This window comes from Manis pentadactyla, chromosome X (assembly GCF_030020395.1).
Source record: "Manis pentadactyla isolate mManPen7 chromosome X, mManPen7.hap1, whole genome shotgun sequence".
Taxonomy (NCBI): domain Eukaryota; kingdom Metazoa; phylum Chordata; class Mammalia; order Pholidota; family Manidae; genus Manis; species Manis pentadactyla.
Window position 1 is genome coordinate 63358222 of NC_080038.1, and position 235005 is coordinate 63593226.

General features: G+C 39.2%; 1 protein-coding gene and 1 pseudogene across 5 annotated transcripts; one reads left to right on the forward strand and one right to left on the reverse strand.

Annotated features, from left to right (window-relative positions):
* Positions 1 to 20966: 20966 nt before the first annotated feature.
* SNX12 (sorting nexin 12) lies at positions 20967 to 201146 on the reverse strand. Of its 5 annotated transcripts, none has more exons than XM_036898223.2 (5): positions 200848 to 201143; positions 196979 to 197074; positions 196302 to 196426; positions 195831 to 195921; positions 20967 to 22234 (listed from the first exon to the last, which is right to left on the reverse strand). In XM_036898223.2, the coding sequence occupies exons 1-5, from the start codon at positions 201010 to 201012 to the stop codon at positions 21980 to 21982; spliced, it is 732 nt and encodes a 243-aa protein (XP_036754118.1). In that variant the 5' UTR covers positions 201013 to 201143; the 3' UTR covers positions 20967 to 21979. The 5 variants fall into 5 exon arrangements, with proteins under 5 accessions (XP_036754118.1, XP_057352029.1, XP_036754120.2 ...); XM_057496046.1 differs by lacking the exon at positions 20967 to 22234 and adding an exon at positions 133450 to 133476 and having other exon boundaries at positions 200848 to 201138; XM_036898225.2 differs by lacking the exon at positions 20967 to 22234 and adding an exon at positions 184869 to 185162 and having other exon boundaries at positions 200848 to 201139.
* LOC118918959 (U6 spliceosomal RNA) lies at positions 184129 to 184224 on the forward strand (annotated as a pseudogene).
* Positions 201147 to 235005: the final 33859 nt, after the last annotated feature.

Below are 235005 nucleotides of genomic sequence, written 5' to 3' on the forward strand. Positions count from 1 at the left end.
GCCAAGCAGAGAAGGACAAGTACCAAATGATTTCACTCATATGTGGAGTATAAGAACAAAGGAAAACTGAAGGAACAAAACAGCAGCAGAATCACAGAACCTATGAATGCACTAATAGTTACCAGAGGGAAAGGGACTGGGGACGATGGTTGGGATGGGAGGGATAAGGGCGGGGAAAAAGAAAGAGGGCATTACGATTAGCATGTATAGTGCGTGGGGGGCACGGGGAGGGCTGCACAACACAGAGAAGACATGTAGTGATTTTACAGCATCTTACTAAGGAGATGGACAGTGACTGTGAAGTGGTATATGGGGGGGACTTGGTGAAGGGGGTAACCTAGTAAACATAATGTTCTTTCTGTAATTGTAGATTAATGATACCAAAATAAAAATAAAAATAAAATATTCATGGACTCTCAAGTCCATCAGAGGTGGAGAATCTGAAAAAAGGACCTCCCTCAGTGTTCCTGGGTTTTAGTTGAATCCTAAAAAGACTACAACTAAGGGCAAGCTAGAAAGTAACCACAGTAAACCCAGGGGACTGAAGGAAAAGTTGTCTTTGTTCTGAACAAAGGGGAAAGGAGAATCATGTCCCTAAGTAATTGAACAATAAGCTAGTCCTTGCTCAAGTTTACAGCTCAAATACATACTATCTGGTGGTCCAAAAAAACTTGATTTAGTTTACACAGTCCCAGGCCATTGCCCGTAAGTACCTAGCAGAAGCAAACACAAAATCTTTCTGAAAGAATGCCCTTTAACCCAAGGTCTCAAAAATTTCCCACTAATAATTTTCTAAGGAAAACAAGCAGCTTACTGTTAAAAATTGGTAAAAAACACATCTCTCTCACCAGAAAGTTTTTTAAAATATTGAAAATAGCAATTTTTGTCAATGTGAAGCAATCTGAACTGACAATGACTAATCGCAGTGTAAATTGGTACAATCACTTTGGAAAACTATTTGGCATTATCTTATTGAGCTATTATAAACACTGTCTGATGATTCTTTATTTCTCTCCCTTCTTATTTCTCCTCCTCCATTCTTTGTATGTTGGGTGTTTTGTTCTGTGTTCTTTTTAGGAGTGCTCCCATCTAGAGCAGTCCCTGTAAGATGTCCTGTAGAGGTGGTTTGTGGGAAGCAAATTCCTTCAGCTTTTGCTTGTCTGGGAATTGTTTAATCCCTCCTTCATATTTAAATGATAATCGTGCTGGGTACAGTATCCTTGGTTCAAGGCCCTTCTGTTTCATTGCATTAAATATATCATGCCATTCTCTTCTGGCCTGTAAGGTTTCTGTTGAGAAGTCTGATGATAGTCTGATGGGTTTTCCTTTGTAGGTGACCTTGTTTTCTCTCTGGCTGCCTTTAATACACTGTCCTTCTCTTTGATCTTTGCCATTTTAATTATAATATGTCTTGGTGTTGCCCTCCTTGGCTCCCTTGTCATGGGAGTTCTGTGTGCTTCCATGGTCTGAGAGGCCATTTCCTCCCCCAGTTTGGGGAAGTTTTCAGCAATTATTTCTTCAAAGACATTTTCTATCCATTTTTCTATCTCTTCTTCTTCTGGTATGCCTATAATCCGAATATTGTTCCATTTAATTTCGTCACACAGTTCTCTTAATATTCTTTCATTCCTGGAGATCCTTTTATCTCTCTGTGTGTCAGCTTCTCTGCATTCCTGTTCTCTGATTTCTAGTCCATTAATGGTCTCTTGCATCTCGTCCATTCTGCTTTGAAGTCTTTCCAGAGATTGTTTTATTTCTGTATTCTCCCTCCTTAGTTCTTTCATATTTCTCTGCAAGTCCATCAGCATGGTTATGACTTTTGTTTTGAATTCTTTTATAGGAAGATTGGTTAAATCTATCTCCCCAGATTCCTGCTCAGGGGAGGATGTGAAGGATGTCTGGGTTAGTCTGGTCTGGATCAAATTTTTCTGCCTTTTCATGTTGATAGATGCAATGGTATGATTTTGACTTGTCTTTCAGCTGGGAGAACCAAGACCCTTTCCACTTGATCCTGGCCTTTCTTTCCTGGGACAATGGTGACCCCTAGTGGCTTGTGTTGGGCAGTTGTGCATAGACTGGGTCTCTGTTTCTTGCCCGGCTGCTATGGAGGAAGCTCCCTTGCTGTGGGCATGGCCAGCCTCAGGCTGCTGCTCTGCTATCGTGGGGCCACACCAGAGGGGAAACAGGCAGGGGGCTGTTTATCGCCATGAGGGGTCTCAGAGCTGCGCTGCCGCCCAGGGGCTTAGGGCACCCGAAGTTCCCAGGGATTCCCAGCTGCTGGGCCAAGTGTGTTGGGATGCTTCCGTCCAGCGGTGGGGTCCCTGTCCCTTTAAGACTTTCAAAAAGCACTCGCTTTTCTTTGTCCCAGGGGTGCCGGCTGCAGGGACCTGCTCGCAGGTTTTACTGTCCCATTTCGCTAGTTTCCCACACTCCTTCCACTGTGTGTCTGCGCTCCGGGTGCAGATGGCTAGGGCTGACTATTTAACAGTCCTGGGCTCCCTCTCCCTCCCTGCTCCAACTCCTCTCCTCCTGCCGAGAGCTGGGGTGAGGGGCACTTGGGTCCCTCCAGGCTGGTGCTTGTATCTTACCCCCTTCGTGAGGCGCTGGGTTCTTGCAGGTGTGGATGTAGTCTGGCTGTTGTCCTATATCTTCTAGTCTCTCTTTTAGGGATAGTTGTATTTGTTGTATTTTCAAAAATATATATGTTTTTGGGAGGAGATTCCCACTGTCCTACTCATGCTGCCATCTTGGCTCCGCCTCCTATTTGGCATTATCTAATAAAGCTAAACATGGATCTACTCTATGACTCAGCAATTCCACTCCTAAGTAAACATTCGATGGAAATTAGTGCATATATATATTCATCAAAAGACATGTATGAGAATATTTGTAACAGTTTTAGTCATGGTAGTCAAACATTAAAAATGACCCAAATGTCCATCAACAGGAGAATAGATGAATAAATTGTGGCATATCAATACAAAGGAATATACTCAGCATTACATAGGAATTACATAGGAATAAACTATCATTAAAGGTAATAACATGAACGAATCTCAAAAATATCATACTGAGCAAAAGAACCCAGACACACAAAGTACACACTGTTTGATTCCATTTATATGACATTCTAGAACAGGCAAATCTATAGTAACAAGAAGCAGATGAATGGTTGCCTGGTGCCATGGGTGGAGAGGATTGATTGGGAAAGGAATTTTCTGGGATGATGAAAATGTCCTCTTTTGATGATGGTGGTGGTTACACAGATGTATTCATTGGTTAAAACTCATCAAACTGTACATGTAAAATAGGTACATTTTATTATATGTAAATAATACTCCAAAAGTTGATTAAAAACTGTTTTAAAAACTTGTAAAAAGGAGAAATATAATAATTACAATTAAAGCATAATGGGCCAAGGGGGCAGGGAGATGAAATAGGTGAAGGGGATAAAGAGGCAGAAAATCCCAATTACAATATAAATTAATAATTACAATTAAAGCATAATGGGCTGAGGGGGCAGGGAGATGAAATAGGTGAAGGGGATAAAGAGGCAGAAAATCCCAATTACAATATAAATTAATAATTACAATTAAAGCATAATGGGCCGAGGGGGCAGGGAGATGAAATAGGTGAAGGGGATAAAGAGGCAGAAAATCCCAATTACAATATAAATTCAACATGGGGATGAAAGTACAGCATAAGGAATATAGTAAATAATTCTTTAACATCATTCTATGTTGACAGATAGTAATAACACTTATTGAGGTGAGCATTTGATAATGTAGATAACTGTTGAATCACTGTGTTATATACATGAAACCAATATAATATTATATAATTGAAGTATAATCTTCAATAAAAGAAAAAAGAACAATGCGTAGAATGATTCTTGGAAGTTGGTGCAGTAGCATAGTTTTTACACACCCCTAAGTCCTTCTATAAAAACACAGAAAATAGGATAGCAAAACCAAAAACCCATGGACAATATCTGCAACAAAAGTATGTAACAAGATATCCTCATGAGCCCCCCAAAATGAGGAGGGGGACAAATTCCTAATAGCTACAAGGCATGTGTAATATCAGCAATTGTACTAAAAGAAGCAGAGGGAAGCAATGGGGTATCTGACAGACCAGGGAATTCCCAAATAGCCAAAGTTATTCACTGGAAATCACAAAGAGCCAGTTTAAGGACAACAGCTGAAACTGAGAGAAGTTCTGCATATTTCAATAGCAGGGCAGTGGTAAGACCTAAAGAGACTAATAGAATCTAGGCCTGGAGCTGTGTGAGCCCCAGGAACTGTCAAAACTAGCCAGTGAAAGCTCTATCCCAGGACAAAGCTCCACACTGAAGAGAAACTGCTGGCAATAGAATCCAAAGGAGGCAGTGTAGCAAGAGAAGGTCCAGATGAAAGTAGGGAAGGGGAACAGTACCAAGGTATCACTTTTTTAAAAATACTACACAAAAACAACAGAAGAGGGAGCTCAAAAGCCATGAAATTAGAAAATCTGCTCTAAATCCAGCCTCCTAAAATAAAAAAAAAACCTTTTTTTCATGTAAAAATGAGCAAACAGAGAAAGATCAAGGTTACATTTATTACAATGTATAAAAGAAGAATAAGGAAAACAACATCCCTTGATAATGAAAGCATGGTAGAAATATAACATGCAAAACATTCAAACTATAACCTACTATTTTAAAACAAGTAAAAATACACTAAGGAAAAGATACAAGATATGAAGAAACAACATAAATCAGAATTAGAAAAACTCAAAAGTTAGGTAAAAGAACAAAGAAAAGGATTTGGAAGTAAAGGAAAAAACCAGGAATGAATACTAAACTAGGAGAACAAGAGCAAATAAACTCAACACAAAATGTCTTATGAGAAACAGAAAATGAAAAAGAACTTTTTTAAACCGAAAAGAAAAATACAGATAAGGATTTAATAAAAAGTGATAAATTTAGAAGATAAAGAAAATCCTACATAGAAGAAACCAAAGCAAGGGAATGGAATGAATAACAAAGAGTGTAAGAAAGTTTTCCTGAAGTAACTTTTAATAAAGACTTGAAACAACATGTAAGAAGGCCATTTGTGTAACAGAAAATTTATTCAAAATGACTATATCCATGTAAAATTATTGGAATTTAAAGAAGAAAATCTTACATATTCAGGTAAAGAAAACAAGGGGAAAAAATGAGCCAGTCATCAGATGTATTGATACAAACAGTTTATGCCAGAAGAAAATAAAGTTACATATTCAAAATATACAAGGAAAGGAAATGTGAACCTAATATTTTATATCCAGCCAAGCTGAATGGTATGGGCTAAGTTGGGTCCCGCACCAGAATTTATATGTGGAAGTTCTAACTCGCAGTACCACAGAACATGGCCATATTTGGAAATAGGGCCTTTAAAAGGTAATGAAGTTAAAATGAAGTCAACGGTGTGGGCCCTTATGGAATCTGACAGGTATTAGAGAAATTTGGACACACAGAGAGAAACCAGGGATGTGCACACACAGAGAAAAGACAATGTGAAGGTAGCCATCTACTAGACAAGGAAAGAAGGCCTCAGAAGGAATCAAATCTGCTAACACCTTGATTTTAGACTTCCAGCCTCCAGAACTATAAGAAAATTAATTTCTGTTGTTTAATTCACCCAGTCTGTGATATTTTGTTACGGCAGCACTCGCAAACTAATACACTGACTTTCTAGAATGGAGGTTACAAATTATTATCAACACGTAAGCATTCAGGAAAAATTGCTCTTGTGAACCTTTCCTGAAGACTCTACTAGAGAATAAACTTCAGAAAAACAAAATAACTAGAAAGACATTGACATTAAAGAGAATTTTTCTTTCAAAGTTGCAACTTTCTAAATTGTTTAAAATTTAATGAGCATATATTACCTTTGTAATTATCACACACAAACACTTGTAGAACTAAAATTGAGTGAAGGTTCTAAGTAAGAGATTATAGTACATCATAGCTACAAAAGGGGGAAAATGGAGAACGGACACCCAGAAAACATTTTAAATTGCCCTTGTAATCATATTGGTGGTGACAGTATTAATATTGCTATTATGAAAGAGTTGTGTATGTTAATAGGATAAAGAAAATGAGTAATTATGTGATACTCTAGCATCCCCTATATTTTGGAGCTAAGATTTTCAAGTATGAAAGACGATTCAGATATAAGATAGGAGTTAAGGAAAACCCTGTAAGCTTGAATTTGAATTAAAGTATCAGTGTGAACTCATGAGGCATTTTTCCTTAAAAAGTCTTAGAAACAGTGACCAGTCCTGTAGCTATGAGCATAGCTAGCATCCAGATTGTGGCCTTGAAATATCATTTCCCAGTGCAAAGAAACCAGGGCTTTTTGGAAAATGGCTGATTCCAGATCTGGGGCAGGAAATGAACAAGATGAGTTTGACATACCAAATATGTTCAAATCTGTGAGTTCATAATGATTCAATTTCTGATAAAAAAATAAATAAAACTGTACATATCAGCACTATGCAAAGGGTCTCTATAAATGTACAGCAAATAGTTAAGAGTTTCTCTCTTAGAACTGGGATTAAAGAGAATTTTTCTTTCAAAATTTCAACTTTCTAAATTCTTAAAAATTTAATGACCATATATTACCTTTATAATTATCAAAAACACTGACTAAAGAAGAGTTTTAAAGAGAAAGAATTGTGATAATTGCATAGTTCTTAATCAGATTACAAAATGAGGTGTGCTCATTGACTTAATCAAAATTGGGCAATGACTAACAGTAAGCTTTGGTAAATGGTAGGAATAAAGTTCCCTAAACTTTTTAGACTACTTTTGTGTATTATTGCTCAAAATTCACAGTTTTGAATAAGTAGCAGGCTATTGTTATCAAGAAAAATTCATATACCCTCACACATGGATTTCTGATCGGGTGGTTCAGTACTTTTTCAAAAAGTGGAACACTACTTTAAGTTTTAGCCATTTTCTTCCCTTCTGCTTTGGTAGGGTGTGAAAAGGATCAAAGGGGAAGACTTCACAGAGGCTACAATCTTACCTTTCACCGTTTAACCTATATACTGTGGATCTCACCCTAGACCAGCATAGGAAAATTCTCAGGCCCCATCCAGACCTGCTGAATCAGAATCTCTGGGGGTGGGGCCCAGCAATCTGCATTCTACTAAGCCCGCAAGGCACAGTTGACAGATGAAACAGGATGGTCCAGTTAAATTTCAATTTCAGATAACAATGAATAATTTTTTAGTACATATATATATATTTGCAATATTTGGAACATTCTTATATTCATATTCAAATTTAACTGAGCATCTTGGTTTCTTGTTTATTGTCTTTCTAAATCTGGCAACCCAACCTCTAAGTGATTCTGATCTAGGCTAAAGTTTGAAAACCACTGAGGTAAAGGTAAGAATGGGCCTTGGATTCAGACAGATCTGATTCCATCACTTTTTTAACAATGGGAGGAATCTCACAAATATGACTGTTATCTTCATATAACAAAGGAGACCAAGGGGGAGAGGGCCAACCAGCCTCAGGGCCAAGGGTAAAGTTTGGTAGCAGAAGGGGCCTGGATTTCACCAGAAAATTCTCACACACTCTGAGTGACAGTTCTTCTAGTGTCCATGGGGTGCTATTCTCATACAAAGCACAACTGTAGCCTACTTGGAAGAAAGGACTGGGGTAGGGATAGGGCATGCAAGGAGGGAAAAACAGAAATCTGTAAAAGAGAGGAAAGAGTGTAAAGGACGCAGAAAAAGTGCTAGGACTTAGAATTGGCTGAGGTCAATTTGTGCTCCCATCAGGTTCTCTACTACTCACTTTATAGGGAAAAAAAGATGGGTAGAGTTGCTCTCTTTGAGGATGAAGAGGCTCCTGGGCAGCACCATTCTTGTTCTGTGAGCCTCTAAAGCAACGGTTCTCAACCAGGGGTGATTTTAACCACCAGCAATGTGGAGACATTTTTGATTGTCACAATGTGGTGATGCATGGAGGGTATGCTACTGACATCTAGTGGGTAAAGGCCAGAGATACCGGTAAACTATTTACAAAGCACCAGAAAGCCCCCCCTCAACAAGAGATTATTCAGCAGCAAATATCAAGTTCCCAGGCTGAGAAACCCTGCTCTAAAGCAGGTCTGCGCAGAGCAGGAGCTACCCTCTTCGTCAGAGGCTCATCCCTTTCCCCAAACCACCAACCCTCCTCTAGCAGGCAGTGTTTGCCCTGTCCTGCAGAGATTTTACGCATGCGCATTCTCACAGGTCTGAATGTGGGCAAGCTACTGAATTCTCTAAGCTTTTTTATCCTAATCGGCACAATGTGGGTAAATTATTTACTTTATAGGGTTATTGCAGAAATTAAATGAGGTAATTAAACAGCTTAAATTCAAACATTTATAGAGCACCTACCCGTGTTGAGGGTACAGACACAGTCCTTGCTCTTAAGGATTTAAGTCTAGTGAGTTTTAAGGCACATAGCAGATTTTCAAACAAAGGCTAATTTCCTTCACACTCAGTGCCCCACCCCCATCCTGTACTTCCCTTTTTAATTATTAGACAGGGGCTTAATCCTCTCTCTTCCTTACTAGAGAACTGGAAGGAAGAGCAGAGTTAATTCCTGTTATGAAGAGGAGCTACATCACCAGTTTGTGCTATTTTGCTGATGCTTCTCATCATTAATTCTAAATACAGCATTGAAGCCAATATATAGTTCTTAATAATGAAAAGTTCAGTTAGCTATTTAAGGCTGGTGTCTGCTCTTCTCAGAACTATTACCCTTAACCATGGTCAAGAAATAAAAAGCAAACTCCCCATCTTTCAGACCCTGACCTGAATGACTCCTACATTCTGCTCTGGGAGGGCTTCAATATGCAAGGTAAGATCATCAGAGTATTAGAAATTGTAGGTGTTCTCCCAACATTCCTATTTGCTCATGAAATGGAATCAGAGGAAGAGAGAAAAGGGAGGACTCGAGGGTCATATACAGATTTTGGGTTGAGCAACTAAGTGACAATAGCACCATTTACTGAGATTCAAAAGTCTTGGGGAGAAGCAAGTTTGGAAGGAAAATCAAGAGTTGCACTCTGGACATTTAAAAAAATCTCTCTTCCTCATGTCTCTAACCTCTCCTTCTTTCACCCCATACACATGATCAAATCTCTTCTTTCTTAAAACAAATGAAGCCCTCCCCGAAATTTATAATCCCTCTGTTGCCTTCTCTCCTTCCGCTTAGGTCTAAACTTCTTTAAAGGATTATCTATTTCTCATTAATGTCCACTTCCTCACTTCCAAGTCTCTTCTTGACCCCTGCAATCTGATTTCTGCCCTCACCACTTCATTGGAACAATACTCACTAAGGTGACAAATAATGCCCTACTTGCCAAATCTAATGGATACTTCCCTTTCATTACTGGACCTCTCTGTAGCCTGTGACAAGTCTAATCACATCCTCCTCTGAAAACCTCTCCTCCCTGGCTTCCTTGATAGCACTCTCTCCTGCTGCTCTTCCTCCTCTGTGACTTTTCCTTCTCACATTCTTCCTGACTCTTCCTCTGCTACTTAAATGTTGGATTTGCAGGGGTTCTCTTCAGCTCTTTTCTCACTTTACATTGTTTTCAAGAATAATCCTATCTTTTAGATTCCATTTAGAGGATTTTGGCTATCATCTATAAACTGTCAATTCCCAATTTGCTATCTTCTTACTCTAATTCTCTTTGGAACTACAGGCTCATGTTTTGAGTTGCCTACTAGACAGGTGCCCTAGATGTCTCAAACTCAACACATTCAGAATTCAGTCTAAACAAGGCAATTCACAGAAGAAATTTAAGTTGACAAAAATATGAAAAGAGGCCAAACCTTACCTAGCAATCAAGAAAATGCAAATTAAAGCAATAAATGCAATATTTATCACAAAGAGTGGCAGAAATTAATAAGAATGGTAACATCCAGTGCTGGTAAATATTAGGGAAAACAGGTGCTCTCATAGACTGCTGGTAAAAGTATGACCTGGAGCTAAGCTAAGGGGAGGTCGGTACGTTTGCTATCATTTCACCTCTGAGGAAGTCGGGACTTATCCCTGTTCACTACCAACCTAAGACCCGGAGGAAGGTCACCCAGGTGGGCCTGGATGCCAGTTCCCTGCCTGCTACTGCCTTTGATTATTAAGCGAAAGTCAGGAAACTGAGGCCAAGGCAGGGGGGCACAGCTTGCTCAGTGAAGCCTTTCCTGACAGTCAGCATGCCCGGTTGAGACAGAAGAGCTGTCTGGAAATGAGGAAACAGGGAAGCCTCAGTGCCACATTTGGTGAAAAATTACCAATCCCTGCAGAATCTCTCCCTGCCGTTTTCATTGCGGAATGTGCATGAATTATAGCAAGAGCTTAGGGAAGACAATATAAAATAAAGACCAGAAGACACAGGACACCATCCAGACCACATCCACACCTGCGAGAACCCAGTGCCTCGTAAAAGGGGTAAGATACAATCCCCGGCCCCGCGGCACCAGAGCGCCCCTCCCCCCAGTTCCTGGCGGGAGAAGAGTAGGTAGAGGGGGAGGGAGAGAGAGCCCAGAACTGCTGAACACCCAGCCTCAGCCATCTGGGCCAGAGCGCAGACACAGTGCATGCGCGGGGGGACCTGGATACTAGGGAAACAGGGCAGCAATAACAGTGAGTGGGTACTGGAGGCCTGGCACCGGAGGACGTAAGAAAAGCGAGCGGCCATTTTTTTTTTTGCTGTTTAGTTTGGCAAGTGCTTTTTGGAAGTCTTAAAGGGATAGGGACCCCAATACTAGGAAAACAGGGCAGCAAGACCGGTGAGCAGATGCCTGAGGCTGGCGCCGGAGAATAAAGAAAAACGAGCAGCCATTTTTTATTTTTTTATTTTTACAAAATTTTTTTTTTGTGGTCATTGTTTTGATTTGGTGGGTGCTTTTTGGAAGTCTTAAAGGGGCAGGGTGGGACACTTAATCCAGAGGTAGAGAATCCAGGGATCTCTGGGCACCCTAATCCCCTGGGCTGCAGGGAGCAGGGAGGCCCCTTACGGCTCCAGGCCGCTCCCCCTCCAATGGGAATCCACCATTTTGGAGCAGCTGCCCGAGCCAGGCCACACCCACAGCAACAGCGGAGATAAACTCCATAGCAGCTGGGCAGGAAGCAGCTCTGTCTGCGCGAAGCTACCCAGCACAAGCCACTAGAGGTCGCTGTTCTCCCAGGAGAGGAGGGCCACAAACCAACAAGAAGGGAAGTTCTTCCAGCCGTCACTCGTCCCAGCTCTGCAAACTATTCTTATCACCATGAAAAGGCAAAACTACAGGCAGACAAAGATCACAGAGACAACACCAGAGAAGGAGACAGACCTAACCAGTCTTCCTGACAAAGAATTCAAAATAAGAATCATAAACATGCTGACAGAGATGCAGAGAAATACGCAAGAGATATGGAATGAAGTCCGGAGGGAGATCACAGATGCCAGAAAGGAGATTACAGAAATGAAACAAACTCTGGAAGGCTTTATAAGCAGAATGGATAGGATGCAAGAGGCCATTGATGGAATTGAAACCAGAGAAGAGGAACTCATAGAAGCTGACATAGAGAGAGATAAAAGGATCTACAGGAATGAAACAATGTTAAGAGAACTGTGTGACCAATCCAAAAGGAACAATATCCGTATTATAGGGGTACCAGAAGAAGAAGAGAGAGGAAAAGGGATGGAAAGTATCTTGGAAGAAATAATTGATGAAAACTTCCCCAAACTGGGGGAGGAAATACACAGAACCCCCAACAGAAAGGATCCAAGGAGGACAACACCAAGACACATAATAATTAAAATGGCAAAGATCAAGGAGAAGAAAAGAGTTTTAAAGGAAACTAGAGAGAAAAACGTCACCTATAAAGGGAAACCCATCAGGCTAACATCAGGCTTCTCGACAGAAACCTTACAGGCCAGAAGAGAATGGCATGATATATTAAATGCAATGAAACAGAAGGGCCTTGAACCAAGGATACTGTATCCAGCACGACTATCATTCAAATATGATGGTGGGATTAAACAATTCCCAGACAAACAAAAGCTGAGGGAATTTGCTTCCCACAAACCACCTCTACAGGACATCTTACAGGGACTGCTCTAGATGGGAGCACTCCTAGAAAGAGCACAGAACAAAACACCCAACATATGAAGAATCGAGGAGGAGGAATAACAAGGGAGAGAAGAAAAGAATCTCCAGACAGTGTATATAACAGCTCAATAAGCGAGCTAAGTTAGGCAGAAAGATACTAAAGAGGCTAACCTTGAACCTTTGGTAACCACGAATTTAAAGCCTGCAATGGCAATAAGTACATATCTTTCAATAGTCACCCTAAATGTTAATGGACTGAATGCACCAATCAAAAGACACAGAGTAATAGAATGGATAAAAAAGCAAGACCCATCTATATGCTGCTTACAAGAAACTCACCTCAAACCCAAAGACATGTACAGACTAAAAGTCAAGGGATGGAAAAACATATTTCAGGCAAACAACAGCGAGAAGAAAGCAGGGGTTGCAGTACTAATATCAGACAAAATAGACTTCAAAACAAAGAAAATAACAAGAGATAAAGAAGGACACTACATAATGATAAAGAGCTCAGTCAAACAAGAGGATATAACCATTCTAAATATATATGCACCCAACACAGGAGCACCAGCATATGTGAAACAAATACAAACAGAACTAAAGGGGGAAATAGACTGCAATGCATTCATTCTAGGACACTTCAACACACCACTCACCCCAAAGGATAGAACCACCGGGCAGAAAATAAGTAAGGACACGGAAGCACTGAACAACACAGTAGAGCAGATGGACCTAATAGACATCTATCGGACTCTGCATCCAAAAGCAACAAAATATACATTCTTCTCACGTGCACATGGTACATTCTCCAGAATAGACCTCATACTAGGCCACAAAAAGAGCCTCAGTAAATTCCAAAAGATTGAAATCCTACCAACCAACTTTTCAGACCACAAAGCCATAAAACTAGAAATAAACTGTACAAAGAAAGCAAACAGGCTCACAAACACATGGAGGCTTAACAACACGCTCCTAATTAATCAATGGATCAATGAGCAAATCAAAATGGAGATCCAGCAATATATGGAAACAAATGACAACAACAACACTAAGCCCCAACTTCTGTGGGACACAGCAAAAGCAGTCTTAAGAGGAAAGTATATAGCAATCCAAGCATCTTTAAAAAAGGAAGAACAATCCCAAATGAAAGGTCTAATGTCACAATTATTGAAATTGGAAAAAGAAGAACAGATGAGGCCTAAGGTCAGCAGAAGGAGGGACATAATAAAGATCAGAGAAGAAATAAATAAAATTGAGAAGAATAAAACAATAGCAAAAATCAATGAAACCAAGAGCTGGTTCTTCGAGAAAATAAACAAAAAAGATAAGGCTCTAGCCAGACTTATTAAGAGGAAAAGAGAGTCAACACAAATCAATAGTATCAGAAACGAGAAAGGAAAAATCACGACGGACCCCACGGAAATGCAAAGAATTATTGGAGAATACTATGAAAACCTATATGCTAACAAGCTGGAAAACCTAGGAGAAATGGACAAATTCCTAGAAAAATACAACCTTCCAAGACTGACCCAAAAAGAAACAGAAAATCTAAACAGACCAATTACCAGCAACGAAAATGAAGTGGTAATCAAAAAACTACCAAAGAACAAAACCCCCGGGCCAGATGGATTTACCTCGGAGTTTTATCAGACATACAGGGAAGACATAATACCCATTCTCCTTAAAGTTTTCCAAAAAATAGAGGAGGAGGGGATACTCCCAAACTCATTCTATGAAGCTAAAATCACCCTAATACCAAAACCAGGCAAAGACCCCACCAAAAAAGAAAACTACAGACCAATATCCCTGATGAACGTAGATGCAAATATACTCAACAAAATATTAGCAAACCGAATTCAAAAATACATGAAAAGGATCATACACCATGACCAAGTGGGATTCATCCCAGGGATGCAAGGATGGTACAACATTCGAAAGTCCATCAACATCATCCACCACATCAACAAAAAGAAAGACAAAAACCACATGATCATCTCCATAGATGCTGAGAAAGCATTTGACAAAGTTCAACATCCATTCATGATAAAAACTCTCAGCAAAATGGGAATAGAGGGCAAGTACCTCAACATAATAAAGGCCATCTATGATAAACCCACAGCCAACATTATACTGAACAGCGAGAAGCTGAAAGCATTTCCTCTGAGATCGGGAACTAGACAGGGATGCCCACTCTCCCCACTGTTATTTAACATAGTACTGGAGGTTCTAGCCACGGCAATTAGACAAAACAAAGAAATAAAAGGAATCCAGATTGGTAAAGAAGAAGTTAAACTGTCACTATTTGCAGATGACATGATACTGTACATAAAAAACCCTAAAGACTCCAACCCAAAACTACTAGAACTGATATCGGAATACAGTAAAGTTGCAGGATACAAAATCAACACACAGAAATCTGTGGCTTTCCTATACACTAGCAATGAACCAACAGAAAGAGAAATCAGGAAAACAACTCCATTCACAACTGCACCAAAAAAAATAAAATACCTAGAAATAAACCTAACCAAAGAAGTGAAAGACTTATACTCTGAAAACTACAAGTAACTCTTAAGAGAAATTAAAGGGGACATTAACAGATGGAAACTCATCCCATGCTCGTGGCTAGGAAGAATCAATATCGTCAAAATGGCCATCCTGCCCAAAGCAATATACAGATTTGATGCAATCCCTATGAAACTACCAGCAACATTCTTCAATGAACTGGAACAAATAATTCAAAAATTCATATGGAAACACCAAAAACAACGAATAGCCAAAGCAATCCTGAGAAAGAAGAATAAAGTAGGGGGGATCTCACTCCCCAACTTCAAGCTCTACTATAAAGCCATAGTAATCAAGACAATTTGGTACTGGCACAAGAACAGAGCCACAGACCAATGGAACAGACTAGAGAATCCAGACATTAACCCAGACATATATGGTCAATTAATATTTGAAAAAGGAGCCATGGACATACAATGGCGAAATGACAGTCTCTTCAACAGGTGGTGCTGGCAAAACTGGACAGCTACATGTAGGAGAATGAAACTGGACCATTGTCTAACCCCATATACAAAAGTAAACTCAAAATGGATCAAAGACCTGAATGTAAGTCATGAAACCATTAAACTCGTGGAAGAAAACATAGGCAAAAACCTCTTAGACATAAACGTGAGTGACCTCTTCTTGAACATATCTCCCCGGGCAAGGAAAACAACAGCAAAAATGAAAAAGTGGGCCTATATTCAGCTGAAAAGTTCCTGTACAGCAAAAGACACCATCAAAAAAACAAAAAGGAACCCTACAGTATGGGAGAATATATTTGAAAATGACAGATCCGATAAAGGCTTGAAGTCCAGAATATATAAAGAGCTCACACGCCTCAACAAACAAAAAAACAAATAATCCAATTAAAAAATGGGCAGAGGAACTGAACAGACAGTTCTCCAAAACAAAAATACAGGTGGCCAACAGACACATGAAAAGATGCTCCACATCGCTAATTATCAGAGAAATGCAAATTAAAACTACAATGAGGTATCACCTCACACCAGTAAGGATGGCTGCCATCCAAAAGACAAACAACAACAAATGGTGGTGAGGCTGTGGAGAAAGGGGAACCCTCCTACACTGCTGGTGGGAATGTAAATTAGTTCAACCACTGTGGAAATCAGTATGGAGGTACATCAAAATGCTCAAAACAGACTTACCATTTGACCCAGGAATTGCACTCCTAGGAATTTACCCTAAGAATGCAGCAATCAAGTATGAGAAAGACCAATGCACCCCTATGTTTATCGCAGCACTATTTACAATAGCCAAGAATTGGAAACAACCTAAATGTCCATCGATAGATGAATGGGTAAAGAAGAGGTGGTACATATACACAATGGAATACTACTCAGCCATAAGAAAAGGGCAAATCCTACCATTTGCAGTAACATGGATGGAGCTGGAGGGTATTATGCTCAGTGAAACAAGCCAAGTGGAGAAAGAGAAATACCAAATGATTTCACTCATCTGTGGAGTATAAGAACAAAGGAAAAACTGAAGGAACAAAACAGCAGCAGAATCACAGAACTCAAGAATGGACTTACAGGTACCAAAGGGAAAGGGACTGGGGAGGATGGGTGGGTAGGGAGGGAAAAGGAGGGGGAGAAGAAGGGGGGTATTAAGATTAGGATGCATGGGGGTGGGAGAAAGGGGAGGGCTGTACAACACAGAGAAGACAAGTAGTGATTCTACAACATTTGCTATGCTGATGGACAGTGACTGTAAAGGGGTTTATAGGGGGGACCTGGTATAGGGGATAGCCTAGTAAACATAATATTCGTCATGTAAGTGTAGATTAATGATACCAAAAAAAAAAAAAAGGCAGTTCCTGTGTGGAGACCTCCAATGAGTCCTACACAAGGTTATAAAGGGCATATAAAAGTGTAGGCAAAGCTTCTGTTTGTGTTTATACAGAGGATCAAAGCCTAATTGGGCTATCCCGAAAATGAACTAAGATATGATATGAAAAAGAACTTCCAACATCAGCACTCTCTGGAAGACTCATGCCAGAAGATGATCATCAAAAAACCCCAACAAAGATCCACGCACTGCTACAGCTGTAGATGCAGTCATCCCACCAGTTCCTGGCCTTGACATGGGAATGAAGAAGGAGATATCTAAACTGGCCTGTGCATACAGTAAAACAACAAATTTGACTGGATCTATACTGTTGGAACTCAAACAATAATTAGGAGAAGTGCAAATTGTAGCACTCCAAAATCTTACAACTACAGACTATTTACTGTTAAAAGAACATATGGGATGTGAACAGTCCCCAGGAATGGGTTGTTTTAATTTGTCTGATTTCTCTCAGACTGTTCAAGCTCAGTTGGACAATATCCACCATATCATAGATAAGTTTTCACAAATGCCTAAGGTGCCTAACTGGTTTTCTTGGTTTCACTGGAGATTGGTAATTACAGGTATGCTTTGGTTATGTAACTATACTCCTATTATGTTAATGTGTGTGCACAATTTAATTAGTAGTTTAAAACCTATACATGCTGAAGTTACTCTACAAGAAGATATGTCAAAGAAATAATCAATCTTCCCATGTTTTCTTCCACCTGCTACTTCTATAGCTTTTCTTCTTCCTTCCTAATTACAACCCTTAAATAGAATTTGTGCCTCATATCAAATTTACTGAGTATCATAATTCTTCAAGTGGAAAAGATACCTCAAGACAAATGCTTGGCATAGAAGCCACAGGGCATAAATCTGCAAAGAACTAAAAAGCTAACCTTTTCAAACAATAAGGCTTCTCTCTCACTTACCAACTTTACATCTCCCTGTATGGCCCCAGAAGATGACTGGTTAGCCAGAGACGGGTAAGATTCCTCAAGGGAGGAACAACCTAAGACAGGCACAGTCGCAGGGGGGCCATCAGGTGAGAATTTGGGGATCAACAGAGGTGAGGCTTAGAACCTCACCCCCCCTGTTCTGAGAGAAATCTTCTGCATCCGTGGATGTTTTATTGCCCTTGTCTATCTTGGATTGACACATAGTCTACAGGCACACACTTGATCATCTACATTTGCTCTCTTACAACACTAAACTATGTTTTCTACCTTTATCTTGTATCTACCTACCACTTCAGCATTTTATTAAAAATAATAATAATAAAGAGAGAAATGTGGTATCCACATATAAATCAAGTATAAAAATCAAATGAGTATTCATATTTGAACTGACTGTTTATAGTTCATAATGCATGAGCAAAACCGAAAGTTTCTGTGATGACTGCCCTTGTACTGTTCACCATGTAACTTATTCACTATGTAAGAATTTGTTCTCCATGTAAGAACTTGTTCGTTATGCTTCAGAAGTTTGGAGACTGACAAAAATTATGCTTGGGGTGGAGTAATGATTGTGCATTGAGCATTGACTCCCCTATACAGAATTTTATTGTTGTTATCAACCATTTGATCAATAAATATGAGAGAGGCCCTCACAAAAAAAAAAGTACTCACTTCCAATTGTAAAATAAATAAGTAACTGGATGTAATGTATAGCATAAGGAATATAGTCAAAATATTGTTACAAGTTGGTATGGTGATAGCTGGTACCTAGAATTATCATGTATATAAATGTTGAATCACTGTGTTGTACACCTGAAACTAATGTAATGTAATACTGTGTGTCAACTACCCTTCAATAAAAAAAAATAATTATCTAAAAAAAAATTAGTGCTCTCTAGGAGATTACAGGTGAAAGGGACTGTACATAAACACCCTATTCTAGTTGATACAGTTATTTCCCACAGGCATAGACACTAGCAATTCTGAAGCCACTATACATGTATATTGGAATTGAACAATTAAGTAACAGATGGTGGATTATGGGAGCCAGGTTTCTCACTCTTGCCGAGGGACAGTACAGATAAGCAAAAGGAAGAGGCTAAAATTATCCCTGTGGTAATGAGTAGGAATTGGATTAGTGCAGATACATTTATAAATATATTTTTATATGTTGTTAAATTAATTAAATGAGGCAGTTAGACTGGTGTGGCTCTAATGTCAATGGTGGCCCATGTAAGCAACCAAAATCTAAGCCTATAAATGCCTCAAGGTTAGGAAATAAAAATACTAAGGACAACCAATCACAAAGAGCCAACTAGGTTTCAAGGTAAAGCAAATCAGTGATTTCTTTACTTGCCTTCTGCCTTTTTTCCACAAAAACTTCTCCCCAAGTTCCTGTTGGTGTAGCAACCCCAAGTCTGCTTTGGTCCTACCCAATTCAAATGGACTTCTGCTCAAACTCCACCAACATTTTCTTTATTTTGGTATCATTAATATACAATTACATGACCAACGTTGCAGTTACTAGATTCCCCCCATTATCAAGTACCCACCACATAACCCATTACAGTCACTGTCCATCAGCGTAGTAAGATGCTATAGAATCACTGCTTCTCTTCTCTGTGCTATACTGCCTTCCCTGTGCCCCCCACTACACTATGCGTTCTAATCGTAATGCCCCTTAATCCCCTTCTCCCTCCCTTCCCACCCACCCTCCCCAGTCCCTTTCCCTTTGGCAACTGTTGGTCCATTCTTGGATATTGTGAGTCTGCTGCTGTTTTGTGCCTTCAGTTTTGCTTTGTTCTTATGCTCCACAGATGAGTGAAATCATTTGATACTTGTCTTTCTCCACCTGGCTTATTTCACGGAGCATAATACCCTCTAGCTACATCCATGTTGTTGCAAATGGTAGGATTGTTGTCTTCTTATGGCTGAATAATATTCCATTGTGTATATATACCACAACTTCTTTATCCATTCATCTACTGATGGACACTTAGGTTGCTTCCATTTCTCAGCTACTGTAAATAATACTGTGATAAACATAGGGGTGCATGTGTCTTTTTGAACCCGGGCTCCTGCATTCTTAGGGTAAATTCCTAGGAGTGGAATTCCTGGGTCACACGGATTTCTGTTTTTAGTTTTTTGAGGAACCTTCATACTGCTTTCCACAATGGTTGAACTAATTTACATTCCCACCAGCAGGGTAGGAGGGTTCACCTTGCTCCAAATCCTCGCCGGCATCTGTTGTTCCTAGTCTTTTCTATGTTGGCCATCCTAACTTGTGTGAGGTGATATCTCATTGTGGTTTTAATTTGCATTTCCCTGATAATGATGTGAGAATCTTTTCATGTGCGTGTTGGCCATCTGAATTTCTTTGGAGAAGTGTCTGTTCAGATACTCCACCCATTTTTTAATTGGGATATTTGCTTTTTGGGTGTTGAGGTGTGTAAGTTCTGTATATATTTTAGATGTTAACCCCCTGTTGGATATGTAATTTATGAATATATTCTCCCATACTGTAGGATGCTTTTTGTTCTGCTGATGTTTTCCTTTCCCGTACAGAAGCTTTTTAATTTGATGTAGTCCCATATGTTCGTTTTTGCTTTTGTTTCCCTTGCCTGAGGATATGTGCTCAGGATAAAGTTGCTCATGTTTATATTCAAGAGATTTTGCCTATGCTTTCTTCTAAGGTTTTAATGGTTCCATGACATACATTCAGGTCTTTGGCCCACTTCAAGTTTACTTTTTGTGTATGGAGTTAGACAATAATCCAGTTTCATTCCCTTACATGTAACTATCCAGTTTTGTCAAACACCAGCTGTTGAAGAGACTGTCATTTCCCTATTGTATATCCATGGCTCTTTATCGTATATTAATTGACCATATATGTGTGGGTTTATATCTGGGCTTTCTGCTCTGTTACATTGATCTATGGTTCTGTTCTTGTGCCAATACCAAATTGTCTTGATTACTGTGGCTCTGTAGTAGAGCTTGAAGTCAGGGTGCATAATTCGCTCCACTTTATTCTTCCTTCTCAGGATTGCTTTGGCTATTCAGGATCTTTTGTGATTCCATATGAAGTTTAGAACTATTTGCTCTAGTTCATTGAAGAATGCTTTTGGTATTTTGATAGGGATTGCATTGAATCTGTACATTGCTTTAGGCAGGATGGCCATTTGGACAATATTAATTCTTCTGACCCATGAGCATGGGATGTGTTTCCATTTATTGGTATCTTTTTAAATTTCTCACATGAGCGTCTTGTAGTTTTCAGAGTACAGGTCTTTTACTTCTTGGTTAGGTTTATTCCTAGATATTTTATTATTTGTGATGCAATTGTGAATGGAATTGTTTTCCTGATTTCTCTTTCTGCTAGTTCATCATTAGTGTAAAGTAATGCAACAGATTTCTGTGTATTAATTTTGTATCCTTGCAACTTTGCTGAATTCAGATATAGGATCTAGTAGTTTTGGAGTGGAGTCTTTAGGGTTTTTGTGTACAATATCATGGCATATGCAAACAGGGTCAGTTTAACTCATTCCTTGCCAATCTAGATGCGTTTTATTTTTTTGTGTTGTGTGATTGCTGTGGCTAGGACCTCCAGCACTATGTTGAATAAAAGTGGGGAGAGTGGACATCCTTGTCGTGTTCCCAACCTTAAAGGAAAAACTTTCAGCTTCTTGTTGTTAAGTATGATGTTGGCTGTGAGTTTGTCATATATGGCCTTTATTATTTTGAGGTACTTGCCCTGTATATCCATTTTGTTGAGAGTTTTTATCATGAATGGATGTTGAATTTTGTCAAATGCTTTTTTGGCATCTATGGAGATGATCACGTGGTTTTTGTCCTACTTTTTGTTGATGTGGTGAATGATTTTGATGGATTTTTGAATGTTGTACCATCCCAGGAATAAATCCTAGTTGATCATGATGGGTGATCTTTTTTATGTATTCTTTAATTTGGTGTGCTAATATTTTGTTGAGTATTTTTTGCATCTTTGTTGATCAGGGATATTGGTCTGTAATTTTCTTTTTTTGTGTTGTCTTTGTCTGGTTTGGGTATTAGAGTGATGCTGGCCTTGTAGATTGAGTTTGGGAGTATTCGTTCCTCTTATACTTTTTGGAAAACTTTAAGGAGGATGGGTATTAAGTCATCACTAAATGTCAAGCTCCCCAGGTTTTTAACACACCTCAGTTTTTATCTTCCAGCAGCTCTGGTGTCAGAAGAGGAAAACAAAGGAGATCCCTAAGGGCCCACAGGAGCAATGAGCAAGCTGGTGAAGGCACTCACTGAGCCCCTGGAGTGCACCAACCCCTCCCTGCCTCTGAGTGTGGTGGGCAAGCCTCTACCTCTCAACTCAGCTCTGCAGACTTTGCATTATTAGCTTTCAGACCCCACCTGAAAGTTTCTTTGGAGTGGTCAGACCTAGAAACTGGACCGATGTGAGGATTTTTTTCTGATGGCACTCCCATAAGGATGTCCATTTTAGTACTTACACTTTATGACATGGTAATTATTTGTTCACAGTTTGTGTTCCCCACCAAATTATCAACTCTTCTTGAATGGGGACTAACTCTTACATAACCTCTTATCAAAGTCTCATGAAATACCTGGCATAAGTAAGTACTCATAAAATGTAAGTTGAATGAAAAGATTGAAGTCTGGAATCTAGAGCCAAGAACATTCCCTAAAGGAAAATCTGCTTTGCGTGTTACTACAGCTTCCTGTCTTCTTTTAGACATCATCCTGGTCACCTGGAAAGGAACAGAAAGGCTAGGGTCATGAAGGTTTCAGGGATAGGAACAGAATAGTTTAGAAGGGTTTAAGGTGAGGCCAAGCTTCCCTTAACTGACACCAAGTTGACTGTTCTGCCCAGCCACTTCAGACTTCTTCCCACCTTTCTTCCTGTCTTCCAAGTCCATCTAGTTTCTGACTGTCTGGAGTGAGTGAACTCAAGAATTATGGCCTCAGCCTGAGTCTGGGATCAGCAAAAAGTGCTCTGGACACGAAATACTGAATGGACATTGCTCTGCTGAAGTTCCATTTCTATATTGGCATTTAGAACTCTCTGGATTGGTATTTCACTTCTAGATAAGGCACAGTAGTTGTAAAAGGTTATTAGTGGTGGTGGTGGTGGGGACAAAGATGCAGGTGAGAGGAGAGAGAAAGAACTACATTGACTATCATCACACAGATCTCACACCAGAAAACATTTAAATTCTGGCTTAAGGTCAGCCCTGATGATAGCTTTACTTCCTACAGGAATATGACTGGGCAAGCAGAGAGAACTGGGAAAAGGCTGCAGGTCTTTGAGGTGACAGACTTGGAGCTATAACTCTGTATGCCCATTCTTCCCTTCATATTAAATACAACCCTTACAGTTTACTATCTCTGTGTGGTCTTAAGTTATAGCACCTTGACAAAGGAGTAAGTGCATAAGGGTTGAATGTTTCCAACTTTTTAGGGGCTCCTTGTCTTGGAAAATCCCCATAATCTGTGAATAGGCAACATGACATTGACCTGCCATGAAACTATTAATGTAAAAGGGTTGGTATTGAAAATTAGCTTTTGCTATTTTAGTTACTGTTTTGGAATGGGAAATGGTGCCAATAAAAAAGTAGTAGAAAAAAGGGGACCCCAAGTTCCTTTACTAAGCTTCTCTTCCTTTAACCACTTGATTCTGAAAGCCAGACAGGATTAGGCAGACTTGGGGGTGGGGTGGGAGGGAATGGCTCACTACAGAAAAGATAAATGTGAAGGTATATTGTGCACATAGGAACTATGAACCTAAAAGCTCACTAAACATCAATATCCATATTTTTAAATATGTTTTCACTTCAAAATGATATATGTTTATTATGGAAAATGAAGTCCTCTAGGTGATTCTGTCTATATTCACTATCTAAAGAGGCTCTCTGAATGTGTATAAAATCATTGGAAGCCTTAATGAACATAACAGAGAAGCTTGTTATAATGCAAAATCCTAAATTCTAATTCAAGAAATGGATTAAATAGATCTGAGAATCTGAATTTTAAATAAGCATGCCAGGTAATGCAGAGGGTCCACACTTTGAGAACGTGGACCTAAGGGTAGGGCCTTCTTCTTAGTATACAGACCAATGACTTTTAATTTCTTCTTATTCCATATTTCCTTTCTTTAGCAATTTTACCCATTGATGTAGTTAGTTTCAGTCTCACTTTTGTGAGAAACTCCTGAATATTTATTTCCATCCTCAACCTCTCTGAGTTTTGGAACTGAGTTTATAACTACTTGCAAGATACTTTGTGCTTTGTCAGAACCCCAAATTCAACATGTTCAAAACTGAATTCCGTGCAAGAAATAATAAATGTTAGCGAGGACGTGGAGAAAAGGGAACCCTCGTGCACTGTTGGTGGAATATAAATGGGTGCAGCCACTGTAAAAAGCAGTATGAAGGTTCCTCAAAAAATGAAACATAGAAATAGCATATGACCCAGTAATTCCATTTCTGGAATTTACCCTAAGAAAACAAAACCACTAATTTGAAAAGATATGTGAACCCCTATGCTTATCACAGTATTATTTACAATAGCCAAGATATGGAAACAACCTAAATGTCCATCAATAGATGAATGGATAAAGAAATTATGAATGGATATGTGGTTATATATATACAATGGACTATTACTCAGCCATGAAAAAGAATGAAATATTGCCATTTGTAACAACATAGATGGACCTAGAGGATACTATGTTAAATAAATAAATAAGAGAATGACAAATATTATTTGATTTCACTTATCTGTGGAATCTAAAAAACAAAGCAAACGAACAAATAAACAAAACAGAAATAGACTTATAAACACAGAGAAACAGACTAGTGTTGCCATAGGGAAATGGGGTAAAGGGAATGGGTGAAATGGGTGAAGAGGGAAAAAATTAGTGAGAACATTTGATGTCTTAAGCTGGGTGGTGGTTACATGAGTGTATACATGCATCAAAATTCACCGAGCTGTACACTAAGATCTGTGCATTTTGTTGTATGTGCCTCAATGTAAAAGAAAAACAAAATGACGTCATTTGTCACTCAGTGAATATTATGTACCTGAAGCCATGCTAAGGTCCTGAGATAGAAAGATGAATTAAAATACAGGCTTTGTCTTTGAGAACCTCACAGGCTATACACTCTAGTAAAGGAGAATATATGCTATATGAGAAGTACATATACAGTATTACAGGGATACAAATGTCAGAGTAATTAGTTCTTCCCAGGAGGTAGAGGGTAGCATGTTGAGGGGTCTACTCTAAGGGAAGATATTGTAGAGAACAATTCACTGAATTCCCTATTAGAGAAATGAATAAACAATACATCTGTAAAATATATCCTTTGGCCATTTAGCTATTAGGAACTTGACATTTTTATATCAATTTACACTAGATTTAGAATGAATTGGTATGAATGTAACTGAATTATGCTATGGCCTGATGAAGTATATTGCAATTTACCTGGGGAAAAATGATGTATTAATAGAAAGGAAATGGTCTGTATGCCATCTAGGCAAAAATGGAGCAGGAAACGACTATGTCAGCGTGTCTCCAGCACTAGTCATGGAGGGGGAAACCTGGTTAGTGTACCTAAAATTTACTGAATGCTGCTTATGCTTCAAAGGTGAAATTATGTATTTGACATGGATGATTTAATTTGATTCACACAACTCAAAGATGTAGGTGCTATTACTAACCACATGCATGGTGGACCATGTGACATACATATCCCTTTAGTGGAGCTGGGCACATCATGTTTTTGTTTGTTTCTAACCACTCCTATTTATTTCAGTGGTATGATATTAGAAGCTAATCATGTTCATATAAGCAAATGCTTTTTATGGTAGTAAAATATATATAGCATAAAATTTACCATTTTAACCATTTTTAAGTGTATACTTGTGTCATTAAGTACATTCATGTTGCTGTGCATCCCTTACTATCATACATTTCCAGAATTTTCTCATTTTCCTTGACTGAAACTCTAGACTCATTAAACAATATCTCCCCGTGTACCCCTCTCGCAGTCCCTGGCAATCACCATTCTTCTTTCTGTCTATGCATTTGACTACTCTAGGTACCTTATATAAGTTGAAGCATATAATATTTGTCCTTATGTGAATCGCTTTTCTTACTTAGTATGTCTTCAATCTGTGTTTTAGTATGTGTCAGAATCTCCTTCATTTTAAGGCTGAGTAACATTCCATTGTATGTATAAACTATATTTTCCTTACCCAAGTCATTCATTGATAGACACTTGCATGGCTTCCACCCTTTGCTTTTATGAATAATACTGCTTATGAACATGAGTGTACAAATATATGCTCGAGTCCCTGCTTTCAATTCTTTTTGGTATATACCTAGAAGTAGAATTGCTGTTTTGAATTTTTTTAGGAGGTTAAATATTTTTATCAAACACGTATTACTTTTTCAATTAAAAGAGTTACAAAAAGGAAAAGCACATGGCTACTATGAAATGTGAAAATATATGAAGTGCTGGCCCACACCGAAAGTCCAGTAACTGTCCATGTCCTGCTGAAACAGTTGTTTTTAGAGAGGGAAACCCCCAAGGCATGCCTCTGCATTGGCTTGTCCAAGCTGCAAATGAATCCAAATGTTTTTCCAGGATGCTGCTTTTCAGAATAACATTTTGCAATAGAACCAAATAAGCATTATCATACGTTAAAACATTAAAAACAATTCCTCACTGTCATCTAAAATTTGAAACATATTTAAATACCCCTAAGTCTCCTTTGTGACTGGTTTGTCCAACCTGGGATCAAGCAAAAATCTTGAACAAAATATTAGCAAACCAAATTCAAGAATACATCAAAAGAATCATCCATCATGACCAAGTGGGAGTTACTCCATGGATGCAAAGATGGTATAATATTCATAAATCAATATCATTCACCACATTAACAAAAATAAGGATGAAAACCACATGATTATCTAAATAGATGCTGAGAAAGCATTTGACAAAATTCAACATTTATTCATGATAAAAACTCTCAACAAAATGGATACAGAGGGCAAATACCTCTACATAATAAAGGTCATGTACAACAAACCCACAGCCAACATCATACTTAACAGTGAGAAGCTGAAAGCTTTTCCTCTAAGATCAGGAACAAGACAAGGATGCCCACTCTCCCCACTTTTATTCAACACAGTACTGGAGGTCATGCCCACGGCATTCAGACAACACAAAGAAATAAAAGGCATCCAGATTGGTGAGGAAGAAGTCAAATTGTCACTGTTTGCAGATGCCATGATATTGTACATAAAAAACCCAAAAGAATCCACTCCAAAACTACTAGATCTAATATCTGAATTCAGCAAAGTTGCAGGATACAAAATTAATACACAGAATTCTGTTGCTTTCCTATACACTAACAATGAACAAGCATAAAGAGAAATCAGGAAAACAATTCCATTCACAATTGTATCAAAAAGAATAAAATACCTAGGAATAAACCTAACCAAGGAAGTGAAAGACCTCTACACTGAAAACTATAAGACACTCTTGGAGAAATTAAAGAAGACACCAATAAATGGAAATAAATCCCATGCTCATGGATAGGAAGAATTAATATTTTTCCAAATGTCCATCCTGCCTAAAGCAATGTACAGATTAAATGAAATCCCTATCAAAATACCAAAAGCATTCTTCAACGAACTAGAGCAAATAGTTCTAAAATTCATATGGAACCACAAAAAACCCTGAATAGCCAAAACAATCCTTAGAAGGAATAATAAAGTGTGGGGGATTATGCTCCCAACTTCAAGCTCTACTGTAAAGCCACAGTTATCAAGACAATTTGGTACTGGCACAAGAACAGAGCCATAGATGAATGGACTATAGGGAGTCCAGAATATGATACCTAATATATAAGGAATGGAGGAAGAAGAATAGAGAGCCAAGATATAAATCCACACATATATGGCCAATTAATATATGATAAAAGAGCCATGGACATACAGTGGAGAAATGACAGCCTCTTTAACAACAGATGTTGGCAGAAGTGGACATCTGCCTGTAAGAAAATGAAACTGAATTACTGTGTAACTCCAAACACAAAAGTAAACTCGAAATGGATCAAAGATCTGAATGTAAGTTATGAAACCATAAAGCTTTTAGAAGAAAACATGGGCAAAACTCTCTTCAATATAAACATGAGCAACTTTTCTTGAACATATCTCCTCAGGCAAGGGAAACAAAAGCAAAAATGAACAAATGGGATTACATCAAACTAAAAAGCTTCTGTACACCATCAGCAGAAAAAAAGGCATCCTACAGTATGGGAGAATAAATTCATAAATGATATATCTGACAAGGGGTTAACATCAAAAATATATAAAGAGCTCACATAGCTCAATGCCCAAAAAGCAAATAACCCGACTAAAAAATGGGCAGAGGATATGAACAGATTTTCTCCAAAGAAGAAATTCAGATGGCCAACAGGCACATGAAAAGTTGCTCCACATTGCTAATCATCAGGGAAATACAAATTAAAATCACAATGAGATATCACCTCACACCAGTTAGGATGGCCACCATACAAAAGACAAGCAACAACAAGTGCTGGTGAGGACGCAGAGAAAGGGGAACCTTCCTAGAGTGTTGGTGGGGATATAAATTAGTTCAACCATGGTGGAAAGTAATATGGAGGTTCCTCAAAAAAACTAAAAATAAAAATACCATTTGACCCAGGAATTCCACTTCTTGGAATTTACCCTAAGAATACAGCAGCCCAGTTTGAAAAAGACAGATGCACCCCTATGTTTATCGCAGCACTATTTACAATACCCAAGAAATGGAAGCAACCTAAGTGTCCATCAGCAGATGAATGGATAAAGAAGACATGGTACATATACACAATGGAATATTACTCAGCCATAAGAAGAAAACAAATCCTACTATTTGCAACAACATGGATGGAGCTAGAGGGTATTATGCTCAGTGAAATAAGCCAGGCGGGAAAGACAAGTACCAAATGATTTCACTCATATGTGGAGTATAAGAACAAAGAAAAACTGAAGGAACAAAACAGCAGCAGATTCACAGAACCCAAGAATGGACTAACAGTTACCAAAGGGAAAGGGACTGGGGAGGATGGGTGGGAAGGGAGGGACAAGGAGGGAAAAGGGGCATTACTATTAGCAGAGATAATGTAGGCGGGGCACCCGGAGGGCTGTACAACACAGAGAAGACAAGTAGTGACTCTATAACATCTTACTACACTGATGGACAGTGACTGTAATGGGGTATGTGGGGGGGACTTGATAATAAGGGGGAATGTAGTAACCACAATGTTTCTCATGTGAAACCTGAGCATAAGATTGTATATCAATGATCCCTTAATAGAAAAAAAAGCAGAGTAGTGGTTTCCAGGGACTAGGGGAGGAACTGGAAGTTAATGTTTAATGGGTACAGAATTTCAATTTGGGATGATGAAAAAGTTCTGGCGATGGACACTAGTGATAGTTGTATAACAATGCAAATGTAATTAATGCTGCTAGACTGTATACTGAGATACTGTTAAAATGGGAACTTTTAGGCTATGTACATTTTACCACAAAAAGAAGAAAAAATGAGATCTGTATATACAGATAAGGAAATATTTCTACACACTTTCTGTTGTAAAGACCTAAAAGAGATGTAGAAATACTGAAGTAATCTTAAAAGCCTAAAAAAATGTTTATAGAAATGCTTTGTTTAGTTAGCTCCCAGTTCTAAAGTTGTACCTTGATTAATTTGATTGTTTCCCATGTTTGTGTTAATAACACACTTGTAAACCACTTCTACAGATGGCTGATCTCCTCTCTTGGATGATAATTCCTATTAAATTTTCAATGAGTAATTCATTTTCCAAGTTCTTAGCTTCCAACATACTCATTATAGCACTAACCATTTTACCTGACAATATCTATTCACTAATCAATTCCCAGTGAATAAGACATTTACGTCCAGCAAAAAAATTAGAACCCCTGAAACAGATAGCTAGTGATATGCTTTCTAATCTAGGTTGCATGGAATATGAAAATGAGAGACTTACTGGTGATTTCCAGAGGAAATAACATTAACATAATCAATGCACTGTGTGGCTTATCAAATAAGTACTGGAGAAACCTTAGTGGGACCATTTGGAATCTGACAGAAGGAAGCCTTGTGGAAGTAGTTAGATGGGGGTTGGCAATATGAAGAGCTGTTATTCATAGAAAAAAGACTGGAAGAACAGTATACCAAAATGTTAATATAAATTATCTCTGGTGAGTAAGGTTACCAGTTTTCTTTTCTTTTTTTGTTTGCTTATCGGTACTTTCTAAAATTTCTAAAACAAACATGGTAACTACTATAATAGAAAATACGCAAACAATAATTTATCCAGGATGTGACCAAAAGGGCACTGTAGGAGATCCCAACCTCCATCCCCCCACAAAGATAAACAATTAGACAGTTATCTATAAACAAACACTGGGAGAGCTCTGGAGTCCTCTTAAGAAATTTTAACAACACAGTGGAACAAAAACCCTGAGAATAATGGCACAAGAAGAGAAAAAAGATAGCCTCCTTTTGCCTGTATCATCCCATTTCCCCAGCCACTATTGCTCAGCAGCAAGAGGGAACTTCCCAGCTAGAAAGAGTTTCCTTACCAGGAAAGGAAGAGCAGGGTGAGCCACCAGCTTCCCCAGTCTTTGAGCACTGCGTGAAGGTCCCACTTCAATTTCACCCCACCCAGACCAGCAAAGCTGAGACATATAGAGATGGCTAGGAAAAAGGAAGAAAAGCAGGGGCCACCAATGTAGTTCACACAGTGGAAATAATTGCAGTTCACAGTGACTTGCGCTGCAGGCAAACACAACAGATTTTGCCCCTGAGAAAACTAACAGTCAACACAGCCACCATGACCCCCTACAAATTTCACCATCTTTTGCCCCATGGGTATTCACATTCACTGATGCTAGCCATGAGTCCTTCTACTCTCCACTCTTCCACCAGAGATGGAGAACCTCACCAGCAGCCAGCTAAGTCCTCTGCAGCTGTGTGGGGGCAAGATGCCAGCCTAGATCCCCACAGCCAACCCCCACTTCTGTGTGAATGCTTAGGGCTAGCCCTTCTAGCTGTACACTTGCTCCCTGCTCCCCTAATGTCTTTCACTAGCCTCAACTATAACATGCATGCCCAGGAGGGGACTGCAGCTATGAAAGAGCACACCAAAGGCCAGGGCCCCAGCAGCTGCCACTGAGCATATAGCAGGCTCCAGCCCTTGCTATATGCCCTGGCCTCTACCAAGACAGGTGTGTCTGAGTCAAGCCCTTGACAATATAAAGGTAAGTGCAGCTGACTCCCATAGCTAAATATGTGCAAACGCTGGCTCTGGCCATCATTAGTACATACTCTGGTCCCTAGCCACAGTAACAAGAGGTGCTGCTGGGGACCCTAATAGCCCTTGTAGCCACCATAGACCCCCTGCAGTGATCAAGAAGAGCCAGAGTTGTTCCTGCTGTGGAACCCAGAGCCAGAGACATCACGCCCCCCTGTACACAATGTGATCACATCCCCCCACACTTGGCACCCTACACTAATAGACCCAGGATTACAACATATTCAAATGCACCTCCACCCTCAGGTGGAAGGCTTCCCTTACCAAAAACAGTCCCTATGATCTGGAAAAGATGACTGCTTCTTCAAATGTGCAGGCACCTACACAAGGCTACAGAGATCATGAAGAACCAGGAAAGCACGATTTCACTAAAAGAATTCAGTAAACCTCCAGTAACTGGCCCCAAAGAAGTGGAGATCCAGGAGTTGTTCAACAAAGAATTCAAAATAGTTGTTCTAAAGATACTCAGAGAGCTACAAGAGAACACAGATAAACAATTTAATGATATCAGAAAAGAATACAAGAAAATGAGAAATTTGACAAAGAGATAGAAAATATAAAAAAAGAACCAAACAGAAAATTTGGAGCTGAAGAATACAATGATTGAATTAAGAATTCAATAGAAAAGTTCAATAGCAGGCTTGACAAGCAGAAGAATAAGTGATAAAGAAGACAGATCAATTCAAATTGTCCAATCAGAGAAGAAAAAAGAAAAAAGTATGAAAAGGAATAAGGAAAGCCTACAGGGCTGAGAGGACAACATCAAAAGAAATAATGGACTCATCACTGGAGTCCCAGAAGCAGAAGAGAGGCAGAAAGGGGTAGGAAGCTTATTTAAAGAAATAATGGCTAAGAACTTCCCAAACCTGGGGAGCGTTTTAGACATCCAGGTTCATGAAGTTAATTGGTCAACACAAAATTTCAATCCAAAATAATCTTCTCTAAGAGACATAATAGAACTATCTAAAAATCAAGAAAAAGAGAGAATTTTAAAAGAAGCAAGAGAAAAAAGGTTTCTCATAAAAGGGAACCCCCATCAGGCTACTAGCAGATTTCTCAGCAGAGACCTTACAGGCCAGGAGAGAATGAAATATTTTCAAAGGGCTAACCAAGAATACCCAGAAAAGTTGTCCTTCAAAAATGAAAGCAAGGTACTTTCCCTAATAAATGAAAGTTGAGGGAATTTATCACAACTAAATGTACTTTACAAGGAATGATGGAAGTTCTTCAAGCTAAAGAACAGAAGGATGCTAATTAGTAACATGAAAACATAAGATACAATGCAGTGTAAGAGTAAGCATATAGACAGATTCATAATACCCTAATACTGTAATATTGTGATGTTACCTACTTAACTGTAGCATAAAGGTTAAAGGGCAAAAAGTATTAAAAAGAGCTATAGCTTCCATCTTACTACATTGTTGGACAGTGACTGCAATGAGGTGTGGGGGGGACTTGATAATATGGCTGAACATAGTAACCACAATGTTGCTCATGTGAAACCTTCATAAGATTGTATACCCATCATAACTTTAAAAAAAGAGCTATAGCTTCAACAATTTAATGGATACTCAACATGAAAAGATGTAAATGGTAACATCATAAACATAGAAGTGGAGAAGTAAAAGGATAGAGTTTTTGTATTCGACCAAAGTTTTTCTTTCTGATACATTGTTATCAGCATAAAATAGAGTTATACAACACACACACACAGTTTTATGTAAGCCCCACGGTAACCACAAAGCAAAACCTACAGTGGATTCACAGAAGACAAAGAAGGGAATCAAGGCAAAGCATACAACTATGGAAAATCATCACTTTACAAAGGAAGGCATAAAGAGAAAAGAAAGGAACAAAGAAACTAAAAAACAGCCAGAAAACAACTAATAAGGTAGCATTAGTAAGTCCTTTTCTATTACTAGTTACTCTAAATGCAAATGGATTGAATTTTCCAATCGAAAGATATAGACTGCCTGGACTGTATGGAAAAAAGAGGGTCATTATATAATGATAAGGGGTCAGTATATCAAGAAGATATAACAGTCATAAATATATATGCACCCAACATCAAAGCATTGAAATACATTGAACAAATACAAACAGATCTGAAGGGAGGAATAGACAAATATAGTAACAGTAGGGGACTTCAAAGCCCCACTATCAATAATGGATAGGTCATCCAGACAGAAAACAGCAAAGAAATGCGAGGCTTGGCCCATACTTTAGATCAAATAGACATAATAGACATACAGAACATTCCATCCAAAAGCAAAAGAAAACACATTCTTCTCAAGGGCACATGGAACATTCTCCAGGGTAGATTGTATGATAGGTCACAAAACAAGTCAGCAAATTTAAGAAGATTGAAATCATACCAGGTATCTTTTCCAACTACAGTGGAATGAAACAAGACATCAATAATAGGAGGAAAGCTGGAAAATTCACAGATATGTGGAAATTAACACACTGCTGAACAACTAAAGGTCAACGAGGAAATAAAAAGCTATCAGGATATATCTAGAAACAAATGAAACCAGAAGCACAATATACCAAAAGCTATGCTGCCTAAGGGCTTCTACAAGAGAAGTTCATAGTAGTAAATGGCCACATTTCATATAAACCACCCATCTTTACATCTCAAGGACCTATAAAAAGAAGAACAAACTAAGCCCAAAGTTAGCCAAAGGAAGGAAATAACAAAGATCAGAGCAGAAATAAATGAAAGAGACCAGAAAGCTAGGGAAAAATTAATGAAATTAAGAGCTGGATTTTTTTAAGATAAAAAGATCACACTCTTAGAAAAACAAAACTGAAGGAACAAAACAGCAGCAGACTCACAGACTCCTAGAAGGGACTAGCGGTTACCAAAGGGAAGGGGTTGGGGAGGAGGGTGGGGAGGGAGGGAGAAGGGGACTAAGCGGCACTATGATTCTCAATGGCAATATAGGTAGGTCTTGGGGAAGGCAGTATAGTACAGGAAAGACAAGTAGTGACTCTATAGCATCTTACTATGCTGATGGACAGTGACTGCAATGGGGCATGGGGGTGTCTCGATAATATAGGTGATGTAGTAACCACGTTGCTTTTAATGTGAAACCTTCATAAGAGTGTATATCAATAATACTTTAATTTTTTAAAAAAAAGATCACACTCAATGGTGAAAGGTTGAAAGCTTTTCCTCTAAGATCAGGAAGACAGTGGTGCCCATTCTCACCACTCCTATTCAAAATAGTACTGGAAGTCCTAGCCACAGCAATCAGGCAAAAAAGAGAGAGAGAGAGAGAGAGAGAGAAAAGAAATAAAACAATATTCTCACACCACATGGGAAAAAGTTCACCCACTTACAGCTTCAACTACCACCTATACAGTGATAGATCCCCAAAATTTTAATACTAGCCCCAAACTCCTGCTTAAGCTTGAGACCTCTATTTCCAAGTTACATTTAAGCATCTCTACCTGTGAGCTACAAGTGTACCTTAAGCTCCACTGGTCTAAAATCAGACTATCCTCTTTACTGCCCCAGTCCAATCTACTGTATTCCTGAATTGCATTCTCATTCTCAAATACAAGCCAGTTTCCCAAACTAGAAACTTCCTTTTGCCCTAACCACTTCTTCTCCCTAACCCTGCACATTTAATTAATCAGCATACAATTCTATTGACTCTACTTCATAAATATCATTCTGTCAAACCTGGCTGTTCCCCTGCACTGCCGCAATCTGAGTTCCGATTCCTATAATATCAACTTGGACTACCTACTACAGCACCTACTAATTAGTCCTGCCACCATTCCTTCCCCACTCCAGACCAGTTCAGCTTCTACACTGCTTTCAAAACGATCTTTACAAAACAAAAGAGAAACCACCCTTTTGACTCCCCAGCCCTACAGGATAAAACCCAGACTCCTTGGTCTGGCATATTAGGATCCAGTCTTGCTTACACTTTTTATGAGAAAGCTTCACTTTCTACCCCACCCTCAACTCCTGCACTCTAAGTTCTTGCCATCGCACAAACACACCAGGTCCTTTTACATCTTCATATATTAACACATTATATTCCCTCCTCTTAGAATGTCCTTCCCTTTCTTACTCACCTGACAATGTCCTAGATGTCTGAGAAGAGGGAATTTGTTTTTTTCCCTACAGCGTCCTCCACGTGTCTGACATATAGGTGGGCCACAACAAATACGTATAGCGTGATTGAATACCAGAGAGATTCCATGCCTCAACCCCACACCTCACCTTCAGCCGTACAGTATTTCAGTCGCTGTACATGTGCTCTTACTTCCATGTCTTTGCACACACTGTACTCTTCTAACTCTCAGGAAAAAAAATTATATGAGCCTTCTCAGGAAACATAAAGCAGTTTTGCTAAGCAATTTATGTTCATTAGCTAATTTTAATCCTCAATCAATCTTGTGAGGTAAGTACTATTATCATTTTGTAGATTTTTAAAAACCTGAGGTTTAGAATAGGCCGGAGGCGGAGCCAACATGGCGGCGTGAGTAGGACAGTGGGAATCTCCTCCCAAAAACATATATACTTTTGAAAATACAACAAACACAACTAGCCCTAAAAGAGAGACCAGAAGACGCAGGACAGTGGCCAGACTGCAGCTACACCAGCGAGAACCCAGCGCCTCGCGAAGGGGGTAAGATACAAGCCCCGGCCCTGCGGGACGCGAGCGCCCCTCCCCCCAGCTCCCGGCGGGAGAACAATAGGCAGAGCGGGAGGGAGACGGAGCCCAGGACTGCCGAACACCCAGCCCCAGCCATCCGGGCCAGAGCGCAGACACAGTATATGCCCAGGGGGCCCTGGATACTGGGAGAACAGGGGGTAGACCTCAGAGCGGGTGCTGAAGCTGATGCCCCTGTGACAAAGAAAAGCGGGGGCTTTTTTTGAAAGTCTTAAAGGGACAGGGACTTAACAGCTTGACGGAAACAACCCAGGTCACAGTACAGCAGCTGGAAATTACAGGGAAAACCGGGTGCACTAACCCCCTGGGCAACAGCTCTGAGACCCCTCACGGAGGCAAACAGTCAAGCAGCCCCCCCATCCATCACCCCACCGGGCGCTGCGAAAGCAGAGAAGCAGCCTGAGACAAATTCCGCCCACAGAAAGGGAAATTTCTCCCTTCCGGCCAGGCAAGACACAAAGACCCACTCTACACGCAATTACCCAACACAAGCCACTAGGGGTCGCAGTTGCCCCAGTAAAGAAAGGCCAGTAGTAAGTGAAAATTTTGGCCCTCCCAGCTGACAGTCAATAGCACCTGTCAACATGAAAAGGCAAAAAAATATGATTCAGACAAGACTAACCCAGACAGCTTCGGCATCTGCTACATCTTCCCCTGAGAAGGAATCTGGGGAGATAGATTTAGCCAGTCTACCTGAAAAAGAATTCAAAACAAAAGTCATAACCATGCTGATGGACTTGCAGAGAAATATGCAAGAACTAAGGAAGGAGAATTCAGAAATAAAACAAGCTCTGGAAGGACTTCAAAACAGAATGGACGAGATGCAAGAGACCATTAATGGACTAGAAAACAGAGAACAGGAACGCAGAGAAGCTGATGCAGAGAGAGATACAAGGATCTCCAGGAATGAAAGAATTCTAAGAGAGCTGAGTGATCAATATAAAAGAAATAATTTAAGAATCATAGGCATTCCAGAAGAAGTAGAGAGAGAAAAGGGGATAGAAAATGTCTTTGAAGAAATAATTGCTGAAAATTTCCCCAAACTAGGGGAAGAAATGGCCTCTCAGACCACAGAGGTACACAGAACTCCCATGACAAGGGATCCAAGGAGGGCAACACCAAGACACATAATAATTAAAATGGCAAAGATCAAAGACAAGGACAAAGTATTACAAGCAGCCAGAGAGAAAAAAAAGGTTACCTACAAAGGAAAACCCATCAGGCTATCATCAGACTTCTCAACAGAAACCCTACAGGCCAGAAGAGAATGGCATGATATACTTAATGCAATGAAACAGAAGGGCCTCGAACCAAGACTACTGTATCCAGCACGAATATCATTTAAATATGAAGGAGGGATTAAACAATTCCCAGACAAGCAAAAGTTGAGGGAATTTGCCTCCCACAAACCACCTCTACAGGGCATCCTACAGGGACTGCTCTAGATGGGAGCACTCCTAAAAAGAGCACAAAACAAAACACCCAACATATGAAGAAGGGAGGAGGAGGAATAAGAAGGGAGAGAAATAAAGAATCATCAGATTGTGTTTATAATAGCTCAACAAGCGAGTTAAGTTAGACAGTAAGACAGTAAAGAAGCTAACCCTAAACCTTTGGTAACCACAAACTTAAAGCCTGCAATGGCAATAAATTCATACCTTTCAATAATCACCCTAAATGTAAATGGACTGAATGCACCAATCAAAAGACACAGAGTAATAGAATGGATAAAAAAGCAAGATCCATCCATATGCTGCTTACAAGAGACTCACCTCAAACCCAAAGACGCGCACAGACTTAAAGTCAAGGGATGGAAAAAGATATTTCAAGCAAACAACAGAGAGAAGAAAGCAGGTGTTGCAATTCTGGTATCAGACAAAACAGACTTCAAAATAAAGAAAGTAACAAAAGACAAAGAAGGACATTACATAATGATAAAGGGCTCAGTCCATCAAGAGGATATAACCATTATAAATATATATGCACCCAATACAGGAGCACCAACATACCTGAAACAAATATTAACAGAACTAAAGGAGGAAATAGAATGCAATGCATTCATTCTAGGAGACTTCAACACACCACTCACTCCAAAGGACAGATCCACCAGACAGAAAATAAGTAAGGACACAGAGGCACTGAACAACACACTAGAACAGATGGACCTAATAGACATCTACAGAACTCTACATCCAAAAGCAACAGGATACACGTTCTTCTCAAGTGCACATGGAACATTCTCCAGAATAGACCACATACTAGGACACAAAAAGAGCCTCAGTAAATTCCAAAAGATTGAAATCCTACCAACCAACTTTTCAGACCACAAAGGCATTAAACTAGAAATAAACTGTTCAAAGAAAGCAAAAAGGCTCACAAACACATGGAGGCTAAACAACACGCTCCTAAATAATCAATGGATCAATGACCAAATCAAAATGGAGATCCAGCAATATATGGAAACAAATGACAACAACAACACTAAGCCCCAACTTCTGTGGGACGCAGCAAAAGCAGTCTTAAGAGGAAAGTATATAGCACTCCAAGCATATTTAAAAAAGGAAGAGCAATCCCAAATGAACGGTCTAATGTCACAACTATCAAAATTGGAAAAAGAAGAACAAATGAGGCCTAAGGTCAGCAGAAGGAGGGACATAATAAAGATCAGAGAAGAAATAAATAAAATTGAGAAGAATAAAACAATAGCAAAAATCAATGAAACCAAGAGCTGGTTCTTCGAGAAAATAAACAAAATAGATAAGCCTCTAGCCAGACTTATTAAGAGGAAAAGAGAGTCAACACAAATCAACAGTATCAGAAATGAGAAAGGAAAAATCACAACAGATCCCGCAGAAATACAAAGAATTATTAGAGACTACTATGAAAACCTATATGCTAACAAGCTGGGAAACCTAGGAGAAATGGACAACTTCCTAGAAAAATACAACCTTCCAAGACTGACCCAAAAAGAAACAGAAAATCTAAACAGACCAATTACCAGCAACGAAATTGAAGCGGTAATCAAAAAACTACCAAAGAACAAAACCCCCGGGCCAGATGGATTTACCTCGGAATTTTATCAGACATACAGGGAAGACATAATACCCATTCTCCTTAAAGTTTTCCAAGAAATAGAAGAGGAGGGGATACTCCCAAACTCATTCTATGAAGCTAACATCACCCTAATACCAAAACCAGGCAAAGACACCACCAAAAAAGAAAACTATAGACCAATATCCCTGATGAACGTAGACGCAAAAATACTCAACAAAATTTTAGCAAACCGAATTCAAAAATACATCAAAACCATCGTACACCATGACCAAGTGGGATTCATCCCAGGGATGCAAGGATGGCACAACATTCGAAAGTCCATCAATATCATCCACCACATCAACAAAAAGAAAGACAAAAACCACATGATCATCTCCATAGATGCTGAAAAAGCATTTGACAAAGTTCAACATCCATTCATGATAAAAACTCTCAGCAAAATGGGAATAGAGGGCAAGTACCTCAACATAATAAAGGCCATCTATGAAAAACCCACAGCCAACATTATATTGAATAGCGAGAAGCTGAAAGCATTTCCGCTGAGATCGGGAACTAGACAGGGATGCCCACTCTCCCCACTGTTATTTAACATTGTACTAGAGGTCCTAGCCACGGCAATCAGACAAAACAAAAAAATACAAGGAATCCAGATTGGCAAAGAAGAAGTCAAACTGTCACTATTTGCAGATGACATGATACTGTACATAAAAAACCCTAAAGACTCCACCCCAGAACTACTAGAACTGATATCGGAATACAGCAAAGTTGCAGGATACAAAATCAACACACAGAAATCTGTGGCTTTCCTATATACCAACAATGAACCAACAGAAAGAGAAATCAGGAAAACAACTCCATTCACAATTGCATCAAAAAAAATAAAATACCTAGGAATAAACCTAACCAAAGAAGTGAAAGACTTATATTCTGAAAACTACAAGTCACTCTTAAAAGAAATTAAAGGGGACACTAACAGATGGAAACGCATCCCATGCTCATGGCTAGGAAGAATTAATATCGTCAAAATGGCCATCCTGCCCAAAGCAATATACAGATTTGATGCGATCCCTATGAAACTACCAGCAACATTCTTCAATGAACTGGATCAAATAATTCAAAAATTCATATGGAACCACCAAAGACCCCGAATAGCCAAAGCAATCCTGAGAAAGAAGAATAAAGTAGGGGGGATCTCACTCCCCAACTTCAAGCTCTATTATAAAGCCATAGTAATCAAGACAATTTGGTACTGGCACAAGAACAGAGCCACAGACCAATGGAACAGACTAGAGAATCCAGACATTAACTCAGACATATATGGTCAATTAATATTTGATAAAGGAGCCATGGACATACAATGGCGAAATGACAGTCTCTTCAACAGATGGTGCTGGCAAAACTGGACAGCTACATGTAGGAGAATGAAACTGGACCATCGTCTAACCCCATATACAAAAGTAAACTCAAAATGGATCAAAGACCTGAATGTAAGTCATGAAACCATTAAACTCTTGGAAGAAAACATAGGCAAAAACCTCTTAGACATAAACATGAGTGACCTCTTCTTGAACATATCTCCCCGGGCAAGGAAAACAACAGCAAAAATGAACAAGTGGGACTATATTAAGCTGAAAAGCTTCTGTACAGCAAAAGACACCATCAATAGAACAAAAAGAAACCCTACAGTATGGGAGAATATCTTTGAAAATGACACATCCGATAAAGGCTTGACGTCCAGAATATATAAAGAGCTCACACGCCTCAACAAACAAAAAACAAATAACCCAATTAAAAAATGGGCAAAGGAACTGAACAGACGGTTCTCCAAAAAAGAAATACAGATGGCCAACAGACACATGAAAAGATGCTCCACATCGCTAATTATCAGAGAAATGCAAATTAAAACTACAATGAGGTATCACCTCACACCAGTAAGGATGGCTGCCATCCAAAAGACAAACAACAACAAATGTTGGCGAGGCTGTGGAGAAAGGGGAACCCTCCTACACTGCTGGTGGGAATGTAAACTTGTTCAACCATTGTGGAAAGCAGTATGGAGGTACATCAAAATGCTCAAAACATACTTACCATTTGACCCAGGAATTGCACTCCTAGGAATTTACCCTAAGAATGCAGCAATCAAGTATGAGAAAGATCAGTGCACCCCTATGTTTATCGCAGCACTATTTACAATAGCCAAGAATTGGAAGCAACCTAAATGTCCATCGATAGATGAATGGATAAAGAAGATGTGGTACATATACACAATGGAATACTACTCAGCCATAAGAAAAGGGCAAATCCAACCATTTGCAGCAACATGGATGGAGCTGGAGGGTATTTTGCTCAGTGAAACAAGCCAAGCAGAGAAAGAGAAATACCAAATGATTTCACTCATCTGTGGAATATAAGAACAAAGGAAAAACTGAAGGAACAAAACAGCAGCAGAATCACAGAACTCAAGAATGGACTAACAGGTACCAAAGGGAAAGGGACTGGGGAGGATGGGTGGGTAGGGAGGGATAAGGGGGGGAGAAGTAGGGGGGTATTAAGATTAGCATCCATAGCGGGGTGGGAGAAAGGGGAGGGCTGTACAACACAGAGAAGACAAGTAGTGATTCTACAACAGGTTGCTACGCTGATGGACAGTGACTGTAAAGGAGTATATAGGGGGGACCTGGTATAGGGGAGAGCCTAGTAAACAAAGTATTCGTAAGTATTCGTCATGTAAGTGTAGATTAATGATTAAAAAAAAAAAAAATGCAGTTCCTATGTGGTGACCTCTAATGAGTTCTACACAATAATATAAAGGACATATAAAAGTGTAGGCAAAGGGTCTGTTTGTGTTTATACAGAGGATCAAAGCCTAATTTGGCTACCCCGAAAATGAACTAAGAAACGATATGAAAGAGAACTTCCAACATCAGCACTCTCGGGAAGACTCATGCCAGAAGATGATCATCAAAAAACCCCAACAAAGATCCACGCACTGCTACAGCTGTAGATGCACTCATCCCACCAGCTCCTGGACTTGCCATGGGAATGAAGGAGATATCTAAGCTGGCCTGTGCATACAGTAAAACAACAAATTTGACTGGATCTATACTGTTGGAACTCAACCAAGAATTAGGAGAAGTGCAAATTGTAGCGCTCCAAAATCTTACAACTACAGACTATTTACTGTTAAAAGAACATATGGGATGTGAACAGTGCCCAGGAATGGGTTGTTTTAATTTGTCTGATTTTTCTCAAACTATTCAAATTCAGTTAGATAATAACCATCATATCATTGATAAGTTTTCACAAATGCCTAGGGTGCCTAACTGGTTTTCTTGGTTTCACTGGAGATGGCTGGTAATTACAGGTATGCTTTGGTTATGTAACTATACTCCTATTATGTTAATGTGTGTGCGCAATTTAAGTAGTAGCTTAAAATCTATACATGCTGAAGTTACTCTACAAGAAGATATGTCAAAGAAATAATCAATCTTCCCATGTTTTCTCCCGCCTGCTACTTCTATAGCTTTTCTTCTTCCTTCCTAATTACAACGAATTCTTAAATAGAATTCGTGCCTCATATCAAATTTACCGAGTATCATAACTCCTCCAAGTGGTAAAGATACCTCAAGACAAATGCTGGGCATAGAAGCCACAGGGCATAAATATGCAAAGAAATAAAAAGCTAACCATTTCAAACAATAAGGCTTCTCTCTCACTTACCAACTTAACATTTCCCTGTGTGGCCCCGGAAGATGACTGGTTAGCCAGAGACGGGTAAGATTCCTCAAGGGAGGAACAACCTAAGACAGGCACAGTCGCAGGGGGGTCATCAGGTGAGAAATTGGGGATCAACAGAGGTGAGGCTTAGAACCTCACCCCCCCTGTTCTGAGAGAAATCTTCTGCATATGTGGATGTTTTATTGCCCTTGTCTAGCTTGGATTAACACATAGTCTACAGGCACACACCTGATCATCTACATTTGCTCTCTTACAACACTAAACTATGTTTTCTACCTTTATGTTGTATCTACCTACCACTTCAGCATCTTATTAAAAATAATAAAGAGAGAAATGTGGTATCCACATATAAATCAAGTATAAAAATCAAATGTGTATTCATATTTGAACTGACTGTTTATAGTTCATAATGCATGAGCAAAACCAAAAGTTTCTGTGATGACTGCCCTTGTACTGTTCACCATGTAACTTATTCACTATGTAAGAATTTGTTCTCCATGTAAGAACTTGTTCGTTATGCTTCAGAAGATTGGAGACTGACGAAAATTAGGCTTGGGGTGGATTAATGATTGTGCATTGAGCATTGACTCCCCTATACAGAATTTTATTGTTGTTAACAACCATTTGATCAATAAAAATGAGAGATGCCCTAACAACAACAACCAAGAAAAAGTACACACTTCCAATTGTAAAATAAATAAGCAACCGGGATGTAATGTATAGCATAAGGAATATAGTCAAAATATTGTAACAACTTGGTATGGTGATAGCTGGTACTTAGAATTATCATGTATATAAATGTTGAATCACTGTGTTGTACACCTGAAACTAATGTAATGTAATACTGTGTGTCAACTACCCTTCAATAAAAAATAATTATCTAAAAAAAAAAAAAAAAAAAAAAAAAAAAAATTAATAATAATAAGGGAGAAATGTGGGATTCACATATAAATCATGTATAAAATCAAACGAATAATCATATCTGACTTGATTGTTTATAGTTCATGATGCATGATCAAAACCAAAAGTTTCTGTGATATGACTGCCCTTGCACTGTTCACCATGTAAGAACTTATTCACTATGTAAGAACTTGTTCACCATGTAAGAACTTGTTTGTTATGCTTCAGAAGATTGGAGACTGTTGAGATATAGGCTTGGGGTTGATTAATGACTGTGCATTGAGTCCCCTATACAGAATTTTATTGTTGTTAACAACCATTTGATCAATAAATATGAGAGATGCCCTCTCAAAAAAAAAAAAAAAAAACCTGAGGTTTATAGGGGTTAAAAACTTTTCCATCTTGTAAACAGTGGGATTTAAATTCAAGTCTCCAAAGCCTGAACTTTTAACCACTGTGCTCCACACAATGTGTACTACACCCAGATGATTTCTCTGTCCTCTATGTTCCCATAGAACTTTGTTCACCTCTTTGTAATGGCTGTTACCACACTAGAATGTACTATTTCTATTTACACAATATCATTCCCACTAGACTGTAAGATCCATAGTGATGGCAGCAAAGTCACTAATTTTTGTATCCCCAATGTGTTTAGCACATTATAAGTGCTCAATAAATGTTCAGTGTATAAATGAATTCCCAAACATCTCTTTGCCAGTAACCTTTTGGTGCTGCCTTGCTTTTCTTCTTGCTGTAACCTTTCATTATTTACTCAGCTATAAGCATTAAATGCTAATAACTTGGTAGTGTTTAATAAAGGTCTCCTTTCATATACTGAGTGAATTTATATGAAGTGATCAACAGAGGAATAGATCAGGCATGTTTATTTTTTGTGTAGTTTTTTTCTGTAGCATTTTTATCACATTAATATTGTATTTTTAATCCATTCTCTTGTATTAGATACAAATAAACATAGTAGTAATGATGCATGTTATTTTATGAGTCAAGATTTTCAGTATAAAAAAAAGGAAGTACAATCACAGCATGAAGAATTTAGGAATACTATTGAGCATCACTGTTGAGTTTGTTAATTGTGTTGACATCATTCTTTTATTGGTAAAATGAAGAATGAAGAAACTATTAAAGAGAGCAGTAGACATTTTCTGACTCAAGGGAGACATTAGTAGAATGAGCCTAAAAGACCTTGAGTCACATGAAGACTTCTGAAATATCCAAAATCCAGTTGGATCTAACTTTAAAGATCCTTAGCAGTTTTACAGTCCTATGAATGGGAAAGAATGCACAGTTCCATCAGGTCTTATGTCTTAAAATTAAATGCAAAAGACATTACTATGAACATCAAGCTTAAGAGTCTTTAGAGATATTTATATATCTTTATATTTTTATGTAAGGATATTTATATAGCTTAACAAATTTACATTTCCATACCTTAAGATTTCAAAACTCTATCTATTGATCAATTTGGATAGGAGCTGCAGGCTTTCAGGGATAAAAAATACATGACATAAAAACTGAAACCAGGACTAGTATCAACAAAACAAGAAATAACATGTATTGACAAGGATGTGGAGAGGTGAGAACCTTCATACACTGTTGATGGGAATATAAGTTGGTGCAGCCACTATGGAAAGCAGTATGGTGGTTTCTCAAAAAACTAGAAATTGAAGTACCATATAAGCCAACAATTCCACTTCTGGGAATTAACATGAAGAAGACAAAATCACTAATTCAAAAAGATATATGCATTCCTATATTTATTCAGAACTATTTACAATAGCCAAGATATGGAAGCAACCAAAGTGTGAATCAGTAGATGAATGGATAAAGAAAATGTGGTACATACATACAATGGAATGTTACTCAGCCATGAAAAAGAATGAAGTCTTGCCATTTGTGACATGGATGGACCTAGAGGGTATTATGCTAAGTGAAATAGGACAAAGACAAATACCATATCATTTCACTTATAACTGGAATCTAAAAAAACAAAACAAGTGAACAAACAAATTAGAAATAGACTCATGAACACAGAGAACAGATGTGGTTGCCATAGAGGAAGGCGGTTGGGGGATGGAAATAGGTGAAAGGGATAAAAAGGTACAAACATCCAATCATACGATAAATTAGCCATGGGAATGGAAGTACAGCATAGGAAATATTGTCAATAATATTGTAATGTCTTTGGATGTTGACAGATGGCAACTGCACTTTTGGTGAACATTTTGTAATGTATATAATTGTCAAATTGTTACATTGTACACCTGAAACCAATATAGTATTGTAGAAGTAATATAAAAAACTAGAAATAGAAGTATTTCTTCTATTAGAAATAATTGTATATCATATATAATAGAAATAATTATATAGTAATTATATTTAAATTTAAGAAGAAAAAAATTAAAACTTAAAAAATTTTAAAAATTTCCATGTAAAAAAAAACTTGAACCCAGGGAGATGGGCTAGGGTGATTACTCCCCTATTTATGTATTTAGGCATGTATTTACATATTAACTTTTTCTTTTATGGTCTGAGGAGTATTTTAAAGAAATCTCCAGATATCATATCATTTTATCTAGTTATTCCACCCCCCCTTGGAGTTATGGTGTTAACATAATCATTTATAGACTTTAGTATTGCCCATTGGGATCTGAAACAAGATTTCTCAGCCTCCCAGCCCATATAAGCGAGCAATTCCACTTCTGGGAACTTACCTAAAGAAGACAAAATCACCAATTCAAAAAGATATATGCACTCCTATATTTATTACAGAACTATTTACAATAGCCAAGATATAGAAGCAAAGTGTCCATAAGTAGATGAATGGATAAAGAAAATGTGGTACATACATACAATAGAATTTTACTTAGCCATGAAAGAGCATGAAGTGTCTGCTGGTAAAGAGCTCCAGTTAACTGGTCTGATGACTATGTTCATAGGTGGGTAAATATCTTTTAATTTGGGAGGCTTTAGAATAAAGCATAGAAATATTAAGAAACCCATTGCATCAATATATTTTTGTGTTAAAATGGTGGCTTTGCATATTTGATGTTTTATATATTTGTCACTGGAAAGTGGATTTGTTCTGGTAGAATGACATCTTTGTAGCGTTTGAGCAATTTAAATTTTGTATTTTAAGGTGAATTCTTACTAAATTATCCTTTTTCATCCAGCTTTATTGAAGCATGATTGACAAATAAAATTGTATACATTTAAAGTACACAATGTGATGATTTGATATATGTATATATACTTCATGAAATGAGTACCATAATTAGGTTAACTAACACTTCTATCACATCACACAATTATATTTTTGGGGGGGTGTTTAATATCTGCTCTCCTGAAAATTTCAAGTATACAATACAGTATTATTAACTATAGTCACCATGCTGTATGTTAGATACCCAAAACTTATTCATCTTATTACAACTGAAGGCTTGTACCCTTTAGCCAACATCTCCCTATCTTCCCCCACCTCCCAGACCATTGTAACCAGCATTCTACACTATGTTTCTTTGAGTTTGACTTTATTTTCTTTTTTAGATTCCAAATAAAAGTGAGAACATACATTGTTTGTCTTTGTCTGGCTTATACTTAGTATAATATTGCAAATGGCAGGATATTCTTCTTTCTCATGGCTGAATAATAATATCTCATTGTATATCTATACCACATCTCCTTTATCCATTCATCTACTGTTGGGCAGTTAGGTTATTTCCATATCTTGGCTACTATGAATAATAGTGAAGTGAACATGGGAATGCATATATCACTTTGAGATCATGATTTAATTTCCTTTGGATATATACCCAGGAGTGGAATTGCTGGATCATACTGTAGTTTTATTTTTAATTTTTAGAGGAAGTTCCATTCTGTTTTCCATAATGGCTTACATTTCTACCAAAAGTGAATAAGGATTCCCTTTTATTCACATCCTCACCAACACTTGCTATCTTTTCTCTTCTATCTTTTTTTGGTGTAATTAATCTACAGTTACATGAGGAACATTATGTTTACTAGACTCCCACCATCACCAAGTTCCCCCCACAAACCCCATTACACTCACTGTCGATCAGCATAGTAAGATGCTGTAGATTCACTACTTCTTTTCAATGTGTTGTACAGCCCTCCCTGTGACCCCCACCCACATTACACATGCTAATCATAATGTCCCCTTTCTTTCCCCCATCCCTTATCGCTCCCTTCCCACCCATTCTCCCCAGTACATTTCCCTTTGGTAACTGTTAGTACATTCTTGGGTTCTCTGTTTCTGCTGTTGTTTTGTTCCTTCAGTTTTTTCTCTGTTCTTATACTCCACAGATGAGTGAAATCATTTGGTACTTGTCTTTCTTTCACCACCTGGCTTATTTCACTGAGCATAATAGCCTCTAGCTCCATCCATGTTCTTGCAAATAGTAGGATTTGTTTTCTTCTTATGGCTGAATAGTATTCCATTGTGTATATGTACCACATCTTCTTTATCCATTCATCTACTGATGGACACTTAGGTTGCTTCCATTTCTTGGCTATTGTAAACAGTGCTGCGATAAACATAGGGGTGCATCTGTCTTTTTCAAACTGGGCTGCTGCATTCTTAGGATTAATTCCTAGAAGTGGAATTCTTGGGTCAAATGGTATCTCTATTTTGAGTTTTTTGAGGAACCACCATACTGCTTTCCACACTGGTTGAACTAGGTTACACTGCCACCAGCAGTGTAGGAGGGTTCCCCTTTCTCCACAACCTCTCCAACATTTGTTGTTTGTCTTTTGGTTGGTGGCGATCCTTACTGGTGTGAGGTGACATCTCACTGTGGTTTTAATTTGCATTTCTCTGATAAATAGCTATGGGGAGGATCTTTTCATGTGCCTGTTGGCCATCTGAATTTCTTCTTTGGAGAAGTGTCTATTCAGCTCCTCTGCCCACTTTTTAATTAGATTTCTTGCTTTTTGTTTGTTGAGGTACGTGAGCTTTTTATATATTTTGGATGTCCACCCTTTATCAGATCTTTCATTTATGAATATATTCTCCCATACTGTAGGATGCCTTTTTATTCTCTTCGTGGTGTGGTTTCCTGTACAGAAACTTTTCAGCTTGATATAGTCCCAACAGTTCATTTTTGCTTTTGTTTCCCTTGCCCGTGGAGATATGTTCATGAAGAAGTCACTCATGCTTATGTCCAAGAGATTTTTTTTTGAGAGGGCATCTCTCATTTTTATTGATCAAATGGTTGTTAACAACAATTAAATTCTGTACAGGGAACTCGAGGCACAATCATTAATCAACCCCAAGCCTAATTCTCAACAGTCTCCATTCTTCTGAAGCAAAATGAACAAGTTCTTACATGGTGAACAAGTTCTTACATAGTGAATAAGTTCTTACATGGTGAACAGTGCAAGGGCAGTCATATCACAGAAACTTTCGGTTTTGATCATGCATCACGAACTATAAACAATCAAGTCAGATATGATTATTCACTTGATTTTTATACTTTATTTATATGTGAATCCCATATTTCTCCCTTATTTTTTTAATAAAATACTGAAGTGGTAGGTAGATGCAAGATAAAGGTAGAAAACATAATTTAGTGCTGTAAGAGGGCAAATGTAGATGATCAGGTCTGTGCCTATAGACTAACTATTAATCCAAGCTAGACAAGGGCAACAAAATATCCACGGATGCAGAAGATTTCTCTCAAAACAGGGGGGGTGAGGTTCTAAGCCTCACCTCTGTTGATCCCCAATTTCTCACCTGATGGCCCCCCTGCAACTGTGCCTGTCTTAGGTTGTTCCTCCCTTGAGGAATCTTACCCGTCTCTGGCTAACCAGCCATCTTCCGGGGCCATACAGGGAAATGTAAAGTTGGTAAGTGAGAGAAAAGCAATATTCTTTGAAAAGGTTAGCTTTTTAGTTCTTTGCAGATTTATGCCCTGTGGCTTCTATGCCCAGCATTTGTCTTGAGGTATCTTTACCACTTGGAAGAATTATGATACTCGGTAATTTTCGATATGAGGCACGAATTCTACTAAAGGGCTGTAATTAGGAAGGAAGAAGAAAAGCTATAGAAGTAGCAGACGGAAGAAAACATGGGAAGATTGATTATTTCTTTGACATAACTTCTTGTAGAGTAACATAAGCATGTATAGGTTTTAACAAACTACTAATTAAATTGCGTACACACATTAACAGAATTTGAATACAGATACATAACAAAAGCAGACCTACAATTACCAGCCATATCCAGTGAAACCAAGAAAACCAGTTAGGTACCCTAGGCATTTGTGAAAACTTATCAATAATATGATGGATATTGTCTAACTGAATTTGAATAGTTTGAGAAAAATCAGACAAACTAAAACAACACAATCCTGGGAACTGTTCATATCCCATATGTTCTTTTCACAGCAGATAGTCTACAGTCGCACAATTTTGGAACACTGCAACTTGCAATTCTCCTAATTCTTGGTTGAGTTCCGACAATATAGATCCAGTCAAATTTGTTGTTTTACTGTATGCACAGGCCAGCTTAGATATCTCCTTCTTCATTCCAATGGCAAGTCCAGGAACCGGTGGGATGAATGCAGCTACAACTGCAAAAGTGCCAGGATCTTTGTTGAAGTTTTTTGATGATCATCTTCTGGAATGACTCTTCCAGAGGATGTTGATGTTGGAAGTTCTTCTTCATATCGTATCTTAATTCGTATTCTGGGTAGCCAAATTAGGCTTTGATCCTCTGTATAAACACAAACAAACCCTTTGCCCACACTTTGATATGACCTTTATACCACTGTGAAAAACCTATTGGACACCAGCACACAGGAACTGCTTTTTTTTTAAGAGAAAGAAATATTATCAGAAAAATGTACTTCCATAGCTGATCATTCTATACCTTTAAAAGATCAAAATTAAGGATATGTCCAGCATGTATGAATCGTTGATTTACAGTTAATTTTATCCTATCAGGGAGTAATCCTGCCCCTTTTTTGTTATCATTAATCTACAATTACATGAAGAATATTATGTTTACTATGCTCTCCCCTACACCAAGTCCCCCCCACAAACCCCATTACAGTCACTGTCCATCAGCATAGCAAAATGTTGTAGAATCACTACTTGTCTTCTCTGTGTTGCACAGCCCTCCCCTTTCCCCCACCCCCACATTATACATGCTAATCATAATACCACCTTTCTTCTTCCCTGCCCTTATCCCTCCCTACTCTCCCATTCTCCCCAGTCTCTTTCCCTTTGGTAACTGTTAGTCCATTCTTGGGTTCTGTGATTCTGCTGCTGTTTTGTTCCTTCAGTTTTTCCTTGGTTCTTATACTCCACAGATGAGTGAAATCATTTGGTATTTGTCTTTCTCTGCTTGGCTTATTTCACTGAGCATAATACCCTCTAGCTTCATCCATGTTGTTGCAAATGGTAGATTTGTTTCCTTCTTATGGCTAAATAATATTCCATTGTGTATATGAACCATATCTTCTTTATCCATTTATCTACTGCTGGACACTTAGGTTGCTTCCATTTCTTGGCTATTGTAAATAGTGCTGCAATAAACATAGGGGTGCATCTGTCTTTTACAAACTGGAGTGCTGCATTCTTAGGGTAAATTCCTAGAAGTGGAATTCCTGGGTCAAATGGTAAGTCTATTTTGAGCATTTTGAGGAACCTCCATACTGCTTTACACAATGGTTGAACTAATTTACGTTCTGAGCAGCAGTGTAGGAGGGTTCCCCTTTCTCCACAACCTCGCCAACATTTGTTGTTGTTTGTCTTTTGGATGGTAGCCATCTTTACTGGTGTGAGGTGGTATCTCATAGTGATTTTAATTTGCATTTCTCTGATAACTAGCGATGTGGAGCATCTTTTCATGTGTCTGTTGGCCATCTGAATTTCTTTATTGGAGAACTGTCTGTTCAGTTCCTCTGCCCATTTTTTAATTGGATTATTTACTTTTTGTTTGTTGAGGTGCATGAGCTCTGTATATATTTTGGGTGTCAAGCCTTTACCAGATCTGTCATTTACAAATATATTCTCCCATACTGTACGGTACCATTTTGTTCTATTGATGGTGTCTTTTGCTGTACAGAAGCTTTTCAGCTTCATTTAGTCCCACTTGTTCATTTTTGCTTTTGTTTTCCTTGCCCGGGGAGATATGTTCATGAAGAAGTCGCTAATGTTTATGTAAGAAATTTTTACCTATGTATTTTTCTAAGAGTTTTATGGTTTCATGACTTACATTCATGTCTTTGATCCATTTTGAATTTACTTTTGTGTATGGGGTTAGACAGTGATCCAGTTTAATTCTCTTACATGTAGCTGTCCAGTTTTACCAACACCAGCTGTTGAAGAAGCTGTCATTTCCCCATTGTATGTCCATGGCTCCTTTATCATATGTTAATTGACCGTATATGTTTGTGTCAATATCTGGAGTCTCTGATCTGTTCCACTTGTCTGTGGCTCTGTTCTTGTGCCAGCACCAAATTGTCTTGATTACTGTGGCTTTGTAGTACAGCTTGATGTTGGGAAGTGAGATGCCCCCTGCTTTATTCTTCTTTCTCAGGATTGCTTTCACTATTCGGGGTCTTTTGTGGTTCCATATGAATTTTAAAAATATTTTTTGCAGTTCATTGAAGAATGTTGTTTGTATTTTGATAGGCATTGCATTGAATCTGTAGATTGCTTTAGTCAGGATGGCCATTTTGACAATATTAATTCTTCCTAGTCAAGAGCACAGGATGAATTTCCATTTGTTAGTGTCCTCTTTAATTTCTCTTAAGAGTGTCTTGTAGTTTTCAGGGTATAGGTCTTTCACTTCTCTGCTTAGGTTTATTCCTAGATATTTTATTCTTTTTGATGCAATTGTGAATGGAGTTGTTTTCCTGATTTCTCTTTCTTTTCATTTATCATTAGTGTATAGGAAAGCAACAGATTTCTGTGTATTAATTTTGTATCCTGCAACTTTGCTGAATTCAGTCATTAGTTCTAGTAGTTTTGGAATGGAGTCTTTAGGGTATTTTATGTACAATATCATGTCATCTGCAAATAGTGACAGTTTGACTTCCTCTTTACCAATCTGGATGCCTTGTATTTCTTTGTTTTGTCTGATTGCCATGGCTAGGACCTCCAGTACAATATTGAATAAAAGTGGGGAGAGTGGGCATCCCTGTCTTGTTCCCAATCTTAGAGAAAAAGCTTTCAGCTTCTCATTGTTAAGTATGATGTTGGCTGTGGGTTTGTCATATATGGCCTTTATTATGTTGAGGTACTTGCCCTCTATACACATTTTGTTGAGAGTTTTTATCATGAATGTATGCTGAATTTTGTGGAGTGCTTTTTCAGCATCTATGGAAATGATTATGTGGTTTTTTTCCTTCTTTTTGTTGATGTGGTGGATGATGTTGATGGATATTCAAATGTTGTACCATACTTGCATCCCTGAGATCAAGTACACACTTGATCATGGTGTATGATCCTCTTGATGTATTTTTGAATTCGGTTTGCTAATATTTTGTTGAGTAATTTTGCATCTGTTTACATCAGGGATATTGGTCTGTAATTTTATTTTTTGGTGTGGTCTTTGCCCTCATTTTGGTGTTAGAGTTATGCTGGCTTCATAGAATGAGTTTGGAAGTATTCCCTTTTGTTTTAATTTTTGGAAAACTTTAAGGAGAAGGGGTATTATGTCTTCTCTATATGTCTGATAAAATTCAGCAGTGAATCCATCTGGCCCAGGGGTTTTGTTCTTGCGTATTTTTTTGATTACTGATTCAATTTCTTTGCTGGTAATTGGTCTGTTTAGATTTTCTGTTTCTTCCTTGGTTGGTCTTGGAAGGTTGTATTTTTCTAGGAAGTTGTCCATTTCTTCTAGGTTTTGCAGCCTGTTAGCATACAGATTTTCATAGTATTCTCTAATAATTCTTTGTATTTCTGTGGGGTCCGTCGTGATTTTTCCTTTCTCATTTCTGATTGTGTAGATGTGTGTTGATTCTCTTTTTCTATTAATAAATCTGGCTAGGGGCTTACCTATTTTGTTTATTTCTTCAAAGAACCAGCTGTCGGTTTCATTGATTTTTTCTATTATTTTATTGTTCACAATTTTATTTACTTCTTCTCTGATCTTTATTATGTCCCTCCTTCTGCTGACTTTGGGTTTCATTTGTTCTTCTTTTTCCAGTTTCAATAATTGACTTTAAACTATTCATTTGGGAATGTTCTTTCTTCTTTAGATAGGCTTGGATTGCTATGTACTTTCCTCTTAGAACTGCCTTTGCTGTGTCCCACAGATGTTGGGCCTTTATGCTGTTGGTGTCATTTGTCTCCATATATTGCTTGTTCTGTTTTAATTTGGTCATTGATCCATTGATTATTTAGAAGCATGTTGTTAAGCCTCCATGTGTTCATGAGCCTTTTTGTTTTCTTTGTACAGTTAATTTCTAGTTTTATGCCTTTGTGGTCTTAGAAGCTGGTTGGTAGCATTTCAATCTTTTTTAATTTACTGAGGCTCTTTTTGTGGCCTAGTATGTGATCTATTCTGGAGAATCTTCCATATGCACTTGAGAAGAATGTGTTTCCTGCTGCTTTTGGGTGTAGGGTTCTGTAGATGTCTATTAAGTCCATCTGTTCTAGTGTGTTGTTCAGTGCCTCTGTGTCCTTACTTATTTTCTGTCTGGTGGATCTGTCCTTTGGAGTGAGTGGTGTGTTGAAGTTTCCTAGAACAAATGCATTGCATTCTATTCCCTCCTTTAATTCTGTTAGTATTTGTTTCACATATGTTGGTGCTCTTGTATTGGGTGCATATATATTTATAATGGTTATATTCTCTTGTTGGGCTGACCCCTTTATCATTATGTAATGTCCTTCTTTATTCTCTTGTTACTTTCTTTGTTTTGAAGTCTATTTTGTCTGATACCAGTACTACAACACCTGCTTTATTCTCCCTATTGTTTGCATGAAATATCTTGTTCCATCCCTTGACTTTTAGTCTGTGTATGTTTTTGGGTTTGAGGTGAGTCTCTTGTAAGCAGCATATAGATGGGTCTTCCTTTTTTATCCATTCTATTACTCTGTGTCTTTTGATTGGTGCATTTAGTACGTTTACATTTAAGGTGATTATTGAGAGATATGTACTTACTGCCATTGCAGGCTATAGATTCTTGTTTACCAAAGGTTCAAAGTTAGCTTCTTTACTATATAGCTGTCTAACTTAACTCACTTATTAAGTTATTGTTAGCTCAGTCTGATGATTCTTTCCCTCCCTTCTTATTTCTCCTCCTCCAATCTTTATATGGTAGGTGTTTAATTCTGTGTTCTTTTGTGTTTCCTTTGACTCCTTCTGTGAGTAGTTGATTTTATTTTTTTTGCCTTTAGTTAGTATTTGGTTGGTCTTCTTTCTTTACTGTGATTTTATTTTCCCTGGTGACATCTATTTAGCCTTAGGAGTGCTTCCATCTAGAGCAGTTCCTCTAAAATACCCTGTAGAGGTGGTTTTTGGGAGCCAAATTCCCTCAACTTTTGCTTGTCTGGGAATTGTTTAATCCCTCCTTCATATTTAAGTGATAATCATATGGGATACAGTATTCTTGGTTCAAGGCCCTTCTGTTTCATTGCATTAAATATATCATGCCATTCTCTTCTGGCCTGTAAGGTTTTGGTTAAAAAGTGTGATGATAGCCTATTGGGTTTTCCTTTGTAGGTGACCATTTTTCTCTCTCTGGCTGCCTTTAATACTCTGTCCTTGTCTTTTTTCATTGCCATTTTATTTATCATATGTCTTGGTTTTGTCCTCCTTGGGCCCCTTGTGCTGGGAGTTCTGTGGGCCTCCATGGTCTGAGAGACTATTTCCTCCCCCAGTTTGGAGAAGTTTTCAGCAATTATTTCTTCAAATACATTTTCTATCCCTTTTTCTCTGTCTTCTTCTTCTTCTGGTACCCCTATAATGCAAATATTGTTCCATTTGGATTGGTCACACAGTTCTCTTAATATTCTTTCATTCCTGGAGATCCTTTTATCTTTCTCTGAATCAGCTTCTCTGCATTCCTGTTCCCTGATTTCTATTCCATTAACAGCCACTTGAAGCTCATCCAGTCTGCTCTTAAGTCCTTCCAGAGAGTTTTATTTCTGTATTCTTCTGTACTTGCTCCTTTAGCTCTTGCATATTTCTCTGCAGATCTATCAGCATGGTTATGACCTTTATTTTGAATTCTTTTTTGGGAAGATTGGTTAAATCTATCTCCCCAGGTCCTCTCTTGTAGGTTGTCTGGGTAATTTTGGACTTGACCAAATTCTTCTGCCTTTTCATGGTGATAGAGGTAGCTGTAGGCAGGTAGCGAGTGTGTCAGCTGGGAGAACAAAGTTCTTTCCTGCTTGCTGGTCACCTTGCCCTTCTCTTCTGCCTGTGTCGGTTACCCGCACTCCTGGAGCAGCCTCCGGGTTAATCCCCTAAGCTGCTGTGGGTAGGGTCTCTGTCAGAGTAGTGCAGAGCCCTTCGGGGAGTGGCAGGCGCACTGGGTGTGCTCTCCTGTGAAAGCAGCTCCCCCACCAGGCAGCTATGTGCTGGCGACAGCCTTTTGGTCTGGCCAGGAGGGCTGTGTGCCAGGCTGAGATTCTGGGCAGCTACTGGGGGCACGGCAGATCCTGGGCCACTCCTCCATCACTGCCACCGGCTCCCACCAGCTGCTCCCAGGTCCCTCTGGCACTGCCGCTGCAGGAGTGCACAAGCCACTCCTAGGCCACTTGGTTGTCACCACTGCGGGATTGCACGGACCATTCCCAGGCCCCTCTGGCGCTACTGCCACTGGTGTGTGCAGGCTGCTCTGCCGCTGCTGCTGCCGGCTCACATGGGCCACTCCCAGGTCACTTGGCTATCACTGCCGCAGGCCTGCAGGGCTGCTCCGGGGCCCCTCTGATATCACTGCCACTGGCTCACACGGGCCACTCCAGGTTCCTCTGGCACCGCTGCCACCAGTACATGTAGCTGCTCTCCCGCTAATGGGCCAGTGTGTTGGGGTCCGTGCCAGTTTGGGGAATGACTAGCAGGCTGCTTATCACCATGAGGGGCTTCAGAGCTGCGCTGCCGCCCAGGTGGTTAGGTCACCTAGAGTTCCCCGGGATTCCTATGTGCTGGGCTGAGTGTGCCAGGACAACTTCGTCCAGCTGTGAGGTCCTTATCTCTTTAAGACTTGCCAAAAACTCTCACTTTTCTTTTGCCCCAGGGGTGCCAGTTGTGGGGACCCAGTCACAGGTTTTGCTTTTCCTTTTCTCTAATATCCAGCACACCGTGCTCCATGTGTCTCCCCTCCCGGTGCAGATTACAAGAGCTGGTTGCTTACCAGTCCTGGGCTTTCACTCCCTCCCCACTCCAACTCCTTTCTTTCCACTGGGGGGCTGGGGTAGGGGGATGCTCAGGTCCCACCAGGCCATGGCTTGTATCTTACCTCCTTTTGTGATGCTGAGTTCTTGCAGATGTAGATGTAGCCTGGCTGTTGTACTGTATCCACCGGCGTCTCTTTTAGGAATAGTTGTATTTGTTGTATTTTCAAAAATATATATGTTCCTGGGAGGAGATTCCACTGAACTACTCATGCCGCCATCTTGGCTCCTCTCCTATCTCTTCTCTTTTCTATAAAAGTCAGGAATACTTCTTGAATTAGCTTTCTCTTTCAGCAAGCTACTGACACCTCTTCAACGTATTAATGTATCAAGCCTTTCCCCATCTTAAAAAGAAAAGAATAGTGTTCCTTCAACCATGCTTTTTTTTCTAGCTACTGCCTGCTTTTGCTGTGGCTCTTTCATTTGCCAAACATTGCATAATATGAGTCTGCATTTCCACATCACCCAGTGACTTTTAAATTGGGAAGTATGTTAAGCACACAAAAACAGTAGAGAATAATATAATAAACACCCCTGTACCCAAAACTCAGTTTGTTGAATATTAACATTTTGTCAAATTTCCTTCCTATTTTTTAAAGAAATCAAACATTATTCTTACAACTTAAGTATCATGTGTACCTATCACTTTCCCATTCCTCTTCCTACCTCCCAAGAGTTAACCATTATTCGGACATTTGGTATTTATTGCCACGCATTTTCATATTTATGCTACATATGTATATAACCCTAAAAAATATGTAGTCATAGGAGATGTGGGATCAATGTATCCCAAATGAATCACACCTCCCTGAATCCACATCCTTGGGTGGTCTCCTCCAAGGCTGACTCTGGACTTGGCCATGTGAATTTCTTTGGCCAATGAGATACTTACAAATGTGATACAAGCAGAAGCTTGAAAAGCATTTGTACATTGGAGCTCACCACCATATGAACAGGTCCAAGCTTTCTGGAGAGGTCACATGGAAGAAAATCTAGGCATCTTCGCTAACCGTCTGCCAACAGCCAGACATGTGAGTGAAGTCATCTTAAACCACCCAGCCCCCACCAAGCTGCCAGCTGAACGCCACAGCACAAGTGAGCCCAGACAAGACCAGCATATGTGCCCAACTAAGTCTACTCCAAGTTATCTATAGAATTTTCAGCAAATAAATGTTGTTTTAAATGATTAAGTTTTGGGGTGGTTTTGCTTTATGTCGGTGGTATCATATCATACATTATGTATCACAAGCACATATTGCAATTTGCTTTTTTGCTTCTGCAGACTGAGATATTTACATGTTTATATGTATATAGTTCACTCATTTTTAACTAACTTTAATAAAAAATTCCTTCATATGAGTACACCACAACTTATTTATCCATCCACTTATTAACAGACATATGTGCTTCTAGTTTTTCACTACTAAGAGCAATACTGCAATGAACATTCTTTTTTTATAATTTTTTAACTGAGGTATTATTCACATACATGCTTAAGAAAGTTTTACATGAAAAACAATGTGGTTAATACACTCACACATATTATCAAGTCCCCACCCATACTCCACTGCAGTCACGGTCCATCAGTGTAGTAAGATGCCACAGACTGACCACTTCTTTTCTCCATGCTACACTGTCTTCCAGATGATCCCCCCACCATGTGTGCCAATCATAATACCTTCCATCCCCTTTCCTTCCTTCCCCACCCACCCAACCCCACCCTTTCCCTTTGGTAACCGCTAGGCCCTTCTTGGAGTCTGTGAGTCTGTTGCTTTTTTATTCCTTCAGTTTTGCTTCGTTGTTATACTCCACAAATAAAGGAGAACATTTGGTACTTGTCTTTCCCTGCCTAGCTTATTTCACTGAGCATAATATCCTCCAGCTCCATCCATGTTGTTGCAAATAGTAGGATTTGTTTCTTTCTTATGGCTGAATAGTATTCCATTGTGTATATGTTCCACATGTTCTTTATCCATTCATCTACTGATGAACACTTAGGTTGCTTCCATATCTTGGCTATTGTAAATAGTGCTGCAATAAACATAGGTGTGCATGTGTCTTTTTTAATCTGAGAACTTGTATTGTTTGCATAAATTCCTAGGAGTGGAATTCCCGGGTCAAATGGTATTTCTATTTTGAATTTTTCGAGGAACCTCCATAATGCTTTCCACAATGGTTAAACTAGTTTACATCCCCACGAGCAGTGTAGGAGGTTCCCCTTTCTCCGCATCCTCACCAGCATTTGTTGTTCTAAGTCTTTTCAATGCTGGCCACCTTAACTGGTGTGAGGTGATACCTCATTGTGGTTTTAATTTGCATTTCTCAGATAATTAGCTATGTGGAACATCTTTTCATGTGCCTGTTGGCCATCTGAATTTCTTCTTTCGATAATTGTCTGTTCATATACTCAGCCCATTTTTATTTGGGTTATTTGATTTTTGGGTGTTGAGGCATGTGAGTTCTTTATATATTTTGGATGTTAACCCCCTTTTAGATATGTCATTTATGAATATATTCTCTGATACTGTAGGATGCCTTTTTGTTCTGCTAATGGTGTCCTTTGCCGTACAGAAGCTTCTCAATTTGATGCAGTCTCATTTGTTCATTTTTGCTTTGTTCCCCTTGCCTAAGGAAATGCGTTCAGGAAAAAGTTGCTCATGTTTGTATTCAGAAGATTTTTGCTTATGTTTTCTTCTAAGAGCTTTGTGGTTTCATGACGTACATTCAGGTCTTTGATCCATTTTGAGTTTACTTTTGTGTATGGGGTTAGACAATGATCCAGTTTCATTCTCTTGCATGTACCTGTCCAGTTTTGCCAACACCAGTTGTTGAAGAGTCTGTCATTTCCCCACTGTATGTCCATGGCTGTTTTATCATACGTTAATTGACCATATATGTGTGGGTTAATATCTGGACTCTCTAGTCTGTTCCGTTGGTCCATGAGTCTGTTCTTGTGCCAGTACCAGATTGTCTTGTTTACTATGGATTTGGAGAAGAGCTTGAAGTTGGGTAGCATGATCCTCCAACTTTATTGCTTTGGCTATTTGGGGTCTTTTGTGGTTTTATATGAATTTTAGAACTATTTTCTCTATTTGTTTTATTTACTATGGATTTGTAGTCGAGCTTGAAGTTGGGTAGCATGATCTTCCTACCTTTATTCTTCCTTCTCAGGATTGCATTGGCTATTCGGGATTTTTGTGGTTTCATATGAATTTTAGAACTATTTGTTGGTATTTTGACAGGGATTGCATTGAATCTGTTGATTGCTTTGGGCAGGATGGCCATTTGGACAATATTAATTCTTCCTAGCCAAGAGAATGGGATGTGTTTCCATTTATTGGTATCTACTTTACTTTCTCTCATTAGTGTCTTGTAGTTTTCAAAGCAGAGATCTTTCACTTCCTTGGTTAGGTTTATTCCTAGGTATTTTATTCTTTCTGATGCAAGTGTAAATGGAATTGTTTTTCTGATTTTTCTTTCTGCTAAGTTCATTGTTAGTGTATAGGAATGCAACAGATGTCTGTGTATTAATTTTGAATCCCGCAACTTTGCTGAATTCCAATATTAGATCTACTAGTTTTGGAGTGGATTCTTTAGGGTTTTTTATGTACAATATAATGTCATCTGCAAACAGTGACAGTTTAACTTCTTCCTTACCAATCTGGATGCCCTTTAATTCTTTCTGTTGTCTAAATGCTGTGGCTAGGACCTCCAGAACTATGTTGAATAAAAACGGAGAGAGTGGGCACCCCTGTCTTGTTCCCAATGTTAAAGGAAAAGTTTTCAGCTTCTTGCTGTTAAGTATGATGTTGGCTGTGGGTTTGTCATATATGGCCTTTATAATGTTGAGGTACTTGCCCTCTATACCCATTTTGTTGAGAGTTTTTATCATGAATGGATGTTGAATTATGTCAAATGTTTATTCAGCATCTATGAAGATGATCATGTTGTTTTTGTACTTCTTTTTGTTGATGTGGTGGATGATGTTGATGGATTTTCGAATGTTGTACCATCCTTGCATCCCTGGTATAAATCTTACTTGAAAATGGTGGATGACCTTTTTGATGTATTTTTTAATTCAGTTTGCTAATATTTTGAGTATTTTTGCATCTATGTTCATCAGAGATACTAGTCTATAATTTTCTTTTCTTGTGGTTTCTTTGCATGGTTTTGGTATTAGAGTGATGCTGGCCTCATAGAATGAGTTTGGAAGTATTCCCTCCTCTTCTAATTTATGGAAAACGTTAAGGATAATGGGTATTAGGTCTTCACTAAATGTTGATAAAATTCAGCAGTGAAAACATCCAGACCAGATGTTTTATTCTTAGGTAGGTTTTTGATTACCAGTTTATTTTCATTGCTGGTAATTGGTCTATTTGGATTTTCTGTTTCTTTCTGGGTCAGCCTTGGAAGGTGGTATTTTTCTAGAAAGTTGTCCATTTCTTCTAGGTTATCCACTTTGTTAGCATGTAATTTTTCATAGTATTCTCTAATAATTCTTTGTGTTTCTGTGATGTCCATAGTGATTTTTCCTTTCTCATTTCTAATTCAGTTTATGTGTGCAGACTCTCTTTTTTTCTTGATAAATCTGGCTATGGGTTAATCTATGTTGTTTATTTTCTCAAAGAAACAGCTCTTGCTTTCATTGATTCCTTCTATTGTTTTATTCTTCTTGATTTTATTTATTTATGCTCTAATCTTTATTATGTCTCTCCTTCTCCTAACGTTGGACCTCATTTGTTCTTCTTTTTCTAGTTTCATTAAATGTGAGTTTAGACTAATCATATGGGATTGTGCCTCTTTCCTGAGGTAGGCCTGTATTGTGATATATTTTCCTCTTAGCACGGTCTTCACTGCATTCCACAGATTTTGCAGTGATGCATCATTGTTGTCATTTGTCTCCATATAGTGCTTGATCTCTTTTTTTTTATTTAGTCATTGATCAATTGGTTATTTAGGAGCATGTTGTGAAGCCTCCATATGTTCGTGGGACTTTAAATTTTCTTTGCCTAATTTTTTGTAGTTTCTTACCTTTGTGGTCTGAAAAACTGGTTGGTACAATTCGATCTTTTTTATTTTACCAAGGCTCTTTTTGTGGCATCTTATATGATCTATTCTTGAAAATGTTCCATGTGCACTTGAGAAGAATGTGTACCCTGCTGTTTTGAGGTGTAGAGTTCTGTAGATGTCTGTTAGGTACATTTGTTCTAGTACATTGTTCAGTGCCTCTGTCTCCTTACTTATTTTCTGTCTGGTTGATCTGTCCTTTGGAGTGAATGGAGTGTTGAAGTCTCCTAGAATGAATGTATTGCATTCTACTTCCATTTTTAATTGTTAGTATTTGTTTCACATATTTAGGTGCTCCTGTGTTGGGCCCATAGATATTTATAATGGTCATATCCTCCTGTTGGATTGACCCCTTTATCATTATGTAATGTTGTTCTTTGTCTCTTGTGACTTTCTTTGTTTTGAAGTCTATTTTGTCTGATACAAGTACTGCAAAACCTGCTTTTTTTCTCCCTACTAGTTGCATGAAATATCTTTTTCCACCCCTTTACTTTTAATCTGTGTATGTCTATGGGTTTGAAATGAGTCTCCTGTAGGCAGCACATGGTAGGGTCGTGTTTTTTATCCATTCAGTGACTCTCTGTCTTTTGATTGGTGCTTTCAGACCTTTAACATTTAGGGTGATTATTGATAGGTATGTACTTATTGCCATTGCAGGCTTAAGATTCATGGTTACTAAAGGTTCAAGGGAAACTTCCTTACTAACTAAGAGTCTAATTTAACTCACTTAGTATGCTATTACAAACAAATCTAAAGGTTCTTTTCTTCCCCTCCTTTTCCTTCCTCCTACAGTCTTCATATATTAGATATCATATTCTGGACTTTTTGTCTATCTCTTAACTGACTTTGGTTGTAGTTGATTTTATTTTCAATATGCTTAGTAAATAATTGTTCCAGTTTCTTTACTGTGGTTTTATTACCCCTTGTGACAGCTATTAAAACTTAGGATGACCTCCATTTACAGCAGTCCCTCCAAAATACACTGTACAGATGATTTGTGGGAGGTAAATTCTCTCAGCTTTTGTTTATCTGGAAATTGTTTAATCCCTCCTTCAAATTTAAATGATAATCTTGCCTGATAGAGTATTCTTGGTTTGAGGCCCTTCTGCTTCATTGCACTAAATATATCATGCCACTTCCTTCTGGCCTGGAAGCTTTCTGCTGAGAAGTCTGATGATAACCTGATGGGCTTTCCTTTGTAGGTGATCTTTTTTCCTTCTCTGACTGCTTTTTTTTGGGGTTTTTTGGTATCATTAATCTACAATTACATGAGGAACATTGTTTACTAGGCTCACCCCTCCACCAAGTGCCCCTCACAAACCCCATTTCAGTCCCTGTCCACCAGTGTAGTAAGATGCTGTAGAATCACTAATTGTCCTCTCTGTGTTGTACAGCCCTCCCAATGCCCCACCCACATTGGACATGCTAATCATAATCCCCCTTTCTTACTCACCCTCCTTATACCTCCCTTCCCACCCATCCTCCCCAGGCCCTTTTCCTTGGGTAACTCTTAGTCCATTCTTGCATTCTGTGATTCTGCTGCTGTTTAGTTCCTTCAGTTTTTTCTTTGTTCTTATACTCCACATATGAGTGAAATCATTTGGCATTTGTCTTTCTCCGCCTGGCTTATTTCACTGAGCATAATACCCTCTGGCTCCATCCATGTTGTTGCAAATGGTAGGATTTGTTTTCTTCTTATGGCTGAATAGTATTCTATTGTGTATATGCACCACCTATTCTTTATCCATTCATCTGCTGATGGACACTTAAGTTGCTTCCATTTCTTGGCTATTGTAAATAGTGCTGCAATAAACATAGGGGTGCATTCATCTTTTTCAAACTGAGCTGGTGTATTCTTAGGGTAAATTCTTAGAAGTGGAAATCCTAGGTCAAATGGCATTTCTATTCTGAGCTTTTTGAGGAAAGTCCATATTGCTTTCCACAGTGGTTGAACTAATTTACATTCCCACCAGCAGTGTAGGAGGGTTCCCTTTTCTCCACAACCTTGCCAACATTTGTTGTTGTTTGTCTTTTGGACTGTGGCAATCCTTACTGGTGTGAGGTGATATCTCATTGTGGTTTTAATTTGTATTTCTCTGATAACTAGCGATGTGAAGCATCGTTTCATGTGTCTGTTGGTCATCTGAATTTTTTCTTTGGAGAACTGTCCGTTCAGCTCTTCTGCCCATTTTTAATTGTATTATTTGTTTTTTGTGTTGAGTTGTGTGAGCTCTTTATATATTTTGGATGTCAACCCTTTATCGGATCTGTCATTTATGAATATATTCTCCCCTACTGTAGGATGCCTTTTTGTTCTATTGATGGTGTCCTTTGCTGTACAGAAGCTTTTCAGCTTGATATAGTCCCACTTGTTCATTTTAGCTTTTGTCTCCCTTGCCCAGGGAGATATGTTCAAGAAGAGGTCACTCATGTTTATGTCCAAGAGATTTTTGCCTATGTTTTTTTCTAACAGTTTTATGGTTTCATGACTTACATTCAGGTCTTTGATCCACTTCGAATTTACTTTTGTGTATGGGGTTACACAGTGATCAAGCTTCATTCTCTTACATGTAGCTGTCCAGTTTTGCCAGAATCATCTGTTGAAGAGACTGCAATTTCCCCATTGTATGTCTATGGCTTCTTTACCATATATTAATTGACCATACATGTTTCGGTTAACGTCTGGAGTGTCTATTCTGTTCCACTGGTCTGTGGCTCTGTTCTTGTGCCAGTACTAAACTGTCTTGATTACTGTGGCTTTGTAGTAGAGCTTGAAGTTGGGGAATGAGTTCCCCCACACATTATTCTTCCTTCTAAGGATTGCTTTGGCTATTCGGGTTCCTTGGTGGTTCCATATGAATTTTTGAACTAATTGTACCCGTTCATCAAAGAATGCTGTTGGTAATTTGAAAGGGATTGCATCAAATCTGTATATTGCTTTGGGCAGGATGGCCATTTTGACGATATTAATTCTTCCTAGCCAAGAGCATGGGATAAGCTTCCATTTGTTAGTGTCCTCTTTAATTTCTCTTAAGAGTGTCTTGTATTTTTCAGGGTATAGGTCTTTAACTTCCTTGGTTAGGATTATTCCTAAGTATTTTATTCTTTTTGATGTTATTGTGAATGGAATTGTTTTCCTGATTTCTCTTTCTATTAGTTCATTGTTAGTGTATAGGAAAGCCATAGATTTCTGTGTGTTAATTTGGTATCCTGAAACTTTGCTGTATTCCGATATCAGTTCTAGCACTTTTGGAGTAGAGTCCTTAGGGTTTTTTATGTGCAATATCATGTCATCTACAAATAATGACAGTTTAACTTCTTCTTTACCAATTTGGATTGCTTGTATTTCTTTGTCTAATTGCTGTGGCTAGGACCTCCAGTACTCTGTTGAATAACAGTGGGGAGAGTCGGCATCCCTGTCTTGTTCCCGATCGCAGAGGAAAAGCTTTCAGCTTCTCACAGTTCAGTATGATGTTGGCTGTGGGTTTATCATATATGGCCTTTATTATGTTGAGGCACTTGCCCTCTATACCCATTCGGTGAGAGTTTTTATCATGAATGGATGTTGAATTTTGTCAAATGCTTTTTCAGCATCTATGGAGATGATCATGTGGTTTTTGTTCTTCTTTTTGTTGATGTGGTGGATGATGTTGATGGATTTTTGAATGTTGTACCATCCTTCCATTCCTGGGATGAATCCCACTTGGTCATGATTTATGATCCTTTTGATGTATGTTTGAATTCGGTTTGCTAATATTTTGTTGAGTATTTTTGCATCTACGTTCATCAGAGATATTGGTCTGTAGTTTTCTTTTTTGGTGGGGTGTTTGATTGGTTTGGGTATTAGGGTGACGTTGGCTTCATAAAATGAGTTTGGGTGTATTCCCTCCTCTTCTATTTTTTGGAAAACTTTAAGGAGAAGGGGTATTATGTCATCTCTGTATGTGTGATAAAATTCTGAGGTAAATCCATCTGGCCCAGGGGTTTTGCTCTTGGGTAGTTTTTTGATTACTGCTTCAATTGCATTGCTGGTAATTGGTCTGTTTAGGTTTTCTGTTTCTTCCTTGGTCAGTCTTGGAAGGTTGTATTTTTCTAGGAAGTTGTCCATTTCTCCAGGTTTTCCAGATTGTTAGCATATAGATTTTCATAGTAGTCTGTAATAATTATTCGTATTCCTGTGGAGTCCATCATGATTTTTCCTTTCTTGTTTCTGATTCTGTTGATGTGTGTTGACTCTCTTTTTCTCTTAATAAGTTTGTCTAGAGGCATATCTATTTTGTTTATTTTCTCGAAGAAACAGCTCTTGGTTTCATTTATTTTTTCTATTGTTTTATTCTTCTCAATTTTATTTATTTCTTCTCTGATCTTTATTATGTCCCTCCTTCTGCTGACTTAAGACCTCGTTTGTTCTTTTTCCAATTTCAATAATTGTGACATTAGACTATTCATTTGGGATTGTTCTTCCTTCTTTAAATATGCCTGGATTGCTATATACTGTCTTCTTAAGACTGCTTTCACTGCATCCCACAGAAGTTGGGCTTTGTGTTGTTTTTGTCATTTGTTTCCATATATTGCTGGATCTCCATTTTAATTTGGTCGTTGATCCATTTACTACTTAGAAGCGTGTTGTTAAGCCTCCATGTGTTTCTGAGCCTTTTCACTTTCTTTGTACAATTTAATTCTAGTTTATACCTTCGTGGTCTGAAAAGTTGATTGGTAGGATTTCAGTCTTTCGGAATTTACTGAGGCTGTTTTTGTGGCCTAGTATGTGGTCTATTCTGGAGAAAGTTCCAGGTGCACTTGAGAAGAATGTGTATCCTGTTGCTTTTGGATGTAGAGTTTTATAGATGTCTATTAGGTCCATGTGTTCTAGTGTGTTCTTCAGTGCCTCTGTGTCCTTACTTATTTTATGCCTGGTGAATCTGTCCTTTGGGATGAGTGGTGTTTTGAATTCTCCAAGAATGAATGCCTTGAATTCTATTCCTTCCTTTAATTCTGTTAGTATTTGTTTCACATATGTTGGTGCTCCTGTTTTGGGTGCATATATATTTATAATGGTTATATCCTCCTGTTGGACTGACCCCTTTATCATTATGTAATGTCCTACTTTATCTCTTGTTACTTTCTTTGTTTTGAAGTCTTTTTTGTCTGATACCAGTACTGCAACACCTGCTTTTTTCTCCATGCTGTTTGCATAAAATATCTTTTTCAATCTCTTGACTTTGAGTCTGTGTATGTATTTGGGTTTAAGGTGCGTGCCTTGTAAGCAGAACATGGATGGGTCTTGCTTTATTATCCATTCTATTACTCTGTGTCTTTTGATTGGTGCATTCAGTCCATTTCCATTTAGGGTGATTATTGGAATATATGTACTTATTGCCATTGCAGGCTTTAGATTCGTGGTTACCAAAGGTTCAAGGGTAGCTTCTTTACTATCTTACTGTCTTACTTAACTCACTTATTCAGCTATTATAAACACAGTCTGCTGATTCTTTCTTTCTCTCCCTTCTTATTCGTCCTCCTCTATTCTTTATATGTTAGGTGTTTTATTCTGTGCTCTTTTGTGTTTCCTTTGACTGCTTTTGTGAGTAGTTGATTTTATTTTTTGCCTTTAGTTAGTATTTGGTTGGTCTGCTTTGTTTGGTGTGATTTTATTTTCTCTGGCGACATCTATTTAGCCTTAGGAGTGCTTCCATCTAGAGCAACCCCTCTAAAATACCCTGTAGAGGTGGTTTGTGGGAGGCAAATTCCCTCAAATTTTGCTTATCTGGGTATTGTTTAATCCCTCCATATTTAAATGATAATTGTGCTGAATACAGTATTCTAGGTTCAAGGTCCCTTTTTTTCATTGCATTAAGTATATCATGCCATTCTCTTCTGGCCTATAAGGCTTCTGTTGAGAAGTCTGATGATAGCCTGATGGGTTTTCCTTTGTAGGTGACCTTTTTTCCTCTCTCTGTTTGCCTTTAATATTCTGTCCTTGTCCTTGATCTTTGCCATTTTAATTATTATGTGTCTTGGTTTTGTTTTCCTTGGATCCCTTCTGTTGGGATTTCTGTGGGCTTCTGTGGTCTGATCGACTATTTCCTCCCCCAGTTTGGGGAAGTTTTCAGCAATTATTTCTTCAAATACACTTTCTATCCCTTTTTCTCTCTCTTCTTTTTCTGGTACCCCTATAATGCGGATATTCTTGTGTTTGCATTGGTCACACAGTTCTCTTAATATTCTTTCATTCCTGGAGATCCTTTTATCTCTCTCTGTGTCAGCTTCTCTGCATTCATGTTCTCTGATTTATATTCTATAAATGGCCTCTAACATCTCGTCCACTCTGCTTTTAAGTCCTTCCAGTGATTGTTTTATTTCTATATTCTCCCTCGCAACATTATCCATTACCTCTTGCATTTTTCTCTGCAGCTCCATCAGCATGGTTATGACCTTTATTTTTAATTATTTTTCGGGAAGATTGGTGATGTCTATCTCCCCAGGCTCCTTCTCAGGGGTTGTCTCTGTGATTTTGGTCTGGATCAAATTCTTCTGCCTTTTCATGGTGATAGAGATAGTCATGGGCATTTGGCGCTTGTGTCAGCTGGGAGAACAAAGTCCCTACTTGCTAGTGTGTGGCCTTCCTCTCCTGCAAGTACGGTGACCCCTAGCAGCTTGTGCTGGGCAGCTGCATGCTGACAGAGCCTCTAAGTCTGGCCCTGGTGTCTGCGGAGGCGGCTCTGCGCGGCTGCTGTGGGTGTGACCAGCCTCAAGCTGCTGCTCTGCTATGGCAGGGCCGTGCCAGAGTGTGAATGGGTGGGATGCTGTTTATCTCCATAGAGGGCCTCCAAGCTGCGCTGCCACTCAGGGGGTTAGGGCGCCCGGATTTCCCCGGGATTCCCAGCTGCTGGGCTGAGTGCGCCGGGACGCTTCCATCCAGCTGTGAGGCTCCTGTCCCTTTAAGACTTTCAAAAACCACTTGATTTTCTTTTGTCCCAGGGGTGCTGGCTGCAGGGACCTGCTCACAGATTTTACTTTTCCATTTCCCTAGTATCCAGCACACCATGCAGTGTGTGTCTGTGCTACCAGTGCGGATGACTAGGGCTGGGTATTCAGCAGTCCTGGGCTCCCTCTCTCTCCCCACTCTGACTCCTCTCCTCCTGCTGGGGTGCTGGGGTGAGGGGTGTACTCGGTTTCCTCTGGGCCATGGCTTGTATCTTACCCCCTTCATGAGGCACTCGGTCCTCACAGGTGTAGATGTAGCCTGACTGTTGTACTGTATCATATGGTCTCTCTTTTAGAAATAGTTGTATTTGTTGTATTTTCAAAAATATATATGGTTTTGGGAGGAGTTTTCCGCTGCCTTACTCATGCTGCCATCTTGCCAAGCATCTTGTCTCTGGCTGCTTTTGATAGTCTGTCCTTATCCTTAATCTTTGCCATTTTAATTACTATATGTCTTGGTGTTGTCTTCCTTGGGTCCCTTATGTTGGAAGATGGCCTGTAAGACTATCTCCTTCCCCAGATTGGGGAAGTTTTCAGCAATTATGTCCTCAAAGACACTTTCTATCCCTTTTTCTCTCTTCTTCTTCTTCTGGTACTCCTATAATATGAATATTGTTCCATTTGGATTGGTCACACAGTTCTCTCAATATTCTTTCAGTCTTAGAGAAGTTTTTTTCTCTTTGTGCCTTGGCTTCTTTGTATTCCTCCTAATTTCTATTTCATTTATTGTCTCCTCCACTGTATCTAATCTGCTTTTAAAAACTTTGCATTGTATGTTTCATTTCTGATACTGTGTTCCATAATGATTGGATCTCCAACTGGAATTCATTGCTGAGTTCTTGAATATTTTTCTGTACCTCCATGAGCATGTTTATGATTTTTATTTTGAAATCTCTTTCAGGAAGATTCATGAGGTCAGTTTCATTTGACTCTCTCTCTCTGGTGTATGTATGATTTTGCTTTGAACCAGGTTCCTTTGATGTTTCATATTTGTATGTGGCATCCTCTAGTGCCCAGAAGCTCTACTCTGTGGAGCTGCTCAGCCACTGGAGCAATGTCAGGGGTGGCAGGGGATCGGTGTTGGTGCCTGGGGGAAGGAAAGAGCTGTTGCCTGCTTCCTGGCTGTGATGCCTGTCTCCACTGCCAGAACCAGTGGGCTGAGTGCACAGGTATAAGTCTTTATGCTTTGCATTTGTAGCTGCTGTAGGCAGGCTTCCCTCTGGCTGGCCTGACACCAGGTCAGGGTTTGCCAGTTTGCAAGCCAGGTGCATGTTGGCTGAGACGAAGGCACAGCAGGCTGCATATCATGGAGGGGGGCTTTGGAGCTGTGTAGCCAGCCAGGGGGCTGGAGCATCTGAAAATCATGAAAGCTCCCAAGCTGCTGGGCAGAGTACACCCGGACAATTTATTCTACCTGTCCTTTCTCCTGAGCACTAAGCTCTGTGCAATCCTTGCCCCTTTAGCAGCCCTCTCACTGTCAGGTAGTCTCTCAGACCGCCCGCCCAGAGCAGCCAGATATGGATCCCTGTTTTCCACAAGCAGCTGGAATTTCAGTCTCTCCAGGTATTCTGCCTGTCTTATCTTTCTAACATCCCAATCACCAGAGCACCATGCAATGTAGGTTTGTGCTCCCAGAGCAGATTGCCAGAGCTAGGTGTTCAGCAGTTCCAGGCCTCCACTCCCTCCCCTCTCCGTTTCTCTTCCTTCCACCAATGAACTCGGGTGGGGGAAAGGCTTGGGTCCAGCCTGGTCACAACTTTGGTATGTTACCCTGTTCCGTGAGGTCTATTCTTTTCTCCAGGTATATGCAATCTGGCACAGCCCTTTTTCCTGTTGCTTTTTCAGGATTAGTTGTATTAATTATATTTTTGTATTATATGCGGTTTTAGGAGGAGGCCTCTTGTCTCACCTCTCATGCTGCCATCTTTAATCCTTCTACCTGTACACTGATTATTACTACTTAATGATATGCCTTCTGACACAGAGGGAAGAAACTTTAAAAAAGCAATAGCTTCATTGACTTTTAATAGAATCAGATAGAACTTTGTTAAAGATTCACTACTGGTTAAAGGAAAAATATAAACAAGGATGCAGGCAGGTACCCATACCAATGCTACCTTTTTAGTTGGCTCTTCCCACTTCACTTCCATTGCAGTGTCTTAGTTCATGTTTTTATCATTTCACCTCCTCTTTCTCCTGCTTTACTGTAAAAGTCTCTTACAAGGGGAAGACCATCCCCCAAAGTTCATGTACTCTTGGAATCTCAGAATGTGACTTTATTAGTAGTAATTTGGGTCTTTGTAGATGTAAGTAGTTAAGATGAACTCAGAGAGGATTATGGTTGGCCCTAAATCCAAGTGTCCCTATAAGGCCATGTAAAGACACAAAGATAAGAAAGCATTATAAAGACATGGGTCTTCACAGGAAAGTGGCAGCGTTCTCCCCTCTGGCACATGAAGAGGGAGGTAGACATTAAAGTGATGTAGCTATAATCCAATGAATGCCAAGAATTTCTAGGAGCACCAGAAATTAGGAAGAGAAAATATAGAATTCTTTCTAAGGCCTTCAGAGGGAGCCTGTCCCTGCAACAGCTTGATTTAGGACTTACAACTTCCAGAATTCTAAGAGAATATATTTCTGTTGTTTTAAGCCACCCAATTTGGTAATTTGTTATGGAAGCCCCAGGAAACGAATACACTTCTTAACTTATCTCCCTACCTTAGTTTGCTTCCTTCCAATTCATTTTCTACACTGCTACCAGGATGGCTCCTTCAAAAAGACAAATGTAATCATATTATTTCTTTGCTTAAAACCCTGACATGATTTCTCATTGGTCTGTGCTGATCTTGCAGCCTCATCTCTTGCTACTTCATTACATAATCCCTGCACATTAACAACATACTACTTGAAGTTCTCCCCAAATACTATGCTCATGCACATTTCTGTGCTTGTCTATAGCCTACTCTCTCCATGTGGTACATACCTCCTGCACCATCCAATTTTTTATTCTCTTTATCTCCATAATGTACTATGCAAGGAGTGGCAATAGCAAATATAGAATGGTTTTTCAATAGATCTGGCTGTGACCCAGCAATTCCACTTCTGGGAATTTACCTGAAGACAACAATATCACTAATTCAAAAAGATACACACACCCCTATGTTTATTGCAGCAATATTTTAAAGTAGCCAAAATACGGAAGCAACAGAAGTGTCCATCAACAGATGAATGGATAAATGAAAATGTGGCACATATATACAATGGAGTATTACTAAGCCATAAAAAAGAATGAAGTACTGCCATTTGCAACAACATGGAATGGATACAAAAACAAATACCATATGATTTCACTTATATGTGGAATCTAAAAAACAAAACAAATGAACAAACAATTGAAATAGACTCACAAATACAGAAAATAGACTGGTGGTTGCCACAGGGTAGTAGAGTAGGGGGGTTGGGGAAATAGGTGAAGGGGGAAAATTATTGAAAGTGTTTGATATATTGGTCTGGGTGATGGTTACATGAGTGTATATACACATGACAAAATTCACCTAGCTGTACACTTTGTGCACTTTATTGTACCTCAATATAAAAACTGTTAACAGAAAGAAACTTAAGAAGGAAGGAAGGAAGGAAGGGAAGAAGGAAATTGGCTGTGAAATCTGAGAATCTTTAGTCAGTTACAAATACTGAATTCAGAAATTTTGGAGTCTGCTTTCTAACATACACTGCTAGAAAGGGACCCCCTACTTATATAAGGCCATTCTCCAAACATTCTGTCATTGATCCTTTTCTGTTTTCCCATTATTATTTTCCCCCTTTGGGACGGTCTCCAGTCTTATGGATTCAAATACCACCTATTGTAATAGAGACTATCAAATCTCTACCTCTACTTTTAATATCTCTCCCAAGTTCAGACTGCTAAGAAGCTGTTCCACAGCACATTGATAGTCTGTTCATTTTTCTTCTAGTCACTTTTTCTGCATTTAGCTTTGGATAGTTTCTATTGCTGTGTCTTCAAGTTCACTAATATTTTCTTTAGTGGTGTCTAATCTATTAATCCAATCAAGTACCTTTTCTCAGACATTGTATGTATCATCTCTAGAAGTTTCGGTTTTATTATATCCTCTGTGTCTCACCTCAACATGATCACATGATCATGTTTTCCTCTATTTTATCAAACAGAGCATATTCACAATAACTGCTTTAATGTCCTTGTCTATTAATCCTTTCACTTGTATTATTTCCTGTTCTATATTTGTTGATTGACTTTGTTCATTTTCCTGCTTTGTATACCTGGTCATTTGTTATTGAATGCAAGACATTATGAATTTTATGTCATTGGGCACTGGATTTTTTTCTTTATTGTACCTTTAAATACTTTTGATATTTGTTTTGGGATAGTCTGAGACAATTTAACCCTTTTAAGGCTTTCTCTTAAGTTTTGTTAGGCAGGACCAGAGCAACCTTCAGTCTAGAGCTAATTTGTCCCAACTATTAAGACAATACTCTTCTCTATCTCTTTCTTTCTCTCTTTCTCTCTCTCTCTCTCTGCATACATACATTGTGTGTGTATACACACACACACACATCTGTCTTTGTCTTTTTCTCTATTCAGGTCTCTTCTCTTTGGTACTCTGCCCTGCAAATTTTAGCCACTTCAGTCTCCCTGAATTCTCAACTCTATTTCCTAAACTCAAAGAGACTGCTAGGGTCTAGACAGTTGAACTGTGGTTTCATACATTTTTCCCAGTTTTGTAGTTATTTAAGAACAAAGGGTAAATCTACTCCTTGTTACTCCATCAAAACTAGAAGTATGAGGCCTTACTCTTTTGAAAAGATCACAGTATCTACTCTGAAAAAAACAGATTGTAGGAGGGATAAAGTGGAAGCAGGGAAAGTAGGCTATTGCAATAATCCAGGTAGAATCAATCAACTTGGACTAGAGTGGGAGAAGTGAAGAAAAAGAGAAACAGATGCTGAGTGCATTTTTGTTTGTTGTTTGACTGTAGCAAGTGGGCCTGTTACTTACCACTAAACATTTTTAACAGTACCTGGCCCACAGCAGATATTTAACTTTTTTTAAAAAGGCAGTGTCACCCCCCAGTAACTAGCTCAAAGATAAATAATACATGGTAACTGTCTACAAAAAACTAACAGTCTAGTGCTGAAAAAAATAATGTGATTATGTTACCCTATTGGCTCAAAAGCCTTTTGATGGCTCCCTGTTACATATTAAATAAAGTCAAAATTACTTATTACGCTATGTCTTGATTAAATATGGGGGCATGAGAGGTAGGACAGAACCCTCCTCCCAAAACCACATATAATATGAAAATATAACAAATACATCAAATCCTGAAAGATCAAAAGGAAAGAAGGCTGCAGCAGACTGTCTACACCTGGGGAAATAAGCAGACCTCAAGGAAAGTGGTAACATACCAAAGCCATGATCCAGAGGGACCCAAACCCTTCCCCCACCCCATCTCACCAGAGGGAGGAAGAGAAATGTAGCAGGGAAGGGGTGAAGGCCTAGAACTGATGAACACCCAGCCCTGGAGATCTGCTCTGGGAGCACGAATCAACATTACATGGTGCTCTGGAGAATAGTGGAGTTGGAAAGCTAAGACAGGCAGAATACTTGGAGAGACTGAGATTCTAGCTGCTTGTGGAAAACAGGGGTCCACATCCAGCTGCTCTGGGACAAAGGAAAGGTGGGCAGTCTGAGAGACTTCCTAACAGTGAGAGGGCTGCTAAAGGGGCAAGGATTGCACAGAGCTTTCTGCTCAGGAGAAAGGACAGGTAGACGAAATTGTGTGGGCGCACTCTGCCTGGCAGGTTGAGAACTATTAGGAGCTTCAGGAGCTCCATCCCCATGGCTGCCTACACAGCTCTGAGGCCCCCAACTGTAATACACCACTTGCTGGACCTTCCAGCTGGCCAAAACTGGCTTGCAAAATGGCTGCCCCCAACATTGGGCCAGGGAAGACAGAGGGCAGCCCCACCTATAGCAGCTACAAGTGAAAATCATAGAGGCTTCTCCCTGCATGTTCAGACCACTGGCCCCAGCAGTGGAGATAGGCACTGTAGCCAGGAAGCAGGAAATAACTCTTTCCTCCCAACAGGCACGAGTGCTGCCTGCCTGAAAAGCCTACCATCACTCCAGGGGCAAAGCAGCTCAAGAGAGTAGAACTTCTGGGCACTAGAAGGTGCCACATACAAATATAAAACATCAAAGGAACCTGGTTCAAACCAAAATCTCATAAACACCAGAAAAAGGTCCAAGTGAAACTGAATCCATCAATCTTCCTCAAAGAGATTTCAAAATAAAAATCATAAACATGCTCATGGAGGTACAGAAAAATATTCAAGAACTCAGGGAAAAATTCCGATTGGCGATTCAATTGTTACAGAATACAATATGAGAAATGAAACACACAATGGAGGCATTTAAAAGCAGATTAGATATAGTGGAGAAAATGGTAAATGGAAAAGAAATTAGAGAAGAGGGATACAAAGAAGCTGAGGCACAGAGAGAAAAAATGATCTCTAAGACTGAAAGAATATTGAGAGAACTGTGTGACCAATCCAAATGGAACAATATTCGCATTATTGAGAAGAAAGAGAAAAAGAGGTAGAAAGTGTCTATGAGGAGGTAATTGCTGAAAACGTCCCCAATCTGGGGAAGGAGAGAGTCTCAGGTCATGGACGTGCACAGATCTCCCAACACAAGGGACCCAAGGAGGACAACACCAAGACATATAATAATTAAAATGGCAAAGATCCAGGATAAGGACAGACTGTAAAAAGCAGCCAGAGAGAGAAAAAAGATCACATACAAAGGAAAACCCTTCAGGCTATCATCAGACTTCTTAGCACAAACCTTACAGGCAAAAAGGCAGTGGCATGATATATTTAATGCAATGAAGCAGAAAGGCCTCAAACCAAGAATACTCTATCTGGCAAGATTACCATTTAAATTTGAAGGAGAGATTAAACAATTTCCAGATAAGCAAAAGCTGAGAAAATTTACCTCACACAAAGAGTCTACAGTGTATTTTGGAGGGACTGCTATAGAAGGAATTCTTCCTAAGGCTAAATAGCTATCAACAGAAGAAATAAAACCATAGTAAAAAACGTAGACCTGTTAGTTACTAAGCAGATACAATATCAAATCAAACACTCCGAAAGTCAGACAAGCAATAGACAAAGAATACAGAATATTATACCCAAAATATAAAGAATAGAGGAGGAAAAAAATAAAAGAACTTTTAGATTGTATTTGTAATTGTATACCAAGAGAGTTAAATTAAACAAATAGAAAGGAAGTTACCCTAGAACCTTTGGTAACCACGAATTTAAAGCCTGCAATGGAAATAAGAACATACCTATCGATAATAACCCTAAATGTAAATGGCCTGGATGCACCAATCAAAAGACACAGAGTAATAGAATGGATAAAAAGGCAAGACCCATCTATATGCTGCTTACAAAAGACTCACTTCAAACCTAAAGACATATGCACACTAAAAGTGAAGGGATTGAAAAAGATATTTCATGCACACAATAGCATAGGAAAAAGCAGGAGTTTCAGTACTTGGATCAGACAAAATAGACTTCAAAACAAAGAAAGTCAGAAGAGACAAAGAAGGACATTACATAATGATAAAGGGGTCAATCCAACAAGAGGATATAACCATTAGAGTATCTATGCACCAAACATTGGTGCACCAACATATGTGAAACAAATACTAACAGAATTGAAGGAGGAAATAGAATGCAATGAATTCATTTTAGATTTCAACACACCACAAACTCCAAAGGACAGATCAACCACTCAGAAAATAAGTAAGGAGACAGAGGCACTGAACCCATTAAAACAGATGGACATGGAGCCAAGATGGCGGCGTGAGTAGGACAGTGGGAATCTCCTCCCAAAAACATATATTTTTGAAAATACAACAAATACAACTATCTGCAAAAGAGAGACCAGAAGATACAGGACAACAGCCAGACTACATCCACACCTGCGAGAACCCAGCACCTCGTGAAGGGGGTAAGATACAAGCCCTTGGCTGGCGGGACCCGAGCGCCTCTCACCCCAGCTCCTGGCAGGAGGAGAGGAGTCAGAGCGGGGAGGGAAAGGAAGCCCAGGACTGCTAAATAGCCATCCCCAGCCATCCTACCCAGAGCGCAGGCACACAGTGCAAGGAGTAAGGGAAACTAGCAAAACGGGACAGTAAAACATGAGAGCAGGTCCCTGCAGCCGGTGCCCCTGGGACAAAGAAAAGCGAGTGCTTTTTGAAAGTCTTAAAGGGACAGGGATGCCACAGCTGGATGGAAGCATCCCAGGACATTTAGCAAAGCAGCTGGAAATACCGGGAAACTCCGGGAGACTTAAACCCCTGGGCAGCAGCTCTGAAACCCTTCACCATGATTAACAGCCCCCTGCCCGTTCCCCCTCTGGCAGGGCCCTGCCATAGCAGAGCTGCAGACTGAGCCTGGCCATGCCCACAGCAAGGGAGCTTCCTCCATAGTGGCCGGGCAAGAAACAGAGACCCAGTCTACATGCAACTGCCCAACACAAGCCGCTAGAGGTCACCGGTCTCCCAGTAAAGAAAGGCCAGGAGCAAGTGGAAAGGGTCTTGGTTCTCCCATCTGACAGACGAATCAACAGCATACAACTGCATCTACCAACATGAAAAGGCAGAAAATTTGATCCAGACCAGACTAACCCAGACACCTTCCACATCCTCCCCTGAGAAGGAATCTGTGGAGATAGATTTAACCAATCTTCCTATAAAAGAATTCAAAACAAAAGTAATAACCATGCTGATGGACTTGCAGAGAAATATGAAAGAACTAAGGAGGGAGAATACAGAAATAAAACAATCTTTGGAAGGACTTCAAAGCAGAATGGACGAGATGCAAGAGACCATTAATGGACTAGAAATCAGAAAACAGGAATGCAGAGAAGCTGATGCAGAGAGAGATAAAAGGATCTCCAGGAATGAACGAATATTAAGACAACTGGGTGACCAATCAAAATGGAACAATATTCGCATTATAGGAGCACCAGAAGAAGAAGAAGAGAGAAAAATGGATAGAAAGTGTCTTTGAAGAAATAATTGCTGAAAACTTCCCCAAACTAGGGGAGGAAATAGTTTCTCAGACCACGGAAGCACACAGAACTCGCAACAGAAGGGACCCAAAGAGGACAACACCAAGACACATAATAATTAAAATGACAAAGATCAAGGAAAAGGACAGAGGATTAAAGGCAGCTACAGAGAATAAAAGGTCACCAACAAAGGAAAATCCATCAGGCTATCATCAGACTTTTCAACAGAAACCTTACAGGAAAAAAGAGAATGGCATGATATATTTAATGCAATGAAACAGAAGGGCCTTGAACCAAGAATACTGTATACAGCACGATTATGATTTAAATATGAAGGAGGGATTAAACAGTTTCCAAACAAGCAAAAGTTGAGGGAAATTTCCTCCCACAAACCACCTCTACAGGGTATCTTAGAGGGACTGCTCTAGATGAGAGCACTCCTAAAAAGAGCACAGAACAAAACACCCAACATATGAAGAATGGAGGAGGAGGAATAAGAAGGGAGAGAAATAAAGAATCATCAGACAGTGTTTATAACAGCTCAATAAGTGAGTGAACTTAGACTGCAAGATAGTAAAGAAGCAAACCTTGAACCTTTGGTAACCACAAACTTAAAGTCTGCAATGGCAATAAGTACATACCTTTCAATAATCACCCTAAATGTAAATGGATTGAATGCACCAATCAAAAGACACAGAGTAATAGAATGGATAAAAAAGCAAGACCCATCTATATGCTGCTTACAAGAGACTCACCTCAAACCCAAAGACATGCACAGATTAAAAGTCAAGGGATGGAAAAAGATATTTCATACAAATAACAGGGAGAAAAAAGCAGGTGTTGCAATACTAGTACCAGACAAAATAGACTTCAAAACAAAGAAAGTAACAAGAGATAAAGAAGGACATTACATAATGATAAAGGGCTCAGTCCAACAAGACGATATAACCATTATAAATATATATATGCATCCAATACGGGAGCACCAACATATGTGAAACAAATACTAACAGAATTAAAGGAGGAAATAGAATGCAATGCATTCATTTTGGGAGACTTCAACACACCACTCACTCCAAAGGACAGATCCAACAGACAGAAAATAAGTAAGGACACACAAGCACGGAAGAACACACTAGAACACATGGACCTAATAAACATCTATAGAACTCTACATTCAAAAGCAACAGGATACACATTCTTCTCAAGTGCACATGGAACATTCTCCAGAATAGACCACATACTAGGCTACAAAAAGAGCCTCAGTAAATTCCAAAAGATTGAAACCCTACCAACCAACTTTTCAGACCACAAAGGTATGCTACAAACTAGAATTAAATAGTACAAAGAAAGCAAAAAGGCTCACAAACACATGGAGGCTTAACAACATGCTCCTAATTAATCAATGGATCAATGACCAAATCAAAATGGAGATCCAGCAATATATGGAAACAAATGACAACAACAACACTAAGCCCCAGCTTCTGTGGGACACAGCAAAAGCAGTCTTAAGAGGAAAGTGTATAGCAATCCAAGCATCTTTAAAAAAGGAAGAACAATCCCAAATGAATGGTCTAATGTCACAATTATCGAAATTGGAAAAAGAAGAACAAATGAGGCCTAAGGTCAGCAGAAGGAGGGACATAATAAAGATCAGAGAAGAAATAAATAAAATTGAGAAGACTAAAACAATAGCAAAAATCAATGAAACCAAGAGCTGGTTCTATGAGAAAATAAACAAAATAGATAAGCCTCTAGACAGACTTATTAAGAGAAAAGGAGAATCAACACACATCAACAGAATCAGAAACGAGAAAGGAAAAATCACAACAGACCCCACAGAAATACAAAGAATTATTAGAGAATACTATGAAAACCTATATGCTGAGAAGCTGGAAAACCTGGAGAAATGGACAACTTCCTAGAAAAATATAACCTTCCAAGACTGACCCAGAAAGAAACAGAAAATCTAAACAGACCAATTACCAGCAACGAAACTGAAGTGGTAATCAAAAACTACCGAAGAACAAAACCCCCGGGCCAGATGGATTTACCTTGGAATTTTATCAGAGAATCAGAAAAGACATAATACCCATTCTCCTTAAAGTTTTCCAAAAAATAGAAGAGGAGGGAATACATTCAAACTCATTCTATGAAGCCAACATCACCCTAATACAAAACCAGGCAAAGACCCCAACAAAAAAGAAAACTACAGACCAATATCCCTGATGAACATAGATGCAAAAATATTCAACAAAATATTAGCAAACAGAATTCAAAAATACATCAAAAGGATCATACACCATGACCAAGTGGGATTCATCCCAGGGATGCAAGGATGGTACAACATTCGAAAATCCATCAACATCATCCACCACATCAACAAAAAGGACAAAAACCACATGATCATCTCCATAGATGCTGAAAAAGCATTCGACAAAATTCAACATCGATTCATGATAAAAACTCTCAACAAAATGGGTATAGAGGGCAAGTACCTCAACATAATAAAGACCATATATGAAAAACCCACAGCCAACATCATACTGAACAGCGAGAAGCTGAAAGATTTTCCTCTGAGATAGGATGCCCACTCTCCCCATTGTTATTCAACATAGTACTGGAGGTCCTAGCCATGGCAATTAGTCAAAATAAAGAAATACAAGGAATCCAGATTGATAAAGAAGAAGTTAAACTGTTACTATTTGCAGATGACATGATATTGTACATAAAAAACCCTAAAGACTCCACTCAAAAACTACTAGAACTAATATCTGAATTCAGCAAAGTTTCAGGATACAAAATTAACACACAGAAATCTGTAGCTTTCCTATACACTAACAATGAACTAATAGAAAGAGAAATCAGGAAAACAATTCCATTCACAATAGCATCAAAAAGAATAAAATACCTAGGAATAAACCTAACAAAAGAAGTGAAAGACCTATACCCTGAAAACTACAAGACACTCTTAAGAGAAATTAAAGGGGACACTAACAAATGGAAACTCTTCCCATGCTCTTGGCTAGGAAGAATTAATATCATCAAAATGGCCATCCTGCCTAAAGCAATCTACAGATTCAATGCAATGCCTATCAAAATACAAACAACATTCTTCAACAAACTGGAACAAACAGTTTTTAAATTCATATGGAACCACAAAGACCCCAAATTGTCAAAGCAATCCTGAGAAAGAAGAAGAAAGCAGGGGGCATTTCGCTACCCAACTTCAAGCTGTACTACAATGCCACAGTAATCAAGACAATTTGGTACTGGCACAAGAACAGAGCCACAGACCAATGGAATAGAATAGAGACTCCAAACATTAACCCAAACATATATGGTCAATTAAGATTCGATAAAGGAGCCATGGATATACAATGGGGAAATGACAGTCTCTTCAACAGATGGAGCTGGCAAAACTGGACAGCTACATGTAAGAGAATGAAACTCTATCACTGTCTAACCCCATACACAAAAGTAAATTCAAAATGGATCAAAGACTTGAACGTAAGCCATGAAAACATAAAACTCTTAGAAAAAAAACATAGGCAAAAATCTCTTAGACATAAACATGAGTGACATCTTCATCAACATATTTCCCCGGGCAAGGGAAACAAAAGTAAAAATGAACAAGTGGGACAATATCAAGCTGAGAAGCTTGTGTACAGCAAAGGACACCACCAATAGAACATAAAGGTATCCTCAGTATGGGAGAATATATTCATAAATGACAGATCCGATAAAGGGTTGACATCCAAAATATGTAAAGAGCTCACATACCTCAACAAACAAAAAGCAAATAATCCAATTAAAAAATGGGCAAAGGAGCTGAATAGACAGTTCTCTAAAGAAGAAATTCAGATGGCCAACAGACACATGAAAAGATGCTCCACATCGCCTGTCATCAGAGAAATGCAAATTAAAACCACAATGAGATATCACCTCACACCAGTTAGGATGGCTACCATCCAAGAGACAGACAACAACAAATGTTGGCGAGGTTGTGGAGAAAGGGGAACCCTTCTACACTGCTGGTGGGAATGTAAATTAGTTCAACCATTGTGGAAAGCAGTATGGAGGTTCCTCAAAATTCCAAAATAGAAATAACATTTGACCCAGGAATTCCACTTCTTGGAATTTACCCTAGGAATGCAGCAGCCCCGTTTGAAAAAGACACACGCACCCCTATGTTTATTGCAGCACTATTTACAATAGCCAAGAAATGGAAGCAACCTAAGTGTCCATCAGTGGATGAGATGAATGGATAAAGAAGATGTGGTACATATACACAATGGAATATTATTCAGCCATAAGAAGAAAACAAATCCTACCATTTGCAAAAACATGGATGGAGCTAGAGGGTATTATGCTCAGTGAAATAAGCCAGGTGGAGAAAGACAAGTACCAAATGATTTTCCTCATACGTGGAGTATAAGAACAAAGAAAAACTGAAGGAACAAAACAGCAGCAGAATCACAGAACCCAAGAATGGGCTAACAGTTACCAAAGGGAATGTGACTGGGGAGGATGTGTGGGAAGGGAGGGATAAGTGCAGGGAAAAAGAAAGGGGGCATTATGATTAGCCTGTACAGTGTTGTGGTGGTGGGGGCACAGGGAGAGCTGTACAACCCAGAGAAGACAGGTGGTGTTTATACAGCATCTTGCTACACTGATGGAGAGTGACTGTATTAGGGTGTGGGAGGAGGGACTTGGTGAGGGGGGAAGCCTGGTAAACATAGTATTCTTCATGTAATTGCAGATTAATGATAGCAAAAATAATAAATAAATAAAACAGATGGACATAAAAGACATCTACAGAACACCCCACACAGAAGCAGCAGGATACACATTCTTCTCAAGTTCCCTTGGAACATTTTCAAGAATTGATCACATTATAGGTCACAAAAAGAGCCTCAGTAAATTCCAGAAGATTGAAATTGTACCAACCATCTTCTCAGACAACAAAGGTATGGAACTATAAATAAATTATGCAAAGAAAACAAAAGATCCCACAAACACATGGAGACTTAACATGCTCCTAAATAATCAATGGATCAGTCACCAAATAGAAACGGAGATCAAGTAATATATGGAGACAAATGACAACAATAATAAAAGGCATCCAGGTTGGCAAGGAAGAAGTTAAACTGTCCATGTTTGCAGATGACATGATCTTGTACTTAAAAAACCCTAAAGAATCTGCTCCAAAACTACTATATCTAATATCGGAATTCGGCAAGGTCACAGGGCACAAAATTAATACACAGAACTCTGTTGCATTCCTATGCACTAACAATGAACTAGCAGAAAGAGAAATCAGGAAAACAATTCCATTCACAATTGCATCAAAGGGAATAAAATACCTAAGAATAAACCTAACAAAGAAGTGAAAGACCTATACTCTGAAAACTATAAGACACTCTTGAGATAAATTTAAAAAGATACCAATAAATGGAAACACATCCCATGCTTATGGATAGGAAGAATTACTATTGTCCAAATGGCCATCCTGCCTAAAGCAATGTACAGATTCATTGCAATTCCTATCAAAATATCAACACCATTCTTCAACGAACTACAGCAAATAGTTCTAAAATTACTATGGAACCACAAAAGACCCCAAATAGCCAAAACAATACTGAGAAGGAAGAATAAAGTGGGGCGTATTATGCTCCCCGACTTCAAGCTCTACTACAAATCCACAGTAATCCAGACAATTTGGTACTAGCACAATAACAGAACCACAGACAAATAGAACAGACTAGAGAGCCCAGATATAAACCCAAGCATATATGGTCAATTAATATATGATAAAGGAGCCATGGATATACAATGGGGAAATGACAGCTTCCTCAATAGCTGATGTTGGCAAAACTGGACAGCTACATGCAAGAGAATGAAACTGGATTATTGTCTAACCTCATACACAAAAGTAAAGTCAAATGGATCAAAGACCTGAATGTAAGTCATGAATCCACAAAACTCTTAGAAGAAAACATAGGCAACAATCTCTTGAATAAAAACATGAGAAAGCTTTCACCAATGCATCTCCTTGGGCAAGGGAAACCAAATAAAAAATGAATGAGTGGTAATACATCAAGCAAAAAAGCTTCTGTACAGCAAAGGACACCATCAGCAGAACGAAAAGGCATCCTACAGTATGGGAGACTATATTTGTAAATGACATATCTCACAAGGGGTTAACATCCAAAATACATAAAGAACTCACACACCTCAACACCCAAAAAGCAAATAACCATATTAAAAATGGGTGGAGGACATGAACAGACAGCTCTCCAAAGAAGAAATTCAGATGGCCAACAGGCACATGAAAATATGCTTCACATCACTAATTATCAGGGAAAGGCAAATTAAAAGAACAATGAGATGTCACCTCACACCAGTTAGGATGTCCAACATAGAAAAGACTAGCAACAACAAATGCTGGCAAGGATGCGGAGAAAGGGGAACCCTCCTACACTGCTGGTGGGAATGTAAACTAGTTCAACCATTGTGGAAAGCAATATGGAGGTTCCTCAAAAAACTGAAAATAGAAATACCATTTGACCCGGGAATTCCACTTCTAGGAATTTACCCAAAGAAAACAACTCAGATTCAAAAAGATATATGCACCCTATGTCTATCGCAGCACTATTTACAATAGCCAAGATATGGAAGCAACCTAAGTGTCTATCAGTAGATGAATGGATAAAGAAGAGGTGGTACATATACATAATGGAATACTATTCAGCCATAAGAAAGAAACAAATCCTACCATTTGCAGCGACATGGATGGAGCTAGAGGGTATTATCCTCAGTGAAATAAGTCTGGCAGAGAGAGACAAATACCAAATGATTTCCCTCATTTGTGGAGTATAACAATGAAGCAAAACTGAAGGAACAAAATAGGAGCAAACTCACAGACTCCAAGAAATGACTAGTGGTTACCAAAGGGGAGGCGTGGGAGAGGCGGGTCAGGCGGGAGGGAGAAGGGGATCATGGGGGATCATGATTGCTGGACATGGTGTGTGCAGGGTCACGGGGAAGACAGTGTAGTTCAGAGAAGACAAATAGGGGCTCTGTGGCATCTTACTACACTGATGGACAGTGAGTGTAATGGGGCATGAGGGGGAACTTGATAATAAGGGTGAATGTAATAACCACATTTTGTTTTCTTGTGAAACCTTTTTAAGAGTGTATATCAATGATACCTTAATAAAATAAAATGGGCAGAGGATATGAACAGACAATTCTCCAAAGAAGAAATTCAGATCACCAACAGGCACATGAGAAGGTTCTTCACATCACTAATCATCAGGGAAATGCAAATTAAAATCACAATGAGATATCACCTCACACCAGTTAGGATGGCCAGCATTGAAAACACTACGAACAACAAATCCTGGCGAGGATGTAGAAAAAGGGGTACCCTCCTACACTGCTGGTGGGAATGTAAGCTAGTTCAACTATCATGGAAAGCAATATGGAGGTTCCTCAAAAAAATAAAAATATAAATACCATTTGACCCAGGAATTCCACTCCTAGGAATTTACCCAAAGAACACAAGTTCTCAGATTCAAGAAGACATATGCACCCCTTTGTTTATTGCAGCACTATTTACAACAGCCCATATATGGAAGCAACTAAGTGCCCATCAGTAGATAAATGGATAAAAAGATGTAGTACATATACACAATGGAATAATATTCAGCCATAAGAAAGAAACAAATCCTACCATTTGCAACAACATGGATGGAGCTGGAGGACATTATGCTCAGTGAAATAAGCCAAGCAGAGGAAGACAAGTAACAAATGATTTCCCTCATTTGTGGAGTATTAACAACAAAGCAAAACTGAAGGAACAAAACAGCAACAGACTCACAGCCTCCAAGAAGGGACTAGCAGTTACCAAAGGGGAGGCATGGGGGAGGGCAGGTGGGGAGGGAGAGAAAAGGGGATTCAGGGGTATTATGATTGGCACACATGGTGTGGGGGGACCATGGGGAAGACAGTCTAGGACAGAGAAGACAAGCAGTAACTCTGTGGCATCGTACTACACTGATGGACAGTGACTGCAATGGGGTATGGTGGGGGAGTCAATAATATGGGTGAATGTAGTAACCACATATTTTTTCATGTGAAGCCTTCATAAGAGTGTATATCAGTAACATCTTAATACAAAAATTGCTTTGGGCAAAAAAAAAAAGAATATGGTTCAAAGATATGGGGGGAAATGACTCAAATTTGAACTTCTTCAGGACAATAAGGAAAGATGGTAGTAGGCTTCCAGGGATTAATGAGGGGGAAAAGTGAAAAGATAACTCACAGAATGGTAGAAGATATTTGCAAATTCCATATATGTTAAGGAATGTGTATCTAAAATATATAAATCTTTACAACTAAGTAATAAGACAAATAATCTAATTTTAAAAATTAACCCAGGAGACTTCCAGTTTCCAGTTTTGCATATAAGGAGCTTAGAAGTCACCATTCTGTCCCAACAAATAAAAGCTGAACAAACTGAAAAATCAACTCTTCCTAGATCTGTCAGAGAAGTGAAATAACAAGGTAAACCACTACCCCCAAACTGGAGAGACAGATAGGCAGATAAAGAGTATCACAACTTATCAGAGCAGAAACCTCCATGGGAAACAGTACCAGGGTAGAAAAATTCTGAATTATAATTGATGAAATGCTAGAGGGTCAGAGTAAACAAGCCTGAGAGATTTAAAAAAAGTCCAGGTAGAAAGACAAATACCATATGATTTCACTTATTTGTGGAATATAAAAACAAAGCAAAACAGAAGGAACAAAAAAGCAGTAGACTCATAGACACTGAGAAGGGACTGGTGGTTACCATTGGGGAGGAGGTGGATTGGGTGGGTGAGGGGGATAGAGGGGCACAAATATTCTCAATCCCTATATATATATAGGTTGGTCACAGGGATAGTAGTACAGCATGGAGAATATAACTAATGATCCTGTAACATCCTTCTATGTTGACAGATAGTAGCTGTACTAGTGGTGGTGAAGATTTAATAATATGGGTAACTGTTGAACCACTGTGTCATATACTTGAAACTAAATTAAGACTGTATATCAATTTTTAAAAATCCAGGGAGACCCAGTCATGGGGGACCTCCACACATTTGTAAGAACAGGTTCTCACAGGGAAGACTGATGAAAAATTTCAGGATTCCAGCAGGAGGAGGGGAAAGTAATCTATTTGAAATATGCCAGGCCACTCTATTCTAATTAATAAGGCCTGCCCTCAAGGGAAACTCTTTTACTGGAGCCTCACCTATTGGGTTTTATCAGAGTCTAACCAATCTGAGGGTAGGGAAATACCTAATTCCAGCCTCCACTAGTCACCCTGTGTGACCTATGAGGGGAGAAAAAACTGAGAGACACTTATGAATTTCACAGCCCAGGCTCACTAAAAGATTGATACCTAATCATAGGACTATAAGATACTTCCCCTCACACCACACCTTACCAATACATTACTATAGGCCTGTTTAGTGAAGATCCTTTTACCTAGTACACCATGTCTGGCTTCCAGCAAAAACTGCAAGGCATACCAAAAGGTACAAAATGCCATTTGAAGAGACAAAGTAAACATCAGAACCAGACCTAGATATGCCAGATGTTGGAATTAACAGACTGAATTTAAAATAACCATGATTCATATTCCAGGAGCTCTAATAAAAAGGTAGATAACATGCAAGTACAGATGAGTAATTTAAGCAGAGAGATGGAAATTCTAAGAAAGAATGAAAAGTAATTGCTTTAGATATACACTGTAACAGAAATTAAGAATTATTTGACAGGCTCATTAGTAGACTGGAAATGCCTAAGGAAAGAATCTCTGAGCTTGAGGATATATCAATAGAAACCTCTAGAAATTAAAAGCAAAGTGAAAAAGACTTTTAAAAATGTAACAGAATATCTAAGAACTGTGGGTCAACAAAAAAAGTGTAATATATGCATACTGGAAATATCTGAACCAGAAGAAAGAGAAAGAGGAACCGAAGAAATTTTTCTTATCCTTAATTAATCTGACAGGTAACAGTTTGCTCAAAATAATAACAGCAACAATGTATTCAGTCATGTTGCTTATGTGTGTGTGTATAAGCATATATAAATACACACATATATGTATATATAGCATATATGTTTATAATATATCATTATTACATATAATTAATAAAATATATATTGTGTGTGTTTATAGTGAGTTAAATTAGTGATATCAATGACACAATGGATGGGTGGGAAAAATTGGGATTATTTTGTTATTATAAAGCACTCACACTACCTGTGAAGCAGTATAGCATTATATGAAAAGTGGATATGGATGAGCTGAAAATATGTATTGAGAATTCTAGGACAACTACAAAAAAAGTTTTTTAAAAAGTGGTATAATCAAAATGCTAGGAAAGGAGACAAATGGAATCATAAAAAGGGCTCTATTAAAATCATAAAAGGGAGAAAATGAGTGGAATACAAAAATAGGAACAAAGAACAAGGGCAACAAACTAAAAACACCAACAAATATGGTAAATATTATCACTTTAGATTTTAATGGTCTAAATGTACCAATCAAAAGACTGCAATCAAAAAGAAATTGTCAGAGTGGATCAAAAAACAAGACCCAGCTATATGTCATAAACAAGAAACCCACTTTAAATATAAAGACATATATAGATTAAAAGTAAATGGATGAAGAAGAAAATATGCCATGATAACACTAATCAAAAGAAAGCAGTAGTAAATATATTAATTTCATACAGAGCATATTTCAAAGCAAGGAAAGTTATCAGGAATAAAGAAGAATGTTACATAATGATAAAAGGATCACTTTTCCAAGAACACATAACAATCCTTAATGTCTATGCACCTAACAACAGAGCCCTAATTATATGAGGCAAAAACTAATAGCATTGCAAAGAAAAATAGGTGAATCTAGTATTCTAGTTGGAGATTTCAACACTCCTCTATTAGAGATGCACAGATCCAGTCAGAAAATCCATAAAGATATAGTTGAACTCAACACCACAATCAATTGAATAGATTGGCATTTGTAGACTACTACATCCAGCAGCAGCAGAACACACATTCTTCTGAAGCTCATACAGAACATTCACCAGGACAGACCACATTATGGGTCATAAAACACACCCTAACAATTTGAAGAACAGAATTGAAAAGAATAGAAATCATACAATTTCTGCTGTTAGGCCAAAGTGGAATTTAACCAGTAATCAATAACAGAAAGATAAGTAGAAAATCCCAAAACATATGGAGATTAAACAACACACTTCTAAATAACACATGGGCCAAAGAAGAACTCTAAAGGGAAATTTAAAAATATTTTGACTAAATGAAAATGAAAACATAACTTACCAAAATGAGTGAGATACTGTAAAGGCAGCGCCTAGAGGGAAATTTATAGCATTGAATGCACATATCAGAAAAGAAGAAAAAGATCTAAAATCAGAAATCTAAGTTTCCCCCTTAGGAAACTAGGAAAAGAAGAGCAAATTAAGTCCAAAGTAAGCAGAGGAAAAGAAATAATAAGAATTAGAGCAGAAATCAATGAAATCGATACATTTGAAACCAATGTAATACTGTATATCAACTATACTTAAATTTTAAAAATCAAAAAATAACAAATAACAAAAAAAATCAGAAATTGAAACAGGAAATCAATAGAGAAAAATCAATGAAACCAAAAGCTAGTTCTTTGACAAGATCAGTATACTGAATAATACAACTGAATTGTTCACTTTAAATGGGCGTTGTGTGGTGTGTGAATTATACCTCAATAAAGCTGTTTTTAAAAATCAGATCAAAACTTGGAAACAGTAAAAAGATAATTGATTGTCTGCAGCTAGGGAGGAGACAGGGATGAATACAAGAATCATAGAGGATTTTTAGGGTTGTGAAACTACTCTGTATACTACAATGGTGAGTATATGTCATACATTTGTCAAAACCCATTGAATGTACAACACCAAGAGTGAACCCTGAAATAAACTATGGACCCTGGGTGATAAAGTTATGTCAATGTAGATTCATTGATTATAACAAATGTGCCACTCTAGTGCAGAATGGTAATTATAGAGGCTGTGCATGTGTAGGGGCAGGGGATATATAGGAACTCAGTACTTTCAGCTCAATTTTGCTATGAACCTAAAACTGTTCTAAAAATAAAGTCTATTTAAAAGGAAAAAAGCCTTTTAAAATCAGAGAAACTTCAAATAGAAATCCTGTACCTTGAGAGGGGCGGAAGATGGCGGCGTGAGTAGAGCAGCGGAAATCTCCTCCCAAAACCACATATATCTATGAAAATATAACAAAGACAACCCTTCCTAGAATAAAGACCAGAGGACACAGGACAATATCCAGACCACATCCACACCTGCGAGAACCCAGCGCCTCGCGAAGGGGGTGAGATACAAGCCCCGGCCCCGCGGGAGCCGAGCGCCCCTCCCCCCAGCTCCCGGCGGGAGAAGAGTAGGCAGAGCGGGAGGGAGACGGAGCCCAGGACTGCCGAACACCCAGCCCCCGCCATCCGGGCCAGAGTGCAGGGCCCTTGATACTAGGGAAACAGGGCAGCAAGAACAGTGAGCGGGCACTGGAGGCTGGGCGCCAGAGGACATAAGAAAAGCGCGCGACCATTTTTTTTTTGCTTTTTTGCTGTTTTGTTTTGGCCAGCGCTTTTTGGAAGTCTTAAAGGGATAGGGACCCCAATACTAGGGAAACAGGGCAGAAAGACCGGTGAGCAGAGGCCTGAGGCTGGCACCGGAGAATAAAGAAAAACGAACAACCACCTTTTTTTTTTTTAATTAAAAACTTTTTTTTTTAATTTAAAATTTTTTTTTTCTTTTTTGCTTTTTGGTGGTCGTTGTTTTGGTTTGGCGGGTGCTTTTTGGAAGTCTTAAAGGGGCAGGGCGGGTCACTTAATCCAGAGGTAAGGAATCCGGGATCTCTGGGCACCCTAACCCCTGGGCTGCAGGGAGCAGGGAGGCCCCTTACGGAGATAAATAGCCTCCCAGCAGCTCTTGCTCCAATGCGACTCCACCATTTTGGAGTAGCTGCCCGAGCCAGGCCACGCCCACAGCAACAGCGGAGATTAACCCCATAGCAGCCGGGCAGGAAGCAGAAACCCTGTCTGCGCGCAGCTGCACAGCACAATCCACTAGAGGTCGCTATTCTCCCAGGAGAGGAGGGCCACAAACCAAGAAAGGAAGTCCTTCCAGCCATCACTCGTCCCAGTTCTGCAGACTATTCCTATCACCATGAAAAGGCAAAGCTACAGGCAGACAAAGATCACAGAGACAACACCAGAGAAGGAGACAGACCTAACCAGTCTTCCTGAAAAAGAATTCAAAATAAGAATCATAAACATGCTGACAGAGATGCAGAGAAATATGCAAGAGAAATGGGATGAAGTCCGGAAGGAGATCACAGATGCCAGAAAGGAGATCGCAGAAATGAAACAAACTCTGGAAGGGTTTATAAGCAGAATGGATAGAATGCAAGAGGCCATTGATGGAATTGAAATCAGAGAACAGGAACGCATAGAAGCTGACATAGAGAGAGACAAAAGGATCTCCAGGAATGAAACAATATTAAGAGAACTGTGTGACCAATCCAAAAGGAACAATATCCGTATTATAGGGGTCCCAGAAGAAGAAGAGAGAGGAAAAGAGATGGAAAGTATCTTAGAAGAAATAATTGCTGAAAACTTCCCCACACTGGGGGAGGAAGTAATCGAACAGACCACGGAAATACACAGAACCCCCAACAGAAAGGATCCAAGAAGGACAACACCAAGACACATAATAATTAAAATGGCAAAGATCAAGGACAAGGAAAGAGTGTTAAAGGCAGCTAGAGAGAAAAAGGTCACCTATAAAGGGAAACCCATCAGGCTAACGTCAGATTTCTCAACAGAAACCCTACAGGCCAGAAGAGAATGGAATGATATATTTAATACAATGAAACAGAAGGGCCTTGAACCAAGGATACTGTATCCAGCATGACTATCATTCAAATATGACGGTGGGATTAAACAATTCCCAGACAAACAAAAGCTGAGGGAATTTGCTTTCCACAAACCACCTCTACAGAACATCTTACAGGGACTGCTCTAGATGGGAGCACTCCTAGAAAGACCACAGCACAAAACACCCAACATATGAAGAATCGAGGAGGAGGAACAAGAAGGGAGAGAAGAAAAGAATCTCCAGACAGTGTATATAACAGCTCAATAAGCGAGCTAAGTTAGGCAGTAAGATACTAAAGAGGCTAACCTTGAACCTTTGGTAACCACGAATTTAAAGCCTGCAATGGCAATAAGTACATATCTTTCAATAGTCATCCTAAATGTTAATGGGTTGAATGCACCAATCAAAAGACACAGAGTAACAGAATGGATAAAAAAGCAAGACCCATCTATATGCTGCTTACAAGAAACTCACCTCAAACCCAAAGACATGTACAGACTAAAAGTCAAGGGATGGAAAAACATATTTCAAGCAAACAACAGTGAGAAGAAAGCAGGGGTTGCAGTACTAATATCAGACAAAATAGACTTCAAAACAAAGAAAGTAACAAGAGATAAAGAAGGACACTACATAATGATAAAGAGCTCAGTCAAACAAGAGGATATAACCATTCTAAATATATATGCACCCAACACAGGAGCACCAGCATATGTGAAACAAATACTAACAGAACTAAAGGGGGATATAGACTGTAATGCATTCATTCTAGGAGACTTCAACACACCACTCACCCCAAAGGATAGATCCACTGGGCAGAAAATAAGTAAGGACACGGAAGCACTGAACAACACAGTAGAGCAGATGGACCTAACAGACATCTATAGAACTCTACATCCAAAAGCAGCGGGATATACATTCTTCTCAAGTGCACATGGAACATTCTCCAGAATAGACCACATAATAGGCCACAAAAACAGCCTCAGAAAATTCCAAAAGATTGAAATCCTACCAACCAACTTTTCAGACCACAAAGGCATAAAACTAGAAATAAACTGTACAAAGAAAGCAAAGAGGCTCACAAACACATGGAGGCTTAACAACACGCTCCTAAATAATCAATGGATCAATGACCAAATCAAAATGGAGATCCAGCAATATATGGAAACAAATGACAACAACAACACTAAGCCCCAACTTCTGTGGGACACAGCAAAAGCAGTCTTAAGAGAAAAGTATATAGCAATCCAAGCATATTTAAAAAAGGAAGAGCAATCCCAAATGAATGGTCTAATGTCACAATTATCGAAATTGGAAAAAGAAGAACAGATGAGGCCTAAGGTCAGCAGAAGGAGGGACATAATAAAGATCAGAGAAGAAATAAATAAAATTGAGAAGAATAAAACAATAGCAAAAATCAATGAAACCAAGAGCTGGTTCTTCGAGAAAATAAACAAAATAGGTAAGCCTCTAGCCAGACTTATTAAGAAGAAAAGAGAGTCAACACAAATCAACAGTATCAGAAACGAGAAAGGAAAAATCACGACGGACCCCACGGAAATGCAAAGAATTATTGGAGAATACTATGAAAACCTATATGCGAACAAGCTGGGAAACCTAGGAGAAATGGACAACTTCCTAGAAAAATATAACCTTCCAAGATTGACCCAGGAAGAAACAGAAAATCTAAACAGACCAATTACCAGCAACGAAATTGAAGCGGTAATCAAAAAACTACCAAAGAACAAAACCCCCGGGCCAGATGGATTTACCTCGGAATTTTATCAGACATACAGGGAAGACATAATACCCATTCTCCTTAAAGTTTTCCAAAAAATAGAGGAGGAGGGGATACTCCCAAACTCATTCAATGAAGCTAACATCACCCTAATACCAAAACCAGGCAAAGACTCCACCAAAAAAGAAAGCTACTGACCAATATCCCTGATGAACGTAGATGCAAAAATACTCAACAAAATATTAGCAAACCGAATTCAAAAATACATCAAAAGGATCATACACCATGACCAAGTGGGATTCATCCCAGGGATGCAAGGATGGTACAACATTCGAAAGTCCATCAACATCATCCACCACATCAACAAAAAGAAAGACAAAAACCACATGATCATCTCCATAGATGCTGAAAAAGCATTTGACAAAGTTCAACATCCATTCATGTTAAAAACTCTCAGCAAAATGAGAATAGAGGGCAATTACCTCAACATAATAAAGGCCATCTATGATAAACCCACAGCCAACATTATATTGAATAGCGAGAAGCTGAAAGCATTTCCTCTGAGATCGGGATCTAGACAGGGATGCCCACTCTCTCCACTGTTATTTAACATAGTACTGGAGGTCCTAGCCACGGCAATCAGACAAAATAAAGAAATACAAGGAATCCAGATTGGTAAAGAAGAAGTTAAACTGTCACTATTTGCAGATGACATGATACTGTACATAAAAAACCCTAAAGACTCCACCCCAAAACTACTAGAGCTGATATCGGAATACAGCAAAGTTGCAGGATACAAAATCAACACACAGAAATCTGTGGCTTTCCTATATACTAACAATGAACCAACAGAAAGAGAAATCAGGAAAACAACTCCATTCACAATTGCATCAAAAAAAATAAAATACCTAGGAATAAACCTAACCGAAGAAGTGAAAGACTTATACTCTGAAAACTACAAGTCACTCTTAAGAGAAATTAAAGGGGACACTAACAGATGGAAACTCATCCCATGCTCATGGCTAGGAAGAATTAATATCGTCAAAATGGCCATCCTGCCCAAAGCAATATACAGATTTGATGCAATCCCTATGAAACTACCAGCAACATTCTTCAATGAACTGGAACAAATAATTCAAAAATTCATATGGAAACACCAAAGACCCCAAATAGCCAAAGCAATCCTGAGAAAGAAGAATAAAGTAGGGGGGATCTCACTCCCCAACTTCAAGCTCTACTATAAAGCCATAGTAATCAAGACAATTTGGTACTTGCACAAGAGCAGAGCCACAGACCAATGGAACAGACTAGAGAATCCAGACATTAACCCAGACATATATGGTCAATTAATATTTGATAAAGGAGCCATGGACATACAATGGCGAAATGACAGTCTCTTCAACAGGTGGTGCTGGCAAAACTGGACAGCTACATGTAGGAGAATGAAACTGGACCATTGTCTAACCCCATATACAAAAGTAAACTCAAAATGGATCAAAGACCTGAATGTAAGCCATGAAACCATTAAACTCTTGGAAGAAAACATAGGCGAAAACCTCTTAGACATAAACATGAGTGACCTCTTCTTGAACATATCTCCCCGGGCAAGGAAAACAACAGCAAAAATGAGTAAGTGGGACTATATTAAGCTGAAAAGCTTCTGTACAGCAAAAGACACCATCAATAGAACAAGAAGGATCCCTACAGTATGGGAGAATATATTTGAAAATGACACATCCGATAAAGGCTTGACGTCCAGAATATATAAAGAGCTCACACGCCTCAACAAACAAAAAGCAAATAACCCAATTAAAAAATGGGCAGAGGAACTGAACAGAGAGTTCTCCAAAAAAGAAATACAGATGGCCAACAGACACATGAAATGATGCTCCACATCACTAATTATCAGAGAAATGCAAATTAAAACTACAATGAGGTATCACCTCACACCAGTAAGGATGGTTGCCATCCAAAAGACAAACAACAACAAATGTTGGCGAGGCTGTGGAGAAAGGGGAACCCTCCTACACTGCTGGTGGGAATGTAAGTTAGTTCAACCATTGTGGAAAGCAGTATGGAGGTGCATCAAAATGCTCAAAACAGACTTACCATTTGACCCAGGAATTCCACTCCTAGGAATTTACCCTAAGAACGCAGCAATCAAGTTTGAGAAAGACAGATGCACCCCTATGTTTATTGCAGCACTATTTACAATAGCCAAGAATTGGAAGCAACCTAAATGTCCATCAATAGATGAATGGATAAATAAGATGTGGTACATATACACAATGGAATACTACTCAGCCATAAGAAAAGGGCAAATCCAATCATTTGCAGCAACATGGATGGAGCTGGAGGGTATTATGCTCAGTGAAACAAGCCAAGCGGAGAAAGAGAAATACCAAATGATTTCACTTATCTGTGGAATATAAGAACAAAGGAAAAACTGAAGGGACAAAACAGCAACAGAATCACAGAACTCAAGAATGGACTAACAGGTACCAAAGGGAAAGGGACTGGGGAGGATGGGTGGGTAGGGAGGGATAAGGGGGGGAGAAGTAGGGGGGTATTAAGATTAACATGCATGGGGGGTTAGGGGAAAAGGGAGGGCTATACAACACAGAGAAGGCAAGTAGTGATTCTACAACATTTTGCTATGCTGATGGACAGTGACTGTAAAGGGGTTTATAGGGGAGACCTGGTATAGGGGAGAGCCTAGTAAACATAATATTCGTCATGTAAGTGTAGATTAGTGATACCAAAAACAAAGCAAAAAAAAAAAGGGCAGTTCCTGTGTGGTAACCTCCAACGAGTTCTACACAAGAGTATAAAGGGCATATAAAAGTGTAGGCAAAGGGTCTGTTTGTGATTATACAGAGGATCAAAGCCTAATTGGGCTACCCCGAAAATGAACTAAGATACGATATGAAAAAGAACTTCCAACATCTGCACTCTCTGGAAGACTCATGCCAGAGGATGATCATCAAAAAACCCCAACAAATATCCACGCACTGCTACAGCTGTAGATGCACTCATTCCACCAGTTCCTGGACTTGCCATGGGAATGAGGAAGGAGATATCTAAGCTGACCTGTGCATACAGTAAAACAACAAATTTGACTGGATCTATACTGTTGGAACTCAACCAAGAATTTGGAGAAGTGCAAATTGTAGCACTCCAAAGTCTTACAACTACAGACAATTTACTGTTACAAGAACATATGGCATGTGAACAGTCCCCAGGAATGGGTTGTTTTAATTTGTCTGATTTCTCTCAGACTGTTCAAGTTCAGTTGGACAATATCCACCATATCATAGATAAGTTTTCACAAATGCCTAAGGTGCCTAACTGGTTTTCTTGGTTTCACTGGAGATGGCTGGTAATTACAGATATGCTTTGGTTATGTAACTATACTCCTATTATGTTAATGTGTGTGCGCAATTTAAGTAGTAGCTTAAAACCTATACATGCTGAAGTTACTCTACAAGAAGATATGTCAAAGAAATAATCAATCTTCCCAGGTTTTCTTCCACCTGCTACTTCTATAGCTTTTCTTCTTCCTTCCTAATTACAACCCTTAAATAGAATTCGTGCCTCATATCAAATTTACCGAGTATCATAATTCTTCTAAGTGGTAAAGATACCTCAAGACAAATGCTGGGCATAGAAGCCACAGGGCATAAATATGCAAAGAAGTAAAAAGCTAACCTTTTCAAACAATAAGGCTTCCCTCTCACTTACCAACTTCACATTTCCCTGTATGGCCCCGGAAGATGACTGGTTAGCCAGAGACGGGTAAGATTCCTCAAGGGAGGAACAACCTAAGACAGGCACAGTCGCAGGGGGGCCATCAGGTGAGAAATTGGGGATCAACAGAGGTGAGGCTTAGAACCTCACCCCCCCGTTCTGAGAGTAATCTTCTGCATACGTGGATGTTTTATTGCCCTTGTCTAGCTTGGATTAACACATAGTCTACAGGCACACACCTGATCATCTACATTTGCTCTCTTACAACACTAAACTATGTTTTCTCCCTTTATCTTGTATCTACCTACCACTTCAGTATTTTATTAAAAATAATAATAATAAAGAGAGAAATGTGGTATCCACATATAAATCAAGTATAAAAACCAAATGATTATTCATATTTGAACTGACTGTTTATAGTTCATAATGCATGAGCAAAACTGAAAGTTTCTGTGATGACTGCCCTTGTACTGTTCCCTATGTAACTTATTCATTATGTAAGAATTTGTTCTCCATGTAAGAACTTGTTTGTTATGCCTCAGAAGATTGGAGACTGACGAAAATTAGGCTTGGGGTAATTAATGATTGTGCATTGAGCATTGACTCCCATATACAGAATTTTATTGTCGTTAACAACCATTTGATCAATAAATATGAGAGATGCCCTCACAAAAAAAAAAAAAAAAAAAAAAGGACAAACTTCCAATGGTAAAATAAATAAGTAACCGGGATGTAATGTATAGCATAAGGAATATAGTCAAGATATTGTAACAGCTTGGTAGGGTGATAGCTGGAACCTAGAATTATGTATATAAATGTTTTACCACTGTGTTGTACACTTGAAACTAATGTAATGTAATACTGTGCGTCAACTACCCTTCAATAAAAAATAATTATTAAAAAAAAAAAAAAAAAAAAGAAATCCTGTACCTTTAAATTTTCTCTTCCAGGGCTTCTTTTTAGGCCTAACAAAACCAGGTCCAAAAAAAGCACGGTTCTATCCTCCTTTGCTACCTAGATTAAGAAGCCTAGATCCTGCTCTGTAACTTGAATAGGCTGGCCAGAGAGCCTCTTTAGGACTTGTTTTGGGCTCCCTGTAACACTTCAACTCCAGGAAGCATTCTTCTTCTGTCTACCCATACAAGTGACCTAATGAATTAACCCCAAAAGATGATCTGTAATCTGCACTATGGAGAAATCTTTACCTTCTACACTCTTACCCTCTGTGGTTTCATCTAGCATGGCCTGTCTACCTGACCTGTCCATCATTTGCCATCTTCCCCAAAATTTGAGATCCAACTCAAACAAACAAAAATACTAAAAACACTAATGGTAAATCTAACTAAAAATGCTGTTGAAAGCACCATTCCGAAATGAAAGTACATAGAAAACCTAATTTGTTATCAATTCAGTAAACAAAGGAAGTTACACTCCTTCAAATTGGCCTAATTAGCACTCATTGTAGCCTGATCTCCAAGAGGTTCTGAGCCTGAAACTTCTTGCTGCAAGCTGCCCTGACAAGAAATAACTAATTGCATACATACCTGTGAATAATAATTAATCACATTATTTAGCATTCATCTTACTAACTCTCCCTTCAACTGCCTGATAAGATACTGAGCTCTAAGTATGTGCCACATCTTGCTGTGCACATTTTTTTTTCATTTAATTCTTAAAATAACCATATAAGTATCATTATCCATTTGATCAGTAAACAAACTGAGGTTTGGAGAATGTACGTAATTTTCCCATGATCACAAAGCTAGTAAGGGAAAGAGCCAGGATTCATTCTCTTAACTATTAAATATTTTTTAAAATGTAAAAATGACTATCATCTTTATATAGCTAATAGTTTATTAAGACACTTTATTATAATTAAACTTCTATCCATTTTAACTTCAAAGCATACTTCCTGGTTAACCTTGCCTTCATAGATATTTTTATTGCAGTTCAGTCTAAGTTTCTTCATTCTTGAAGTCAAGCCAGGTGCCAAAACAGACCTCATTCTCCCAGTGTTTATATTTCATGAATAACACTCTACTGAACTTGTACATAACCCCCAGAGTCCTCTCCTCCTGTTTTGCTGCTTAAGCCCAGGCCTTAATTTCCCATCTAGGGCCTACCATTCATATCTATATTTTTCCATATTACCTTTTTGTGCTTTCTTTCTTTCTTGTTCTTTTCTAGAGAATAAGAAACTAGCCCATAGGGACTATTCACCTGGCTAGACCAGAAGGACACAGAATGCTTCATGAACTGGAATACTGACAGCCCAAGAGCTCAATATCCCAAGTCACAAATGATGAAAAAGACTGTACAGGCAATATCTTTTTTTGTGGTCTCTTTTCTGATGGCTACTAGAATGACAGGGAAAAAAAATAAATATTACATCTGTAAGAGTAACCATTAAAATCTTTCATATTACTATGGAGTAGAAATCAATGTAATAATTCCCCAGCATGATCATAAATTTTCTACTGTTATCAACTAATACCAAATATACACTATTAATATTAAAACAGCTGTAAGAGACTCCAAGAAGGGACTAGCAGTTACCAAAGGTGATGGATGGGGAAGGGCTGCTGGGGAGGGAGGAAGAAGGGGATTGAGGGGAATTATGATTAGTACACATGGTGTGGGGGTGTCACAGGGAAGACTGTGTAGCACAGAGAAGACAAACAGTGACTCTGTGGCATCTTACTACACTGCAGTGGGGTACGGGGGTACTTTATAATATGGGTGAATGTAGTAACCACAATGTTTTTCGTGTGAAAACCTTCATAAGACTGTATATCAATGATACCTTAATAAAAAAAACAGCTGTAAGGTTACATGCCAGCTAACTCCCCTCCTCCATTCCATTGCCTGCAATTATGTACCTCAGTATTCAATTATTTCAACGGTCTTTCAGTTCATAACAAATGACAGCTAAAACCGAAAATATGCCAGATGACCATCAGAGCAGTTAATCTCTTTAAGGCTTTCATAGCTACTCATCTTCATGGAGCTCCACATTTCCATTTTAGTCTCATTTTTGCTTTACATTGTCTTTTCTCCCATGCTTCTAGCTATGTGTCTTACTTATACATAGACACAATCATATCAAATAGACTCAGGGCAATTGAGATAAAAACCCTCACACTAAAGTAGATCCTACTTAGTCTTCTATATATTGTCGGTTGCTGATGCTTCTGGAAAAGAATAGAAAAAGATTATCTCAAAAAGCCAATACATTTTTAAAGCTTCAAATTTCTTATTATGAAAACACCAAAATTCATCACACTTTCCAAGACACATTCCCATTAAAATTGTGATCTATAGTCAATTCAATTCCAACGGTGGCATTAATAACATCAAGTACACACCAATAACACATTTCATACAGTCAGAGCAGTCCAGATCTGTCAAACTACTGCCCAGATACCAATACCAGTTCCAAAGCTTCCCTAAGATGTAAACAAAATAATTTCAGTTCCTTAGCATACCATCAAACTAACACTTCTTTTTTGTATCATTAATCTACAATTACATGAAGAACACTATGTTTACTAGGCTCCCCCCTTCACCAAGTACCCACCACATACAACTTCACAGTCACTGTCCATCAGCGTAGTAAGATGTTGTAAAATCACTACATGTCTTCTCTGTGTTGTAGATCCCACCTCGTACCCCCCCCACACACATTATAAATGTTAATTGTAATGCCCCCTTTCTTTTCCCCGCCCTTATCCCTCACTTCCCACCCATCCTCTCCAGTCCCTTTCCCTTTGGTAACTGTTAATACATTCGTCAGTTCTCGGATTCTGCCGCTGTTTTGTTCCTTCAGTTCTTCTTTGTTCTTTAACTCTGCGTATGAGGAAAATCATTTGGTACTTGTCTTTCTCCACCTGGCTTATTTCACTGAGCATAATACCCTCTAGCTCCATCCATGTTTTTGCAAATGGTAGGATTTGTTTTCTTCTTATGGCTGAATAATATTCCATTGTGTATATGTACCACCTCTTCTTTATACATTCATCTACTGATGGACATTTAGGTTGCTTCCATTTCTTGGCTATTGTAAACAGTGCTGCGATAAACATAGGGGTGCGTGTGTCTTTTTCAAATGGGGCTGCTGCATTCCTAGGATAAATTCCAAGAAGTGGAATTCCTGGGTCAAATGTTATTTCTATTTTGGAATTTTGAGGAACCTCCATACTGCTTTCCACAATGGTTGAACTAATTTACATTCCCACCAGCAGTGTAGAAGGGTTCCCCTTTCTCCACAACCTCGCCAACATTTGTTGTTGTCTGTCTCTTGGATGGTAGCCATCCTAACTGGTGTGAGGTGATATCTCATTGTGGTTTTAATTTGCATTTCTCTGATGACAGGCGATGTGGAGCATCTTTTCATGTGTCTGTTGGCCATCTGAATTTCTTCTTTAGAGAACTGTCTATTCAGCTCCTTTGCCCATTTTTTAATTGGATTATTTGCTTTTTGTTTGTTGAGGTATGTGAGCTCTTTACATATTTTGGATGTCAACCCTTTATCGGATCTGTCATTTATGAATATATTCTCCCATACTGTAGGATACCTTTATGTTCTATTGGTGGTGACCTTTGCTGTACACAAGCTTCTCAGCTTGATATTGTCCCACTTGTTCATTTTTACTTTTGTTTCCCTTGCCCGGGGAAATATGTTGATGAAGATGTCACTCATGTTTATGTCTAAGAGATTTTTGCCTATGTTTTTTTCTAAGAGTTTTATGGTTTCATGACTTACATTAAAGGCTTTGATCCATTTCGAATTTACTTTTGTGTATGGGTTAGACAGTGATCCAGTTTCATTCTCTTACATGTAGCTGTCCAGTTTTGCCAGCACCATCTGTTGAAGAGACTGTCATTTCCCTGTTGTATGTCCATGGCTCCCTTATCATATATTCATTGGCCATATATGTTTGGGTTAATGTCTGGAGTCTCTATTCTATTCCACTGGTCTGTGGCTCTGTTCTTGTGCCAGTACCAAATTGTCTTGATTACTGTGGCTTGGTAGTAGAGCTTGAAGTTGGGGAAAGAGACATCCCCCACTTTATTCTTCCTTCTCAGGATTGCTTTGGCTATTTGGGGTCTTTGGCAGTTCCATATGAATTTTTTAACTATTTGTTCCAGTCCATTGAAGAATGCTGTTGGTAATTTGATAGGGATTGCATCGAATCTGTATATTGCTTTGGGCAGGATGGCCATTTTGACGATACTAATTCTTCCTCGCTAGGAGCATGGGAAGAGTTTCCATTTGTTAGTGTCCTCTTTAATTTCTCTTAAGAGTGTCTTGTAGTTTTCAGGGTATAGGTCTTTAACTTCCTTGGTTAGGATTATTCCTAAGTATTTTATTCTTTTTGATGTTATTGTGAATGGAATTGTTTTCCTGATTTCTCTTTCTATTAGTTCATTGTTAGTGTATAGGAAAGCCACAGATTTCTGTGTGTTAATTTTGTATTCTGAAACTTTACTGAATTCCAGTATTAGTTCTAGTAGTTTTGGGGTGGAGTCTTCAGGGTTTTTTATGTACAATATCATGTCATCTGCAAATAGTGACAGTTTAACTTCTTCTTTACCAATCTGGATTCCTTGTATTTGTTTTATTTAATTGTTGTGGCTAGGACCTCCAGTACTATGTTGAATAACAGTGGGGAGAGTGGTCATCCCTGTCTAGTTCCCGATATCAGAGGAAAAGCTTTCAGCCTCTTGCTGTTCAGTATGATGTTAGCTGTGGGTTTATCATATATGGCCTTTATTATGTTGAGGTACTTGCCCTCTATACCCATTTTGTTGAGAGTGTTTATCATGAATGGATGTTGAATTTGGTTGAATGCTTTTTCAGCATCTATGGAGATGATCATGTGGTTTTTGTCCTTCTTTCTGTTTATGTGGTGGATGATGTTGATGGATTTTCTAATGTTGTACTATCTTTGCATCCCTGGGATGAATCCCACTTGGTCATGGTGTATGATCCTTTTGATATATTTCTGAATTCGGTTTGCTAATATTTTATTGAGTATTTTTGCATCTACGTTCATCAGGGATATTGGTCTGTAGTTTTCTTTTTTGGTGGGATCTTTGCCTGATTTTGGTATTAGGTTGATGTTGACTTCATAGAATGAGTTTGGGAGTATTCCCTCCTCTTCTATTTTTTGGAAAACTTTAAGGAGAATGGGTAATATTTCTTCTCTGTATGATAAAATTCTGAGGTAAATCCATCTGGCCCGGGGGTTTTGTTGTTGGTTAGATTTTTGCTTACCACTTCAATTTCATTGCTGGTCTTTTGTCTGTTTAGATTTTCTGTTTCTTTCTAGGTCAATCTTGGAAGGGTTTATTTTTCTAGGAAGTTGTCCATTTGTCCATTTCTCCTAGGTTTTCCAGCTTCTCAGCATATAGGTTTCCATAGTATTCTCTAGTAATTCTTTGTATTTCTGTGGGGTCCGTCGTGATTTTTCCTTTCTTGTTTCTGATTCTGTTGATGTGTGTTGATTCTCTTTTTCTCTTAATAAGTCTTGCTAAGGGCTTATCTATTTTGTTTATTCTCTTGAAGAACCAGTTCTTGGTTTCATTGACTTTTTCTATTGTTTTATTCTTCTCAATTTTATTTATTCCTTCTCTGATCTTCATTACGTCCCTCCTTCTGCTGACCTTAGACCTCATTTGTTCTTCCTTTTCCAATTTCAATAACTGTGACATTAGACTATTCATTTCGGTTTGTCCTTCCTTCTTTAAATATGTGTGGATTGCTATATACTCTCTTCTTAAGACTGCTTTTTCTGTGTCCCACAGTAGTTGGGGCTTTATGTTGTTGTTGTCATTTGTTTCCATATATTGCTGGATCTCCATTTTAATTTGGTCGTTGATCCATTGATTATTTAGGAACGTGTTGTTAAGCCTCCATGTGTTTGTGAGCCTTTTTGTTTTCTTTGTACAGTTTATTTCTAGTTTTATGGCTTTGTGGTCTGAAAAGTTGGTTGGTAGGATTTCAATCTTTTGGAAATTACTGAGGCTCTTTTTGTGGCCTAGTATGTGGTCTATTCTGGAGAATGTTCCATGTGCACTTGAGAAGAATGTGTATGCTGTTGCTTTTGGATGTAGAGTTCTATAGATGTCTATTAGGTCCATGTGTTCTAGAGTGTTCTTCAGTGCCTCTGTGTTCTTCACTTATTTTCTGTCTGATGGATTTGTCCTTTGGAGTGAGTGATGTGTTGAAGTCTCCCAAAATGAATTCATTGCATTCTATTTCCTCCCTTAATTCTGTTAGTATTTGTTTCACATATATTGGTGCTCCTATATTGGGTTCATATATATTTATAATGGTTATATTCTCTTGTTGGACTGAGACCTTTATGATTATGTAATGTTCTTCTTTATCTCTTGCTACTTTCTTTGTTTTGAAGTCTATTTTGTGTGATACTAGTATTGCAACACCTGCTTATTTCTCCCTTTTGTTTGCATGAAATATCTTTTTCCATCCCTTGACTTTTAATCTGTGCATGTCTTTGGGTTTGAGGTGAGTCTCTTGTAAGCAGCATATAGATGGGTCTTGCTTTTTTATCCATTCTATTACTCTGTGTCTTTTGATTGGTGCATTCAGTCCATTTACATTTAGGGTGATTTTTGACAGACATGTACTTATTGCCATTGCAGGCTTTAAGTTTGTGGTTACCAAAGGTTTATGGTTAGCTTCTTTACTATCTTACTGTCTAATTTTACTTGCTTATTGAGCTATTATAAACACTGTCTGATGATTCTTTATTTCTCTCCCTTCTTATTCCCCCTCCTCCATTCTTCATATGTTGGGTGTTTTGTTCTGTGCTCTTTTTAGGAGTGCTCCCATCTAGAGCAGTCCCTCTAAGATACCCTGTAGAGGTGGTTTGTGGGAGGCAAATTCCCTCAACTGTTGCTCATCTGGGAATTGTTTAATCCTTCCTTCATATTTAAATGATAATCGTGCTGGATACAGTATCCTTGGTTCAATGCCCTTCTGTTTCATTGCATTAAATATATCATGCCATTCTCTTCTGGCCTGTAAGGTTTCTGTTGAGAACTCTGATGATAGCCTGATGGGTTTTCCTTTGTAGGTGAACATTTTTGCTCTCTGGCTGCCTTTAATATTGTGTCCTTGTCCTTGATCTTTGCCATTTTAATTATTTTATGTCTTGTTGTCGTCTTTGGGTCCCTTCTGTTAGGAGTTCTGTGTGCTTCTGTGGTCTGAGAAACTATTTCCTCCCCCAGTGTGGGGAAGTTTTCAGCAATTATTTCTTCAAAGACACTTTCTATCCATTTTTCTCCCTCTTCTTCGTCTGTTACCCCTATAATGTGGATATTGTTCCTTTTGGATTGGTCACACAGTTCTCCTAATATTGTTTCACTTCTGGATATCCTTTTATCTCTCTCTGCATGAGCTTCTATGCATTCCTGTTCTCTGGTTTCTATTCCATTAATGGCCTCTTGCATCCCATCCATTCTTCTTTTAAGTCCTTCCAGAGATTGTTTTATTTCTGTAGTCTCCCTCTGTACTTGTTCCTTTAGCTCTTGCATATTTCTCTGCAGATCCATCAGCATGTTTATGATTTTTATTTTGAATTCTTTTTCGGGGAGACTGGTTAGGTCTATCTCCACAGGTCCTCTCTCAGGGGTTGTCTGGACTATTTTGGACTGGACTAAATTCTTCTGCCTTTTCATGGTGATAGCGGTGGTGTAGGCAGGTAGCGGTGTGTCAGCTGGGAGAAGAAATTCCTTTCCTGCTTGCTGAATGCCTTGCCCTTCTCTGCTGCCTGTGTCAGTTACCCGCACTCCTGGAGCAGCCACAGGATTAATCCCCTAAGCGGCTGTGGGATGGGTCTCCATCAGAGCAGCAGAGAGCCCTGTGGGAAGTGGCAGGCACACTGGGTGCACTCCTCCATGAAAGCGGCACCCTTGCCGGGCAGCTGTGTACTGGCAGCAGCCTTTGGGCCTGGCTCAGGCAGCTGTGCATTGGGCTGGGATTCTGGGCAGCTGCTAGGTGTGTGGCTGCTCCTGGGCTGCTCCTCTGCCAACACCGCCGGCTCCCGCGGGCCGCTCCTGGGCCCCTCTGGTGCCGGCACACGTTGGCCGCACTTGGGCCCCTGTGGTGCCACCACAGGTGCACGCAGGCTTCTCCCATGCCCCTCTGGCACTGCTGCGGCCGGCACGTGCAGGCCGCTCCGAGGCCACTTGGTAACCACTGCGGTGGGCTCGCACGGGCCTCTCCCAGGCCTGTCTGGTGCCGCGGCTGCTGGTACATGCAGGCCACTCCCAGTCCGCTCAGTCACTGCCATGCTGGGCTCATGTGGGCCACTCCCTGCCCCCTCTGGCGCTGCCACTCCCGGCATGCACTGTCGCTCTCCCACTACTGGTTCGGTGTGTCAGGGTCTGTGCCAGTTGGGTGAATGACTGGCAGTCTGCTTATTGTTGTGAGGGGCTTCAGAGCTGCGCTGCTGCCCGGGGGTTAGGATGCCTAAAGTTCCCCAGGATTCCCATCTGCTGGCTAAGTGTGCCGGGATGACTTCGTCCAGCTGTTGGGTCCCTGTCTCTTTAAGACCTGCAAAAAGCACTCATTTTTCTTTTGTCTCTGGGGTGCCAGTTGTGCGGACCTGCCCACTGGTTTTGCTTTTCTGTTTCTCTAATATCCAGCACCCCATGCACCGTGTGTCTGCACTCTGGGTGTGGATTTCTAGAGCTGGTTGTTTAGCAGTCCTGGGCTTTCACTCCCTCCCCGTCCCGATCCCTTTCTTCCCACTAGGTTCTGGGGTGGGGGGGCGTTCATGTCCCGCCAGGCTGCGGCTTGTATCTTACCCCCTTCATGTGATGTTGAGTTCTTGCAGATGTAGATGTAGCCTTGCTGTTGTACTGTATCCACTGATGTCTCTTTTAGTAATAGTTGTATTTATTGTATTTTCATAAATATATATGTTTTTGGGAGGAGATTTCCACTGAACTACTCACACTGCCATCTTCGCAGATCCAAACTAATACTTTTAGCAATAATGAATGACTAGTTGTATTCTAAGTTCAAACTAATCACTTCTTTTTCCAACATTATCTTCTATTATACTTCTAATAGTACTCTATAATTAAGGGGAAAAAAGGGACCATCCACCATTTCCTAAAACCTTCTTGCTTTTGGTCTTACTAATCCATTCAGCCTGTATCTCCTCTTCTTAACTCTGAGTCTCCCAAATTCTACTGTTTCCCATGCAAACCTAATTGGAGGGTGCTCATTTTCTTTCACTCACCCCTCTCCATAAGTCAAGATCAGGCTAGCGTTTTTTGTTAGATCCCCAAAGTACTATCTTTTCATCTCCCCTCAACAGCCCTTCCTTCTTCAAAGTTCACACAAATTCAATTTTATCACTCTCTCGATAATAAATGTCAATTTCCAGGTCTCTCCCCTACATTCACTAAACGCTGGTACCAACTGTTTTCCTCTCCCCTGTTCCTTTTGAAAGCCTTCATTATCTACCTTGATGATCTAACATCCAAACCGCAGAACTCTTTGATATATCTTATTCTCATTTCTTCATCTCAACTCCATTTCAATCCTCCATTTCTGCAGTGACACCTGGAATGGCTTTACCTCCAAAACCAAACAGAGTACACTCTCAGAACTACTTGTTTGTCCACCTTTCCCACACCTTACACTCTTTGAATTTACCCTTCAACTTCCTCAAGTTCATCAACCCTATTACCTATTCTCCAAGGCTACCATGTCCACCACTTTCTTGTCTACCTAGGAAAGGTTCCGAGGAGAGTGAGACTTCAATGACAGTAACTAGCTCTCTCAATTCTCCTATTCCCTGGATTTTCTGCCAAACCTCACCCACAAATCAACTCAACTATTTATATGTTCCATTCCTTTTTACAGATTACAAAGTACTGAGTAAAATACTGTACTGCTGGTTACCAGTTTTCCCCTCAACCCAACTGATCTACCACCACTATCAGAATGATCTTTTGAAACATAAATTAGGCAGGACTTCAGGAATGGCAGAGTGAGGGGCTCAGCAAATCCTCTTGCCCCACCAAAACAGTGATGTAACAGTACATAATTGTAAAGAAACAAACAAAAAGCACTTCAGGGCTCTGGAAAAAGACCAAAATCAAACAATTAAGAACTGTTTACAAAAACCTATTGAACCTTGGGAAGAACAGTGGGAATCTATGGTGTTTTAGCCTGAGGCAGTTCACATCCCCTCCCCAGCTCCACTGGAGCTCATTTTACAAGGGCAGGGCAAGGCAAGCCATAAAAACCAACAACTTGGCTGCTGGAGGGGAATTACTTGTTTAGGAATGAGCACCAAAAAAAAAAAAAAAAAGCCCTATGCCCAAGGGTATTGAAAACAATAGCAAACTCCTTAAATCAGAGAAAACCAACATCACAGTCACTTGAGGTCACAATATTTGGGGCAAGCAACAGAACAGCAGGCTTGCCAAAAGTGGAGATATCCAGAAGACAAGCCAGCCCTGGTGGGACTTGATAAGCTCTTTCATATACTTGGTGGTCTTAGAAGCCTATATATATGTGCAAGGCTGCACTCAAGCCCAGGGTACTGGAGAGAGCCCTAGTTATCTACATATCCCTGTCTAAATGCAAAGTCCTTCACAGGCACAGAGGAGACATGAGAAGGCCTAACAGAAAGTGAAAATCGGGGAAGACTTATAAACTACTACCTGAACTTTGAATATGCTTCCCAACAAACACACAATTCCATCAACAAAGGGTAGAAGACAATACTGGCCTATGGTGTTTTAGGACAACCTCTAACAAATCACTGGCTGACCACTAGGCTATCCTGACCCAGGTATGACACCTAGGAAGTAAGGCTTAGAAATAAAAGAAATTTTTTTAAACTGAGCAGAAACATCAATGGGCTACACACTGAAGAGGAGACAGAATCTAGAATTAGTCCAGGTAAGTTACCAAATCAAAAAAGAAAAAGAAACAAAACCACAATAACCTCTGGGGTGGTGGGGATCAGAACCTGAGCTTAATCCTTTGAAAACTGCCAACTATTTTCCAAAGTAGCTACACCTACTAGGATGGCTATAAAAGAGCATTCCTCTTGTTTGTTCTCTGGACTTGCCTATGGCTTTTGCTGTAGCGTGCTTGTCCTGAATTGCAATTCCTCTGCTATTCCCAAATATATACATTTTTCTGTTAAAATAACTGGCTGTCTTCTACTAAGGTCATAAGTATATTCACACACTAGAATACTAGTTGGACATGTAAAGGAATGACATACTAATTTGTGCTGTAATATGGATGAACCTTAAAAACACTAAGTGAAAGAAGCCAGACCAAAGGCCACATATTATAATTCATTTATATGAAATGCCTACAGTGTCAAATCCATAGAGAAACAAAGTAGCTGATTAGTTGCCAGGGGCTAAGGGAGGGGAGGGGGGATGAGAAGTGCCTGCTAAAAGATATAGTTTCTTTTTGGTGTGATGGAAAGGTTCTGGAATTAAATAGTGGTGATGGTTACACAACTTTATACTAAAAACCACTGAGTTATATACTTTAAAATAGTGAATTGTATGGTAAATGAATTACATCACCATTTTTAAAAAACGAATGCCAAGTGAAAGCAGCCAGATGCAAAATGCTACGTAGTACAATTGCATTTATATGAAATCTCTAGAGAGGACAAATCTATAGAGACAGAAAGCAGATTATTGGTTTCCTGGAGCTAGGGGTGGGAGAGGGGATTGACTCCCCCACCAAAAAAAAACGTACAAGAGCTCTTGTAGTCTGATGGCAATGTTCTAAAACTGGATTGTGGTGATAGTTAGACAACTATATAAATTTACTGAAAATCATTGAATTTTATACTTTAAACAGATTATTTTTATGCCATATAAATTGTGCATCAATAAAGCTATTTTTAAAAAGGAAATATAAATAAACGAAGGCTCCTTAGAGAAATAGCAGGTGTAGAGCAGGAAATATATAAGATAAGCTTTGTGACAGACATCAAGCAAGTTATGGAATCTTAACGAATACTGTCAGAGGGATACGGGAGTCAACTCTTCGGCAAAAGATGGGACAATCTGAGCATTAACAAGAATAATGAATGCAATCAACTGAAACCCTTGATACATTAAAAAACACAAGTTCATAATGATAAAGAACAAAAAGATACAACTCATTAGATATCATGGAAGGTAGATAACTAGGGCACCAACTCTTTATTCTGAAAATCAGCTATAAAGTCCAAGATCAAGAATTAAGCATCTCTCCTGCCTTCCCAGTACAGGTAACCCTCGTTGATGAGGTGCGGTTTATTTTCAGAAGAATTCCAGGCTAATTAATGTAGAAGATAAAATTTAGAAATCACCATTTTGAAACTCCTAGTGAAATAACTTTTCTACCAATGATCATCAATGGATTAAACGTTACATGAATGGTCGATGGGAAACATCATAATGAAGGCATCAGGCTGTCATCTGTTCATTAAAGGTGGAATAGACATGTGCCTCCAGATGTGAGTCAAGGTGAATTGATTACACAATAAACCCTGTGAAGTATTCTTAACCAAAAAAATTTTCTTAAATTCTGAACCTGAATATCATCAAGCCTCTAAAGCTAATTTCTATTATAGTAAACTATGGGGCATAAAGGAATAAAATATATAACAGCATATGAAAGAAAAGAGACAAATCCAAAATGTGAGATTTTCTTTGGACAACTGACCCACTTTTCCAATAAATCAATCACTTGGAAAAGAAAAAGTGAGATGCAGACTGATCTAGATTAAGAGGGACTTAAGAGATAATAACCATCTCACATAACTGAAACTTTGTACCCTTTGAGTAACATTTCCCCCATTACCACCTTTCCCCTAGATTTTGGTGAATATTTCACAATGTATATGTGTGTCAAATCATCACGTCACCTTGAAAATACACAATTTCTAATGGTCAGTTACACCTTATCTTAGTTTATCTGGGCCACTATAACAAAATAAAGTACTCCAGGTGGCTACTGAACAACAGAAATTTATTTCTCACAGTTCTAGAGGCAGTGAAGTCCAACATCAAGGTGCTGACAGATTGTGTCTGGTGCAAGCCCACTTCTGCTTCATAGATGATCCTCTTTTCCATGTGTCCTCACAGGGTGGAGTGGGTGAGGTATCTCTCTGGGGTCTCTTTTATAATGGACTAATCCTATTCATGAGGGTTCTATCTTCATGATCTAATCACCTCTTAGAAGCCCCATGTCTTATTACATTTGAATCTCGAGAGCACACAAACATTTAGTCTACAGCAACCTCAATAAAGCTGTAAAGAAAGATAATAACCAAATGCAATGTATGGACCTTGTTTAGATCCTTATATGAACAAGCAACTGTTACATAATCTTTTGATATAATCTGAGAGATTTTATAATTGACTGGGTATTAAACAATATTAAGCAATTATGTTTTTGGTAACACAACATGACAACATGGTTATATAAGAAAATATCTGTGATTTTTAGATATGCCTACTGAATGTGCAAAGATGAAATAACATGATGTCTGGAATTGGCTTTAAAATACTTCAGCAACAGTAATCAAAACACTATGGTACTAGCACAAAAACAGACACATAGGTCAACAGAACATAACAGAAAGTCCAGAAACAAGCCCACAATTATATGCTGAATTAATATATGACAAAGGAGGCAAGATAAGAAAATGGGGAAAACACAGTGTCCTCAATAAATGGTGTTGGGAAAACTGGACAGCTAAAAGCAAAAGAATGAAACTGGATCACTGTCTTATACCATACCCATAAATAAATTAAAAATGGACTAAAGATACGAAAATAAGACCTGAAACCTACTAGAAGAAAACTACTAGAAGAAAATATAGGCAGTAAGCTCTACATCAACTTTAGTAATTTTTTTTCTAGATATGTTTCCCCAGGCAAGGGAAACAAGAGCAAAAATAACCAAGTGAGGCTACATCAAACTAAAAAGCTTCTGACAGAAAAGGAAACCAACAAAATAAAGATGCAACCGACTGAATAGGAGAAGATACTTGAAAGTGATACAAATGATAAGGGGCTAATATCCAAAATACACAAAGAACTCATACAAATCAACACAAAAAGACATACAAATAATCCAATTAAAAAATGTGCACAACAGACCAATATCTCTAATGAACATAGATGCAAAAATCCTCAACAAAATAATAGCAAACTGAATAAAAAAATACATCAAAAAGACCATCCATTAGACCAAGTGGGATTTATTCCAGGGATGCAAGGATGGTACAATAGTTGAAAATCAATCAACATCATATACAACAAAAAAGGGATAAAAATCACATGATCACCTCAATAGGTGCTGAAAAAGCATTTGTCATAATTCAACATCCATTCATAATAAAAACTATCAACAAAATGGGTATAGAGGGCAAGTACCGCAACATAATAAAGGCCATATATGACAAACCCACAGACAATATCATACTTAACAGTGAGAAGTTGAAAGCTTTTCACCTAAGATCGGGAAAAAGACAAGGATGTCAACTTGCCCCACTTTTATTCAACATATTTCTGGAGGTCCTAGCCATGGCAATCAGATAACACATATAAATAAAAGGCATCCAGATTGGTAAGGAAGAAATTAAATTGTCACTATTTGCAGATGAAATATTATACATAGAATACACTAAAAATACCACAAAAAACTACTAGAACTAATATCTGAATTCAGCAAAGTTTCAAGATACAAAATTAATACACAGAAAGCTGTTGCACTCCTATCTACTAACAAGGAATTAACAGAAAGAGAAATCAGGAAGAAAACTCCATTTACAATTACATCAAAAAGAATAAAATACCTGGGAATAAACCTAACAAAAGAAGTTAAAGACCTATGGTCTGAAAAGTACAAGACACAAAGAGAAAATTAAAGGAGATACCAATAAATGGAAACACATCCCATGCTCATGGATAGGAAGAATATTGTCAAAATGGGCATCCTACATAAAGCAATCTATAGATTCATTGCAATCCCCATCAAAATACCAACACCGTTCTTCAACGAACTAGAGCAAATAGTTCTAAAATTCATATGGAACCACGAAAGACCCCAAAGAGCCAAAGTAATCCTGAGAAGGAAGAATAAAGCAGGGGGTATTATGCTCCCCGACTACAAGCTCTATACAAATCCACAGTAATCAAAAGAATTTGGTACTGGCAATAGAACAGAACAATAGACCAATGGAACAGACTAGACAGCCCAGATATAAACCCAAGCATATATGGTCAAATAATATTCAATAAAGGAGCCATGGACATACAATGAGGAAATGACAACCTCTTCAACAACTGGTGTTGGCAAAACTGGTGTTGCCACTGGTGTTGGCAAAACTTGAATATAAACATGAGAAACTTTATCATCAAAGCATCTCATCGGGCAAAGGAAAAAAATAAAAAATGAACAAGTGGGACTACATCAAGCTAAAGAGCTTATGTACAGCAAAGAACACCATCAGCAGAACAAAAAGGCATCCTGTAGTATGGGAGAATATATTTGTAAATGACATATCTCACAAGGGGTTAAGATCCAAAGTATATAAAGAACGCACATGCCTCAACACCCAAAAAGCAAATAACCATATTTTTTAAATGGGCAAAAAAACAAAATGGGCAGACGATATAAACAGACATTGTTCCAAAGAAGAAATTCAGATGGCCAAAAGGCACATGAAAATATGCTCCACATCGCTAATCATCAGGGAAATGCAAATTAAAAGAACAATTAGATTTCACCTCACACTAGATAGGATGGCCAGTATCTAAAAGACTAAGAACAACAAATGTTGGCAAGGATGCAGTAAAAGGGGAACCCTCCTACAGTGTTGGTGGGAATGTAAATTTGTTCAACTGTTTTGGAAAGCAATATCGAAGTTCCTCAAAAAACTAAAAGTAGAAATACCATTTGACCCAGGAATTCCACTCCTAGGAATTTACCTGAATAAAACAAGATCCCTGATTCAAAAAGACATATACACACATTTGTTTATCACAGCACTATTTATGTTACCCAAAATACAGAAGCAGCCTAAGTGTCCATCAATAAATAAATGGATAAGGAAGAGGTGGTACACATACACAATGGAATATTGTTCAGCCATTAGAAAAGTTATCCTACCATTTACAACAACATGGGTGAAGCTAGAGGGTATTGGGCCCATTGAAATAAGCCAGGCAGAGGAAGACAAGTACCAAATGACTTCACTCATTTGTGGAGTATAAAAACAGAGAGAAACTGAAGGAACAAAATAGCAATAGACTCACAGATGCAAGAAGGGACTACAGGTTACCAAAGAGGAGGGGTTGGGTAGGGTGGGAGTGGAGGGAAGTAGAAGGGAGTTAAGGGGCACTAAAATTCACAATCACAATAAAGATAGGTCACGGGGAAGGCAGTACAGCACAGAGAAGAAAAGTAATGACTCTATATCATCTCACTACGCTGATAGACACTGACAGCAATGGCGGGGGCAGGTGGGGGAGGGAGGGAAGACCTGATAATATAGGGGGTGAATGTTGAAACCACAATGTTGTTCATGTGAAAGCTTCAAAACATTTCTTTAAGCAACATAATTCACTTTTTTAAATTCTGGTATCATTAGTATAAAATCACATTATCAAGTCCCCACTACATACCCCATTACAGTCACTGTCCATCAGTGCATTAAGATGCTATAGAGTCACTACTTCTCATCTCTGTGCTATACTGCCTTTCCCGTGCCCCCCACTACAATATATTGTGTGTGCTAATCATAATGCCCCTTATTCCCCTACTCCCTCTCTTCCCACCCACCCTCACCAGTCCCTTTCCCTTTGTTTACTCTTGGTCAATTCTCGGGCTCTGTGAGTCTACTGCTGTTTAGTTCCTTCAGTTTTTACTTTGTTCTTGTGCTCCACAGGTGAGTGAAATAATTTGGTACTTGTCTTTCTCTGACTGGCTTATTTCACGGAGAATAATACCCTCAAGCTCCAACCATATTGTTGCAAACGGTAGGATTTGTTTTCTCCTTATGGTGGAATAATATTCGATTGTGTATATGTACCACCTCTTCTTTATCCATTCATCTACTGATGGACACTTAGGTTGCTTCCATTTCTTGGCTATTGTAAATAGTGCTGTGATAAACATAGGGGCGCATATGTGTTTTTGAAATTTGTTGAATATTTTTGCATCTATGTTCATCAGGGATATATCTCTGTAATTTTCTTTTTTTGTTGTGTCTTTGCCTGGCTTTGGTATTAGGGTGATGCTGGCCTCATAGAATGAGTTTGGGTATTCCCTCCTCTTCTACTTTTTAGGGAGGATGTGTATTAGGTCTTCACTAAATATTTGATAAAACTCAGCAGTGAAACCATCTGGTCCAGGAATTTTGTTCTTAGGTAGGTTTTTTATTACCAGTTCTATTTTGTTGCTGGTAACTGGTCTATTCAGATTTTCTGTTTCTTCCTGGGTCACCCGTGGAATGTTGTATTTTTCTAGAAAGTTGTCCATTTCTTCTAGTTTATTCAGTTTGTTAGCATATAATTTTACACATTATTCTCTCATAATTCTTTGTATTTCTGGGTGTCCGTGGTGATTTTTCCTTCCTCATTTCTGATTCTGTTTATGTTTGTAGACTCTCTTTCTTTCTTGATAAGTCTGGCTACGGGTTTATCTATTATTTTCTCAAAGAACCGCCTCCTGCTTTCATTGATTCTTTCAATTGTTTTATTCTTCTCGATTTTATTTATTTATGCTCTAATCTTTATTATGTCTCTCCTTCTACTGACTTTGGGCCTCATTTGTTCTTCTTTTTCTGGTTTCATTCATCATGAGCTTAGACTGTTAATTTGGGATTCTTCTTCTTTCCTGAGATAGGCCAGTATTGCAACATACTTCCCTCTTAGCACGGCCTCTGCTGCATCCCACAGATTTTGCAGTGTTGAGTTATTGCTGTCATATGTCTCCATATATTGCATGATCTCTGTTTTAATTTGGTCATTGATCCATTGATTATTTAGTAGCATGTTGTGAAGCCTCTATGTGTTTGTGGGATTTTTCATTTTCTTTGCATAATTTATTTCTAGTTTCATACCTTTGTGATCTGAGAAGCTGGTTGGTACAATTTCAGTCATTTTAAATTTACTGAGGCTCTATCTATGGCCTAGTATATAATCTATTCTTGAAAATGTTCCATGTGCACTTGAGAAGAATGTGTATCCTTCTGCTTTTGGATGGATTGTTCTGTAGATATCTGTTAGGCCCATCTGCTCTAGTATGTTGTTCAGTGCCTTTGTGTCCTTACTTATTTTCTGTCTGGGTAATCTGTCCTTCGGAGTTAATGGAGTGTTGAAGTCTCCTGGAATGAATGCATTGCATTCTATATCCTCCTTTAATTCTGTTAGTATTTGTTTCACATATGTTGGTGTGCCTGTGTTGGGTACATAGATGTTTATAATGGTTATGTCCTCCAGTTGGATTGACCCCTTTATCATTATGTAATGTCCTTCTTTGTCCCTTGTGACTTTGTTTTGAAGTCTATTTTGTCTGATACAAGTACTGCAATTTCTGCTTTCTTCTCCCTATTGTTTCCATGAAATATCTTTTTCCATCCATACACTTTTAGTCTGTGTATGTTTTAGGCTTTGAGGTGAGTCTCTTGTAGGCAGCATATAGATGGGTCTGGTTTTTTATAAATTCAGTGACTCTATGTGTTTTGATTGGTGCATTCATACCATTTACATTTAGGATTATTATCGATAGGTATGTACTTATTGCCATTGCAGGCTTTAGATTCGTGATTACCGAAGGTTCAAGGGTCATTCCCTTACTATCTAGCAGTCTAATTTAACTCACTTAGCATGCTATTACAAAGACAAACTTAAGGTTATTTTTTTTTCCTCCTTTTTCTTCCTCTTCCATTCTTTATATATTAGGTATCATATTCTATACTCTGTCTATCCCTTGATTGACTTTGGGGGTAGTTGAGTTGATTTTGCATCTACTTAGAATTAATTATTTTACTTTGCTGTGGCTTTATTTCCCCTGATGATAGCTATTTAGCCTTAAGAATACTTCCATCTTGAGGGGGCGGAGCCAACATGGCAGCGTGAGTAGGACAGTGGGAATCTCCTCCCAAAAACATATATACTTTTGAAAATACAACAAACACAACTAGCCCTAAAAGAGAGACCAGAAGATGCAGGACAGTGGCCAGACTGCAGCTACACCAGCGAGAACCCAGCAACTGGTGAAAGGGGTAAGATACAAGACCCGGCCCTGCGGGACCCGAGCGCCCCTCCCCCCAGCTCCCGGCGGGAGAAGAATAGGCAGAGCGGGAGGGAGACGGAGCCCAGGACTGCTGAACAACCAGCCCCAGCCATCCGGACCAGAGCGCAGACACAGTACGTGCCCAGGGGGCCCTGGATACTGGGGGAACAGGGAGTAAGACCTCTGAGCAGGTGCCGAAGCTGATGTCCCTGTGACAAAGAAAAGCGGGGGCTTTTTGAAAGTCTTAAAGGGACAGGGACTTAACAGCTTGACGGAAACAACCCAGGTCACAGTACAGCAGCTGGAAATTACAGGGAAAACCGGGTGCACTAACGCCCTGGGCAACAGCTCTGAGACCCCTCACGGAGGCAAACAGTCAAGCAGCCCCCCCATCCATTACCCCACTGGGCGCTGCGAAAGCAGAGAAGCAGCCTGAGACAAATTCCACCCACAGAAAGGGAAATTTCTCCCTTCCGGCCAGGCAAGACACAAAGACCCACTCTACACGCACTTACCCAACACAAGCCACTAGGGGTCGCAGTTGTCCCAGTAAAGAAAGGCCAGTAGCAAGTGAAAATTTTGGCCCTCCCAGCTGACAGTCAATAGCACCTGTCAACATGAAAAGGCAAAAAAGTATGATCCAGACAAGACTAACACAGACAGCTTCGGCATCTGCTACATCTTCCCCTGAGAAGGAATCTGGGGAGATAGATTTAGCCAGTCTACCTGAAAAAGAATTCAAAACAAAAGTCATAACCATGCTGATGGACTTGCAGAGAAATATGCAAGAACTAAGGAAGGAGAATTCAGAAATAAAACAAGCTCTGGAAGGACTTCAAAACAGAATGGACGAGATGCAAGAGACCATTAATGGACTAGAAAACAGAGAACAGGAATGCAGAGAAGCTGACACACAGAGAGATAAAAGGATCTCCAGGAATGAAAGAATTTTAAGAGAGCTGAGTGACCAATCGAAAAGGAACAATATAAGAATTATAGGTATTCCAGAAGAAGTAGAGAGAGAAAAGGGGATAGAAAATGTCTTTGAAGAAATAATTGCTGAAAATTGCCCCAAACTAGGGGAAGAAATGGCCTCTCAGACCACAGAGGTACACAGAACTCCCATGACAAGGGATCCAAGGAGGGCAACACCAAGACACATAATAAATAAAATGGCAAAGATCAAAGACAAGGACAAAGTATTACAAGCAGCCAGAGAGAAAAAAAAGGTTACCTACAAAGGAAAACCCATCAGGCTATCATCAGACTTCTCAACAGAAACCCTACAGGCCAGAAGAGAATGGCATGATATACTTAATGCAATGAAACAGAAGGGCCTCGAACCAAGACTACTGTATCCAGCACGAATAACATTTAAATATGAAGGAGGGATTAAACAATTCCCAGACAAGCAAAAGTTGAGGGAATTTGCCTCCCACAAACCACCTCTACAGGGCATCCTACAGGGACTGCTCTAGATGGGAGCACTCCTAAAAAGAGCACACAACAAAACACCTAACACATGAAGAAGGGAGGAGGAGGAATAAGAAGGGAGAGAAATAAAGAATCATCAGACTGTGTTTATAATAGCTCAACAAGCGAGTTAAGTTACACAGTAAGATAATAAAGAAGCTAACCATAAACCTTTGGTAACAACAAACTTAAAGCCTGCAATGGCAATAAATTCATACCTTTCAATAATCACCCTAAATGTAAACGGACTGAATGCACCAATCAAAAGACACAGAGTAATAGAATGGATAAAAAAGCAAGACCCATCTATATGCTGCTTACAAGAGACTCACCTCAAACCCAAAGACGCGCACAGACTTAAAGTCAAGGGATGGAAAAAGATATTTCAAGCAAACGACAGAGAGAAGAAAGCAGGTGTTGCAATTCTGGTATCAGACAAAACAGACTTCAAAATAAAGAAAGTAACAAAAGACAAAGAAGGACATTACATAATGATAAAGGGCTCAGTCCATCAAGAGGATATAACCATTATAAATATATATGCACCCAATACAGGAGCACCAACATACCTGAAACAAATATTAATAGAACTAAAGGAGGAAATAGAATGCAATGCATTCATTCTAGGAGACTTCAACACACCACTCACTCCAAAGGACAGATCCACCAGACAAAAAATAAGTAAGGACACAGAGGCACTGAACAACACACTAGAACAGATGGACCTAATAGACATCTATAGAACTCTACACCCAAAAGCAACAGGATACACATTCTTCTCAAGTGCACATGGAACATTCTCCAGAATAGACCACATACTAGGACACAAAAAGAGCCTCAGTAAATTCCAAAAGATTGAAACCCTACCAACCAACTTTTCAGACCACAAAGGCATTAAACTAGAAATAAACTGTTCAAAGAAAGCAAAAAGGCTCACAAACACATGGAGGCTAAACAACACGCTCCTAAATAATCAATGGATCAATGACCAAATCAAAATGGAGATCCAGCAATATATGGAAACAAATGACAACAACACTAAGCCCCAACTTCTGTGGGACACAGCAAAAGCAGTCTTAAGAGGAAAGTATATAGCAATCCAAGCATATTTAAAAAAGGAAGAGCAATCCCAAATGAACGGTCTAATGTCACAACTATCGAAATTGGAAAAAGAAGAACAAATGAGGCCTAAGGTCAGCAGAAGGAGGGACATAATAAAGATCAGAGAAGAAATAAATAAAATTGAGAAGAATAAAACAATAGCAAAAATCAATGAAACCAAGAGATGGTTCTTCGAGAAAATAAACAAAATAGATAAGCCTCCAGCCAGACTTATTAAGAGGAAAAGAGAGTCAACACAAATCAACAGTATCAGAAACGAGAAAGGAAAAATCACGACGGACCCCGCAGAAATACAAAGAATTATTAGAGACTACTATGAAAACCTATATGCTAACAAGCTGGGAAACCTAGGAGAAATGGACAACTTCCTAGAAAAATACAACCTTCCAAGACTGACCCAAAAAGAAACAGAAAATCTAAACAGACCAATTACCAGCAACGAAATTGAAGTGGTAATCAAAAAACTACCAAAGAACAAAACCCCCGGGCCAGATGGGTTTCCCTCGGAATTTTACCAGACATACAGGGAAGACATAATACCCATTCTCCTTAAAGTTTTCCAAGAAATAGAAGAGGAGGGGATACTCCCAAACTCATTCTATGAAGCTAACATCACCCTTATACCAAAACCAGGCAAAGACACCACCAGAAAAGAAAACTACAGACCAATATCCCTGATGAACGTAGACGCAAAAATACTCAACAAAATTTTAGCAAACCGAATTCAAAAATACATCAAAACCATCGTACACCATGACCAAGTGGGATTCATCCCAGGGATGCAAGGATGGCACAACATTCGAAAGTCCATCAATATCATCCACCACATCAACAAAAAGAAAGACAAAAACCACATGATCATCTCCATAGATGCTGAAAAAGCATTTGACAAAGTTCAACATCCATTCATGATAAAAACTCTCAGCAAAATGGGAATAGAGGGCAAGTACCTCAACATAATAAAGGCCATCTATGAAAAACCCACAGCCAACATTATATTGAATAGCAAGAAGCTGAAAGCATTTCCGCTGAGATCGGGAACTAGACAGGGATGCCCACTCTCCCTACTGTTATTTAACATAGTACTGGAGGTCCTAGCCACGGCAATCAGACAAAACAAAAAAATACAAGGAATCCAGATTGGCAAAGAAGAAGTCAAACTGTCACTATTTGCAGATGACATGATACTGTACATAAAAAACCCTAAAGACTCCACCCCAAAACTACTAGAACTGATATCGGAATACAGCAAAGTTGCAGGATACAAAATCAACACACAGAAATCTGTGGCTTTCCTATATACCAACAATGAACCAACAGAAAGAGAAATCAGGAAAACAACTCCATTCACAATTGCATCAAAAAAAATAAAATACCTAGGAATAAACCTAACCAAAGAAGTGAAAGACTTATATTCTGAAAACTGCAAGTCACTCTTCAAAGAAATTAAAGGGGACACTAACAGATGGAAATGCATCCCATGCTCATGGCTAGGAAGAATTAATATCGTCAAAATGGCCATCCTGCCCAAAGCAATATACAGATTTGAGGCAAACCCTATGAAACTACCAGCAACATTCTTCAATGAATTGGAACAAATAATTCAAAAATTCATATGGAACCACCAAAGACCCCGAATAGCCAAAGCAATCCTGAGAAAGAAGAATAAAGTAGGGGGGATCTCACTCCCCAATTTCAAGCTCTATTATAAAGCCATAGTAATCAAGACAATTTGGTACTGGCACAAGAACAGAGCCACAGACCAATGGAACAGACTAGACAATCCAGACATTAACCCAGACATATATGGTCAATTAATATTTGATAAAGGAGCCATGGACATACAATGGTGAAATGACAGTCTCTTCAACAGATGGTGCTGGCCAAACTGGACAGCTACATGTAGGAGAATGAAACTGGACCATTGTCTAACCCCATATACAAAAGTAAACTCAAAATGGATCAAAGACCTGAATGTAAGTCACAAAACCATTAAACTCTTGGAAGAAAACATAGGCACAAACCTCTTAGACATAAACATGAGTGACCTCTTCTTGAACATATCTCCCCGGGCAAGGAAAACAACAGCAAAAATGAACAAGTGGGGCTATATTAAGCTGAAAAGTTTCTGTACAGCAAAAGACACCATCAATAGAACAAAAAGGATCCCTACAGTATGGGAGAATATCTTTGAAAATGACACATCCGATAAAGGCTTGACGTCCAGAATATATAAAGAGCTCACACACCTCAACAAACAAAAAACAAATAACCCAATTAAAAAATGGGCAAAGGAACTGAACAGACGGTTCTCCAAAAAAGAAATACAGATGGCCAACAGACACATGAAAAGATGCTCCACATCGCTAATTATCAGAGAAATGCAAATTAAAACTACAATGAGGTATCACCTCACACCAGTAAGGATGGCTGCCATCCAAAAGACAAACAACAATAAATGTTGGTGAGGCTGTGGAGAAAGGGGAACCCTCCTACACTGCTGGTGGGAATGTAAACTTGTTCAACCATTGTGGAAAGCAGTATGGAGGTACATCAAAATGCTCAAAACAGACATACCATTTGACCCAGGAATTGCACTCCTAGGAATTTACCCTAAGAATGCAGCAATCAAGTATGAGAAAGACCAATGTACCCCTATGTTTATCGCAGCACTATTTACAAAAGCCAAGAATTGGAAGCAACCTAAATGTCCATCGATAGATGAATGCATAAAGAAGATGTGGTATATATACACAATGGAATACTACTCAGCCATAAGAAATGGGCAAATCCAACCATTTGCAGCAACATGGATGGAGCTGGAGGGTATTTTGCTCAGTGAAACAAGCCAAGCAGAGAAAGAGAAATACCAAATGATTTCACTCATCTGTGGAATATAAGAACAAAGGAAAAACTGAAGGAACAAAACAGCAGCAGAATCACAGAACTCAAGAATGGACTAACAGGTACCAAAGGGAAAGGGACTGGGGAGGATGGGTGGGTAGGGAGGGATAAGGGGGGGAGAAGTAGGGGTTTATTAAGATTAGCATCCATAGCGGGGTGGGAGAAAGGGGAGGGCTGTACAACACAGAGAAGACAAGTAGTGATTCTACAACAGGTTGCTACGCTGATGGACAGTGACTGTAAAGGAGTATATAGGGGGGACCTGGTATAGGGGAGAGCCTAGTAAACAAAGTATTCGTAAGTATTCGTCATGTAAGTGTAGATTAATGATTAAAAAAAAAATGCAGTTCCTATGTGGTGACCTCTAATGAGTTCTACACAATGATATAAAGGACATATAAAAGTGTAGGCAAAGGGTCTGTTTGTGTTTATACAGAGGATCAAAGCCTAATTTGGCTACCCCGAAAATGAACTAAGAAACGATATGAAAGAGAACTTCCAACATCAGCACTCTCGGGAAGACTCATGCCAGAAGATGATCATCAAAAAACCCCAACAAAGATCCACGCACTGCTACAGCTGTAGATGCACTCATCCCACCAGCTCCTGGACTTGCCATGGGAATGAAGGAGATATCTAAGCTGGCCTGTGCATACAGTAAAACAACAAATTTGACTGGATCTATACTGTTGGAACTCAACCAAGAATTAGGAGAAGTGCAAATTGTAGCGCTCCAAAATCTTACAACTACAGACTATTTACTGTTAAAAGAACATATGGGATGTGAACAGTGCCCAGGAATGGGTTGTTTTAATTTGTCTGATTTTTCTCAAACTATTCAAATTCAGTTAGATAATACCCATCATATCATTGATAAGTTTTCACAAATGCCTAGGGTGCCTAACTGGTTTTCTTGGTTTCACTGGAGATGGCTGGTAATTACAGGTATGCTTTGGTTATGTAACTATACTCCTATTATGTTAATGTGTGTGCGCAATTTAAGTAGTAGCTTAAAATCTATACATGCTGAAGTTACTCTACAAGAAGATATGTCAAAGAAATAATCAATCTTCCCATGTTTTCTCCCGCCTGCTACTTCTATAGCTTTTCTTCTTCCTTCCTAATTACAACGAATTCTTAAATAGAATTCGTGCCTCATATCAAATTTACCGAGTATCATAACTCCTCCAAGTGGTAAAGATACCTCAAGACAAATGCTGGGCATAGAAGCCACAGGGCATAAATATGCAAAGAAATAAAAAGCTAACCATTTCAAACAATAAGGCTTCTCTCTCACTTACCAACTTCACATTTCCCTGTATGGCCCCGGAAGATGACTGGTTAGCCAGAGACAGGTAAGATTCCTCAAGGGAGGAACAACCTAAGACAGGCACAGTCGCAGGGGGGTCATCAGGTGAGAAAATGGGGATCAGGAGAGGTGAGGCTTAGAACCTCACCCTCCCTGTTCTGAGAGAAATCTTCTGCATATGTGGATGTTTTATTGCCCTTGTCTAGCTTGGATTAACACATAGTCTACAGGCACACACCTGATCATCTACATTTGCTCTCTTACAACACTAAACTATGTTTTCTACCTTTATGTTGTATCTACCTACCACTTCAGCATTTTATTAAAAATAATAAAGAGAGAAATGTGGTATCCACATATAAATCAAGTATAAAAATCAAATGTGTATTCATATTTGAACTGACTGTTTATAGTTCATAATGCATGAGCAAAACTAAAAGTTTCTGTGATGACTGCCCTTGTACTGTTCACCATGTAACTTAGTCACTATGTAAGAATTTGTTCTCCATGTAAGAACTTGTTCGTTATGCTTCAGAAGATTGGAGACTGATGAAAATTAGGCTTGGGGTGGATTAATGATTCTGCATTGAGCATTGACTCCCCTATACAGAATTTTATTGTTGTTAACAACCATTTGATCAATAAATATGAGAGATGCCCTAACAACAACAACCAAGAAAAAGTACACACTTCCAATTGTAAAATAAATAAGCAACCGGGATGTAATGTATAGCATAAGGAATATAGTCAAAATATTGTAACAACTTGGTATGGTGATAGCTGGTACTTAGAATTATCATGTATATAAATGTTGAATCACTGTGTTGTACACCTGAAACTAATGTAATGTAATACTGTGTGTCAACTACCCTTCAATAAAAAATAATTATCTAAAAAAAAAAAAAAAAAAAAAAAAAAAGAAATGGGCAAATCCAACCATTTGCAGCAACATGGACGGAGCTGGAGGGTATTATGCTCAGTGAAACAAGCCAAGCAGAGAAAGAGAAATACCAAATTATTTCACTCATCTGTGGAATATAAGAACAAAGGAAAAACTGAAGGAACAAAACAGCAACAGAATCACAGAACTCAAGAATGGACTAACAGGTACCAAAGGAAAAGGGACTGGGGAGGATGGGTGGGTAGGGAGGGATAAGGGGGGGCAGAAAAAGAGGGGTATTAAGATTAGCATCCATAGCGGGGTGGGAGAAAGGGGAGGGCTGTACAACACAGAGAAGACAAGTAGTGATTCTACAACAGTTTGCTACGCTGATGGACAGTGACTGTAAAGGAGTATATAGGGGGGACCTGGTATAGGGGAGAGCCTAGTAAACAAAGTATTCGTCATGTAAGTGTAGATTAATGATTAAAAAAAAAAAAGCAGTTCCTATGTGGTGACCTCTAATGAGTTCTACACAATGATATAAAGGGCATATAAAACTGTAGGCAAAGGGTCTGTTTGTGTTTATACAGAGGATCAAAGCCTAATTTGGCTACCCCAAAAATGAACTAAGATACGATATGAAAAAGAACTTCCAACATCAGCACTCTCGGGAAGACTCATGACAGAAGATGATCAGCAAAAAAAAAAAACTCCAACAAAGATCCACGCACTGCCACAGGTGTAGATGCACTCATCCCACCAGTTCCTGGACTTGCCATGGGAATGATGAAGGAGATATCTAAGCTGGCCTGTGCATACAGTAAAACAAAAAATTGGACTGGATCTATACTGTTGGAACTCAACCAAGAATTAGGAGAAGTGCAAATTGTAGCACTCCAAAATCTTACAACCACAGACTATTTATCGTTAAAAGAACATATGGGATATGAACAGTCCCCAGGAATGGGGTGTTCTAGTTTATCTGAATTCTCTCAGACTGTTTAAGTTCAGTCGGACAATATCCACCATATCATAGATAAGTTTTCACAAATGCCTAAGGTGCCTAACTGGTTTTCTTGGTTTCACTGGAGATGGCTGGTAATTACAGGTATGCTTTGGTTAGGTAACTATATTCCTATTATGTTAATGTGTGTGCACAATTTAATTAGTAGTTTAAAACCTATCCGTGCTGAAGTTACTCTACAAGAAGATATATCAAAGAAATAATCAATCTTCCCAGGTTTTCTTCTGCCTGCTACCTCTATAGCTTTTCTTCTTCCTACCTAATCACAAACTTTAAATAGAACTCGTGCCACATGTCGAATTTACCGAGTATCATAATTCTTCCAAGTGGTAAAGACACCTCAAGACAAATGCTGGGCATAGAAGCCACAGGGCATAAATATGCAAAGAAGTAAAAAGCTAACCTTTTCAAACAATAAGGCTTCTCTCTCACTTACCAACTTAACATTTCCCTGTATGGCCCCGGAAGATGACTACTTAGCCAGAGACGGATAAGATTCCTCAAGGGAAGAACAACCTAAGACAGGCACAGTCGCAGGGGGATCATCAGGTGAGAAATTGGGGATCAACAGAGGTGAGGCTTAGAACCTCACACCCCGTTCTGAGAGAAATCTTCTGCATACATGGATGTTTATTGCCCTCGTCTAGCTCGGATTAACACATAGTCTACAGGCACACACCTGATCATCTACATTTGCTCTCTTACAACACTAAACTATGTTTTCTACCTTTATCTCGTATCCACCTACCACTTCAGCATTTTATTAAAAATAATAATAATAGAGAAATGTGGTATCCACATATAAATCAAGTTTAAAAATCAAATGAATATTCATATTTGAACTGACTGTGTATAGTTCATAATGCATGAATAAAACCGAAAGCTTCTGTGATGACTGCCCTTGCACTGTTCACCATGTAACTTATTCACTATGTAAGAATTTGTACTCCATGTAAGAATTTGTTCTTTATGCATCAGAAGATTGGAGACTGACGAAAATTAGGCTTGGGGTGGATTAATGATTGTGCATTGAGTATTGACCCCCCTATACAGAAATTTATTGTTGTTAACAACTATTTGATCAATAAATATGAGAGATGCCCTCACAAAAAAATATAGAGAGAGAGAGAGAGACACACTTCCAATTGTAAAATAAATAAGTAACTGGGATGTAATGTATAGCATAAGGAATATAGTCAAAATATTGTAACAACTTGGTATGGTGATAGCTGGTACCTAGAATTATCATGTATATAAATGTTGAATCACTGTGTTGTACACCTGAAACTAATGTAATGTAATACTGTTGTCAGCTACCTTTCAATAAAAAAAAATTAAAAATGAATAAAAAATAAATTTAAAAAAAAGAATACTTCCATCTCTAGCAGTCCCTCGAAAATGCACTGTAGAGGTGGGAGGTGAATTCTCTCAGCTTTTGCTTATCTGAAAATTGTTTAATCTCTCCTTCAAATTTAAATGATAACCTTGCTGGATAGACTAATCTTAGTTCAAGGCCCTTCTGTTTCATTGCATTAAATATATCATGCCACTCCCTTCTGGTCTGTAAGGTTTCTGTTGAGAAGTCTGATGATAGCCTGATGGGTTTTCCTTTGTAGGTGATCCTTTTTCTCTCTCTAGCTGCTTTTAAAAGTATGTCCTTATCCTTGATCTTTGCCATTTTAATTACTATATGTCTTGGTGTTGTCTTCCTTGGGTCCCTTGTGTTGGGAGATCTGTGCACCTCCATGGCCTGAGACACTATTTCCTTCCCCAGATTGGGGAAATTTTCAGCAATTACATCCTCAAAGACACTTTCTATCCCTTTTTTTCTCTCTTCTTCTTCTGGTGCTCCTATAATGCCAATATTTTTCCATTTGGATTGGTCATACAGTTGTCTCAATATTCTTTCATTCTTAGAGGTCCTTTTTCTCTCTGTGCCTTTGTCCTCCTCTTCTCTAATTTCAATTTCATTTACTATCTCTTCTACTGCATCTAATCTGCTTTTAAATCACTCCACTCTATGTTTCATTTCAGATATGAATTTCTTAATGGTTGAATCTCCATCCTTAATTCATCCCTGAGATCTTGAATATTTTTCTATACCTCTATGAGCATGTTTATGATTTTTATTTTGACCTCTCTTTCAGGAAGATTGGTGAGTTCAGTCATTTGGCCCTTTTTCTTGTGTTTGTGAGATTTTTGTTTGAACCAGGTTCCTTTGACATTTCACATTTGTATGTGTCACCCTCTATTCCCCAGAAGCTTTAGTCTCTGGAGCTGCTCAGCCCCTGGAGTGATGTCGGGGGTCACTTGGGAGCAGCACTGGTGCCTAAGGGGAGGAAAGAGTTGTTCTCTCCCTCCCAGCTGCAGTGCCTCTCTCCATTGTCAGAACCAGTGGGCCAGCACACAAGTGTAAGCCTCTGTGCTTTGCATCTCTAGCTTCCATAGGCGAGGCCTCCCTTTGGCTGGCCTGATACCAGAGCAGGGACTGCCAGTTTGCGAGCTGGTGCCGGCAAGCCATGAGGAAGGTGCAGTGGGCTGTGTATCACAGTGGAGGGCCTCAGAGCTGAGTAGCCAGCTAGAGGGATGGATCACCTGAAGCTGCTGAACGTCCTAACCTGCTGGGCAGAGCACACCCAGACACCTTGTCCACTTATCTCTTCTCCTGCGTAGCAAGCTCTGGGCAAACCCTGCCCCTCAGCAGCCCTCTTGCTGCTAGGAAGACTCTCAGACCACCTGCCTTTCCTTTGTTCTAGAGCAGCCAGATGTGGATCCCTGTCTTCCACAAATGGCTGGAATCATGCAATGTAGGTTTGTGCTCCCATAGCAGATCTCCAGGGCTTGGCGTTCAGCCCATCCCTGCTCCATTTCTCTTCCTCCTAAGGTTAGCTGGAGTGTGGGAAGGGCTTTGGTCCTGTTGAATCAAGTATTTGGTATACCCTGTTTCATGAGGTCTGCTCTGTTCTCCAGCTGTATGCAGTCTGGTGGAGCCTTCTAAGCTGTTGCTCTTTTAGGATTAGTTGTATTAACTATATTTTCATAATATGTATATTATGTGGGAGTAGTTCTCTGTCTCACCTCTCACACTGCCATCTTGAATCCGAAACCTTCATAAGATTTTATATCAATGATACTTTAATAAAAAGAAAAGAGCAGAAGACTTGAGTAGACAGTTTTCCAAAGATGACATACAGATGTCTATCTTAAATTGCTGATTACTCGATTTCAAACACAATCTAAAGGTAATTTTTCCCCTTCTTCTTCCTCATCCACATTTTTCATATGAGATGTTTTAATCTGCCCTTTTTGTGTATCGCTTGTATGATTTTGTGTGTAGTTGATTTTGCTTCTTTTGTTTTGTTTCAATTTCATACCTGCTTGGTAATTAGTTGGTCTATTGCCTTTAATGTGAGTTTATTTTTACTGGTGAAAGCTATTTAGCCTCAGGGTCCTTTCCATCTATAGCAATCTCTTTAACATATCATGTAAGACTGGCTTAATGGTGGCAATTCCTTCAACTTCTGTTTATCTGTAAATTGTTTAATACCTGATTCAAATTTAAATGGTTAATCTTGATGGGTAGAGGATTCTTGGTTGGAGTTCCTTTTGTTTCAGAACTTTCAATATATCATGTCTTTCCCTGCTGGCCAGTAGAGCTTCTGCTGAGAAGTCCACTTATGGCCTGATGGGATTTCCTTTATAAATAATCTTTTTTACTTTCTCTGGCTGCTTTCAACACGCTCTCCCTATTCTGGATCTTTGTCATTTTAATTATTTTATGTTTTGGTGTTGACTTGCTGGGGTTCCTTTTGTCAGGGGCTCTCTCTACTTCCATGACCTAAGTGTCTATTTCCTTCCCCAAACTGGAGACATTTCAACAATTATTTACTTAGGAGACTTTCTATCCCTCTGTCTTTCTCTTCTCCTTCTGGTACCCCTATTATGCAAATATTGTTTCATTTGGATTGGTCACATAGCTCTCTTATCATTCTTTCAGTCCTAGAGATCCTTATTTCTTTCTGTTCCTCAGCTTCTCTGTTTCCCTGTTCTCTAATTTATATTTCATTTACCATCTCCTCTACATGATCTAATATACTTTTAAATACCTCCATTTTGTATCATTTCAGATACTGTATTCTAGTTCTGAGTGGCTGTTTTTCAAGTTTTCTATCTCTTTGTTTAAGTCCTCCTTGAGATCTTGAATATTGTTCTTTAAATCTGTCATCATGTACAGCCAAAGCAACCCCAAGAAGGAAAAATGAAGCAGAGGGGATCACGCTCCCTGACTTTAAGCTCTACTACAAAGCCACAGCAAACAAGAAGTGGCACAATAACAGACCCATACACCAATGGAACAGATTAGAGAGCCCATATATAAACCCAGGCATATATAGTCAATTAATATACAGTAAAGGAGCCATGGATATACAGTGGGGAAATGACAACCTCTTCAACAGTTGGTGTTGGCAAAACTGGATAGTTACATGCAAGATAATGAAACTGGATCATTGTCTAACCCCATACACAAAAGTAAACTCAAAATGGATCAAAGATCTGAATGTAAGTCATGAAACCATAAACCTCTTAGAAGAAAACATAGACAAAAATCTCTTTAATATAAACATGAGCAACTTTTTCCTGAATGCATCTCTTGGGCAAGGGAAACAAAATAAAAAATGAACAAATGGGACTACATTATGCTAAAAAGCTTTTGTACAGCAAAGGACACCATCAGCAGAACAAAAAGGCATCCTACAGTATGGGAAAATATATTTGTAAATGACATATCTCACAAGGGTTTAACATCCAAAATATATAAAGAACTCACAAGCCTCAACACCCAAAAAGAAATTACCCAATTAAAAAATGGGCATAGGATATGAACAGATAATTCTCCAAAGAAGAAATTCAGATGGCCAACAGGCACACGAAAAGATGCTCCACATTGCTAATTATCAGGGAAATGCAAATTAAAACCACAATGAGATATCACCTCACACCAGTTAGGATGGCCAACATAGAAAAGACTAGGAACAACAAATGCTGGTGAGGATGTGCAGAAAGGGGAACCCTCCTGCACTGCTGGTGGGAATGTAAACTAATTCAACCATTGTGGAAAGCAGTATGGAGGTTTCTCAAAAAACTCAAAATAGAAATTCCATTTGACCCAGGAATTCCACTCCTAGGAATTTACCCTAAGAATGCAGTTTCCCAGTTTCAAAAACACATATGCACCCCTATGTTTATCGCAGCACTATTTACAATAGCCAAGAAATGAAAGCAACCTAAGTGTCCATCAGTAGATGAATGGATAAAGAAGATGTGGTGTGTTATTCAACCATAAGAAGAAAAACAAATCCTACCATTCACAACAACATGGATGGAGCTAGAGGGTATTATGCTCTGTGAAATAAGTCAGGCAGAGAAAGACAAGTACCAAATGATTTCACTCATCTGCAGAGCATAAGAGCAAAGCAAAAACTGAAGGAACAAAACAGCAGCAGACTCACAGAACCCAAGAATGGACTAACAGTTGCCAAAGGGAAAGGGAGTGGGGAGGGTGGGTGGGAAGGGAGGGCAAAGGGAAATAAGGGGCATTATGATTAGCACACATAACGTAGTGACGGGGAAGGCAGTATAGCACAGAGAAGACAAGTAGTGACTCTACAGCATCTTACTACGCTGATGGATAGTGACTGTAATGGGGTATGTGGTGGGGAATTGTAATGGGGGGAATCTAGTAACCACAATGTTGCTCATGTGATTGTATATTAATGACACCAAAATAAAACAAAATTGTCATCATGTTTATGACTTTTACTTTTAAATCTTTATCAAGAAGATTGGTGATCTTTGCTTCATTTTGCCCTCTTTCTAGGGTTCTGTTTTGTAGTTTTGTTTGGATAAAATTCCTCTGCCTCCTCCTTTTGTCGGGGATTTTGTGTTTTTTCCAATTTATTAGATGTCTCTGCTATGCTTTCTGGTCTAAAGAGTAATAGCTTTATGAAGAAGGGATGCTATGGTGCCTAGTAGCTCAAGATTATTTACTTTCTAGTGCCTGGTTCTATTTTGCATGGACCCCAGATGTTGACATGCCATGTGCAGGGCTGCCTTTCTGTCTGGCTTCTATAGTGCTCTAAGTCTGGGTGGGCAGTACGCTTGAGCTGCTGCCTTTGTGATCAGCAGAGGAATCTCTGTTGAGATCACTGTGGATGAGGCCACCCTCTGCCTGGCCTGCAGCAATGGTGGGGCTGCAGGGTTAATTGGGTGGGTGAACCTATGTGCCCCAGCAGGACACATGGCACCATGTTTGAACACCCACAGAGAGGAAGGAGCTCTTGGGGCGAGCTGGCTCCTCCAGGCACCTCTCTAGTTGGGCTGACATGGAGCCAAACAAGCTGAGAGAGTCTCCCTCTGCCTGCCAGGCAGCAAAGTCTTATGCTGCCACTAGGCCAAGTGGGTTGTCTATTGGCAATGTGTGCAGGGAGGAGTCTCAGGGCTGCATTTCTAGCAAGGAGGATGGAATGTCTGGGGCTCCTGAGAGTTCCCGATTTGTTAGGCTGAGGAAGGGTGATGGAGGTATCCTCCACCTGCCCTTTCTTCTGAGGAGAGAGCTCCATCCAACCCTTATCCCCTCTGGTACCCCTCCCACTGCTGGAAATTCTTTAAAACCACTGCCTCTGCTTTGGGTCTCAGGACTGGCAGAGCATACCTGCCCTCCAAACCAGCTGGAGTCTCAGCCTCCCATAGTATTCCATCTGCCTCTGGTGTCCAGGCATGGTAATCACCAGAACCCAATATTCTGAGTGCTCGTGCTCCCAGACCAGATCTCCAGAAACAGGTGTGCAGTGCTCCTGGGATCTACACCCTCCCTGCTCCATTCCTTTTTCTCCCACGTGTAGGTTAGGGTGGCTATCCCACTTGATCTTGGCTTTGCCACCTCACCTTTTTCTATGTGGCCCTCTCTTCTTCCTCAGATGTAGGGGGAATGTTCTCCAGTCTTCAGGTTGTTTCAGCTTGTATTTTCCTCTTTTATGTGCTTTTGGGAGGAGGTTTCCATCTTGCTTTCCTATTCTGCCATCTTTAACCCTTCTCCTATGAGAAAATTTGAAAATATATAATAGTTTCTTAAATTGAGAAATCTGACCATGAAACTTCCAAGCATAAAAAATTTTCAATGACTTCCCTGGGTCCACAGAGATTAAGTTAAAATCTACAGCACAGTCTATAAAGCCCTCCATAACATGGACCCTAAGCTCATCTCTTACTGCTCCCTAAATTCTACCTACAGCCACTAAACCTATTTCACACCCCTGTGCTTCTGCATCTGCTGTTTCCTCTGCCTTTTATCACATTTCTTCCCACAACTTTCTGGTCTGAGAAGAGTTTTCTGATTCCAACACAGGTTTTCTCTGTGAAGCCTTTCTTGACCTTCAATATTCAGTCTACTTTGGTTTTGAACCTTATTCCCCTATCATATAATGTCCGGATACTTATCTACAGCCTTAGAGTCTTTGCTCAGGCTTGGACTCCTGTACCCAGGACCTCTGTTACTAGGATGCCTGGAGCCTTAATCTACTACCTCCATGGCACTCACTGCTATGTTTGTCACTGACAGAACTCACAGTAATTGTCCTAGGGTAAAACATTTAAGGAGGCACTCACTGTCAGGGTCAAGCAAGTGTAGGATGTGCACTACAGGCACCTCATTAGCTTCACCCTAGTCTTGGCTCTGGTCCCTCATCAAACCTTATAGTCATAGCATTAAATACTTCCCTCTTATTGTTTACCATTCTTGGCTCAGTTTCACTCACATCCACCTCTTTATCTCACCTCTAATACATGGCATGCTGGGAAATGTGTCTCTCTCCATTTGTGAGCTGAAACATTATCCCTGATCTTGGGCCATGGTTTTAGTATAAGAGCAGTGTTGATATTTCACTATCACAGAAATGGAAATAGCTTAAATCCTTAGTGAAATTATGCATAATTCTAAAAGCTCTTGAAAGTACTCAGAAGATTCCTTCAAATCACCATAAGTATCCATCTACCTCTTCTTCCTCTACATAAGATTCTTTTCCTCTCAGGTACTAGCACTCAAGTTAAATTTAAAAACACATTTGATTTTCTTTTGTTTAATAACTAATATTACAAAAATATTTTCTGTTTTTATTACTTATGTGGAATGTTTCATTTCTCCTATGGATTAAGCAGACTTTTATCTGCTATTCTGGAAAAAGAGGCACCATTTATAAAGGGCTTCTCTGATAAAATTGTCCCAAACACCAAATCACTAATCTACATAAACTTTTAAAATATAATCACCAAAGAAATAAACATTTACCTTGCCAATCATATACAAATTGTATTTTAGGATACCCAATAGACCAAATCAGTAAGGGAAAATTCTCTACAAAAGAATTTCAGCTAATAGATACAGAAGGAATGAGAGAACTAGAAAAGCCAGCACTTTGAAGTCCCTTTTGAAATAGCAGATTCAGATAACGATCATCAACAGTTTCTAAAACCAATAGGAGAAAGAAGACAGAGGAAATTTACAATGGAAGTATCAAGGTGTTACCAATCTTACACTCACTACTTAATCATGGCATCACTAAAAGTGGAACAAACAGACATTGGACTAGCATGTGTGAAGGTTTGGATTTGAGAGAAAGAAGCATGGCATTCACCAAGAGTTTAGAATGGCTGATTTACACAATTTGAGATGGAGAGTTTTGTATAAAAAAAAGCTGATGTGAAAAGCTGGCAGCATGAGAGGAGAGACAGAGGCTTCCTCCTAAAACTGGACACAATTAGAAAATTTAATTGGTACAACTAATCCTGAGAGAGCAACAGGAAAGAGGACAGCGTCAGACTGCACACACCTGGAGAAAAGAGCAGACCTCACTGAACGGGGTAATGTACTGGAGCTGTGGCTCCATGGGACCCGAGCCCTTCCCCCACCCCAGTTCACTGGCGGGAGGAAGAGAAATGGAGCAGGGAGGGAGTGGAAGACTTGGGACTGCTGAAAACCTAGCTCTGGAGATCTGCGCAGGGAGCAAAAACCTACATTTCATGGTGCTTTCATGAGACTCGCATGACTACCAGGTAGGAAAGTTAGTACAGACAGAGTTCCTGGGGAGACAGGGATTCCGGCCACTTGTGGAAAGCAGGAATCCATATCTGGCTGTGATGGGACAAAAACTTATACCTGTGTGCCCAGTACACTGGCTCAGGCAGTGAAGACAGGCACAACAGCCGGGAAGTGGGGAACAGCTCTTTCTTCACCCCAGGCAACAGTACCACTCCCCTGCGACCCCCGACAGTACCTCTTTCGGCGACCCTCGGCTGAGCAGGCTGAGAATAGAGCTTTGGGACACTAGAGAGTGACATATGCAAACAGGAAAAGCCAAAGGAACATTGTCCAGAGTAAAATTATTAATACAACTCACGAGAAAGATTTAAATGATATGGACATTGTGACTCTTCCTCAAAGAGAGTTCAAAATAAAAATAATCAACATTCTAATGGAGGTACAAAAGACATCCAAGAAGTCAGGAATCAATTCAGGTCGGAGGTTCAATCATTGAAGAGCACGATGTTGGGTATTAAAAAAAGGTTGGATATGGTGGAAGAGACAATATATGAAATAGAAACTAGAGAATAGGAATACAAAGAAGCTGAGGCACAGTGAGAAAAAAGGATCTCTAAGAATGAAAGAATATTGAGAGAACAGTGTGACCAATCCAAGTGGAACAATATTTGCATTATAGGGATACCAGAAGAGGAAGAGAGAGAGAAAGGGATAGAAAGTGTCTTTGATGAGGTAGTTGCTGAAAACTTCCCCAATCTGTGGAAGGACAAAGTCTCTCAGGCCATGGAGGTCCACAGATCTCCCAACACAAGGGACCCAAGGAAGACAACACCAAGACATAGAGTCATTAAAATGGCAAAGATCAAGGATAAGGACAGACTATTCAAAGCAGTCAGAGAGAGAAATACGATCACATACAAAGGAAAGACTATCAGGCTAACATCAGACTTCACAGCAGAAACCTTACAGGACAGAAGGCAGTGGCATGATGTATTTAATGCCATGAAGCAGAAGGGCCTGGAAACAAGATTAGTTTATCCGGCAAGATTATCATTTAAATTTGAAGGAGGGATTAAACAATTTCCAGATAAGCAAAAGCAGAGAGAACTTACCACCCACAAAGCATCTCTACAGTCTATTTTGGAGGGACTGCTATAGATGGAAGTGTTCCTAATGTTGAATAGCTGTCACCAGAGGTAATAAAACCCACACTGAAGAAAGTAGAAGAGCTAATTATGAAGCAAACGCAAAATTAAATTAACTATCCTCAAAGTCAACCAAGGGATACACAAAAAGTACAGAATTTGATACCTAATATATAAAGAATGAAGGAGTAATAAAAAAGAGGAGAAATAGAAAAGAACCATTAGATTGTATTTGTAACAGCATACTAAGAGAGTTAAGATAGACAGATAGTAAGGAAAGCAACCTGAACCTTTGGTAACCACGAATCTAAAGCCTCAAATGGCAATAAGCAGATACCTATCGATAATCACCCTAAATGTAAATGGACAAAATGCACCAATCAAAAGACACAGAGTCAATGAATGGATAAAAAAACAAGACCCACCTATATGCTGTTTACAAGAGACTCACCTCAAACCCAAAGACATTCACAGACTAAAAGCCAAGGGATGGAAAAAGATATTTCATGCAAACAATAGGGAGAAAAAAGCAGGTGTTGGAGTACTAGTATCAGACAAAACAGACTTCAAAACAAAGAAAGTATGAAGAGATAAAGAAGGACATTATATGATCATAAGGGGCTCAGTCCAACAAGAGGATATAACCACTATGAATATATATGCACCCAACAAAGGAGCACCAGCATGTGTGAAACAAATACTAACAGAACTAAAGGAGGAAATAGAATGCAATACATTCATTTTAGGAGACTTCAACACACCATTCACTCCAAAGGACAGATCCACCAGACAGAAAATAAGTAAGAAAACAGAGGCACTGAACAATGCAATAGAACAGATGGACCTAATAGACATCTATAGAACTCTACACCCAAAAGCAACAGGATACACATTCTTCTCAAGTGCACATGGAACATTCTCTAGAATAGACCAAACACTAGGCCACAAAAAGAGCCTCAGTAAATTCAAAAAGATTTAAATTCTACCAACAAACTTTTTAGACCAGAAAGGTATAAATCTAGAAATGAATTGTACAAAAAAAGCAAAAAGGCTCACAAACACATGGAGGCTTGACAACACGCTCCTAAATAGTCAATGGATCAATGACCAAATTAAAATGCAGATCAAGCAATATATGGAAATAAATGACAACAACAACACAAAGCCTCAACTTCTGTGGGATGCAGCGAAAGCAGTCTTAAGAGGAAAGTATATAGCAATCCAGGCATATTTAAAGAAGGAAGAACAAACCCAAATGAATAGTCTAAAATCACAAATATCAAAATTGGGAAAAAAAGAACAAATGAGGCCTAAAGTCAGCAGAAGGAGGGACATAATAAAGATCAGAGAAGAAATAAATAAAATTGAGAAATAAAACAACAGAAAAAATCAATGAAACCAAGAGCTGGTTCTTTGAGAAACTAAACAAAATAGATAAGACTCTATCAAGACTTATTAAGAGAAAAAGAGAATCAACACACATCAACAGAATCAGAAATGTGAAAGGAAACATCAAGACGGACCCAACACAAATCCAAAGAATTATTAGAGACTACTATGAAAAACTATATGCTAAGAAGCTGGAAAAACTACAAGAAATAGACAACTTCCTAGAAAAATGCAACCTTCCAATATGGAACAAGGAAAAAACACAAAATCTAAACAAACCAATTACCAGTAAAGAAATTGAAGCAGTAATCAAAAAAACCCAAGAACAAAACCCCCAGGCCATACGGATATACCTCGGAATTTCATGAGACATACAGAGAAGATATAATTCCCATTCTCCTTAAAGTTTTCCAAAAAATAGAAGAGTAGGGAATACTCCCAAACTCTTTCTATGAAGCAAACATCACCCTAATACCAAAACCAGGCAAAGAACCCAACAAAAAATAAAATTTCAGAAAAATCTCCCTGATGAACATAGATGCAAAAATACTCAACAAAATATTAGCAAACTGAATTCAAAAATACATCAAAAGGATCATAAACCATGACCAAGTGGGATTCATCCCAGGGATGCAAGGATGGTACAACATTCGAACATCCATCAACATCATCAACCACATCAACAAAAAGGACGAAAACCACATGATCATCTCCATAGATGCTGAAAAAGCATTCAACAAAATTCAACATCCACTCATGATAAAAACTCTCAACAAAATGGGTATAGAAGGCAGGTCCCTAAACATAATAAAGGCCATATATGATAAACCCAGAGCCAACATCATACTGAACAGCAAGAGGCTGAAAGCTTTTCCTCTGAGATCGGCAACTAGACAGGGATGCCCATTCTCCCCACTGTTATTCAACATAGCACTGGAGGTCCTAGCCACGGCAATCAGACAAAACAAAGAAATACAAGGAATCCAGATTGGTAAAGAAGAAATCAAACTGTCACTATTTGCAGATGACATGATATTGTACATAAAAAACCCTAATGACTCCACTCCAAAACTACTAGAACTGATATCAGAATACAGCAAGGTGCAGGATACAAAATTAACACACAGAAATCTGTGGCTTTCCTATACACTAACAATGAACTAATAGAAAGAGAAATCAGGAAAACAATTCCATTCACAGTTGCATCAAAAAGAATAAAATAGTTAGGAATAAACCTTACCAAGAAAGTGAAAGATCTATACCCTGAAAACTATAAGACACTCTTAAGAGAAATTAAAGAGGACACTAACAAATTGAAACTCATCCCATGCTCTTGGATACGAAGAATTAATATTGTCAAAATTGCCATCCTCCCCAAAGCTATATACAGATTTGATGCAATCCCTATCAAATTACCAACAACATTCTTCAACGAACTAGAACAAATAGTTCAAAAATTCATATGGAACCACCAAAGATCCCAAATAGCCAAAGCAATCCTGAGAAGGAAGAATAAATTGTGGGGGGGGGATCTCGCTCCATAACTTCAAGCTCTACTACAAAGCCACGGTAATCAAGACAGTTTGGTACTGCCACAAGAACAGTGCCACAGGCCAGTGGAACAGAATAGATACCCCAGATATTAACCTAAACATATATGGTCAATTAGTATATGATAAAGGAGCCATGGACATACAATGGGGAAATGACACTCTCTTCAACAGATGGTGCTGGCAAAACTGGACAGCTACATGTAAGAGAATGAAACTGGATCACTGTCTAACCCCCTACACAAAAGCAAATTTGAAATGGATCAAAGACCTGAATGTAAGTCATGAAACCATAAAACTCTTAGATAAAAACATAGGCAAAAATCTCTTGGACATATACATGAGTGACTTCTTCATGACCATATCTCCCCTGGCAAGGGAAACAAAAGCAAAAATGAACAAGTGGGACAATATCAAGCTGAAAAGCTTCTGTACAGCAAGGGCCACCATCAATAGAACAAAAAGGTACCCCACAGTATGGGAGAATATATTCATAAATGACAGATCCGATAAAGGGTTGACATCCAAAATATATAAAGAGCTCACGCACCTGAACAAACAAAAAGTGAACAATCCAATTAAAAAATGGGCAGAGGAGCTGAACAGACAGTTCTCCAAAAAAGAAATTCAGATGGCCAGCAGAAACATGAAAAGATGCTCCACATCGCTTGTCACCAGAGAAATGCAAATTAAAACCACAATGCGATATCACCTCATGCCAGTAAGGATTGCCCCATCCAAAAGACAAATAACAACAAATGTTGGTGAGGTTGCGGAGAAAGGGGAACTCTCCTTCACTGCTAGTGGGAATGCAAATTAGTTCAAACATTGTGGAAAGCAGTATGGAGGTTCCTCAGAAAGCTCAAAATAGAAATACAGTTTGACTGAGGAATTCCACTTTTAGGAATTTACAATAAGAATGCAGTAGCCCAGTTTGAAAAAGACACATGCACCCCTATGTTTATCGCAGCATTATTTACAATAGCCAAGAAATGGAAGCAACCTAAGTGTCCATCAACAGATGAATGGATAAAGAAGATATTGTACATATGCACAATGGAATATTAATCAGCCATCAGAAGAAAACAAATCCTACCATTTGCAACAACATGGATGGAGCTAGAGGGTATTATACTCAGTGAAATAAGCCAGGAGGAGAAAGACAAGTACCAAATGATTTCATTCATATGTGGAGTAGAAGAACAAAGAAAAACTGAAGGAACAAAACAGCAGCAGAATCACAGAACCCAGGAATCTACTAACGGTTACCAAAGGGAAAGGTACTGGGCAGGATGGGTGGGATGGGAGGGGTAAGGGCAGGGAAAAAGAAAGGGGGCATTACGAATAGCATGTATAATGTCGGGGGGGAGCATAGGGAGGGATGTGCAACCCAGAGAAGACAAGTAGTGATTCTACAGCATCTTTCTATGCTGATGGACAGTGACTGTAATGGGGTTTGTGGGGAGGGACTTGGTGAAGGGGGAGTCTAGTAACCATAATGTTCTTCATGTAATTGTACATTAATGATAATAAAGTGAATTTTTTAAAAAGCAGTAACAGATTTATCTTAAAAGCCAGGATGTTGTCATCTGGCCAGTCTCTCTAGGGGGCAGGCATATTCAGCATACCAGACTATATATTATAAGGTAAATTTGAGAGCACATTATTAGAACAAAAGTTTATGTTTATAAAGGATATATACCCATCAGATTTTATGAGCCTGATAAATTATCCTACTTTACTGAAGGTATTTCCATAAAAAGCCTACTTAAACAGAACTAGGGAAAAAGCACTGGTGAAACACAATGTATTCTTTCCTATAATATTTTAATATTTATTAAAGAAGTATTCACATATTACCTATGTCATTAAAAATGAACAACAAGATCACGGGAAGATGGCGGCATGAGTAGATCAGAGAAAACCTCCTCCCCAAAACATATATATTTATGAAAATACAGTAAGTACAACTATTCCTAAAAGAGACACCAGTGGATGCAGTATAACAGCCAGGATACATCTACATCTGTGAGAACTCAACATCACACAAAGGGGGTAAGATACAAGCCGTGGCCTGGCGGGACCCAAACGCTCCCCCATCCCAGAACCCGGACAGAAGAAAGGAGTTGGAACAGGGAGGGAGTGAAAGCCCAGGACTGCTAAACAACCAGCTTTGAAATCCATACCTGGAGCGCAGACACAAGGTGCATGGGGTGCTGGGTATTAGAGAAATGGAAAAGCAAAATCTGTGGGCAGGTCTCCGCAACCGGCACACCTGAGACAAAAGAAAAGCAACTGCTTTCTGCAACTCTTAAAGAGACAGGGACCCCATAGCTGAATGAAGTCGTCCCGGCACACTTAGCCAGCAGCTGGGAATCCCAAGGAACCTTAGGCGCCCTAAACCCCGGAGAGGCAGCGCAGCTCTGAAGCCCTTCATGGCACTAAGCAGCCAGCCAGTCATTCCTCCAACTGGCACAGACCCTGACACACCAGCCCAGTAGTGGGAGAGTGGCAGCGCATGCTGGGGGCAGCGGCACAGGAAGGAACCAGGAGTAGATCGTGGGCACCAACAGTGCCAGAGGGGACCAGGAGAGGCTTCTATGAGCCCGTAGTGGCAGTGACCAAACAGCCCGGGTGTGCATCGTGTGCACCGGCGGCAGTGGAGCCAGAGGAGCACAGTAGAGACCCACGCAGGAGAGCCCTGCACACACCTGCACCAGAGCCAGAGGGAGCAGGCATGCTCCCAGCAGCCAACTGGAATCCCAGCCCAATGCACAGCCGCCCGGGCCAGACCCAAAGGCTGCTGTTGGCACACAGCTGCCCAGCAGGGGCACCACTATCACGGAGGAGCACACCTGGTGTGCCTGTCACTCCCCACAGGGTACCGTGCTGCTCTGACGGAGACCATGCCCACAACAGCTTAGGGGACTAACCCGGTGGCTTCTCCAGGAGTTTGGGTAACTGACACAGGCAGCAGAGAAGGGTAAGGCATCCAGCAAGCAGGAAATGACTTCCTTCTCCCAGATGACACACCCGCAACCTGCCTACAGTCACCACTATCACCACGAAAGGGCAAAAAAACTTAGTACAGTCCAAGATAGTTCAGACAACACTTGAGAAAGGATCTGCAGAGACAGACCTAACCAGGTTCCCTGAAAAAGAATTCAAAATAAAAACCATAAACATGCTCACAGAGCTGCAGAGAAATATGCAAGAGCTAAGGGATGACGTTCAGAGGGAGATTACAGACATACGGAGGGAGATTACAGAAGTGAAACAAACTCTGGAAGGATTTATAAGCAGAATGGATAAGATGCAAGAGGCCATTGATGGAATAGAAATCAGAGAACAGGAACGCATAGAAGCTGACGCAGAGAGAGATAAAAGGATCTCCAGGAATGAAACAATATTAAGAGAACTGTGTGACCAATCCAAAAGGAACAATATCCGCATTATAGGGGGAACAGAAGAAGAAGAGAGAGAGAAAAGGAACAGAAAGTGTCTTTGAAGATATAATTGCTGAGAACTTCCCCAAACTGAGGGAGGAAATAGTTGCTCAGACTACAGAGGCACACAGAACTCCTGAGAAATGGTACCCAAAGAGGACAACACCAAGACACATAATAATTGAAATGTCAAAGATCACTGACAAGGACAGAGTATTAAAGGCAGCCAGAGAGAGAAAAAAGGTCACCTACAAAGGAAAACCCACCAGGCTATCATCAGACTTCTCAACAGAAACCTTACAGGCCAGAAGAGAATGGCATGATATATTTAATGCAATGAAACAGAAGGGCATTGAACCAAGGATACTATATCCAGCAAAATTATCATTTAAATATGAAGGAGGGATTAAACAATTCCCAGACAAGCAAAAGTTGAGGGAAATTGCTTCCCACAAACCAACTCCACAGGGTATATTAGAGGGACTTCTCTAGATGGGAGCACTCCTAAAAAGAGCACAGAAAAAAACACCCAACATATGAAGAATGGAGGAGGAGGAATAAGAAGGAGAGAAATAATCATCAGACTGTGTTTATAATAACTCAATAAGCGAGTTAAGTTAGACAGTAAGGTAGTAAAGAAGCTAACCTTGAACCTTGGGTAACCACGAATCTAAAGCTTGCAATGGCAATAAGTACATATCTTTTAATAATCACCCTAAATGTAGACTGAATGCACCAATCAACAGACACAGAGTAATAGAATGGATAAAAAAGCAAGACTCATCTATATGCTGCTTACAAGAGACACACCTCAAACCCACAGACATGCACAGATTAAAAGTCAAGGGATGGAAAAAGATATTTCATGCAAACAACAGAGAGAAAAAAGCAGATGTTGCAATACTAGTACCAGATAAAATAGACTTCAAAATAAAGAAAGTAACAAGAGATAAGGAAGGACATTACATAATGATAAAGGGCTCAGTCCAACAAGAGGATATAACCATTATAAATATATATGCACCCAAAACAGGAGCACCAGCATATGTGAAACAAATACTAACAGAACTAAAGGAGGAAATACAGTGCAATGCATTCATTTTGGGAGACTTTAACACACCACTCACTCCAAAGGACAGACCAACCAGACAGAAAATAAGTACGGACACAGAGGCACTGAACAACACACTAAAAAAGATGGACCTAATAAACATCTATAGAACTCTACACCCAAAACCAACAGGATACACATTCTTCTCAAGGGTACATAGAACATTCTCCAGAATAGACCTCAAAAAGAGCGTCAGTACAAAGAAAGCAAAAGACTCACAAACACATGGAGGCTTAACAACATGCTCCTAAATAATCAATGGATCAAAACCCAAATTACAATGAAGATCCAGCAATATGTGGAAACAAATGACAACAACAACACAAAGCCCCAACTTCTGTGGGACGCAGGAAAAGCAATCTTGAGAGGAGAGTATATAGCAATACAGGCATATTTAAAGAAGGAAGAACAATCCCAAATGAATAGTCTAATATCACAATTTTCGAAATCGTAAAAAGAAGAACAAATGAGGCCTAAGGTCAGCAGAAGGAGGGACATAATAAAGATCAGAGAAGAAATAAATAAAATTTAGAAGAATAAAACAATATAAAAAATCAATGAAACCAAGAGCTGGTTCTTTGAGAACATAAACAAAATAAATAAGCCTCTAGCCACACTTATTAAGAGAAAAAGAGTCAACACACATCAACAGAATCAGAAACGAGAAAGGAAAAATCACGACGGACCCCAGAGAATACAAAGAATTATTAGAGAATACTATGAAAACCTATATGCTAACAAGCTGGAAAACCTAGGGGAAATGGACAACTTCCTAGAAAAATACAACCTTCCAAGACTGACCCAGAAAGAAACAGAAAATCTAAACAGACCAATCACAGCAAGGAAATCGAATCAGTAATCAAAAAACTACCCAAGAACAAAACCCCCGGGCCAGATGGATTTACCTTGGAAATTTATTAGACACACAGAGAAGACATAAGACCCATTCTCCTTAAAGTTTTCCAAAAAATAGAAGAGGAGCGAATACTCCCAGACTCATTCTATGAAGCCAACATCAACCTAATACCAAAACCAGGAAACACCCCACCAAAAAAGAAAACTACAGACCAATATCCCTGATGAACGTAGATGCAAAAATACTCAAAAAAATATTAGTATACCGAATTCAAAAATACATCAAGAGGATCATACACCATGACCAAGTGGGAATCATCCCAGGGATGCAAGGATGATACAACATTCGAAAATCCATCAACATCATTCACCACATCAACAAAAAGAAGGACAAAAACCACATGATCATCTCCATAGATGCTGAAAAAGCATTCGACAAAATTCAACATCCATTCATGGTACACGCTCTTAACAAAATGGGCATAGAGGGCAAGTACTTCAACATAATAAAGGCCATATATGATAAACCCACAGCTAACATCATACTGAACAGTGAGAGGCTGAAACCTTTTCCTCTGATCAGGAACAAGGCAAGGATGCCCACTCTCCCCACTGTTATTCAACATAATACTGGAGGTCCTAGCCACAGCAATCAGACAAAACAAAGAAATACAAGGAATCTAGATTGGTAAAGAAGAAGTCAAACTGTCACTATTTGCAGATGACATGATATTGTACATAAAAAACCCTAAAGACTCCACTCAAAAACTTCTAGAACTAATATCAGAATTCAGCAAAGTTGCAGAATACAAAATTAACACACAGAAATCTGTAGCTTTCCTATACACTAACAATGAACTAATAGAAAGAGAAATCAGGAAAACAATTCCATTCACAATTGCATCAAAAAGAATAAATACCTGGGAGTAAACCTAACCAAGAAAGTGAAAGACCTATACCGTGAAAACTACAAGACACTCTTCAGGGAAATTAAAGCAGTCACTAACAAATGGAAACTCATCCCATGCTCCTGGCTAGGAAGAAATAATATCGTCAAAATGGCCATCCTGCCCAAAGCAATATACAGATTTGATGCAATCCCTATCAAATTACCAACAGCATTCTTCAATGAACTGGAACAAATAGTTCAAAAATTCATATGGAACCGTCAAAGACCCCAAATAACCAAAGCAATCCTGTGAAGGAAGAATAAAGTGGGGGGGATCTCGCTCCCCAACTTCAAGCTCTACTACAATGCCACTGTAATCAGGAAAGTTTGGTACTGCCACAAGAACAGAGCCACAGACCAGTGGAACAGAATAGAGACTCCAGATATTAACCCAAACATATATGGCCAATTAATATACGATAAAGGAGCCATGGACATACAAAGGGGAAATGACAGTCTCTTCAACAGATGGTGCTGGCAAAACTGGACAGCTACATGTAAGAGTATGAAACTGGATCACTGTCTGACCCCATACACAAAACTAAATTCGAAATGGATCAAAGACCTGAATGTAAGTCATGAAACCATAAAACTCTTAGAAAAAAACAGGCAAAAATCTCATGGACATAAACATGACTGTCCTCTTCATGAACATATCTCCCCGGGCAAGGGAAACAAAGGCAAAAATGAACAAGTGGGACTGTATCAAGCTAAAAAGCTTCTGTACAGCAAAGGACACAATCAATAGAACAAAAAGGTATCCTACAGTATGGGAGAATATATTCATAAATGTCAGATCCGATAAAGGATTGACATCCAAAATATATAAAGATCTCACACACCTCAACAAACAAAAAGCAAATAATCCAATTAAAAAATGGACAGAGGAGCTGAATAGACAGTTCTCTAAAGAAGAAATCCAGATGGCCAACAGACACATAAAAAGATGCTCCACATCACTAATCATCAGAGAAATGCAAATTAAAGCCACAATGAGATATCACCTCACACCAGTAAGGATCGCCATCATCGAAAAGACAAACAACAACAGATGTTGTTGATGTTGTGGAGAAAGGGGAACCCTCCTACACTGCTAGTGGGAATGTAAATTAGTTCAAACATTGTGGAAAGCAGTATGGAGGTTCCTCAGAATGCTCAAAATAGAAATTCCATTTGACCCAGGAATTCCACTTCTAGGAATTTACCCTAAGAATGCAGTAGCCCAGTTTGAAAAAGACAGATGCACCCCTATGTTTATCACAGCACTATTTACAATAGCCAAGATATGGAAGCAACCTAAATGTCCATCAGTAGATGAATGGATAAAGAAGATGTGGTACATATACACAATGGAATATTATTCAGCCATAAGAAGAAAACAAATCCTACCATTTGCAACAACATGGATGGAGCTAGAGGGTATTATGCTCAGTGAAATAAGCCAGGCGGGGAAAGACAAGTACCAAATGATTTCACTCATATGTGGATTATAAGAACAAAGGAAACCTGAAGGAACAAAACAGCAGCAGAATCACAGAACCCAAGAATGGACTAACAGTTACCAAAGGGAAAGGGACTGGGGAGGATGGGTGGGAAGGGAGGGATAAGGGTGGGGAAAAAGAAATAGGACATTACGATTAGCATGTATAGTGCGTGGGGGGCACGTGGAGGGCTGTGCAACACAGAGAAGACAAGTAGTAATTTTACAGCATCTTACTACGCAGATGGACAGTGACTGTGAAGGGGTATGTGGGGGGGACTTGATGAAGGGGGGAGCCTAGTAAACATAATGTTCTTCATGTAATTGTAGATTAATGATACCAGAATAAAAAATAAAATAAAATAAAATAAAAATGAACCACAAAAGAAGCCCCAGAAAAGGCTAAAGAAAAATATTCTTCCCCTTTCCAGGAACCTTGCAGATAACCAACCTTCACCCATCTATTCACAGATTACTATCTCAGATGGCCAAGTTAATAAGGCAGTTGAGTAAGTTAGGGTTTCTGTACATTATTACATTTCATTCTATTCTTCTTGTAGCTACACTCTGGTCTTTGATGGAAACTTGAAAAATACCCTCATCTCATTAAAAGAAAACTTAGAAGTTCTCGCTTAACATAGGTTAATTCTGCAGATGTATGCTTTCAGATAGCTACTTTTATCTGCTTTATTCAATTTTACTTCATTTTAAGACAGTGACATTTCCCCACCTTTGTTTGAAATTCTGAGAGCACCTTTCTCTAAGTCACCTTTCCTCCTTTATAATAAGTTGTATAACTGCTTGTTGATTGATACAGCAGATTAAAATAGAAGGGCAGATTAGTAAGAGGTTTTCTCAGTCAGCTTTTTGAAGCTTGAACTAGACTATCCCAAAAGTTTGATAAAGATTCTATGATTAACGTAGAATATTCTTACCTCCCTGAAACATTTCTCTTTGCCTCTAACGCCAGGGAGAACACAGACTGAACCAGACCAGGCCAATTTCTTTTACTTTTTTTGTATTAAAGTGTCATTGATATAAAATCTTATGTTGGTTTCAAATATACAACACATTGTTTCAACCGTCACCCATATTATTAAATCCTCACCCTCTGTATGCAGTTACTACCTATCAATGTAGTAAGATGTTGCAGAATCATTGACTATATTCTCCATGCTGTACTACCATCCCTGTGACTAACTTATATTGTGATTGTGAAATATTGTGCCCCTTTATCCCCTTCCCCCTCCCCCTTCACAGTCACTAGTCCCTTCTCAGACCATTCCAATTTCCATTGAAGAATAAGTTTAGACCCCATTTTATAATAAACAAGCCTCCCTATGACCTTGAAGCCCTGGCCCTATGAAAAAACTAGAAATTGGATCTGCTTTGTGTTTTGTGGCAGGTGTGTTGGCTCAGTTCCAATACACAACAGCAGCTGATTGTAGATGAACAGCAGCTGAGGGTAGAAAAACAACAGCATTCCTTATTTGATGGAATGATTTCAACATGGGAGAAATGCTCTAGTCATGCTGAAATGATTTGAGCTTTACCCTGACCTTCTTGATATTTTTAAAAAGTTACTTGTATGAAGACATTCATGGCATACTAATCAAATTTGCAGATGATAAGCTGGAAAAGATAGCTAATACAACTGGATGACATTTGAGATTCAAAATAAGCTTGATAAGTAGGAATGATAGGCTAAATTTAACAAGCTGAAAAGATAGAGATCAACTTAGACTTGAATTAGGTCCTAAAACACATCTGCAAGTACTAAATGGATGAACACAGTAGCAGAGGTAAAGTCTTAAAGATTTCAACAAACAATAGGGTCAACATAAATCAAAAGAATGATGTGATTGTCAAAAGAAAAAGAAAAAATTTAACTTAATCTTAGTCTGTATGAGTAGTATCATAGGCCTAGAACAAGGAAAGTCATTGACCCACTCTTCTGTGTAATGATCAGAACATGTGCCTGAAATAGAACATTTCGTTCTAGATGCCAATCTTTAAAGAGAGATAATGAACTGAAGTAAGAACAGAACAGAATAACCAGAATGGTGAGTAGATCTCAAAACTCTGCCACGAGAATACTGGAAGTAAAGGAACTGCAAATGTTAAGCACAGAGAGACAAGACTTAGTAGAGGAAACCAGTGACCACTGTTTTCAAATATAAAGGGTTGTCAAGTATCAGAGCTTTCCAACAATGGAAGAGACTGTCTCTGGAGCAATTTCCTCAAAACATTAAGTGTTCAAATATAGAGCTGGAGAATAACTTGGTGGTGATAATGAGAGAGATTCAAAGCCTGAGATAATTTCTAGAACTCTCTAGAGTCCAAAACAGCCCAAAAACTGTGATACCCCACTAGCAATAAGTATATCAGGCACCCAGATTTTGGTTTCTAAATATCATTCTTCACTGAAGGAATTGGAGCTCCAAGGAAAAACAGCTGATTCCAGAGGTAGGCCAGGGAAAATGCAAGATAACTCTGAAATATTCTAGGTGTCCCAGAAAGTAAGGAAGTACTAAAGAATAATGGGGACATGTCAATGGACATATAAATCAGCTTGAAGGGGCTCCCACTGGCCAAATCTGGGCCAACTTAAGCATCAAACTGAATAATGACAATAAAACATTATGACCCATGCAATAAATAAGAATCCACATGCCTATACTGATAATCAGTCTATACATGGAGTAAAGGGAAAGCTCTTCTTTACAACAGAACACCAACTAATAAATGTAGAATTAGAGAGGGATTGAAAAAAACACCATTTTTCAAACATGATAGTAATAACTGATTCAAGCAAGAATTATCAATGAATCTTAAAAACTATGGGTGAAAATTCGATGAGGAACAAGTCATTCATGAAATCTCAAAGTATCTCCTCACATAGTATATATTAATTACAAAGGGAAAAATAGTAGATTTACGATGGAGAAACCTGGCCGACTCCACTTGAACCAAATAGTCAAAGTCAACATCACTGATCATGGGACAAACTGACATCATGTACCTCCTACTGTAATGCATTGAAAAGGTATCACTTCTGTGGTATTCCTACAAAAACTTGCATAACCTGAAGCTAATCATAAGGAAACATCAGACAAATGCAAACTAAGGAACATTCTACAAAACAACTGGCCTGTACTCTTCAAAAATGCTAACATCATGAAAGACAAAAAGAAAGACTGAGGAACTATTCCAGATTAAAGGAGATATAAGTGACATGACAAATGAATTCAATGTATAATCCTGGGTTATATTCTGGACTGAGGGAAAAAATGTTATAATTATTGGATAAGAGGCAAAATCTGAATATGGACAGTATTGTATGAATGTTAGTTTTCCTGATTTTGATCATTATACTGTGGTTTTGGAAGAGAATGTCCCTGTTCTTAGGAAAAACATGCTGAAGTATTTAGGAGTATAGGGAATTTACATCTGCAGAATTACTCTGACTCAAAAAATGTATAGATAGAAATGGAGATAGAATAAGAAAGCAAATATGGTAACATGTTAAAAATGTATGAATCTGGGAGGTGGAGCCAAGATGGCAGCGTGAGTAGAGCAGCAGAAATCTCCTCCCAAAACCACATATATTTTTGAAAATACAACAAAGACAACTCTTCCTAAAAGAGAGACCAGAAGACACAGGACAACAGCCAGACTACATCCACACCAGCGAGAACCCAGCACCTCGTGAAGGGGAGGATCAAAGCCTAATTTGGCTACCCAGTAAACGAATTAAGATACGATATGAAGAAGAACTTCCAACATCAACATCCTCTGGAAGAGTCATTCCAGAAGATGATCATCAAAAAACTTCAACAAAGATCCTGACGCTGTTGCAGTTGTAGCTGCATTCATCCCTCCAGTTCCTGGACTTGCCATTGGAATGAAGGAAATACCTAAGCTGGCCTGTGCATACAGTAAAACAATAAATTTGACTGGATCTATATTGTCGGAACTCAACCAAGAATTAGGAGAAGTGCAAGTTGCAGTGCTCCAAAATCGTGTGACTATAGACTATCTACTGTTAAAAGAACATATGGGATGTGAACAGTTCCCAGGAATGTGTTTTTTTAATTTGTCTGATTTTTCTCAAACTATTCAAATTCAGTTAGACAATATCCATCATATCACTGATAAGTTTTCACAAATGCCTAGGGTACCTAACTGGTTTTCTAGGTTTCACTGGATATGGCTGGTAATTGTAGGTCTGCTTTTGTTACGTAGCTGTATTCCTATTCTGTTAATGTGTGTACGCAATTTAATTAGTAGTTTGTTAAAACCTATACATGCTTATGTTACTCTACAAGGAGATATGTCAAAGAAATAATCAATCCTCCCACGTTTTCTTCCGTCTGCTACTTCTATAGCTTTTCTTCTTCCTTCCTAATTACAACCCTTTAGTAGAATTCGTGCCTCATATCGAAAATTACCGAGTATCATAATTCTTCCAAGTGGTAAAGATACCTCAAGACAAATGCTGGGCATAGAAGCCACAGGGCATAAATCTGCAAAGAACTAAAAAGCTAACCTTTTCAAAGAATATTGCTTTTCTCTCACTTACCAACTTTACATTTCACTGTATGGCCACGGAAGACAGCTGGTTAGCCAGAGATGGGTAAGATTCCTCAAGGGAGGAACAACCTAAGACAGGCACAGTCACAGGGGCGCCATCAGGTGAGAAATTGGGGATCAACAGAGGTGAGGCTTAGAACCTCCCCCCCCCCCCCCCGTTTTGAGAGAAATCTGCATCTGTGGATGTTTTGTTGCCCTTGTCTAGCTTGGATTAATACTTAGTCTATAGGCACAGACCTGATCATCTACATTTGCCCTCTTACAGCACTAAATTATGTTTTCTACCTTTATCTTGCATCTACCTACCACTTCAGCATTTCATTAAAAAATAAATAAATAAAATAAGGGAGAAATGTGGGATTCATATATAAATCAAGTATAAAAATCAAATGAATAATCATATCTGACTTGATTGTTTATAGTTCATGATGCGTGATCAAAACCAAAAGTTTCTGTGATATGACTGCCCTTGCACTGTTCACCACATAAGAACTTGTTCACCATGTAAGAACTTATTCATTATGCTTCAGAAGATTGGAGACTGTTGAGAATTAGGCTTGGGGTTGATCAATGATTATGCATTGAGTCCCCTATACAGAATTTTATTGTTGTTAACAACCATTTGATCAATAAATATGAGAGATGCCCTCTCAAAAAAAATGTATGAATCTGGGTAAAGAGTATAATGAAGTTCCTTGAACTATTCCTGCTACTTTTAAGTTTAAAATTATTTCAAAATAGTTGTTTTTAAAAGGTTTGAATGATTGAAAAAGGGAAAACTATAATCTCTAAAGTTCTAACAAAGGTATCAGTAGGAGCCAAATTCTGAAGCCAAAGTTTTAGCAAAGGAGACAAAAATATTAAAGAATTTTTATAAGACTTAGAAAAGTTATTAAGAGACTAAAAATAATCTTTCTGTAACAGAAAGAACATGGTATTTTGCGTCACAAAGACCAGGATTCAAATTCTTGCTCTGCTACTTATTATTTATATGACCTTGTGCAAGTCACTAAGCTTTTCTCAGCCTCAATTTCTTCATGCTGTAAAAGCCAATATTACATACTCCCCTAGTTATACACTCACATACACCTCTAACATACAAACAGCTTTTATAAACCATTATAAATCAACATGAAAAAGATGAACACCCCAACAGAAAAGTGGGCAAAAGATAAGAACTGACAATTCATGAAAAGTTATATATAGGTAATCAATAAATGCGATTTGTGAAAATATGTTTAGCCTCACCACTAGTCAAAGAAATGCTAATAAAACTGAAATATAATTTTTAACCTATGATATTGGCAAGGGATAAAAAAACTGATAAAACTCGGTATTAATGAGAGTGTGAGAAAATGTACTACTGGTGTTAATGCAAACTGGTAAAACCATTCTAGAAGGTATGCAATAATATCAATCAAAGCTGATCCAGAAACTTCTACACTGAATGCCACAAAACATTGCTAAGAGAAATTTTCAAAGGCCTAAGTAAGTGTATATACCATGTTCAAAGATTGGAAGACTCAATACTGTTAAAATGTCAATCCACCCCAAATTCATCTATAGATTTAATACAATTGTAATCATAATCTCCACCAGGTTTTTTGTTTGTTTGTTTTGTTTTGTTTTGTTTAGGAGAGCAAGGTAGAGGCTTTTATTTAGAGAAAAGGTGAAAGGACATAGTTCCTGGCTCAGGCCAGGAGGGAACAAGAGAGTCCTGGGGTGGTGCATTGTCTAGGGGTTTTATAGGCAGTTGAGAGACAAAGGGATAGGGATGTACACCTGCTAAGTGGTCCCACAGTGTTTATCTTTGAAGAGACATTAAGTTTCTTATTAGTCTTCCTGGTTATTTACAAGAATTTTACTGCTCTGATTTCCTCCCAGGATAGCAGCTTCCTGGTCTGGCCTGCTTTGCTCCCAAGTTGGGCTGAGTTATTGTCTGTTTGTTAAGAAACTTACTTTTTAACTAATTGGGTTTTAGGATGCAATCTTATTTTCAAGATGGAATCCTTCTTGTTTTTACTACGCTGTTTTGGGCTTGCTTGCTACATTGCCCAGGTTGCAAAATCATTTGTTTAGGGCTGGAGGAAGAAAAGCAGCACCTGGGTAAAGTCAGAAAAGCAAGGTGGGCCCCACCAGCAGGCCAAAGAAAATCCCACAATGGATTCTCTTGCTTTGTTTTTTCTGGAGGCCCTCACCCAACTCTAGCTAAGCCCATGGTCCCTGTCTCATTCCCCCCTCTACAGATGCAGACCCTAGCGGCTGCTAGGCAAAAGGGGGTAAGACCACTCTGGTTGCTTCATGCTGAGAGGGGGCACAGTAAAGGGTGCAGCTAGGTCTCCATCACTGGTCAGTTGAGAGGGCCTCGGAAGATGGGCACTTCTATCAGGGTTCCATTTCCATCACTATCTGCAGTTTCATGGCTTCAAAAGGATTTAGAGTTGGCGAGGCTGTGGAGAAATGGGAACCCTCCTACACTGCTGGTGGAAATGTAAACTTGTTCAACCATTGTGGAAAGCAGTATGGAGGTACATCAAAATGCTCAAAACAGACATACCATATGACCCAGGAATTGCACTCCTGGGAATTTACCCTAAGAATGCAGCAATCAAGTATGAGAAAGACCAATGTACCCCTATGTTTATCGCAGCACTATTTACAATAGCCAAGAATTGGAAGCAACCTAAATGTCCATCGATAGATGAATGGATAAAGAAGATGTGGTACATATACACAATGGAATACTACTCAGCCATAAGAAAAGGGCAAATCCAACCATTTGCAGCAACATGGATGGGGCTGGAGGGTATTTTGCTCAGTGAAACAAGCCAAGCAGAGAAAGAGAAATACCAAATGATTTCACTCATCTATGGAATATAAGAACAAAGGAAAAACTGAAGGAACAAAACAGCAGCAGAATCACAGAACTCAAGAATGGACTAACAGGTACCAAAGGGAAAGGGACTGGGGAGGATGGGTGGGTAGGGAGGGATAAGGGGGGGCAGAAAAAGAGGGGTATTAAGATTAGCATCCATAGCGGGGTGGGAGAAAGGGGAGGGCTGTACAACACAGAGAAGACAAGTAGTGATTCTACAACAGGTTGCTACGCTGATGGACAGTGACTGTAAAGGAGTATATAGGGGGGACCTGGTATAGGGGAGAGCCTAGTAAACAAAGTATTCGTCATGTAAGTGTAGATTAATGATTTTAAAAAATGCAGTTCCTATGTGGTGACCTCTAATGAGTTCTACACAATGATATAAAGGGCATATAAAAGTGTAGGCAAAGGGTCTGTTTGTGTTTATACAGAGGATCAAAGCCTAATTTGGCTACCCCAAAAATGAACTAAGATACGATATGAAAAAGAACTTCCAACATCAGCACTCTCTGGAAGACTCATGCCAGAAGATGATCATCAAAAAACCCCAACAAAGATCCATGCACTGCTACAGCTGTAGATGCACTCATCCCACTAGTTCCTGGACTTGCCATGGGAAAGATGAAGGAGATATCTAAGCTGGCCTGTGCATACAGTAAAACAAAAATTTGACTGGATCTATACTGTTGGAACTCAACCAAGAATTAGGAGAAGTGCAAATTGTAGCACTCCAAAATCTTACAACCACAGACTATTTATCGTTAAAAGAACATATGGGATATGAACAGTCCCCAGGAATGGGGTGTTCTAGTTTATCTGAATTCTCTCAGACTGTTTAAGTTCAGTCGGACAATATCCACCATATCATAGATAAGTTTTCACAAATGCCTAAGGTGCCTAACTGGTTTTCTTGGTTTCACTGGAGATGGCTGGTAATTACAGGTATGCTTTGGTTAGGTAACTATATTCCTATTATGTTAATGTGTGTGCACAATTTAATTAGTCGTTTAATACCTATCCATGCTGAAGTTACTCTACAAGAAGATATGTCAAAGAAATAATCAATCTTCCCAGGTTTTCTTCTGCCTGCTACTTCTATAGCTTTTCTTCTTCCTACCTAATCACAACCTTTAAATAGAACTCGTGCCACATGTCGAATTTACCGAGTATCATAATTCTTCCAAGTGGTAAAGACACCTCAAGACAAATGCTGGGCATAGAAGCCACAGGGCATAAATATGCAAAGAAGTAAAAAGCTAACCTTTTCAAACAATAAGGCTTCTCTCTCACTTACCAACTTAACATTTCCCTGTATGGCCCCGGAAGATGACTGGTTAGCCAGAGACGGGTAAGATTCCTCAAGGGAGGAACAACCTAAGACAGGCACAGTCGCAGGGGTCCATCTGGTGAGAAAATGGGGAGCAGCAGAGGTGAGGCTTAGAACCTCCCCCCTCATGTTCTGAGAGAAATCTTTGGCATACATGGATGTTTATTGCCCTCATCTAGCTCGTATTAACACATAGTCTACAGGCACACACCTGATCATCTACATTTGCTCTCTTACAACACTAAACTCTGTTTTCTACCTTTATCTTGTATCTACCTACCACTTCAGCATTTTATTAAAAATAATAATAATAGAGAAATGTGGTATCCACATATAAATAAAGTTTAAAAATCAAATGAATATTCATATTTGAACTGACTGTGTATAGTTCATAATGCATGAACAAAACCGAAAGCTTCTGTGATGACTGCCCTTGCACTGTTCACCATGTAACTTATTCACTATGTAAGAATTTGTACTCCATGTAAGAATTTGTTCGTTATGCATCAGAAGATTGGAGACTGATGAAAATTAGGCTTGGGGTGGATTAATGATTGTGCATTGAGTATTGACCCCCCTATACAGAAATTTATTGTGGTTAACAACTATTTGATCAATAAATATGAGAGATGCCCTCACAAAAAAAAAAAAAAAATATATATATATATATATATATATATATATATATATATATATATATAAACACACTTCCAATTGTAAAATAAATAAGTAACCGGGATGTAATGTATAGCATAAGGAATATAGTCAAAATACTGTAACAACTTGGTATGGTGATACCTGGTACCTAGAATTATCATGTATATAAATGTTGAATCACTGTGTTGTACACCTGAAACTAATGTAATGCAATGCTGTTGTCAACTACCCTTCAATTAAAAAAAAAAAAAAAAAAGAAGGATGGGAATTAGCTCTTCTTTAAATGTTTGGTAGAATTTGTCTGTCAAGCCATCTGAACCAGAAATTTTGTTTTTGGGGAGTTTTTTTATTACAAATTTGATTTCATTGCTCATAATTGTTCTGTTTTTCAGATTTTCTGTTTCTTCCTGGTTCAGTCATGGAAGGTTGTATTTTTCTAGGAAATTGTCCATTTCTTCTAAGTTATCTAATTTATTGGCATATATTTTTCATAATATTCTCTAATAATTCTTTGTATTTCTGCAGTATCCATTGTGATTATTGCTTCTTTGTTTCTGATTCTGTTTATGTGTGTGCACTCTATTTTTTTTTCTTGATAAGTCTGCCTAGGGATTTATCTATTTTGTTTATTTCCCTAAAGAACCAGCTCCTGGTTTCATTGATTTTTTTCTATGTTTTATTCTTCTGTACTTTATTTATTTCTGCTCTGATCCTTATTACATCCCTCCTTCTACTAACTTCGGGTTTCATTTGTTCTTCTTTTTCTAGTTTCTTTAATTTTGTGATTTTAGACAGTGTATTTGGGATTGTTCTTGTTTCTTGAGGTAGCCTGTATTGCTATGTACTTTCCTCTTGTAACTGCCTTTGCCATGTCCTGCAGATTTTGGGCTGTTGTTTTTTGTTTTCATTTGTCTCATATTGCCTGATTTCTGTTTTAATTTGTTCATTGATCCGTTGATTATTTAAAAGCATGTTGTTTACCCTCAAAAAAAAAAAAAAAAACAACAAAAGGATTTAGAAGACCAGCTCCATATTGTAGTAGTCCATGGGACTTCTGGGCCTGACATAGCTTGGACTAGCTTTTGGAGGTCCTGGAGCGAAAGAGACATTTTGTGAATAATTTGGAATGTACACACAATACACAACTTGAATTATAGCACAGGTTTCACCCTGTGCTGCTGATACAATGCCTAGTGCCATTCTATTTTGTGTAACTGCTTGCGCATTAGTTTAACTTTAATATTAAGGCCTTTTGAGTAAAATTGGCTAAAGATTTGATATGCCAAATTACATCTTCTAAACCAAGAGACGGTATAAAAATGGATGCTAGGTAAACATACCAATGAAAAACACTCCTAGTCCATCAATGTTGGAGGCTTAGAAGTTTGCAGGGTGTACGATGCAACATCCTTGCAGCCAAGAAGTTCAGTTACTACACTTTAGTTCACTCATTCTTAACCATGCTAGATTACTTACAAAACATTCACTAAACATTACAAAGTCAAGCCTCTTTAAATATTTTTTGTTTTGAAAGATTTAAGCTAGGCTATATTGCAGAAGATAAATTTCTGTCTCAGGGAGTCTGATTTAAAAACCTCCAGATTTCTGAGGATAATTATGAACCCAGTAAGTAGAATAGATTTCCAATAAAAGGATTAGAAGACCAGTTTTATATTGTAGTAGTCCACAGGACTTTTGACCATTTTCCCTCCTTGTGGCAAAATTAATTTTGCTCTATAACCTTATTATATTGTATACTTCTCTCAGGGGCCAAGCCTCTCCATCAGAGTTTGTATTGAGGCCAGGCTTGTGTGCAGAAGATAAGGCATTTTTTTCAGGGTTTGGGGATCAAATTGCTCCCAATTATTCAGAATGCATGCCAGAGGCATGTCTGACTTTAAACTTGAAGAGGACACTCCCATCTCTGAAGATATCCCGGACGAGCTCCCAAAAATGATACCAGGGTTCGTGCTCATGGAGTTGAAGAATGAACTTTGCAAACACTCAAGGTAGGAGAGCAAGGCAGAGACTTTTATTTATGGTGGACAGAGCTCCTGGCTCAGGCCAGGAGGGGACAAGAGAGTCCCTACCACCAGGTTTTTAAATAGAAATTGACAAGTTGATTTTAAAATGTATGTTGAAATGTAAAGGACTTAAAATATCCAAAGCAATCTTGAACAAGAATAGCAAATTTGGAGGACCTGTATTCCTGACTTGAAGACTTACTACAAAGCTGCAGTATTTGATAGATAAATGGGTCAATGGAAAAGAACAGAGTCCTATACATACAGTCATTTGATTTTTGACAAAGCAATGTGGAATTAGGGAAAGGAAGTCTTTCAACAGATGGTGCTAGAATAAAATTGAAATTTTAAAATGTCATTTGAAGGTAGATCATGGAACTAAACATAAAAGATAACTGTTAAACTATAAAGCTTCTAGAAGAAAACACAGGAAAAGATCTTGAGAGCTGAGGATAGACAAAGGTTTCTTAGAAAGAACACAGAAAGCAATATTCATAAAAGAAAAAATGATAAATTAGACTTCACCAAAAGAAAAAAAAATTGGTTCATCAAAAATCACCATTAAGAAAACAAATAGACAAGTGACAAGCTAGGGGAAAATATTTGCAAAACATATATTTGACAAAGGACTTATAACCAGAACATATAAAGAACTCCTACAATTCAGTAATAAAAAAGACAAGCAATCCAATTTGGAAATGGGGGAAAGATTTGAATAGATACTTCACAAAGAAAGATGTGTGAATGGTCAATAAGCATATGAAAAACATTTGACATCATTAGTCATCAGGGAAATGCATATAAAACTACAGTGAGATACTACTATACACCAGAATGGCTAAAATTTAAAAGACTGACCATGCCAAGTGTTGAAAAGGATGAACAGCAAGTAGAAATCTTCTATGCTGCTGATGTGCATATAAAATGGTATAACCACCTTAGAGAATTGTTTGGAAGTTTCTTATAAATTTAAATATACAACTACTCTATAGTTTAGAAATTCCCCTTTTAGGTATTTACCAAAAAAAACTGTTCATTCACACAATATAGGTAGGTCACGGGAAAGGTATTATAGCATGGAGAAAACAAGTAATGACTCTATAGCATCTTACTACGCTGACGGACAGTGATTGCAATGGGGTGTGTGGAGGGACTTGATAATATGGGTGAATGCTGAAACCACAATGTTGTTCATGTGAAACCTTCATAAGATTGTATGTCAATGATACCTTAATTTTTAAAAAGTGTATGTTAACAAAAAGACTTGTAGTAGAACGTTCACTGCAGCTTTAGTCATGAAAGCCAAAAACCATAAATAACCCAAATGTCCATCAATAACAAAAAGGATAAACGCTGGTATATTTATGCAATGGAATACTACTCAGTAATAAAAAGGAGAAAACTGGATATGCACAATAACATGGATAAATCTCAAAAACATTACACTTAGCAAAAGAACTATTACACAAAAACAGCTTCTTACAAGCTACAGACTTTTAAATAAGTGTTGGTTAATAAATACATTAAAAAGTAATGCATTTTGCTTTAAGGAGAGAACCAGACAAGTACACAAAGATGCAAGGGTAAGAATGTTCAACACAAGAACTTAAAAAGCAAAAAAGTGAAAAAAATCTAAATGAAAACGAAGATGAAATTTAAATTATGTTATATCCATACAATGTAATACTATACAACAATTTAATTTTTTGTTAGTTTCTTTATCCTCCCCATTCTTTACATATTTTTTTAATTGAAACATTGTTGAAATGCATTCTTATATTGGTTTCAAATATAAAACACAGAAGTTTAACAGTTACCCATAATATTAAATTCTCACTCCCACTAGTGCAGTTACTATCTGTTAACATAGGAAGATGTTACAGAATCATTGGCTATGTTCTCCATGCTGTACTACTATCCCTATGACCAACTTATATTACGATTGAGAATTTTTGTACCTCTTTACCCCCTCACCCTCACCACCCACTTACCACAACACCTTCCCCTCCCCCATGGTAACCAACACTCACTTCTCAGTATCTATGAGTCTACTGCTGTGCTGTTCATTTTGTTTTGCTTTGCTTTTAGATTTCACAAATAAGTGAAATCATATGGTATTTGTATTTCTCCACCTGGCTTAGCAAAATACTCTCTAGGTCCATTCATGTTGTTGCAGATGGCAGGATTTCCTTTGTTATGGCTGAATAATATTTCATTGTGTATATGTACCACTTCTTCTTTATTTAGCCATTCATCTACTGATGGACACTTAGGTTGCTTCCATATCTTGGCTATTGTATATAATGCAGTGATAAACATAGGGGTGCATATGTCTTTTCAAATTAAGGATTTTGGTTATTTTGGGTAAATTCCTAGAAATGGAATTACTGGGTCACATGGTATTTATATTTTTACTTTTGTAAGGAGTCTCCATACTGATTTCCACAGTGGCTGCACCACTTTACATTCCCACCAATGGTGCAGGAAGCTTCCCATTACTCCACATCCTTTCCAACACATTATTTCTTGGCTTTTGGATAGTGGGTATTCTAACTGGTGTGAGGTAATCTCACTGTGGTTTTAATTTGCATTTCCCTGATGATTAACAATGTGGAGCATCTTTTCATGTGCCTGTTGGCCATCTGAATTTCATCTTTGGAAAAATGTCTGCTCAAGTCCTCTGCCCACTTTTTAATTGGGTTATTTGGTTTTGTTTTGTTTTGGTGTTGAGGCATATGAGTATTTTATATATTTTGGATGTTAACCCCTTGTCATATTAATCACTTACGAATATATTCTCCCATACTGTAGGATGCCCTTTTGTTCGGTTAATGGTGTCCTTTACTGTACAGAAGCCTTTTAGTTTGATGTAGTCCCACTTGTTCATTTTTTATTTTGTTTTCCTTTCCGAAGGAGATGTGTCCAGAAAAAAATTGTTTGTGCTTATGTTCAAGAGATTTTTGCCTATGTTTTCTTCTAAGAGTTTTATGGTTTCATGTCTTATATTTAGGTCTTTGATCTATTTTGCGTTTACTTTTGTGTATGGAGTTAGCCACCCATCCAGTTTCGTTCTTACACACAGTTGTCCAGTTTTGCCAACACCAGTTATTGAAGAGGCTGTCTTTTCCCCATTGTATATTCATGGCTCCTTTATTGTATATTTACTGACCATATATGCATGGGTTTATATCTGGGCTCTCTATTCTGTTCCATTGATCTATGGGTCTGTTCTTGTGCCCGTACTATACTATTTTGATTACTATACCTTTGTAGTATAGCTTGAAGTCAGGGAGTGTATAATACCCTCAGCTTTGTTCTTTCTGAGGATTGCTTTGGCTATTCAGGGTTTTTTGTTATTCCTTTTGAATTTTAAAAATATTTGTTCTAGTTCATTGAAGAATGCTGTATTTTGATAGCGATTGCATTGAATCTGTAAATTGCTTTAGGCAGGATGGCCATTTTGACAATATTAATTATTTCTATTCATGAGCATGGGACAGATTTCCATTTACTTGTGTTTTCTTTAATTTCTATCATAAGTGTCTTGCAGTTTTCAGAGTATAGGTGTTTCACCTCCTTGGTAAGATTTATTCCTAGGTATTTTGTTCTTTTGATGCAATTGTAAATAGATATGTTTTCCTTACATAACCATTTAAAATGACAATATAATATATATTCACTCACATAGAAAAATGTCCAGAACATACTGTTCAGTACAAACAAAATGAATTACAAAACAGCAACAAAGAACATGGAATTTCTCACCTATCATATTGTTAAGGATGAAAAATGATTTATAATACCCAACATGCTTTCATACCTTATTGTAGGAGTGCAAACTGGTAGAATGTAGAAGGCTATATGTCTGTACTCTTAAAATTCTACATGGGCACACTGTTTCACCCAGCAGTTTCTAAAAATTTATCCTATAGAAATACTCCCATAGGCACACAGGTAAGTGTTGAAATAAGTGTTGGTACAAAGAATATAGCAATATTTGTAATAGTCAATGTTAGAATCTAAATGCCTAACAGTGGGTTTGAGTAAATAAAATGATGGTCCATGTATACAATGGAACACTGTGCAGCTGTTAAAATGAATTATTTCACAATGCATATACATATATCAAAAAATCACGTTATACAACCTAAATATACACAATTTTATTTGTCAAAATAAGTAAAAATATTTTTGATGAATTAATTAAGACCCTGAATAGCCAAAGCAATCTTGGAAAAGAACAAAGCTGGAGGCATCACACTCCCTGTCAAACAATATTACAAAACTATAGTAATCAAAACAGTATGGTGTTGGCAAAAAAGACACACAGATCAGTGGAAAAGAATAGAGAGCCCAGAAATAAACCATCACATATATGGTCAGTTAATTTATGACAAAAGAGCCAAGAACAAACAACAGGGAAAAGACAGTCCTTTCAATAAATGGTGCTGGGAAAACTGGACAGCTATATGCAAAAGAATGAAACTGGACCACTATCTTACACCATACACAAAAACTAACTCAAAATGGATTAAAGACTTGAGTGTAATACCTGAAACCATAAAACTCCTAGAAGAAAACATAGGCAGTGAGCTCCATGACACTGGTTTTGGCAATTATTTTTTGGATTTGACATCCAAAGCAAAGGCAACAAAGTCAAAAATAAACATGTGGGACTAAATTAAACTAAAAGCTTTTTCACAGCAAAGGAAACCATCAACAAAATGAAAAGGCAACCTACTGAGTGGTAGAAAATATGTATATATCATATATTGAGTAAGGGGCTAAAATCTAAAATATATAAACAACACATACAACTCAATAGCAAAAAAAAAAACAATCTGATGGGCAGAGGACTTGAATAGACATTTTTCCAATTAAGATATACAGATGGCCAAATGATTTCATTCATATGTGGAGTATAAGAACAAAGAAAAACTGAAGGAACAAAACAGCAGCAGAATCACAGAACCCAAAAATGGACTAACAGTTACCAAAGGGAAAGGGACTGGGCAGGAGGGGTGGGAAGGGAGGGATAAGGGCAGGGAGAAAGAAAGGAGGCCTTACGATTAGCATATATAATGTGGGGGTGCATAGGGAGGGATGTGCAACACAGAGAAGACAAGTAGTGAGTCTACAGCATCTTACTATGCTGATGGACAGAGACTGTAATGGGGTTTGTCGAGGGGGACTTGGTGAAGGGGGGAGTCTAGTAACCATAATGTCGTTCATGTAATTGTAGATTAATGATAATTTTAAAAAGATATACAGATGGCCAATGGGTAAATGAATACATGCTCCACATCAGTAATCATCAGGGAAATGGAAATAAAAACCACAATGAAATATTAGCTTCCATCTGTTAGAGTGGCTATTACCAAAAAGACAAGAGATAACAAGTGTTACTAAGGACGTGAAGAAAAGGGAAACCTGGCACACTGTTGGTTGGAATGTAAATTGGCACAGCCACTATGGAAAACAGTATGAAGGTTTCTCAAAAAATTAAAAACAGAACAAAATATATGATCCAGCAATTCCATTGCTTGGTATTTATCTGAACAAAATGTAAATTCTAACTTGAAAATATATATATGCACCCCCATATTCATTGCAGCATTACTTACAATAGCCAAGATGTGGAAACAATCTAAGTGCCCATCAATGGATGAGTAAATGGATAATGAGGACATTTGAGATGTGCAAAATGGAATATTATTCAGTCAAAACAAAGAATGAAATCTTGAGACTTGCAACAACATGGATGGAACTTGAGGGCATTATGCTAAGTGAAATAAGTCACACAAAGACAAATCCTGTATGATATCATTTACATGTGAATCTATAAAGAAAAACAACCAAGCTCATAGATACAATGAACTGATTGGTGGTTGCCAGAGGCAGAGGGTAGGGGGCAGATAACATGGGTCAAAAGGTACAAACATCCAATTATAAAATAAGTAAGTCCTTGGGGTGAAATGTACAGCATGGCAATGACAGTTAATAATACTGTATCACATATTTGGAAGTTGCTAAGTGAGTAGATCTTAAAAGTTCTCATCACATGAAAAAATTTTATAACTATGTATGGTGATGGATACCAACTAGACTTATTGTGGTTGATCTTTTCAAAACATATACAAATATAAAATCATAATTTTGTACACCTAAAATTAATGTAATATGCCAATTACACCCCATAAAATATAATAAAATTTAATTTTTAAAAATGAATACATTGCCTCCTACACTGCTGGTGGGAATGTAAACTAGTTCAGCCATTGTGAAAAGCAGTATGGAGGTTCCTCAAAAAAACTAAAAATATAAACACCATTCGACCCTGGAATTCCACTCCTAGAAATTTAACCTAAGAATGCAGGAGTCCAGGTGCAAAAAGACATATGCACCCCTATGTTTATCACGGCACTATTTACAATAGCCAAGAAATGGAAGAAACATAAGTGTCCATCAGATGAATGGATAAAGAAGATGTGGTACATATACACAATGGATTATTCAGCCATAAGAAGAAAACAAGTCCTACCATTTGAAACAACATGGATGGAGCTAGAGGGTATTATGCTCAATGAAATAATCCAGGCAGAGAAATACAAGTACCAAACGATTTCACTCATCTGTGGAGCATAAGAACAAAGCAAAAACTGAAGGCACAAAACAGCAGCAGATTCACAGAACCCAAGAATGGACTAATAGTTGCCAAAGGGAATGGGACTGGGAAGGGTATGTGGGAAGGGAGGAAGAAGGGGAATAAGGTGCATTATGATTAGCACACATAATGTAGTGGGGGTGCACAGGGAAAGCAGTTTAGCACAGAGAAGACAAGTAGTGACTCCATAACATCTTACTACACTGATGGATAGTGACTATAATGGGGTATGTGGTGGGGACTTGATAATGGGGGGAATCTAGTAACCACAATGTTGCTCATGTGATTGTATATTAATGATACCAAAATTTAAAAAATGAATACATTGATGCTATATGTAATAAAAGGATTAAAATGTCCAAAATTATGAAAAAAAGGAAGTTGCAGAATAGTGTATAAAATACAGTTTGTGCCCATTGTTGTAAAAATTATCTAAACATATATGCATGGATAAAATTCTGGAAGACTTACACTAAATACTCAACAGTGGTTATCTCAGAGTGAAAGGATTACAAGAGACTTACACTTTCTAGGTTGTAGGTTTGTGTTATTAAGCAAATCTTTTGTAATTCCTATTAGTTTTGAATAGAACAAATGTTTTGAAAACTAAAATGGAGGGGGTTATGGATCTGAAGGAGAATTAGAAAAGGATTAAGGTAGTGAGAAAGCTGGAACAATCTAAAGTCCAGGACAGAGAATGAGACCATGGAATTTTATATTTTCAGTACAGTAATTCTGGGAAATGACCAGATCCAGGATCAGGCAGAGGTATTTTGTTGTATAAGTAGGGTGGAAAAGAACAGCCCTAGCAATGGTTAGGGAACTGCAAAACTAGGGTATAGCTTGGCTGGTCCATCCAGAGAGCACTGTGACTGGCAGCAGGTAAAGAGCAGGAGTTTGGGTAGAGTGGAGAATAAGAGTCAGATGCCCAATTCACAAAGAATATAAGGAAATATAAAAGAAGTCAATAAATGACTACATCAAGAAGGAATAAAAGGTAATACTGCCAGTAATGACTCTATAGCATGTTACTGTGCTGATGGACAGTGACTGTAATGGGGTATGTGGTGAGGACTTGATGATGGGGGGAGTCTAGTAACCATAATGTTGCTCATGTAATTGTACATTAATGATGAAAAAAAAAAGAACTTATACAACACAATTAGGAAAAAAATTCAATTTAAAAATGGGCAGTGGCCATACTAAAAATCTTCTTTACAGCAAAGGAAACCATCAACTGTATGAAAAGGCAACCTACTGACTAGGAGAGAATATTTGCAAATGATATATATACAATAAATGGCTAATATCCAAATATATAAATTACTCAACACCAAAAAACAACCCAATTCAGAAATGGGAAGAGGACCTGAATAGACATTTTTCCAAAAAAGACATACAGATGGCCAACAGGCACATGAAAAGATGCACAACATCACTAATCATCCAGTAAATGCAAACCAAAATTACAATGAGATATCATGTCAGACCAATCAGAATGGCTACTATTCAAAAGAGAAGAAATAACAAGTGTTGGTGAGGATGTGGGGAAATGGGAACCCTCCTACACTGTTCATGGGAATGTGATTTGGTGCAGCCAATATGGGAAAGCAGAATGGAGGTTCCTCAAAAACTAAAAGTAGAAATACTATATGGCCCAGTAATTCCACTTTTGAGAATTTACCCTAAGAAAACAAAATCACTGATTCAAAAAGATACATGCACCCCCTATGTTTATTGCCATGTTATTTACAGCAGCAAACATATGGAAGGAACTGAAGTGTCCATCAATAGATGAATGGATAAAGAAGATGTGATACAGAGAAGACAAGTAGTGAGTCTATAGCATCATACTACACTGACGGACAGTGACTGCAATGGGGTGGGGGGTGGGAATTGATAATATAGGTGAATGTTGAAACCACAATGTTGCTCATGTGAAACCTTCGTAAGATTGTATATCAATGACAACTTAATTAAAAAAAAGAAGTAATCTGCAAAAAAAAAAAAAAAAGGTAATACTGCCACAAGGCCTGAGCCTCAAGGGAGGAACTTACTTCTAACCTGAGGGTTGAAAGCAATGGTCTGAAAGCAGTGAAGAAGAGTAAGAATGATGACTTTTCCTGTGAAGCAAATAAAAATGACTACTGACTAAAATGACTAAAAACAATTAATAACTCTCCAGTATCAGTGAGGTATAATAATATGCACACTCATGTATGGTTGGTAAGAATATACATTAGAACAAACTTCTCTGGATAAAAATTGGGCAGTATTTATCAAAGTTTTAAATGTGCCATCTGATCCAGCAGTTCCAATTCCATAAATGTATCCTATAAATACATTAACAGCACACAAACATATATGTAAGGCCCAAAGAAAAGAAGATCCCAGAATGCAGTATCCCATGAAATTCAGAAGGCCAACAGGCACATGGAAACATGCTCCACATCACTATTTATCTGGGAAATGTATATTAAAACCACAATGAGATATCACCTCACACCAGTTAGGATGGCCAACATCAAAAAGACTAGGAACAAGAAATGCTGGCAAGGATGCAGAGAAAGGGGAACCCTCCTACACTGCTGGTGGTAATATAAGCTAGTTCAACCATTGTAGAAAGCAATATGGAGGTTCCTCAAGAAACTAAAAATAGAAATACCATTTGACCTGGGAATCACACTCCTTGGAATTTACCCAAAGAATACAACTTCTCAGTTTCAAAAAGACATATACACTCCTATGTTTATCACAGCACGATTTACAATAGCCAAGAAATGGAAGCAACCTAAGTGTCCATCAGTAGATGAATGGATAAAGAAGATGTGGTACATGTACACAATGGAATACTATTCAGCCATAAGAAGAAAACAAATCCTACCATTTGCGACAACATGAATGGAGCAAGAGGGTATTATGCTCAGTGAAATAAGCCAGGAAGAGAAAGACAAGTACCGAATGACTTCACTCATTTGTGGAGTATAAAAACAAAGCAAAACTGAAGGAATAAACCAACAGCAGACTCACAGACTCCAAGAAGGGACTAGCGGTTACCAAAGGGAAGAGGGTGGGGTCGGTGAGTGGGAAGGGAGGGAGAAGGGGATTAAGGGGCATTATGATTAGCACACACAATGTAGGGGGCTCATGGGGAAGGCAGTATAGCACAGACAGGAGAAGTAGTGACTCTGTAGCATCTTACTACACTGATGAACAGTGACTGCAAAGGGGTGTGGGGGGAGACTTGATAATATGGGTGAATGTAATAACCAGAATGTTGCTCATGGGAAACCTTCATACGATTATGTATCAATGATACCTTAACAAAAAAGTAAAAAGTAAAAATAAAACATATATGTAAGTAACATTTGGCAAGTATTGTAGTAGCAGAAAAAAGGAAACAACCCAAATGTTCATCAGTAAGGCCATCAGTTAAATAAGTTATGTGAGGCAAGATCCATAGTAATAAAGGAGACATACCCCTGGGGAGAAGCAAGGTTTCAGTTAAAGCAAGGGGAGAGATAATTTGGGGAAGAAATTTAGGGTAGAGTTTGTTTACAATTAAAAAGGTTTTTCGGAAAACATAGCACAAAGAGTTAGCAAGAGAGGAATAGTGGGTGGATGAATGGGGGTAAGGAAGGCATGGAAGGGTAGCAGAAGGCTCAAAGAAGTTCAAGAGTGGACAATAAGGCAAATGACTGAAGAGGCTTGCAGGATAAACTGGCTTTTGGTTAACTGTACCCTCAGCCTAAAGTGTCTTTCTCCCACCCTTGAAATTCCAAGAAAATTCCTACTCAATCTTTAAGTCTCAGACCAAAAATTATCTTTTCAATGAGGCTTTCCCTGATACCCTGGGGTATAGTTATGAAATCCTTCCCTCAAGTCCCTTATCAATTTTATAGGATTTATCACTTCTGCTTAGGGGTGCTTAACATGAGGTTTCTGGATGGGCACAAGGGAGAGTGTCCATGTACCCCTTGAAACTATGCAAAATTCTGTGTATATTTGTGCATTTTTGGGGGGAAGTCCACTTTTTCATCAAATTCTTGAGCAATCACTGCAACGTAACTTGTTCCTCAAACATTCATTAAGCAATCTACTATGCCAGGTACTGTAGAGATGAAACAAAAGGTTTCCTACACTTAAAAAGGTTACAGATGAGGGAAGGGGCGGAAGATGGCAGCGTGAGTAGAGCAGCGGAAATCTCCTCCCAAAACAACATATATCTATGAAAATATAACAAAGACAACCCTTCCTAGAATAAAGACCAGAGGACACAGGACAATATCCAGACCACATTCACACCTGAGAAAACCAAGTGCCTCGCGAAGGGGGTAAGATACAAGCCCCGGCCCCGCGGGACCCGAGCGCCCCTCCCCCCAGCTCCCGGCGGGAGAAGAGCAGGCAGAGCGGGAGGGAGACGGAGCCCAAGACTGCCGAACACCCAGCCCCAGCCATCCGGGCCAGAGTGCAGACACAGTAAGTGCCCAGGGGGCCCTGGATGCTAGGGAAACAGGGCAGAAAGAACAGTGAGCGGGCACTGGAGGCTGGGCGCCAGAGGACATAAGAAAAGCAAGCGACCATTTTTTTTTTTTTTTGCTTTTTTGCTGTTTTGTTTTGGCGAGCGCATTTTGGTGGTCTTAAAGGGATAGGGACCCCAATACTAGGGAAACAGGGCAGAAAGACTGGTGAGCAGAGGCCTGAGGCTGGCACCGGAGAATAAAGAAAAACGAACAACCACTTTTTTTTTTTTTTTTAATTAAAAACTTTTCTTTTTTTTTAATTTAAAAATTTTTTTTCTTTTTTTGGTGGTCATTGTTTTGTTTTGGCGGGTGCTTTTTGGAAGTCTTAAGGGGCAGGGCGGGTCACTTAATCCAGAGGTAGGGAATCCGGGATCTCTGGGCACCCTAACCCCTGGGCTGCAGGGAGCAGGGAGGCCCCTTGCGGAGATAAATAGCCTCCCAGCAGCTCCTGCTCCAACGCGACTCCACCATTTTGGAGTAGCTGCCCGAGATAGGCCACGCCCACAGCAACAGCGGAGATTAACTCCATAGCAACCGGGCAGGAAGCAGAAACCCTGTCTGCACGCAGTTGCGCAGCACAAGCCACTAGAGGTCGCTGTTCTCCCAGGAGAGGAGGGCCACAAACCAACAAGAAAGGAAGTCCTTCCAGCCATCACTCGTCCCAGTTCTGCAGACTATTCCTATCACCATGAAAAGGCAAAGCTACAGGCAGACAAAGATCACAGAGACAACACCAGAGAAGGAGACAGACCTAACCAGTCTTCCTGAAAAAGAATTCAAAATAAGAATCATAAACATGCTGACAGAGATGCAGAGAAATATGCAAGAGAAATGGGATGAAGTCCGGAAGGAGATCACAGATGCCAGAAAGGAGATCGCAGAAATGAAACAAACTCTGGAAGGGTTTATAAGCAGAATGGATAGAATGCAAGAGGCCATTGATGGAATTGAAATCAGAGAACAGGAACGCATAGAAGCTGACATAGAGAGAGACAAAAGGATCTCCAGGAATGAAACAATATTAAGAGAACTGTGTGACCAATCCAAAAGGAACAATATCCGTATTATAGGGGTCCCAGAAGAAGAAGAGAGAGGAAAAGAGATGGAAAGTATCTTAGAAGAAATAATTGCTGAAAACTTCCCCACACTGGGGGAGGAAGTAATCGAACAGACCACGGAAATACACAGAACCCCCAACAGAAAGGATCCAAGAAGGACAACACCAAGACACATAATAATTAAAATGGCAAAGATCAAGGACAAGGAAAGAGTGTTAAAGGCAGCTAGAGAGAAAAAGGTCACCTATAAAGGGAAACCCATCAGGCTAACGTCAGATTTCTCAACAGAAACCCTACAGGCCAGAAGAGAATGGAATGATATATTTAATACAATGAAACAGAAGGGCCTTGAACCAAGGATACTGTATCCAGCATGACTATCATTCAAATATGACGGTGGGATTAAACAATTCCCAGACAAACAAAAGCTGAGGGAATTTGCTTTCCACAAACCACCTCTACAGAACATCTTACAGGGACTGCTCTAGATGGGAGCACTCCTAGAAAGAGCACAGCACAAAACACCCAACATATGAAGAATCGAGGAGGAGGAACAAGAAGGGAGAGAAGAAAAGAATCTCCAGACAGTGTATATAACAGCTCAATAAGCGAGCTAAGTTAGGCAGTAAGATACTAAAGAGGCTAACCTTGAACCTTTGGTAACCACGAATTTAAAGCCTGCAATGGCAATAAGTACATATCTTTCAATAGTCATCCTAAATGTTAATGGGTTGAATGCACCAATCAAAAGACACAGAGTAACAGAATGGATAAAAAAGCAAGACCCATCTATATGCTGCTTACAAGAAACTCACCTCAAACCCAAAGACATGTACAGACTAAAAGTCAAGGGATGGAAAAACATATTTCAAGCAAACAACAGTGAGAAGAAAGCAGGGGTTGCAGTACTAATATCAGACAAAATAGACTTCAAAACAAAGAAAGTAACAAGAGATAAAGAAGGACACTACATAATGATAAAGAGCTCAGTCAAACAAGAGGATATAACCATTCTAAATATATATGCACCCAACACAGGAGCACCAGCATATGTGAAACAAATACTAACAGAACTAAAGGGGGAAATAGACTGCAATGCATTCATTCTAGGAGACTTCAACACGCCACTCACCCCAAAGGATAGATCCACCGGACAGAAAATAAGTAAGGACACGGAAGCACTGAACAACACAGTAGAGCAGATGGACCTAATAGACATCTATAGAACTCTACATCCAAAAGCAACAGGATATACATTCTTCTCAAGTGCACATGGAACATTCTCCAGAATAGACCACATACTAGGCCACAAAAAGAGCCTCAGTAAATTTCAAAAGATTGAAATCCTACCAACCAACTTTTCAGACCACAAAGGCATAAAACTAGAAATAAACTGTACAAAGAAAACAAAAAGGCTCACAAACACATGGAAGCTTAACAACACGCTCCTAAATAATCAATGGATCAATGACCAAATCAAAATGGAGATCCAGCAATATATGGAAACAAATGACAACAACAACACTAAGCCCCAACTTCTGCGGGACACAGCAAAAGCAGTCTTAAGAGGAAAGTATATAGCAATCCAAGCATCTTTAAAAAAGGAAGAACAATCCCATAGGAATGGTCAAATGTCCCAAATATCGACATTGGAAAAAGAAGAACAAATGAGGCCTAAGGTCAGCAGAAGGGGGGACATAATAAAGATCAGAGAAGAAATAAATAAAATTGAGAAGAATATAACAATAGCAAAAATCAATGGAACCAAGAGCTGGTTCTTCGAGAAAATAAACAAAATAGATAAGCCTCTATCCAGACTTATTAAGAGGAAAAGAGATTCAACACAAATCAACAGTATCAGAAACGAGAAAGGAAAAATCACGACGGACCCCACAGAAATACAAAGAATTATTAGAGAATACTATGAAAACCTATATGCCAACAAGCTGAGAAACCTAGGAGAAATGGACTTCCTAGAAAAATACAACCTTCCAAGACTGACCTAGAAAGAAACAGAAAATCTAAACAGACCAATTACCAGCAACAAAATTGAAGTGGTAATCAAAAAACTACCAAAGAACAAAACCCCCGGGCCAGATGGATTTACCTCGGAATTTTATCAGACATACAGGGAAGACATAATACCCATTCTCCTTAAAGTTTTCCAAAAAATAGAGGAGGAGGGGATACCCCCAAACTCATTCTATGAAGCTAACATCACCCTAATACCAAAACCAGGCAAAGACCCCACCAAAAAAGAAAACTACAGTCCAATATCCCTGATGAACGTAGATGCAAAAATACTCAACAAAATATTAGCAAACCGAATTCAAAAATACATCAAAAGGATCATACACCATGACCAAGTGGGATTCATCCCAGGGATGCAAGGATGGTACAACATTCGAAAGTCCATCAACATCATCCACCACATCAACAAAAAGAAAGACAAAAACCACATGATCATCTCCATAGATGCTGAAAAAGCATTTGACAAAGTTCAACATCCATTCATGTTAAAAACTCTCAGCAAAATGGGAATAGAGGGCAAGTACCTCAACATAATAAAGGCCATCTATGACAAACCCACAGCCAACATTATATTGAACAGCGAGAAGCTGAAAGCATTTCCGCTGAGATCGGCAACTAGACAGGGATGCCCACTCTCTCCACTGTTATTTAACATAGTACTGGAGGTCCTAGCCACGGCAATCAGACAAAATAAAGAAATACAAGGAATCCAGATTGGTAAAGAAGAAGTTAAACTGTCACTATTTGCAGATGACATGATACTGTACATAAAAAACCCTAAAGACTCCACCCCAAAACTACTAGAACTGATATCGGAATACAGCAAAGTTGCAGGATACAAAATCAACACACAGAAATCTGTGGCTTTCCTATATACTAACAATGAACCAACAGAAAGAGAAATCAGGAAAACAACTCCATTCACAATTGCATCAAAAAAAATAAAATACCTAGAAATAAACCTAACCAAAGAAGTGAAAGACTTATATTCTGAAAACTACAAGTCACTCTTAAGAGAAATTAAAGGGGACACTAACAGATGGAAACTCATCCCATGCTCGTGGCTAGGAAGAATTAATATCGTCAAAATGGCCATCCTGCCCAAAGCAATATACAGATTTGATGCAATCCCTATGAAACTATCAGCAACATTCTTCAATGAACTGGAACAAATAATTCAAAAATTCATATGGAAACACCAAAGACCCGGAATAGCCAAAGCAATCCTGAGAAAGAAGAATAAAGTAGGGGGGATCTCACTCCCCAACTTCAAGCTCTACTATAAAGCCATAGTAATCAAGACAATTTGGTACTGGCACAAGAGCAGAGCCACAGACCAATGGAACAGACTAGAGAATCCAGACATTAACCCAGACATATATGGTCAATTAATATTTGATAAAGGAGCCATGGACATACAATGGCGAAATGACAGTCTCTTCAACAGGTGGTGCTGGCAAAACTGGACAGCTACATTTAGGAGAATGAAACTGGACCATTGTCTAACCCCATATACAAAAGTAAACTCAAAATGGATCAAAGACCTGAATGTAAGCCATGAAACCATTAAACTCTTGGAAGAAAACATAGGCAAAAACCTCTTAGACATAAACATGAGTGACCTCTTCTTGAACATATCTCCCCGGGCAAGGAAAACAACAGCAAAAATGAGTAAGTGGGACTATATTAAGCTGAAAAGCTTCTGTACAGCAAAAGACACCATCAATAGAACAAGAAGGATCCCTACAGTATGGGAGAATATATTTGAAAATGACACATCCGATAAAGGCTTGACGTCCAGAATATATAAGGAGCTCACACGCCTCAACAAACAAAAAACAAATAACCCAATTAAAAAATGGGCAGAGGAACTGAACAGACAGTTCTCCAAAAAAGAAATACAGATGGCCAACAGACACATGAAAAGATGCTCCACATCGCTAATTATCAGAGAAATGCAAATTAAAACTACAATGAGGTATCACCTCACACCAGTAAGGATGGCTGCCATCCAAAAGACAAACAACAACAAATGTTGGCGAGGCTGTGGAGAAAGGGGAACCCTCCTACACTGCTGGTGGGAATGTAAGTTAGTTCAACCATTGTGGAAAGCAGTATGGAGGTACATCAAAATGCTCAAAACAGACTTACCATTTGACCCAGGAATTCCACTCCTAGGAATTTACCCTAAGAATGCAGCAATCAAGTTTGAGAAAGACAGATGCACCCCTATGTTTATTGCAGCACTATTTACAATAGCCAAGAATTGGAAGCAACCTAAATGTCCATCAATAGATGAATGGATAAAGAAGATGTGGTACATATACACAATGGAATACTACTCAGCTATAAGAAAAGGGCAAATCCAATCATTTGCAGCAACATGGATGGAGCTGGAGGGTATTATGCTCAGTGAAACAAGCCAAGCGGAGAAAGAGAAATACCAAATGATTTCACTTATCTGTGGAATATAAGAACAAAGGAAAAACTGAAGGAACAAAACAGCAGCAGAATCACAGAACTCAAGAATGGACTAACAGGTACCAAAGGGAAAGGGACTGGGGAGGATGGGTGGGTAGGGAGGGATAAGGGGGGGAGAAGTAGGGGGGTATTAAGATTAACATGCATGGGGGTGTAGGAGAAAAGGGAGGGCTGTACAACACAGAGAAGGCAAGTAGTGATTCTACAACATTTTGCTATGCTGATGGACAGTGACTGTAAAGGGGTTTATAGGGGAGACCTGGTATAGGGGAGAGCCTAGTAAACATAATATTCGTCATGTAAGTGTAGATTAGTGATAGCAAAAAAAAAAAAAAAAAAAAAGGGCAGTTCCTGTGTGGTAACCTCCAACGAGTTCTACACAAGGGTATAAAGGGCATATAAAAGTGTAGGCAAAGGGTCTGTTTGTGTTTACACAGAGGATCAAAGCCTAATTCGGCTACCCCGAAAATGAACTAAGATACGATATGAAAAAGAACTTCCAACATCTGCACTCTCTGGAAGACTCATGCCAGAAGATGATCATCAAAAAACCCCAACAAAGATCCACGCACTGCTACAGCTGTAGATGCACTCATCCCACCAGTTCCTGGACTTGCCATGGGAATGAGGAAGGAGATATCTAAGCTGGCCTGTGCATACAGTAAAACAACAAAATTGGACTGGATCTATACTGTTGGAACTCAACCAAGAATTTGGAGAAGTGCAAATTGTAGCGCTCCAAAGTCTTACAACTACAAACTATTTATTGTTAAAAGAACATATGGCATGTGAACAGTCCCCAGGAATGGGTTGTTTTAATTTGTCTGATTTCTCTCAGACTGTTCAAGTTCATTTGGACAATATCCACCATATCATAGATAAGTTTTCACAAATGCCTAAGGTGCCTAACTGGTTTTCTTGGTTTCACTGCAGATGGCTGGTAATTACAGATATGCCTTGGTTATGTAACTATACTCCTATTATGTTAATGTGTGTGTGCAATTTAAGTAGTAGCTTAAAACCTATGCATGCTGAAGTTACTCTACAAGAAGATATATCAAAGAAATAATCAATCTTCCCATGTTTTCTTCCGCCTGCTACTTCTATAGCTTTTCTTCTTCCTTCCTAATTACAACCCTTAAATAGAATTCGTGCCTCATATCAAATTTACCGAGTATCATAATTCTTCCAAGTGGTAAAGATACCTCAAGACAAATGCTGGGCATAGAAGCCACAGGGCATAAATATGCAAAGAAGTAAAAAGCTAACTTTTTCAAACAATAAGGCTTCTCTCTCACTTACCAACTTCACATTTCCCTGTATGGCCCCGGAAGATGACTGGTTAGCCAGAGACGGGTAAGATTCCTCAAGGGAGGAACAACCTAAGACAGGCACAGTCGCAGGGGGGCCATCAGGTGAGAAATTGGGGATCAACAGAGGTGAGGCTTAGAACCTCACCCCCCCTGTTCTGAGAGAAATCTTCTGCATACGTGGATGTTTTATTGCCCTGGTCTAGCTTGGATTAACACATAGTCTACAGGCACACACCTGATCATCTACATGTGCTCTCTTACAACACTAAACTATGTTTTCTACCTTTATCTTGTATCTACCTACCACTTCAGCATTTTATTAAAAATAATAATAATAAAGAGAGAAATGTGGTATCCACATATAAATCAAGTATAAAAACCAAATGAGTATTCATATTTGAACTGACTGTTTATAGTTCATAATGCATGAGCAAAACCGAAAGTTTCTGTGATGACTGCCCTTGTACTGTTCACTATGTAACTTATTCATTATGTAAGAATTTGTTCTACATGTAAAAACTTGTTTGTTATGCCTCAGAAGATTGGAGACTGACAAAAATTAGGCTTGGGGTGGAATAATGATTGTGCATTGAGCATTGACTCCCCTATACAGAATTTTATTGTCGTTAACAACCATTTGATCAATAAATATGAGAGATGCCCTCACAAAAAAAAAAAAAAAAAAAAAAAAAAAAAAAAAAAGGACAGACTTCCAATGGTAAAATAAATTAGTAACCAGGATGTAATGTATAGCATAAGGAATATAGTCAAGATATTGTAACAGCTTGGTAGGGTGATAGCTGGAACCTAGAATTATGTATATAAATGTTCTACCACTGTGTTGTACACTTGAAACTCATGTAATGTAATACTGTGTGTCAACTACCCTTCAATAAAAAATAATTATTAAAAAAAAAAAAAAAAAAAAAAAAAAAAAAATGGGCAGAGGAACTGAACAGACAGTTCTCCAAAAAAGAAATACAGATGGCCAACAGACACATGAAAAGATGCTCCACATCGCTAATTATCAGAGAAATGCAAATTAAAACTACAATGAGGTATCACCTCACACCAGTAAGGATGGCTGCCATCCAAAAGACAAACAACAACAAATGTTGGCGAGGCTGTGGAGAAAGGGGAACCCTCCTACACTGCTGTTGGGAATGTAAGTTAGTACAACCATTGTGGAAAGCAGTATGGAGGTATATCAAAATGCTCAAAACAGACTTACCATTTGACCCAGGAATTCCACTCCTAGGAATTTACCCTAAGAACGCAGCAATCAAGTTTGAGAAAGACAGATGCACCCCTATGTTTATTGCAGCACTATTTACAATAGCCAAGAATTGGAAGCAACCTAAATGTCCATCAATAGATGAATGGATAAATAAGATGTGGTACATATACACAATGGAATACTACTCAGCCATAAGAAAAGGGCAAATCCAATCACTTGCAGCAACATGGATGGAGCTGGAGGGTATTATGCTCAGTGAAACAAGCCAAGCGGAGAAAGAGAAATACCAAATGATTTCACTTATCTGTGGAATATAAGAACAAAGGAAAAACTGAAGGAACAAAACAGCACCAGAATCACAGAACTCAACAATGGACTAACAGGTACCAAAGGGAAAGGGACTGGGGAGGATGGGTGGGTAGGGAGGGATAAGGGGGGGAGAAGTAGGGGGGTATTAAGATTAACATGCATGGGGGTGTAGGAGAAAAGGGAGGGCTGTACAACACAGAGAAGGCAAGTAGTGATTCTACAACATTTTGCTATGCTGATGGACTGTGACTGTAAAGGGGTTTATAGGGGAGACCTGGTATAGGGGAGAGCCTAGTAAACATAATATTCATCATGTAAGTGTAGATTAGTGATACCAAAAAGAAAGCAAAAAAAAAAAAAAAGGGCAGTTCCTGTGTGGTAACCTCCAACGAGTTCTACGCAAGGGTATAAAGGGCATATAAAAGTGTAGGCAAAGGGTCTGTTTGTGTTTATACAGAGGATCAAAGCCTAATTGGGCTACCCCGAAAATGAACTAAGATACGATATGAAAAAGAACTTGCAACATCTGCACTCTCTGGAAGACTCATGCCCGAAGATGATCATCAAAAAACCCCAACAAAGATCCACGCACTGCTACAGGTGTAGATGCACTCATCCCACCAGTTCCTGGACTTGCCATGGGAATGAGGAAGGAGATATCTAAGCTGGCCTGCGCATACAGTAAAACAACAAATTTGACTGGATCTATACTGTTGGAACTCAACCAAGAATTAGGAGAAGTGCAAATTGTAGCGCTCCAAACTCTTACAACTACAGACTATTTACTGTTAAAAGAACATATGGCATGTGAACAGTCCCCAGGAATGGGTTGTTTTAATTTGTCTGATTTCTCTCAGACTGTTGAAGTTCAGTTGGACAATATCCACCATATCATAGATAAGTTTTCACAAATGCCTAAGGTGCCTTAATGGTTTTCTTGGTTTCACTGGAGATGGCTGGTAATTACAGATATGCTTTGGTTATGTAACTATACTCCTATTATGTTAATGTGTGTGCGCAATTTAAGTAGTAGCTTAAAACCTATATATGCTGAAGTTACTCTACAAGAAGATTTGTCAAAGAAATAATCAATCTTCCCATGTTTTCTTCCGCCTGCTACTTCTATAGCTTTTCTTCTTCCTTCCTAATTACAACCCTTAAATAGAATTCGTGCCTCATATCAAATTTACCGAGTATCATAACTCCTCCAAGTGGTAAAGATACCTCAAGACAAATGCTGGGCATAGAAGCCACAGGGCATAAATATGCAAAGAAGTGAAAAGCTAACCTTTTCAAACAATAAGGCTTCCCTCTCACTTACCAACTGTACATTTCCCTGTATGGCCCCGGAAGATGACTGGTTAGCCAGAGACGGGTAAGATTCCTCAAGGGAGGAACAACCTAAGACAGGCACAGTCGCAGGGGGGCCATCAGGTGAGAAATTGGGGATCAACAGAGGTGAGGCTTAGAACCTCACCCCCCCTGTTCTGAGAGAAATCTTCTGCATATGTGGATGTTTTATTGCCCTGGTCTAGCTTGGATTAACACATAGTCTACAGGCACACACCTGATCATCTACATTTGCTCTCTTACAACACTAAACTATGTTTTCTACCTTTATCTTGTATCTACCTACCACTTCAGCATTTTATTAAAAATAATAATAATAAAGAGAGAAATGTGGTATCCACATATAAATCAAGTATAAAAACCAAATGAGTATTCATATTTGAACTGACTGTTTAGAGTTCATAATGCATGAGCAAAACCGAAAGTTTCTGTGATGACTGCCCTTGTACTGTTCCCTATGTAACTTATTCATTATGTAAGAATTTGTTCTACATGTAAGAACTTGTTTGTTATGCCTCAGAAGATTGGAGACTGACGAAAATTAGGCTTGGGGTGGATTAATGATTGTGCATTGAGCACTGACTCCCCTATACAGAATTTTATTGTCGTTAACAACCATTTGATCAATAAATATGAGAGATGCCCTCACAAAAAAAAAAAGGACAGACTTCCAATGGTAAAATAAATAAGTAACCGGGATGTAATGTATAGCATAAGGAATATAGTCAAGATATTGTAACAGCTTGGTAGGGTGATAGCTGGAACCTAGAATTATGTATATAAATGTTCTACCACTGTGTTGTACACTTGAAACTAATGTAATGTAATACTGTGCGTCAACTACCCTTCAATAAAAAATAATTATTTAAAAAAATAAAAAAATAAAAAATATATATACCATTGATATACAAAAAAAAAAAAAAATATTAGCAAACCAAATTCAAAAATATATCAAAAGGATCATACACCACGACCAAGTGGGATTCATTCCAGGGATGCATGGATGGTACAACATTTGAAAATCCATCAACATCATCCACCACATCAACAAAAAGAAAGACAAAAACCACATGATCATCTCCATAGATGCTGAAAAAGCACTCGACAAAATTCAACATCCACTCATGATAAAAACTCTCAGCAAAATGGGTATAGAGGGCAAGTACCTCAACAAAATAAAGGCCATATATGATAAACCCACAGCCAACATCATACTAAACAGCGAGAAGCTGAAAGCTTTTCCTCTGAGATTGGGAACAAGGCAGGGATGCCCACTCACCCCACTGTTATTTAACATAGTACTGGAGGTCCTAGCCACGGCAATTAGACAATACAAGGAATCCAGATTGGTAAAGAAGAAGTTGAACTGTCACTATTTGCAGATGACATGATATTGTACATAAAAAACCCTAAAGACTCCACTCCAAAACTACTAGAACTGATATCAGAATACAGCAAAGTCGCAGGATACAAAATTGACACACAGAAATCTGTGCCTTTCCTATACACTAACAATGAGCCAATAGATAGAGAAATCAGGAAAACAATTCTATTCACAATTGCATCAAAAAGAATAAAATACCTAGGAATAAACCTATCCAAATAAGTGAAAGACCTATACCCTGAAAACTATAAGACACTCTTAAGAGAAGTTAAAGAGGACACTTAACAAATGGAAACTCATCCCATGCTCTTGGCTAGGAAGAATTAATATCATCAAAATGACCATCCTGCCCAAAGCAATATACAGATTTGATGCAATCCCTATCAAATTACCAACAACATTCTTCACCGAATTGGAACAAATAGTTCTAAAATTCATATGGAAACACCAAAGACCCCGAATAGCCAAAGCAATCCTGAGAAAGAAGAATAAAGTGGCGGGGATCTCACTCCCCAACTTCAAGCTCTACTACAAAGCCAGAGTAATCAAGACAATTTGGTACTGGCACAAGAACAGAGCCACAGACCAGTGGAACAGATTAGAGACTCCAGATATTAACCCAAACATATATGGTCAATTAATATTCAATAAGGGAGCCAGGGACATACAATGGGGAAATGACAGTCTCTTCAACAGATGGTGCTGGCAGAACTGGACAGCTACATGCAAGAAAATGAAACTGGATTATTGTGTAACCCCATACACAAAAGTAAACTAGAAATGGGTCAAAGACCTAAATGTAAGTCATGAAACCATAAAACTCTTAGAAGACAACATAGGCAAACATCTCCTGAATATAAGCATGAGCAACTTCTTCCTGAACGCATCTCTTCAAGCAAGGGAAACAAAAGCAAAAATGAACTCAAGGGACTACATCAAACTAAAAAGTTTCTGTATGGCAAAGGATGTCATCAACAGAACAAACAGGCATCCTAAAGTGTGGGAAAATACATTTGTAAATGACATATCTGACAACGGGTTAACATCCAAAATATATAAAGAACTTACACGCCTCAACACCCAAAAAGCAAATAACCCAATTAACAAATGGGCAGAGGATATGAAAAGACCATTCTCCAAAGAAAAAATTCAGATGGCCAACAGACACATGAAAAGATGCTCCACATCACTAATTATCAGGGAAATGCAAATTAAAACCACAATGGGATATCACCTCACACCAGTAAGGATGGCCAGCATCAAAAAGTGTAAGAACAACAAATGCTGGCGAGGATGCGGAGAAAGGGGAACCCTCCTACACTGCTGGTGGGAATGTAAGCTAATTGAACTATTGTGGAAAGCAATATGGAGGTTCCTCAAGAAACTAAAAGTAGAAATACCATTTGACCAGGGAATCCCACTCCTTGGAATTTACCCAAAGAATACAACTTCTCAGATTCAAAAAGACATATGCACCCCTATGTTTATCGCAGCACTTTTTACTACAGCCAAGATATGGAAGCAACCTAAGTGTCCATCAGTAGATGAATGGATAAAGATGTGGTACATGTACACAATAGAATACTATTCAGCCACAAGAAGGAAACAAATCCTACCATTTGCAACAACATGGATGCAGCTGGAGGACATTATGCTCAGTGAAATAAGCCAGGCGGAGAAAGACAAATGCCAAATGATTTCCCTCATTTGTGGAGTATAACAACGAAGCAAAATTGAAGGAACAAAATAGCAGCAGACTCAGAGACTCCAAGAATGAACTACTGGTTACCAAAGGGGAGGTGTGTGGGAGGGTGGGTGGGGAGGGAGTAGGGGATATAGGGGTATTATGTTTAGTATACATGGTATGGGGGATCACAGGGAGAACAGTGTAACACAGAGAAAGGACATAGTGGATCTGTGGCACCTTACTACTCTGATGGACAGTGAGTACATTGGGGTATGGGTGGGGAATTGATAATATGGGTAAATGTTGTAACCACATTGTTTTTTCATGTGAAACCTTCATAAGAGTGTATACCAACCATACCTTAATAAAAATAAATAAATAAAAATTTTAATGGTAAATTTTGTTATGTTTATTTTACCACAGTTTTAAAAAGGGTAATGGGAGATGGTATATGCATACTATAGAATACTATGCAGTGTGTTTTATGTTGGAACTACTGATCTACCTCATTCTCTTAGGCATATTGCTGAATAAAAAAGCAAGCTGGAATCTTACTATGCTGATGGACAGTGACTAATGGGGTATGTGGGGGGGACTTGGTGAAGGGGGGAGTCTAGTAAACATAATGTTCCTCATGTAATTGTAGATTAATGATACCAAAAAAAAAGCAAGCTGGAGAACAATATAGAGTATGATATCATTTATATAGGGAAAAATGAAAACAGACATATAACAAAATATATTTTATACGCAAACAAAAAGAAAAATATATTTCTATTTTTAAATACACAGAATATGATCTGGAAGAATAAATGCCAACCTGATAACATTGGTTTCCTCTGGGACAGGGACCTGCATCAGGGGATTGAAAAGGAGAACTATCTATACGTAATATTTGACTGAAATAACAGAACCATATTAATGTATTACTTGAGGAACTAAAATGCTTTTTATAAAAAATTAAAAGAATGGGCCAATTATATGGGTAAATGTAGTAACCACATTGTTTTTTCATGTGAAACCTTCGTAAGAGTGTGTATCAATACCTTAATTTTAAAAAGTAGGAAAAAGTAATTTTTAAAATAAGAATAGGGATAAAAAACAACTTGCAGGTGATATTACTGTCCACATAAAAGACCCAAAAAAAACCCTGCAAATTTTAAATATAAGACTTTAGTAAAATAGCCAGATATAAAAGCAGTATTCAAAAATGTAACTTTTGTGCTGCACCATAAAATTGGAATGATACAATGAATAGTATGACCCCTGAACAAAGATACGCAAATTTGTGAACTGTACCTTGTTTTTATTTTTGCAACACTTCTGTACATCTAAAATTATCTTGAAATAAAAAATTGAAAAAAAAAGAATGGGCTAATTACAGAAAATATAGAGTATAGTAGGTAAAGAACGCACAGGTGCTATGGGAACACAGTGGCATACAAGAAAGCATAGGCACTAGGAAATACAGAGGGATACCTAATCCTGGCCTGGGAAACACAAGAAAGGCTTCCCAGAGGAAGTAGAAAGAAAAGCCTGAAATGAATCTTGCAAGATGAGTAGAAATTAGCCAAGAAAAATATGAGTGGGAACAAAAAGATGGAGAGGGTATCAGAGGCAGAAGGAATTGTTATGTGTGAAAGCATGGAGGTATATGAAAGAACAAAGCTTTCTCTGGGAACTGGAAATAGTTCACCAGGCTTGAAGCACAGAATTTATGTAGATGAGTACAGGATTTGGCTTGTACCCTAAAACAATAGGGAATGTTTATAGCTTACAGGAGTCACCTGTAAGTTTCAGAAAGATCACTCTAGCTGCTGTGCAGAAAATGGATTGGACAGTAGGTGGAAACAAAAAGAGGCCACTCTGAAAGCTACTTTAGGAATCCACAAGAAAAATGACAGGAGGGGTTGGGAGTTGATGAAAGGGGAAGTCAAGGAACAACAGAGGGCTGTTTAATATTGGATATTTTAAGTTTGAGAAGGATTTCCAAGTGGATGTGTTCAACAGAGAGTTGGATTATACAGGTCTGGAACTTGGAAGAGAGAATGATTAGAACCACACATTTGAGAATCAGGTCAACTGAAACCATAAGAACTCAATCTCTTCTGTATCATGAACTTCATCCTCTCAACTGGCTTCTTTCGATCATCAGTTTAGTAGACTTAAATCCCTCTCAACTTTAAGGGGGGAAAAACACCCTTTCTCAACTCCATCCTGCCATTCTTTACTAGTGAGCTCCAGAGCTGTAAGATAATAAAGTTGTGTTATCTTATGCCACTAAATTTGTGGTAATCTGTTAAAGCAGCAATAGGAAACTAATAAACCCACTTCAAAAGGAAAAAATGGAGGAACCTAAGGAAAAGATGGTTGGCCCCAAGAAAACTCTTAGGAGTCCCCATCATGACAAGGAAGGCTCAAGGAATGTCTTCTCCAGAGGAAGTCTTAGAGAGTCCACTTAGTGATTTTTCTGCTCTCTTGCCTTAAGGGCTGTTTGTGTGGATGGGCTAGGTGACTCCCGCTCCGCCCTTCAGAAGACATACCAGAACTAAGCCTCTTCCCTTCCCCTTGGTCAATGCGTTCAGGAATTTTTTAGGAAGATGTTAAGCTCACCTATAGGACAACTCTTCCCAGCATGAGGGTGGAGGCCAGAAAAGAGCCACTGTCATGTAGGAAGTTCTCACTAACTGGCAGATGAGAGCTGGTTATGGGAATGCTATGCTTTGATTGGGATCCTTCTTTATAGTAAATGGCCCCCCTCATTAGGTGTGTCCCATTGAATGGAGCCAACTACTGAGGTCAGAAAACACGGACAAGAGCCTTGGAGATACAATCCTAAGGTCCCTCTATTCTCTACTGTGTTCCAAGACAGACAGTCCTTTGAAAACAAAGAACAGAAAACAGATCACTCACACCATCCACAAAAACAAATCCTAGCTGGATTAAAGATGAAGCAAACAGAAGCCACTATACAAGTATAAGAAAACACAGAAGAATGTTTGTGACCTTGACATATGAAAGACCTTAATAAACAAAACAAAATCAAAAGCCAAAAAAGAAAATATTGATAAATCTGACCTTAAAATTTCCCATTTAATAAAAGACACAACAAACAAAGTTAAAAGGTAAGAGAGCCACTGGGAGAAAAATATTTGCAATACACATAACAAAGGACTAATATTTTTTCTTTAATTTTCCTAGATAAGAAAAGCAAAAATACATATAAAAACAGGTAAAGGATATGAGCAGGCATATCACAGAAAAAATACAAATGGCCAATAAACATATGAATGTTTACGAACATATGAATGAACACATGGATGTTCAACTTCCCTGTTATTCAGAGTACTAAAAATAAGACAATGAGATTCCATTTTCTACCTACAATACTGGCAAAATTTAAAGTTTGATAATATTCAGTGTTGGGAAGAGGGAGAAATGCGACCTCTTACACCCTGCAGAGGAAAGCATAAATTGGTACAGCCACAGTGGAGGGGCATTTGGGAGTATTACTAATATTAAAAATATGCAGTTTACATACAATGCCACTCCTAGGTATATGCCCTAGAGCATATATTCAGACTTCCTCAAAATGTGGTCTATAAATCCCTGGGAGTTCCCAAGACCCTTTCAGAGGGCCTATGAGATTCAAAACTATTTTCATAATATTATGAACATGTTGTTTGTTTTTACTGTGTTGACACTGGCACTGATGATGCAAAAAGAAAAGTGGGAGGAAGAGAAAAAGCAAAGGTCGGTAAAACTGCTGGTACCTTAGTGCTAATCAAAGCAGTGGCACCAAACTGCACTAGTAATCATTATATTTTTTCAGCACCACACACTTAAGGATGTTCTTGATGAAGCAGTAAAAAGTATTAAGTCTTCCTGCCTGAGTACATGGCTTTCTAGTATTCTGTGCAACAAAACAGGAAGTACATATAAAGCACTTCTGTTGCATACTGAAATACAGTGGTTGCCCCAATGAAAAGCATTTGTGAGACTGAGTTGTGAGCTCAACTAGGTGCTTTTTTCATGGAACACCATTTTTCTTAACATAATGATTGACAGATAAACTATGACTTTTCAGACATGGGTATGTGGCAGGCATTTTCTTGAAAATGGACAAAGTGAGCCTGTCACTTCAATGAACATAACTGCAATACCTGGTGCTAAATGATAACATTTGAGATTTCAAGCAAAAACTAGAATTTGGAAAACTTGCACCTCCACCATAGACTTGACAACTTGCCACTACTTCAAGACTTTTCTGATGAAAGCAATGGTAATATTCATGAATGTGATTTTTTGACACTGTATAATGAACTGTGTCAATATTTGAGAGATCTGCATAATTCAGTGAATCAATATTTCCCAAAATATCAGTACTTGATGTTATAAAATCATTCATAGGTAAAAGATTTACTGAAGTATAAGGTAGACCAATGGATTTTAATGTAACATAGTATGAAAAATTGATTGATATGGCTGATATGGTTTCAAAGTCCACATTAAAAGTAATCTTTATGAAACTACCACTTGTTGAGGATTGATGTAATATTAAAGAATATCCACAATTCTCTGAAAAGGCTATTAAAATACTGCTCATTTTTCTGATTACATATCTACGTGATATACTTCAACCAAAATATATCATAATAGATCAAATGTGGAAGCATTGGAGATCAGATATGAAAATCCAGATGTTTCCTATTGTCTATTAAACAGGTTTGCAAAAAATGTAATACATTAAAAATGTAATTATAAAAATGTAATAAAAATACATTAATATCTAATTTTAATGTTCTAATTTTTTTGCTTTAGAAGTTACATTTCATTTATATTATTCATGTTAACATGAGATGAGCTTATTGCTTTTTTTCTTTCTTTTATTTCTTATTAAGTTATCATTGATATACACTCTTACAAAGGTTTCACAAGAAAAACATTGTGGTTACTACATTCACCCTTATTATCGAGTCCCCTCCCATACCTCATTGCAGTCACTGTCCATCAGTGTAGTAAGATGCCAGAGTCCCTACTTGTCTTCTCTGTGGAACACTGTCTTCCCTGTAACCTCACATACACACTATGTGCACTAATAATGATACCCCACAATCCCTTTCTCCCTCCCTCCCCACCTGACCTCCCCTTTGGTAACTGCTAGTCCCTTCTTGGAGTCTGTAAGTCTGCTGCTATTTTGTTCCTTCAGTTTTGCTTGGTTGTTATACTCCACAAATGAGGGAAATCATTTGGTATTTGTCTTTCTCTGCCTGACTTATTTCACCGTTATTGCTGCTATTTTTAATGAATAAATATTTTAAAAATCACTTTTAATTCCTAACATACTGAATAGTGACATATATAACCCCACAAAAACAAATTCTCTGCCTGGAGTGTGAAGTGGTCGTGAGATGAAAAAGTTTGAGATCCACTGCCCTAGAGAAACTCTGGCGAGGAGTCATATATTGAATGTTCATAACAGTACTGCTGGTATAAGCAAGAAGCTGGAAAAATCTAGTAGTGTTATCAATAAGGAATGGTTAAGTAAATCATTTTATAGCCATATTATGGCACATTATGCCATATTTCTTTAAAGATGAAGTAAATTTAGTAGAATCACTATGTTGCACACCTGAAACTAATATTGTATATCAACTATACTTCAATTTAAAAGAAAAAAGAAAAAAATCTAAAAATGAAATAAATCTAGATGTAGCCAAATAAAAATGTTTCCAAAATATTGAATGAAAAACTTGCAGGATGTGTACAGTCTATAGTATACTTTTTGTATAAATAAAAACAAAACAGAATGTATTTTCGAGGGGAAATAAAGAGACCTGAAAGGCCACCAGGATACAGAGCAAACTGTTAACAGAAGCTACCTTTGGGAAGGGGAAGACGACTAGTAGGATTGTGGGTAATCGCAAAGTGTATTTTAGTTTTAGCCCTATCTATGCATAAATGTTTTGAGGGGTTTTGTTGTTGTTGTTGTCGTCTTTTTTAACAAGGAGAATGTACTAGTGTAATAAAAAATAATTAAGACAAAAAATATACCAACGCCGTCAAACCCACTGACATTGAGTAACAAAGGGGACTCGCTCTGAGTCCACGCTGAGAGGGCCAATGTATTTGCTGCAGTGGTTCTGGAGCTGAGGCGTCTAGGAAGGAGCCAGGAGGGATGAAATCGGGCGACGGAGGGGATGAGGGCTGGCTGGCTGAAATGGTGGTGGCCACGTGGACTGCGGTACTTTCTGGGTCAGGCACCTCCTGTTCGGACTCAGGCTGCAGAGCTCGGCTTCTCCCGCTTCCGCCATCATAAACCTCGCCCTGATGCCCGCAAGCTCTTGCTCCATTCCCGGTCCCCGATCCCCACAACCTCAGCGGCCACATCGGAGGAAGAGTTCTGCACTGGCCGTGGTGGAACAGCACCTGTAGGCTAAGGCAAGGTCTCTCTAAGCACCAAACAAGAGACTTCAGTCAGAGCCGCCGTCGCACACCTGGAGACACTCTGAAACTTCGGAAGCGTGACCGGGGGAACTCAGTGTCTAGAGTACCTAGGCCTGGGAGCGCGCAGTTTCCAAATGAGACAACCCGCTCTTTAGGGGCTGTGGAGCAGGCTTCGCTTTCGAAAGCAACGCTACAGCGTTCCCATTGGCCTTGCATTCCAGCCAATCAGCAGGTGCCCCCATGACCCACCCACCCATCTCCCGACGAAGAGACCAGTTAGAAGAGAGTATGTGTACCCCCCCATTGCGTTACACCAATTGAAAGCTTGCTTATTTCTGACTGACGTGCGGATAGCCAACCAGAAACGCCGAGGCCTGTCGATTCAGCCTCCTACTTCAGTCACCATCCCGACCTAAGTCCCCATCCTTGACTCGTCCCTTCCTTGAATCTTAGGGTTTGGATCTGGGAGAAATCACCAAAAAGAGGTCCAAGCTGGAGGGTTGGTGACCAAAGAGGCAAAGTAACATTTACCCGAGTTCCCAAAGGAGGTTGGATCTGATGTCACATGGGTCTGTAGTTGAGATGTCAGTGCTGCTCTAGGCTTGCCCTCACATAGTGCCAACTTGAGAAAAACAATGGTCGGGAACACGTCGGATAATACTTTGCCACCAGCTAATTGCTTCATTTTTCCCCAAAGTCAGGTAGGAAGAAGCCGAGGAATATCCACGGCATTTAAGATTTGGTTTATCTACACTGAGGAGTGGCAGGGATGCTCAACCAGCAATTAACACTATTTTTAGAAGGACTAAAACGAAACGTGCAGAGAATTTTCCGATAGTGGCATCATTACAACTAAATGTACCAGAAAATGTAAACTAAAACTTAAATACCATTTTCACCAAATAGTTTGGATGATTATCAATTGTTTAATATTCTGCCACTTGGGGCATTAGAAACGTTTTGTGTGTAAACAAAAATCTCTCCGCTTTGGGGGAGGAAACAAATTCTCATTTGCTGTGAGAGTCTAAACTGCGCTCTTTAATAAGGTAATTTAGTAATATCTATTAAAATGTAAAATGCACACATCCTTTGACACAGCAATTCCTTCTCTCAAAATCCTATAGAAATACTTAATGAGCAAGGTTATATGTAGCATCACTTGTAATAGTGAATAACTGGGAATAAATTTCCATCAATAAGTGAATCACTAAACTGTCATACAACCATACTATGAAATGTTATAATGTTATTTTTTTTAATAAGGCAAATTTCCAGTACTAATGTGAGAGAAAGTCCACATACATTACTAAGGAAAAAAGTTGTAAAATAGCACATTTAATATTCCATTTTGTTTTTTCAGACTATATAAAGTGTGTGGGTATTCATATATGTGTATGTGCATGTGTATATTTATACATTTGCACACGTGTATAGATGTATTCATACACATATATTTGTGCACAGGAAAAGGTCTGGGAAGATACATACCAAATTAAGTTATTCTTGGAGAATGGGAGTAGGGAAAGGGAATAAGGAAAAATCTTTTCACACATTTATATTTTGCTTGAATTTTTTCAACTAGGATTACCTTTGAATTTCCACAATAAAACATTTTAACAAGTACTTTTGTAATCAGAACAATCAACAAAGTTATAATTTACATATTTTAAGTAAGAATAATAATTCTCTATTGGTATTAAGTGACTATTTCACTTAAAAATATCAGCTAAAAGACCCAGGATTAAAATTAGAACAACTGTAAATCAAATCAACACCGAGTTTCAATGGGGTACTCATGACCAGATACAACAGAATGTGGGCAAACAAAATCTAATCAGGTAAGTGAAGAGCCGTTCCTTTCTGAGAGAGAAATACACTACAGCAAACTCCATCATAGAAAAAGCCGTGCTTGCACCTTTTTGGTGGCATCATCACCTCCAGGGTTTACTCAATGTCTTGGCAAGGTTTGGAAATAAAAAATTAGACTTAAGGTACCTCAGATAACATTTAGTCAAATTCTCTCATTTTATAGTTGAGAAAACAAGCCCAAAGTGAAGCACATTGCCTACAGGTGCTATAGCCAACAACTAACAGAATAGCTAGCTCTAGAACCAAGACCTAGTTTCTATTCCAGACCTAGTATGCTTTCTACTTCTCAGATCTCCCTGGGTCTTCATTCTGATGACATATTGGGAAACAGTCTTAATTCTTCTGAATATTAGACACCCCTATATTTTAATTTCAGAACAAAAATGCATGACAAAAAAATATATACCCCTCCATTAGAACAGATGATCAAAAATTTACTGTATTTGGACAAAAAAACACTGGCAAACACGTTCTTGAAAAGTAATGCATAAATTTCTGTAAATCTATTTTACTGTTCACTTAAGAAGTACTGTTCTATCCAGTTTCTGGTTGATCTTCAATTGGCAGTGCCTTTTATTCCTTGACCTTCAGTTTCTCTAGATCAACTAGTTGATGCTCTATATACAAACATTTAAAACCACCATTGGAAGCACCTATTTAAAGGAACCTTGCTATGAATCCTTTTTTCTGTGTAATGTTAATTATTACCCCAGTTTGTCTGTTTTGTAAGGAATGAGTTTTCTGTTCTCAAAAGCATAGACAGATGATAGATAGGCAGGCGGGGAGGAGAGAAAAAATAAAATAGGCAACAATTATTTTTTTGTACAAGGGAAAAAAAGATAAGAGGCAAGAAGGGTGGTTAGGTGGTTGGGAAAGGAGTAGCAAAGAACCACAAGCTAAGTCAGTCACAAAGTGTTTATATTTTTAAAGTAAACTTGAATACTGCAATGTATAAATGGACTAACAACCCACCTAACCTTCAGACTATAATTAAACTGGTGTCCAGTTTTCAACTCTATGACTTAGGGACATGTGAGCACCTTGGACAGGCTTCAGAATAATAAAGATAAAAGGGTTAAAAATGAGCCAAGAAAGGAGAAATTAGAATTGCTATTGTGTCTAAGAAGAGAAGACCAGGGTGACTCAACAGTCCTCAAAGATATGAAGTACCCATTTCAGTGAGCAGCTTGTCTGCATTTCCACAGCAGAAAGTAATTTTACTTAAATCATTAGAGCATATATGTGAACACAGAAGTGTCTCACCAAGGATACCTCATGAAACAAAAACTCCAGAGAGGCCTGAATGCTGCCCACCTTTCCACACTCTACTAGCTCAACTCCTCATCTCAAAGAATGTGTCAAAGGGTAGATAAAGCACCTTCATAATGTGAGGATTTAGACTTCTTCTGTGCGTACATTCAAAATTTGTTGTTAGTCTCTGTCCCCCAGGTTCCAGCGTAAGGTTGAACCACTTCTATGCTATGGATAAAGGGGACTAATCAGTAATAAATACCTAAATGCATGCAAAAATTGAGTTCCTTATAAAAGTATGCTTCTCCTCAGTGTTGATGGGTAAGAGGGCTTGGATTTGGGTTTCTTTCAGGACTCTTTAGTGTGCTAAAATGGCCCATATAACTCCAAAGAGAGGGTATTTACCTGACCTGATACTAAAAATAAAGACTAGACAACTAACCAGATGTGCCTGGACCTCTTACTTTGTCTTTAGAATTTTCTTGTCGGGTATAGACGTTTCCTAAACTAAAGTATAAGAAGTTTAAGTTTTCTGAAGAGTCGTATTTTATTTTACCAAGACCATCCCACCCCATCTCCAGCCCAGATTTTAGCATAAGGCTGGGCACACAGAAGGCTATTAGTACTTGTTAAATGAATGTCATCAGTCCAAATTTTTGTTCATATTTTATTTTATAGCTGTTTTGGCTAGTTATTCTCTAACACTGTTGCCTATGAGGGTTGCATCTCTCCTTAGTATTCCTTTCTCTTATCTCACAAAATCATCTATTCTTCCCTGTCCACTCAGCTATCTTTCTTTAGTTATCTAATTCCTGAACTACCAAAACCTCTTAACTTCCTCAATTCAGCCCTCACACTTCTACTTAAACCCAAGTATGAATATTAAGTCACCTTGATTCATAATCTTTTGACCACATCACTTTCTATACCTTCTTTCCATGCTCAACTACATGATTAAAACTAGCTTTGACATCCCAAATGACAAAATTCCTACCTCCTCTCATTCTAAACCTTTCCCAAAAACCACTTTGTACAGGAAGCCATTTCAGAGTACACTTGTCAGATGAAAATATCCACCCATCCAAAGTTCTTAAGAGTTCATTCACCTTTCTGCCTGCATCAAATCTATTTGAAAGGAAATAAAGTCTCGATTGAGGTAAAAAGCCTATGAAAGAATGTTTGTAGGTAGTGTGAGGGTGTGTGGGAGGATCACAACCACGTTTATGTACACATACAGCATATGCATATACATACCTACACACACACACACCCTCTATAAATATATTCTGCCCAAATTAGCACAAACCCACAGCTTCAAAACTAAATCTGCTAAATCTGACCCAAACCATAGATACTGAGCCATGGCTACTTCCTGCAAGCAGATGCATTACCTCTGTGACAAAGTCAATCGCAAGTTACAAAAAGGGTAGTAAGTAAATATCACTATAGGTACCTAGCTACATTTTTTTAATTTAAATGCAAAACTTACTTATCACCTCAGGATACTGACCATGTTGTATGATTTCTGCACAATACCCAGAATATCCTAGACACTAAAAAATACTAAATTTACAACTTAAGGCTTGCTTCACAGTGGTTTAATATGAACAGAGTTCAATATGACATTATCTGACAGAAGAATGAACAGTTTGCTGAATAAAAGCCCCGAGTCAGGATATATACATAGCAGAAATGGGGCCTCAGGCACTCAGCACTTGTGCACAATGAAAGAAGGAAATCTTTAAAAAAAAAAAAAAGTAATAGAGGATACAAATAAAAAAGGCAGCAACACCACCAACTTTGGGGAGGTGGGAAAGGGAGCAGAGCCTCTCTCTAGGGGCTACTCAGCCCCTGGCACAGGTTCAGCAGCTAGAGAGCTGATATGTCTTGGGGAACTTCAACATTTATATGGACTCCAATCCCATGTCAAAATTCAGTCCTGTTCTCTCCATCAGAGTCTTGTCAGTCAGTAACCTTTTTTCCCCAAGACCCCATATAAAGCACTCCAACCCTTCCATGACAGGGAGTCTACACAAAGAGCCCCCACTTTCATCCTGACACCAGAGTTGACTTGCTCTCATTCCACCACTTGGGATAGGTACCAGACCCCAGCAAACAAACCACTACCTTCCAGACAGAAGCCCAGGAAAGCTGCCAGCCTCAAGAAGCTACTCCAGACTTGAAGATTTGGGAAATCCATACCTAGCTGCTATCCCTTGCTCAACTTCTGCTGAGAATTCTCATGGGAAACAAGTGCAGGCAGCTCAGTGACCCTGTTACCAAGCTGGGGAGGGGACTGACAACTCTTTCCCCTGAGCCCCATTCAGCAGCTCAAAGTGCTTAGGGGAAGTCAGAGATGGTGTGGTTTGTTTTTGTGCTTCTACCCTGTGGCAGCACTAAATGGGATGGGGGGAAGGGACAATGGAAGGAAAGGAGTGGGCAGGTACCCAGAAAATGATCCACTCCCACCCTTCAGGGAGTTACCTGGCAGTGGTGAGTTGCCCCCACCCCTCAAGCCACCAAACCTGCAAAGCTAACCCATAAAGTAGCAAGGGCTTGGGGAGGGAGAACTGTTGGCCCATCATGACTCACCTGCTGGTGAACAAGAACAGGCAGCCAGAGTGGGGAGCCACAGAGGAGAGGGACTGGGCAACAGGAGCTCCCCTCCTGCCCTATGGCTTTCTTCTGACTCAAGCAGCCATGACAATGGGCCCAGAAAACCCAAACACCTTGCTCCACAAAACAGACTGCTTAGACTCTAGGAGGATTACTGCCATAAAAAGCAACCAGGAGAGAGGGAGTAATAAAACAAACTGCTGAGAAAACCGGGAGCAGGCCTAGAGAAAACAAGGAGAGCTTTTGGGTCTCTACCACCCTCCCAAAAAGGAAAAAGTTCATGCAGGTAGGAAAGGCAGGGTTTTTCCCTGCTCTGTGTTCCTGGTTAAACCTAAAAGTAAGAAAAATCCCCTGGACTTGCAGCATCAGTATGTATCCAAGTACCCCACCAGCACAAGACTCCCTGACACCCCCCCCAAAGAAGGTTAGCCTTCTGGTATGGGTAAATGACCAAGAAATGGCCTTCTAGTCCAATCCCCACACACACACCCCAACCTCAAGCAAAGGGCATCTGCCTGTGGTTTCCCACCTCTCCTCAGAGAAGAGGATCCTAGCAGAGTGCCCATCATGTAGTCATGTACCAAGGAACACAATGCCAGACAGTCTTATCAGGCCAGGGGATGGGAAGCCAACTTCAGATCAGAGAGAGAGACAGGCTTAGTGTAAAAACCAATGTCGTTTCAGCAGGAAAAGTAGAGGGCAAGCGGTGAGAGGCTCTCCTACTGGCGCACCTTCCCGGGGACGTAGTTCCTGTCAATTGCCTCCTCTTGCAGGAACATGTGTAGGCAGCGTTCATTCTGAGCTAGTGGGTGCCCAGCAATTCTATAAAGAGACCAAGATGATTATCAGTACTATTTGGGACCAGAGATAATTTGCAGAGGCATGGGGGTATAGACAGGGGAGGAAGTACAAGGTCAGCCCTAAGGTTCAAGCAAGTAGAGGATAGCAGCAGGGTAGCACTTCAACCCTAATTGTACAGGGGAAAGGGACAGAGGGGGAAGGTAGGGGGAAATCCACCTCTAATATGCAGTGCTTTCTCAGGCCCTGACCTATAGGACCAGAATTCTGCTCAAAGGAATGGGGTTTTACTATCCCCGCACCTCACCACACCACCGGCACCACATCGTATTATCCATTACAAAACATAAAGAAAGACCGTGATGGCAGAAGTAGCTAGACGAGCCCCCTGGGACTTGGCTTACTTGTTAATAAACTGTTCAAGGCCCTGCCTCCTTTCTTCAATGAAGGACTCCTCAAAGATCCCTTCATCTCCTCGAAAAGGGAGCTGCCGCTTCAAGGCTTTCCCAGGCAGTGGTGGTACTACAATCTGCCAACAAATGCAAAATATCAGCCACGTGGGAGATGACAGAGAGGGAACAAGAGAGTAAAACACTGTATACCTCCTTTCCCATCAGGCATAGGGTCCATCCTATCCTACAGCAGCAACTTGCAAGAACTGAGACTGTAAGGACAGTCAGGCTCAAGTCAAAAATTAATCCAACTCTGCTTCTGTGCTAGGACAGGTTTACCACCTCAAAAGAAAGGAAATCAACTCCAAATATTCTTCTCTTTAACAATGCACTACTATCTAAGAATTTAGCTAGGCCTTTCCAACACTATATTTCCATTTTTAATACTTACAGAAGTTGTATGACTTTACTTGCTACTAAGTCAAGTAATACTTTTTATAAAGAACATGTCCTGAACTTACCACTTTCAAGTTTCAAAGGGTATCACCCAGATCCAGTATACGGGCATTTGGTTAGACAGTGTGTGTTCACTCTCTCCACTGCCTTCAAGATTTTATAAACTGTGATCATATGCCTCCCTCAGCCTATGCAGATCTCCTCCTCCAAGGGTGCCACACAGGGAACCATACCTTACTATCTCGCTCCAGCTCATTTTTTAGCCACTCAAAGTCACTATAGCGCCGCCGTACACAGGACTCCTTCAGCTTGAAGATAGGTAGGTTTGTCTACAAGGGAGGAAGAATGAGAGAAGGAGAGATGGTAAGTAATGCTCAGCCTTTGGTGGCCTCCTGTCAGAACCACTTGGACAGATCCTAGTGAAGGAACAGCTCTTCTGGACCATGCTCCTATAACCATTTCAAGACACTACCAGGTGAATACCAATTCTTACCACATCCAGCCTTGTCACATTAGCGTTTAGAAGTTCCCTGCTACTCAGAATTTATCCTACAAATTGACTTGAAGTTGTAAGTAGGTATGCACAAGGGTTTTCACTGCATTTATTATTTGTAATAATAATAAATGCCCTAGAGGTTACCAAAGGGAAGGGGTGGGGGAAGGAGGGTGGGAAGGGAGGGAGAAGGGGATTGTCAGGTATCATGATTGGTGCACATGGTATGGGGGGTGTCACGGGGAAGACAGTGTAGCTCGGAGAAGACAAATAGGGACTCTGTGGCCTCTTACTATACTGATGAACAGTGACTGCAATGGGGTATGGGGGGAACTCGATAATAAGGGTGAATGTAATAACCAAATCATTTTTCTTGTGAAACCTTCGTAAGAGTGTATATCAATGATACCTTAATAAAAATAAATAATAAAAAAATGCCCATCAATAGACAGTTGGCTCAATAAATTATAGTATGCCTGAACAGTGGGATACTATAGAGCTATGAAAAGAATGTGATATATATGTGCCAGTATGTAAAGATATGAAGCATTCAAATCAAGGTACAGAATAGTATCATAGCTTGCCTCTATTTATATAGTTTTAAGAACGGCTATGCACATGAATATTTAGTTATATTTATGAATAGATACCAGTAATAGTGAATGACTTTGGAGAATAAGACTAAATAACTGGAATAGGTGGGTCACATTTTTCATTGCACAATCTGAATTTATCATGTGTATCTATTACATTTTCAACTGAAAAGTGAATTTAAGTTCATGGTAAAGAACAAGAGATAAGCACCTCCAAGGTATGTCATCCTGTTTTTCCCTGTCCATATCCTCTCCATGCTTCTAGTCCCACTTCATACAGGAAGTCATTCCTGACACCAGCTTAATTTACTGCTCTCCCTCTCCTCTAAACTATGACACTTATACTTTAGTATTGCCTGACACACTATTGTTTTATGCATCATAGTTAGTCTTACTACCTAACTAAACCATAAGTTCACTAACTCAGGAGCCATGACTACTTTCACACGTCCCTAAATGCAGACTTATGCAAGTTAATCAACAAATATTCAACTGATTAATAGAGGGCCTATATATCTGTTTACTCTCTCCTTATCTAGAAAATGGAGCAAAAACAGCAATTACATTAACTTGGCTTACCATAGCTCGCGCCCTATATCAATCATCTTATTCCCACATCTTAATCATGAAGATTCTCCCCAAGGCTCTAATGGTAACATAAACCCCCAACAAAAAGCCCTGATCCTCACTCCTGTTTACAAGTTCTAAATAGAAATGGCCAGCTGCATGTATTAATACTATTTCCCACCAGCCAATTCATATCAACAGGTGGAAAAGGAACAAATGGCCTTTCCTTTCTCCACAACTGCCACAGGGAAAGAAAAGAGCATCTTGGAGCTACACTAGAGCTTCACATAGTCCTCACTCACTACATCATGCTTTGTAGTGTATGGAAATTCTCTTTTCAGGATCCAGTTCTAGGTGTGGGTTATCAAAAGTCAAAAAATTAGCCAAGTTACATTAGTTACAACTCTACCCAGGATCAAGGTCCAAGGAAGGCCAATGAGTTGAAGTGGAGTAAGGAAATGTAAGGTAACATTTTATTACCGAAACTATTCTTTAGAGGAATAAATAAGAAACCAAACAGTGGTTTCTTTGGAAAAGGGAACCTCTGGAAGGCAGAGGAAGGGAGGCAGACTTAGTTTTTACAGTATGGTCTTTTTTGAACCTTTTGAATTTTGTAACATGGCACGTATTAACTTCTCAAAATAAACCATCACAGAGAACATTCTCGGAATCCTGTAAGAAATATACATGCATATCAAATCATCACATTGTACACCTTAAACTTATGCAAGGTTTTATGTCAATTATATCTTGATAAAACTGGGGGAAACATAATCCTGTAAAAATAAAGGCCAGGTGATTCTGTTTCCACCGGAGTTCATTACAAATAACCATGATCCCCAAACAGCAGAACCTTAACTAGTGGAGTTTTATAGAAGCCAACCGAAGGACCAAAGAAAGAAAAAAAAACTGCTGAGTAGATTCTTCCAAGACAGTGAAACCACCCACCGTCGTTTTGTGGACTTCCTCCTTTGACTCACAAAAATGCTATTCCCTCCCCTCCCCCACAGGATGGTGACAATAATGGCCTCTTATCTCAGCACCTAGCCATCTAAGCAAGAGGCTATGCACTAGGATAGGATAGTCTCCCAGTTCCAACCTTCAACTTCCATTCTTCCCCAAAGAGATGATTTCAAATAGTTCTTATACAGACAAGTTTTTGTTTTTTGTTTTTCGATTTTTGCTATTTGCTTTTCTTTGGATTTTGCCAGACTTGGAATTTGGAGATCATCATTTCTCAATTTAGATTTCAAAGCCCAAGTAGGAGACACACTCTAATTCAATTCATTCACTCATTCAAAAATGAAAGCACATAATTCTTTTAGGTCTTTAAATGCTGTTTGAGCAGTATGCTGTCCATAGAAAATATTCTGGCCCTCTAGTCTGAAAAGAAAACATAAGGAAAACTAGAAAATGGTCAACCTTTTTTGCCTGTAACCACTTCAACTGGGCAAAAGAACCTACAAACCACATACTCTATCTGCACATTCCATCCTTGCAATGTGGACTAAGAACTAGAGAATAAAGTCCACTGTAGGGCACACTAGAAGAAACCACTTTATGCCTGGGGCAGTCCTGAAATGTCATATATTAAAGTAACTATGGCCAGGGTCTGAATCCAAAAAGTTAATCTAGGGCAGAAAGGGCAAATGCCAGTACATACAATGAAAATTTAAATGAGAGCCAATAAATATTGAAATAAACATTCTGGATACTTCACATCTAAAGGATTAGCACAGGATGTGAGCAGTGACTGACAATCCACCAATCCCAGTGCAAGGCCAGGTTTCACAGTGAGACACAGCATGTGGTACCTGAGAAAACTTAAGCATGAAGTACTTCTCTCCTTCAGATGCTAATTCTAAACAAGTATGGGGGGCATTCAATCTCAAGATTTCCCTTGCTTACTTCTACTACACCAAGCCCACTGTCTCCCTTTCCGGGTGTCTATCTTCCCTTTGGTCAGGGCTTTGCTTAAGTCCATCATTCCAGGGGAACTCCGTTAGGAAAAAGCCCGGCCTTCCTGCCCTCCCTCTTCAGACGGACTTCCCACAACCTAGTTTAGATATGCAACCCAGTAATAGATTGCCTTGGCTTTCCATCCCCCCGCACCTCTTCCTCTCTTCCCTCCTTCTGTCGCTGGAGTCATGACTCCTATCTCCAATTCTCAACTCTAATCTTTCCCACCCTCCCCACCTTATCCAGCCATGCTTCACTTCTTGCTCATGGCTACATGTTTTCCCTCACCCCGGTCCGACGTTCCCCTCAGGAGTTCTCTGTACCCTTGGGTCACAAAGCGAGTCGGCAGACCTCTTCCCAAGCCTATTAAGCCCCTAACCCCCAAATGACCCTTTCCAATGTGTTCTCCACCGTTAGTCGTCCCCCTGGCAGGCTCCCCCGCCCAGCCGCTCGGTCCTCCCTCAGCTGTCTCCCTCACCCCGTGACTTACCCGCATGCGAACCTCATAGGTGGTGAAGCGCGCGCGGCCCACGCCCACCGTCTGTGGATTAAAGATGTCGATCTCCAGGAAGTTACTTGGCGGCCCGTAAGCGTCCGTCAGGTCCTGTGGCTTCGAGTTAAGGCGCCGAGTGTCAGCTACCGCCGTGTCCGACATCTTTCCGAAGCAGAGCCAGGGACCGGGGAAGGGAGGGTAGGGAACAGAGGCCAGAGGCAGAAGCGCGCACGGCCCCTCCCGTTTACAAAATAACCAGCCAACCCATGGTCGGCGGCCCCGCGCAAGCGCACCCGCGCACGCACGCACGTATGCACGCACGTGCACGTCTCCCCGGCCCTGCCCGGCCTGACACCCTGAGTAACAACCGCACTTCCCGCAGCGAGTACTGGACGTAGGAGGCAGCATTCAGGTTTCCGGACGCCGTTCGTGGCCACCCCGGAACCTGCATTTCCAATACGCAACACCCAATATCCTGGGAAGCAGCGGAATCCTCCAATCGCTGCTTCTCAACTCAGTAAGTTGTCTACGCTGTATATCAATCAGCAGTAGGCACTGCGCCGCGAACTGGGATGCTGCAGTGAAAGGCCGAAGCCCTGTAACCTGAAAAAGTCAGGGTTTTGCGCGAAAATAGAAGGTTGGTCTCCGGAGGGTGGGGTTCCACCAATAGTCCTAAGAACCTAGAACGCAGCCCCTCCGTTTGTGCCATTGATAGTTTCACTTCATTTCCACACGCAATTGCGCACCCAGTGTGCACTGGCTATGGTGCTGAGACGGACTGTGGATGTAGTCAGAGTAGGGTGAGGGCCTCCGTAGGGGGCAGAGCCGGATATTTGCAGTCAGAGCAATGTAACTACATGCAAGGAAACCCCCCTACTAAGTCTCTGTGTTAAACATTAAGCTCTAGAATCATTCTTCAGTGAGATCAGTTAATGTTCCCCAGATAAAGAAGAGTAGCACGTTTTATTATGCTAATCATTTTTAACCATGTGTAAGATTCACTTTAGCATATTAAAAGGCTCAGGCCTATGTGCTGTCTTTCGTCCTTCAGATCTGACAAGGTGATTTTGCAAACTGAGCAACTAACTTAGCAAGCAGACCCAGCTGTAGACATGGTAAAAGGCAGGAAGAATTCCATCTTAAAAGATTGCATTTTAACACCCAGGAAGTTTAAGAGGCAGGATTCTTTAGCAAATAGACAATACCTCAGCCCACCTTGGGGGCTGGGCAGGCAGCCTTTTGATGTGCTCCCGGACCAAGGCGCCAGTGTCCCAGAGAGAAATCAAGGCAGAAAATTCCTTATGTTAATTTTTAATATTCAGGAACCACGTAACAAGTCCACACCCTTAAACTCTTTTTCACGTTCCCAAATATCCTCAACTGCCTATAAAACCCCTAGACAATGCACCACCACAGACTCTCTTGTCCCTTCCTGGTGTGAACCGGGAGCTCTGTCCTTTCACTTTATCTCTAAATAAAAGCCTGTACCTTGCTCTCCTACCTTGACTGTTTGTGAAGCTCATTCTTTGGCTTCGTGAACAAGAACCCCCCCAGCATCAGTGCCAGGGAAGCAGCAAGGATAAGGTAAACAGATGATTTCTCATTCTCACTTCTTAGGAAAATTAGGGTCTGTCTTTATCCTCCACTTCTTGACACATAAGAGCTAACCCCAGGTATACTCAGTACATTTCTCAGCAAGTTGAGGGGATTTGTTTCATACCTTCTCTCTACACTGCAATACTCCATACTTTGCAATCCTCTCTGAGGTTGCTTGAAGCCCGTAAAGGAGAGAGAATACTTGTCTACATGAGAATTTCTATTAAAATATTAAAGTTTATGACAAACTTACACATGGTGCACATGAACAGTTAGTGCCTCACATTTAAGGGTAGTGATTTTAGGTCATCCTTTCTCCCTGCACTGCCCTCTTCTCAAAAAAAAAGTCCCATATCACTGATCCCTGAAATTCTTCCAGCAGATTGCAAGGCCCTGTACTTTTACAACTGAGTTGTTTAACTCAATTTATCCAGTTATCTACTGAGCAACTAATGGGCCAGGCACCATGCTAAACACCAAAGACCCAGAGTTGAGTGAGAGAGTCCCTGCTCTCAAAGAGTTAACATACTAGAAATGGAGACAAGTAAATAAAACTAACATAATGTGACAAACACAAAATAAGCAAATGCTCAAAGCAACACAAAGGACATGAATAATTGGAGGAATCAGGGAAGGCTTCCTGGAGGACGAAACATCAGTTTGACAAACATGACGAGACATAAAGGACAAACAAATGGAAATAGGGACAAGTAATTTTGTGCAGAGAGAATAGCACATGCAAAGTCATCCCAACAGGAAACAGCATGATATTTTTAGGCAATTATCAATTCAGATTGTGTAATGGAAGTGCTTAGAGAGGTGGACTGACTAGGGATGGGCAGATGAGGGTGATCCTTCTGTATTAAGCAGGATGGCTTTATGATGTAGGCAGTAGGGAGCCACTGAAGGATCTTCAACAGGAAAAAGACATCAGATATGTATTTGAGAAGAGCTAGTTTTCAAGCAACATGGAATATCTGAGTTGAATGTGACTATGACAGTACCAACAGTAAGACTTGGAATCATGTGGTGATGTTGGGAATGGAGAAAAGGAAAGAGGCAGAACTGAAATTGAGGAAGTAAAATAGAACTTGTATCTGATTAGCTATGGTGGTGATGTAGTATAGGGTGTAAGCATCTGAGCTGTGAATTTAGGCTGCCTGGGTTTAAGTCCCTGCTTCCTAGCTGTATAACCTTGAGCAAGTTATCCAAAGTTTTCCTCATCTGTAAAATGGAAATGATAAGACTAAAAGCTACTTCTGGGGCTTTTGTGAGAATTAAATGAAATAAAACATGTGCAAATAGTAAGTTTTCAGTAACCATGAGTTGTTATTACTATTTGAGGGGAGAGGGAGGAAATTAACAATGACTGCTAGGTTTCTGTTTAGGTGACTAGGTGGATGCTGGTACCACCAAACAAAAATGGAATTACAGAAGGAAGAGTAGGTTTGGAAAGGACAGTGAGTTCAGTTTAGATAAATCTGGGGTGTCTGTAGGACATCCAGGTGGAGCTGTCCATCAGGCAGCTGAAAATACTGGCCTGGAGCTTGAGGGGGTGATCAGAGTTAGAGATTTGGGAGTCATCAGCATACAGTGTAGAAAGAAAAATGTGAAAAGGCAAGAATAGAAGATTTAAAAATTGGTGAAGGCATGTAATGTCGATGAGAGTGTAAATCTGTACAATCTTTCTGGGAGGCAAATTGGCAGTATGTATTAAAAAAGACCTTTGACCTCAAGAAACTTGTAATACTGGTTGTCTCTGGGGAGCAGAACTGGAGAACAGGAGTCAGGGATGGCAGGGAGAGTTGTTTTTCATTTCAATTTCATTTATGTTTAAGTACTTTTCTACCATTTTTTTATTTAAATGGTATTTACCAAAACTTTTGACTCAAAATTTTCACTTCCATTAATTTATCCTGAGAAAATAATCAAATAGTCACTTAAAGATACCAGTATATAGATCTTGCCTCAAAGAGTGAAAAATCGTTCATTTTATGCAATGGGATATTTTTGTAGCCATTTTTTCCTCACTAGTGAAGTTGTTTATATGACGAGTCTTACAAAGGAGTAGTGGGTTCTATATTTTACAGACTTTGTATCTCAGTCACTACCATCATAAAACTCAGTCTCTTGTGTAAAGGGCCAAATTCAGGATTCTTCTATGTATCCATGTAAAATAACGTTCTATGTTTGGTGATGTGGAATGCCCACAAGAAAGTTAAAAAAGCTGGTAAAAAAATACCATAATGTGGTACCATTTTAACCATATATATATGATACATATGACAATTTTTAAAAATTGGAAGACTATAAATCAAAATGTTAGCAGTGCTTACCTCTGGGTGGCAGGGTTTCAATTGGATTTTATGTTTTTATGTATAATTTTCTAAAGGATCTGATTTTTAAACCATAAACTTCTTTTTTAAATCAGGAAAAAAAAAGCTGTTTCCATTTAGGAAAAAAATTAAAGGGCAGGCACAGGAAGAGAAGCTTGTGGAGACCACGAAGGAGTGGTCAGAAAGGTAGAAAGGAACCAGGAGACAGTAGTGATCTGAAGAGCAGAGATAAAAAATATTTCCAAAGAGAGCAAGTAGGTGGCTCACAGTATTTAATACAGTAGAACAGTATGCCACTAGATTTTACAGTTAACTAAATGAGTGCAGTTTCAGTAGAGCACTGGAGGTAGAACCCAGATTGCAGTGGATTGGGAATTGAATCAATGGTGGGGAAGTGGAAACATTTAGTAGATACTATTCTTTTGACTAAGAAAGGAATGTGACAGAGGGCAGTGTGTTATCAAAGTATTTGTTTGTTTATTAAAGAGAAAAGAGATTTGAATATGTTTAACAGCTGGGGAGGGGAAGATTTCATAGAAAGTGAGAAGTTAAATACACAGGTAAGTAAAGGGATAAGGCTTAAAATCAAATAGCCCTAGGAGATTTGTGCAAGTTAAATTCACAATGAGGTATAAATGTATGGTCCTTTTTTTAAAGAGAAGGGTTTGATAGGGTGGAGAGAGGAGAGTACAAGATACTGGACTAATTAAATCCTTTGCAGTTATAACGTGATAAAAGCTGTTACCAGCTAACACACACACACACACGCAGTTATAACGTGATAAAAGCTGTTACCAGCTAACACACACACACACACACACACACACACGCAGTTATAACGTGATAAAAGCTGTTACCAGCTAACACACACACACACACACACACGCAGTTATAACGTGATAAAAGCTGTTACCAGCTCACACACACACACACACACACACTTGTTTTTCCTGAGCAGCACAGAGCTTCAGTTACCAAGTGATGTTGGGCAAGGCAGTTATCCTCTGCACCTCAGTTATCACACACAAAATAAGAATAGACGACTCAAATCTCTTGGCAAAAGGGTGACATCAGAGCTCAATGTGAGCAATGCCCATTTTCCTCTCTACTGGGTTTCCTTGAACACATTCATTCTTTACCAAAAAACGTGCAGAGTAGGGGTCAAGAGAGATTTAGAATGCTTAAATTGGAAGGAATCTCATTAGTTCATCCTCCTGCCCACAGGCAATACTGTACCTTAATCAAACAGACACCTGTCCATCTTCCTGCCCTTAAATTTTTCCCAAAGGAGATTGCACAATCTCCAACTCAGTGTTATGCAACCTACTGACATGAACTTCTTTCAAGTCTCTATTCAGACTGCCCTGAGGAAAAGGCAACTCAAAAGCCCATATAATTTGGGGTGTTTGTGTTTTGGGAGCAGGAGTCTGGACCTGCAAGGAGGGAGTAGGGGGTTCGGTGGGGGGTGTCTGAATCCTAAAGAAGCAGGGCAGCGAGGAAACCAGAGAGCAGCGCTCAGGACACATGGTCTGTGAAAGGGTATCTCGCCGCGACCCTCCTTCCCCAGAACGACTCAGGAGACATGGACCCACGCAAGAGATTTTATTATCTGAAAGAGAAAATGGCTGCCCCAGAGAGAGGGAGCAGCAGCTCATGGGTGAGGAAGCCGTGTTTTTAAGGAGTAGGGGTAGGGTGTGTTCTGCGTTGGTGATTGGATCTTAAGGGGTGGGCGACCATCTGGTCGGTGGTGATTGGACCTTAAGGGGTGGGGGGTCTTAGTGGGCCAGAATTTGCTTTCAGTCTGTACTCTAGGGAATGTGGATCCAGAGTTTAGCTGCCTTTCTATAGAGCCCTGCTGTCTTTCCACACACACCCATCCAGCTGCCTACTACCTTTATTGACCTCTCCCCTTCTTGAAGTCCATTTAACTTTAATTTCACCTGGTGCCTCTCCAGAGATAGTCTCTACTTTGAATTAAATCCCAGCTGAAAGTTGTCAGTTCCCTCCTATGTTGATGAAGTGTCCTTTAAATACTCAATTTGTCTACTTAAGTGGGTGATTGTATTTATTTTACTAAAGTATCTCTGGATTACCTAGAAATGAGGGCAGTCTGGGAAAAAGTGGTGTGGCCTAAATGTGTGAGTGTCTAGGCATGTTTATCAGTAGTTGCTAAAGACCTAACTCTATAGCCGACAAGAGTCTGGCCGCCAGCTTCCAACAGGTGTTGTTAATTATATGATGAATTATTTAGCAACAATAAGACCTGGAAGGATAATGTTGCAATTAGCAGTCTTCTTCCCTTAATAAAAGCTGACATTTATTGAACACTTACTATATGCCAGGCACTTTTTTTTAGCACTTTATATATTTTAGTTTAGTTAATCCTCAAAATAAACCTATAACATAGGTGCTATTTTCATATCTGCATTTTACTGATGAGGCACAAACAGATTAAGCGACTTGCCCCAAAGCATGCAGTGGATAAGTGGCAAAACCAGGATTTGAACTGAGACAGTTTGGTTTTGGAGCCCAGGTTTTTAACCGGTCTCTCAAAGAAGATTCTTTTAGCCCTGTATGTCCCCATAAAGGGGGTAAGATGGAAAAAAATATTAGAAGAGGAAAAAAGAGAGAAAGACCAAAAACAAGTGCACATGGTAGGAAGGGGTAGAATGTCACTAACAACTGCTCTATAATATTCTGGCATAAAATGCCTATTCCTGCCTAGATATTGTTCTTTATCTATTTGATCTTTAGCCTGAAACTTTTTGTGTTGAATTCTATCATCTTAATAATTATGAGAACTTCAGGCCTGTTTAATTTCTTTCCATCCTTCAAGTTCTGGTGCAAGTCCCACCTCCTCCATAAAGCCTCCATGTCTATCCAGTCTACAGTAATCTGTACTTTAAAAGTTTATTTACAGACTCATTGCCTGTAACGTTCATTTCACTCTGACTTGCATTCTTAATTAGCTTTGAGTGTATTTATGTCTCGTCTTACCAACCATCCTGAACTCCCTAAGGGAAGAGGCTGAGACTTCTTTTTCTCTTGCATCTTGCATCCCCCATAATGCCTAGCATGGTGTACTGCAAATAATAGGCACTCAGTAAATGCTTGTTGGTTGACTGACTGAAAAAGGTCAGAGACTGCATCAAATCTTGGTTAACCCCCACATCATTTAGTGAAGAACTATGCACTCAATGTGTACTCAGTAAACATTAATAATGATTATAAAATCATTTTAAAAGTCTTCATAGAGTTTCTACAGTGTGCAGAGAATAGTGCTATGGGACAAAAATGAAACAGAGGACACAGTTTCTACTTTTGAAGAGCTTAGATTAGTTTTCTCTTACTGCTTCAATGCACATTATCTGCTTTCTCTGAATTCCTGCTGCATTTGAAGTCAGGAGTATCTGAAAGAGAAAATGGCTGCCCCCAGAGAGAGGGAGCAGCAGCTCATGGGTGAAGTGCAAGCCCCACCTCCACTCAATTGTTGTCTCCCCCAGTTTGACTGTCAGCTCCTTGAAGAAAATGGATAGAACTGTGCTGGGAATGTAATAGAATCACAGAATTGGAAGGTACTTGAGAACTTTCCTTTTCCTCAAACTCCCCACCCAACACCAGAATCCTTTTTGTAACAGCCCTGAGCCAACTCTTATTTAATTGTATGCTTCCAGTATCAGGAATTAACTGAAATAGGAAACATAGGGGGAAGAAGAGGTTCAGGGGCTAGATACTGAGATGGATTTTGACTATGTAACATTTAATGTGATTGTTAGGCAACCTGGGCATGGAAGGGGTAGTTGAAACACTAAGATTAAGTAAGACTGCCAAGGACAACAAAGAAAAGAGCCAAGGACAGAGTCTCTGAGAATTCCTCTACTTGGAAAATGAAAGGAGTAATCAGTGAAGTGGGAGAACTGGAAGACAAAGGAGAGCTTTAAGGAGAGGCTGGTCACCAGAGTCAATGGAGTATTGAACAATGAAGTTAGAATGGATAAGACTAAAATAAAGTTATTTGATCTGGTGATTAAGAAGTCACACTTCTGATGACCTTTAAGAGAGCAGTCTCAGTGAAGTAGAGTCTGTGTGTTAATTTATTTTTGTTACCCCTAATGCCTAGTACAACTTCTAGCTAATACATATTGTTGAATAACTGAATGAATGGATAGATGAATTGTAGTTCCTGCCAAAAACAGGAGGTGATGGGAAAAAAAGGAAAAACTAAACAAGTTAGCCTTCTCTCTCTGAAGCAAGAGAATAATATGGGTTATAATTTAGAGAAACGTTAAGGTGAAAAAGAGAGTAGAGGGCTATAATTTTTCCCAAAAAATATGAAGCTTATCTGAGAATCTCTCACAGGTTCCATTCTCAGTTTGATGGAGTCAACTGTCAATAGATACCAAGTATAAACTCTGGATAAAATACACAGACACATACACCCCTACCTGAAAACTCCACAGAGTGAACCAAAGGAAGCAGATATTGGAAGAAGGAGGTTGGAACTTGAAATAGGGAACAGCATGGGGAAAGTGTCCCATTTGTATGGTTTCAGCCTGAAGGTAGGCTGCAGTCACCAGCCATACCACTAAAATCACACTAGGAAACCCCCATCTTTCTAGCCTGAAGAACCAGAAGACAGAGCCTGGGGCAACCACAGTCTCTACAAAATGTGGGGATATCTCAGAAAGAGGTCCTGAGAAAACAAGCCATAAATGATCTGTATAAATTCTTCACAAGACTTATCCAGAAATATGCATGCACAGATAAGACTCAAAGCAGCTTCCATCTGAGACTGAAAAAATGGAATTGAGATTTGAGCTGCCACCTATTACAGGCAAAGCACAGGCAAGGCAGAATTTTCAGTTTGAATCTAACCAAATTGATTGCCTGCTGAAACAAATACATCCACACTCTTCAGAGGAGTATAACACAATCCAGAGTCTCTACAACATAGCCTTCACAATATCCAGGAAATCATCTAAACTTACTTACTATATGAAGAATCAGGAAAACTGACCCAATCTCAAGGGAAAAGACAATTAATGAAGGCCAACCCTGAGATGATGATGCTCTATAAGGAGAGAAAAATACTCCTGTGGTGAATGAAAAGATAGGAAACCTCAGAAGAGAAATGGAAAATATAAAATGAACTAAATGGAAATTCTAGAACTAAAAAACACAATACCTGAAATTTAAAAATTAACTGGATGAACTTAATAGCAGAATGAAATAATAGAGGAAAGAGAACTTGAAGATACAGCAATAAAAATATCCAGTCTGAAGAAGAGAGGATTGAAAAAAAAATGAACAGAGTCTCTCAGACGTGTGGGACAACATCAGAGCTCTAAAATATGTGTGATTAGAGTCCCTGAAGAAGGAGAAAGAGAGAATGGGATCATAAACATTACTGGGAAAAATAATGGTTGAACACTTCCCCAATTTGGTAAAAGACTACATTTACAGATTCAAGCTCAATGAACCTCAAACAGGATAAATATGGAGAAAACTGCACTTATATGTATCATAGTCATACTGCTGGGAAGCAAAGATCAAGAGAAAATCTTGAAAGCAGCAGGAGAAAAACAATACGTTAGATATAATGATTCAAATAACAATGGACTTTTCATCAGAAACTGTGGATGCTAGATCTAAGATAGTAGAAAAACCTCCTTAAATTGTTGGGGGAAAAAATCACTCTCAGCCCAGAATTGTATGTTCGGTGATAATATTCTTCAAAAACAAGAGCAAAATAAAGACATCTCCAGGTACAAGAGAGTCTCTCTCATGCTCATAATAAACCTTTGTTCTTACTGTTCCCTCTGTCTGGGGCACACAGTCTCTTCCCCAGTTCCCTCTCCATCTGCAGCTTGCTAATTCCTGCTCATCCTTCACATTCTAAGCTTAGAGGCCACTTCCTCCAGGAAGCCTTCCTGATCCCCCAACTCCAAACTTAGATGCCCCCCCTTTATCCACCTATAGCTCCCCCATATTTCCCCAGTCTTAGCATTTATCCTGCTATATGTAATTGCTTGTTTGATTGTCTATGAACTCCACTAGACTATGTGCTCCATGAGGGCAAGCACTTTATCTTATTGGTGTATTTACAGTCTCTAGCACATAATAAACACTCAGTTATTTACTGAATAAAGAAAAGAATGTCTGACTCCAAAGTTTTTTTTCTTTCTACCTCACCTGGCTGTCATTATGGAGAGTGAAGTCCTGACACTACTGTAAGATTCACTACTATAATCTCTTTAACTTTATGGGGAAAGCTACTGCTCTCTGAAAAACAGCAACTTTCATTAAACTGTCATTTTCCTGTGATTACATGGGCAATTACTGTTTTGAAACAATCTATATGTGCTTAACATAGCTCCTTGGCAATTAATGCTTGAGAAAATCCTCATTTTAAATACTACTTCAAGATAAATGGCTAGCAATATGGAAATGATTAAACTATACTATAGTCAATTGATAGAATATTATGTGGGCACAAATATTATATTTATGAACCTGTGTAATCATTTGAAAACATCCTTATATGTTAAGTGGATGTAACTCTAGGGGGAAAGTGTGTTCCCTGCCCTGGACAAATAAACCACAAACCCCTGAAATACACAAGGGAAAAACTAGATGGGGAGAAGGCTTTATTGCTTGTAAGAATCCTGGCTCCGTTCATCTACTGCTCACCGTTTCTCCTGCAACTGCTCTTGCTTCCCCCCATTTCTCTCCCGGTTTGGCTGGGAAGCCAAAAGCCTCTCCTGTCATCAGCCTGAGCTTGGCCTCTTCACCTGCCCCTTATAAACACCTATTGATATGGAGATAACTACTTCTCTTCACACCTTGTAAACACCTATTAATGGAGATGTACTAAGGCCAGGCGAGAAATTCTGGAAATACTGCAAATTTTACCCACAGAGGGGAAAAAGCCAAAAAAATACAAAATTACATGTGTAATGTAATTAGAACAATGTGCTTTTTTTAATTGATGTTAAAGGAAAAAATAATACTGGAAACAGTAAAATACTAACTAGTTTTCACTGGGTGATGGAACTATGGGCACTTAAAATTTTGTGTGTATTCTACAATTTTTCTCTAATAAACATGCATCACTCCTATAGTGGGTGGGAGGAGGCTTGCTCTAAAAAAAAAAGTTTAAAAGTTAAAAAAAGAAAGTCTCAGGGTAGGTAGAAGTTCCTGGTACACCAGACCACAATCACAAGTAAAACAGGACTGTGTTTAAGCCTCCTTTCTTTTTAACATATTATCTTAATGTCCTGATACCAGTTATAGATTAACTGAGTGCATGACCTTGTTGAAGGATGCTATAAGACTGGCCTCAGGGAAAGAAGAAAGGGGCTCAGCAGTGGAAACTGCCAGAGGCAGAAGGAGAGAGACTAAGCAAAGAGATCAGAGAGTAAACATAAAAGAACAGGAAATGGGAGGGGGAAGGGAAGGACAAGAGGATAGGTATACTTTTATACATCTGTACCCATATGAAAAAGAGGAGCTAGGCATGGATTTTTAGAACATGCATGGCTAGCATATTTTTCATGTTTTTAAAATTATCTGTATTTAGTGTGTGTATTTGTGCCTTGTGCCTCACTATTCCTCCCAGGGGCATGCTGTTTATTTCTTCAGCCCACATGTGCTGTCATATCTGCTTGATGCTGCCAGGGAAGATCAACTGGACACAAGATCTGTACATTCTGGAGCCTACTCTGGGAGCAAATTGCATAACTGCATGCCTATCTATGTGAGCCATAGATTTAACAGACTATATGGGACAGTCAGGAACCTTCTGGGTGATAAAGGCGATCCAGGTGGGGATTCAGGGAGTCCCAGAGGCATTTATGACCTTGTTCTTGGAAAACAAGAAAGTAGATCAGTTCTCTCTGGGTCTAAAGCCCATTTATGACACACTCAACTAGACAAACTGAACAATGCTGGCTCATAGCCAAGACCATTTTTGCAAGGTGTTTATACTATTCTTTTGATTTTTTTGTGCTCCTTTTGTCATCCTTGGAGCTTTTACTGGGCTAGTGGGATAACTGATGGTGGATATCAGTTCATTAAATGTCAAGTGAGGGTGGTGTTGGGATTAGAAATGAATTTCTACATGGTTTGGTTCAAGTATAGTCATTTCCCAGAAACATAGGCTTTCTAGCAACCTTGTATTTTTCCATAGGATAATCCATCTTTCAGCTCTTCTGGAAACCAGGAACAAAGAGACTGAACCTTAAAAACAAGGAAATGTAAAAGGACCAATACAAGATCTTAGCATCAGCTGTTGGCCTTTACAGGATAGACACAATTATCTTAGAGCTCCTGATGATGTAATTTGTAGTATAAAAGATTGTGGCCTCCAGTACCCTGTGCTACAGTCTTGCACTATCCAATACAGTAACCATGAGCCACATGTGACTAAATTTAAATTGATTTAAATTACACTAAATGAAAACGTCAGCTCCTCAGTTGCTTGGCTACTTTTCAAATGGTTAATGGCATGCGGCTAGTGGCTACTGCTGTATTGGACAGTGCAGCTCTAGAACATTCCCATTATCACAAAAAGCACTACTGGACAGCACTGTGAATCTAGACTCAGGATGGTGGTCTGGGCACCAGGCATCTCTGCATCTGCATGTAAAGGGACTTATTTTTTTCTTACTTCAGGTTGTCTCTGCACTGATGTGCTCAGAGTGACACCAGGGAAATAGGGGCAATTTAGCAGGCTTATTAGCCCTCTTGCTATACACACACCACACAAAAAGATATGGATTCTCCTTAGGGAATAGCTGAATAAAATTGTGGCATACTCATTAAATGGAATACAATACAGCAGTTAAAGGGAATGAACTAAATGTATCAATAAGGATAGATCTCAAAAACATTTTTGTGTGTAAAGAGTCAGTTGCCAAATGGAATCATTTATTGCACATAAAACAATACTATGCTTTTCCTGTGTAAGAGTTTTTTTAAAAGGTCTGGAAAAATACATATCAAACTCATGACAGTGGTAACATCAAGGGGTGGGGAAAGGTAAGTGGGATAAGGGGCCAAGGGGACTTCCTGGTTTTTCTGTAATGTTCTAAAATTTTAAAGGAAAATATATTCATTTATTACTTGCATAATAACAACTATTATGACAGGACAATAATTTATATATACAATATGAATATAAATGTGTAGAAATATGGTGGTAAAAAAAATAAGGGAAGTACCCAAAAGCCTAATCACAGTTGTGTTAAGATGGTGGGATTGTGGGTAGTTATGTTCTCACATTTATCTATTTTAAAAAGGTGTCTGTTTTGTGGCTATAATGTTAATGAAATAAAAATGCTAAAAAATGAATCCACATTAATGCTACAGACATATCACATATTAGGTGTAGTTCTTAAGAGACAATTGGCTTTGGTATATAATTAGTGCCAGAAAAACAGCTCAACATCATTTATGTAAAAAATTTTAATTGTCCTGGGTAACAGTCTCCAAACTGCAATTGGTCAATATAAAACCCTATTCCACAGCTAATTCATACTGGCAGGCACACTGCGACCCTACAGTTCCTAAAACCAGAGGTTCCATGGGGATATTTGTAAGACGTCCCTTCTTATGCCAGGCCACCTGACTGGTTATGGGCTTTAAACACTGTTCAGAACAAAAAACCCTCTTCTGTGGTGTGGAACTCAGATCCAAAAGCTGCTTCCTAAGAAAAAGCTGGCTTCACCTGCACCCTACCTCCATGGGGATGTCAGGTAAACTTCCATGCACGCAACACCACTGGTCAGGCTTCTCAACTTTCAAGCCAGAATTTTAACCCTGTTACCCAAACACCTGTTCATCTGGCTTCCAAAACATATGGATTCTGCCTCAGTCAACAACAGAGCATACCAACAATTCTGGCCTCCATCAGAGAATAAGTGTAGTCAGCCTCTGAGGTCCTGTCAAAAGCCTGGCTGTGAGAAGAGATATTTATGGAATATATTGTAAGGGACATTCTATCCATCCACTCCTTTAGGTGGCATTTTAAGTTGTGTCCTCAGATCAAGTTAGAGCACCAGAAGGTTACATGCCTGAACCATATTAGCTCAGTCCCTGCAGAAATGCTTTAATGTTACACCCTTGGCTTTTTGCCAGAGTAGTTACAAGAAAGCAGTATGAAAATGTTTTCTGTGGATGTTATGAAACTCTTACTGAGGACATTGTCCCTTATGTTAATCCCACATGATAAATTTCTTATGGAATTTAGTGCCAGTGATGGACCATTATGTAGCTGTTAGAAATTATAATTCTAAAAGACTAAATATGAAAATGCATTTATGATATGTTCATTGAAAAAAAATAAACAACATGAAATGGTATATAGACTCTAACTGCAACCATGGAAAATTACTTGTGTCTGTGACAAGGACGGCAAGCTGATAGGCAAAGATGAAAATTGTATGAGGGCAATGAGATTATAAATGTTTTGTTTCTTCAAAAATGATTATTTGCTGTAGCCCTGCTTTTCTTTTTTTTTTTTTAATGAAGTTAAACTGGTTTATTTAAAAGGAGGCCTGGTAGAGAGGGGCGGAAGATGGCAGCGTGAGTAGAGCAGCGGAAATCTCCTCCCAAAACAACATATATCTATGAAAATATAACAAAGACGACCCTTCCTAGAATAAAGACCAGAGGACACAGGACAATATCCAGACCACATCCGCACTTGAGAGAACCCAGCGCCTCGCGAAGGGGGTAAGATACAAGCCCCGGCCTGGCGGGAGCCGAGAGCCCCTCCCCCCAGCTCCCGGCGGGAGAAGAGTAGGCAGAGCGGGAGGGAGACGGAGCCCAGGGCTGCCGAACACACAGCCCCAGCCATCCGGGCCAGAGCGCAGACACAGTACGTGCCCAGGGGGCCCTGGATACTAGGGAAACAGGGCAGCAAGAACAGTGAGCGGGCACTGGAGGCCGGGTGCCGGAGGACATAAGAAAAGCGCGCGACCATTTTTTTTTTTTGCTTTTTTGCTGTTTTGTTTTGGCGAGCGCTTTTTGGAAGTCTTAAAGGGATAGGGACCCCAATACTAGGGAAACAGGGCAGCAAGACCGGTAAGCAGAGGCCTGAGGCTGGCACCGGAGAATAAAGAAAAACCAGCGACCACCTTTTTTTTTTTTTAATTAAAAAAATTTTTTTTTTTTTTTTTTTTTAGTGGTCGTTGTTTTGTTTTGACGGGTGCTTTTTGGAAGTCTTAAAGGGGCAGGGCGGGACACTTAATCCAGAGGTAGGGAATCCGGGGATCTCTGGGCACCCTAACCCCTGGGCTGCAGGGAGCAGGGAGGCCCCGCACGGAGATAAATAGCCTCGCAGCCGCTCCTGCTCCAACGCGACTCCACCATTTTGGAGTAGCTGCCTGAGCCAGGCCACGCCCACAGCAACAGCGGAGATTAACTCCATAGCAGCCGGGCAGGAAGCAGAAACCCTGTTTGCGTGCAGCTGTGCAGCACAAGCCACTAGAGGTCGCTGTTCTCCCAGGAGAGGAGGGCCACAAACCAACAAGAAGGGAAGTTCTTCCAGCCGTCACCGTCCCAGCTCTGCAAACTATTCCTATCACCATGAAAAGGCAAAGCTACAGGCAGACAAAGATCACAGAGACAACACCAGAGAAGGAGACAGACCTAACCAGTCTTCCTGACAAAGAATTCAAAATAAGAATCATAAACATGCTGACAGAGCTGCACAGAAATACGCAAGAGAAATGGGATGAAGTCCGGAGGGAGATCACAGATGCCAGAAAGGAGATCGCAGAAATGAAACAAACTCTGGAAGGGTTTATAAGCAGAATGGATAGAATGCAAGAGGCCATTGATGGAATTGAAATCAGAGAACAGGAACGCATAGAAGCTGACATAGAGAGAGACAAAAGGATCTCCAGGAATGAAACAATATTAAGAGAACTGTGTGACCAATCCAAAAGGAACAATATCCGTATTATAGGGGTCCCAGAAGAAGAAGAGAGAGGAAAAGAGATGGAAAGTATCTTAGAAGAAATAATTGCTGAAAACTTCCCCAAACTGGGGGAGGAAATAATCGAACAGACCACGGAAATACACAGAACCCCCAACAGAAAGGATCCAAGAAGGACAACACCAAGACACATAATAATTAAAATGGCAAAGATCAAGGACAAGGAAAGAGTGTTAAAGGCAGCTAGAGAGAAAAACGTCACCTATAAAGGGAAACCCATCAGGCTAACATCAGATTTCTCAACAGAAACCCTACAGGCCAGAAGAGAATGGCATGATATATTTAATACAATGAAACAGAAGGGCCTTGAACCAAGGATACTGTATCCAGCACGACTATCATTAAAATATCATGGTGGGATTAAACAATTCCCAGACAAACAAAAGCTGAGGGAATTTGCTTTCCACAAACCACCTCTACAGAACATCTTACAGGGACTGCTCTAGAAGGGAGCACTCCTAGAAAGAGCACAGCACAAAACACCCAACATATGAAGAATCGAGGAGGAGGAACAAGAAGGGAGAGAAGAAAAGAATCTCCAGACAGTGTATATAACAGCTCAATAAGCGAGCTAAGTTAGGCAGTAAGATACTAAAGAGGCTAACCTTGAACCTTTGGTAACCACGAATTTAAAGCCTGCAATGGCAATAAGTACATATCTTTCAATAGTCACCCTAAATGTTAATGGGTTGAATGCGCCAATCAAAAGACACAGAGTAACAGAATGGATAAAAAAGCAAGACCCATCTATATGCTGCTTACAAGAAACTCACCTCAAACCCAAAGATATGTACAGACTAAAAGTCAAGGGATGGAAAAACATATTTCAAGCAAACAACAGTGAGAAGAAAGCAGGGGTTGCAGTACTAATATCAGACAAAATAGACTTCAAAACAAGGAAAGTAACAAGAGATAAAGAAGGACACTACATAATGATACAGGGCTCAGTCAAACAAGAGGATATAACCATTCTAAATATATATGCACCCAACACAGGAGCACCAGCATATGAGAAACAAATACTAACAGAACTAAAGGGGGAAATAGACTGCAATGCATTCATTCTAGGAGACTTCAACACACCACTCACCCCAAAGGATATATCCACCAGGCAGAAAATAAGTAAGGACACGGAAGCACTGAACAACACAGTAGAGCAGATGGACCTAATAGACATCTATAGAACTCTACATCCAAAAGCAGCGGGATATACATTCTTCTCAAGTGCACATGGAACATTCTCCAGAATAGACCACATACTAGGCCACAAAAAGAGCCTCAGAAAATTCCAAAAGATTGAAATCCTACCAACCAACTTTTCAGACCACAAAGGCATAAAACTAGAAATAAACTGTACAAAGAAAGCAAAGAGGCTCACAAACACATGGAGGCTTAACAACACGCTCCTAAATAATCAATGGATCAATGACCAAATCAAAATGGAGATCCAGCAATATATGGAAACAAATGACAACAACAACACTAAGCCCCAACTTCTGTGGGACACAGCAAAAGCAGTCTTAAGAGGAAAGTATATAGCAATCCAAGCATATTTTAAAAAGGAAGAGCAATCCCAAATGAATGGTCTAATGTCACAATTATCGAAATTGGAAAAAGAAGAACACATGAGGCCTAAGGTCAGCAGAAGGAGGGACATAATCAAGATCAGAGAAGAAACAAATAAAATTGAGAAGAATAAAACAATAGCAAAAATCAATGAAACCAAGAGCTGGTTCTTCGAGAAAATAAATAAAATAGATAAGGCTCTAGCCAGACTTATTAAGAGGAAAAGAGAGTCAACACAAATCAACAGTATCAGAAATGAGAAAGGAAAAATCACGACGGACCCCACAGAAATACAAAGAATTATTAGAGACTACTATGAAAACCTATATGCTAACAAGCTGGGAAACCTAGGAGAAATGGACTACTTCCTAGAAAAATACAACCTTCCAAGATTGACCCAGAAAGAAACAGAAAATCTAAACAGACCGATTACCAGCAACGAAATTGAAACGGTAATCAAAAAACTACCAAAGAACAAAACCCCCGGGCCAGATGGATTTACCTCAGAATTTTATCAGACATACAGGGAAGACATAATACCCATTCTCCTTAAAGTTTTCCAAAAAATAGAGGTGGAGGGGATACTCCCAAACTCATTCTATGAAGCTAACATCACCCTAATACCAAAACCAGGCAAAGACCCCACCAAAAAAGAAAACTACAGACCAATATCCCTGATGAACGTAGATGCAAAAATACTCAACAAAATATTAGCAAACCGAATTCAAAACTACATCAAAAGGATCATACACCATGACTAAGTGGGATTCATCCCAGGGATGCAAGGATGGTACAACATTCGAAAGTCCATCAACATCATCCACCACATCAACAAAAAGAAAGACAAAAACCACATGATCATCTCTATAGATGCTGAGAAAGCATTTGACAAAGTTCAACATCCATTCATGATAAAAACTCTCAGCAAAATGGGAATAGAGGGCAAGTACCTCAACATAATAAAGGCCATCTATGATAAACCCACAGCCAACATTATATTGAAGAGGGAGAAGCTGAAAGCATTTCCTCTGAGATCGGGAACTAGACAGGGATGCCCACTCTCTCCACTGTTATTTAACATAGTACTGGAGGTCCTAGCCACGGCAATCAGACAAAACAAAGAAATACAAGGAATCCAGATTGGTAAAGAAGAAGTTAAACTGTCACTATTTGCAGATGACATGATACTGTACATAAAAAACCCTAAAGACTCCACCCCAAAACTACTAGAACTGATATCGGAATACAGCAAAGTTGCAGGATACAAAATCAACACACAGAAATCTGTGGCTTTCCTATACACCAACAATGAACCAACAGAAAGAGAAATCAGGAAAACAACTCCATTCACAATTGCATCAAAAAAAATAAAATACCTAGGAATAAACCTAACCAAAGAAGTGAAAGACTTATACTCTGAAAACTACAAGTCACTCTTAAGAGAAATTAAAGGGGACACTAACAGATGGAAACTCATCCCATGCTCGTGGCTAGGAAGAATTAATATCGTCAAAATGGCCATCCTGCCCAAAGCAATATACAGATTTGATGCAATCCCTATGAAACTATCAGCAACATTCTTCAATGAACTGGAACAAATAATTCAAAAATTCATATGGAAACACCAAAGACCCCGAATAGCCAAAGCAATCCTGAGAAAGAAGAATAAAGTAGGGGCGATCTCACTCCCCAACTTCAAGCTCTACTATAAAGCCATAGTAATCAAGACAATTTGGTACTGGCACAAGAGCAGAGCCACAGACCAATGGAACAGACTAGACAATCCAGACATTAACCCAGACATATATGGTCAATTAATATTTGATAAAGGAGCCCTGGACATACAATGGCAAAATGACAGTCTCTTCAACAGATGGTGCTGGCAAAACTGGACAGCTACATGTAGGAGAATGAAACTGGACCATTGTCTAACCCCATATACAAAAGTAAACTCCAAATGGATCAAAGACCTGAATGTAAGTCATGAAACCATTAAACTCTTGGAAGAAAACATAGGCAAAAACCTCTTAGACATAAAAATGAGTGACCTCTTCTTGAACATATCTCCCCGGGCAAGGAAAACAACAGCAAAAATAAGTAAGTGGGACTATATTAAGCTGAAAAGCTTCTGTACAGCAAAAGACACCATCAATAGAACAAAAAGAATCCCTACAGTATGGGAGAATATATTTGAAAATGACACATCCGATAAAGGCTTGACATCCAGAATATATAAAGAGCTCACACACCTCAACAAACAAAAAACAAATAACCCAATTAAAAAATGGGCAGAGGAACTGAACAGACAGTTCTCCAAAAAAGAAATACAGATGGCCAACAGACACATGAAAAGATGCTCCACATCACTAATTATCAGAGAAATGCAAATTAAAACTACAATGAGGTATCACCTCACACCAGTAAGGATGGCTGCCATCCAAAAGACAAACAACAACAAATGTTGGCGAGGCTGTGGAGAAAGGGGACCCTCCTACACTGCTGGTGGGAATGTAACTTAGTTCAACCATTGTGGAAAGCAGTATGGAGGTATATCAAAATGCTCAAAACAGACTTACCATTTGACCCAGGAATTGCACTCCTAGGAATTTACCCTAAGAATGCAGCAATCAAGTATGAGAAAGATCAGTGCACCCCTATGTTTATTGCAGCACTATTTACAATAGCCAAGAATTGGAAGCAACCTAAATGTCCATCGGTAGATGAATGGATAAAGAAGATGTGGTACATATACACAATGGAATACTACTCAGCCATAAGAAAAGGGTGAATCCAACCATTTGCAGCAACATGGATGGAGCTGGAGGGTATTATGCTCAGTGAAACAAGCCAAGCGGAGAAAGAGAAATATCAAACGATTTCACTTATCTGTGTAATATAAGAACAAAGGAAAAACTGAAGGAACAAAACAGCACCGGAATCACAGAACTCAAGAATGGACTAACACGTACCAAAGGGAAAGGGAGTGGGGAGGATGGGTGGGTAGGGAGGGACAAGGTGGGGGAGAAGTAGGGGGGTTTTAAGATTAACATGCATGGGTGGTAGGAGAAAAGGGAGGGCTGTACAACACAGAGAAGGCAAGTAGTGATTCTACAACATTTTGCTATGCTGATGGACAGTGACTGTAAAGGAGTCTATAGGGGGGACCTGGTATAGGGGAGAGCCTAGTAAACATAATATTCGTCATGTAAATGTAGATTAGTGATACCAAGAAAAAAAAAAGGGCAGTTCCTGTGTGGTAACCTCCAATGAGTTCTACACAAGAGTATAAAGGGCATATAAAAGTGTAGGCAGAGGGTCTGTTTGCGTTTATACAGAGGATCAAAGCCTAATTGGGCTACCCTGAAAATGAACTAAGATACTATATGAAAAAGAACTTGCAACATCAGCACTCTCTGGAAGACTCATGCCAGAATATGATCATCAAAAAACCCCAACAAAGATCCACGCACTGCTACAGCTGTAGATGCACTCATCCCAACAGTTCCTGGACGTGCCATGGGAATGAGGAAGGAGATATCTAAGCTGGCCTGTGCATACAGTAAAACAACAAATTTGACTGTATCTATACTGTTGGAACTCAATCAAGAATTAGGAGAAGTGCAAATTGTAGTGCTCCAAAATCTTACAACTACAGACTATTTACTGTTAAAAGAACATAAGGGATGTGAACATTCCCCAGGAATGGGTTGTTTTAATTTGTCTGATTTCTCTCAGACTGTTGAAGTTCAGTTGGACAATATCCACCATATCATAGATAAGTTTTCACAAATGCCTAAGGTGCCTTAATGGTTTTCTTGGTTTCACTGGAGATGGCTGGTAATTACAGGTATGCTTTGGTTATGTAACTATACTCCTATTATGTTAATATGTGTGCGTAATTTAAGTAGTAGCTTAAAACCTATACATGCTGAAGTTACTCTAGAAGAAGATATGTCAAAGAAATAATCAATCTTCCCATGTTTTCTTCCGCCTGCTACTTCTGTAGCTTTTCCTCTTTCTTCCTAATTGCAACCCTTAAATAGAATTCGTGCCTCATATCAAATTTACTGAGTATCATAATTCTTCCAAGTGGAAAAGATACCTCAAGACAAATGCTGGGCATAGAAGCTACAGGGCATAAATATGCAAAGAAATAAAAAGCTAACCATTTCAAACAATAAGGCTTCTCTCTCACTTACCAACTGTACATTTCCCTGTATAGCCCCGGAAGATGACTGGTTAGCCAGAGACGGGTAAGATTCCTCAAGGGAGGAACAACCTAAGACAGGCACAGTCGCAGGGGGGCCATCAGGTGAGAAATTGGGGATCAACAGAGGTGAGGCTTAGAACCTCACCCCCCAGTTCTGAGAGAAATCTTCTGCATACGTGGATGTTTAATTGCCCTTGTCTAGCTTGGATTAACACATAGTCTACAGGCACACACCTGATCATCTACATTTGCTCTCTTACAACACTAAACTATGTTTTCTACCTTTATTTAGTATCTACCTACCACTTCAGCATTTTATTAAAAATAATAGTAAGAGAGAAATGTGGTGACCACATATAAATCAAATATAAAAACCAAATGAGTATTCATATTTGAACTGACTGTTTATAGTTCATAATGCATGAGCAAAACCAAAAGTTTCTGTGATGACTGCCCTTGTACTGTTCACTATGTAACTTATTCATTATGTAAGAATTTGTTCTCCATGTAAGAACTTGTTTGTTATGCCTCAGAAGATTGGAGACTGACGAAAATTAGGCGTGGGGTGGATTAATGATTGTGCATTGAGCATTGACTCCCCTATACAGAATTTTATTATCGTTAACAACCATTTGATCAATAAATATGAGAGATGCCCTCACAAAAAAAAAATAAAAAAATAAAAGGAGGCCTGGTAGAGTCTTTTTTTTTTTTTTAGATAATTATTTTTTATTGAAGGGTAGTTGACACACAGTATTACATTAGTTTCAGGTGTACAACACAGTGATTCAACATTTATATAAATGATAATTCTAGGTACCAACTATCACCATACCAAGTTGTTACAATATTTTGGTTATATTCCTTATGCTATACATTACATCCCGGTTACTTATTTATTTTACAATTGGAAGTGTGTATTTTTTCTTTGTGAGGGCATCTCATATTTATTGATCAAATGGTTGTTAACAACAATAAAATTCTGTATAGGGGGGTCAATGCTCAATGTACAATCATTAATCCACCCCAAGCCTAGTTTTCGTCAGTCTCCAATCTTCTGAAGCATAACGAACAAGTTCTTACATGGAGAACAAATTCTTACATAGTGAATAAGTTACATGGTGAACAGTACAAGGGCAGTCATCCCAGAAACTTTCGGTTTTGCTCATGCATTATGAACTATAAACAGTTCAAATATGAATACTCATTTGATTTTTATACTTGATTTATATGTGGATACCACATTTCTCTCTTTATTATTATTATTTTTAATAAAATGCTGAAGTGGTAGGTAGATACAAGATAAAGGTAGAAAACATAGTTTAGTGTTGTAAGAGAGCAAATGTAGATGATCAGGTGTGTGCCTGTAGACTATGTGTTAATCCAAGCTAGACAAGGGGAATAAAACATCCATGTATGCAGAAGATTTCTCTCAGAACAGGGGTGGGGAGGTTCTAAGCCTCACCTCTGTTGATCCCCAATTTCTCACCTGATGGCCCCCCTGCGACTGTGCCTGTCTTAGGTTGTTCCTCCCTTGAGGAATCTTACCCGTCTCTGGCTAACCAGTCATCTTCCGGGGCCATACAAGGAAATGTAAAGTTGGTAAGTGAGAGAGAAGCCTTATTGTTTGAAAAGGTTAGCTTTTTACTTCTTTGCATATTTATGCCCTGTGGCTTCTATGCCCAGCATTTGTCTTGAGGTATCTTTACCACTTGGAAGAATTATGATACTCGGTAAATTCGATATGAGGCACGAATTCTATTTAAGGGTTGTAATTAGGAAGGAAGAAGAAAAGCTATAGAAGTAGCAGGTGGAAGAAAACATGGGAAGATTCTTTATTTCTTTGACATATCTTCTCGTAGAATAACTTCAGCATGTATAGGTTTTAAACTACTAATTAAATTGTGCACACACATTAACATAATAGGAGTACAGTTACGTAACCAAAGCATACCTGTAATTACCAGCCATCTCCAGTGAAACCAAGAAAATCAGTTAGGCACCTTAAGCATTTGTGAAAACTTATCTATGATATGGTGGATATTGTCCAACTGAACTTCAACAGTCTGAGAGAAATCAGACAAATTAAAACAACCCATTCCTGGGGACTGTTCACATCCCATATGTTCTTTTAACAGTAAATAGTCTGTAGTTGTAAGATTTTGGAGCACTACAATTTGCACTTCTCCTAATTCTTGGTTGAGTTCCAACAGTATAGATCCAGTCAAATTTGTTGTTTTACTGTATGCACAGGCCAGCTTAGATATCTCCTTCTTCGTTTCATGGCATGTCCAGGAACTGGTGGGATGAGTGCATCTACACCGGTAGCAGTGCGTGGATCTTTGATGATCATCTTCTGGCATGAGTCTTCCAGAGAGTGCTGATGTTGGAAGTTCTTTTTCATATAGTATCTTAGTTCATTTTCGGGGTAGCCAAATTAGGCTTTGATCCTCTGTATAAACACAAACAGACCCTTTGCCTACACTTTTATATGCCCTTTATATCATTGTGTAGAACTCATTGGAGGTCACCACACAGGAACTGCTTTTTTTTTTTATCATTAATCTACACTTACATGACGAATATTTTGTTTACTAGGCTCTCCCCTATACCAGGTCCCCACAATATACCCCTTTACAGTCACTGTCCATTCCCTGTCTTTTCAATTGGGAAAAATAATTTAGTGACTGGACAATCTCTTTCTCTCCTGAGGAATTGTTACATGTCTGTCTAATGACAAGACTTGTGTATTTTACCATGTTCCCCCTTTCCCTGGCTGCCCAAAAAGGTGGATTTAATGTTCAGTCACCACACATTAACTCCCTCTTCCTTTCCAGCCCTCTGATGTTCTATTTTTTATAATCTTATGACATTTGTACTCTTTTTTGAGGGTTTAAAACCTTTTCCCAAGGTTTAATAGCTGTCACCAGAGGAAATAAAACCACAGTAAAGAAACTAGAACAGCTAATTACTAAGCAAATGCAAAATTAAAATAACTATCCCCAAAGTCAATCAAGGGATAGACAAAGAATACAGAATATGATACCTAATATATAAAGAATGCAGGAGGGAGAAAAAGGAGGAGAAAAAAAAAACCTTTAGATTGTGTTTGTAACAGCATATTAAGTGAGTTAAGTTAGACTCTTAGATAGTAAAGAAATTAACCTTGAACCTTTGATAACCAAGAATCTAAAGCCTGCAATGGCAATAAGTACATATCTTTCAATAATCACCCTAAATGTAAAAGGACTGAATGCACCAATCAAAAGACACAGAGCAAAAGAATGGATAAAAAAGCAAGACCCATCTATATGCTGCTTACAAGACATGTACAGACTAAAAGTCAAGGAATGGAAAAAGATATTTCATGCAAACAACAGGGAGAAAAAAGAAAAAAGCAGGTGTTCCAGTACTAGTATCAGACAAAACAGACTTCAAAACAAAGAAAATCACAAAAGATAAAGAAGGACATTATGTAATGATAAACAGGTCAGTCCAACAAGAGGATATAACCATTATGAACATATATGCAACCAATACAGGAGCACCCGCATATGTGAAACAAATACTCACAGAATTAAAGGAGGAAATAGAATGCAATGCATTCATTTTAGGAGACTTCAACACACCACTCCAAAGGATAGAGCCACCAGACAGAAAATGAGTAAGGACACAGAGGCACTGAACAACACGCTAGAACAGATGGACCTAATAGACATCTATAGAACTCTACACCCAAAAGCAACAGGATACACATTCTTCTCAAGTGCACATGGAACATTCTCCAGAATAGACCACATACTAGGCCACAAAAACAGTCTCAGTAAATTCCAAACGACTGAAATTCTACCAACCAACTTTTCAGACCACAAAGGTATAAAACAAGAAATAAATTGTACGAAGAAAGCAAAAAGGCTCACAAACACATGGAGGTTTAACAACATGCTCCTAAATAATCAGTGGATCAACGACCAAATTAAAATACAGATCAAGCAATATATGGAAACAAAAGACAACAACAACACAAAGCCCCAACTTCTGTAGCACGCAGTGAAAGCTGTCTTAAAAGGAAAGTATATAGCAATCCAGGCATATTTAAAGAAGGAGGAACAATACCAAATGAATAGTCTAAAGTCACAATTATCGAAATTGGAAAAAGAAGAACAAATGAGGCCTAAGGTCAGCAGAAGGAGGGACATAATAAAGATCAGAGAAGAAATAAATAAAATTGAGAAGAATAAAACAATAGCAAAAATCAATGAAACCAAGAGCTGGTACTTTGAGAAAATAAACAAAATAGATAAGCCTCTATCCAGACTTAATAAGAGAAAAAGAGAGTCAACACACATCAATTAGAATCAGAAATGAGAAAGGAAAAATCACGACGGACCCCACAGAAATACAAAGAATTATTAGAGAATACTATGAAAACCTATATGCTAACAAGCTGGAAAACCTAGAAGAAATGGACAACTTCCTAGAAAAATACAACCTTCCAAGACTGACCAAGGAAGAAACAGAAAATTTAAACAGACCAATTACCAGCAAAGAAATTGAAGCGGTAATCAAAAAACTACCCAAGAACAAAACCCCTGGCCCAGATGAATTTCCCTCGGAATTTTATCAGACATACAGAGAAGACATAATACCCCTTTTCCTTAAAGTTTTCCAAAAAATAGAAGAGGAGGGAATACTCCCAAACTCATTCTATGAAGCCAACATCACCCTAATACCAAAACCAGGCAAAGACTCCACCAAAAAAGAAAATTACAGATCAATATCCCTGGTGAATGTAGATGCAAAAATACTCAACAAAATATTAGCAAACCGAATTCAAAAATACATCAAAAGGATCATACACCATGACCAAGTGGCATTCATCCCAGGGACGCAAGGATGGTACAACATTCAAAAATCCATCAACATCATCCACCACATCAACAAAAAGGAGGACAAAAACCACATGATCATCTCCATAGATGCTGAAAAGGCATTTGACAAAATACAACATCCATTCATGATAAAAACTCTCAACAAAATGGGGATAGAAGCCAAGTATCTCAATCTAATAAAGGCCGTATATGATAAACACACAGCCAACATCATACTAAACAGTGAGAAGCTGAAAGGATTTCCTGTAAGATCGAGAACAAGACAGGGATGCCCACTCTCCCCACTGTTATTCAACATGGTACTGGAGGTCCTAGCCATGGCAGTTAGACAAAACAAAGAAATACAAGGAATCCAGATTGGTAAAGAAGAAGTCAAACTGTCACTATTTGCAGTTGACATGATATTGTACATAAAAAACCCTAAAGACTCCACTCCAAAACTACTAGAACTAATATCAGAATTCAGCAAAGTTGCAGAATACAAAATTAACACACAGAAATCTGTGGCTTTTCTATACACTAACAATGAACTAATAGAAAGAGAAATCAGTAAAACAATTCCATTCACAATTGCATCAAAAAGAATAAATACCTGGGAATAAACCTAACCAAGGAAGTGAAAGACCTATACCCTGAAAACTATAAGACACTCTTAAGAGAAATTAAAGAGGACACTAACAAATAGAAACTCATCCCATGCTCTTGGGTAGGAAGAATTAATATCGTCAAAATGGCCATCCTGCACAAAGCAATATACAGATTTGATACAATCCCTATCAAATTACCAACGGCATTCTTCAACAAACTGGAACAAATAGTTCAAAAATACATATGGAAACACCAAAGATCCTGAATAGCTAAAGCAATCCTGAGAAGGAAGAATAAAGTGGGGGGGATCTCACTCCCCAACTTCAAGCTCTACTACAAAGCCACAGTAATCAGGACAGTTTGGTACTGGCACAAGAACAGAGCCACAGACCAGTGGAACAGAATAGAGACTCCAGACATTAACCCAAACATATATGGCCAATTAATATACGACAAAGGAGCCATGGACATACAATGGGGAAAGGACAGTCTCTTCAACAGATGGTGCTGGCAAAACTGGACAGCTACATGTAAGAGAATGAAACTGGATCACTCTCTAACCCCATATACAAAAGTACATTCGATATGGATCAAAGACCTGAATATAAGTCATGAAACCATAAAACTCTTAGAGAAAAACATAGGCAAAAATCTCATGGACATAAACATGAGTGACTTCTTCATGAACATATCTCCCTGGGCAAGGGAAGCAAAGGCAAAAATGAACAAGTGGGACTATATCAAGCTAAAAAGCTTCTGTACAGCAAAGGACACAATCAATAGAACAGAAAGGTATCCTACAGTATGGGAGAATATATTTATAAATGGCAGATCCAATAAAGGATTTACATCGAAAATATATAAAGAGCTCACACACCTCAACAAACAAAAAGCAAATAATCCAATTAAAAATGGGCAGAGGAGCTGAATAGACAGTTCTCTAAAGAAGAAATCCAGATGGCCAACAGACACATGAAAAGATGCTCCACATCGCTAATCATCAGAGGAATGCAAATTAAAACCACAATGAGATATCACCTCACACCAGTAAGAATCGCCATCATCAAAAAGACAAACAACAACAGATGTTGGCGATGTTGTGGAGAAAGGGGAACCCTCCTACACTGCTGGTGGGAATGTAAAATAGTTCAACCATTGTGGAAAGCAGTATGGAGGTTCCTCAAAATGCTCAAAATAGACTTACCATTTGATCCAGGAATTCCACTTCTAGGAATTTACCCTAAGAATGCAGTAGCCCAGTTTGAAAAAGACAGATGCGCCCCTATGTTTATTGCAGCACTATTTACAAATAGCCAAAAAATGGAAGCAACCTAAGTGTCCATCAGTAGATGAATGGATAAAGAAGATGTGGTACATATACACAATGGAATATTACTCAGCCATAAGAAGAAAACAAAACCTACCATTTGCAACAACATGGAAGGAGCTAGAGGGTATTATGCTCAGTGAAATAAGCCAGGTGGAGAAAGACAAGTACCAAATGATTTCACTCATATGTGGAGTATAAGAACAAAAGAACAAAGAAAAAAACTGAAGGAACAAAACAGCAGCAGACTCACAGATCCCAAGAATTGACTAACAGTTACCAAAGGGAAAGGGACTGGGAAGGATAGGTGGGAAGGGAGGGACAAGGCGGGAAAGGGGGCATTATGATTAGGAGACATAATGTAGGGGGGGACATGGGGAGAGCTATACAACACAGAGAAGACAAGTAGTGATTCTATAGCATCTTACTACACTGATGGACAGTGACTGTAATGGGGTATGTGGTGGGGACTTGATGATGGGGTGAGTCTAGTAACCATAATGTTGCTCATGTAATTGTTGATTAATGATACCAAAATAAAAAATATACTAAAAAAAATGTAAACTGAGGGCAGCCTAAGGCCAACAGGGTAATCTCGGGTCTTGTACCCAGATTGAAGATCACAAGAAATAGAATTTTAGAGGTGGGACAGATTTTAGGATCACCTAATAGAACATTCTCATTTATAACTGAAGAAACCAAAGCCACAAGAGGCAAAGAGGTGGAGTCAGACCACCTGGATTTGTTCCTCTGCTCCACCACTTAGTAATTTCTCACCTTAAGTAGGTCGCTTTACCCTAAATCTCCTTTTCCTCTGTGGAATGAAAATAGTAATAGCATTTACCTTACATGTTTATTGTGCTTATTAAATCAGATAATCCATATAAAGCACTTAGCACAGTGCCTAACATAATAAAAACCCAATGAATCTTAGTAATAGTAGTGTAATTATTAACATGATTCAACTAGTCAGTGACAAAGCTATGACAAGGACTCAGATCTCCTGATTCAATCTAGTGCTCTTTTTACACATCAGACTGACTTCCAGGGTCCAGAAAGGACTGAAAGTTACCTGGAACTTAGTAGTGGTGCAACTCAAGTCTACTTGGAACTAAGCCCCTGAGGACTTGACTCTGGGGTGCACTTTATGTAAAAGCACCATCACCTGGTATATGGAAAATAGTAGGCTCTTAAGGAAGGTTTGTTAACTGAAAAGGTTTTTTATACACAACGATGAGGTGGGAGGGTGGCACTGGCTTCTTAAGAACAGAACTAGAAGTCTTGCACAGAAACACATAAGGAAGGACTTAGGGAAGAGGGCCACCAAAAACACGTATTCTTCATACATGTCTGGGAAGAGGTGGTACTTTCTGAGATTCCTTGAACTTTCTCATTGTTATTTTCATTAACCCCTGCATCTTGCCCTGTAGCTACTAGCAAAAACTTTATACAAACCCCAGGTGGGAGTTTTGTGTGTTTTCAGAGCCAGGCAGGGTAAGAAAGAAGTGGGGAAATGTCTACCTCAATTCAAATTAATAAAGCCGGTTTGGCAGCAGGCTTGGGGGGGGGGGTGCCACCCAGGTAAAAGAGTGGCAGTGGCAGTGAAAAAGGCAAGAGTCAGACTCTTATGACCTTCAAGAGGAAAAAAAACAAGTAGTGAATGGGGAGCCAGTGAGACCATAAACTCTGGGGTGGAGTCGCAACTGGGAAAACGGCCTATGTCCCCATGTCCTACATTATCTGTTCATAATTTATGACTATGGTGGTTTTCTGGGGGCCTCCTGTTAACGTTTCTCTTTTCCAAGACCACCTTGCTAATGCATGTTCTAACACTCCACAGTAGTAAGGTGAACAACTCTGACCTCTCTAGATGTATGCTTTAGTGGTGTTTTACCATTCCACCAATCCTTTAGCTCATCCTCCTAAATCATCCAGTCCTATGGTTTATGGTCATTTTTATCTGTCCTGGGTTTCAAAGTATACTCTCACCTTAATAGTAAGGTAAACATTTGTTGACTGATTGCAGAGTTTATAATCTAGTTGGGGAGACAATACGCCCTCATGAAATAAAAAGTCATGTAGCTACAAGCACAAATTAAAGAATACAAACTGAGTTCATAGAGGTTCAGGAGATGCAAAGTAGCTAAGTGATCTGTCAGGTTGGGCTAGTCAAGGAAAGTTTCCAGGAGCACATAACTTTTGAGCTTTGAATTGGAAATTTAAGGAAATGATGGACAGGAGCTGGTGGAGAGGTGGACCTTTTCAAACAAATGCACAGAGGGAGACAATGCAAGATCTAACTCAAGCCAGGACAGGTGCCTGCCACACCCAGCCATTTCCCTGTCTCAGCAGCTCTGCATGACCTGCCACCACACCTGTTTCAATGAGAAGAGAGCTTCTCGTGACCTGGTGCCCACCAGGCTCTCTACTCCATCAGATTCACCACTCCTGCAGCACTTACTCAGTATTCCAGACTGTGTGTTGCAGGAGGAAGAGGAGAATGCAGAAAATGTTTCAAGCAGTGTAATCAATGAAGTCCCATCTCCCTAGTCTGGACTTCAGATAGGAATACATGGTCTTCTCCTTATCCTCTACACAACAGTGGAGGACAAATGCATGTCGGAGTAGAAGGAAGCAGAACTATATGGAAACAAGATGGTAATTTTACCATAGGCAGATTAATATCATTTTGAAGGCCAAGTGTACTGCCACCTCTGAAAAATCCCGGGTTGTGTGGATATCCTTTTCAACAGGAGGAAGGCCTGGTCATCACAGAGCATGAATCAAGCAATGCTGCAAACAGTACACCAAGCGCTGTACAAACCAGTTAAATTTAAATTTTAGTCCCTACCCATAAGAGCTTGCTGTCGAACAGGAAACTTGGGACATGGCCAGGCAGAAAATACATACTTCTGTGCGTTAGTTTCTCCATCTAGAAAATGGGGGAAATAGTAGTACCTACCTCGCAGGGCTACTTGGGGAGTAAATGAGCTAATGTATGTAAAGTAATCAGCACAGCTCCTGGCACCTAGTAAGTGCTCCATAATTTTTAGCTATTATTATCAGGAGTGTTTCTCAGAAGGGTAACTTTGTTGGCAGCACACAACATAAACCGTGGTGGGGAGAAGATTGATGGCAGGAGGTTCGATTAAGAGGATATTGCAGGGGATCACGGGAAGATGGTGGCGTGAGTAGTTCAGAGGAAATCTCCTCCCCAAAACATATATATTTATGAAAATATAATAAATACAACTATTCCTAAAAGAGACACCAGTGGATGCAGTACAACAGCCAGGATACATCTACATCTGCGAGAACTCAGCATCACACAAAGGGGGTAAGATACAAGCCACGGCCAGGTGGGACCCGAACGCTCCCCCACCCCAAAACCCCGTGGGAAGAAAGGAGTTGGAACAGGGAGGGAGTGAAAGCCCAGGACTGCTAAACAACCAGCTCTAGAAATCCGCACCCGGAACACAGACACAAGGTGCACGGGGTGCTGGATATTAGAGAAATGGAAAAGCAAAACCTGTGGGCAGGTCCCCGCAACCGGCGCCCCTGAGACAAAAGAAAAGCAAGTGCTTTCTGCAAGTCTTAAAGAGACAGGGACCCCGTAGCTGGACGAAGTTGTCCTGGCAGCTGGGAATACCGGGGAAACTTAGGCGCCCAAAATGGAGGCAGGGCAGCGCTGAAGCCCCTCACAGCACTAGGCAGCCTGCCAGTCATTCCTCCAACTGGCACAGACCCCGACACACGGGCCCAGTAGCAGGAGAGTGGGAGCACGCGCCGGGGACAGCAGCCCCGGAAGGAACCGAGAGCAGATCCATGCGCCGCAGGAGAGGCTTGTGCTAGCCCACAGCAGTGCAACCAAACAGGCTGGGCGTGGCTCGCACGCACTGGCAGCAGTGAGGCCAGAGCCAGGCAGAAGCCTGCGCGGAAGAGCCCCGCGCGCACCTGCAGCGGAACCAGAGGGAGCAGGCATGCTCCCAGGAGCCGACCGGAATTCCAGCCCAACACACAGCTGCCCAGGCCAGACCCAAAGGCCACTGCTGCCACACAGCTGCCCAGCAGGGTCGCCGCTAGCATGGAGGAGTGCACCTGGCGTGCCTGCCACTCCCCGCAGGGCTCCGCGCTGCTCTGATGGACACCCCGCCCACAGCAGCTTAGGAGATTAACCCGGTGGCTGCTCCAGGAGTGCAGGTAGCTGTCACAGGCAGCGGAGAAGGGCAAGGCATCCAGCAAGCAGGAAAGGACCTTCTTATCCCAGCTGACACACCCGCAACCTGCCTACAGCCACTGCTATCACCATGAAAAGGCAAAAAAATCTGGTAGAGTCCAAGATAGTTACACCTGAGAAAGGATCTGCAGAGGCAGACCTAAACAGTCTCCCTGAAAAAGAATTCAAAATAAAAATCATAAACATGCTGACAGAGCTGCAGAGAAATATGCAAGAGCTAAGGGATGAAGTCCGGAAGGAGATTACAGACGTCCAGAGGGAGATTACAGACATCTGGAGGGAGATTACAGAAGTGAAACAAACTCTGGAAGGATTTATAAGCAGAATGGATAAGATGCAAGAGGCTATTGATGGAATAGAAACCAGAGAACAGGAACGCATAGAAGCTGATGTAGAGAGAGATAAAAGGATCTCCAGGAATGAAACAATATTAAGAGAACTGTGTGACCAATCCAAAAGGAACAATATCCACATTATAGGGGTACCAGAGGAAGATGAGAGAGAGAAAAAGGGATAGAAAGTGTGTTTGAAGAAATAATTGCTGAGAACTTCCCCAAATTGGGGGAGGAAATAGTTGCTGAGACTACGGAGGCACACAGAACTCCTGAGAGACGGGATCCAAAGAGGACAACACCAAGACACATAATAATTAAAATGGCAAAGATCAAGGACAGGGACAGAGTATTAAAGGCAGCCAGAGAGAGTAAAAAGGTCACCTACAAAGGAAAACCCATCAGGCTATCATCAGACTTCTCAACAGAAACCTTACAGGCCAGAAGAGAATGGCATGATATATTTAATGCAATGAAACAGAAGGGCCTTGAACCAAGGATATTGTATCCAGCACGATTATCATTTAAATATGATGGAGGGATTAAACAATTCCCAGACAAGCAAAAGCTGAGGGAATTTGCCTCCCACAAACCACCTCTACAGGGTATCTTAGAGGGACTGCTCTAGATGGGAGCAATCGTAAAAAGAGCACAGAACAAAACACACAACATATGAAGAATGGAGGAGGAGGAAAAAGAAGGGAAAGAAATAATCATCAGACTGTGTTTATAACAGCTCAATAAGCGAATGAGGTCAGACAGTAAGGTAGTAAACAAGCTAACCTTGAACCTTTGGTAACCACAAATCTAAAGCCTGAAATGGTAGTAAGTACATATCTTTCAATAATCACCCTAAATGTAAATGGACTGAATGCACCAATCAAAAGACACAGAGCAAAAGAATGGATAAAAAAGGAAGACCCATCTATATGCTGCTTACAAGAGACGCACCTCAAACCCAAAGACATGCACAGATTAAAAGTCAAGGGTTGGAGAAAGATATTTCATGCAAACAACAGAGAAAAAAAAGCAGGTGTTGCAATACTAGTATCAGACAAAATAGACTTCAA

Excerpts from the sequence above, each read along its gene's own strand:
- SNX12 (XM_057496045.1), bottom strand. The coding sequence starts at position 201,012 with ATGTCGGACACGGCGGTAGCTGACACTCGGCGCCTTAACTCGAAGCCA. Across the intron at positions 196,427-196,978 it reads AGCTGGAGCGAGATAGTAAG|ATTGTAGTACCACCACTGCC; the intron begins GTATGGTTCCCT and ends ATTTGTTGGCAG. Across the intron at positions 195,922-196,301 it reads CTTGAACAGTTTATTAACAA|AATTGCTGGGCACCCACTAG; the intron begins GTAAGCCAAGTC and ends GTCTCTTTATAG.